This window comes from Coregonus clupeaformis, chromosome 5 (genome assembly GCF_020615455.1).
Source record: "Coregonus clupeaformis isolate EN_2021a chromosome 5, ASM2061545v1, whole genome shotgun sequence".
In the NCBI taxonomy this organism is placed as follows: domain Eukaryota; kingdom Metazoa; phylum Chordata; class Actinopteri; order Salmoniformes; family Salmonidae; genus Coregonus; species Coregonus clupeaformis.
In genome coordinates, this window is record NC_059196.1 from 15,271,958 (window position 1) to 15,497,977 (window position 226,020).

Here is a 226,020-nt window from a genome sequence, read left to right on the forward strand (position 1 = left end):
CCTAACCCGGTAAAACTCTGGGCCCTAGTTGAAGGGTATGAGATAGTAATACATCAGCTGTAAAACGGTTTTATACATAATAGGCTACTTATAATATAATATTTGTTTTGTTTAATTGGATCCCCATTAGCTTTTGCAGCAGCTACTCTTCCTGGGGTCCACAAAAAAAAAACACATAAAAAGTAATAAAACACCGATAGACAGTGGTTTTCTAAATCAGGTCATTTTTCGAATCAGGTCCTGGAAAAACTCCTGGCTATGGAAGCCCATTCCGCCCACCCCAAAAAAATCAGATAGATGCTCTCTCAAAATTTCGAGATACGATCTAAACATTTTGCGATACTAATTTTACTTTTTTGATACTAACTCAAAATGTGAAGATACTAACTTGAAATTGAAATACTAACTCAACATTTCAAGATACTAACTCGAAATGTTGAGATAATAGAACATACATATAGGATATGTTTCTTCATTTGTAGCATTATGTGGTGATTTCCAGCTATCCATGTTGCAGAGATCAGCACAGCAGGGCCACCAGCAAACGTGTGGCGAGATGGCATTTGCCCCAACACATTTGATTAGGTTTAATATAAAATATTGATGCAAAAGCGTTGAAAATAGGGTCAAAGTACTGTTGTTTAGACTGATTTGCCTCATGATTTGTCAACTCGTGCACAATTAATCTGTGCTTCAGTCTGATCAACTGTTGGGGAAAATGCCAGCTCGGCACACGTTTGCCTGCTGTGCTGATCTCTGCAACGTGGATAGATGGAAATCAACACATAATGCTACAAATGAAGAAACATATATGTATGTTCTACTGTCTCGAAATGTCAAGTTAGTATCTCAAAATGTCAAGTTAGTATCTCAACATTTTGACTTAGCAAATTCAGAGATGGTGTCCGAAATGTTGAGATAGAATTGACATAAAAAAATTATTGGGGTGGCGAGAATGGGCTTCCATAAGTTCCAGTAGTTTATTACCACTAATACATGACAAAAAAAAGTAATTAACTACTGAAAACACTACCAAGATTTGAATTGAGTTCAACTACCACCAAGGTACTGCAAAATGTTGTTGAATTACTAGTTACTAGTACTAGTAACCTCCAGAGTGGCGCAGTGGTCTAAGGCACTGCATTGCAGTGCTAGCTGTACCACTAGAGATCCTGGTTCGAATCCAGGCTCTGTCGTAGCCGGCCGTGACCGGGAGACCCATGGGGCGGCGCACAATTGGCCCAGCGTCATCCAGGGTAGGGGAGGGAATGGCCGGCAGGGATGTAGCTCAGTTGGTAGAGCATGGCGTTTGCAACGCCAGGGTTGTGGGTTCGATTCCCACGGGGGGACAGTATAAAAAAATATATATAAAAAAAAAATAATGTATGCACTCACTAACTAAGTCGCTCTGGATAAGAGCGTCTGCTAAATGACGTAAATGTAAATGTAGTTGAACTACATGTCGTTCACTACTCCCCAACACTGGCGATTTCTATCTATCCACGATGTAGAGATCAGCACAGCAGGGCCGCCGGCAAACGTGTGGCAAGCTTGCATTTGCACCAACACTTCTGATTCGGTTTAATACATTTTTTTGACATAAAAGCGTTGAAAGAGGGAAAGTACTGTTGTTTAGGCTGGCTAGACTAACTACCAATCAAAAAAATTGCTCATTGAGTGACTGTTAGCAACTGACAAGAGAAAAACTGCTGATGCACAACCACATTTTGAAATTGCACATGGTCTATTGTACTATTTTTACTCTCAATAGTAAGATGAGACCCCGACTGTAAATAAACTGTATATATACACATTATACACTGAATAAAAATATAAACGCAACATGTAACAATTTCAAAGATTTTACTGAGTTACAGTTCATATGAGGAAATCAGTCAATTGAAATAAATTAATTAGGCCCTAATCTATAGATTTCACATGACTGGGAATACAGATATGCATATGTTGGTCACAGATACACAAAAATATAAATGCAACATGTAAAGTGTTGGTCCCATGTTTCATGAGCTGAAATAAAAGATCCCAGAAGTGTTCCATACGCATTAAACATTTGTTTACATCCCTGTTAGTGAGCATTTCTCCTTTGCCAAGATAATTCATCCACCTGGCCGGTGTGGCATATCAAGAAGCTGATTAAACAACATGATCATTACATTTTTACACAGGTGCAGTTTGTGCTGGGGACAATAAAAGGCCATTCTAAAATGTGCAATGCCACAGATGTCACAAGTTTTGAGGGAGCGCGCAATTGGCATGCTGACTGCAGGAATGTCCACCAGAGCTGTTACCAGAAAATTGAATGTTCATTTATCTACCATAAGCCGCCTCCAACGTTGTTTTAGAGAATCTACCCCTGAAACACAAAAAAAGCCTATAGTAGCGAAATCGTCCTAATATGGTGTGAGTCAGTCACGGTTCAGACATAGCAACATAATCTAGGTGAAACGATGTGATTCCTCATTCATAGCCTGGGGTTCCCATAGTCAACTGATGTACTCCGACATCTGGATAGGTATTTAATTACCAACAACACAGAAGGTTGTCTTGGACACGTCAGGAAACCATTTGTGGCTTCACCTAGTAAAGATGATATGGATACAAGACAAAAATATAGTGTGGCCTTAGCCTAAAGAAAGAGTATAGTTCATTCCTTTGAATTCATTTGACTACGGTCGTTATAGGAGAATTTAACATTAAGTTGCTCTGATATCCTAACTGTACTTACACAGTAGTAACAGCAGTCACTTTTTTGTATTGACTTACTTTGTAATTTTACTGTATGTGTCTTTACTCCTATAGAATAGAGGAGTGACCAATTAACAGCTATGTAACAATGTTTCAGTTGAAAATAAATGGTTTTTCATAAATTATGCGCTTTTCACTCTACATGACAATTTTAACACATCTGAAATTCCCCCATAGCTTAAATTGCCTCATATCCCTAAATTGCCATGATTTTCTCCAATCAATAGCATGCAGTTTTGCAGCACAACCCAGATTTTTGTTTTAATTACAAATATTCATTCCCACACCTGAGGTCTGCTCTATTAGTGCTGGTTAAGGATCTTACTCAAGGGTACAGAAACCATGCATTCTGAGACATAAGTTGGTTTCGTATCCAGAGCCAAGCCACTGTTCTTGTGTATGCACATGCACAGAACTACACACTCATTTGAATGCTTTAAGGATCTCCAGTGTAACATTGTGATACAAAATACCCATATTTTTAGAGGTCCATATTTGCACTTTAATAGGCTGTTGTCAAAGAAAAGCGCACACTCTGTCGTACTGTATGTGCTTAGACACTCAAACCCAACATGCACATTCAGTCATGCACAACTGAACACAAACACGTGCAATGGCCAGAGATCCATTATGCGCATAATGAGAGTGTGGAGAAAAAGTGAGACATTCCAAAGGCACATCTGACTCCAACACAAACAAACACCATCCCTGCTTTCAAAAGGAGCAGACTGACCAGGAGTTTACCAGTCTGCATGGGCACAAGGTTTATTTTGGGAAGATAAACAGAAATGTCATGTTTGCGCCATTCATGTGAGTCTTCTGTGCCACAGTGAGAAATTCTTGAGTCCCATTTTCTCTGCTAACAATCCGTTCAAATGAGGAGCCAGCAACACAGTGGAGTGGATACCCATGCTAGGGGTCACGGAATGTCAAATGATTACAGTGCTTTGTCAATAAAATAAGCACACCTCAAACTACTGTAGTTCCACATGATGACCATATTCTATGCTCCTTGATCTGTTATGTCATCAAATATCGTCTTTGATTTACTATTGCAATATCAATAAACATATACTTTTTCATTGATAATAATCACACACTTCAGCCATTTGAAACCGTTTCCCATATCATTACTTTTGAAGACCCAGCAGGTCACATTGACGCATCCAACCCAGTCTGACTGACAACCAGACGGAATTTGCAGCAGACAGCTAAAAACTCTAAGTGATTCCACAGAACATTCTGGAGTTCAGATACAGCTGAACATAATGCCATCCCATGATGCTCCACTCCAGTGCATCTTGGACAGAAACAGGAAGCTAGCAGAAAGCTGGGCCAGAGGGGGTCCGCAGATGTCTGATGGGTGACTGGCGCTTTAGCCATGTAGAGGTTTTTAAACCCAATAATCAAACTATCCAGAGAATCCTGCATCCCATTCTAGGCCAGGGGAGGGAAGCCAAACAGAAGTCGTAAGATGGTTTTTCATTGTTTCAACGACTGGCCTGCTCGCGCTGAAGCTGCTGAATAGTTTAACAAGGAGGAAAGAGGGTAGGAGAATTGTACAGTACAGGCATTGAAGGAGAGGAAAGGCTACATATTTCACCATGCAACACTACTACTACAGGTCCATATGGTCTTAGATATAGCTTTTTAATATGCACCTCAAAGTACAGAGCGAGATCTAAACGAACAGCAGGAATGGTGATTAAAGAAAGGAATCTCTGGCCCCCGGAGTTAGAATATCATTCATTCCACTAGGTTGAAATATCACAGGACTATAGCCAGCCTCTCTGCAGCCAGCCTTTCTAAACCTAAACCACCAGCTGCAGAGTGCAGGGGAAAAACACACACGCTCCATCTCCACCACAGCTAAAAGTGCTTGACTGAAGCAAGCACGTAGATTAGGCCGGGTCCCAGCCAAAGCCACACGCATCCCGATGACCTACATATGCGCTGCGGTGGTTTGTGGCCCCTGCCTGGCCCTGTGAGCCTTGTTACCGCAAGCAGCTAACGCTGTCCAGGTCCGGAGGAGAGGAAACCGCAAACGGACGAGGAGCGCAGGCTCATATTACTCTTAATTACCCTTGCATGGTCATTGGCATTGACCCGTAGCTGTTTAACTGCCCAGAGCTCCATCCCCACTATGATGAGTGACTGAGTGGCAGCCCTTAGGTGACTACTGTACCCAGTGATTTACACAGACACACCCGCTTCCCAGCACAGGTCACCTCTCACCCTGGGAAGCCAGGGATTGGCCCTTTGACTAATCACCCTGTCAGACACCTGCCGTGGGAAACCAGTTGTCACACCAGACTTGTAGAAACAGCCGAGGTGGAGTAATAAGGTGAGTGAGTGAGCTGCTGGAAGGGTTTTTGGATTTTAAAATGGCAGCTGAACATCCCTGAAGAGGGAGCAGGATTGCGTAGGTCACCTGGATGAGTCAGAGCACGTGCTAGGGAACACTCTGCTGCCAGTCACTAGCTCTAGGCCTGTTTCAGCTGAGGAAATTACAGGCCTCCGACAAAGGCTGTAGTTAGGCAGATATTTTGAGAAGTATGGGGGAACAGTGTCCGTGGAATTTGGTCCTCTGCTGTTTGTCATTTCAAGAACAAGTGACGCAACTATTCAGCTGTGGCTGTTCTTGTTACTTAACATCACTGATGTCCAAATTCCTTTCCCTATGAACAACTTTTTCCTCAAGATGGAAGTTGAAAAGCTGATTATCTTCTGATGTAATGAATGCTATCTAGGCGAACATGTTCCTTCAACAACTAGTTTCCAAGCACGTAAAATAATTAGTGTCATGTTTTACATTAGAATCTCCAGAGCAAATAAGAACAAGCAGTAATTATTTTATTCAGAGAGAACTCTGGGTCTTGGAAAAAACTTTACCATGTGGGTTTTTTAAAGTAACCCCTCCCCTTTCCCTACACTGAAAGAAATAAAGGTTCTTAAATGGTTCTTCCTCAGCTCTTATGGTTCCTTGGAGAACTCTTACCTGATAAGGAAAACTCCAGTCAAAAACTATATTTTGGTTGTTTTTTTCATTAGTTCACTGTTGATAGAGTCCCAAAATGTTTTGCATGTCAGCAGTCAAGTTTTCAAGATATTGGACTATCAAGAAGTAAAGTGTCAACGGCCACATCATCATGATGATTTAAAATGCAGTGGTGTAAAATAACCAACACTGGAACCAAAAGCTAGCCCATCATTATCATATTTCCCAGCATGCGCTATTGCAGGTAGATTTTTAGAATTGTTTGTTTCAATATATATGTTTTTGCGTGTACATTGATGGACTAATTCATCTTATACATTTTTCTAAACTATTCCAATCTGTTACTTGAACTTATTGCACCCGTTCCTGAAATGGTTGTTCCAGTTTAGATGTTTAAGGCAGTCTCATATCTTAGTCTTCCCAACCCTGGCAGTCATTCCGAATGCAGGTTGTGGGTGAATAGAAATTCAAAATGTTGGATATCCCCACTTTGGCTGAATCGGAATTACACATCACTTTGCGAGCCAGCATAATGTGAGTTGCAAGCCTGATGTAGCCTGTAAACTGAGTTTCAGGCCACTGTGCTAGGCTAAAACCAGGCCCTCAAAAGAAGGCCTTATGAAATATGTATTGTATTAAATAATACAATTTTAATGACACCCTTATTCACTTAGGATCTCACTTGGTGAAAGCCACAGAACTGAAAATGAATGAATGCAACAACCATGTCTCTGTCACAAGCAAAACAGTCATAGGTGGTACTGTTAACTCTAAAATTCACTCGAAATGCACCCTGGGATATATGCAAATAAGGCTTAAAACCCTTCAGCAGGGCTATTAAATCCTGGTCCTGGAGAGCCAAAGCATTTCTCGTTTCGGATTTTTGTATGGTTCTTCAAAGAACCATCACTTTTATGGTTCTTCAGAGACCCTAAAATGGTTCCCTATGGCATCACTCTCAATAATCTTATTCGGTTCCAACTTGCACCTTTATTTCTAAGAGTGTAATGCACACATGGGCTTTCCCCAGACAGTTTCAGCTTTTGCGCGGCTCATACTGTAGCGATGACACTATATTTTGACAGTGAGCACGGTAACCGACACAGGGCCCATCGACCCCAGGCCTGAGCATGCCGTGACTAGACCAACAACAGGAAATGGTCGTAGCCTTTGGCCTAGAAAACAGTTCCCCAACTTCCTGCCCCGTGCATCTTGAGACTAGAAGATGATGCTCGCCGTCCAGCAGTGTGTTGCCAAGGACCCCGAAGGTCAGCAAAATCCCCCCTTTGCCCTCCCTTTCACCTGTTGCTATGACAACAGGGGTATAAGAATTGTGTTCTATTGCCACAGCTGGTGGCAGTTACAATGTTTGCACCCCTGTCCTTAACCCCCTCCCCCCTCTACCAAAAGACCCTCACACTCTTAAATAGTGTCTGAAAATGTTGAAGTGCGCCATGGGGGATCATCCCACATGGGATCCAAACCTTAATGAGGATAAATCTACACATTAGCAACGGGGCCTAGACACACTACACTGACACAGTGTAAAGATAACTCCCCAAACAGTTGTGGTCATTAGTCTACGAAGGGAAAACTTGAATAAGTGGACCTGGTGGAGTACTAATTGTCTGCAATCTAGTCCCTGAGGTCTTCTCGGTGGGGGCAGCTGTGCAGAGCCATTTGATTACTGACCACCCATACAGTGTGGATCAGGAAGAGCCTCTAAGGAAAGCCTCTCTGACATGAACACTCACAGCTACATAAACCCAGTGCATTCGGAAAGTATTCAGACCCCTTGACATTTCCCATATTTTGTTACGTTACAGCCATATTCTAAAATGTATTAAATAAATAGAAAATCTCATCAATCTACACTCAATACATTATAATAACAAAGCAAAAACAGGTTCTTCGATTTTTTTGCAAATGTATTAAAAATAAAAAACAGAAATACCTTATTTAAATAAGGATTCAGACCCTTTGCTATGAGACTAGAAATTGAGCTCAGGTGCATCCAGTTTCCATTTATCATCCTTGAGATGTTTCTACAACTTGATTGGAGTCCACCTGTGGTAAATTCAATTGATTGGACATGATTTGGAAAGGCACACACCTGTCTATATAAGGTCCCACAGTTGACAGTGCATATCAGAGCAAAAACCAAGCCATGAAGTCGAAGGACGGGATTGAGACAGGATTGTGTTGAGGCACAGATGTGGGGAAGGGTACCAAAACATTTCTGCAGCATTGAAGGTCCCCAAAAACACAGTGGCCTCCATCATTCTTAAATGGAAGAAGTTTGAAACCACCAAGACTCTTCCTAGAGCTGGCTGCCCGGCCAAACTGAGCAATTGGGGGAGGAGGGCATTGGTCAGGTAGGTGACCAAGAACCCGATGGTCACTCTGACAGAGCTCCAGAGTTCCTCTGTGGAGATGGTAGAATCTTCCAGAAGGACAACCATCTCTGCAGCACTCCACCAAACAGACCTTTATGGTAGAGTGGCCAGACACCCCTCAGTAAAAGGCACATGACAGCACGCTTGGAGTTTGCCAAAAGGCACCTAAAGGACTCTCACACCACGAGAAACAAGATTCTCTGGTCTGATGTAACCAAGATTAAACTCTTTGGCCTGAAAGCCAAGCGTCAAGTCTGGAGGAAACCTGGCGCCATCCCTACGGTGAAGCATGGTGGTGGCAGCATCATGCTGTGGGGATGTTTTTCAGAAGGAGGGACTGGGAGACTAGTCAGGATCGAGGGAAAGATGAACGGAGCAAAGTACAGTGAGATCCTTGATGAAAACCTGCTCCAGAGCGCTCTGGACCTCAGACTGGGGGCGAAGGTTCACCTTCCAACAGGACAACGACCCTAAGCACACATCCAAGACAACGCAGGAGTGGCTTCGGGACAAGTCTCTGAATGTCCTTGAGTGGCCCAGCCAGACCCCGGACTTGAACCTGATCGAACATCTCTGGAGAGACCTGAAAATAGCTGTGCAGCGAGTCTCCCCATCCAACCGGACAGCGCTTGAGAGGATCTGCAGGAAGAAGTCTACCCAAGAAGACTCGAGACTGTAATTTCTGCCAAAGGTGCTTCAACAAAGTACTGAGTAAAGGATCTGAATCCTTATGTAAATGTGATATTTCCGTTTATTTTTTTGAATTTCTTTTACCAGTTTTTGCTTTGTCATTATGGGGTATTGTGTGTAAATTGATGAGGGAAAAAAACAATTTAATCAATGTTGGAATAAGGCTGTAACGTAACAAAATGTGGAAAAAGTCAAGGTGTCTGAATACTTTCTGAATGCACTGTATATCTCCCCCCCAAACCAAAACTCTGCTCTACACAAGCCAAGACTCCAACCACCAATCATCCCCAAATCCACAACATCTGAGCTCATCCATCCGCAGCACCTCCGCCAGTAAAACATCCTCCGGGGGGGGATGCTATTTTTGGTTGTGACAGTGGACTGCTGCAGAAGGAATGGAGGAATCCGGGAGAGGTTAGGGGGAAGAGATGAACAGCCTCCACCCCACACACACTGTCACATCCTCTAGCGTGACTGGAGAGAGCAGGGGAGAGAGGAAAGAGGGGAGAGAGGAAGGGAAGGAATTGGGGGAGAGCGATTGAGAAGGAGTGAACATATTTGAGAGAGGGGGAGAAAGATTGAGAGACTAAGCGAAAGACGGAGAGATGGAAAGATAGCGACAGACAGATTAGCTTATCAAGATGGCTTAACTGTCTCCAAACTATTTTGCACATAATCACTTTCCTTTGTCTCTCAGTTCCAAATGTACAGGAACTCAACGGAAAAGTACGTCAGAAATACTGAATCATTAGTGATACAGTACATGCAACTTCAGACTCACACACAATCACACCTTCCTGCCAATGGCACACATACCATATGTTTAGAACGAACATTAAGATGTGTACTTTATAGGGTCTCTTTGGGGAAAAGAGAGGGCTGTGGTAGAAAATTATAACTGTTTGTCTAATTCGGTAGATGACATCACCCTCTGATGTCATACGAGGATGAATAAGAACCCAGTGCTCTGATTACTGCCCTCACTATGCAGAGATCCTGGCTCCATCTCACCAGTTATGGGAATGTTGTGATGAAGAAACAGAGAGAAAGGGAGATCGATAGAGAGACTCCTGACAGATGTTGGAGTCTGGGAGATCAAAACGGTCTGCAGTCGTGGTTGCTAATCGCTGAGACCGCAATAACCCATCAGACAATAGGAGAGCCCCTAAAGGAGAAGTCATGTATAATTATATAATATACCATGTAGCAGACACTTATATCCAAAGCGACTAACAGTTATGCGTGCAAACATTATTCGTTTGCGTGGCCCACAGCGGGAATCAAATCCACGATCGTGGCATTGCATGCGCCATACTCTAACACAGACGACAACATGTGTGACTACCTACATCATGATAGAGAAAGGGCTGAAAGACCAAGAGGAGGTCAGGAAAAGGGACATTTATTTTCATGATGTGGTGAATACACACTAATTGAATACAGCCGGCTCCACTAATGGAAGGGGGCCCTTGATTTAAGCCCCACTAAGTGGCAGACATTCCCTAACTGTTTGTAACCCTCTTTCCTGGCACTGGCATATCCTGTGTGTGTGTTTCTTTCTGGGGGGGTGGGAAAAATGTTTTACCAGCGCTGCAGACGGCTATATCGGTCCGCTAAAACAGGACCATTAAAGGCCCAGTGTACTACTTTTGTGAAAAAATTAATGTACTTTTTAAAATATATTTTTTGTTATAATTTTGTTTCATTTTATTCCGATTTTTCAGGGGTTGCAGCACCCCTACTTCCCGCAACTATGTCTCTCTCTGTGTGTGTGTGAGAGAGACTGAGTTGGTTATGAGTTGGTTAGGATGTGTGAGTGTCTGAGTGACTGTTTACAATACTGTATATGGTGATGTGTCTGGGAAGCTATTTATGTAATTATCTCTGTAGCCTACTAGGATGTGTTGGTTAGTCTGGAATGTGTGTACTTCATGAGTGTCTGAGAGAAAGCGAGAGAGAGAGAGCGAGCGAGTAGAAAGACAGACAGGCCGAGAGAGAGAGAGAAGAGTTTGTTACAATACACTGCCTAATTGTCTCCCTGTTCATAATACCTTTGTTTGCACACCTTTAAAAGCCTAATCTTTTTCCCTGTGGTGGGTCCTCTCTCTACCTCTAAAGCTGTGCTGAATGACCCACTCCGAGCCTCTGGCCTGGGGAGACTCGTCTGGTTTCAGTGAGCCCTTACAGCTCAAACCACAAAATTATTCAGCCAAATAAAAGTGTCAGACGAAGCTCCATCCCTCCAGGTGAAGGGAAATAAAAGCCAGCCCTTAGATGACTTCAGTTACCTAACATGGTCATATTCATACAGAGACCTGCGGCACTACCTTCAAACAGTAAACATTGATTTTTCATATAAGGCTGACTAAAAATCATCTTCGAGTTGCGCAATGTAGCCGCATTTGACCTCATGACTGTGCCACAGTATCAACTTTGTCGTCTTGCCTGCAATGAATCATCCATTATGTCTGCTCCATTATCTATTACGCATCTGTTCCCTGAGGCAGGATCACCATTGAAATGTTTCTGATGATAATGAGAGAGTACATTTGCTTCTCACGCCCCACAGGTAAACACCCAGGTATCTCGGTGTTCATTGGCTCAAATGAAATAGCTCAATAGCTCGACGTGCTCTGTAATCATCACCGGCAAATTACAAAGTGTCTACGGCACTCATGTCTCACTCCAGAGTATTTCCCTGTTTGTGTCTGAGTGGTGTGACTGACATGTGTCTGGGAGAAGACGTCAAAAGAGGAGGAGGAGGAGGAGCATTATGGGTAGAGGGTGCCAGCGTTTCATAGGCCTAATTTCACCTCATGTCATTACACGCAAAGTATTACCACAGTTTCCACATTACCGGTATAACCATAAGAATGAAATACTGACTGTAGTAAAAATGTGCATGTCTTCAACTTTTTTCTCGGTCTCTACGCACAACATTGTTTGCCTAACGGTTAATTACATATTTGAATCTCCACCAAAACACTGATGATTGTATCTCGCAATAACACAATAGGGTCTTTCTGCCAAAAGTCCAAGTTGTTTAGTTTCACCACAACTGAAATGACCTGAAACAAGTTAACTTCCCTCAGGTTTGACATCAAACTGAAGAGGCCTACCCCGGCGGTGAATAGCTGCTCGCTTGAGAACACCTCTCTCCCATTCCTCTAATGTCATAAATACAGTTAATTGCCTGTAAAGTTTACCACACACAGATTTCACCTGGCTTTAACTCGCAGTAGATACAAGGCCCTGATTGGTTTGTTGTCCTGGCAAGGGAGGTTTAGAGATGTACAGCCATCAAGGACCATTACAATAGGTTATAAACTTATCCCTGATGTAACACGGAGTCTGGAGGCATTTAGCATACAGTGTACATTAAAAGAAAGACCAATATTTGTTATGGCACTCCATCATAGAATGGGCATGCCAAATGAAGAGGTTGGGAGAGCATACACAGTACGTACCTCTTCATACAGGCGTAGCCACATGTTTAACTTGGATACTGTTACATAGACTGAATACCAATACACAACACTTTACCATCATTGACTCAGTTGGTAGAGCATGGCACTTGCAACACAAGGATTGTGGGTTCGATTCCCGGTGTCCATATGTTAAATCAAACTTTATTTGTCACACGCGCCGAAAACAACAGGTGTAGACCTTACCGTAAAATGCTTACTTACAAGCCCTTAACCAACAATGCAGTTCAAGAAAGAGTTAAGAAAATATTTACCAAATAAACTAAAGTAAAAAATAATAAAAAGTGACACAATAAAATAACAATAACGAGGCTATATAAAGGGTGTACCGGTACCGTTGCACATGTGACATGCTGGTAGAAATGAGGTAAAACGGATTTAAGTTTGCCTGCATTAAAGTCCCCGGCCACTAGGAGCGCTGCTTCTGGATGAGCATTTCCTTGTTTGCTTATGGCCTTATACTGCTAGTTGAGTGCAGTCTTAGTGCCAGCATCGGTTTGTGGTTGTAAATAGACGGCTACGAATAATATAGATGAGAACTCTCTTGGGAGATAGAGTACCTTATGATAAGATGTAGACCACACTACCTCAGGCAAGCAATACCAGCTGTTATTGACAAATAGACACTTGTTTTACCAGACGTAGCTTCTCTGTCCTGCCGATGGATGGAAAATCCCGCCAGCTCTATATTATCCGTGTCGTCGTTCAGCCATGACTCGGAGAAACATAAGATATTACAATTTTTCATGTCCCATTGGTAGGATATTCTTGATCGTAGATCATCCATTTTGTTTTCCAATGATTGCACGTTGGCCAATAGAACGGATGGTAGTGGAGGTTTACTCACTCGCCTACGAATTCTCTGAAGGCAGCCCTACTTTCTCCGTCTTTACTTCACACAAATTACGGGGATTTTGGCCCGTTCCCGAGAAAGCAGTATATCCTTCGCGTCGGACTCGTTAAAGAAAAAATCTTTGTCCAGTTCGAGGTGAGTAATCGCTGTTCTGATGTCCAGAAGTTATTTTCGGTCATAAGAGACAGTAGCAGCGACATTATGTACACAATAAGTTACAAAATAAGTTACAAACAACGCAAAAAACTAACAAAATAGCACAGTTGGTTAGGAGCCCGTAAAACGGCAGCCATCCCCTCCGGCGCCATTACAACACATACGTAAAATGTATGTCGCTTTGGATAAAAGCTTCTGCTAAATTGCATATATTGTTAACATTACATAACATATCTTGTATCTTGTCAATCTTGCTTTATGCTGGAGAGGTTCTCATGGCCTCAGAGGGATGAACGACTGATAAACGACTTATAAACATGTATAAACCCACTTTGCCCAACATATTTTCTTTGACAACACTTTCCCTCCTCCACACATTCCCTCTATCATCATACTGCACTCGGTTTTTCTCTCACACTTTCACAAATAAAAATCCTCAGTGAAATAGAGCCACATACCAGGAAGTGTTTGGAGGAAAAGAGGAGTCAAAGGACATGGTGTAGTCTAGCCACCTCACCATCTCCTAAATCATCTGCCAAAACATTTTTCCATTTCATAGCCATTTTATAATTCTCAAGACCACATTTTATAAGCATCTTCCACTCCAACCCAGTGAACCCATCCCCCCACCCCCCATTCTGCCTTTTTAAGTGCGACTGGTCATGGCCGACGGTCCAAAATGCCACCAGACTTCCCATTTATAGGCACGGGGACCAACGAAAGAATGAGAGAAAGAAAGAGAAAATAAAGGGGAAGTGGAGAAAAAAAGAGAAGGGGAGGTCGGTTGGTGTCGTGGGAACTGGGAGCGGAGTCTGGATCGCAAAAACTTCAGCCCTCCAGAGGATTCGCAACTGCTTTCAATATTAGTTGGGGTCACTCGGATTTCAGTCCCCTTTCTGCCAAGATATCAACCCCCCTTTAGGACCTCCACGCTCTAGAGAGCCTAAGTCATGACATCATACTTAGTGGAGAAGGATTATTTCCTAGCTTTCACCTCTCGCTTTTCCTCTCATTCCCTTTCCTCCCTTTTTGTCTCTCACTCTTTTTTATATCACACCAGAACTTCTAACTCTTACTCACTCTAATTTGTTCCTTTGATAACTTCCTTCCTTCCCTCTCTCTCTCTTTCTCTCCTCTGTTCCTCATCTCTAGCATGGCTGATTTGGGGTCAGTTCCTGTGGTTGGCTTAGTGGAGTTTTAGGGCTCTGTCATCAGCCTGCTAAAGACGAGGTGATGGGTGGGAGAGGGCTGGAGGGGAGGGGGAGTACCCGATGTGAGGGACAGCTCCTTAGGGAGATGAACTGGCCCACGGTTACAGGTCCTACCCTGCTGTAGGGGGGAGAGGGTATGCCACTCCCCCCTCCCCGAAAAGGGTCTCTACCAGGAGGAGTGTGAGGACAGACTGAGGTGTCTTTCAGCATGAAGAGCTTACACACACATACACAAACACACTTTTACTTGCCATAATACCAAAACAGACAAACACCCTCCTTCACGCATCCAAACACCATCTATAACTTCCTGACACACAAACCCCAACACACAAGTCTGAATGTGTGTTGGAGAAGGGGTAAAGGGGGGACCATACTCCCACTCATGCCCCAGGAATGCAGAGCATCCCTCAAATCTGTCAGGCAGCTGGTGAGTGGTGGAGGTGTAAAGGGGGTGGGGGGTTAGGGGTTGGGGTGTGAGGAGGAGAGGTGGTGTCATGCTAAATAAGTACAATTACACCAACACTGGATGGAAAACAGATGACCACAGGCAATGACAACTACACAGAGAGAAGTTACCAAGGCCAGTGTACACACCGGGCCAAACAAAGCCCCTCATAGTGCACACCACTGGTACTGCAGGAGGAGAGTTATGGGTTATTGGCCTGGGAGCACGCTGTGTAGAGAAGAGAAGGATTAGACTGTAGAAGCAGGGCTGACAGTGTGCTATGAATTTACCTTGGACAGTCAGTGAGAGTTATAGGGGTGGACAGTGTCCAGTGTATCTGCTTTCAGACAGTGAGTGAGGGTTATAGGCGCTCTATAAACATTATCCCCCATGCTGTGCTGTTGGAGTTCTGCTCTTGAAGTCTCTCTGGTCTACCCAACATCCTTATCACTATCACTCCCCTGTACTTTCTCTGTGGTTTCTCTATCTACGTATCCCCATCTCCTCCCACTCCCACCATCCTCTTTGATCATCAGTTATCTCAACATGTTGTGTCAGAGCCAGGGCACAACTGGAATGATCATTCTGTTTGACTGTTTATGGAAATTAGTTTGAATCTCATTGACTAATAATGAGTGTGTGTGCGCATTTGTGGGAGGAGAGGATGGACTTACATGGTTGGCAAATGAGCTTATCATTTTATCTTTAGCGCCTCATTTTAGAGCTCAGCGAAAGCAGAGCACTTTAGTACCCAATGACATAACGTCAAGGAGGCCAGCTGCTTAGTATTGAGCCGCTTCAGCAGAAAGGAACAGGAGAGGAAGGTGAACTTCACACTGGGGTGCTATCTCAATTTGTCTTTCCGTGGTTCCTCGCATCCCATCTCCGCGCCTCCTTTTCAACAGTATTCGAGGAGAAGTTCCAAAATCCCTCCCCTTGGACCTTCTTCTCCAATGGATTTTGAGAAGGAGGCGAGGAGAGAGGGCGCAAGGAACCACAAAAAAGATGAATTGAGAAAGAGCAAGGAACACAACACAGAACCACACCCACTCAACAGCCTCTGTAGTAGACTCCCTACTTTATCACTAACCATTCCCCAGGCCTGGAATCAAATTCATACGGAATTAAAGTTTGCTCAATTAGCTAGGTCATTTTAGAATCGGAATGAAAATGTTTAGCTAATTCCTGCGTTTTATTACAAAACAACTCACCCCATCGCAAGCCTTTTTGCATGGCAATGAAATGTGCAAAGTGATCAATTGATAGTGAAATACAAATGGCATTTGAGAACCTACATTGCTATGATAATTTTGAAAAGGATGTTTTGATGTAGAAAAAACTTCTCACTCACTGAAATTCCATAACTAGTGTTGAAGAAAACATTTGAGTCCTGTGCATAAAATGTACTAATAGGATCAGTTTAAGGAGTGCCCACAAATATCAGTCTAGTTTCTTCACCAGGAAGATCCTGAGTATGTATTATGGTCACTTCTGCCCTCTAGAGGTAAAAAGAAGAAAAAAAACACTCCAATCTCTAGCCTTGTCCTCTCCAATCTCTAGCAATACACATGCAGATGGGAGTGAGTTGACAATCTGTTGACATTTTTAAGAAAAAGCTCATACCTTTTACCTAGGGCGCTTTTAATTGTCCACTGTTGTTAAACCATCTTAAATGTATCTATTTACTCCTCATTTATGGGCTCCCGAGTGGCGCATCGGTCTAAGGCACTCCATCTCAGTGCTTAAGGCGTCACTACAGACCCCCTGGTTCGATTCCAGGCTTTATCACAACCGGTTGTGATTGGGAGTCCCATAGGGCAGCGCACAATTGGCCCAGCGTCGTCCGGTGTAGGCCGTCATTGTAAATAAGAATTTGTTCTTAACTGACTTGCCTAGTTAAATAAAGGTTAAATAAATACATGTATTATGTTTTATTCTCTCTTTGTGTATGTGAAGCACTTTGCACTGCATTGTATGGAATTTGATATATACAGAGATATTCAGCAAATCAAAAAAGTACCACTACATTTTATTTATTAAACGCATTCAGTAGTTAATACAGAGGACGCAGTGTTGACATCATCTATAGCTCTGGAAAAAATTAAGAGACCACTGCAAAAATATAGGTTTCTCTGGTTTTACTATTTATAGGTATGTGTTTGGGTGAAATTAACATTTTTGTTTTATTCTATAAACTACTGACAACATTTCTCCCAAATTCCAAATAAAAATATTGTCATTTAGAGCATTTATTTGCAGAAAATGACAACTGGTCAAAATAACAAAAAAGATGCAGTGTTGTCAGACCTCGAATAATGCAAAGAAAATAAGTTCATGTTCATTTTTAAACAACACAATACTAATGTTTTAACTAAGGAGAATATTTGGTGGAATAACCCTGATTTTCAATCACAGCTTTCATGGGTCTTGGCATGCTCTCCACCAGTCTTTCACATTGATGTTGGGTGACTTTATGCCAGTCCTGGCGCACAAATTCAAGCAGCTCGGCTTTGTTTGATGGCTTGTGACCATCCATCTTCCTCTTGATAACATTCCAGAAGTTTTCAATGGGGTTCAGGTCTGGAGATTGGGCTGGCCATAACAGGGTCTTGATCTGGTGGTCCTCCATCCACACCTTGATTGACCTGGCTGTGTGGCATGGAGCATTTTCCTGCTGGAAAAAAACAATCCTCAGAGTTAGGGAACAATGTCAGAGCAAAAGGAAGCAAGTTTTCTTCCAGGACAACCTTGTACGTGGCTTGATTCATGCGTCCTTCAAAAGACAAATCTGCCCGATTCCAGCATTGCTGAAGCATCCCCAGATCATCACCGATCCTCCACCAAATTTCACAGTGGGTGCGAGACACTGTGGCTTGTAGGCCTCTCCAGGTCTCCATCTAACCATTAGATGACCAGGTGTTGGGCAAAGCTGAAAATTGGATTCATCAGAGAAGATGACCTTACTCCAGTCCTCTACGGTCCAATCATTATGGTCTTTTGCAAACCTCAGCCTGGCTCTTCTTTGCTTCTCATTGATGAAGGGCTTTTTTCTAGCTTTGCACGACTTCAGCCCTGCCCCTAGGAGCATGTTTCGAACTCGCCGTGCACTTCACCCCAGCTGCCGTTTGCCATTCTTTTTGTAGGTCACTTGATGTCATCCTACGGTTGTTGAGTGACGTTCGAATGAGTTGGCGGTCATCCCGGTCAGTAGAGAGTCGTTTTCGCCCTCTGCTGGTCCTTAGCTTTGTTGTCCCCAATGTCTGCTGCTTGACCTTGTTCTTATGAACCGCCGTCTTTTAAATTTTAAGGATGGAAGCAACCTGACGCTCACTGTATCCCTCTGCCAGTAAAGCCAGAAATGAACCCTTCTTTTCCTCACTCAAAACTTTCCTTTTCAACTCTTTTGGCATGGTCAATAGTTATTTTTTTATTAATTTTTGCCATCCAGCTGGTCCTTTTGCAAGAGGATAGTGATGACCACAGCAGTGGTTTTTATACTTTTCCTCATTAAATAAGATTTGGTTCATGTGATCACCTAATCAGTACCCAATTCAGTAGAATGAGGTGTGCCTGTGTTGGAATTCAACAGACACTGGAATGGAATGGCTGTCATACATGTAGAGATGCTGATTTAAGAAAAATTTGCAGTGGTCTCTTAATGTTTTCCAGAGCTGTATCTCTCTGCTGAGTTACAGGTAGCAGAACAGGAAAGCCCACAATAAGCGACTGAACATTTACATTCTATATGAGAGGAGATAAGTGTTTGGTATTAGTCTAAGTCATGAAAATAATGGTAATGTCATCCATGTCACGTTTAAGATTGAAATTATGTGCTCGCCTCTTAAATTGTAAGTAAAATATGTTACATTAAATATTGTATTAATTCGTTAAATTGCCTTGATTATATTTTGATTTAAAAGGCAAAATTGCCACTGAATATAGGTGTACAAAATAACATCTCAGTTAAACAGTGTGCACATAGTATAGCAGTTTGTTCATTAACTAAAGCGAAGTTTACAAAAGGGTTTTAAAACCACATTCAGGGGAGGTTTTCCAGACACATATTGACGTGCCTAATCCTGGACTAAAAAGCATTTAAATGGAGAATCTCCACTGAGTTTGTGTTTTACTCCAGGATTAGGCTTAATCTGTGTCTGGGAGACTGCCCGTCAAAATTTCAGCCTTTTAAATAAACAAAAGTAATGACAGCAGCAGAAATTCACTATGATCTGAAAAAGTCAAGCACTCACTAAAACCCCAAACCCTGGCCTAAACACCTCTCAGGTGTGCATGTATTAGTAATTTACCTATCAATTTATCTACGTAATTAGTACAGTGGCTATTTGGACAAAAAGCCACAATTAACAAATGAACAACTTCCCATCGTATATGAATACATCCCTTGACAACCAGCAGATGCAGGCATTCTGGGTCAGTGATATTTGGAATGGGAAGTGACAGTGGAGTAAGGCGACTGTGGCTCCATGGAGCTACACAGGAGCAGGGGGGGCTCCCTCCTTATGGTACGGTGCCTACTTTGGGGAGCTCTTCCTCGGGCAGCTGCTCCTCCGACAGCTGCTTGTAGGGCAGCAGGTCCTCCTTGTTGCTGAGGAGGCGGTGGCCACACTGCAGTCTGGAGCGCCGGATGGTTATGAGGATCAGACCCACCAGGATGAGGGCTGAAATAACAGCCAGCGTAGCCACCAGGAAGAACGCTGGAGGGGAGGGAGGGATGCATTTACTTTATTAAAGTACACTCCCCTACGTATTTATTTGGACAGCGTAGCTAAAACTTTTAATTTGGCTCTATACTCCAGCATTTTGGATTTGAGATCAAATGTTTTATATGAGGCAATAGTACAGAACTTTTATTCTGGGGTATTTTCATAAATATCAGTTTTACCGTTTAGAAATGAAATCACTTTATGTATCTAGTCCTCCTATTTGAAGGTGCTATAAGTATTTGGACAAATTGAATTACACTACCGTTTAAAAGTTTGGGGTCACTTAGAAATGTCCTTGTTTTCGAAAAAAAAAGCAATGTTTTTTGTCCATTAAAATAACATCAAATTGATCAGAAATACAGAGTAGACATTGCTAATGTTGTAAATGGCTATTGTAGCTGGAAACGGCTGGGTTTTTAATGGAATATCTACATAGGCGTACAGAGGTCCATTATCAGCAACCATCAGTCCTGTGTTCCAATGGCACATTGTGTTTGCTAATCCAAGTTTATCATTTTAAAAGGCTAATTGATCATTAGAAAACCCTTTTGCAATTATGTTAGCACAGCTGAAAACTGTTGTGCTGATTAAAGAATCAAAAAAACTGGCCTTCTTGAGACTAGTTGAGTATCTGGAGCATCAGCAATTGTTGGTTCGATTACAGGCTCAAAATTGCCATAAACAAATAACTTTCATCTGAAACTCGTCAGTCTATTCTTGTTCTCGTCAGTCTATTCCATGCGAGAAATTGCCAAGAAACGGAAGATCTCGTACAACGCTGTGTACTACTGCCTTCACAGAACAGCGCAAACTGTCTCTAACCAGAATAGAAAGAGGAATGGGAGGCCCCGGTGCACAACTGTTAAGAGCTGCCATATCACACCCGCTGGAACACAACCCTTTAAACCTCTCAGCCAGTCTAGAACTTAAGGAAGGCTAGCTTACCTGGTGTCATGCGGTTACGGCCATTGCGTTGCCCATGCTCGCCTGTGAAAATGATGGAATCAGAAAAGAGAAAAATGTCACTACATCCACATCATCCTTGCCTCACGTGAACATCCTTCCAAATCTCATCTTTTTTTTTTTTTTTTTTTTTTTTGTCATTTAGCAGACGCTCTTATCCAGAGCGACTTACAGGAGCAATTAGGGTTAAGTGCCTTGCTCAAGGGCACATCGACAGACTTTTCACCTAGTTGGCTCGGGGATTAGAACCAGCGACCTTTCGGTTACTGGCACAACGCTCTTACCCACTAAGCTACCTGCCGTTAACTTGACTATTGAAAGTCTGAAGAACATCAGTATTAGATTGTGCAGGCATTGAACGCTCACATTTCATTGTCTCCAAGTAGGAAAGGTGAATTCCTCTCCCAGTGTCTGGCGTAAAGCATACTGAACTCTAGGATTTTGCATTTGCTTAGCTCAATCCCATTTATTTTATTCTGAAAAGCTCCCCAGTCTTTGCCGATGTCAAGTATACCCATACCATGATGCAGCCACCACCATGCTTCAAAATAAGGCGGCAGTTACTCAGTGACGTGTTCTGTTGGATTTGCCCCAAACATATGGCTTTGTATTTAGGCAAAAAAGTTTATTCCTTTAATGCATTTTTTGGAATAGTCTTATTCTTCTTTTCAGTCGGTCATTTAGGTCATTATCGTGGTTTAGTGCTGAGCGATTAACTGAAATGTCGGTTATTTTTCATTTTTAAAACAACAAATTGACCGATGTTGATATTATTTTAATTCCATTTAGTTAAAAAAAATTATGTGAGCTCAATGCACACAGAGAGAAATAGTATTGGCGTCTTTTTGTAGGCACTAAAGAAATCAGCATGCTTCAGTTCGGCTGGCACCTAGCCAAACGGGTGTGCTTGCATACTTCCTTAAAAAGACCTTCGCTTGAAAAGCGCCAATAGTACTGTTTGTCCATTTTGAGCCAGTATACACTTCCTCAAAATAGTCAGAATTAATCTAAGATTACTCCAAATCTGTCATTCATTTTTACTTTTTTTGCAGAGGAGATCTTAGTCGCGCAATTTTACATCTAACCAAGATGTGTGGTGCAGTATTTCTGAATGAAAAGATTTGCATGAAAACGAGTCAATGAATGAAACCCTACTGTTGACCAAATCACTGACGAAGGGGCGTAGACTTCGTCTCCAAACTTCGGCTTGCCTCTAGAAAAAAAGATGATGTGCCCGAACACCCTCACCGAAGTCCAAAACGTTGGAAAATGTTGTCATAATATATGCACAAACTCTTCTGAACTGTTTCGGCTGGGAAGCATGCGGACGCCTCAACTCCGCCATGGTTCGTTGGACAAAGCCTATGTGGAAATAAATGTAGTCTTTGGATAAATGCCAAAAATAAGGTTTGTGGTAAACACAGGCTTAGGAGATGTTATATGTTTTGTTCTATGAGATAATCTTCATCAGCTAATATCGCTGTGAACTTTTCATAATTCATAAAGGTCACATTAACCTACTGATATTATCTCATAGAACAAAACGTATAAAGATCTCCTAAGCCGGTGTTAACCTCAGACCTTATTTTGGCAGTTTATCCCAAAACCCTATTATTATTTCCCTATAGGAATGGCTGAACAAACCAGAGGTAACTCATTTACGGGTTTTAGGACTACAAGCTGGCGAGCTCTATTGCGCTGCAGTTTCTCTAAAGATAAATATGATCATGCCCGAACTGTGCGATGTAGTATGGAGTTGTAGTTTCCAACAGGCCAATGTTCTACATAGCTTAGCACAGAAAAAGTGATAATTAACTACAATGACCATAATCCATTGCTACTTGTCCGGTCTGTTTCTTTTACGCCTGCTACAGTGAGGGAAAAAAGTTGAGAAGGTGACAACAGTTGGTGCGATTATTCGCAAACTCTCCACCATGGCCAAGACCAAAGAGTGAAGTTGTCCTGGTTTAATACATAATCCACAGCATAATTATTAACTTTACAATGCTTAAAGAGATATTACATTTGTTATTGTTCCCCATCTACCAATGACTGCACTTCTTTATGAAGCTATCGAAAAGCTCCCTGGTCTTTGTGTATGGGGGACAGAGGAAGGAGTAAAAAATCATGTCAACCCCTATTATTTCACACAGAGTGAGTCCATGTAACTTATGTGATTTGTTAAGCCAAATTTGACTCCTTAACTAATTTAGGCTTTCTTTACACTTTGACATTATAAAGTATTTTGTGTAGATCAATGACAAAAAAATCATAACTAAATCCATTTCAATCCCACTTTGTCACGCAACAAAATGTGAAAAATTCCAAGGGGGCTTTCAAACTCTGTGAGACGCCTGAAGCTAACTTAATCACTCCCATAACCACACAATTTATAATCTCATCCTATTTGTCACTGAAATGCAGTCTATCCTTACCGTCCTCTCCAGTGCAACGGGCCATGCATTCGTCCAGTGTGCTGTAGCGGTTGTGGTTTCCTTTGCAGCCACCGTACACGAATAACTGGCAGGAGCTAGTTCTGGGGACAAAGTAGTACATACTGAAGGCAGCGCGGCAAGGGCCTGAGTCCGAGGGCACCATGCAAGCATCTGTGGAGGAAAAGAGGACCAGGGGACAATCAGAACTGATATCAAACCTGCAGACCACAACTTGTGAAAAAGGCTATCACATCAGGAAGGACATGTTTGAGACTGATCCCAGAACAGCTAACTACACTGTGCAGGGGGAATGGTTTACACTGAACCTCAACCTAAAGGAGCTAGCCAAAAGCCATACTGCAGAAATATGTCCTCTATCCAGTTACCTTTATATTCAATCCTCTTGTCATCTGTAGGTTTGTCTGCATCAGACCCTTTCCTTCCCTTAGAGCCAGGGATGACGGTCACTGGAAAGATGCAAAAGAAGTCAATGTAAGAGAGAGAGGGGTTGCTGGGTGGGGAGGCCTGTTGGGGTTGGTGGGAGGTGAGAAGTGTCAGGTAATAATGGGAGGAGGTTGAAGAGCACCTGTGCAGGTGGCGAGGCACCTCTCGGCGGTATCATAGTTGTTCTTGTTGCCAAGGCAGCCTCCGTAGGTGAAGGGCTGGCAGGTGCCGGTGGAGCTGTCGTAGTAGTAGTGGCGATGAGAGGCGCGGCACGGCCCTGTGTCTGGATTGGCCTGACACAGCTCTAATTGGACAGGAGAAAAGGGTCAGAGGTCAGCACCACTAAAACAGGAAGTGACAGAGATTAAGAGAGAATTAGGAAGGAGAGAGAGAGCATATTATTCACTAAACACATGACAGGAAGTTGAGTGTTTTCAATTGAATTTACAGGAAAGGGAAGTCAACAGGAATAAAAAGAAACAGAAAGAGGAGTGAGAGAAATAGACAACTTGCCGATAAAGTCATCTGATGTCATCTTGGGAAGGAGATCCTTAGAACTGGCAGGATCCTCAGGACTGGCAGCTAGGGACCCATTTTAACGTCAGTCAAAAATGTTTGAATTACAGTGATCCCACACTTCACTGTCACCATGGGTACAGTATGTTGACCTTTGTGCCGTAAAAATTGCATGCTTCCCAGCCAGTGTACTTGAACAGGCCCACATCACTACTTTTGGCATTGGAAAATAATCTTCCCTGTTATTAACCAATGATCCAATGTGTCCATAGAAACAAATTGGTCTTATTTTGGACAGATTTTGGCGAGATTGAAACCTCTCGCTTCGCCTCTTCCTCTCTGTTCACACACACACACACACACACACACACACACACACACACACACACACAGACACAGACACAGCCCCTCCCACTGTCACTCACACAACAAAGATGAGATCACTTCCTCTCTGACAAGCGGTTTCAACTCGCTATTTTAATTTGGTCCAACAGAAAGTCAGTCATATGAACACCGAAACACATCGAGACATTATACTGTAATTTTTGTAATTACATTTCAATTTAATAGAATACTAAAATTCTATATTTATATATTCTGTTTCAATATGGTAGATATTGCATTCATTGTCTGTGTATCAAGTTTACATATATTAAACTTCTCAGATGCATTCAGATTCAGATAGAATTAAACGCTCACTGTGGTTAACAAAAGCTTCTGGCGGTTTCTGAAGTCAATGTGGCATGTAGAACTTATTTTCTTCCTCTGAATTTGGATATAAAGTTCAAACCATTTCAGCTATAAACTATTATGACCCTGTTCCCGAAAGGCTCTCTGGAATATTGTTGTGCCCTCTATGAGGATCACAGGCCGCGATAGAAGTTAGTGTCACAAAAACAATTAGGCCCCCATAAGAATACAGTTGAATAGCCCTGTCGTAGCCCTTCTAAGGATAGCTTTTCCACTATTTTCCTATTAATCTTGCTCTTGGGACTGACTGGGTTCGAACCAGGTCTCCTGCATGTCACAAGACTGTGTTATCCAACTTAGCTAAAGCCCATAGGGATGAGATCATGAAGCTAACAAGTCTTCAGCAAAGTTACTCATCAAAAGAGAGTGGTTCATCGAACCACCTCAGTTACATTTCACCCCCCTTTGACCTCATACTCAGAGATCACGGCACCAATAGAACTGACTGGGTTCGGAATCAGGCCTACAACAACACTTACTGTGGCAAACAGAAGCAGAAGGATCTGTGCACCCAATTTAATGCATGTGATGAGCAACCTTGCCTGAGACCTGAAGACGTGTGAGTTTGACTGATGGGGTTCTAACCCAGGTCTCCTGTGTGCCAGACAATGCAACTTTTCAGGTCTCAAGTTACTCATCACACGAGTATGGTCGCCGAACCACCTGTGTTACACTTCACCCCCCCTTTGACCTCTTCCTTGACCCATTCAAGTCACAGGACCAATGCCTAGGCTTTAGCGCATCAGGCTAACAGTCTTAACCCAGTCAGTCACACGCTAACCTTAAAAATTACTATCCTTGCCAGAGCCTTGAAACTAACACGTCAAACTAAACATTTTAGATTTTTGTCATTTAGCAGACGCTCTTATCCAGAGCGATTTACAATTTGAGAACAGAAAATCACATTATATGATTTTTAAGTAATTAATTTGCATTTTATTGCATGACATAAGTATTTGATCACCTACCAACCAGTAAGAATTCCGGCTCTCACAGACCTGTTAGTTTTTCTTTAAGAAGCCCTCCTGTTCTCCACTCATTACCTGTATTAACTGCACCTGTTTGAACTCGTTACCTGTATAAAAGACACCTGTCCACACACTCAATCAAACAGACTCCAACCTCTCCACAATGGCCAAGACCAGAGCGCTGTGTAAGGACATCAGGGTTAAAATTGTAGACCTGCACAAGGCTGGGATGGGCTACAGGACAATAGGCAAGCAGCTTGGTGAGAAGGCAACAACTGTTGGCGCAATTATTAGAAAATGGAAGAAGTTCAAGAGGACGGTCAATCACCCTCGGTCTGGGGCTCCATGCAAGATCTCACCTCGTGGGGCATCAATGATCATGAGGAAGTTGAGGGATCAGCCCAGAACTACACGGCAGGACCTGGTCAATGACCTGAAGAGAGCTGGGACCACAGTCTCAAAGAAAACCATTAGTAACACACTACGCCGTCATGGATTAAAATCCTGCAGCGCACGCAAGGTCCCCCCTGCTCAAGCCAGCGCATGTCCAGGCCCGTCTGAAGTTTGCCAATGACCATCTGGATGATCCAGAGGAGGAATGGGAGAAGGTAATGTGGTCTGATGAGACAAAAATAGAGCTTTTTGGTCTAAACTCCACTCGCCGTGTTTGGAGGAAGAAGAAGGATGAGTACAACCCCAAGAACACCATCCCAACCGTGAAGCATGGAGGTGGAAACATCATTCTTTGGGGATGCTTTTCTGCAAAGGGGACAGGACGACTGCACCGTATTAAGGGGAGGATGGATGGGGCCATGTATTGCGAGATCTTGGCCAACAACCTCCTTTCCTCAGTAAGAGCATTGAAGATGGGTCGTGGCTGGGTCTTCCAGCATGACAACGACCCGAAACACACAGCCAGGGCAACTAAGGAGTGGCTCCGTAAGAAGCATCTCAAGGTCCTGGAGTGGCCTAGCCAGTCTCCAGACCTGAACCCAATAGAAAATCTTTGGAGGGAGCTGAAAGTCCGTATTGCCCAGCGACAGCCCCGAAACCTGAAGGATCTGGAGAAGGTCTGTATGGAGGAGTGGGCCAAAATCCCTGCTGCGGTGTGTGCAAACCTGGTCAAGACCTACAGGAAACGTATGATCTCTGTAATTGCAAACAAAGGTTTCTGTACCAAATATTAAGTTCTGCTTTTCTGATGTATCAAATACTTATGTCATGCAATAAAATGCAAATGAATTACTTAAAAATCATACAATGTGATTTTCTGGATTTTTGTTTTAGATTCCGTCTCTCACAGTTGAAGTGTACCTATGATAAAAATTACAGACCTCTACATGCTTTGTAAGTAGGAAAACCTGCAAAATCGGCAGTGTATCAAATACTTGTTCCCCCCACTGTATAAACTAGGCGGTGTCAGAGGAAGAAAAATTGTCAAAGACTCCAGTCACCCAAGTCATAGACTGTTCTCTCTGCTACCGCATGGCAAGCGGTACCGGAGTGCCAAGTCTAGAACCAAAAGTCTCCTTAACAGCTTCTACCCCCAGGCCATAAGACTCCTGAACAATTAATCAAATGGCCACCCGGACTATTTACATTGACACCTCCCCCTCCCTTTGTTTTTAAACTGCTGCTACTCGCTGTTTATCTATGCATAGTCACTTTACCCCTACCGACATGTAGAAATTGCCTCGACTAAACTGTATCTCGGCACATTGACTCGGTACCGGTACCCCCTGTATATAGCCTCGTTATTGTTATTTTATTGTGTTACTTTTTATTATAGTATTTTTTTACTTTCATTTATTTAGTAAATATTTTCTTAACTCTTTCTTGAACTGCATTGTTGGTTAAGGGCTTGTAAGTAAGCATTTCACGGAAAGGTCTACACCTGTTGTATTCGGCGCATGTGACAAATACAATTTGATTAGAACATTGGCTTCAGAAACCGCCAGAAGCGTCTGTTTACCACAGTGAATCTATCGGTTCTCCTCTACCTTTCCTAGCTGTCAAAGTACCTGAATTTAGAGAACTGAATGGAGTTGAAGATATGAAACTTTGATGAACTTGAAATGATAGTTTGTAAACTTGATACACAGACAATAAATGCAATGTCTGTATGTCTGTACGTATGCATGTATGTGCATGCATGTATGTGCATTCGGAAAGTATTCAGACCCCTTGACTTTTTCCACATTTTGTTACGTCACAGCCTTATTCTAAAACGGATTAAATTATTTCCCCCCCCCTCATTAATCTACACACAATACCCCATAATGCCAAAGTGAAAACAGGTTTTCAGATTGTTTTTGTCCAAATGTATTAAAAATCAAAGACAGAAATACCGTATTTACATAAGTATTCAGACCCTTTGCTATGAGACTTAAAATTGAGCTCAGGTGCATCCTGTTTCCATTGATCATCCTTGAGATGTTTCTACAACTTGATTGGAGTCCACATGTGGTAAATTCAATTGATTGGACAAGATTTGGAAAGGCACACACCTGTCTATATAAGGTCCCACAGTTGACAGTGCATGTCAGAGCAAAAACCAAGCCATAAGGTGGAAGGAATTGTCCATAGAGCTCCGAGACAGGATTGTGTCGAGGAACAGATCTGGGGAAGGGTACCAAAAAGTGCCCGCAAGGCTCCCCTGCTCAAGAAAGCACATATAAATACCAGTCTGAAGTTTGCCAATGAACATCTGAATGATTCAGAGGAGAACTGGGTGAAAGTGTTGTGGTCAGATGAGACCAAAATGGAGCTCTTTGGCATCAACTCAACTCGCCGTGTTTGGAGGAGGAGGAATGCTGCCTATGACCCCAAGAACACCATCCCCACCGTCAAACATGGAGGTGGAAACATTATGCTTTGGGGGTGTTTTTCTGCTAAGGGGACAGGACAACTTCACCGCATCAAAGGGACGATGGACGGGGCCATGTACCGTCAAATCTTGGGTGAGAACCTCCTTCCCTCAGCCAGGGCATTGAAAATGGGTCGTGGATGGGTATTCCAGCATGACAATGACCCAAAACACACGGCCAAGGCAACAAAGGAGTGGCTCAAGAAGAAGCACATTTAGGTCCTGGAGTGGCCTAGCCAGTCTCCAGACCTTAATCCCATAGAAAATCTGTGGAGAGAGTTGAAGGTTTGAGTTACCAAACGTCAGCCTCGAAACCTTAATGACTTGGAGAAGATCTGTGAAGAGGAGTTTGACAAAATCCCTCGAGATGTGTGCAAACCTGGTGGCCAACTACAAGAAACATCTGACCTCTGTGATTGCCAACAAGAGTTTTGCCACCAAGTACTAAGTCAAATAAAGCTACCATTCAAATTATAGATTGATCATTTCTTTGTCAGTGGGAAAACGTACAAAATCAGCAGGGGATCAAATACTTTTTTCTCTCACTGTATATATACTACTGATGGGAGAATATTGTATTTTATATGAATTGTTGGGGGTTAAGTAATCTTACTTACCACAAAAGAAGAAATTGTAATGATGTCATGGCATAGTATCGTGTGGACCAGGTTAGAGTTGGTAGATAAGTGGCTTGGTGCCGCAGAGTCTACATTCCGTCACGTTAAAGGAGATTACTGGTGTTGATCTTAGAAATGATTGATGGACAGGATATACTGACTTGGGGTAAAGGGTAATAACATGAAAGAAAGGGAGTGTCCATGGAGGTTTACCAGATGTTCGTGGAGAGACTGGTTACAGAGTGTATATATAGAGAGAGTGGATCTTTGTTCTGGAGTTAGGAAGATGGCAGAGGCATGGCTATGTCTGTTATAACTAACCATTCAATATCTTATATGAACTTTTCATATTTCAGTCTCCTGGCTGAGGCAACCATATTTTTGGCTAAAATGTCCTGGTACAAGGTCAAGTTCATGATGCCATTGACCTTAACAAGGGCCCCAGGAAAAATAGACCCATAACATCAAAGATCCACCACTATATTTTACATTAGGTATGGGTTTATTTTCTTCTCATGCATCCTTATTGACACTAAAGCCACCACAGGTCTGCGTGGCCAAAGAGCTCTATTTTCATGTCATCTGACAAGATCACCGGTTTCAATCCAAGTGCCAATGCCGTTTAACAAACTCCAGGCATTTACATTTGTTGGATGGCATGTAAATATAGCTCTTTGACCATGCACACGGTACTGTACCTGTACTTTGATGTCCAAACTTATGAAACATAGACCTCTACAATTGGTTCAGATTTGGTCCGGTCCAACCAAATTGTCTTGTTTGGGGGCGGAGCTCATTAAAATAATAGCCAGTGTTTAGAATAATACCCAAATATGCAAAAGGAGGATATTGCATATTTCTACCTTTGTGTACCTATTTAGGATACATCACCATGAAGAGAATTACATTCATATCCATAATTATGCATTTCTGTGTAGTACAGATCAGGGACCCATGATGAAATTCCGTTACTGTAATTCTGTTACCGGGTGTAAATCCAATTTACTTACTGTAGTTTAATAACCAAAAGAGACACCCCATTCTTTCTGCAGACATCTTTGAATCTTGTTTTCAGATCATTGTTTTGTTTTGCATACTTGAATATGCCAGATCCTTTGGCAAGACATTTTCACTAGTCACCCATCTCCTTTCTCACTCCCGTCTACTAGAGGCCAATAAGAATTTGGAAAACACAATGCCAGAAGGTTCACATGAACCAAAGGAACCAGAGAAGAGGTTCACTGGTTGTTCGTGGAAGTAAACCTGAGCTACTATAGGCACAGTACAGATATGACCAGATATATACACATTAGCTCCAACTGCAAGAGCCTGACAATGAACAGTTTATTATTATGGAATGATGCGAGACTCTGTAGTGCACGGCTCAGGCTCAGGCCAAGGCCTTGTGAAAAATGCAGTTCATCTCATCGTACAGAGGTCGCTTAAGCGGTTTGGTATAGGGTAAGCTGAAACAATCATAACACTAGCTATGCACACGACACACACCCATGATACAAGCACTCTACATCTCAAAAGGATGATGTAAAACTAACTAGCTTAGTAGTAGAATAGTCTAGAATGACATTGTATGCTGTAGCGTTAAGACCACCCTTCACTGGAACTAAGGGGCCTAGCCCGAACCATGAAAAACAGCTCCAGACCATTATTCCTCCTCCACCAAACTTTATAGTTGGCACTATGCATTGGGGCAGGTAGCGTTCTCCTGGCATTCGCCAAAAACCCAGATTCGTCCGTCGGACTGCCAGATGGTGAAGTGTGATTCAACACTCCACTGCTCCAGAGTCCAATGGCGGCGAGCTTTACACCACTCCAGCCGACGCTTGGCATTGCGCATGGTGATCTTAGGCTTGTGTGCGGCTGCTCGGCCATGGAAACCCATTCCATGAAGCTCCCGACGAACAGTTATTGTGCTGACGTTGCTTCCAGAGGCAGTTCTGAACTCGGTAGTGAGTGTTGCAACCGAGGACAGACCATTTTTACACGCCACGTGCTTCAGCACTCAGTGGTCCCGTTCTGTGAGCTTGTGTGGCCTACCACTTCGCGGCTAACCGTTGCTACTCCTAGACGTTTCCACTTCACAATTACAGCACTTACAGTTGACCGGGGCAGCTCTAGCAAGGCAAAAATTTTACAAACTAACTTGTTGTGAAGGTGGCATGTTGAAAGTCACTGAGCTCTTCAGTAAGGCCATTCTACTGCCAATGTGTGTCTATGGAGATTGCATGGCCGTGTGCTCAATTCTATACACCTGTCAGCAATAGGTGTGGCTGAAATAGCCAAATCCACTCATTTGAAGGGGTGGCCACATACACACCCACACACAAAAGTGTGTGTGTGGGTGTTTGTGTGTGTGTGAGATACATACAGTACCAGTCAAAGGTTCGGACACAGCTACTCATTCCAGGGTTTTTCTATATTTTTACTATTTTCTACATTGTAGAATAATAGTGAAGACATCAAAACTATGAAATAACACATATGGAATCATGTAGTAACCAAAAAAAGTGTTTAAAAAATCTAAATATATTTTAGATTCTTCAAAATTGCCACTCTTTGCCTTGATGACAGCTTTGCACACTTGGCATTCTCTCAACCAGCTTCATGAAGTAATCACCTGGAATGCATTTCAATTAACATGTGTGCCTTGTTAATTTGTGGAATGTTTTTCCTTCTTAATGGGTTTGAGCCAATCAGTTGTGTTGTGAGAAAGTAGGGGTGGTATACAGAAGATAGCCCTATTTGGTAAAAGAGTCCATACTACGGCAAGAACAGCTCAAATAAGCAAAGAGAAACGACAGTCCATCATTACTTTAAGACATGAAGGTCAGTCAATCCGGAAAATGTCAAGAACTTTGAAAATGTCTCCAAAGCAGTCGCAAAAACCATCAAGCGCTATGATGAAACCGGCTCTCATGAGGACCGCCACAGGAAAGGAAGACCCACTGTTAACTCTGCTCACTATTATTCTACAATGTAGAAAACAGTAAAAATAAAGACAAATCCTTGAATGAGTAGGTGTCCAAACTTTTGACTGGTACTGTAAATGTATGTATGTATGTACAGTACCAGTCAAAAGTTTGGACACACCTACTCATTCAAGGGTTTTTCTTTATTTTTACTATTTTCTACATTGTAGAATAATAGTGAAGACATCAAAACTATGAAATAACACATACGGAATCATGTAGTAACCAATAAAGTGTTAAACAAATCAAAATATATTTTAGATTTTAGATTCTTCAAAGTAGCCACCCTTTGCCTTGATGACAGCTTTGCACACTCTTGACATTCTCTCAACCAGCTTCACCTGGAATGCTTTTCCAACAGTCTTGAAGGAGTTCCTGCATATGCTGAGCACTTGTTGGCTGCTTTTCCTTCACTCTGCGGTCCAACTTATCCCAAACCATCTCAATTGGGTTGAGGTCATCTGATGTAGCACTCCATCACACTCCTTCTTGGTCAAATAGCCCTTACACAGCCTGGAGGTGTGTTTTGGTCATTGTCCTGTTGAAAAACAAATGATAGTCCAACAAGCGCATACCAGATGGGATGGCGTATCGCTGCAGAATGCTGTGGTAGTCATGCTGGTTAAGTGTGCCTTGAATTCGAAATAAATCACTGACAGTGTCACCAGCAAAGCACCCCCACAACATCACACCTCCTCCTCCTTGCTTCACGGTGGGAACCACACATGCAGAGATTATCCGTTCACCTACTCTGCGTCTCACAAAGACACAGTGGTTGGAACCAAAAATCTCAAATTTGGACTGATCAGACCAAAGGACATATTTCCACTGGTCTAATGTCCATTGCTTGGGTTTCTTGGCCCAAGCAAGTCTGTTCTTATTATTGGTGTCCTTTAGTAGTGGTTTCGTTGCAGCAATTCAACCATGAAGGCCTGATTCACGCAGTCTCCTCTGAACAGTTGATGTTGAGATGAGTCTGTTACTTGAACTCTGTAAAGCATTTATTTGGGCTGCATTTTCTGAGGCTGGTAACTAATGAACTTATCCTCTGTAACTCTGGGTCTTCCTTTCCTGTGGCGGTCCTCATGAGAGCCAGTTTCATCATAGCGCTTGGTGGTTTTTGCGACTGCACTTATGTTACAGCGAAAACACGTTTAGAAATATCAAACAAATACCTTATTTACATAAGTATTCAGACCCTTTGCTATGAGACTCGAAATTGAGCTCAGGTGCATCCTGTTTCCATTTATCATCCTTGAGATGTTTGTACAACTTGGAGTCCACCTGTGGTCAATTCAATTGATTGGACATGATTTGGAAAGGCGCACACCTGTCTATATAAGGTCCCACAGTCGACAGTGCATTTCAGAGCAAAACCCAAGCCATGAGGTCGAAGGTATTGTCCGTAGAGCTCCGAGACAGGATTGTGTCGAGGCACAGATTTGGGGAAGGGTACCAAAAGATGTCTGTAGCATTAAAGGTTCCCAAGAACACACTGGCCTCCATCACTCTTAAATGGAAGAAGTTTGGAACCACCAAGACTCTTCCTAGAGCTGGCTGCCCGGCCAAACTGAGCAATCGGGGGAGAAGGGCCTTGGTCAGGGAGGTGACCAAGAACCCGATGGTCACGATGACAGAGCTCCAGAGTTCTTCTGTGGAAATGGGAGAACCTTCCAGAAGCACAACCATCTCTGCAGCACTCCACCAATCAGGCCTTTATTGTAGAGTGGCCAGACGAAAGCCACTCCTCAGTAAAAGGCACATGACAGCCTACTTGGAGTTTGCCAAAAGGCACCTAAAGGACTCTCACACCATGAGAAACAAGATTCTCTGGTCTGATGAAACCAAGATTGAACTCTTTGGCCTGAATGCCAAGCGTCAAGTCTGGAGGAAACCAGACACCATCCCTACGGTGAAGCATGGTGGTGGCAGCATCATGCTGTGGGGATATTCTTCAGAGGCAGGGACTGGGAGACTAGTCAGGATCGAGAGAAAGATGAACGGCGCAAAGTACAGCAAGATCCTTGATGAAAACCTGCTCCTGAGTGCTCAGGACCTCAGACTGGGGTGAAGGTTCACCTTCCTACCTGTTTTTGCTTTGTCATTATGGGATATTGTGTGTAGATTGATGAGGGGGAAAAAACTATTAAATCAATTTTAGAATAAGGCTGTAACGTAACAAATTGTGGAAACAGTGAAGGGGTCTGAACACTTTCCAAATGCACAGTATATAGTGTAAGACAGATCCAGTTTCTGTTCCCTGTTTGAGTGTTTGGTTGATAGCCTATCATAATAATCCTTATTTTTCCTTGATCTCCTTGTTATTATTATTAATATTATGATCATGTCATTAGTAGGTTTAGTATAGCAGCCTTGTATAACCACCATCGAGCTGTAGGCCTAAGAGCGCATCCTGTTTTAGTCTTAATACCGTAACTTACTCAGGCCTATATTTCAATACTTATATACTGTATCAATCAATCATTTATTCGTTCATGTCATCACACAGCATACGAGTCATTCATGATGTGAAATGCAATCAAGCATTAGTTAAAATAACAAAGCAGCCATTTAATAATTAGTGTAAACAATAAATAGGCCTAAACCCTTCCATTTCGGAAATTGCATTCACGAATGAATGAGACTGTTTTTAGTCTTTGCTGTAATGAAGGCTTTACAACAGACTCTCTGGCACGCTTATCATTTATTTTAGTGTTGTTTACATTGTTCCAACCGGTCAGAAAAATTATTTTGTAATCTAGCAGCACCTGTTTGGCACACATTGATCTCCAGTATTTGCCACAACTAGTCAAATGTATTCACACATCTGACTTCCCCTTTACCTTCTGCACAACCGGTAAACATTCCCCCATTTCAAGTTTCTTTGTCACGTCCTCTGCATCCATTTTGCTGTCACGTGTTACGGTGTTCAGAGTTTATTATAACCAATTTATTGATGCGATTATGATATAGGTCAGGCCCTATTGGTCACGTAAATGTGAAGCATACATGTGTCATGTAAAGAGAGCAAGGGTTGAGGGAATGTTTTTCCCAAACAAATTAGGGATTTTGGTCACAATCTTTCAGACAGAAATGGCTGTAATTATGTTGCAGCTTCAGCAACATGGACAGCGCTATACACTGATGTTCTGTGGTGGTCGCTGCAACAGGGAGGAGAGAGACAATGGGTGCTAGTCACACAGTCACTCGCTGTCTTTTTTTTCCTCTGAGCCAGACGGCACAATCAAATCAATTGCAGTCGGATTCCCTCTAGTCATTTGTGTCTTAATTATTTAATCAAACAGTTCACTTAAAGCATCAGAAAAGCTCAGTGCATATAGTTGATTTGAATAAAATACATAGGATGTGTCTATATATGGAAAAATACACTTTAAAAATGTCGGCCAATCGTTTGGTTGAAAGAACAGACGACAAATAATAATATTTATTATTAGGCCTATTAATAATAAAAAATAAAAAAATTCGGACAGCCCTAAATTATATTTTCAGTAGCCTACTCATAAAGTAGGAAACAGAGACAGGAGTTGGACTAGTAACATGTTGGACTGATGTGAAGCACTTAAGGATGTTGCCAGGATCCTAGTGGAGTGAGGGTGTGTCTGAACACAAGCCACAGATGAATTTTGGCCTGTCTCCCTGTCCCTCCATGGGGTGCATTGTGGTGGAGGTTTCTGTGGTTTGGAGTGGGCCACTTTGTTTAACAGTAGGTTACCATTTCAAGAGGCTTAATGCTCTGTGTATGACCACTGACAAGGCTTGTGACCTTAAGGAGGAGATGCTATTTTGACTATTTTTTTTAAAGGACAACAGTATATGCAGTAAACTACCAGTGATGCACGTTAGAACTTCCCCTCTTTCTAACAATGGGGGATTGTTTACAGATGAACACAGAGGCCTACAGGGCAATTCCAAGGTAACGGAATTACACTGAGACTCAGATTCTTCCACTTTCAAATGTATACCAAACAAATACCATCGATTTCAACGTTTTACAAACCATACAACGCTATGCACAAGGACCACTTAATTTCCACAGAATGTTTTTTAAAGCACATTTACAGGAAGAACTGTGCAGAGACAAAGTTTGTAACAGAATAAAACTGAGGGAGATTTTATCGTAATTATGTTACCAAACTTTGCATTTGCACAGTTTTTCCAGTAAATGTAGTCATTGTGCATAGAGTTGTACAGTTTGTTACACTTTGAAATCAATGATTTTTGTTTGGCAAACATTTTAGAGTCTCAGCGTAATTCTGTTAACGTGGAATTACCCTACAGCAGGGATGGGCAACTGGCGGCACACCTGTGGATCAATTTAAAAAATACTTATTTTGGGGGGGGAACTCAGTCGGGGTCTCAATTTACTGTTGAGAGTTAGAATAATATACTGAACAAAAATATTTAAATAACCAAACATGCAACAATCAAAGACTTTACTGAGTTACAGTTCAAATAAGGAAATTAGTCAAATAAATCCATTAGGCCCTTATCTATGGATTTCACATCACTGGGAAGACAGATATGCATCTGTTGGTCACAGATACCTTTAAAAAAAAAGGTACGGGCGTGGATCAGAAAACTAGTCAGTATCTGGTGTGACCACCATTTGCCTCATGCAGCGCGACACTTCGCATAAAGTTGATCAGGCTGTTGATTGTGGCCTGTGGAATGTTGTCCCACTCCTTTTCAATGGCTGTGCGAAGTTGCTGGATATTGGCGGGAACTAGAACACACGGTCTTACACGTTGATCCAGATCATCCCAAACATGCTCAATGGGTGACATGTCTGGTGAGTATGCAGGCAATGGAAGAACTGGGATTATTATTTTTTTTGGTCCTCTGTAGCTCAGCTGGTAGAGCACGGCGCTTGTAACGCCAAGGTAGTGGGTTCGATCCCCGGGACCACCCATACACAAAAAATTTATGCACGCATGACTGTAAGTCGCTTTGGATAAAAGCGTCTGCTAAATGGCATATTATTATATTATAACTATGTACAGATCCTTGCGACATGGGGCCGTGCATTATCATGCTGAAACATGAGGTGATGGCGGCGGATGAATGGCACGACAATGGGCCTCAGGATCTCGTCACTGTATCTCTGTGCATTCAAATTGCCATAGTTAAAATGCAATTGTGTTCATTGTCCGTAGCTTATGCCTGCCCATACCATAACCCCACCACCACAGGGCACTCTGTTCACAACGTTGACATCAGCAAACTGCTCGCCCACAAGATGCCATACACACTTGTCTGTCTGCCATCTGCCCGGTACAGTTGAAACAGGGATTAATCCATGAAGAGCACACTTCTCCAGCGTGCCAGTGGCCATCGAAGGTCAAGACCCTGGTGAGGACCACGAGCACACAGATAAGCTTCCCTGAGACGTTTTCTGACAGTTTGTGCAGAAATTATTCTGTTGTGCAAACCCACAGTTTTATCAGCTGTCCGGGTGGCTGGTCTAAACGATCCCGCAGGTGAAGAAGCCAGATGTGGAGGGCTGGCATGGTTAGCAGTCCTCCACATCCAAAATCTCTAAAACGACGTTGGAGGCGGCTTATGGTAGAGAAATGAACATTCAATTCTTTGGCAACAGGACTGGTGGACATTCCTGCAGTCAGCATGCCAATTGCATTCTCCCTCAAAACTTGAGACATCTGTGGCATTGTGTTGTGTGACAAAACTGCACATTTTAGAGTGGCTTTTTATTGTTCACAGCACAAGGTGCACCTGTTTAATGATCATGCTGTTTAATCAGCTTCTTGATATGCCACATCTGTCAGGTGGATGGATTATCTTGGCAAAGCAGAAATGCTCACTAACAGGGACGTAAACAAATTTGTGTACAAAATGAGAGAAATACGCTTTTTGTGTGTATGGAAACTTTCTGGGATCTTTTATTTCAGCTCATGAAACATGGGACCAATAAAAAAAATATTTAAAAAACAGAGTTGTTTGGGAGGAACCCACTACCATGGGCATGCGGCACTTATCTGTAGGAGGAAAGAGCCGACGAGAGTTTAACACTGAAGCGGGTCATGATGATAAACTCAATTCACAAGGAAACCTTTCCGTTGTCGCCTAAATTACATGCTTAAAAGGGGGGCATTTTTATAGTCAAAGAGTAGTAAATCAGGAACTTCATCAGTCAAGATGAAAATATGATTAACACCAATACAAAATAATAGAAGTATAAATAAATGTACGATGAGGGCTTAGTTGCCAAAGAAAATCACCTTTCTATGAGGAGAGTTAGTAAGCCTACTGTAGCTCTCTCAAGCCTTTATTTCCCTATGATTTACATACTGAGTGAAACCGTGAGAGCTGGAATGGACAAACAAAACATGACAAAAGAGCTGAGACCCGAGTCTCTCCACACCTATGGAGCAGGGTGGACACATAGGACAGTCAAAACACGCTTGTCAGCACCCACATTGTGGTTCATAGCATTTCAAATGAGAGAAAATGTGTATTATAGGCATGTTTGCATGTCCTATCACACATTATTATAGACATGTATATTCTGGGACATTATTTGCATTCAGCACGACTTTATTACACCTCAGAAGAACTTTCCATCCTATTACACAAATCAATCGTATAGTGCACATGTAAACCTGGTTGGCCCAATCTGTTGCCGCGTTCAAAACAACTGGGAAGTGGGAACATGGAAATCTCCAACTTCCGACTTCAGTGCATTCAAGACAACTGGGTCCTCGGAAAAAAACGAGCTCCGACGGGGAATAATCTTTAACGGTCATCCAACTCAGGAACTCGGGCCTCTTTCTAGAGCTCCGACTTTCCAACCTGGAGAACACGGACGTCATAATTTGACCTCGTTGTTTTCCATGTTCCCAGTTGTCTTGAAAGCACCATCTGTCCCCATGAAAGCTCACCTATCAGGAAGTAAGTGTGCGTGCCAGAGAAATGGGGTGGAGTTTCTACACTCAAACAAAATAACTTCCTGTGAACTCCAATAGGAGTCAATACCCCAGGCACAGATAAACCACTATTTCCTAATTTTTCCACTTTGTAAAACAAACCTGACCTGGCTACGAATGTATGACCAACATGTATGACTGTATGCAAAGCAGTGGATGGCGTATGTGAGATGCAAACACAGCACCATTGATCGATCTATAAATAATGAGAATGAAATCCAGAACAATGCGCACTGGTCGCCACTGGGTTAATGTGTCTTGGAAGAAGCAAATAAAGAGACAATACTGTGGTGTCATTTTCTCACTTTAAACTGACTGAGAGGCTAAAGTCCAGGTCATATTGAATTTCTAAAGTGCTTAACTTACACTATGACTCCTTAGATCAAAAATGATTGCAAAACCAGGACAGAGCTGGGGAATGGTCCTCTGCCTCATGACCCTAATTTCACCCCCCCAAAAAAAAAAGGCTATTGGCAAAGGGCTGATATAGCCTAGACTCCTTGGCTACGGCAGTCCCTATAAGTGCCAGTGACGCACCTGAATTGTCATTATATTAAAGGCCAATATGCCTACCTGTTGAGTTGACTTCCCTGGGGACAACAGCTTCACTAAGAGCGTCAACTTCGACTTTTGTAGTCTTGGGCTGCGTCTTTTTGCGGTAGACCTTGAACTGTGTATCGGACTGTAAAACGCAGACGTCCTTTCCATCTTTCATGCAGCTGACGAGAAAACACTCCGGAGTTCCATCCGCTGGGGTTCCAACCAAAGCGAGCTGACAGTCCTGGTTGCCGCAGCAAGCATCCTGACACCCCTTGCTGTCTGATATCTCCGGCAGGTGAGCCAAATGTCTGGCTCCAGCTTCAAGGGATTTTGGGTCAAGACCTTGTTCGGGGTCGGTGTCCACATCCCAAGGGCATCCTTGTTTCTCTTCCTCCAACTGACCGCTGACCAGTACCGCGAGCAGTAGGAACAATACACCACCGCTCCACACCGTTTTCATCGTTTTTTCCGTGGAAGCCTTCGTCCAGGTAAATAATCGTCTTCCAAATAAGCTTTTCTTGATCGAAGTAGCAATTCGTCTTAGGCTATTAGAAGCTGTAAGTGAAACTACTTCCCTGTTGAAGCGACTTCCCTTTGTCATGAATACACCATAGGGTGTGTTCGTAAATTCAATCTAGAGTGTGCTATGGGCGTTCTTAAATTCAGAGCGTTTGGCTCTCGGAGCGTTCAGCGCGCACACGCTCTGGCCGAGGAGTAGGGTTGATCCGAGCGTTCTGACCACACACACAACGGCAGTCAAGCACCCACGCTAACGTTGGCTAGCTACTTCCAGACACAAATGAGAGAACACACTCTGACCATTTCACTCGCCCTAGCAGAGCTGGTTAGACTGTTTTCATGTTATCCAGAGCGTTGGTGACTGTAACTGTGCTGCTGGCAACAATTTAATTACTATTTTTTGCCGACGTTTACTGACACCGGCCATATTCAACTGGTGTTGAGCGTTCGTAAATTAATCAGTTATTCTGCGCTCTGGCACACTCAGACGAGAGTGCTCTGAAATCGGAGTAGATAGCCAGAGCGAATTTACGAACGCACCCGTAGCTAAGGACAGGTGCTCTTTTCCCCGCCCACGGAATAATGAACAAGGCCACGTTCAGTTGCCAAACGTTTTCGAACGTTGCAGATAGAAATGTGAATAGTCAACGTGATTCTTCAACCTGGTTTCAGAGCATTCCGTACGTAAATCCTATACACATATGTTACGTTTAGTATGGTATGTATTAATTTGTGGATGTCCACCAATCATTTCGTATGATATGTTACGTATTACAATTCATATGATATGTTATGAATTTGCAAAAAGTACAATATGTTACGAATTCGCAAAACGTATGATTTGTTACAAATTCTAATTAGTTGTGGCTAACGTTAGCTAACTGGCTAATGTTGATTTGGGTTAAAATGTTAAGGTTAGGGGAAGGGTTAGATAACATGCTAAGTAGTTGCAAAGTAGCTGAAAAGTAGTCATACTAATTTGAGTGTCCGCGATTGACATTTACTATGTTACGTCTAGAGACCAGGCTGGATTCCTTATGACCTAGAGAAGATTATTTGTTCATATTTCTATCTGAACGTTCCATCCTGCTGATGGGCGTGACTTCAGGTTTAACTTTTTCAAAAGGTTCCTCGTCTGTGTTCTTTTGCGTGACATTCAGACGTATCAGATATTTACTTAGCCATTGTTAGGCCTACGGATTCGTTCAATCTAATCACTCATTGAGTTATTTTGTTGTTGTAGTAGACTAACACAGATACTGTACCTGAATACAGGTAGTCTACATGACATTCTCCCATTAGTGAATCAATTTTATTTAGATACCACAAGATGGCACCATTACCCTTCTGCCATAAGCTTGATATCCAGTGGTGCATGGTAAGTCACCCCACTAGAGCGCAGGCAAGAGCAAGAATAAGTACGAGATATACCTTATTTGGGATAAAAACATGTCACAAGTCAACTATAAAAAGGTGTGTGCTTGCTTCAGGCGTCATAAGTATGTGAAATAACATTGTTCATGCTTTCCAGTGTTTGGTGATTGGAAAGGTGAGCGGACAATGCCAGCTGCAAGCATCCTCTAGTAGGTACAGTGTCATATTACAGTTATGTTAAAAAATATGCTGTTTAGGAGTGTGTGAATGGGGGTGTGCAGTTATGAGTCAAAGTCCGGTGCTTACAGCGAGGACAAACTAACCGACATGAGTCAAGAAGTCAGTAGGCTGCAAACAGGGCTTATTTCATGCTGCAACCCTGGGTATAACCTATAACCAAATGGCTTAGTGCATCAGTAATAATAATAATTATCATATCTACTACAGGCAGCAGTTTAGAATGAAGGCAGGGCTTTTGAGCCCAGGGGGATGGAGAAGGAAAAAGAAGAAGAAGAAGAAGAAGACAACAACGACGACTTTATTGATCTATTTTCCTTACAGTCTACGGAAATGAAAGACAGACACACTCAAAGGTTGGAGCAGAGGACAGCCACAGTGGTGCGCCTGCACAGTTTTAGGTGCCTTGCTCAAGGGCACAACGGCAGGAGATGGCATTTAGGACACTGATGCCAGTAACCCTCCTGTTGCTGGCCCACTCTCGACCATATTTCTTCCCGTCGGACATTGGATTTGAATCTGCAACCCTCTAGTTCAGGGCTCTCCAACCCTGTTCCTGGAGAGCCTCTGTCCTGTAGGTTTTTGCTCCAACCCTAATCTAGCGCACCTGATTCAAATAATTAGCTGGTTGATAAGATAAATCAGGTTAGTAACACCTGGGGTTGGAGCGAAAACCTACAGGAGGGTAGCTCTCCAGGAACAGGGTTGGAAACCCCTGCTCTAGTTGCTGGCCCACCTCTCTATTAACCACTAGGCGTGTGTTACATTAAACTAAATCATTGTCATTACAGTATGACAGTTGTGTATGTTTATGAATAACCTTAACATGACCAAATATTCTCCTCTGCTGTGTTAATGATTTAGGCTTGCTGGATATAAATAACCAATGAAAATAGAAAGGAAATCCAGGGTGAAGCACTAGGCCCCTCAAATTCAAATCTGGACCATAATTCCAGTTCCACTGCTTTTTTTCATTATTCTCCTCTAATCAGGGACTGATTTAGACCTGGGACACCAGGTGGATGCAATTAATTATCAGGTAGCGCAGAAAACCATCAGGCTCCAGACCTCATAGGGTAAGATTTGAATACCCCATGCACTAGGCCAGGGGTGAGCAAACTTTTTGGCTCGAGGGCCACAACGAAATTCCGAAATTAAACCTATTTGTTTGTCAAGATCAATTTGCATGCAAGAAAAAGTCTACCACTACCCCGGCCACCAGCTCGGCACCCTCTGCTGCAACTTGCCCATGCCCCCCCCTTCACACAAATTCAGACAGCTGATGTTCTGAAAGAGCTGCAAAATCTGGACCCCTACAAATCATCTGGGCTAGACAATCTGGACCCTTTCTTTCTAAAAATAGCCGCCAGAATTGTCGCAACCCCTATTACTAGCCTGTTCAACCTCTCTTTCATAACGTCTGAGATCCCCAGAGATTGGAAAGCTGCCGCGGTCATCCCCCTCTTCAAAGGGGGTGACACTCTAGATCCAAACTGTTACAGACCTATATCCATCCTGCCCTGCCTTTCGAAAGTTTTTGAAAGCCAAGTTAACAAACAGATCACCGACCATTTCGAATCCCACCGTACCTTCTCCGCTATGCAATCCGGTTTCTGAGCTGGTCATGGGTGCACCTCAGCCACGCTCAAGGTCCTAAACGATATTATAACCGCGATCGATAATAGACAGTACTGTGCAGCCGTCTTCATCGACCTGGCCAAGGCTTTCGACTCTGTCAACCACTGCATTGTTATTAAATTGTTAAATAGCCTTTGTTTCTCAAATGACTGCCTCGCCTGGTTCACCAACTACTTCTCAGATAGAGTTCAATGTGTCAAATCGGAGGGCCTGTTGTCTGGACCTATGGCAGTCTCTATGGGGGTGCCACAGGGTTCAATTCTTGGGCTGACTCTTTTCTCTGTGTATATCAATGATGTCGCTCTTGCTCCTGGTGACTCTCAGATCCACCTCTACACAGACGACACCATTTTGTATACATCTGGCCCTTCATTGGACACTGTGTTAACAAACCTCCAAACGAGCTTCAATGCCATACAACACTCCTTCCGTAGCCTCCAACTGCTGTTAAACACTAGTAAAACTAAATCCATGCTCTTCAATCGTACGCTGCTGGCACCCGCCCACCCGACTAGAATCACTACTCTCGACGGGTCTGACCTAGAGTATGTGGACAACTACAAATACCTAGGTGTCTGGTTAGACTGTAAACTCTCCTTCCAGACTCACATTAAGCATCTCCAATCCAAAGTCAAATCTAGAATCGGCTTCCTATTTCGCAACAAAGCCTCCTTCACTCATGCTGCCAAACGTGCCCTCGTAAAACTGACTATCCTACCGATCCTTGACTTTGGCGATGTCATTTACAAAATAGCCTCCAACACCCTACTCAGCAAATTGGATGTAGTCTATCACAGTGCCATCCGTTTTGTCACCAAAGCCCCATATACTACCCACCACTGTGACCTGTACGCTCTTGTTGGCTGGTCCTCACTACATATTCGTCGCCAAACCCACTGGCTCCAGGCCATCTATAAATCACTGCTAGGCAAATCTCTGCCTTATCTTAGCTCATTGGTCAGCATAGCAACACCCACCCCTAGTATGCGCTCCAGCGGGTATATCTCACTGGTCATCCCCAAAGCCAACACCTCCTTTGGCCAACATTCCTTCCAGTTCTCTGCTGCCAATGACTGGAACGAACTGCAAAAATCTCTGAAGCTGGAGACTCTTATCTCCCTCACTAACTTTAAGCATCAGTTGTCAGAGCACCTTACCGATCACTACACCTGTACACAGCCCTTCTGAAATTAGCCCACTCAACTACCTCATCCCCATATTGTTATTTATTTTGCTCATTTGCACCCCAGTATCTCTATTTGCACATCATCTCTTGCACATCTATCATTCCAGTGTTAATACCAATTGTAATTATTTTGCACTATGGCCTATTTATTGTCTTACCTTCATAACTTTGCTACATTTGCACACACTGTATATATATTTTCTGTGGTATTTTTGACTTTATGTTTTGTTATATGTTACTCTGTGTTGTTGTTTTTATCGCACTGCTTTGCTTTATCTTGGCCAGGTCGCAGTTGTAAATGAGAACTTGTTCTCAACTGGCTTACCTGGTTAAATAAAGGTGAAGAAAAAACAAACAAAAACGCAAGCCATCATGTAGGTTCATAGAGATAGATATAGGACTCATCTTTGTATCTATGCCATTATAGCGTCTGTGACAGAATGGGTGGCGCCATAGAGGCAATCTCCATTTAGAAGTAGTCAATTTTCTTCATTCTTTGATTGGCTGATCACCAGAAGAGATCAGCAAATGAAGTTGAAAGTCCGACCCAGTCGACAACATTAGAATGATGGCTCTTCCCATGCTAATACGGCCTTGACCTTTTGGCCGCTAGAGGACTTTATCATTCCCTATGTGTAGGCTAAATAATTTATAAATAGTGGTGACCATGATGGTGAGTCATTGTACTTTCCCCAGAATACTGAATCACTAACATTTATGGCTAATTCTTGTCACACAATTCAGAAAGTGTAGAACTTCCTCATGGACAGAATTTTACAGAGCTAAACTCAATTAAATATGTATCACATTGCTCGGCGCACAACTGTTTCCCGGGCCTGTATAGGGTGTGGCACTAGGACCCATAGCCGAGTTCTCCACCAGTGCACTACTATTGCCAATGATAGCGCACTTCTTTCACTCACTAGGTCCACCGTCTGCACGTGTCTGTCATCGGAAGTGGATATGGCAGCGAACCGGGTCGGGAGAAGATGTAACAACAAAGTCCATTCCCCGAGTAGGGGTCCAGGTAGGGACCCGGGGCTTAGCTTGCAGAAGAGGCAAGCACGGGTCACGGTAAAGTACAACAGAAAGGAGCTCCAAAGGCGCTTGGATGTGGAGAAGTGGATTGACTGTAGTCTGGACGAGCTCTATTTGGGCAGGGTGAGTCCCATCAATTTGAAATGAAACGGATCTCTAATGATAGGCTACGCAATACGTATACAGTCACATACCAATGCGAAACGTTTATTTGATTTATTGTAAGAATACAAAAAGTGTTTTACGCAATAACAATTATTCATTGTAGCATAAGTGTTCACTGAATGACATTAAGCGACTTTGGCAGCAGCTCCGGTGTACGCAATCCACTGTAGCGTGGTACATCACTCTTCAGTGGGAGTTGATCGCTATAATGAATATATCGGTTTGGCGCATTTGGGAACATAATAGTCATTTTATGTGAGCGGTTACGCAGCAATTTCGAATATTCAGTCTCCTCAAGATATGTAAATACAACTATTCACAAAATGTGACTAAGTCTGTTTTTCAGAGATCGTACTGCCTAGTGTCGCTAACCATCTGGGATGTGGCTACGACGTTAATCAATTTTACATGGGTGGGGGGGTTGCCTGCCTTGTCTCTCCTTGCGCTCTGTCTGCTTAACATTCGATGAATCAATGATGTGTAGATAGATGCCTTCTAGTCGTAGGGTCAAATGACTGTCTAGTCAAAACACTGCCTGGTCAAAACACTGCCTGGTCAAAACACTGCCTGTAATATTGGTACATTCATGGTCTCATCAAATCCAGATTGATAGTATTGTGAATATTTTTTCTTATCAGACACTATTGACTGGACACTTGTCCTTTAGCTAATAATAATAATAATAAAAGCAAACATTTCTCTGTAGCCAGAAGAAGAGAGGATTATAATAAACTACAAAGCCATTAGCAAGTTGAACAGGTTTATTCTGCTCTAAGAAGAACACCAGCCGAGGTGTTTTACACCTGCCTGGCATGCTTCCTCATATTAGCAAAGCATGGAAAGACATAGACTTGGCGTCCAAGGGAAAATACAAAAGTAGATATGGTATATTCCCTTCATGTTGTTCCCTTCCTGTTGTATGTAAGGGGATGGACGGTCAGTATACTCCCTGTGAGTGGGGAAATACTGTCTCACTGCCAGGGGTGACATGGAAAAGATCAGAGGTCCAATTGAAAGTGCTCCCAGAAACATAACTGGTCTGTGGCTGGCTGGCCAGGTCGCTTGGCGCTTGTTGCTTTACGTGGACAGCCTTGAGGGTTTATGGGCTTCTGGCTGACAAAACAGGAGGACCTGGTGTAGTGTGTGGCATCACCAGCGAGGGCAGGGGCACCAGTGGATGTTGGTAGGCATTGGGTCAAGGCACTGCATGGTGGAGGCTGTGTGAGAAGGCAGGGTTGGGGAGGATGGTTGATGTAGGGATGGGGTTGGTGCTATGGTACAGTTTTTCGGATTATTCCATACCAATAATCTCTCCATCAGACACAACCATCTCCTGCTCAGAATGTATTTAACTATAGTACTATAGAAATTGGATGCCCAGTGTTGAATTCTGTTTGTATGATACGTTGAGACCTATTTGAGTCTACAGCCTTCTGGGTGGGTCTCTTTTTCTGCAGAGCAATTAGCAATCTGTTCTTCAGCATCTGCTTTCGACATCCAATTTCTAACATAGTAATAAAACATGGTAGTAAAAACTCAATGTGTTTACTGCAAAGACCACCACCTGACAGATGCTACCCAATGACAGAGGACTAAAAGCAGTGCTGTCACAGGGGGATACCTCTGTAGTGACCATTATACAACCACAGGGGAGACAATGACAGCAAAAACAGCATCAGTGAGCTGTCATATTTTTTTTTATAGGGTCTCTCCACATCCACTTAAAGAATAGAGAATAGAGAAATATTGCTTTAGATCCTATTTAGTGTTCATGACAATTTGACCTACTGTACCATTCTGTTTCTTGTGGATGGATACAGTAAACACACTCCCTGTCTTGCTTTCTCATAAACACACACACATGGCCACAGCTTTATATCTATGTTAATGAGTTAATTGCTGTGCTGATAGTGGAACAGGCATGTGTAATGACTGTGTAATCAGATCTCCCCAATACTCATTTCCTGCTAGACCAAAGCCCACCCTGGCTGCCCCTGCAACGTGAAAACCCCCTGACCAGGCCTGAATGGACGCTAACTATCCCAGTTATTGATTGATGACATCTTTGTCTCCTGGGATGATTCTTATGAATGGGAGGATGGGGGTTTGGGGGAAGTGAAGGTCCCATATGTCACCAAAGAGCACAAAGAGAATACTCCCCCCATCATGAGCCTGTTGTTGAAGCTCGAAATATTGACTGTAGTGCATCGCTTGGCCCATTTATCAAAGGTCATTAGTCTTGTATTAGCGCTCTATCAACGCTCAATCGGAGGCCCAGCTTAAGACCCCGCAGTGTTCTGCTATCTGCGTGATTGTCTGCCAGGCTCGGGGTCTTTTCACTTTTAATCCCATGTCCCACCACTACACCCAGCCATTATAACCATTCTATTGCGTCGTCACTGCCCACTAAGCGACACAGATGTGACAGCCAGTTGTTATGCAATTTACCACTGCAAACTGGGAGAGAAAAACTTTGGAGAACTAAGGTTTTTAGAGTGCAATTGTTTATTTTTGTAGCAACAATCAATATCTAATGGGTGTGAAATATGTATTGCAACTGATCTATAACAGCTGTTTCCCCAACCTAATGCAATTTGTCGAAGACGTGGAAATTAATCTCATAAGACTCATAAAATATATAAATCGCACAAATAACATGACATAATTGCGTTTATCTTGAACCAGAACACCTGCCCCACAATTTAGTGATGAATGAATACCTAATGGAAATGCATTTTAATGTGCACGCTTATGTAGATGAGAGAAACAGCCATCAATCTCCTGATGAACAGGCCCATTTCCTGGTGTACAGTCGTGGTCAAAAGTTTTGAGAATGACACAAGGATTGGTCTTCACAAAGTTTGCTGCTTCAGTGTTTTTAGATATTTTTGTCAGATGTTACTATGGTATACTGAAGTATAATTTCAAGCATTCCATAAGTGTCAAAGGCTTTTAGTGACAATTACATTAAGTTTATGCAAAGAGTCAATATTTGCAGTGTTGACCCTTCTTTTCAAGACCTCTGCAATCCGCCCTGGCATGCTGTCAATTAACTTCTGGGCCACATCCTGACTGATGGCAACCCATTCTTGCATAATCAATGCTTGGAGTTTGTCAGAATTTGTGGGGTTTTGAGGATTCAACTTCTCAATGGGATTAAGGTCTGGGGAGTTTCCTGGCCATGGACCCAACATTTCAATGTTTTGTTCCCTAAGCCACTTAGTTATCACTTTTGCCTTATGGCAAGGTGCTCCATCATGCTGGAAAAGGCATTGTTCATCACCAAACTGTTCTTGGATGGTTGGGAGAAGTTGTTCTCGGAGGATGTGTTGGTACCATTCTTTATTCATGGCTGTGTTCTTAGGCAAAATTGTGAGTGAGCCCACTCCCTTGGCTGAGAAGCAACCCCACATATGAATGGTCTCAGGATGCTTTACTGTTGGCATAACACAGGACTGATGGTAGCGCTCACCTTGTCTTCTCCGGACAAGCTTTTTTCCGGATGCCCCAAACAATCGGAAAGGGGATTCATCAGAGAAAATGACTTTACCCCAGTCCTCAGCAGTCCAATCCCTGTACCTTTTGCAGAATATCAGTCTGTCCCTGATGTTTTTCCTGGAGAGAAGTGGCTTCCTCGCTGCCCTTCTTGACACCAGGCAATCCTCCAAAAGTCTTTGCCTCACTGTGCGTGCAGATGCACTCACACCTGCCTGCTGCCATTCCTGAGCAAGCTCTGCACTGGTGGTGCCCCGATCCCGCAGCTGAATCAACTTTAGGAGACGGTCCTGACGCTTGCTGGACTTTCTTGGGCGCCCTGATGCCTTCTTCACAACAATTGAACCTCTCTCCTTGAAGTTCTTGATGATCCGATAAATGGTTGATTTAGGTGCAATCTTACTAGCAGCAATATCCTTGCCTGTGAAGCCCTATTTGTGCAAAGCAATGATGACGGCACGTGTTTCCTTGCAGGTAACCATGGTTAACAGAGGAAGAACAATGATTTCAAGCACCACCCTCCTTTTTAAAGCTTCCAGTCTGTTATTCTAACTCATTCAGCATGACAGAGTGATCTCCAGCCTTGTCCTCGTCAACACTCTCACCTGTGTTAACGAGAGAATCACTGACATGATGTCAGCTGGTCCTTTTGTGGCAGGGCTAAAATGCAGTGGAAATGTTTTTTGGGGATTAAGTTCATTTTCATGGCAAAGCGGGACTTTGCAATTAATCTGATCACTCTTCATAACATTCTGGAGTATATGCAAATTGCCATCATAAAAACTGAGGCAGCAGACTTTGAACATTTCTATTTGTGTCATTCTCAAAACTTTTGACCACGACTGTAGAGAGAACCTCTATTGGAAATGTCGCTGTGCCGATCATATGTCTCAATCATTATGGTTTATACTTTGATATAAAGTCAATAACCACAATTTCACTGACAGCACTAAACCCTTATTACATTCTTGACAATGAGACATTTTGGTAGTGTTCTGACCAGATGTGCTAATAATATTGTAATTAATACTAGATCAGGTGTCAAACTCATTCCATGGGCTGAGTGTCTGCGGGTTTTCACTCCTCCCTTTATACTTGATTGATGAATTAAGGTCACTGATTAGTAAGGAACTCCCCTCACCTGGCTGTCTAGGTCTTCATTGAAATGAAAAACCAAAAACCAGCTGACACTCGGCCCTCCATGGAATGAGTTTGACACCCCTGTACTAGATTAATATTATGTGTATGTGCTGTAGCAGTAAGTAACTGTGGGAATGATCTGGTGAAAACTAGTGATGATGATGTTTAGAGTAGTAATGACTTGTTAGGATGTGACAGCAGGGAATGGCCCCCTCTGCCCTGATGGAAAAAGAGAGCGAGATAGAGGTTGACATATTCTGGGCTAGAGAGACAAGGTGTGAGATGGGGTAGGAGAGAAAGGAAATGTCTAATAGCATGTCGTACAGGCGGTAAAGAGGATGTGAATATTACAGAGAGTGGGAGAGGAGTGGGACAGACCAAGAGAGACAGATCATGAATCTGGAAATGACATGTTAATGTAGTATATTAGGGGTAGATAGATACTGTAGTTGTTCTGCATTTAGCAGTTTGCCTGTTGCAGGATATGAAATGGAAGGGGGAAGGAATGGTGATGTGGAAAGAACTTGAGTAAAGCTAGATAAGCATCTGTCAATACTGCAGGCTCTAAAGTAAATACAACAGCTGAGGGTTATAACATGGGTCTACACAAACCGACCCACAAAAATGACTTTAATGATAAGAAATTATAATATTTTGTGTAGTGGCTCATTATCAGTGAAATGTATTGAGGCTGAATGTTTCATGTGTATATTGATTGATATTTTATTAATGATTACCTTCCACCTCAATGGGTTATGGCAATAATGGACATTCATGTACATTTAAAGAGTGTTCGCTTCCCTTGTAAATGATTTTACTTTCCGTTAGTCTTCAGTTTAACCTGGCATGGTATTTTGACCCAAATTTATTTTGTCACCAGTGTGAGACAGGCCACTTACTGTATCAGGGTGTTGGCTATGGAAAACATGACACAGGTGCACAGCTGGACACAGTGACACAGGGACCAGTGGACAACCACCCAGAGTATCCAAGCAAACAAAAACCACATTACCCTCAACCCACTGGCCTGGAAGTGATGTGGACTAAATTGCTGCCTTGGAGCCATCTACTGATGCTAAACTAGGTGGAATGACTCGTTCCCTTTCTCTTTCTGTCTCTCTCTCTCTCTCTCTCTCTCTCTCTCTCTCTCTCTCTCTCTCTCTCTCTCTCTCTCTCTCTCTCTCTCTCTCTCTCTCTCTCTCTCTCTCTCTCTCTCTCTCTCTCTCTCTCTCTCTCGGTCTCGGTCTCTGGGTTGCCCTCTCGCTCTCTGCTACAGAGGAGTGAGGGCCCAGCCGTACTCATTACAAACTGCCACCTAGATCTGGTATTGTTGCTGGTGCTACATTCTCTAAAACAACAATCACTCACCTTCATTTTCTGCTAAAACACACAGTCAACACACAGTGCAGGCTAAACTAGAACCACAGATGAAAGGGGATTCGTTAAAAGTATTGTTGCTAGAAATCAAGGACTGCTAGAAATACTGGGGTGGGCTATATCATCTGATCATCGCTAATGTAGGCTACATGAATCAGCTAGCTAGTTAGCTAGGCTATGCTGTCAAAACAAGCTAACTAGTCTTTGCTTGTAACCTACTACTGGCGGTATTCATTTAAAACTCGTACATGCAGGACGAGTGGCAGAAGGGCAGGGAGGGGACTTTTTTTCAAGATTCATACGTTTATGAGAAATGATCTACTTTGATGGGTAATTCGTTGCATTTAAAGTTACAAGAAAGAAAAGAGACAAAAAATGTAATAAGGTATTTTTATTTTTACGCCACCAATCAAAAGGGCATTTTTTTCATAGTAGGGTTCTATCTGTGCACCTTTCTGCTCACCTTTACTATTAGCCTCCTGCACAAGTAAGATAGGACTCAAGACCATAAAGAAGTATAGGACACATTAGCCCACCCGACATCACACATCCCCTCACTGAACATTCTAATGTGATCTAAGCATAATGTGCAATCCAGACTTGGACAATGAAAGCAGTTGAATCCCGATAAAAGCATTGCATCAGCCTAAAGTGACTAACTCACCCTGACAGGCCTGTGTCATCATGTTTGTCCCACGATGGAGGCTGTGTTTACTCAACACTGCAAGGAATGCTCACTGAGCCTCACTGAGCCTCATTAACCTGATATACACAATAATGTGTAGTTTCATTACACATGTATATTACAATACCGTGTATTACACACATTGTTGTGTCTGTGTGGTACGTGTATGAGAGTGTTTGTGCTTGCTCGCGTGGCTGTGTTTTTATATGCCTGTGTGTGGGCAGTATGAGACTGTATTTCATTGGCATTTGGAGTTGAAAGAAAGGTCTGGGTAGGAAGAGACTGCTTGGATCTGCCTGGACGGACCTTTACACTACCGGCACCCAAAGACAGACCCAACGGGGCTGGTTAACCTTACTGCTGAACTCTGTATGGCCTGTTGCATGAGTGTCACTAGTCAACATGTCACACACACATGCACTCACTCACGCCCATGCTGTCTTTGTTGTGTACTGTGGTTGATGTTTGGGTTAGGTTCTGACGACAGCCTCCCATCTAGTCTACAGTGTTATTTGCAGTAGTCTTCATACATTTCCATATTTTGTTATTCAAAGAATCTCTGCCTTACCAAAAAGGGCAATAAGAAAATGACCAGGGTTCATTTTTGGCTCACTATGTTGATAGCATCACATCATGAATAATTCCCTTTGAATGTGCTGTTTGTGCCAATGAGCAGACTTGCCTCAAGGGACAAATAAATAAGGTGGAATCTCATGAGACTCTTGGTAAGTGTTTGGCCAGAAGCCATTGTGGAATACTTTCCTGTTCAGAATGAACGAAGTAGTTTGGGAATGGGGGTGTGACGACATTTTATACTGAACAAAAATATAAATGCAAAGTGTTTCATGAACTGAAATAAAAGATCCCAGAAATGTTCCATACGCACAAAAAGCGTATTTCTCTACAAATGTGTTTACATCCCTGTTAGTGAGCATTTCTCCTTTGCCAAGATAATTCATCCACCTGACAGGTGTGGCATATCAAGATGCTGATTAAACAGCATGATCATTACACAGGTGCACCATGTGCTGGCGACAAAAGGCCACTCTAAAATGTGCAGTTTTGTAACACAACACAATGCCACAGATGTCTCATGTCTTGAGGGAGCGTGCAATTGGCATGCTGACTGCAGGAATGTCCTCCAGAGCTGTTGCCAGAGCATTGAATGTTCACTTCTCTACCATAAGCCCCCTCCAACGTCGTTTTAGAGAATTTGGCAGTATGTTCAACCGGGCTCACAACCGCAGACCATGTGTAACCACGCCAGCCCAGGACCTCCACATCTGGCTTCACCTGCGGGATCGTCTGAGACCAGCCACCCGGACAGCTGATGAAACTGTGGGTTTGCACAACCGAATAATTTCTGCACAAAGTTTCAGAAACCGTCTCAGAAGTTCATCTGCGTGCTCATCGTCCTTACCAGGGTCTTGACCTGACTGCAGTTTGGCGTCGTAAACCGACTTCAATGGCCACTGGCACGCTGGAGAAGTGTGCTCTTTACAGATGAATCACGGTTTCAACTGTACCGGGCAGATGACGTGTATGGCGTCATGTGGGTGAGCGGTTTGCTGACGTCAACGTTGTAAACAGAGTGCCCCGTGGTGGTGGGGTTATGGTATGGGCAGGCATTGCATTTTATCGATGGCAATTTGAATGCACAGAGATTCCGTGACGAGATCCTGAGGCCCATTGTTGTGCCATTCATCTGCTTCCATCACCTCATGTTTCAACATGTTAATGCATGGCCCCATGTCGTAAGGATCTGTACACAATTCCTGGAAACTGAAAATGTTCCAGTTCTTCCATGGCCTGCATACTCACTAGACGTCACCCATTGAGCATGTTTGGGATGCTCTGGATTGATGTGTATGACTGCGTGTTTCAGTTCATGCCAATATCAAGCAACTTCGCACAGCCATTGAAGAGAAGTGGGACAACATTCCTCAGGCCACAATCAACAACCTGATCAACTCTATGTGTAGGAGATGTTGCGCTGCATGAGACAAATGGTGGTCACACCAGATAGTGACTGGTTTTCTGATCCACACCCCTACCTTTTTGTTAAAGGTACTGTATCTGTGACCAACATATGCATATCTGTATTCCCAGTCGTGAAATCCATAGATTAGGGCTTAATGAATTTATTTCAATTGACTGATTTCTTTATATTTACATTTACATTTACGTCATTTAGCAGACGCTCTTATCCAGAGCGACTTACAGTTAGTGAATACATATATATTTTTTTATATATACTGGCCCCCCGTGGGAATCGAATCCACAACCCTGGCGTTGCAAACGCCATGCTCTATCAACTGAGCTACATCCCTGCCGGCCATTCCCTCCCCTACCCTGGACGACGCTGGGCCAATTGTGCGCCGCCCATGAGTCTCCCGGTCGCGGCCGGCTGCGACAGAGCAGTGCCTTAGACCACTGCGCCACTCAGGAGAATGAACTGTAACTCAGTAAAATCTTTGAAAGTGTTGCATGTTGTGTTTTTATATTTTTGTTCAGTGTAGTTAATGATCTGTGAAAATGTCCCAAATGAAGTAAGTGCATAGACTGTTATACAAATAATCTCTGCTTTCCTCTGAGACTTTGGGGGGAGCTGAAGGCACTGTTTGAGTATGACCGAATTTAGGAGGCCGTGAGAAAGCATAATGGATGCGGTCTGTGATGGAGAATGTCTGGCCTTGATGGTGGTGGCTTCCGTCCTTACAGCATACCTAGACTAGTAGCCAGGGTTGTGGTTCGTTCTCTCTCACGCACTCACTCTCACACACACATCCCCACATGCAGTGTTCCTACTGAAACTAAATCCTGAGATTATGGAGGCACTTTGATGACCGATTCCAACAGCGGCGCAGCCATCTAAACGTTTTTTTTCTTCTCAAATCATCCCTAGGCCTGAACTGCAAGCCCACGCGTCAATCATCATGCATATGATGACTCAACAGCCACCATGGACACTCACACTTACACACACACACACACTGCAATGCTTCAGGGTCTGTGAATATCTCATGGTGTGTTGCACTCTAAAAACACACACAGCTCTTCCTCTGTGTCTGTAAGACCCATGCAACTCAGAACTCATGGCAAGATCTGATTTGTCCCTTTTCATATAATGGGGTATATGATAGTTGTATGTTAGGATACTGCCCTGGCCAGAGTGTAGTGGAGGATGCCTACAGATTGGTGGACTGTTTGACTGACTGACGCTCTGTCACCTTGTGTCCCCAGGAGGAGGAGATGCCGGAGGAGGTGAACATTGACGAGCTGTTAGACCTGAAGAGTGATGAGGAGAGAACTCACAGGCTGCAGGTATACTGTACTACTCACTAGCAAAATCATCTGAAGACGTTATAATTTGATCAATTAAAAGCTGTGTGAACAAGTTGTACTGTCTAGATTGTGAGGGTAACAGTAATAGCTGTAGATTTGGTTGCTATTTAAATATATTGTTTCAGCAGCAGCCTGGCCAGTTGAACTAAAATCTTATTTGGTCTGGGGATTTTTTCCAGGAAATGTTTCACACCTGCAATAACACAGAGGTAAGTGAGGTAATCTATATAAAAGAGTAATATCTAACAATGTGTTTAAGATTATGTATTGGGTTTTGGGTAGTATTTTATGCCAGAGACTGACTTTACAGAATGATGTCACAGTGAAGGGACCCAATCAGAGAACAGGGTTATGACAATATCATTATTAAGGTTGCAAAACTGTCCTGGATTCCAGATTTTTTCTTATTCCCTCCTGATTTGGGGAATCCTCCAACCTGGGATTTCTGGGAAACCAGGGAATTTATTGAAAGTTCCTGGAATTTTGTAACCCTAGTTATTATGAAGGGACCAATCAGAGAACAGGGTTATGATGATGTCATTATAAAAGGACCAATCACCACTGGTCAAGTCTGAGTTGAGGCACAAGTCATGAAAATTGTGACTTGAGTCCAAGTCAAATCCAAGTCTTAAACTCAAGTACTACGACACTGCCTTCCTCCCTCTCTTTATCACCTCCTCACTCTTTCTTTCAGCAACAGAAGTAACCACTGATGACTCCACATATAGTAGCTGACAATGCTAGTCTTGTCACTGACATACCAGGTCCTTCTTTTACACTGTCCCTGTATCCTTCGTGGTCAGCATTACTCAACCTGTCCATTATGTGTTGACAGACCATGTTGACCCCCCCCACATATTGATATCATACACACAAAATGAATGAAGTGATATCTCTGAAACATGTGTCCTTGTTGTTTCACTGTGAATTACTCAACATTACCAACACTGTGTATCACTGTATCCATTCTGAGCATGTTTCGTATGATGACCGACTGCCCTTCTTCCCTGCACACACAGGTTTTCATCAAGGAACTGGTGTTGAAACTCCATGGGCTGCAGAAACAGGAGGACCTCCACAACGATGGCATCGAACAACCCCAGCTACACATCTTCCCCAACCGGCAAAACTCTGCAGACCGAGAGGTGATCTGAAGGCCCTGTTATGTTACCCTTCAACCCCAGAACCCAGCACCCTACTCCCCATTCCCCAGCCCCAGCCCGATGACATGGACCTCATCTGAAAAACATGGAGTCGTGCGGGTCTTTACACTGTGCTCTACACACTGTCAAATACACATTAAACAGCTAGCCAAATCTGACAACTTATCACAAACATTGCAAACACCTTATCTTCTGTCCGCACGCACACACACACAACCACAATGCACAGGCCGTCCCTGCAACATTTGTACCTCTACAATGTCAAATGAATTATGTTTTATTTTTGTTAACTCATAAAGTGTCAGAAATGTGTGAAACATGCTGCTCTCTGTTGGGTCGCTACCGCTACTTGTGTTCTGTTTCCTCTAATAGTTCAACTGTTCTCTCTTATTTTTTCAAGTACATTGTATAATGCTTTTATTGGAAAACCCATTAAGGTATCGACTGTTGGTCTGTGTCTTATGTTGTGAGATGCACCTCTGATTCTGTTTAGCTCACAAACCAGAACCAAAGAGTCCAGCAACATACTGTAGATACCAATGTCAGTCTGAAGGTAATAAAGACTCCTACAGAGCTTTCATATACACAAATGGGTTAGTCAACGGTACCTAGCTACAAGCAGGCCTGCCATATTTTCAAACTGTGCATCCAGTAACATAAGAGACAATAGTTAATGGGGTCAACTGAATATATATTAAAAAGGGGAGTAGTATTGTGTTGTGATATTCCTGATGATTTTAATGACCGTATACATAACGCTACAAAGGATATTTTTTATGAAGACCAAGCAGTGTTGCTTGGTAGGTTGTCAACTGCCACTCACAAAGCCTGTTCAGGCTAGCTATTAAGGCTATTTTAAGATAACATTTATGCTGTCAGGAATACCAGGTAATTTATTTCTTACCAAAGTGTTTATATCTATAGATGGAGTGCTGAGGATCTTCAGTCAGCTAAAGGATAGGAACCAAACTGCTTTACTGTGCTCCTATGTGCCACCTCAGGTACACAATGTTTCCTAATGTCGTTTTTCTTACATGATTTTCAACACGTTTGTAAATGTGTAGTTCTCTGTTGGTTGGTTGTATTGATTGTATATTGGTTTAAATACATTTTGAATTCAACGTTTCCAAGAGCAACTTTGAATCATTACCAGTACAGTGTTTTATAGATTAGAGGCTGTATTGACATATTGCTGTAACATAGTGATGGCCCATGTTTTTTTGTTGAGATATGAGTTGTATGGATAAACGCCGCCCTCTCCTGGCTAAATGTACAGCGCAGTAATTTACAACAACATTACATTTTGGCATGACAGTCTACTCTACACACCTTTGGAAACAGGGTGTTTATTAAATCCCATAGGGGTCAACCCATTTACATCATTGTAAATAGATTACTAGGGTGTGACTGAAGGTAGATAGATAGTAGCCTATATGATGCTAACTGAAGTGGCAGCCCAACGATGCATGTAATATCAGAGACGGGTCAGATTTTTCAAGCACCCATAACTTTATCATAGCAATCCTACAGTATGAACTCTTGCTCAGTCCAATCCAATACTATCTAATCTGACAGACTGTCATGGTTCATTGGAATAACCTGTAGATGGCAGGAGAACACAAGTCAACATTTCCTTTCTCATTGTATTAACACCAATGAGTCAGCTTCAGGAACGTCTTTAGTAAGATAAAACCAGATATGCTTACAGAGCATTATGTGTACTGTAGTAACATCATGCTACACCTCCTTTTAGCTCAGCATCATGCTACCATCATTAGCCTCAATTTAACAATTTGCTGTGGAATTTTGCATTGCTCAAAAACACTGTGTATGTATACAGTATGCCTGTTTGTTGCTGAAGCTCGTCTGATCCACCAGTGACAGACCAACCAGGCTCCTCGTCACCTTCACAGTTGTGTGTGTGTGTGCTGTCCCTTTGATATTTTAAGTAGAAATTGTGCAGCAATATTTCATTTTAAAAGCCTATTATATTAATAAATGTGCCCCTTTAATAAAGACTACATAGATAATTCAATAAATCTGATTTTAAATACGAATAAAGATTTTAACCCACTTAATCCCCAAATTTCTCCAAGTTTTCACCATCATTGTAAAACCTTAGTTATTTTGTTGCTTTGACAAAGTCATTTCTGAAAATTATTATTTATATAATGTGATTAGTGAATAATTTATGTCTCTCCCTCATTTTAAAGTCAACCCTGTTACGTGAACTGAACTATTCCTTTAAAAAAAATTCTAAATAAAATTGAACATCTAATAGTCAAACCATAGAGTAAAAGCAGGTGAGCTGATTTGACTCTTTTGGGCTATGTTCTGGTTTTTTTGTGGTGGGAAAATGAGCGGGTCGAACATAACATATCAACCCTGTTACCCATAGTTAGACAGGCTATAAATGTAAAAACTTTCATTCCCCCCATCACAAAGGGATTTACGTCTGTTTTAAGATGAAATCATCAACCCTGTTACTTAATTTAACCTCTTGAGATGGGAAAACAATTTTTTTATGAAGTTGAACATGTGCTCTTTATGACAGAATGTTAAAATTAGGTGAAATCAAATGTTACACTACCCAAAACGCACCCAATTGGTGGAACGACCCGTAAATCATTGTATTATGAACCAAGGATCATTGAGTCATTTGGTTGACGGTTCATGCTCCTAAATACTGAGGGTATTATGTAGGCTGGACAAACAGTATACAGTAAAGGGTTAGAATTCCAAGTGCATTGTTCCACAGCATCAATACATCCTAAAGTCTCACAGATGCTCAAAGCACATAAACAAACATGGGCCTCAAACAAAGAGCGTACACATGAACTCTATGACCACATCCGTGTGTAGGTTTGTTCATTGCAGAATACGTTCATATACAAAGTGCAAAACAACTAGGTAACGGGAGAATACTCCAAAACAAATCCTAGATCCGTTTCAGCTCCATGTGGGCTCACATCCATCCTGATGGCCGGTGGATAGGGCATAGGGAGTAGCCTAAGGTATGTGACTTAAAATAGATAATCTCTATGAGAGGGGTGATTCAACACATATGGGTCTAAAACAAACAAACAAATTAATAAACTAAATGAAAGTCTAGCCACAAGTCTCCAAAGGCAATTAGTATAATCAGCCTCTCTCCCTGAGGGGCCTGTAGCTCGCTATGGAGGAGGAGGCGGGCAAAAATAGGATGGCCTGCTTCCTCAGGAAAAAGCATCTTGCGCTACAGCCAGGAAATGGCCAACGCCAGCCCTGGAGTCCAGACGAGCCTCTGGAACAGAGAAGCAGGCATTACCTCTGAGCTCTCAGACCTACAAGGACACAGCCACTCACACACACACTTCGACCAGTTACATTGCCCGTGTGGCCCAGGGATGCCACTGCTGTGAGAACCACAGGGATCCTCTTCTTAACAGCGTAACAAGGTAAGAGCTGGACTCGGCCTGGGTGAAGCCATATTAGACTTTTCATCTCAGTTTGATGTTGTCCGGGTGCCCCTGGTTTGGTTGGGCTCTAGTCAGAGCTCCCTTCAGAGGCATGTATCCTCACCCACTCATAGAGAGCAGGGCTTGGGTTCCGTATTGGTCAGAGCGGAGACCAATGAGAGACAAGTGAGCCGCAGTATTCAGTGGATAACATTCTGTTTGCTTTCTTCAGAGTCATACAGTATATCACTGTTGTTTCATGTATAGTCTTATTTATACTATGTATGTGTCTGTCGTTGTGTCTCTACTAGGGACTATAGAATAACATCATTTAAATACAACTTCTGCCAAGATCAGTATTTTGTTAGCATGTATTGCAGCACTTATAATACATACAGGGCTCCAAAGCCTTGTGCATCAGGAAAAGCCATGCATAGATAACTACATGAATATACAGTGCATTCTGAAAATATTCAGACCCCTTCCCTTTTTCCACATTTTGTTATGTTACAGCCTTATTCTAAAATGCATTATATTTTTTAAAATCCTCATCAATCTACACACAATACCCCATAATGAAAAAGTGAAAACAGGTTTTTAGAAATGTTTGCTAATTAAAACATAAATAAAAAACATAAATACCTTTACATAAGTATTCAGACACTTTGCTATGAGACTCGAAATTGAGCTCAGGTGCATCCTGTTTTCATTGATCATCCTTGAGATGTTTCTACAACTTGATTGGAGTCCACCTGTGGTAAATTAAATTGATTGGACATGATTTGGAAAGGCACACACCAGTCTATATAAGGTCCCACAGTTGACAGTGCATTTCAGAGCAAAAACCAAGCCATGAGGTTGAAGGAATTGTTTGTAGAGCTCCAAGACAGTATTGTGTCGAGGCGCAGATCTGGGGAACGGTACCAAAAAATTTCTGTAGCATTAAAGGTCCCCAAGAACACAGTGGCCACCATCCCTCTTAAATGGAAGAAGTTTGGAACCACCAAGACTCTTCCTAGAGCTGGCCACCCGGCCAAACTGAGCAATTGGGGGAGAAGGGCCTTGGTCAGGGAGGTGACCAAGAACCCGATGGTCACTCTGAAAAGATGAATAGAGCAAAGTACAACGAGATCCTTGATGAAAACCTGCTCCAGAGCGCTCAGGACCTCAGACTGGGGCTAAAGTTCACCTTCCAATACGACAACAACCCTAAGCACACAGCCAAGACAACGCAGGAGTGGCTTCGGGACAAGTCTCTGAATGTCCTTGAGTGGCCCAGCCAGAGCCCGGACTTGAACCCGATCGAACATCTCTGGAGAGACCTGAAAATAGCTGTGCAGCGATGCTCTCCATCCAACCTGACAGAGCTTGAGAAGTTCTGCAGAGAAGAATGGGAGAATTAGCTTAACTTTTAGTCCTTCTAGAAACATCCCACATAGTGGACTACCCACAGCTGTTAATCTGTTGGATGTTTTTATCATGATTTCTATGGATGAAAAGTGGAGTACAATTTTTTAACATCATTTAGTGTGTGAAGCTGTAAATTCTGTGCCGTTTTAATCAATGTTTCAATGGTATGAAAGCCTTGTTTGATGCGGTGTAGTAAATCTGAATTACAATGACCGCTGACCACATGTCCAGTGTTGAGGGAGTAGCAATCTGATGATTCATTGATGGTTATCTGAGTGTCCGTCAGGGAATCTCTGTTGTCGTCTGTATTGTTTATCCCTGTGTGTTTGTGGCGCACGCACGCACAGTCACAGGAAAATCAAAATAACTTTTTCTATAAACATTAGAGCAACAATGACAAAGTCTAAAGATGAATCATATGAACAGTAGCTTAATATAGGCCTACAGTGCTATGTACAGTGGCCAGTATAAGCCTTCTTGTGAGATGTCTTATAGTGAGGCACCATGCAACCAGGGTCCCCATTATTCACTCCTTAATACAACTGTGGGCACAGGTACACCTAGACAATTAAAGTTAGGACAGTTCAAGGGAACAAGACCTGTTCCCACTAGGGATTTCAACGTTGAACAATCTGACCAGTACTTAAAAATGTATAATGTAAGAGTTTCTATCTAGCCTAAATGATGCTACATGGTGTGATATAACATAATGCATTAGTCAGTACAGTAATACAGCAGTTACAGCAGTCACAGCACCTTAAGAGAGATAATACCATGTTTTCAGGCTATAAAGTGTGTTAAGTGGATAACTACACCGTTAAAATGAAGTGCTTTGTAACACCAAAAACTAGTGGCAACTGAGCTGCCACCCACTTGAAGGAGACGAAACCTTAACTTTGCTGGAGTATTGAAACACATCATCCTGTGATGTTTTGAAACAGGTGTGTTGTAACACCACTTAATCAAGTATTGTGCAACACCTTTCCAGGGACTGGGAGCACTACTGTAAATGGTTGGAAACACTGTACTGGTGTTTCGTGTTTAGTGCAGAATTAGATACCTTCTCTTTTGGTGTCGTTTCCTTTCTCTGAAGCTTCTAAACACTATTATGATGTTTCAAATCATGTCTATTGCATAATTAGATCACTTCATTTGCCCCAGAAGAATTTAAATTAGTGTGGCTGTGTAGTTGAGTGTGCAAAATCCAAATAAAATTCCAATGTGTTTTGATGCTGCCTTTTACATGCACTGAAACCCCCAAAAGTGTTTTCACAACAATAAAATCACCAATATTCAGATTGAACAACCACTTTGGGTGTTTCAGAGTACTTCCATTCTTTTTTAAAACACCCTCCCAACACCAGATCTCAGCTTAGGTCTACTACTTTTCATGGTTTCATTACACAATCATGGTGTTTTGAGACTTTCTGTTTCTACAGTGTACTATGACCAGTAAACAACAGCAAGCAATACAAACTTGACAAAAAAATCGCAACTTAATTGTCAACATAAAGGACAGAACTGCCTGCCAAACTGAGGACATCATGGTCATGTTGCCAAGGTCAGCGGAACCAATGTCATGATTGCAAAAGAGTTTAACTCAGGAAGGAAAAGCTGAGGCAGATAGAGAAACATGGGATGTGTGGGAGTATACTGTACATAATTATGTTAGTCACCAAGCCATTACAGCACATCCTTTGATGACGAAAATGATTCTGTGAGATCCCCTTTTTATCCTCTACACTACAATTGACTTGCCTGCTGAATGATAGGCTCGCTACCTTTCTCTGCCGTCCACCTGAATTTGCATTGAATTAGAAGGCTTTGAACCTCTTCAGGTCAGGGAACGAGTTGGACGTCTATCCACTCCCCAGATGGGTGAATTGTGAAGGCACCAGGATGCTACCTACTGCAGTCAGCGCAAATAAAGGATAACCTTAATTCCTCCTGTACTGTTGGCTGCCTGTGTTTGAGTGGGACAGGGGACAGATTGATGCACTGAGAATGATGAACCGAGGGCATTCAATAGGGGCCCTTCACTCAGTGAGGGGTGGTAGAGGTGCTCCGAGGGGGCTTCCCGTGGCCCGTGTGGGGCGATCAGTACAGGATGCAGGCAGGCTATGATTGGAGCCCATTGACCCCACACACACAGGTGCTGCCTTGGGGAAGGTTACATAACCATGGCGACAAACAACAAAAATGTCCAGATTGGCCAGAGAGGGTGACATGGTGACTTTCTTTGTTGAATTCACATTGAATTGACGTTAGTTGACAACTCAACCAAATGCAAATCAAATCTAGACGTTGAACTGATGCCTGTGCCTTCCAGCCTTGAGTGGTTTGGCAGTGGTTCCATACCAGAGGTCTGTGGTTTTGGAGAAACACCCACAGCCTGGGGTTGTGTGGACAGGGTGGTTTATGAGGATTTGTTTTTAGTATCTTTTAGCTTATCTGAAGCAAAATGTTACCTGCCCATTTGTCAAACGTGAATGCAGATGCCACTGCATAATATGTATGAGTTTGAGAATGTGAAAGTTAACACAGAAGATAGAACCCTTTTCTAATAACATACAATCTCGTTCGTAAGAGGAATTCCTGAACCTCAGTGGTAGAGCTTCTACAACAAAAAGTATTGAGCAACTAGAACTACCCTCATTCTGTTGCCTGTCTTCCACAGTCATGAAGATGACCTAAAGATAACTCACTATCTAAAACTAAAATAATACTACATCTGGCCCTTTAGGATCCAACATGAACCAACAGGTCTGCTGGGGGTCATTACAAAACCATTGAAATGCTGCCAAAGTGAACTGTAGTGACAGCTTGGGGAAAAGGATGGAGCGACAGAGACAGAATGTTGCACTTAACAATGAAGAAGGCAATCTTATGCGTTGCTATTTCCTGTTCCCTAAAGCCTGAAATACACTCCAATTGCAGGCTCCTCTATATAGAAGCCAAGGCACACAGTGAAATAGCCACTCTGTATTCACGGCAGGCCTTAGATGTGCTGCCAGGGGCCATGTTTCCTGTCCCTCTCACCACCCCCATGCCAATCAACAGGAACAGACCTGATTAGTGGTATGCTCACAGTGTTTCCACTCAGATAGATCCAATCGCTGCTCTGTAATTGATTAGTTGGGCTGTTTGGGACAGTACATGGGAGGACTCACTCAATGGAATGCTGAAAGGTGGCAAAGATTATATCTTTCATTCCAACTCTCATCCATGCAGTACATCGTCTCTACTTACAGCCACTGGAGCATGCAGAGCACCCTGAGTCTGGCCAGAGAGACTATACAAAACTGTTTTAGATTTAACAGATGCTCTTATCCAGAGCGACTTACATAAGCAATTAGAATTCAGTGCCTTGCTCAAGGGCACATCAACAGACTTTTCACGTAGTCGACTCTGGGATTCGAACCAGCGATCTTTCGGTTACTAGCCCAACACTCTTAACAGCTAGGCTACCTGCTGTATATGGTGTGCAATGCACTTAGTGACTTTCTCTAATGATCTCAGCGAGGGTAAATCCATGCTTTAGTGCACAGGTGTCAAACTCATTCCATGGAAGGCTGAGTGGCAGCGGGTTTTCGCTCCTCCCTTGTACTTGATTGATTAATTAAGGTCACTAATTAGTAAGGAACTCCCCTCACCTGGTTGTCTATGGCTTAATTGAAAGGAAAACGAAAAACCTGCAGACACTAGGACCTCCATGGAATGACTTTGACACACCTGCGGTAGTGTAACCTTCATGCAACTCATTGGTCCTGACAAATAAGTTAACATGCATAATGGCATTCCACCATGACTTACGTGAGGTAGCGTAACTGAGTACACAACTGGCCTTAAAGAACTGCAGGCCAACTGCCTTAGCCAAGGTGACTGGTGGTGACCACTCGTTATTCCGGTTCAGAGTATGTGTTCGGTGGCAGCCCAGGTTAATCAGTATCATCCATTTTCAAAGTCAAAATCACTAAAAGCTTGATGCTTGTTTGGTGAGTGTTGTGCAAAAAACACTTATGAGAAACTATTGCTATTTTAAAGTGTCCACCAACTATGGAGAGTCAATATTACTTAGCATTAGACTCTCTGACTTGCCCCCATGACTTAACCTTGTAGAATGTTAAGATGGTTTACAGGTCAGCCAGGCCGAAAGGGCACTCTCGGGACCATCCTTTGTTTATACATCAATACATCAACGGCTAAGCTATTCCCCAATTGTTTACCGTACTCTCAGCCTCCCAGGCTCAAACTGATTTCTCAATGTTTATACCGAGTGCCAGAATTGAGAGGAAAACGGGAGTTTGTGTTGTTTGTGGTGTTTCGTCCAACACAGCTCCAAACAATGGCGTCTTTATTGGCTGCCACAAATGAAATGTATCCCTCGTGCACAACTCCTATTGTCTTTTTGAGAGTGAACTGATATGTATTTGGGTGACTTCCTTTCAGCACGTGTTGAGGCCGTTTGTTCTGTACAATTTACAGGCCAGTGAGGCCAGAGAGAAGGGCAGAGACAAGCCATTGACCTGTTGAGGGGTGTGCTCCATTCGTTCACAAGGCACAAGGGGAACTTTTGCGTTTAATCTTAATGGACATTTTCTTTTGGCAAAATATGTGTAGGGAGCCTATTAGGATTAAATTATAACTCTATGGCACTACCTACCCTACAATATCCATCATGGAATATTCCCAATTATGTTCATTATGAAAGCATCCTATTTATGTAGACTGCAGAGGGTGTCACTCTCACAGAACAGACAAAGGTAGGCTTGCATAACACAATAATGCAATGCATAACACATTATAACATTTCATCATGCATCTCTTTTGTGAATAAACTGTCTACATTCCTAATAAATCATCAGTTGGGATGACTGCCAAAAGCTCATGACATTGGCTGATCCTGGGTCATAATGTGACAGGTGAGGTAGCCTACTGTAGCACCTGATTGGAAATTCAAGGGAAATCCCGTCTATGTTTTTTTCTTCCATTACGCGGAAGTATACTATTTTACTGGAAACGCGCAGAAAAGACAGCGTGGCATTACAAGTTTGTAAGAGAAAACGTATGAACTTGATTCTAACAGCAACTCTAGACCTCAGTCGCACTGCTGTCAAGGCATTTGCGCGATGCAAGCGCGGCTGCTGCGAGTGACAGTGATAGGCGAGAAGTCCAGAAGCCAGCCCACTGAAAATAAAGGGTGGAAGCTTTATGGAACTTTCCGCAGCGCACTGAGCGCAGCAGTCTCTCACCTGACGAGACAACCTTATCTTGGTTTATGACTAGTTCTAGGATTTCACTTTTATTTGTATTTTTGGTGCATGTTTTTAATAAGCGAGCAATCATGAATCAAGTAAGTAGATTAATATATTGTGTGTTTCTCTGACTGTTATTGGATACTCATGATGATGTTGTTACTAATGGACTTACACTGATGACATTGACAAATGGCATTAACCTACAAACAGTAGTGTCTAGGGAAATGTGATACATTTCCAGGTTGTTATTGTATGAATTCGTTTTCAGTGTTGTTATGTTGTGTATGATGAATTATAAAGTGCTATATTTTGGGGGGTCTTTAATTGAAAGGTATTTGCAGAGATCATCTCTGATTTTCAGCTTTAGTGTTATATTTCTGTGGCAGTAGGCTATGACAAACTCTGGTCTGGGATTAGCTACAGATTGTAATACTAGACAATTTAACAAAAAAAAGTTAAATCACATTATCTGGTGTTACAATCTGTAGCTAGTTTGGGATGTGTCTCATTCAGTAAATTGTTAACTGTTCTCTGGTAGACCCATGTCTAAAGCCAAAGGGCTGGCTGTGAGCAGATCTAAAGGAGGGGGAGGGGACCCCCCCAAAAAAGAAGTGAACTTTGGGGATTTTTTCTGCGGAAGAAAATATGTCACAGTCAGCTCATTTAGAGTTAGTTAAATTCTCCTAAGAGTGCAGCGGAATAAATCATACATCTCTTGAAAATGCTTGAGTTTATAAAGAGAGTCAAGCTCAAGGTTCAGCATTATAGACTTTTCTGATTAGTTAATACATAATCTTTCTTCTACAAAGGTTTGGCCTGAGATGTCAAAGGTTTGGCCTGAGTTGTCTCAGGCAAAACCTTAGTAAGAAAAAATATTATGTATTAACTGATCAGATTAGTCTCTAATGCAGAACCTTGAGCTTGACTCTCTTTATAAACTCAAGCATTTTCAAGAGATTCATGATTTATTCCGCTGCACTCTCAGGAGAATTGAACTCTAAATGAGCTGACTGTGGCATATTTTCTTCCACAGAAGAAAATCCCAAACGTTCACTTCTTTTTTTTTTTGGGTCCCCTCCCCCTCCTTTAGATCTGCTCACAGCCAGCCCTTTGGCTTTAGACATGGGTCTACCAGAGAACAGTTAACAATTTATTGCCCTAAATATGTTGAAATAAGGGACGTGTCATGGAAAAGACACAATCTTTGCGGACGTCTTAAAGGGCACACATAGCCATTGTGTTAACTGTTGCAGCTACTGAGCAATGCTGATATGATAGTGAACTGCTTTGCTTCATCCTTTAATATGATCCTGATGATTGATAAGGTACTAAAGCTCATTGTTCAAAGCCAACGCTGAGATTGGAAGCCTTGATTGAGATGATATCTGGCCAATCAAGGACATTGAAGGGCGAAATCACCTGTTGATTCATTTTTCCTCGTAGACTGATAAATAATTGAGAAAAAAAAACAGCCTTTCCAAAGTAATCGTACTTACAGGTATTCCCTATGCTGCTAACATGTTTTATTGCATTCACATACCCATGTCGCCAATTTCCATAACACTGTCACTCTCAGGACAGTTTCTGTCCTCAAGGAAAGGAACACAATACCTTTTTTTGGGGGGGGGGGCCCTTCCAACAATATTGGGTCTGTCCTTTAACCACTGTCTTCAGGCCAGGATGGAGCCGGAGCGGAGCCCCTCATATCTGCCACATCTTGACGGCAGGTCTCTCTGCAGTAGCCTGATGCCCGCTCTCTCCCTTCTGACCTTCATAGAAGAGACAAGATGTCTGCAGGGAGGGGACTTTGGACCAAGTGAAGTCTTTAATTACACACTATTGTGTTCAGTTCAATAGTTCAAACTTATTCTAAGCCTTTTTCTTAGTCTCTAATACGTAAAATAGCTGGAGGTCAAGCCTGAGTGTAGGCCTATTCAAAACATGAGATTAAAGAGTGTTGTTTGTTGATATAGCTAAATAAACAACACATTGGTGTCATACATATCCAGCCAATCCAGAAGGACATGATGTACAAGCTTTTGAAGTTTATCTGTGTCAAGAGAGATGAGACTCTCGATAGTGTGTGTGCAAACAAAACAGAGATGGCTGGCCTGGCTGGTGAGTTGTGCTGTTGGCCTGTTGCAGAGGTGGAGGGGAGGACAAGACAGGAAGTGGAGTTAGTCTGGGAAAGTGGTCCTCGTATCTCCCCCAGTGATCTAAACTCTGCTTTCATAATGGCTGCTCTGATTAGGTTATAATTAGAGCAGGAATTGCAGTATGGTTTAGTCGCTGAGTAAATGAGGAGGTGTGGGAGAGCAGGGATACACAACAGGGAGGGATGTCCACGGGACCACTTGTTACAGCCGCGCTCATAAGCTTATCAGACATCCGTGTCACTGGTGTCACCAACTGTCCGCAATGCCACATGCTTACATAACTCTGTTTATCCACATCATGCTTCTGTGAATATCTGTGAATTTACAAAGCCATTGTTCATGAGGCTCTATGTTTTCTACAAAAGCTCAAGGATAGGCCTATCATTTGCTTTGCAGAACTATTCATTATCTTTTTTATTTCCTTGTTGTCATGCCGCTAGTTGCGCTTGCTTCCTGTTTTCTCATATGCGTTTTCTGCAAGTCATGACATGGAACCAAATGGGTAAAATATAACTTAATCAATAAGGGTGTGTAATAACACATTTATAACCATTCATGTACAGGCCTATTCGGTCACATCTACTGGACTCATATAGCCATTGTATAGGTTAAGTCCATGTTGTGTAAACAAAAATGAAAGGGTTCACTGTTATATAATATCCCTTTCCACAAACCAGTCATCAGTTGTATGTCTCATTTGTAGCAGTTTGCTTTGCCCCATGGTTACATCCCCTCCTTAGACAGGTGGGTCTTTTCCCAAGCTGGCTACCTGGTCTAAATACGTTCAGCAGTGTATAAAGGTCTTATACAATATTACAATATTCTCAGTGTGGTTCCCCTGTAGGTTGGGTCTCTGATTGCGCAGGGAAACCTTGAATGCTCAGCTACCCACATGGAAAAAAGCATCCAGACGCATTTTCATTTTAAAACACTTAGGGAAGCCATAAAACACTACGTCCTCTTTAGGAATTTAAAACGCACTGACCATAATAATTTGTTTAAGGCTATGCACAAATCTTTACAACGTATTGTGAAACATCATAAATCGAGTCATTTAAAAAAATCTAATATGGAATGTGTTTTAGAATATGTTATATCCAAGTTTATCATTCATGATGTTTGAGTTAGTTTATAGTTTACCCACAATTCATCAAGGAATTTTCATTCATTAGTATCAGTAGGAGTAGGAAGGAGAACATTGTAAACTGGTGAGCAGAGATCTCTGAGTTTTGAATTGATAAATTCAACCACCGTCAACCAAATGTTCTCAGATGCCACTTTCAATTTCCCCAAAGTAAGGGCACGGAAATAGCGGTCTCCATCATTTTCCCAAAGCTTGTTGAGCACATACATACACACATGGAGGAAGTGATTCAGTGTTGTCCCTTCCCCTTGTCACCAACCGTAAATATCCCAGGGCGCTCGGTGTGGCAGGAAGTCCATGGAGAGGGACAAACATGTTTTCTTGAAAAGGGTCAAAGGGCATCAAAGACTGTAGTGCATAAAGAAGTAGAACAAGGATCTGAAACCTAATAAAATAGGCCCAGTTCCTGAACCTGAGCCACATGACCATGATAACATTGCACATCTATTCACAACCGCCTTCCCACCCAAACGGAAGCAGGGTTAGGGTTTCCATGGTGATTCCTGTTTGGGTGATAAGGCGGAAGGTTACCTGTTAATGTTTTCTCAAACAGACTCTTTATAGAGAATGATTGCTGTTAACCATTCGATATCTGAACTCTCCCATTACCCAACACAAGGGTGGGGCGGTAACATTGGGTGAACAGATGACTGTTATCTTAAACTGTATATCTGAGTTACTTTAGTAACTGTCCTCGTTAGCTGTGTCAGAAGAAATCTTATCAGGTAGCCTACTAAAATGAACATTTATGTGTGACATACTGTACTATCCGTTTCATTCAGGTCCAATTTTATGGAAGCATCTCTTGGAAAAGGTCCTCTGTAATCATTCCACATTTCTCCCTCTCTCTCGCTCTGTTCCTTAGTTTAACCCCCAAGTGGAAGCATGCCCATCCTCAAGAACCTTCCAGCGCGGCTGAAGGGAGGCAGCAGGGTGAACGGGGAGTTGGAGAACAGGTGTGGCGAGCTGATCCTTGGCAAGATGAGCCTGAACCTGAAAGCCAACCCCTTTGAGGAGCCCAGTGACAATGAGGAATGGGTTCAGGCGAACTCACTCCTGGACGGGGGCGCGCAACGAGACCGTAACCCCTTAGAGGACGAGGAGGATGAGAATGAGGCGAACGAGGAGAGACGTGGCGGCTCAGGGAAGAGTTCGTTCAAGGGCACCCTGGACCGCATCCGAGGCGTCTCCCCGCTGAAGACTCTGGGCAAGCTGGGCAAGGGGCTCCGTATGTCAGGCCGCAGTAAGGGCACTGCCACCCCTTCCCCTCAGGGGTCCGTAGCAAGCACCCCCACCTCAGAGAAGAAGAAGAAGAAGGGCCGACGGAGCTCAGAGGGAAGCTTACTCAGGTACGAGAGGTGTAGAGAAAAGCTGTTGAGGAGTGGTTTAGTAGAGGATGTTGAGCTCAGCCCACATCTCTAACCTAACCCCTTAACCCTTAACTCCCCCTCTTCTCCGCACAGATTTGCAGGGAAGTGCAGGGAGAGCCTTCGCAAGGAAAGCCTGCCCAACGGGGAACTGTGCTCTGAGAGCGAGGGGGGCGACTCTTCCAGCCGCCGGCTCTCCTTCATGAAGATGGTGGGCCTGGGCAAGCTGAAGAGGGAGTCCATGGCCGACCACTCGTCTCATGAAGAGGAGGTGGTGGAGGAGGAGGTGGTGGAGGAGGTGAAGCCAAGGGAGCCCCTCTCAGGTAAGGACAGCCCTCAGTGGAGCGCTGGGTTATAAAGGGTCAGCCAGTATGCACGGGGGTCTCATGATTTTACATTTACATTTTAGTCATTTAGCAGACGCTCTTATCCAGAGCGACTTACAGGAGCAATTAGGGTTAAGTGCCTTGCTCAAGGGCACATTTACGTCATTTAGCAGACGCTCTTATCCAGAGCGACTACAAATGATGACTTTCAATGACTGTTGATTGGTAACTGAACCAGTAAGGTTATGCTATCTCCCCATTACATTTGAGGAGTTAAGATACTGGTAAAATGAATGGAGGTCATGGCTGATAATAACCCAAACATTTCAACTGACATTTTGCCGTGGAATATATCACTAAATCACATGTTAACCAATGAGTAAAACCACAACAGACAGAGAAGCACTCTATGCTGGAAGTTGGTTGACAGTTATGGCCAAGGTTTACTTCAGTTCAGCTGGACATTCCTTGTGTCACAGGTCTATTATAAAACAGTGTCAGCCCCCCTTCCAGTAAACAGTCATTCCCGCTATAATCTCTGCAGTATGTTATTATTTTCACTACAGAGATGATGTTATCAATGTCTCAATGTCTGGGCTATTTTTGGACACTTTGGAAACAATGGGAGAAAGATGTTGCTGGAATATAGGAGATCAGGTCCAACTAGGCCACTGCTGAGAGATGCGGTCATCCCCATGTAGGAGGACCAACCAAAGAGTTTCCCACAGAAATGTTTGTTGTAGGGTGGGGCTGTGGGGCTTTATTCACTATTCCATGGCCTTCCATCCATTAAATATGTGCTGTTCCGTTCCCCATCTTTGTTCATTAAATGTTCTATCCGGTATGAAAGAGTACAATTAACACATTAACCACACCATGGGGTTGCTGGAAAATGTACTCCATTCTGCTTAGAATAACCACTGCAGGAAAATGACTTTTTTATTGAATGCTTATTATTCACTAATCATTTTCTAATGATAGCCCTGTTAAAGCTTTGTAAAGCACAGAACCTGATTCCGTGAGTCTGAACTTAATAATCCAGAGCTTAATGGTCGGGATAGCGTGTGGGTACTCAGTAATGGTATTCATCCATGTCAGCATAGCTAGAGATCAGCTTTCATGTTTAATACCAACAGGATGTGCCTGTCTCTCTGTGTGAGGAGTAAAGATAAGGTTTATGGTGTTAGCAACAGCCCTTTTTTTTTATTTTATAAAGAATGCACAAGTCCATTAAACCAGCTTCACAAACAGCACATATAAACTGCTGAGAGCTCAGGATCAGACATGTTCACTCTTTGTCCTGGCCTTTCACTAAGCAAGCAGTCCAAATACCATCGTATCACACTCAAAATCACTGAGATTACAGGCTGTTGACTTCATGCCTCAATTGTGTTGACCCAGAGGACATCTCACGCATTCTGAGTCTTTATATAGATGCTGCTTCTCCATGTTCATGCCATTTAACCTGCACCCCTGGGCCCCTTGACATATCTGAGACTGGTGAAGCAGGAGAGAATGGCCTTATCGCCTTAGAAATTCAGCCATACAGGCTGTCATATCAAAGCTTTACACCATTACACCTCGCCCCGGGGATCCATGCATGAGTGCTGTATGGAGAGTGATGAAAGAGGTATCCACGGAGGAGGAATGGGATGCGTGCTCCACTCTGTGTGTTTCAACCATGTGTGTTATTTCTTGGGTGAACTCCACCAGCTGACCCTCAGCGAAGAGGCGTTTTATTTGTTTATTTGACCGTGTTTGTTAGGGGAAAACACGGCTTTTTCTGGCATTGTTCTCTCAGCTGTCAGAACAAACTGTTATGCAGCAGAACAGTGACGGTGGTTGTTAGCCCCCCTCCCCCCCTCCCCCTCCCCCCTCCCCCCTCCCCCAAATCACAAAGACATGACCAGTAGGGAACTCTGGTTTCTTTCAGTCATAGCTTGTTAGATTCATTTCCTCATGCCACAAAACTGAAACTTCTCCTGTTTTAAAGGTCTTTTCAAGGTTATGTTGAGGCTGGTAAATATAACACCATCATTTTCTTATTAAGACAAGATGGTTTAATAGCAGTAGCACTAACATTCTTACCAGGCCATCCCCCTGTAAAGAGTGGGCCCTCTTTCAACATGGAAAAAGCCTTTATTCCTTGAGGCTGTTTGTTTCTGGACTGGTCCTAAAAAAAGAGCCATGAGCTAAGGAAACAGAACGGACAGTGTATGTTTGCGGACATCTGTATTGTGGCATTCATTACAGAAAGAAAACAGTATGTGCAGTAGACTGTGGGGCTGTGCTCAAGTGTCAGGAAATGCCTCAGTAATGGAGAGTGAGTGACTATTCCGACTATTTGCCAACTGTTTCAGACATATTAAAAGCTACATTTTCATGATCCCCCCCAACCAAAGATGCAGCGTGTTGATACTAAATAATTCAAGACAGAATATAGATATTGAAACTAAGGAAACACATACTCATATGTGAAACCACAGCACATCTTGCAACCCATCCGTACCTTGAAAGTAAAGCAGTTAAATCTGTATAGTGTGAAAGGGCACAAAGCTATAGCAACCTCAACACTGCTCCCTGTACCTCCACATGGAATTTTCCCTTGAGTGTTCTTCCAATCAGATGAGTGTGGCAACTAACCTGGCCTCAGGTATTCAGAAGCTAGGGTCGGATTACAACATATTCTGACCAAGCCCTCAACCCACAGCCTCCTGTTCCAACCCAGCTTCCCCACCATCATCAGCCCTATCTGGTGACCCAGCTAACATTGTAGTCATAATCTCTATGTGTCATACCCCTCTGATTGGCTGGGTGGGTCCACATTGGGTTGAGTTCATAGCAGTCCAGACGGCATCCGAAAGCGCCTTGATTACAGGGCCATATAGGAGGTGCAGGCCACAGCCTAGTGAATGGTTTCCAGGCCTTGCCAAATGACAACCCCAAGGCCCCTGGACCATAAAACCATAACTAGCGTTGGCTCATGTCCTGCAGTAGCTGCTGTGAAAACTGTGTCCACCTCGGGATCCTAGCAACAAATGGCTATATTAGCCATGATGAAATGCATGCTGCTTCCTCTCATATTCAATATATGACCTGGAAACACGCCAGCTGTAACACAGTCAGTTTCAAGTTTCCGTGTGCCAAAAGTAACAAGTGTTTTCATACCTCACTATGGCAGCAAATAGAAAAACAGTAAAAAATAAATACAAATAAAATTAAGCTTGGCAGAGCTGCCTTTTCTGCCAGAGTGACAACCCAGGGAGTGCACTTTTCCTATGATCCGATTAGTGTTTGTTTTGTTAGTGTCAGTCGAATGTCCAGAGCATTGAGGAGAAAGGGGAATCTGAGTGCAGTGCACTACTGACTCCCAGGATGAGTTAATGTGATCGGTCCCAGCCCTGCCGGGACATGTGCTGACGGGAGGGAGTGGCTGGGGAGGAGGCCTTTCTGTCTCTGGGCCGCCGCTCACTTCACATGGACGCCATGTCACTCTCCATCCAGAGGGACAAACGAGGCCTGGAGGGCTGGCCCGTGACCAAAAGCTTTCTCAGGACAGACCAGGACAGGACCAGGCTCGCTTTGTTGTGGCTGAGCTTGGGATTGTGGAGAAAGGGATGGAATGAGAGGGTAGGAAGGGAAGGGGGGAACAGATTTGACCCAGCTGTGTCTGCAGGAATATGGGGGAGTTTGGTGGAGCTGTGGGGAGGTTGTTGGATGCTCCTCTGCTTATTAGATTTTTTGCTTTTGGAGGAAAATATTTATCTGCCTCGCACACGCTGAGATGTGAAGGCAGGCAGGCTGCCTCTAGCCTGGTCCCAGATCTGCTTGGCATTGACAACGACCATAGCAGTTGGCTTTACTACAGCACAAACAGATCTGGGACCAGGCTAGGCTGCTTCTGTCTAGATAAAGGCTGAATGGGTACCAGAGAATGGGAGATGTTGAGGTTCTAGAGCTCAGGTGTCCACATACAGTACCCATAGAAAGCTTGCAGAGGACTGATGAGGTGGTGGGTGTAGATGGGGTCTTAGATCTTAGAAATACATATGATGCTGCTTTGAATTCACTGGAGAGAGAACTGTGGTTTTGCAGTCCAGGAAGGAGGCTCATATTTTACTTCATGCTTGGCACCCCCGGACAATATAACCCTCTGTGCTGCTAGGCTCTGAGCATGACTGGAGAGCGTCTCGATGGTAGTTCTGCAGGTGCGTTCTTACCCTGCATAATTTGAAAAGAGAGTACACTACGTATCTTGCTTAGTCAGTGCTTTTGTTTGAGTGAAGAATTTATTTTACTCCTTTTGGGAATAAAAAAGCCCAACATTTCCCCCTAAATTCCTCAAGGTAAAGTTACATAATATGTGCCATAGCCGCAGCCTTCATAGATCCCATAGGCAGCCCTCGAAACATTATAACTTTTGTGGTTTGCACTGAGGAAGGGTGGTGCCACTGCTATACATTAGCTGGGTATGTTCCTTATGACAAGCTTAGGGGGTAAGTGCCTTGGAACAAAAGACCAGTGTTCCCCTGTTCTGTATAGTTTAGCTAAGCGTCTGTGGAACTGCCCATTCCAGGCCAATCTGTGCTTTTAAGGACTCCTGGATAGGCCGTCAAATCTGTGCAGAGCCCTCAAACTATACAGTTCTGGTATTGTTTCAAGGGGATACACTGACCTCTCACCTTAAAGTGGTGATTGGTAGCAGGCCGAGCCACGGCGAACTAATCGTCCCAGTGGGTGACAGGGTTACACCCTCTCTGTGACGCTGTTACCACCAGCCACATCATGTGACAGGTAACGCCCAGGCTGAGGGCTCTGTCTGGGGGGAGACACCCATCATGTGGAAGACGTGGTGTCCTCCGATCACAAGGGAAGAAGAATAGTCATTTTCCAGCTCCCACTCTCTTTAAGGGAGATGTGCCTGGCTGCATTGTGTTTTATATTTAGATGTCCTTCCGCTGTGTTGGCAGGCAACTTTGGCCATGATGGAGTGTTGTTTGGGGGGAGGGGTATGGGCGGTGCCATGGCATCGCTGGGCGCTACTTCTCTTCCTCAAGCGGGACAGGGAAGGATGAGTAAGGCGGCAGGCCAGAAGCGGAGCGCCCCCGCATCCTCTAGTTCCTTTATGGGAGAAAAAACGGGCAACTCAGCACTGCAAAGGCTCCTGGAAGCCGTGCGGTGCCCCGAACAGAGAGAGAGGGACGGTTATTTACACAGCTGATCTGTGACGCACCATAGCAGTGGTGCGATGTGCTTCGTAGGCCTATAAGAGAGAGTCCCCAAAGTGGTGTCATGTCACCGCCCCAGCCCCACACCTCCCTGCCCCTTTTCCTGGGGTCGTTGTGTTCAGTCACCACGCCACTGGACTGGAGGAGGAGGAAATGACATCATTTCCTGCCATGCTGTTGGACTGTGCAGGACAACAGCATGTGAATTGCTATCCGGCTGTCCAGAGCCACAAATGACCTATGCAAGCAGATCGGGAGCCTTATTGAGTTTGACACCTGATGCTGAGACACACAGCAGCCCATTCACTAGCCGACAGTAAACAGACATGGCTGACTCCTCCTGGTTCTCATCCGACAGCTTCCTTCTCCTCCCAGTGCTATGCTCATACCCCAGTCACCTCACTTGGGCTGGGCGGTATGCAGAGACAAGCATCTCCAAACACTCTAGGACACAGTGATTCACTACACTGACCCCTCTAATCACATTGTGTAATGACTGTAAAAACCAGACCTACCCCATCACACAGAATGTGTAAACAATTATTTGAGTTTTCTTTTGAGTAAACTATTGTAATACAATAGCATTCCATGCATGTTACACAAGCAAGCATTCAATAGTTTTTTTTGTCAAACTGTAGTTAGTTGCTTTGAGTGGAGTGGTTGGCTTTATAAAGGTGTAATTGTACCATACTCTGATAGCTTGAACCCACAACTAGTTCACTGTAAGTCATAAAACGGTTTGGTTGATTGGTGCGGTAAAACCTGGTAATACATACTGCCCTACCAAGCAAAAAGGCAGTAACTGCTCATAGCGTGGAACTGAGAAAAATTGCTTTTATTTACCTTGTTTTCACAGTAACTTTATGCAGTTACTGCTAACATGACCCCAATTTTCTCCAAAACACAATACAATAGAGGCAGGATACTTGTCCACATGATTAAGCATGTATTTAATGTAGCAAAAATGACATTAACTCATTTTTGACCAAATTAGCAGTTACTGCCTTTTTGCTTGGATGGGCAGTATACCTTGACGTGTTCCTTGCCGTATAGAGCTTAGAAGCTTTAAAAATGTCTGTATTGAAATATGCATAGTGCTAGCTTTATTGCTTTGTAGGTATGATTGGAAAGCTTCCTCAATCCACCTTCCAGTTTCAGGTACTGGGAACACTGTTGATGGCTGATCTTTGGATTGGTCAGTTAATAAGCAACTTAGAATGTGAGACCGTTCCCCATTTGCCCTAATGTCCTCTTGAACTTCTGCTATGCTTTTGTTACCCGCCGGGTCCTGCCATGCGGAGAATGGCACTTTGCCAGCCAACTCCCATAACCACCAATAAGTTAATCAACATGGGTACTTTGCCATCAGATACAGTGGGGAAAAAAGTATTTAGTCAGCCACCAATTGTGCAAGTTCTCCCACTTAAAAAGATGAGAGAGGCCTGTAATTTTCATCATAGGTACACGTCAACTATGACAGACAAATTGAGGGAAAAAAATCCAGAAAATCACATTGTAGGATTTTTTATGAATTTATTTGCAAATTATGGTGGAAAATAAGTATTTGGTCACCTACAAACAAGCAAGATTTCTGGCTCTCACAGACCTGTAACTTCTTCTTTAAGAGGCTCCTCTGTCCTCCACTTGTTACCTGTATTAATGGCACCTGTTTGAACTTGTTATCAGTACAAAAGACACCTGTCCACAACCTCAAACAGTCACACTCCAAACTCCACTATGGCCAAGACCAAAGAGCTGTCAAAGGACACCAGAAACAAAATTGTAGACCTGCACCAGGCTGGGAAGACTGAATCTGCAATAGGTAAGCAGCTTGGTTTGAAGAAATCAACTGTGGGAGCAATTATTAGGAAATGGAAGACATACAAGACTACTGATAATCTCCTTTGATCTGGGGCTCCACGCAAGATCTCACCCCGTGGGGTCAAAATGATCACAAGAATGGTGAGCAAAAATCCCAGAACCACACGGGGGGACCTAGTGAATGACCTGCAGAGAGCTGGGACCAAAGTAACAAAGCCTACCATCAGTAACACACTACGCCGCCAGGGACTCAAATCCTGCAGTGCAAGACGTGTCCCCCTGCTTAAGCCAGTACATGTCCAGGCCCGTCTGAAGTTTGCTAGAGTGCATTTGGATGATCCAGAAGAGGATTGGGAGAATGTCATATGGTCAGATGAAACCAAAATAGAACTTTTTGGTAAAAACTCAACTCGTCGTGTTTGGAGGACAAAGAATGCTGAGTTGCATCCAAAGAACACCATACCTACTGTGAAGCATGAGGGTGGAAACATCATGCTTTGGGGCTGTTTTTCTGCAAAGGGACCAGGACGACTGATCCTTGTAAAGGAAAGAATGAATGGGGCCATGTATCGTGAGATTTTGAGTGAAAACCTCCTTCCATCAGCAAGGGCATTGAAGATGAAACGTGGCTGGGTCTTTCAGCATGACAATGATCCCAAACACACCGCCCGGGCAACAAAGGAGTGGCTTCGTAAGAAGCATTTCAAGGTCCTGGAGTGGCCTAGCCAGTCTCCAGATCTCAACCCCATAGAAAATCTTTGGACGGAGTTGAAAGTCCGTGTTGCCCAGCGACAGCCCCAAAACATCACTGCTCTAGAGGAGATCTGCATGGAGGAATGGGCCAAAATACCAGCAACAGTGTGTGAAAACCTTGTGAAGACTTACAGAAAACGTTTGACCTGTGTCATTGCCAACAAAGGGTATATAACAAAGTATTGAGAAACTTTTGTTATTGACCAAATACTTATTTTCCACCATAATTTGCAAATAAATTCATAAAAAATCCTACAATGTGATTTTCTGGATTTTTTTACCTATGATGAAAATTACAGGCCTCTCTCATCTTTTTAAGTGGGAGAACTTGCACAATTGGTGGCTGACTAAATACTTTTTTTCCCCACTGTAAAAGCTGACTAAACTTTGGTCTGAAATGCCATCGCAGTATACAGGGGTGTATTCCTGTAACAGGATGGTTTTGTTTAGCACTTAAGACTGTTTATTGGAATGAACTATGTAAATGATCCACAGTGTTTTGCACAATATCCCTAAAAAAAGGGTCTGTTCCATTTCACAATTGCATTCCGTGAGTGAGGTCAAGTGAAAAGGACTCAGGGACGTCATCCACCCATTATTTTAGAGGTTGCAGGGAGTACATGAGGATGGAGTGGGGGGAATTTAGCATTTTTCAAACACCTGAAACAGCTTTTTCCTGCACTCTACAGCCATAATCAGTATGTAAAAATAGTATATTTTTCTGCATTAGTTATCTAAGCATACATCTTCACCTGTTCAATTGTCATTTTAATGAGGGTTTCATTCTGACTGCTGTAAATCACACATCTCAATATACTGCATGAACATGCCTAGGATATTACATCCAAGTTACAACACAGTACATGGGATTATAACACACATCATCAATACAGGCACATATCATGTCATCATTATTAATACACAAATATCATGATATTATCATAAGGTGCCAGATTACATTTAAACCAATCATTTTTATATCTAAGCATACCTCTTGCTGTCTGTACCCTTCCTCACTTCCCTCATCAACTCATCCCTGACTATATATATTTATATATGTACAGTCGGGAGAACAAGTATTTGATACACTGCCGATTTTGCAGGTTTTCCTACTTACAAAGCATGTAGAGGTCTGTAATTTTTATCATAGGTACACTTCAACTGTGAGAGACCTGTCTTTTATGTGGATTTCCTGTCCCTGTACGTTGCTCCCAGTGCTCACATTGTATGATTTTTAAGTAATTAATTTGCATTTTATTGCATGACATAAGTATTTGAAACATCAGAAAAGCAGAACTTAATATTTGGTACAGAAACCTTTGTCTGCAATTACAGAGATCATACGTTTCCTCTAGGTCTTGACCAGGTTTGCACACACTGCAGCAGGGATTTTGGCCCACTCCTCCATACAGAACTTCTCCAGATCCTTCAGGTTTCGGGGTTGTCGCTGGGCAATACGGACTTTCAGCTCCCTCCAAAGATTTTCTATTGGGTTCAGGTCTGGAGACTGGCAAGGCCACTCCAGGACCTTGAGATGCTTCTTACAGAGCCACTCCTTAGTTGCCCTGGCTGTGTGTTTCGGGTCGTTGTCATGCTGGAAGACCCAGCCACGACCCATCTTCAATGCTCTTACTGAGGGAAGAAGGTTGTTGGCCAAGATCTCGCGATACAATGCCCCATCCATCCTCCCCTCAATACGGTGCAGTCGTCCTGTCCCCTTTGCAGAAAAGCCACGATCCACCTCCTTGCTTCACGGTTGGGATGGTGTTCTTGGGGTTGTACTCATCCTTCTTCTTCCTCCAAACACGGCGAGTGGAGTTTAGACCAAAAAGCTCTATTTTTGTCTCATCAGACCACATGACCTTCTCCCATTCCTCCTCTGGATCATCCAGATGGTCATTGGCAAACTTCAGACGGGCCTGGACATGCGCTGGCTTGAGCAGGGGGACCTTGCGTGCGCTGCAGGATTTTAATCCATGACGGCGTAGTGTGTTACTAATGGTTTTCTTTGAGACTGTGGTCCCAGCTCTCTTCAGGTCATTGACCAGGTCCTGCCGTGTAGTTCTGGGCTGATCCCTCACCTTCCTCATGATCATTGATGCCCCACGTGGTGAGATCTTGCTTGGAGCCCCAGACCGAGGGTGATTGACCGTCATCTTGAACTTCTTCCATTTTCGAATAATTGCGCCAACAGTTGTTGCCTTCTCACCAAGCTGCTTGCCTATTGTCCTGTAGCCCATCCCAGCCTGCATGCAGGTCTACAATTTTATCCCTGATGTCCTTACACAGCTCTCTAGTCTTGGCTATTGTGGAGAGGTTGGAGTCTGTTTGATTGAGTTTGTGGACAGCTGTCTTTTATACAGGTAACAAGTTCAAACAGGTGCAGTTAATACAGGTAATGAGTGGAGAACAGGAGGGCTTCTTAAAGAAAAACTAACAGGTCTGTGAGAGACGGAATTCTTACTGGTTGGTAGGTGATCAAATACTTATGTCATGCAATAAAATGCAAATTAATTATTTAAAAATCATACAATGTGATTTTCTGGATTTTTGAAGTGTACCTATGATAAAAAATTACAGACCTCTACATGCTTTGTAAGTAGGAAAAGCTGCAAAATCAGCAGTGTATCAAATACTTGTTCTCCCCACTGTGTATATATATATATATATATATATCATAAGGCCTTTCTTTGATAGCCTAGTTATACCCTAGCACAGTGGTGTTAGGACACTCCTGGTTTATCAATCAATCAATCAATTTTATTTTATATAGCCCTTCTTACATCAGCTAATATCTCGAAGTGCTGTACAGAAACCCAGCCTAAAACCCCAAACAGCTAGTAATGCAGGTGTAGAAGCACGGTGGCTAGGAAAAACTCCCTAGAAAGGCGAAAGCCTAGGAAGAAACCTAGAGAGGAACCAGGCTATGAGGGGTGGCCAGTCCTCTTCTGGCTGTGCCGGGTGGAGATTATAACAGAACCATGCCAAGATGTTCAAAAATGTTCATAAGTGACAAGCATGGTCAAATAATAATCAGGAATAAATCTCAGTTGGCTTTTCATAGCCGATCATTAAGAGTTGAAAACAGCAGGTCTGGGACAGGTAGGGGTTCCATAACCGCAGGCAGAACAGTTGAAACTGGAATAGCAGCAAGGCCAGGCGGACTGGGGACAGCAAGGAGTCACCACGGCCGGTAGTCCCGACGTATGGTCCTAGGGCTCAGGTCTCTCAGTTGGCTTTTCATAGCCGATCATTAAAGAGTTGAAAACAGCAGGTCTGGGACAGGTAGGGGTTTCGTAGCCGCAGGCAGAACAGTTGAAACTGGAATAGCAGCAAGGCCAGGCGGACTGGGGACAGCAAGGTGTCATCATGCCCGGTAGTCCTGACGTATGGTCCTAGGGCTCAGGTTCTCAGAGAGAAAGAGAGAACGAGAGAATTAGAGAGAGCATACTTAAATTCACACAGGACACTGGATAAGACAGGAGAAGTACTCCAGGTATAACCAACTAACCCCAGCCCCCCGACACATAAACTACTGCAGCATAAATACTGGAGGCTGAGACAGGAGCGGTCCGGAGACACTGTGGCCCCATCCGAAGAAACCCCCGGACAGGGCCAAACAGGAAGGATATAACCCCACCCACTCCGCCAAAGCACAGCCCCCGCACCACTAGAGGGATATCCCCAACCACCAACTTACAATCCTGAGACAAGGCCGAGTATAGCCCACAGAGGTCTCCACCACAGCACAAACCAAGGGGGGCGCCAACCCAGACAGGAAGATCACGTCAGTAACTCAACCCACTCAAGTGACGCACCCCTCCCAGGGACGGCATGAAAGAGCACCAGCAAGCCAGTGACTCAGCCCCTGCAACAGGGTTAGAGGCAGAGAACCCCAGTGGAGAGGGGAACCGGCCCGGCAGAGACAGCAAGGGCTGTTCGTTGCTCCAGCCTTTCCGTTCACCTTCACACTCCTGGGCCAGACTACACTCAATCATATGACCTACTGAAGAGATAAGTCTTCAGTAAAGACTTAAAGGTTGAGACCGAGTCTGCGTCTCTCACATGGGTAGGCAGACTGTTCCATAAAAATGGAGATCTATAGGAGAAAGCCCTGCCTCCCGCTGTTTGCTTAGAAATTCTAGGGACAATTAGGAGGCCTGCGTCTTGTGACCGTAGCGTACGTATTGGTATGTACGGCAGGACCAACTCGGAAAGATAGGTAGGAGCAAGCCCATGTAACGCTTTATAGGTTAACAGTAAAACCTTGAAATCAGCCCTTGCCTTAACAGGAAGCCAGTGTAGGGAAGCTAGCACTGGAGTAATATGATCAAATTTCTTGGTTCTAGTCAGGATTCTAGCAGCCGTATTTAGCACTAACTGAAGTTTATTTAGTGCTTTATCCGGTAGCCGGAAAATAGAGCATTGCAGTAGTCTAACCTAGAAGTAACAAATGCATGGATTAATTTTTCTGCATCATTTTTGGACAGAAAATTTCTGATTTTTGCAATGTTACGTAGATGGAAAAAAGCTGTCCTTGAAACAGTCTTGATATGTTCGTCAAAAGAGAGATCAGGGTCAAGAGTAACACCGAGGTCCTTCACAGTTTTATTTGAGACGACTTTACAACCATCTAGATGAATTGTCAGATTTAACAGAAGATCTCTTTGTTTCTTGGGACCTAGAACAAGCATCTCTGTTTTGTCCGAGTTTAAAAGTAAAAAGTTTTCAGCCATCCACTTCCTTATGTCTGAAACACAGGCTTCTAGCGAGGGCAATTTTGGGGCTTCACCATGTTTCATTGAAATGTACAGCTGTGTGTCATCCGCATAGCAGTGAAAGTTAACATTATGTTTTCGAATAACATCCCCAAGAGGTAAAATATATAGTGAAAACAATAGTGGTCCTAAAACGGAACCTTGAGGAACACCGAAATGTACAGTTGATTTGTCGGAGGACAGACCATTCACAGAGACAAACTGATATCTTTCCGACAGGTAGGATCTAAACCAGGCCAGAACTTGTCCGTGTAGACCAATTTGGGTTTCCAGTCTCTCCAAAAGAATGTGGTGATCGATGGTGTCAAAGGCAGCACTAAGGTCTAGTAGCACGAGGACAGATGCAGAGCCTCGGTCTGACGCCATTAAAAGGTCATTTACCACCTTCACAAGTGCAGTCTCAGTGCTATGATGGGGTCTAAAACCAGACTGAAGCATTTCGTATACATTGTTTGTCTTCAGAAAGGCAGTGAGTTGCTGCGCAACAGCTTTTTCTAAAATTTTTGAGAGGAATGGAAGATTCGATATAGGCCGATAGTTTTTTATATTTTCCGGGTCAAGGTTTGGCTTTTTCAAGAGAGGCTTTATCACTGCCACTTTTAGTGAGTTTGGTACACATCCGGTGGATAGAGAGCTGTTTATTATGTTCAACATAGGAGGGCCAAGCACAGGAAGCAGCTCCTTCAGCAGTTTAGTAGGAATAGGATCCAGTATGCAGCTTGAAGGTTTAGAGGCCATGATTATTTTCATCATTGTGTCAAGAGATATAGTACTAAAACACTTAAGTGTCTCTCCCGATCCCAGGCCCTCGCAGAGCTGTGCAGATCCAGGACAGCTAAGCCCTGGAGGAATACGCAGATTCAAAGAGGAGTCCGTAATTTGCTTTCTAATGGTCATGATCTTTTCCTCAAAGAAGTTCATGAATTTATCACTGCTGAAGTGAAAGCCATCCTCTCTTGGGGAATGCTGCTTTTTAGTTAGCTTTGCAACAGTATCAAAAAGAAATTTTGGATTGTTCTTATTTTCCTCAATTAAGTTGGAAAAGTAGGATGATCGAGCAGCAGTGAGGGCTCTTCGGTACTGCACGGTACTGTCTTTCCAAGCTAGTCGGAAGACTTCCAGTTTGGTGTGGCGCCATTTCCGTTCCAATTTCCTGGAAGCTTGCTTCAAAGCTCGGGTATTTTCTGTATACCAGGGAGCTAGTTTCTTATGACAAATGTTTTTCGTTTTTAGGGGTGCAACTGCATCTAGGGTATTGCGCAAGGTTAAATTGAGTTCCTCAGTTAAGTGGTTAACTGATTTTTGTCCTCTGACGTCCTTGGGTAGGCAGAAGGAGTCTGGAAGGGCATCAATGAATTTTTGTGTTGTTTGAGAATTTATAGCACGACTTTTGATGCTCCTTGGTTGGGGTCTGAGCAGATTATTTGTTGCGATTGCAAATGTAATAAAATGGTGGTCCGATAGTCCAGGATTTTGTGGAAAAACATTAAGATCTACAACATTTATTCCATGGGACAAAACTAGGTCCAGAGTATGACTGTGGCAGTGAGTAGGTCCAGAGACATGTTGGACAAAACCCACTGAGTCGATAATGGCTCCGAAAGACTTTTGGAGTGGGTCTGTGGACTTCTCCATGTGAATATTAAAATCACCAAAAATTAGAATATGATCTGCTATGACTACAAGGTCTGATAGGAATTCAGGAAACTCAGAGAGGAACGCTGTATATGGCCCAGGAGGCCTGTAAACAGTAGCTATAAAAAGTGATTGAGTAGGCTGCATAGATTTCATGACTAGAAGCTCAAAAGATGAAAACGCCTTTTTTTTTTTGTAAATTGAAATTTGCTATCGTAAATGTTAGCAACACCTCCGCCTTTGCGGGATGCACGGGGAATATGGTCACTAGTGTAACCAGGAGGTGAGGCCTCATTTAACACAGCAAATTCATCAGGCTTAAGCCATGTTTCAGTCAGGCCAATCACATCGAGATTATGATCAGTGATTAGTTCATTGACTATGACTGCCTTTGAAGTGAGGGATCTAACATTAAGTAACCCTATTTTGAGATGTGAGGTATCACGATCTCTTTCAATAATGGCAGGAATGGAGGAGGTCTTTATCCTAATAAGATTGCTAGGTGAACACCGCCATGTTTAGTTTTGCCCAACCTAGGTCGAGGCACAGACACAGTCTCAATGGGTATGGCTGAGCTGACTACACTGACTGTGCTATTGGCAGACTCCACTAAGCTGGCAGGTTGGCTAACAGCCTGCTGCCTGGCCTGCACCCTATTTCACTGTGGGGCTAGAGGATTTAGAGCCCTAACTATGTTGGTAGATAAGAGGAGAGCACCCCTCCAGCTAGGATGGAGTCCGTCACTCCTCAGCAGGTCAGGCTTGGTCCTGTTTGTGGGTGAGTCCCAGAAAGAGGGCCAATTATCCACAAATGTTATCTTTTGGGAGGGGCAGAAAACAGTTTTCAACCAGCGATTAAGTGCTGAGACTCTGCTGTAGAGCTCGTCACTTCCCCTAACTGGGAGGGGCCAGAGACAATTACTCGATGCCGACACATCTTTCTAGCTGATTTACAAGCTGAAGCTATGTTGCACTTGGTGACCTCTGACTGTTTCATCCTAACATCGTTGGTGCCGACGTGGATAACAATATCTCTATACTCTCTACACTCGCCAGTTTTAGCTTTAGCCAGCACCATCTTTAGATTAGCCTTAACGTCGGTAGCCCTGCCCCCTGGTAAACAGTGTATGATCGCTGGGTGATTCGTTTTAAGTCTAATACTGCGGGTAATGGAGTCACCAATGACTAGGGTTTTCAATTTGTCAGAGCTAATGGTGGGAGCCTTCGGCGTCTCAGACCCCGTAACGGGAGGAGTAGAGACTAGAGAAGACTCAGACTCAGACTCCGACTCGCTACATAATGGGGAAAACCGGTTGAAGGTTTCTGTCGGCTGAATGAGCGACACCGGTTGAGTATTCCAACAGTATTTCCCTCCAGAAGCCATGAGAAAGTTGTCCGGCTGCGGGGACTGTGCGGGGGGGATTTATACTAACGTTACTGTCTGTACTTACTGGTGGCACAGACGCTGTTTCTTCCTTTCCTACACTGAGATTACCCTTGCCTAACGATTGCGTCTGAAGCTGGGCTTGTAGCACAGCTATTTTCGCCGTAAGGCGATCGTTCTCCTGTATATTATGAGTACAGCGACTGCAATTAGAAGACATCATGTTAATGTTACTACTTAGCTTCGGCTGTTGAAGATGTTGATGAACCATGTCCAGATAAAGCGTCCGGAGTGAAAAAAGTTGAATAAGGGAAAAAAGTTGCGATGGAAAAAAGGAAAATAACGTAAAGTTGGCAGCTAAAACGCACAGGAAAATGACTCTTCTGTCTCGGGATAAACGTCCGGGGTGAAAAAGTTTAACGAAAAAGATGAGTGAGGACAAAACTAAAAAAGTTGGTAAATTTGTTGAACACAAAGATTGATTAAACGTTTATTAAAAGTAAAACGTGAATAGTTTGGCAGGTAGCCAAGTAGCAACAAACAGCACAGCAGTACGGAGACAATGCGGAAGCGAGGCCACATCATGCATGCAAGTCACATTAAGATGGATTGCAAAGTAATGTGTAATTCCTATTGGAATCCAGCCAGAGTTAGAATATCCAACAATTGTAACTTTTAATCACCCGCAACCTGCATTCAGAATGACTGCCAGGGTTGGAAGATTGTATACTGAGACTATCTTAATCATCTAACTGGAACAACCGTCTCAGTAATGGGTGCAATAAGCCCAACTACTAACAGATTGGATTAGTTTAGAAAAATGTATGTTATTTATCTTTGTGTAGCATAAAATTATTCAACCAATCAATGTATATGCAAAAACACAGATTTTAAAACAAACAATTCTTAAAATCACCCTGCAATAGAGCATGCTGGGAAAATATGATATACAGGTATGGTTCTATGTACAATACTTCTTGCCTTCCAAAGAATAATCAAAGAATCCTTTCTTCCAAAAATGGTTCTTAGGATGTTAAAGGTTCTAGGTAGAACCCTTTGATTACAAAGAACCCTTGTCTTCCAAAAAGCGTTCTTCAGATCAGAACGGTTTTTGGTAGAACCCTATCCCTCCGCAAATAACCCTTTTTTCTAAGAGTGTACTCTTTACTCTCTACACTAAGTCTCTCGGCTCTGTCATATCCTCACGTGGTCTCTCCTATCACTGCTATGCGACTGACACTCTCTGCGTGCCTGGCAGACATCTCAGTTTGGGTGTCGGTCCACAACCTCAAGTTCAACCTCGACAAGACGGAGCTGCTCTTCCTACCGGGGAAGGCCTGCCTGCTCCAAGACCTCTCCATCACGGTGGACAACTCCACGGTGTCTCCCTTCCAGAGTGCAAAGAATCTTGCCGTGACCCTGGACAATACCCTGTCATTCTCTGCAAACATCAAAGCAGTGACTTGCCCCTGCAGGTTCAGGCTTTACAACATCCATAGAATATGACCTTTCCCCACACAGGAAGTGCCGTAGGTCCTCGTCCAGGCACTTGTCATCTCCCGTCTGAATTACTGCAACTCTCTCCCCGCATGTGCTATCAAACCCCCTGCAACCTATCCAGAACGCAACAGCCCACCTGGTGTTCAACCTTCCCACGTTCTACCATGTCACCCCGCTCTTCCGCACACTCCACTACAAGACCATGGTGCTTGCCTAACCTTCAGGCTATGCTCAAGCCCTACACCCCAACCCGAGCACTCCGTTCAGCTGCCTCTGGTCTCTTGGCCATCCCAGTCAAAGCTTTTCTATGTCCCGGCACCCCAATGGTGGAACCAGCTTCCCTCTGATGCTAGGACAGCAGAGTCCCTGCCCATCTTACGAAAACGTCTGAAACCCTACCTCTTCAGATAAGACCCTACCTATCTTTAAATAAGACATCTCAGTCAGTCTTATTCCACAACCCCACCCAATAACTTCTTTATTGAGGAAAAATGTACTTACTACCACTGTTATATGTGGTTGTCTCACCTAGCTATATTAAGATGAATGCACTGACTGTAAGTTGCTCTGGATAAGAGTGTCTGCTAAATTACGTAAATGTAAATGTACTCAAATGTAAATGTAAACTTCATAAAATTGCTAGGTGGCTAGTATTACAGAAAAACACAAAACATTTTGCATTTTATTTATTCATCAAGAAGGAACCAATCATTGCTCTGTGGTGCACCTTTGAAGGAACCACTTACTAGGGAGAATGGAGGGGGGTACTCTTTGCCTGATTCAGTCAGTGTGCCCCTCCGCAAAATACTGCTGACAGATCTTTGTATAAATAATTATGATAAAGCGTGGGCTTCAAAATGAAATTTAGTAATTCATTCATCGTTTGAAAAAAAAAAAAAACAGGACAAATCTGAGGGCGCACGTGCCCTTGTGCCCCCTATGGGTATGACGCCTCTACTTGATCTTATCCTCTAGTTGACAAACAGACTTCTCTGTGAACTGAATCAAAAATGGCTATTAGAAATAAAGTACGGGTTTGGTCTTATCCTCTGGTTGACAATCAGACTTCATTGATTTCGACGGGCTGTGTTGCTCCTCCCAGAGGGTGAGGGGTGATGTCAGAGAGGAGTGTCTGGTGACTTCAATGGGAAATGGTCGACTTCATCACTGGTTTTAGTACTAATTAAAAAACTTTTTCTCAGACCACAAAGGAGTAAGAGATGATGAGATCACCTCAATGGGTGAGGCTGGGCTCTAAAAGTCTATATGCACTTAAGGGAACTCTCTGAAGCCAAGATGGAGTTCCACAGGAAATACAATTTCTCCACTTTAATACAAAGCACTGTGTACCTTTATTATATACGATTCAATAGCTATGCTAGCCGAATAAGAGGCCTCAAACTAATAGAGAAGTGTCTAAGGAGAGGGCAGTGAGTGGACACACGATTAGCCATTCTGTGGGAATCTAGGATGATTTATGTTTGGCACCTACATGTCCCTGATGGGATCTTTTGAAGTGTGCAACTGAAGTAGAGATGAAAGTAACCGACCTCCAGAGAGATCGGTCTAACCGTGTCCAATCTGCCCAAAAACAACAAGCCAAAGGGGACAAACAACATCTGTCTTTCAGGCCTGGAGCCTCTGATATGGATAGGACCTGATGTGGGAACCTGTGTCGGAAGTGACACTGTGGCTTAGCCTTTAGTTTGACGTGAAAACAAACATAGCTCTTTGACACGTTCAAAGCAAAGAATAGTAATGTTTATTTGAGTAGGTCTCGGATTTACATAGGACTTGATCCATTTGACCAGGTCGTGTGTTGTGTAGCATAACAGATAGACAGGTGAGAGCACAGATCTTTCCATTAGGATAGTGCCTCCATTCTACCTTTTGACTTAATACAGCTGTAATGCCTATGCATGGTTTATCATGTGTTATATGGAGTTGTATCATGCATTTTCCTCCTCTCTCCTTTAGTTTTAGAAATTCTGCAGCTGGTGACTAAGAGAGACCTGTTCCTAGCTGACACACACATCCTGGAGCTGGAGCAGGAGTGTAACGAGGCGACCGCAGCGGCCCTGCCCTCATCGCCAGCAGGTGGTGCTATCCCAGAGGACCTCACCAGCCCCGGGAGCAAAGACGGCGGCAGGCGCAAAGCCAAAGACGTGGAGCTGCTGTACGAAGCCCTGCAGAACGAGCTGTGGGCGGTGGTGCGTGAGTCGCTGCGCTCCCCCACGGCGGGGCCCAACCTGGGGCTGGTGGTGCAGGTGCTGCAGCAGGAGGAGCAGGCGGACCGGGACTGGGCGCAGGGTGAGGGGGCGCTCCCCGGAGGACCCAGACCCAGGCAGCTGAAGCAGCGGTGGAAGGAGGCGGTGGCGGAGGCAGCAAACGGGAGCCTGCCCCAGAGGAACGAGGCCCAGGGCGGGGAGCTGGCGGACTACCTGGACAGGGTGCGGACCCGGGTGGTGGAGGACCTGGGGGCGGCCAAGAGGAACGTGGTGCCAGTGTACCCAGAGGAGTACGAACCCTTCCAGGTGTACCTACAGAGCTACCACCAGGCGGTGGCCCGCAGACTGCAGAGCATCACTGACGACCAGCTGCTGATCACAGATATCTACTCTCTGCTGGACTGGCTCTACAACATCTATAACAAGTGGGTGTCCATCCTAAAGGCCACTGAGTGTAGACTATTGAATAGTTCATTCAATAATTGTGTATTGCAACTTGTGATTTTACACATATCAGGTTCTGGAAGTAGCAGAATTGCAGGTTGTAACAAACCAAAAACTTGTCAGAAATGTTTCATTTCATTTTCACTTTATGCTTTCATGGTGACACATGTTACAAGGTGGTGTGATGTTATTGTACATAATACTGTACATAAATACTGTACATAAACAACAGTTTATTAGTTAAGTGTTACTGTATGAGGATGTCACTGACTCTGTCCTCCTACTGTAATCGCTCCAGGGACGTCCTTGGAACAGTCAGCATGACGATGCCCTTCAACAGGTCCCAGCTGGGGCCGCTGTTGCCCTCGGAGACCGTGGACAAACTGGAGCTGGACTGCCTCAACTCTGTCAGGGTAAGGGCCGACCATCCACCCCTCACCCCCCGCCCTCTCATTTGGTGCGCCCCGCATCTCCCTACCGGCCTGAGGAAAGGGTGCACCTATGGTCCTTCCTGTCCACCTAAAGGGAGGGCTATCACTCCGACCAGTGCAGCCAATCAGTGCGCGGCGTCTCAGGGTCAGCCCTTGGGTTTTCCTGTCTGCAACGGCAACCACACAATGGAAGCCAGACAACAGGCCATTTAGCTTAGGTCATTGCGCAACTCACTTGCGAGGCAGGTCCTGGTAGGCTACAGCACTGTAATGTGGGTTACTCTGTTCAGTGTTGGAGATCCAGGGTCCATGTATGTAGACATAATAGTCCACAAGTAAATCCTGCAGAGGAAAAAGAGAACAGGGGTTATTGGCAGCGTGGCCTGTGGGCTGGCAATCAATCATGCTCCTGCGGGGTCACTCACCAATGGGAGGAAACCTTCCCTTAAAATATAGGGTGCTGTTTACAAGGGGATAGCTGTTACTGGGGATATAGATCATTACAAATTAAGTCAGATCTACAGTATCATCTGTGATTCTACACCTTTTTCCATCTTGATGTCTTGATGGCATCAATTGGGAATATTTTTGATGCTTTGTGGCTGCAGAGCTCATAGTGGTTCAGTGCATGGTTAAGTTGTGTCTGACCGCAGTCTGGTTGCGTTTCAGGAGAAGGTGACCACAGAGCTGTCTCAGGTGCTGGACGAGGAGGAGAAGCGTTGGATGGAGACGCTGCACATCGAGGAGTATCAGATCACACTGGCTCGCACCGTCATCCAGGTATGCACGCACACACACACGCACGCACACACACAGGGATAGATATCAGGAGCTTATGTAAATAACTGATTTTGATGAGGCCGGTCATGATTGTTTTGTATTGCACACTAAATGTGGTCACTTTGTATTTTGAGGATAAGCTCATCCATCTGGTGGAGCATAGAAAACATTCCTCAAGCAGCAGCCAAAGTCAATCCAGACACTTCCCGTAGAATTCCATCACAGCTCACTGCTTTAGAGACACTTCACTGGCCTCTAGTGGCCATGATTGGTACTAGCACTTTATATACATCATCATCATCATGTTGATGTTTCACAGATGCCGTAGAAGAAAAAAAGAAAGCTTCACACATTATACACATTTGCCAACATAACATCTGGTGTGTGTGTGTGTGTGTGTGTGTGTGTGTGTGTGTGTGTGTGTGTGTGTGTGTGTGTGTGTGTGTGTGTGTGTGTGTGTGTGTGCAGAGGTTGAAGGTAGATCTTGAGCAGTCAGCTGCCATCAGCAGAAACCTGGGTTCCCGTGTGGCTCAGTGCAGTCTGAACGGTCTGGCCGACTTCCTGCACAGGTGAGAGGACCACACACTGTAGAATGACATGTTACATACTGTAGGAGTCCTAGAACACACAGTAATATTACATATTACATACTAAGGCCTAGAACAAAGTCTCTGTCATCATTCATAGAATGAAACAGAGTTACACAGGGCCAAACCTATAGTTTTCTCACTGCCAGCAACATTTTATTTTGCAATAATGCTACAATACATCAACTGGAATCAAACCAGTTCAACTGGAATATCAAAAGGAACATCTCTATGAGACATTCTAATACTGTTAATATTGCTTAACTTTCAGCTTCCAAAGGAAAGTGGAGATGTTCCATGAGGGCCTGGTCAACATGGTTGGGGATAACGAGGATGGATATGTCTCCAAGACCATTGCCCTGGTCAACTGCTGTTCCCCTTTCAGGTGGGACTGTTGTAGCATTAGTAGGCTAGCCTGCATTGTGTTACAGATGGTCTATTTCCCCAATAATGCCTTAAATGAAAATTCCACCCCCAAAATATATTTTGGTATTTGTTTTACACCCGGTATGATGCATTTTGCATCATATGATGCATAACGCGGCATCAAATGATGCAAAATGCATCACACTGGCTGTATTTCTGTATTTTGAAAGTTATAAATCTTGAAGACTTGATTGCTGACATACAAAACATTTTGGGACTATATCAACAACGGACTAATGAAAAAAATTATATAGTTTTCCTTTAAATACTATACTCAAAAACAATCCCCTAAAATGGTACATGTCAGCAGTCAAGTTTTCAAGTACAAAGCAAAAACTGCCTTGATGATGTGTTTTGCGTCATAGTATTCCTCAAAACATGCATAAATCATGTAAGTGCACAATGTATTCATTAGTCTGCTGTGACTGTGTGTGTCCAGGGGTTTTGTCCAGCGCTGTGTGCAGTGCGACCCTGCCATCAGTGAGGACTCAGCCAGGCGAGCAAACACTTCCCTGGACAGAATAGTCAACCAGGGAGTGAAGGTGCTGAGCGACAGACTGTATGAGCGCATAAGGGTGAGTGTTCTTAACACACACACACATGCACGCATGCAAACACACACACACACACACCACATACACACACACAGGATTCATAAACACACCCATGGTCACAGCTTTCCAACACAACATGTAAACAACCTCACCCTCACTCTCACCCTCACACACACACACACACACACACACACACACACACACACACACACACACACACACACACACACACACACACACACACAGCTATGTCTTACTATACTTGTATTTTCCCTAACCCCTAACCCTAAATCCAACCCGTACCCTAACTCTTACCCTAACCCTAACCCTAACCTTAACCCCTAACCCATACCCTAAACCTAACCCTAATATAGCCTTTTTACAAGTGAGGACCGGCAAAATGTCCTCACATCTCAGAATTTTAGTGGGTTTACTATTATTATGATGACTTCTGGTACTCACTAGTATAGTAAAACGTTTACACACACACACACACACAGACGCACATACACACACACGCCCTCAAGCGTCCCTCTGTCTGCCATGTGTCCCAGAATATAAAGCACATCTTATCAGTGTTTCCCTCATGGCTTGCCCTCAAAGTTCTCAGGGATGTGCTGAGGAACTGAGGCACTAAAATAGCCGCTCCAATGTGACAAACATGGTTAAATAAGATTAGATTGGCAGCGTGCCACATAGTTACTGGCAGGCTATGCAGTTTCGCTCTTCTTCAGTAGCCACCATAGAGACGGGCAGTGCCAGTCCTCCAGGGACACAGAGCCGCATGTCGCATCCTCTTGACCGAGCTGGGGCTTTTTCTCCAGTTATCATTGGTTAGGGAAGTCACAATATGTGGAATTATTGGTCCAAACGGCCCACACATCCTGATAGGAAGACACAACCCCAGTCGGATAGTTTAGTTAGCGTTAAAACGAGGATCTGACTCAGGTAACGTGGATGGCACCATACCCACATCTCTCTGCCTCCCTCCCCTCCTTGACTTCTTCATTCTCTCACCATTTTCCTGTCTCTGTCGCTCACTCACATTTTCCCTTTCCTGGCCATATTTAGCCCTTCTTTGACAAGCTGGTGAAGAGGAAGTGGCTGAACAACACAGAGACCTATGAGCAAATCGAGTCCCATATTAAGGAACACTTCAAGAAGTTCCGCAGGATGGACAGCCCACCCTATCAGGTACATGGCAGAGACACAGGAAGTATAAGCCATGTAAACATGGGGAGGTGCTAAGGTCCTCTGGCACAATATCCACAAATAATTCAAAGTTCTGTTACTGTTTTTAATTCTAAGCAACAAAACAAGCAGTGAATGTTCAGGAGAAAATGTTTTTTTAATCCATTGACTGAATGGATGATTGATTGATTGATTGATTGATTCTATCCTTCCCTTGTTTTCCCAGGTCCTGGTGGGAGAGGTGCATAGACTGGTTCTGATGGAATACCTGCGTTCCATCATGAGAGGGAGGATCATCTGCACGTCACTCAGAATGAGGAAGAGGATGGTGGGACGACTGCGCGACGAGGGCAAGCAGATCAAAGTGCTCTTCAAAGATCTGGTGAGCCATTCTAGAACAACTATATTAGAGAACCGTAGTCAGAGCAACAGTGCTACCTGTGACATGACGCAATGAACAGTGTGTGTGAGAGTGTGTGTGTGTGTGTATGTGTGTGTGTGTGTGTGTGTGTGTGTTTGCAGTCATGAGTCTGTGCTCATTAATCACGTTTGACTGGTATGTGGCCTGTCTGTGAGAGCTACTGAAACAACTCCGGATGAGTTCAAACAAAGGAGACAAGTGAAGAATGGGTACTGTAGCCGAGATAGAGATGGATGACCAGGCAGGCCGTATGCACAAGGGGGCAGTCACCTCACCCCTCACCCCAGCCCACTCCCTATCCTTCCCCCTGTGGCGTCCGCCCCTTGCTCTAGATAAAACATCCGTTTGTCACCTCTCTGGACAACAGGATAGCGTTGTTTACAGACGAGTGGACTGGTATCCTGCCCTGGGCCTTAGAAGCCCTGACCGGCCTTTGGGGTCGAGTGGAGGACCAGGATGAACCTCTGGTTGACCACACGGTTTAGTCCTCTCAGAATAACAGGGTCACTTTGATGCTCAGGTAATTGAGTTTGCATGCTCAATACTGTCGCTGTACTTCTAACCTTGGTGTTTTGGGTCCCCTCACCCCCCGCCCTCTCATTTGGTGCGCCCCGCATCTCCCTACCGGCCTAAGGAAAGGGTGCACCTATGGTCCTTCCTGTCCACCTAAAGGGAGGGCTATCACTCCTAGTTCAACATGAATAGCCCTGTTTAGACTGTTGTATCCTCATTTGTGCTGTGTAGAGGATATGTTCTGATCCTCTCTCTCTCTCTCTCTCTCTCTCTCTCTCTCTCTCTCTCTCTCTCTCTCTCTCTCTCTCTCTCTCTCTCTCTCTCTCTCTCTCTCTCTCTCTCTCTCTCTCTCTCTCTCTCTCAGGAATCTGCCTCCTCCTGGCTGGACAGTGCTATCCCACACCTCTCTGAGATCATCCTCCTGGAAGACATCCCCTCCATCCAAATGGAGGTGGGGGTCCTGGTGAGGGAGTTCCCAGACATTCGGTAAGGAGCATGGGAGGCAGCGATGATCTATGCGGAATGATAGTCATATTTTCAGGACTTCCGTTGAGCCACATGAGCACCAACATTTTCAAAAGCTTAGGTTGACTGAAACACCCCTAAAACAAAAATGTCAACTGTTCTGTCTTGATTGTGGATGTCAAATGGGGAACTTGTTAAAAGCAAACAAGAGCTGAGTCGTTTCCTTATTTTAATGGGGAGCTGTTTGGCCGTCGCTGGCACACATGAAAGGGGGGGTCCTGGGTAAAGACGAAGCAAAAACACGGACTTCCTGCCCAGGCGTGACATGGTAGCTGTGTAGCATAACCTGGCATGGGCAGCCGGCTACTAAAGAGTCCCGTAGGAACACACAGGCGGGAGGAGGCAGTCCTCAATGGAATCTTTTCTAAATTAAGATTAGTCTCCATCCTTAACTCATAACAGACCCACATGTATTGTTTGGAATCTTGACTTGGATCTGGAGAATGCTAACCGTTGACCTCTGGGTTCTCCCAGTTCCTTTTGAAAACAGGAACTGTACCGTACAATCCTTAACATATTGCATCAAGTATGTCAAATCCCTCTGTAAAGTACGCTGTGCCAGGCATTGACCCTTCAGAGCCTCATACTATCCTATACACTATGTAGAATAGTACCCTAATTGGTTTTACAACATAATTCCCTCCAACGACCAATTGCAATCAACTGGTTGCATGTAACTGTTAGTTAAGCCTCTGTAGTGGCTAACAGGAAAATAAAGTTTAAATTCAAAACAAAGTCAGGTTTCCTGGAAGCCAAGCTACCCACCACTTTATCTATGGATTATTTTGGGTGATAATCGATGGTCATGGTGGTAAGTGAGTTTGGGCTCCATCATCAAAATCTAATCAAATGTTATTGGTCGCATACACATATTTTGCATGGGGGTGTAGCGAAATGCTTATGTTCCTAGCTTTAACAGTGCAGTAATACCTAACAATACAAAACAACACACGCAAATCCGAACAAATTAAAAGAAAGGAATTGAGAAATATTAGAACGAGCAATGTCAGAGTCTGGAATATAAATATATACAGTGGGGGAAAAAAGTATTTAGTCAGCCACCAATTGTGCAAGTTCTCGCACTTAAAAATATGAGAGAGGCCTGTAATTTTCATCATAGGTACACATCAACTATGACAGACAAATTGAGAAAAAAAAATCCAGAAAATCACATTGTAGGATTTTTTATGAATTTATTTGCAAATTATGGTGGAAAATAAGTATTTGGTCACCTACAAACAAGCAAGATTTCTGGCTCTCACAGACCTGTAACTTCTTATTTAAGAGGCTCCTCTGTCCTCCACTCGTTACCTGTATTAATGGCACCTGTTTGAACTTGTTATCAGTATAAAAGACACCTGTCCACAACCTCAAACAGTCACACTCCAAACTCCACTATGGCCAAGACCAAAGAGCTGTCAAAGGACACCAGAAACAAAATTGTAGACCTGCACCAGGCTGGGAAGACTGAATCTGCAATAGGTAAGCAGCTTGGTTTGAAGAAATCAACTGTGGGAGCAATTATTAGGAAATGGAAGACATACAAGACCACTGATAATCTCCCTCGATCTGGGGCTCCACGCAAGATCTCACCCGTGGGGTCAAAATGATCACAAGAACGGTGAGCAAAATCCCAGAACCACACGGGGGGGACCTAGTGAATGACCTGCAGAGAGCTGGGACCAAAGTAACAAAGCCTACCATCAGTAACACACTACGCCGCCAGGGACTCAAATCCTGCAGTGCAGACGTGTCCCCCTGCTTAAGCCAGTACATGTCCAGGCCCGTCTGAAGTTTGCTAGAGTGCATTTGGATGATCCAGAAGAGGATTGGGAGAATGTCATATGGTCAGATGAAACCAAAATATAACTTTTTGGTAAAAACTCAACTCGCGCGTTTTGGAGGACAAAGAATGCTGAGTTGCATCCAAAGAACACCATACCTACTGTGAAGCATGGGGGTGGAAACATCATGCTTTGAGGCTGTTTTTCTGCAAAGGGACCAGGACGACTGATCCGTGTAAAGGAAAGAATGAATGGGGCCATGTATCGTGAGATTTTGAGTGAAAACCTCCTTCCATCAGCAAGGGCATTGAAGATGAAACATGGCTGGGTCTTTCAGCATGACAATGATCCCAAACACACCGCCCGGGCAACGAAGGAGTGGCTTCGTAAGAAGCATTTCAAGGTCCTGGAGTGGCTTAGCCAGTCTCCAGATCTCAACCCCATAGAAAATCTTTGGAGGGAGTTGAAAGTCTGTGTTGCCCAGCGACAGCCCCAAAACATCACTGCTCTAGAGGAGATCTGCATGGAGGAATGGGCCAAAATACCAGCAACAGTGTGTGAACACCTTGTGAAGACTTACAGAAAACGTTTGACCTGTGTCATTGCCAACAAAGGGTATATAACAAATTATTGAGAAACTTTTGTTATTGACCAAATACTTATTTTCCACCATCATTTGCAAATAAATTCATAAAAAATCCTACAATGTGATTTTCTGGATTTTTTTTTCTCATTTTGTCTGTCATACAGTGGGGAAAAAAAGTATTTAGTCAGCCACCAATTGTGCAAGTTCTCCCACTTAAAAAGATGAGAGAGGCCTGTAATTTTCATCATAGGTACACGTCAACTATGACAGACAAAATGAGAAAAAAATTCCAGAAAATCACATTGTAGTATTTTTTTATGAATTTATTTGCAAATTATGGTGGAAAATAAGTATTTGGTCAATAACAAAAGTTTCTCAATACTTTGTTATATACCCTTTGTTGGCAATGACACAGGTCAAACGTTTTCTGTAAGTCTTCACAAGGCTTTCACACACTGTTGCTGGTATTTTGGCCCATTCCTCCATGCAGATCTCCTCTAGAGCAGTGAGGTTTTGGGGCTGTCGCTGGGCAACACAGACTTTCAACTCCCTCCAAAGATTTTCTATGGGGTTGAGATCAGGAGACTGGCTAGGCCACTCCAGGACCTTGAAATGCTTCTTACGAAGCCACTCCTTCATTGCCCGGGCGGTGTGTTTGGGATCATTGTCATGCTGAAAGACCCAGCCACGTTTCATCTTCAATGCCCTTGCTGATGGAAGGAGGTTTTCACTCAAAATCTCACGATACATGGCCCCATTCATTCGTTCCTTTACACGGATCAGTCGTCCTGGTCCCTTTGCAGAAAAAACAGCCCCAAAGCATGATGTTTCCACCCCCATACTTCACAGTAGGTATGGTGTTCTTTGGATGCAACTCAGCATTCTTTGTCCTCCAAACACGACGAGTTGAGTTTTTACCAAAAAGTTCTATTTTGGTTTCATCTGACCATATGACATTCTCCCAATCCTCTTCTGGATCATCCAAATGCACTCTAGCAAACTTCAGACAGGCCTGGACATGTACTGGCTTAAGCAGGCGGACACGTCTTGCACTGCAGGATTTGAGTCCCTGGCGGCGTAGTGTGTTACTGATGGTAGGCTTTGTTACTTTGGTCCCAGCTCTCTGCAGGTCATTCACTAGGTCCCCCGTGTGGTTCTGGGATTTTTGCTCACCGTTCTTGTGATCATTTTGACCCTACGGGTGAGATCTTGCGTGGAGCCCCAGATCGAGGGAGATTATCAGTGGTCTTGTATGTCTTCCATTTCCAATAATTGCTCCCACAGTTGATTTCTTCAAACCAAGCTGCTTACCTATTGCAGATTCAGTCTTCCCAGCCTGGTGCAGGTCTACAATTTTGTTTCTGGTGTCCTTTTGTCAGCTCTTTGGTCTTGGCCATAGTGGAGTTTGGAGTGTGACTGTTTGAGTTTGTGGACAGGTGTCTTTTATACTGATAACACGTTCAAACAGATGCCATTAATAGAGGTAACGAGTGGAGGACAGAGGAGCCTCTTAAAGAAGAAGTTACAGGTCTGTGAGAGCCAGAAATCTTGCTTGTTTGTAGGTGACCAAATACTTATTTTCCACCATAATTTGCTAATAAATTCATAAAAAATCCTACAATGTGATTTTCTGGATTTTTTTTTCTCAATTTGTCTTTCATAGTTGACGTGTACCTATGATGAAAATTACAGGCCTCTCTCATCTTTTTAAGTGGGAGAACTTGCACAAATAGTGGCTGACTAAATACTTTTTTTCCCCACTGTAGTTGACGTGTACCTATGATGAAAATTACAGGCCTCTCTCATCTTTTTAAGTGGGAGAACATGCACAATTGGTGGCTGACTAAATACTTTTTTTCCCCACTGTATGTATATGATAGTGTTTGTAGACATTATGGACAGTATATGAATAGAAAAGGTGTGTACAGCAGTAGTTATATAGGATGAGCCTTGACTAGAATACAGTATATACAGTGCATTCGGAAAGTATTCAGACCCCTTGACTTTTTCCACATTTCGTTACGTTACAGCCTTATTCTAAAATGGATTAAATAGTTTCCCCCCCCTCATCAATCTGCACACAATACCCCATAATGACAAAGCAAAAACAGGCTTTTAGAAATTTTTTATATCACATGTACATAAGTATTCAGACCCTTTACTCAGTACTTTGTTGAAGCACCTTTGGCAGCAATTACAGCCTCGAGTCTTCTTGGGTATGACGCTACAAGCTTAGCACACCTGTATTTGGGGAGTTTCTACCATTCTTCTCTGCAGATCCTCTCAAGCTCTGTCAGGTTGGATGGGGAGCGCTGCATAGCTATTTTCAGGTCACTCCAGAGATGTTCGATCGGGTTCAAGTCCGGGCTCTGGCTGGGCCACTCAAGGACATTCAGAGACTTGTCCCGAAGCCACTCCTGCGTTGTCTTGGCTGTGTGCTTAGGGTCGTTGTCCTGTTGGAAAGTGAACCTTCGCCCCAGTCTGAGGTCCTGAGCGCTCTGGAGCAGGTTTTCATCAAGGATCTTTTTATACTTTGCTCCGTTCATCTTTCCCTCGATCCTGATTAGTCTCCCAGTCCCTGCCACTGAAAAACATTCCCACAGCATGATGCTGCTACCACCATGCTTCACCGTAGGGATGGTGCCAGGTTTCCTCCAGACGTGACGCTTGGCATTCAGGCCAAAGAGTTCAATCTTGGTTTCATCAGACCAGAGAATCTTGTTTCTCATGGCCTGAGATTTATTTGGCAAACTCCAAGCGGGCTGTCATGTGCCTTTTACTGAGGAGTGTCTTCTGTCTGGCCACTCTACCATAAAGGCCTGATTGGTGGAGTGCTGCAGAGATGGTTGTCCTTCTGGAAGGTTCTCCCATCTCCACAGAGGAACTCTGGAGCTCTGTCATCGTGACCATCGGGTTCTTGGTCACCTCCCTGACCAAGGCCCTTCTCCCCCGATTGCTCAGTTTGGCCGGGCGGCCAGCTCTAGGAAGAGTCTTGGTGGTTCCAAACATCTTCCATTTAAGAATGATGGAGGCCACTGTGTTCTTGGGGACCTTCAATACTGCAGATTTTTTTTGATACCCTTCCCCAGATCTGTGCCTCGACACAATCCTGTCTCTGAGCTTTACGGACAATTCCTTCGACCTCATGGCTTGGTTTTTGCTCTGACATGCACTGTCAACTGTGGGACCTTATATAGACAGGTGTGTGCCTTTCCAAATCATCTCCAATCAATTGAATTTACCACAGGTGGACCCCAATCAAGTTGTAGAAACATCTCAAGGATGATCAATGGAAACAGGATTCACCTGAGCTCAATTTCGAGTCTCATAGCAAAGGGTCTGAATACTTATGTAAAGAAGGTATTTCTGTTTTTTTACTGGGGTATTGTGTGTAGATTGATGATAATTTGTATTTATTTAATCAATCAATTTTAGAATAAGGCTGTAACGTAACAAAATGTGGAAAAAGTCAAGGGGTCTGAATACTTTCCCAATGCACTGTGCATATGAAGTGGGTAAAACAGTATGTAAATATTATTAAGGTGACCAGTGTTCAATGACTATGGACATAGGGCAGCAGTCTCTAAGGTGCAGGGTTGAGTACCGGATGGTAGCCGGCTAGTAACAGTGACTAAAGTTCAGGGCAGGGTACTGGGTGGAGACCGGCTAGTGATGGCTATTTAACAGTCTGATGGCCTTGAGATAGAATCTGTTTTTCAGTCTCTCGGTCCCAGTGTTAATGCACCTGTACTGACCTCACCTTTTGGATGATAGCAGGGTGAACAGGCAATGGCTCGGGTGGCTGAGATCCTTGATGATCTTCTTGACATCCTGCTGTAAATGTCCTTAAGGGCAGGCAGTGTGCGCCCGGTAATGCGTTGGGCTGACCGCACCACCCTCTGGAGAGCCCTGTGGTTGCGGAAGGTGCAGTTGCCGTACCAGATCATGGAGCGGGCAGTCCTTCCCTGGGAGGAAGAGCAGCTCCGTCTTGCCGAGGTTCAGCTTGAGGTGGTGATCCGACATCCACACTGATATGTCTGCCAGACATGCAGAGATGCGATTCGCCACCTGGTTATAAGAAGGGGGAAAGGAGAAAATTAATTGTGTGTCGTCTGCGTAGCAATGATAGGAGAGACCATGTGAGGATATGACAGAGCCAAGTGACTTGGTGTATAGAGAGAATAGGGGAGGGCCTAGAACTGAGCCCTGGGGGACACCAGTGGTGAGAGCACGTGGTGTGGAGACAGATTCTAGCCGCGCCACCTGGTAGGAGCGACCTGTCAGGTAGGACGCAATGAGAGTGAGCAGCGCCGGAGATGCCCAACTTGGAGAGGGTGGAGAGGAGGATTTGATGGTTCACAGTATCAAAGGCAGCGGATAGGTCTAGAAGGATAAGAGCAGAGGAGAGAGAGTTAGCTTTAGCAGTGCGGAGAGCCTCCGTGACACAGAGAAGAGCAGTCTCAGTTGAATGACCAGTCTTGAAACCTGACTGCTTTGGATCAAGAAGGTAATTCTGAGAGAGATAGCAGGAGAGTTGGCACGATCAGCTCCTTAGTTTTGTTGACGTTGAGGAAACGGTTATTTTCCTGGTACCACTCTGCCAGGGCCCTTGCCTCCTCCCTGTAGGCTGTCTTGTCGTTGTTGGTAATCAGGCTCACCACTTTTGTGTCGTCTGCAAACATGATGGTTGAGTTGGAGACGGGGTGGCCACGCAGTCATGGGTGAACAGGGAGTACAGGAGGGGCTGAGCACGCACCCTTGTGGGGGCCCTGCGTAGCGGAGGTGTTGTTGCCTACCTTCAACACCTGGGGTTCGGCCCGTCAGGAAGTCCAGGACCCAGTTGCACAGGGCGGGGATCAGACCCAGGGCCCCAAGCTTAGTGATGAGCTTGGAGGGCACTATGGTGTTGAAGGCTGAGCTGTAGTCGATGAACAGCATTCTTACATAGGTAACTGTTTTGTCCAACTTTCCCTGTTCCTTAGTGACTTGCCTCAGAGCTGACTGCCCTCTCTATATTTTCATGATTATCTTTATTCCTACCCATATCATGTCCTTGTGATGGTTAACTCTGCCATTGCAGTGATGCAAGATACACTCTTTTCAAATCAACTCAATCAATGCTTTATTGGCTAGATGTGGCCTATATGACAAAACATGGACTAGACTGAGCCCTCTTTCTCCTCCTCTGTTTGCAGGAAGAAACATGTGTCGGCCATCTTGAACATCCGCGGGATGACTCGGCAGACGGAGCGCCAGGAGATCCTGAACATCGTGAAGGACATTGAGAACAGTGACACCCTGACACGGCTGTCCCGTGACCACGCCCTCTTCTCCGAGGTGCCCGTCACATCCGAGGTGCACTGCCTGAACTTGGGCCTGAGCCGCATCGCCCTCACTGCCTCCTCCTGCTTCTCCAGCCTGAGACCGCGCCGTACCAAGAGAGCCCCGGTCAGAGAGGCGTACGACGACATGCTCTAATGGCTCTAACCGCTCTGGAAACGTTCTGATGACTCAAGCAGACAGACAGCAGTTCAACAGCAAGTCACAATGGAGCTCGTTGTCAAGTTCTGCACATGGTGGCGATACCAGGGGCGGACAGCACAACACATTGAGGAAGTGGAACAACACATGGAAAGAATAGCCATGTTGTGACCTTTCACCTTTCACAGCCACCTTGATAAAGAAAGTGTGATGACTGTTTCCATTGTGAGCGATATGCCTAGTCCTTGCTCATCTAGAGAAAGACTGGTAAAGAGCTTTCATGAGTGCAACCATACGTAGAAAATATAAAAATACCCATTTAAGAGGACTTTGTGGACTTGAATCCCTGTGGGTTGTTGGCATTGACTTATTTTGACAAAGGGCAGTGGAAAGAGACAAAAGCAACCTATTGGGGAAGATTCGTAATACTGCACATACTGTTGGTAACTATGAGGGTTACATAGGAACTATGGTTTAAATCAGTACTACTGATCAAGAGCACTGTTTGGAATAAATAAATACAAATGTAAAATACAATCACATAACATGCTGACATTGATATGGGTAAGATTGGAGTCTGTTTTGTAGTTGCACATGATAAACGCTCGATCTAAGGTACTACACAATTTTTATTATCTATCATCTCTGTGCTGATTTTCATTGTATTTAAAATAATGATTCATAGTTTATTTTCATTTTGTGATATACAGTATATGGGCTAATGTATGTTGAGCAACTCAAGAGAAGTCTGAGTGAGTGGATGAAATCATAACTCCCTATTTATGTACCACCCAATGAACTTATTTATTGTAGTGTGGTTTGATTGTCTTGTAATCAATGTCAAACTCTAAATCCCAGTCAAATTAGTGTATAGTCATTTCAAGCTTGTGTTTTCTCCAGGTTTTGTCAAATGCTGAGACCCTGACAAAAATAATCTGACAGCCATCATCGAAGATTAAGATAAAGATTATTTTCAGCTGTGTACTTTTACCTACCTGTATTCAACAGTTAATAATTGCTGTTATTCATGATTGTTGATCATTTAAATATTCTAATCCTCAGATAATTAGATTGATACTGCACCTTTTTTAATTTTTTTAATCAGCCTTATTTTATTTTTTTCAATTAACAAACAGACATTGTGGACTGAGACTACTCCACCTGTTCTTTGGTCACACGCTGATTTAAAATGTTTCATCTGTTCACCCTGCCTCTGATGTTCCATAATTGTACAGCTGGATGTAATAATCTATCTGCCTTGAAAATGTACATAAATCATCTAATTAAATGAGAATAAACGACAACAGAGATCAAATATTGACGGCTTTGTTTTAAATGACCGTTAAGGATGGGATATTGATGGGACCTCGCTCCCAAACAATCTCAGCGATTTGAAGGGCCTGTTGTTTACTTTCCTTTATTTCATTGATGAGAGAGGGTTAAACCAATCATGTCAAGTTTTCTTTGACAGAGCTGAGCTGACAACTCCTGGGTAACCAGCCTGAATGGAAAACAAGGTCCACAAACAGATCTTACCCTGTGCTGCCTGGATGGAGTCATCTGCCATGGCTGTTTTCTGGCCCCTAACTACAGGGTCACAAAGCTACAGCGCAACTGTTGTGGGTAGGTCTACATCTATTTCTGTTTTACAATGCTATTTCTTTCTGTTTTGTTTTCCACTCATCCACCCAATGCGTCTTGGCAAAGAGTCCCTCTCTCATTACTCAGGGGTGTTAGAAAGACGAGACTCAAGCTTGGTTTCCGAAGGAAAACAGCAGGGTGGGTGCATGGCGTAGGTGGTGTATTTGGGCAATGTGGAAAAAGTGTTTGGTCAGTTCAGGTGTATAGGACTTCTAATAATGCTTACAGAGAAGCTTACTTTTCAGTAAACATAGTTTTCCTGTTGTCCAACTAGGTGGCAAACTAATATGTTTAGTTGAGCCAAATTTACACCACTCAGTGGGAGGAAACTTCCTGTAGTCGTTTTTTCCCAAGAAGCTTTTCTGTTACTCTTTCATATAAGGTAACAACAGTAATTTACCTTAACAACAAAAACAACAACAACCATTTGAGCCTGCAGTGTGTTTAGTACACATTGGTTGCCCTCCAGGCCCTGGCTCTCTTCTACTCCACCAGGGTGTTCAACCTGGTCTCAGATGATTTTGTATTATTCTTTACATAAATCCGAGACACTCCATTTAGTATGGTATGTTAAGTTTCGTATGGATGTATTAATTTGTGGATTTCCATCAATCATTTCGTATGATATGTTACAAATTACAATTCGTATGATATGTTACGAATTTGCAAAAGTAAAATATGTTACGAATTTGCAAAACCTACAATATGTTCAGAATAGTTAGGGTTAGGGTTAGGGGAAGGGTTAGCTAAAAGGGTTAAGGTTAGGGCAAATATTTGTATAACTAACCCAAGATAGACCAAAGCCTGTCGTTTCCAATGGGAGCAAATTAATCATAATGGGCAGAACAAGCAAGGAGGTGGGAAGAGCCAAGCACGAGCTAGCGAGAGTCTATTGACGCGTTCTGGCCTGCATTTGCATATTTCCGTTAGGGAACGCCTACTCTGTGAAGTGCGCGTGTGCAATAACTCAAGTCATCCTTCTACTCCTTCTAAACAACTCAATTCTTTAAAACCTTGGCAAAGGGTAAAGTCTACAAAACTTAGTCCACTCTGTTCATAACAGATTCTAGTTTTGGAAACAGAAAACCGTATTGAGATCAAATGTTTCATTGATGAGAAAATTTGCAGAATGTCAGCCAAAATCCACCTCGCTCCATCTTCTCCCACTGCCAGCCACTGGGCTTCCTCTCACCATCATATCTGGTAGTGAGTGGAAACGCCAACCGGATCCTTGACATTTATACATCCGGTTAAATATCTGTCTCATTGTTCTATCTGTGGTTAGGGTTAGGGGAAAGGTTAGCTAACATGCTAAGTAGTTGCAAAGTAGCTAAAAAGTATTAAGTAATTGAAAAGTTGGTAATTAGCTAAAATGCTAAAGTTGTCCATGATGAGATTTGAACATGCAACCTTTGAGTTGCTAGACGTTCACGTTATACATCCACCCCGACCAACCATTCTCCTTTCATTTTTGCCTTAAGTAACATTCTGCCTTATGTAACCATACCAAAAATAACATACTGTATCAAAAGTAACTTACTAATTTAGAGTCTCGGATTTACATATACTATGTTACGTCTAGTATGAGACCAGGCTGGGGTGTTCAGTAGAGATGTCGCCAGTACAGTGACAGCACCTCTTTGGATTGAACCAAAACAACAAGTTTCTCTACCAGGAGAGGGCGCTGCAGGACAGGGTAAGAAAGATGTACATTCATGGGAATTTCAGTGACACTAGTCATGTACAAGTGGATGTGCTAGGTTTTGCCCACCACTCCTTCAGTCAAAGTCATCAAACTTAATTCATAATTTGTATTTTATGCAACAGCAAGAGGGGAAGGAAGTATATCCCTGAAAACGTTTTAGCAGAGATACCGACATGCAACATATTTAGTCAGCAAACTGATTGTCAAACCTTTCGCATCATTACCAGTGTAAGTCTAGCCAGCTATAGTAGCATTACCTATGACTGTAAATGGGTTATTATAACGAATGATGTATTCAAAGACATTTAGTATACTGTCCAATGCTGCGCATGCAAGATCTAGGGAAAATATCCAGACGGTTCATAAATCTACGTCATTTCCGGGATGAGAGGGGGGCAATGACAGTTGAATCAATAACAAGACATTTACACAGAGCAGGTCAATAAAGGTGAGTTTGGAAATGCGAAAATATTAAATGTATATATATATTACTTTGGATTATATCTAGCTAATGCAATCGTATTATGACAATAGCAGTTGTGTCATGTTGATGCATTGTCATTACATGGGTCATTCAATGATGCTGACTGTGGAGTCTGGACCAGTCTCTGACCATTCGTAGAAGAGAAGATGCAATGTAACGTTTTAGTTAGCTAATCTAGTTAGCAAATCGTACTAGTGTAACGTTAATCCTAATAAATTGTAAACTAGCAAACCACTGATACTGCAGATAACTAGCAGGTGAAAGCTACAGTCAAATTGTACGGAATGTTTTTGTGTAACGTTTATGAAATCTCGTTGTAATCAGTCTCGACGTTTATCCTAGCTATAAAATACGTTTCACGCATGACATATTTATTTTCTAACGTAGCGTTGTCCGTTAATGGTTCTTGTTTTGTGTTCTTTTTCGTGCTAGAGTCGATCTGCACGTAATTGTCCCTGATATGATTGGCATATTATTAGCTAGCTCTCTGCAGCACTCATTATGTACATTTGCTGTACTGTAGTACTAGCTAGTATATCAAATACTTAATTTGAGCAATATCTGAGCTGTAATTTAGCTAGATAGCTATTCTCACAGAATGAGTGACAAGTATTTGGCATGGATTGCACAAACATCATGTTTGGCTTGAAAATTACAGAAATGTAATTGGCAATAGCACAAACAGATCTGAGACCAGGTTAACTATTCTCACAAACTACCTCATGACCATATCTGAACCTCTGTTAAAAGCTATGTAATTTGGTCCTTGTATTCCTTCTATTCTGAAGCTAACAGCACCATATTATGGACAGTTTATGTGCCACTTGATATTCATCAGAGCCAAGTTATTCACAAAACATGATACAATGTCAGTGACAAAGCCAAGGCCAGGGTCCCCAACTGGCGGAGCGCGGCTGATTTTATTTGGCCCCCCAAGTTTTCAAGTTTCCAACAATTTTTTCAATGTTGGACATAAAAGATTAAAAACACCAGCAAATCAGCTCCGAGTGATTTTAATTTGGGAAATCTGTTCCAAAGTATTCCCACGCATAATAGAGAGATATATGTGATCGAATACAAATGTAAGCAAGGTTTGAAAAGATTCAGTTTTAGTCAAATATTATTTGTAATGATGTTCTGGTCCCCTGACCATCCGCTCAAGAACAAATTGGCCTGCAGCAGAATCTAGTTGATGATCCCTGGACTAGGCTATAGCCTAGTCAAACTAATAACATGACTAGGCCTAGGCCTATTTACAATATGAATTCCTTTCCATGCAGATATTTTTTATACCTGCCCCTCAAAGTTATACTTTAACAAGTCAACAATACATATTTATGTAGATTTTTTAAATGTCATTTGAATGTCATGCATAACTGCGTATGGTTTGTTTTGATTCCAGTGTCTACTCTCACGTGGCATCTGCCTGTCCCTCCTGTTCACCTTGCTGCCCCTCACTGGAGAGAAGTCTGAAGGAGGAGGGCTCAGCCTCTCTGCCCCTGCCCGGCCAGCCACTATGGAGTAAGCATTGAGAATGATTGAGATATCTTTATAAATGTCCCATTATGACGTCTGTGAGCGCACAGGTAGCGCCATCACAGATAGAACAAGGAGACAGATGTTTCATCAGATGTATAAATCAAATATGGTGTGGAGAGGAAGCCCAGTGGCTGGCAATGGGAGAGTATGGAGCGAGATGGAACTGGGCCGACATTCTGCTGATTTTCTCATAGAAGAAAAGCCCGATCTCAATACATTTTTCTGTTCCCAAAACTAGAATCTGTTGCGAATAGAGTGCACTAAGTTTTGTAGAAGTGACCCTTTGCCAAAGTAAAAAAAAAAAAAGGCATTGTTTACAAGGAGTGCAAGGGCAAATTGAGTTTTGTTCAAAGAAGGTGTTCCCTAATGGAAATATACAAATACGTGATTTAATGTGTCAATAGTTATGAATATCTTTGGCGTCATTGAGGTGTCTCCATTTTGAAGTAGTCAATTTTGGCAAACAAACTGAAAGGGTGCATATTGCCACCTAGAGTATGTTGTGTGAACAGGTATAAAGCCAAGGTTTGGCGATTTACTGCCACCTAGAGTTATGGAATGTTTGCTCACGAGTATAATCCTGATGACCTGGATAGAATCATGTGATCCTTCCTTAACACATATGAGGTCCCACCCAGTTGACTACTTTAAAATGGTGTAAGCACTCAACGGCAATGTCCATGCCAAAACAGGTTTATCCATCTAGAGTCCTCTATCAAACTCTATGGGAGGAAGAGAGATGTGTACTTCCTTTTATACTAGTGTTACTTGCAAGTCCATCCCACCAGCACATGAATGGCCCTCAATTCCAAAAACGGTGTTCCTCTGACAGGCCTTCTCTGCAGAAACCCACAATGAGCTGTGATAGTGGACTGGTGGAGAGGAACGTTGCTGGAGGTAAGACACTTAGCCTACAGAGCACACTTGTTACTGTAGTATCAATGTACTTTATACTACCTATTTTTTTCCTCACACTCATGTATGTTAATGAAATAATTTTGCTCATATTGGTCAATAGCCTAATAGTAACTTGTCAGTTTTGTACAATGATAAGTATAAGTATATTATGGATACTGTAATCTATCATTTCCTTTTATGGTTGTTGTAATATAACAAATATAAGCCAATTCCTTCCTGGTTTACTGTGACCTACACGTGCTGGTGAAGTACTGTAATATGATACTATTACTTTAATTTCAGTAAAACCTCTACATTAGCAGCAGATGGTGGTGTATCTAGGGCAACCTGCGAGGCGTTCAAAAATGTGTTTTGTTTTTTCCAATTGAATATCGTTATTTTTGTCTTTTTTTGTTGTTGAAATATCACCACTTGACAACTTCATTAATCATCTCCAGCACCACCCCAATATCAAAATATTTGAAAATGACGGTTTCCATTTTTTGTAGTCAAACACTACTAACGTTTGCCTGCTCATAGTTGTTTAAAATCACATGATGCACACCAGATGATGTCATCAGTGTTTCCGGAATATGTCAAATTTTGCCTGCTCAGTTGGTTAAACATTAAATATTATGGCCAAAGAGCAGAAGTCTATCCACTTTTTCAATTAATTAGTTTTTGGTCTCGAGTACATAATAAAAAAAGAGAATCACCGGGATAGGCCTACCCTTTCCTCAGGCGTTCAGAGGGCTTTAAAGTTTAAATGGGAAAGTCTCACTGCGTTTTACTGATAAGGACTTTAGGACAGACGACTCCCTCCGTCACTCCCTTCCATAGCATTATCACTGAGCCTCCTCTTCCCTCTTAAAGGGAAATGCATATTATTATGCTCTGACTGTTTTGTGTCCAAGGCATTTATATCAAGCAGCATCAACTGAATGACCATGTAAAAGAGTAACTGTTAACATGCCTGATTGAAATACTGTAGATGAAAATTGAATGTGTCGTATGTGAATAGCATACTTTTCAGTGAAGACTGGTATGTATTGTACAGTGCATTCGGAAAGTATTCAGGGAAAATTGACCTTTTCCACATTTTGTTACTTTACAGCCTTATTCTAAAATTGATTAAATTATTTTTTCCCCTCATCAATCTACACCCAATAACCCACAATGACAAAGCGAAAACAGATTGTTAGAATTTTTTGCAAAATGTTATTACAAATAAAAAACAGAAATACCTTATTTACATAAGTAAAGGTGCATCCTGTTTCCATTGATCATCCTTGAGATGTTTCTACAACTTGGAGTCCAGGTGGAGTCCACCTGTGGTAAATTAAATTGATTGAACATGATTTGGAAAGTCACACACCGGTCTATATTAGGTCCCACAGTTGATAGTGCATGTCAGAGCAAAAACCAAGCCATGAGGTCGAAGGAATTGTCCGTAGAGCTCCGAGACAGGATTGTGTCGAGGCACAGATCTGGGGAAGGGTACCAATACATTTCTTCAACATTGAAGGTCCCCAAGAACACAGTGGCCTCCACCATTCTTAAATGGACGAAGTTTGGAACCAACAAGACTCTTCCTATAGCTGGCCGCCCGGCCAAACCGAGCAATCGGGGGAGAAGGGCCTTGGTCAGGGATGTGACCAAGAACCCGATGGTCACTCTGACAGAGCTCCAGAGTTCCTCTGTGGAGATGGGAAAACCTTCCAGAAGGATAACCATCTCTGCAGCACTCCACCAATCAGGTCTTTATGGTAGAGTGGCCAGACGAAGCCACTCCTCAGTAAAAGGCACATGACAGCCCGCTTGGAGTTTGCCAAAAGGCACCTAAAGACTCTCAGACCATGAGAAACAAGATTCTCTGGTCTGATGAAACCAAGATTGAACTCTTTGGCCTGAATGCCAAGCGTCACCTCTGGAGGAAACCTGGCACCATCCCTATGGTGAAGCATGGTGGTAGCAGCATCATGCTGTGGGAATGTTTTTCAGCAGCAGGGACTGGGAGACTAGTCAGGATCGAGGGAAAGTACGTAGAGGTCCATGATGAAAACCTGCTCCAGAGCGCTCAGGACCTCAGACTGGGGCGAAAGTTCACTTTCCAACAGGACAACGACCCTAAGCACAAAGCCAAGACAACGCAGGAGTGGCTTCGGGACAAGTCTCTGAATGTCCTTGAGTGGCCCAGCCAGAGCCCAGACTAGAACCTGATCGAACATCTCTGGAGAGACCTGAAAATAGCTGTGCAGCAACGCTCCCCATCCAATCTGACAGAGCTTGAGAGGATCTGCAGAGAAGAATGGGAGAAACTCCCCAAAGGTGTGCCAAGCTTGTAGCGTCATACCCAAGAAGACTCAAGGCTGTAATCGCTGCCAAAGGTGCTTCAACAAAGTACTGAGTAAAGGGTCTGAATACTTATATATAAGCCAATTCCACTGTTTACTGTAAATGTGAGATTTCAGTTTTGTATTTTAAATACATTAGCAAAAATTTCTAAAGACCTGTTTATGCTTTGTCGTTATGGGGTATTGTGTGTAGATTTACTAAAAACAACAACAATTTAATCAATTTTAGAATAAGGCTGTAACGTAACAAAATGTGGAAAAAGTCAAGGATTCTGAATACTTTCCGAATGCACTTTATGACCATAACTGTTTAGAAGGTGAAACAGGTCAGGCTAGTGTCAGTGATGACCGAGCCCCTCCGAGGGATTGGATGTGGGCGTGAAGGTGAATGACTCCCACTATTGTCTCAGCCAGCTGACCTTGCCAGGCTAACCTCAATGAGTGTTTGGCTCTTTTACCACTTCGGCGACCCAGCCGACCCAGAGGGGATGTGGGACAGTGGGGCCATGGATCCACCTGAAGAGGAGGGCCGCACCTTCATGCAGGTTCTCAGCGAGAAGTACAGCCCGGAGAACTTCCCGTACCGCCGAGGGCCTGGCATGGGTGTGGTGGTAGTGCCAACTCTCCCACAGGGCTCGCCCATGAAAGGTGAGGACTTCAATATGATCCATCCACAGTTTTACCCATTAAACTCTGTTTTAAAAACACCATTGGCATCCCTGAGTAGTTTCCTTCCTCTTCAGCAGCTCAATTAAGATGATGATGACGATTATGATGATTGAGCGGTGGTAGAGATAGGCCTGGTTTACTCAAGTTATTCTGCTCTGTCTCTCCAGATCGTTTGAACCTTCCCAGTGTGCTCGTCCTGGCTGGCTGTGGAATCAGCCATGCGGGAGAGCAGAGAGAGATCGCAGCCTTCTGTGCCCACGTGATGGAGCTCGACCTGTCCCACAACAAGCTCCAGGACTGGCATGAGGTGGGTAGGTTCAACTAGGGTACTCTGCCAAGATGGGAAACATTGAGTACACTGAGTACAAGAATTGGGTACATTTTATAGTAACTTTGTACAAGAATTCCTCTACCTGTATGCAATCTCACCCATATCCTTGTAGCTATTTACATGTATGTATGAATAATTATATTGAGGATGTCACACTAAGTTTGAAGCCACTCCTTTCAGATCAGTAAGATTGTATCAAACATCCCCAACCTGGACTTCCTCAACCTGAGCTCCAACCCGCTAAGTGAGGTTGTCTTGGAGCCTAGCGGTGCTAAGGCCTTTGCCCGAGTCCGACGCCTGGTACTCAACAACACTCAAGTGTCCTGGAACACGGTGCTCGTACTAACACGGGAGATGCCTGAGTAAGATAAACCTTTAATGCTACACTGCTTTTAAACACATTTTTATCAAAGGCAACTCTGATTGTTCACTTCTCAAGACAGAAAAATGTGTTTTCCTAAGTCAGTGAGAGGGATTTTGTGTCTTTCTCGAGTATTGTGGACTGGAGAGAGTAGTGAGGTCTGTCATGAGGTCCAGGTTGCAGGCAGCTAACAGTACATTACAGTAGAAGCATTAAGAAAAGTGAATGGTCTATATACTGAGCCCTGTGTTGCTCCATGCCCTGCCCTGCTGTCCGCCAGGCTGGAGGAGCTGTTCCTGTGCCTTAATGAGTACACCACCGTGTCAGCCTCTACTGTGCCCTGCCCCACACTGCGCCTGCTGCACATCACCGACAACAACCTGCAGGACTGGGCCGAGGTGCGCAAGATTGGCCCCATGTTCCCCGGCCTGGAAACTCTGGTCATGTCCAACTGCAACCTGAGCTCCATTCAGGACTCGGAAGACATGCTGCGGCACCTCTTCCCCAACCTACGCAGCATCAATCTGTCCAACTCAGGTATCAACCAGAGTCTATTGGGGTTGTGTCCTTGACTGGAAACTGACCTTGGACTCCTTTCAGTTCAGATTGATATTTGTGTGTGTGTGTGTGTGTGTGTGTGTGTGTGTGTGTGTCAGGTGTTAACCAATGGGAGGACATAGAGAAGCTGAACCAGTTTCCTAAACTGGAAGATGTGAGGCTGCAGGGGATTCCTTTACTGCAGACCTATACCAACACAGAGCGCCGGAGCCTCATGGTCTCACAGTAAGTTTCTCTGGGAGCTACTGGGTGTCTGAGGCAACCACACAGACCTCAACACACAAATTAGTTGAGAGAGCTCATTTTTCACTGAGTACAGTTACATGCACACAATAATGCGATTATTGTGGATTGTCAGATTAATATAATAGTTTGATTAAAAACGCTTACATGCTTTGCAAGAAGAAAAATTTCCCTAATAAACCTGTTTACATGGACACATCTGAAATCAGGTTACCTAATGGCACACTGATAAATGCAAAAAATTGCCAATCAAAATAAACGTTCTACCACAGCGACCATGTTCTTTTTTGATTCTGATTTCGGACATATAAAGTTTGTATGTGAAAACTACTTCTAAGACGGATGCATTCAGTTGTTCCGAACTCACTTCACTTGCGCTAAAGAGGGAGGCTCGCTTGGCTGGTGCTAGCACATGCTCAGATCAAATACACCGCTGGAACGCCGATTAAGGTGTTAATATGACCTAATAATTTGAAAGATTATTCAGAAAACCAGGTGTTTTAATCGGCGTATGCTTACTTCGATTTTGACCTTACGCCGATTATGATAAACAGAGTAAGGTGTTTACATGACTATTGCATAATCTGCCTACTGCCATAATCAGTTTAATATATAATTATTACCAGTGGTGGAAAAAGTACCCAATTGTCATAGTTGAGTAAAAGTAAAGATGCCTTAATAGAAAATGACTCAAGTAAAAATGAAAGTCACCCAGTAAAATACTACTTGAGTAAAAGTCTAAAAGTATTTGGTTTTAAATATAGTTAAGTATCAAAAGTAAATGTAATTGTTAAAATATACTTAAGTATCAAAAGTAGAAGTAAAAATATAAATACGTTTTAATTCCTTCTATAAAGCAAACCAGACAGCATCATTTTCTTGTTTTTTTTAATTTACAGATAGCCAGGGGCATGCTCCAACACTCAGACATAATTTACAAACGAAGCATGTGTGTTTAGTGAGTCCGCCAGATCAGAGGCAGTAGGGATGACCAGGGATGTTCTCTTGATAAGTGTGTGAATTAGACAATTTTCCTGTCCTGCTAAGCATTCAAAATGTAACGAGTACTTTTGGTTGTCAGGGAAAATGTATGGAGTAAAAAGTACATAATTTTCTTTAGGAATGTAGTGAATTAAAAGTAAAAGTTGTCAAAAATATAAATAGTAAAGTAAAGTACAGATACCCCAAAAAACGGGTATTTCTACTTAAGTACTTTACACCACTGATTATTACTGTCGATGTAAACGTACTCACTGTGACATTGTGTTAACACACACACACAATACTGCAACAGTGCCATATATCTCTAGATACTGAAAAGCTCACCCTTCATCCTCGCAGCCTGCCCTCTGTATCATCACTCAATGGCAGTGTGGTGACGGACGGGGAGAGAGAGGACTCCGAGAGGTTCTTCATCCGTTACCATGTAGACTACCCAGAGGAGGAGCTTCCTTACAGGTATACAACACTCCATGCTTCTCCTTTCACTCATCCAGTTAGACTGCATATATCCATTCAAAAGGATTTGGCACATACTTTACTGGCTTAATTGTAGTATCAGGTGCCTATTAAAATGTGCACACTAAAAATAAAATCTTCACATTCATTAAAAATAATTACTATAACCTCACCTAACCATAATGTAAAATAGCTTAGCCTAGATGACTGTGGTATATTTAGTGTGTTTGTGTGTTGCTAAACCCATCTATACCTGCCGTCCTAGGTACCACTGCCTGGTGACCAAATACGGGAAGCTGGAACCCTTGGCTGAGATCGACCTTCGACCCCGCTGCCACGCCAAGGTGGAGGTGCACTGCGAGGACAAGGTGGAGGAGGTGAGTATCCGCCTGGACCAGACTGTGGCCGAGCTGAAGAAACAGCTGAGGACAGTGGTGCAGCTGTCGGCCAATCAGATGCGTCTTTACTACATCGACAAGGAGAGTGTATTTGGGCCGGAGGAGATGAAGTACCACACCAGAGCCCTCCACTCCTACAGTATCCAGGACGGGGACGAACTCCTGGTGGTGCCTAAGGCTGGCCGAGGGACTACTACCACTGTCAAACCACTATCAAACCTTAACTCCAAAACCTTAACTCCCCCACCATAGAAATATAATTACTAGATCGTCCACCTATCATGGCACATTGACTTGAATGGGGATGCAGTTCTAGTAATTACATTTCTATGCTCATACCCTTCCCCATCCTAATCTTGTCTGAAGAATTCCCTGCACCCCTCCTTATGCCCATCCTATGTTCTACATTCAGTGTGGGACACACTATCAGGAATAACAGCGACTCTGACTCTGATTCTGACTGGCTTTGTTGTGTTTCACCTCACTGCACCACACATGCACACACACCAACTAATCACAACAAATGTGTCTTGTATGCTGCCCTCTAAAGCTGTGCATATTATGTGTGGCTGAGTCCCCTCTTCGTATTGGTGTAACACCTCTGCCCTTGACTCCTAAAAAGTCTATATTCGGGGGAGGAGAACAGGAGATATTGCAGAGTACAACCAGTGTATCTTTAAGACAATCAATCTCCCATTGCATACCCTGTGGTATACAGAGGATGTTGATGAAAGGATATGTATACTGCTGTGCCACAGACAGTGTTTTGAGTGTACTAGGTTGATTGTACTGTAGCTAACTGAAGTCTTCATTGCTCTGTGTTATTCCACTTCCTTATAAGACCAAGCCATAGTTTTAGTTATTCTAAGTTTAGTTCAGTAAGATTAGTATTTTTGGAGTTTTCAAATTGGCTTTCTTTGGCCAGTTGTACCCTAGTGTTTTTAGGATATTGATGCCTCTGACTGAAATAACTGATGTACCATATAGTGCTGCATGAGAATGTCCTTTGCTAAGTATGTTTTTATGTAGTTTGTGTTCAGGTTTTTGCATTTGGGTGGATCCTTCCACTGTCTGGGACTGTCCGTACATGTTAGGCCTAGATTACGTTTTAACACCTACTGACACGTTTGCTTCTGTGCCAGAGCCACAGTATCTTAGGGATATTGCAGACAGAGACTTTGTGTGTTCACCAAAGATTTGTATGAACTGTGTACTATTCATTGCATTGTTGATGCATTTTCCTTGTGTGTAAAGAGGCTCATGCTTGGTGTTATTTTTGTCATCGTGAGGGCAAAGGTCGCTAGGTCAATAGCTGTTGTCTGGGACAGTAGAACTAAGGCATTGCTTGGTACTTCACAGCTGAGGTGCACCGCCACTTTAAATCCCAATTTACAGGCTGCTCATTTCCCTATTGTATCTTCATTTACATAATATGTTGTATTATGTCATTGTCAGATTTGGAAGACAGTAAAGTATTGGAAGATGCACTTAACAGAGCTAGATCTCTCAAAATATTGGAAATTAGACCATAGCAACATATTTCATACCACTTGTTGTATTTATTTTGTCATTACTTCACAACATAGTAATAAGCATTAAGGGTCCATTATTTTCGGTAGGCCTTATCTTTCTCTGTGGCTTAGATGGCTACTTGGTCTACTCTAGACAGCGTCCCTTGGTTAGTGAACCCATGTTTTAAATGTAGTCAGTATGCACTGGCAGGCACACTAATGCATTAATGTTAATATTGAGAGTGGCACTGTATAAAGGGGTAAAGATTTAATCAAATATAAAGGAATAAAACATTCATCTGAATCTGTAGCCGTGGCTCCATGTACATTCAGATAATAGCATAGCCTAGATGTAATGGCTTCCCTTGGTTTCTGAAATAATGTTTTAGTGTAGGCACCACTGCTAACAAAGTGTGAAAATTGAGAGTGGTACAGTAATTAAAGGAAAATTGAATCAGCTATGCGACAGTCATCTGAGCCTGTAACCATTGCTCCCTGAACTACCAGTTCTTACTGCAATGTTTCCTTTTATTTCAGTTTCATCAGCATAAACATAGCACATTTAAGGATTCTGAATCAAGTTATCAACCTATATCTGCTAGAGCTTGACATGTTTGAAGTGCAGAAATGTGTAATTAATTTGTATTTATAATGTTTATTTATAATATCTATTTATTTATTTTTGTGTGATATGCTTTCCCTAGTTGTCAGCACACACTGAATTGATGCACTAGTTATGTTCAAGATCAGTATATTTTAGTGTGAAGGATCTGTTTGGCATCTATTCCAGGTCAACACCTCACTCTAGTCTGGGTTTAATAGCCAATGCTTTATAATTCATTCATGTGTTATTTGTTCTGGAGTAGTACAAATATGTATAGTTGTTGTGGGTTAGTGCCTATCCTGAACCTCAAATGATTTATAAAGCCATTATGCAGCTCCACAATAATCAGGTACAGTATATACTGTATATATCTCCTGCTGTTCTGTTGTAGGTATGAATCCTTCTGCTTATTCAACCTAACCTAGTGTATTCTCATCATTGTGTAAAATGTGGGAAGAAGAAAGGGATACTAAAGTAATGTACCACTTACTGTTTTATTGAAGGGAATGGGTTTACATGTGGCAAAATAATCTGAGCATTTCAGCCATTGCAGGCTAGGTAAACCGGGCAGCTAGCTACATCGAAATTAGCATGATTCTAAACACCTGATATATGTGTGTTCCATGGGTTCAACCAGTATAGAGACTGTTTTCTGATTGGCTGCCTCCTGGATGTAACAATGCTGTCTAAATGTGCTTACTACAGTATATGCAAATGTTTAGAAAAGGTATATATCTGTGTGGCATAAATATAATGATGGCTGTATGAGTTTATATGATCGAATGCCATTTAAATTGCAGATAAGCAGACTGATGTATTTCCTCTGAACTCCATATTACTCACCTGTGTAGAGAAAGATGCATACAATGTAATAATAAATAGTAGTCTTCTTTCTACAGTGTAGCATTCAATTATTCTACTATTACTTTGATTGTGAGACGTTGAAGACATTGGAGCTGTCTATGCAGTCATTGCTACTAGCCTCTTTTATGTAAGGCTGGCTTATTATGAAGTTGTCTGTGGCCAGTTCCAGTTGTTTTACCTTCCATTGCGTTGGTGGAAGTTACAACAAATGGCCCCTGTATCAGCTCAACTACATTACAACAATGTAAATCCAAATAAATGTGCCATATTTTTTGAGGGCATGGGAGTTCTAGAGGTGCTGCTATGATAATGTTAAATATTATGTTGGCTTCTAAACCTTTCTTTTCATAAGAGGCAGGGCAGGTGATAAAACATTCAATGACACAGAATTGTAGATTTATGATTTGTATTATGTGAATTATCTGTGTCACCCTAATGAATTACCAAAAAAAAAGACAATCGGTCGCTGCAGTGTGAGTAACTAGACTGCAAATAACTAAATTATTCTTAACAGCTTTGGTAGCTGTGAAACAAACTAAAGGATTTGTAACCAAGGGACACACATGCACCTTTTCATTTATCTCATTGAACCTTGCATTAAACATGTATTAAATATTTAATGGTGTTGTGTTTAATGGTGTTGTGTGTGTATTATGTGGTATTACTGAATTCCAAATCTAACATTTTGAAATGTCATAACCACTATCCTTATCCTTCGCCATGACATCTATATTTATGTGGTTATGTGACCAGAGGGATACTAGAAAATCTTTGTTGTGACGTTAAAATGCACTCATTATGACACAACACTGCCCTCTTCTGGATTGTCGACTTTTAACTTGATTATTTTTTCCAGCCGTGGATGGTCTTGGCGAGAAACAGCAATAAAGGAAAGGCAAGCAAAGGGAGTCAGAGCCTACAACCCCACGGGACGCAACGGGAGTTGTGATAAATTGAAAATAGTTTGCAAGCAGTTGTGTGAGCAATGTCAGATCAGATGTGAACGTGAGTGTGCAGACCTGAATAAGTGTGGGGGTCTTTTTCTTTGTGTGCTGTTTACGTCCGTCACCAAGGTGATCGTGTGGGAGGCGGTCCTCTGGTTTTACGTTCGTGGACAGGAATAAACGAATCCACGACAGCTATTTGCTGAACTAACGTCACAGTTAAAGAGAAACGTCCATTACTTGGTCAGCTAAAAACTATTGAAATGCAAAGGCAGTGATTGCGAAAAGTAGCTAGCTAGATCAAATGCTATCGGTTCAGCATACCGATATTCAAAACTGTGGTCTAACGACGCCGATAGGCCAGCTAGAAGCCACTTTGGGGACGCTCTGCCAGCGGGACTGACAACAGACGGGATGATCTCGGACTGGGGTGAGTGAAGAATGCAGTGGCTAGTGGCTGCAGGCACATCTTGAACAGTTGCTTTGATGCCACTCTGATAGTTTATCTAAAATGTGTATGCTTCATGTGTGTATGCTTCATCTCTTAATATGAATGCAGCTAAGCTAAAACTGGTGGTCTTGAGTCACATTCAGATGCTTAGCTAAAACCACCTCTGCCCCCTTATAAAAAAATACACGCCCGCGCTCTGACTCGTTCGCGCGCACGCTCTGCTAACACGTTAGCTAGCCAACTTGCCTGCCCTGGGACTGGGAGTGATACGTGTTTCTAGCCAACTGCTGCAGTATATAATTTTGGGAAGCTGCTAGCTCCTAGTGTATTGACCGTTAGTCCTTAATACACTGCAAATTCATCACCCGTGAATCGAGATAATTCATGAATTGCGATAGAGGCCTAAACATCTTCTGGCTGACTTTTTAGGTCGGTGTTATAGAGGCTAGCTATCATCCTAACTTTAAGCATCAGTTGTCAGAGCAGTTTACCGATCACTGCACCTGTACACAGCCAATCTGTAATTAGCCCACCCAACTACCTCATCCCCATATTGTTATTTACATTGTTATTAATTTGCTCATTTGCACCCCAGTATCTCTATTTGCACATTATCTTCTGCACATCTATCACTCCAGTGTTAATACTAAATTGTAATTATTTTGCACTATGGCCTATTTATTGCCTTACCTCCATAACTTAATACATTTGCACACACTGTATATAGATTTTCTATTGTGTTTTTGACTGTACGTTTTGTTTATTCCATATGTAACTCTGTGATGTTGTTTTTATCGCACTGCTTTGCTTTATCTTGGCCAGGTCGCAGTTGTAAATGAGAACTTGTTCTCAACTGGTTTATCTGGTTAAATAAAGGTGGATTAAAAAAATTAAAAAAATTGAATTTGGCGCTGACAGTGGCTAGCTGTATCGTTACTGCTTCCTTGCCCCCGTACACCCACGCCCTTCCCTGCATTCAAAGTAGCTATCAGCTCAGGCTTTCAGTTTTCATCACTTTCAACTATCCATTATGTGATATGCATTTCAAACCAGACTATGTAATATTGCAGGTGAACTACCCCCATTCTTAAAATAGGCCTAACACAAGTTATGACTATAGCTGCCTGTTTGTATCCAAATGGTGTCATACACCTATTATAATATAAATATAATGTATATTTTTAATATAAAACTAGCCATGGTTACTTGTTGATAAACAATATTTCAATTAGTCTTTTTCCACTTTTGGATGAAACTTATGGGGACATTTCACTGACTTCCATTCCTTGTAGGGTTACAATGAAAACACCTTTAGATAACAGAGAGAGCACATCCCAGTGGTTGCTGCTGGCCTACACTGCATGGCCTATTCGTGGCCTATGAAAAACCTTAATGCTAGTCCTTTAAGAGCAAATTGGAATGCCACTGAGTGTTGAGTGACCTGTGGAGGTCATAGGCAACTGCTATATTTACCGTCTCTGTAACTTGATCTCTGGCATTCTGGATCGCTGTGCTCATACAATCCCTCCCTGGATCCTCTCACTCTGGGGCCACAGCCTCCAATGCAGCACCCTACCCTGCATGTCCGCTTGATACGCCACCGGTGAGCCTCTCCACCAATTTACATTTTGTTTCCCTTTTACAAGGGTACCTTTCTGTTATTTTACCTGTCAATCATTGTGTGTGTGATGTTGGCTGTTTGTAGGCCTACTGTTTGTTCATTTTGCTTATCCATCTTTTGTTTTGTTAAAGAGACAGTGATAACATTTCTCAGAAAATGCTATTTATTAATTGGCAATTGTCTGTTGGCTGTGCTAGGCCTATTCATTGAACTCTGGCTGTGCCAGGGTTATGGGGACGCAGGTCTGTTGGTGTGGTGTGTTTGGACCATATTGGGATGCAAGTGCTGGATTATTAAACTACTCAACAAGTACAGAATTTCTGAAACAGGACTTTAAATAGGCAGGCTAAAACTTTTTTCCTGAAACCATATTTTCAAGGAAGACATTTTTTGTGGATTTGACAACAAGCACTGAAGAATAGTCTACAGTCATTATGCATTTTTTATAGCTGAACCTAAAATACTGAGAACTTGTTGACTGGAGGCCTGTAGTGAATGATCACTTGGACCTATTTCTGTGCCTGTCAAGTGATGCAGTTGATGAGGAGGCATGAGGTGTAGCCTAGGCTACTTTAGGCTACCGGTAGATTGTTTTGTTATGGGATGTTTTGCTCCTCCCATAAAGCAGTCATAGAGCAGTGTTGTTTTAATGCAATTCATTTAATTCTGTGTAAATTTAAGATGATAATTGGACATTATCAAATCAATAATGTTATAAAATGAATGTTCTAATGGCTCAATATCGATCTGCTAGCCTCATTGCAGTGGTATCCAACAAAGTCTACATTAGCTAGACTGCAAGTCCATTAACTTAGTCATATTTGCCCAGGTAATGTCCTCATGGCTGTGTTATGTGTGTCTCTCATATGATGTGTCTCTGTCTCCCTACAGGTCTGATCAGTGAGAAGTCCCTGTGATTGTGAATGGGTCTGTGAGGTACATTAGGATGAGCAGGCCCCACTCTATCGCTGCCTGCGGGGACTGAGAGACACCGCTCTATACACAGCAGGTAATCATAACTGAACAAACACACGCACGCACGCACACACACACACACACACACACACACACACACACACACACACACACAGCAATCAGCATGCATCTCACAAGCAAGATGAGAGGCAATACTTTCTCAAGGACTTGTTTGTAAACAAACAGTATATAGCCTCAAAACATGGTTAAAACTATAATTTTGATATTTTTGATGGTCAGTCCTTGCATCCATAGCTCTGTCTATGAATTTGAAAGTTACATTTACATTTCTCCAACCCCACGGGCGGGGAAGACGCTTTGTTATTGTTTCTACTGCTGATTGCCGCTTTAAAAGGAGACACAACGTTTGAGTTGGCCCTTTTCTTATAAGTATTCAGTACAGAACAACATTTCACACAGTGGCACAAAGCATGGATTGATGGTGTTTAAAATAGTAATAATGTCTAATTGAGCTAAACTTTAGGCCAATGAATAAGGAATTAAGTTACTTACAGCAGAGATTGGAGCTTCAATCATGCACACATACTGCCTTTTTTTAGGTCACTTTTAGCTGATGCTCTCATCTGAGTTACGAACAGAAGAAAGGGGTTGTTTTTAATTGTGCTATACCTAAGTAAGCCTATCTCTCAGCTGATCGGATGATATCAGAGTATAATCTTTACAAGTGTATGGTACACTGTAAAAAAGCCAATTTAACCAATTGCTTAATCAGCGTTATTCTGTGATTTGGGTGGATTTCAGAAGGACAAGAAATTGAGCTAATGTGTGCAAGTTTGTTACATTTTACATTTACATTTTAGTCATTTAGCAGAAGCTCTTATCCAGAGCGACTTACAGTTAGTGAGTGCATACATTATTATATATATTTTTTTTCATACTGGCACCCCGTGGGAATCGAACCCACAACCCTGGTGTTGCAAACGCCATGCTCTACCAACTGAGCTACATCCCTGCCGGCCATTCCCTCCCCTACCCTGGACGACGCTGGGCCAATTGTGCGCCGCCCCATGGGTCTCCCGGTCGCGGCCGGCTACGACAGAGCCTGGATTCACTCAACAAACTTTGCTCACAGTGAGCTGAATGTATAGACATTTGTTGAGTCGAATTACAAATTCATGTTTGCCTTTGGAAGGTATGTTGGTTCAGCTAGGCTATATGCCCAAATGTTTAGCAAACTCACAACCCTATTGCAGCTGGTTGCCTTACAATTGTACGTTGAATCAACAAACTCAGCTTGAAGTGAGCTGAATTTGAACAAACTTGTTGAGTAAAATTACAAATGTACACTACCAGTCAAAAGTTTGGACACACCTACTCATTCAAGGATTTTTCTTTATTTTCACTATTTTTTACATTGTAGAATAATAGTGAAGACATCAAAACTATGAAATAACACATATGGAATCATGTAGTAACCAAAAAAGTGTTAAACAAATCTAAATGTATTTTATATTTGAGATTCTTCAAATAGCCACCCTTTGCCTTGATGACAGCTTTGCACACTCTTGGCATTCTCTCAACCAGCTTCATGAGGTAGTCACTTGGAATGCGTTTCAATTAACAGGTGTGCCTTCTTAAAAGTTAATTTGTGGAATTTCTTTCCTTCTTAATGCATTTAATAATAATAATAATAATAATAATAATATAATAATATTATTATTATTTGAGCCAATCAGTTGTGTTGTGACAATGTAGCTGGGGTATACAGAAGATAGCCCTATTTGGTAAAAGACCAAGTCCATACTATGGCAAGAACAGCTCAAATAGCAAAGAGAAACGACAGTCCATCATTACTTTAAGACATGAAGGTCAGTCATAACGGAACATTTCAAGAACTTTGAAAGTTTTTTCAAGTACAGTCGCAAAAACCATCAAGCGCTATGATGAAACTAGCTCTCATGAGGACCGCGATGAAACTGGCCCTCATGAGGACCACGACAGGAATGGAAGACCCAGAGTTAACTGCTGCAGAGGATCATTTCATTGGAGTTACCAGACTCAGAAATTGCAGCCCAAATAAATGCTTCACAGAGTTCAAGTCACAGACACATCTCAACATCAACTGTTCATAGGGGACTGTGTGAATCAGGCCTTCATGGTCGAATTGCTGCAAAGAAACCACTATTAAAAGGACACCAATAAGAAGAAGAGACCTACTTGGGCCAAGAAACACGAGCAATGGACATTAGACCGGTGGAAATTTGTCCTTTGGTCTGGAGTCCAAATTGGAGATTTTTGGTTCCAATCGCCGTGTTTTTGTGAAACGCTGTGTGGGTGAACGGATGATCTCTGCATGTGTATTTGCCACCGTAAAGCATGGAGGAGGAGGTATTATGGTGTGGGGTGCTTTGCTGGTGACAATGTCTGTGATTTATTTAGATTTCAAGGCACACTTAACCAGCATGGCTACCACAACTTTCTACAGCGATACACCATCCCATCTGGTTTGGGCTTAGTGGGACTATCATTTGTTTTTCAACAGGACAATGACCCAACACACCTCCAGGCTGTGTAAGGGCTATTTTACCAAGAAGGAGAGTGATGGAGTGCTGCATCAGATGACCTGGCCTCCACAATCCCCCGACCTCAACCCAATTGAGATGGTTTGGGATGAGTTGGACCGCAGAGTGAAGGAATATCAGCCAACAAGTGCTGAGCATATGTGGGAACTCCTTCAAGACTGTTGGAAAAGCATTCCAGGTGAAGCTGGTTGAGAGAATGCCAAGAGTGTGCAAAGCTGTCATCAAGGCAAAGGGTGGCTATTTGAAGATTCTCAAATATATAATATACTTTGATTTGTTTAACACTTTTTTTGTTTACTACATGATTCCATATATGTATTATTTCATAGTTTTGATGTCTTCATTATTATACTACAATGTAAAAAATAGTAAAAATAAAGAAAAACCCTTGAATGAGTAGGTGTGTGTGATGAGTGTGATAGAAGGAGTCAGGAGCAGGAGGGTAATCACCGAATGCAGAGTTTATTCCGTCGTACACAAATACAACAGGCACAGGGGAAAATCTACCCTGGTAATACAAGGTAACGTTAGCTCCAACAATAACAGGCACAGGGGGAATATCTACCGCGGCAATAACAAGGTACGAGTAGCTCCACCGAGCTACACTACTCTCACGAATAAACAATCACCCACAAGGACAAGGGGGGCAGAGGGAACACTTATACACAGACTAATGAGGGGATAAGAACCAGGTGTGTGTAATTGACAAGACAAGACACATGGAATGATGATATATGGAGCGGCAGTGGCTAGTAAGCCGGTGACGACGAACGCCGAAGCCTGCCCGAACAAGGAGGGGAGGCAGCCTCGGCGGAAGTCGTGACAGTGTGTCCAAACTTTTGACTGGTAGTGTGTGTATATATATATATATATATATACAGTTGAAGTTGGAAGTTTACATACACTTAGGTTGGAGCCATTAAAACTCGTTTTTCAACCACTCCACAAATGTCTTGTTAACAAACTATAGTTTTGGCAAGTCAGTTAGGACATCTACTTTGTGCATGACACAAGTAATTTTACCAACAATTGTTTACAGACAGATTATTTCACTTATAATTCACTGTATCACAATTCCAGTGGGTCAGATGTTTACATACACTAAGTTGACTGTGCCTTTAAACAGCTTGGAAAATTCCAGAAAATGATGTCATGGCTTTAGAAGCTTCTGATAGGCTAATTGACATAATTTGAGTCAATTGGAGGTGTACCTGTGGATGTATTTCAAGGCCTACCTTCAAACTCAGTGCCTCTTTGCTTGACATCATGGGAAAATCAAAAGAAATCAGCCAAGACCTCAGAAAAAAAATGGTAGACCTCCACAAGTCTGGTTCATCCTTGGGAGCAATTTCCAAACGCCTGAAGGTACCACGTTCATCTGTACAAACAATAGTACGCATGTATAAACACCATGGGACCACGCAGCCGTCATACCCCTCAGGAAGGAGATACGTTCTGTCTCCTAGAGATTAACGTACTTTGGTGTGAAAAGTGCAAATCAATCCCAGAACAACATCAAAGGACCTTGTGAAGATGCTGGAGGAAACAGGTATAAAAGTCTATATCCTCTGTGACGTCACGAGAGGCTACACAGCTTTCAGCGGGGTTGCTCAAGTAGTGCCAGGAGACAAGGTTCAAACAAAACAAGGATTTTATTATAGGTCTTGGGAAATTAACGAAAATATAACAAAATTCTGTTCTCTTGTGGCTCTTTAAGGGTTAACAGTTCAGGGATGTCTCTTCCACATCCAAAATCATAATTCTCACTCGCTCAGATAACTTTTCCCCAGCCTTACTGTAGTCCACGTTGCAGCTAGTGGCCAACCCAGCAAAAAGTCCTTCCAAATGTCTCTCACGTATTTCCACAGGTGCATATATCCAAAGGTGAGTATTTCCCAAAGGTAAGTATCTCCAAATCCTTATATTCCTCCTGGAAGTGGACGTGCAGCACTCTTGTCCTCCAGAGAGCCCATGTTGGAGACTGTGTTTCTTCACCCCCCACACACTCCATCAGTCCCTCATTTGTTTCAGCTGCGTGGGAAGATTGGCCATAGAGGGGTGGAGTTCCCGACCATACCAGCAGATGGAGCCATAGCTGTCTGGGTTTGCAGCCACCTCAGGGGGATGTAACGTCCCTCCAGGACACAGCCTCTCGTGACATCACACATCCCCCTCCTCGGGACCGACGTCCTCGTCGGGGTAAAGGCAGCGAAGAAGGCATCACGCCGGGAGAGGGCGTCCGCATTGCCGTGGTGCTTGCCAGACTGCTCTCTCTTCAACTCCTCCAACTCTAGGACCAGGGACTCAGCCTCCTGTTGTCTCTCCTTGAGTTTCTTACTGAACGCATCAGCCTTGGTTTTAGCAGAGTTTAGCTTCTGTTGAGCAGCTTTCAGTTCCTTCTCTCTCTCTGCCTCCGCATTCTTCATCTTGTTCTCCAACACCTTGTACTTCTCCTCTGCCTTCTTCTGGACCTCCTTACTACTGCGCAGGGTCTCCTCACACTCCTCGATGGTCCTGCGCAGCCTCTCCAGCTCCTCCTGTTGCTTAGGGAAGGAGCTCTGTTGGAGTTTAGCCTGGAGGATATCTAACTCTTCTGTCTTCATGTCTAACTGTTGCTTTAACAAACGATACCTCTCAGCGGTCCCCTTCAGACCAGACAGTTCTTTGTCCAGATTCTGTAGCTCCGTCTCTGTGTCGGTCTGGACACCTGCCATCCCTATCAGAGCCCGGGCGGGAGTGAGTAACTCGGAGGATTGCACCGGAGCCTTCCCAGGATGAGTCTTGCCTCTCCGTTTCCGAGGTACTCAGGTTATCCTCTCCTGAGACTCTCTCCAGAGTGGGTAAAAGGCTGGGCAGTCTCGTCCAATTAGGACAGGGACGGGAGGGAATCAACCACCCCCGCCGTCGTGTGTATGGTTCCCCGTGTGCTGGTCATTGTAAGTTCAGTAATGGGGTATTCTCTGGTGTCCCCATGGACACAGGAAACTGGGAGGACTTTCCCCGGGGTCAGACACGTTGGGCCCACCAAATCCTTACGCACCAGGGTGGCCCGGCTACCAGAATCCAGTAAGGCCTCCACATCATGGTGATTCACAGTTACCGGGCAGGTGGGGGGTCGATCTGGGCCGCCATCTACGACTCCCAAGAGCGAGGCAAAACGGTGTGTGGGTGCTGAGCTGGAGGACTCCGCAGTGGGCATAGGTTCATCGGCTGGTTTCCCACACTGCCAGGAGATATGTCCCATCTCCCCACACCGGTAACACTGTCGAGTTTCCCCCTCCTGGTGTACTCTTCTTGGACCCGCCTGGTTTCTGGCTCCCCCTGGAGCCGGGATAAGTCCTGACGTGGCTGGGTTCGAGACCTTGGGGTCCTTTGGACGGGTTCTTCCCATTTGTGGTGGGGCCGCACTCCTGGGGTCTTTTCGGGAAGCATTCAGCATCTCCGCTGTGGCCTGGTACTTTTCCACAGCTTCCACGGTCAGATCAGCCGTGGTCAAGGCCTGTTGACTGATGAACCGTTTTGCCTCATAAGGCAGGGGCGCGTAGGTAACGATCCACCACAACGGCCTCCACCACCGCCGCTGCTGTACTCCTCTGCGGATCCAGCCATTTCCTTGCGATTCGGACAAGTTCATGCATCTGCGCCCGAGGAGGTTGGTCTGGTTGGAAGGTCCAGCTGTGAAAGCGCTGGGCCATACCAAACTTTGTGAGTCCATATCTGCTGAGGATCTCAGCCTTCAGGGCATCATAGTCAGTAACCTGGTCAGGGCCCAGGTCCCGGACAGCATTCAGCGATTCCCCGGTTAGAAAGGGGGGCTAACAGACCAACCCACTGTTGCTTGGGCCAGGCTTCCCTAGTGGCCGTGGCCTCAAATGCATGCAGGTATGCCTCAATGTCATCGGTAGCTCCCATCTTAGATATAAAGTCACTTGCCTTTATTGGGCGGGTATTTTGGACCACCCTCTGTCTCTGCAACTGCAATTCCTCTGCCTTCAGAAGGTTGGCTTTCTTTTGCTCCTCCAAGAGAGCCACGTTTGCTTGCATCTGGGCTTGCTGGCCAGCAACAAGGGCTTTCAATATGTCCTCCATTTCAGTCGGCGGGGAGCCTACGGCCAACTTGGAAAACTGGGTGATCAAACCTTCGGTATCCTCCTCTGACATGCACTATTAACGCTTGAGTATGCCCGTATTCTCCACCATCTGTGACGTCACGAGAGGCTACACAGCTTTCAGCGGGGTTGCTCAAGTAGTGCCAGGAGACAAGGTTCAAACAAAACAAGGATTTTATTATAGGTCTTGGGAAATTAACGAAAATATAACAAAATTCTGTTCTCTTGTGGCTCTTTAAGGGTTAACAGTTCAGGGATGTCTCTTCCACATCCAAAATCATAATTCTCACTCGCTCAGATAACTTTTCCCCAGCCTTACTGTAGTCCACGTTGCAGCTAGTGGCCAACCCAGCAAAAAGTCCTTCCAAATGTCTCTCACGTATTTCCACAGGTGCATATATCCAAAGGTGAGTATTTCCCAAAGGTAAGTATCTCCAAATCCTTATATTCCTCCTGGAAGTGGACGTGCAGCACTCTTGTCCTCCAGAGAGCCCATGTTGGAGACTGTGTTTCTTCACCCCCCACACACTCCATCAGTCCCTCATTTGTTTCAGCTGCGTGGGAAGATTGGCCATAGAGGGGTGGAGTTCCCGACCATACCAGCAGATGGAGCCATAGCTGTCTGGGTTTGCAGCCACCTCAGGGGGATGTAACGTCCCTCCAGGACACAGCCTCTCGTGACATCACACCACAGTAAAACGAGTCCGATATCGACATAACCTGAAAGGCCGCTCAGCAAGGAAGAAGTCACTGCTCCAAAACCGCCATAAAAAAGCCAGACTACGGTTTGCAACTGCACATGGGGACAAACATTGTACTTTTTGGAGAAATGTCCTCTGGTCTGATGAAACAAAAATAGAACTGTTTGGCCATAATTACCATCGTTATGTTTGGAGGAAAAAGGGGGTAGCTTGCAAGCCGAAGAACACCATCCCAACCGTGAAGCACGGGGGTGGCAGCATCATGCTGTGGGGGTGCTTTGCTGCAGGAGGGACTGGTGCACTTCACAAAATAGATGGAATCATGAGGAAGGAAAATTATGTGGATATATTGAAGCAACATCTCAAGACATCAGTCAGGAAGTTAAAGCTTGGTCGCAAATGGGTCTTCCAAATGGACACCAAGCATACTTCCAAAGTTGTGGCAAAATGGCTTAAGGACAACAAAGTCAAGGTATTGGAGTGGCCATCACAAAGCCCTGACCTCAATCCTATAGAACATTTGTGGGCAGAACTGAAAAAGCGTGTGCGAGCAAGGAGGCCTACAAACCTGACTCAGTTACACCAGCTCTGTCATGAGGAATGGGCCAAAATCCACCCAACTTATTGTGGGAAGCTTGTGGAAGGCTACCCGAAACATTTGACCCAAGTTAAACAATTTAAAGGCAATGCTACCAAATACTAATTGAGTGTATGTAAACTTCTGACCCACTGGGAATGTGATGAAAGAAATTAAAGTTGAAATAAATCATTCTCTCTACTATTATTCTGACATTTCACATTCTTAAAATAAAGTGGTGATCCTAACTGACCTAAGACAGGGAATTTTTACTAGGATTAAATGTCAGGAATTGTGAAAAACTGTGTTTAAATGTATTTGGCAAAGGTGTATGTAAACTTCCGACTTCAACTGTATATATACACTACTGTTCAAAAGTCTGGGGTCACTTAGAAATTTCCTTGTTTTGAAAGAAAAGCAAATTTTTTGTCCATTAAAATAACATCAAATTGATCAGAAATACAGTGTAGACATTGTTAATGTTGTAAATGGCTATTGTAGCTGGAAACTGCTTATTTTTAATGGAATATCTACGTAGGCGTACAGAGGCCCATTATCAGCAACCATCAGTCCTGTGTTCCAATGGCACATTGTGTTTGCTAATCCAAGTTTATCATTTTAAAAGGCTAATTGATCATTAGAAAACCCTTTTGCAATTATGTTAGCACAGCTAAAAACTGTTGTGCTGATTAAAGAAGCAATAAAACTGGCCTTCTTGTTCGGAGAAATGAAGGCTATTCCATGTGAGGAATTGCCAAGAAATTGAAGATCTCTTACAACACTGTGTAATACTCCCTTCACAGAACAGCGCAAACTGGCACTAACCAGAATAGAAAGAGGAGTGGGAGGCCCCGGTGCACAACTGAGCAAGAGGACAAATACATTAGAGTATCTAGTTTGAGAAAAAGGCGCCTCACAGGTCCTCAACTGGCAGCTTCATTAAATAGTACCCATAAAACACCAGTCTCAACGTCAACAGTGAAGTGGCGACTCCGGGATGTTATTTTAAATGGACAGAAAAATTGCTTTTCTTTCTAAAACAAGGACATTTCTAAGTGACCCCAAACTTTTCAACGGTAGTGTATATTTATGACGATTTGTTGTTTACGGCACAGACACACAGGGATTGTGAATTTTAGGAGGTAAAAAAAAACATTTTAGACAGTATCTAAATCGGTGAAGTGCCATAGCTAAGGTATATAATAATATAGGCTAGTAGGTGAGGAACATTATATTGCAGTAAAGTTAGCTAGCTAGCTTGTTTGAGTTACTGTGCCACGCTGTCCTGTTATGGTGGCCTGTCTTGATCCTTCTCTGTCAGACTCAGCGACTGGACTTTTTCAGTTGTTTCAGTTGAGGTGCAAGCCTTGTGACTGTTTAGAAAGTGTTAGGCGATCTACATAGCTATGAGAGCATGAGCATTTTGAAATCCTCTGAAGGCCTACAGTAGGCAGTGCTAGGTAACGCCCTGACTCAGCCCACACTACCCACAGTTTACGTTAGCACAACACTTCTCACCTGCCTCCCCTCCTAGCACTCCACAGAGAGTCCATGCTGATCCAACATTCTAACATGCAATGCCACCCTGGGTGTAGCATAGAGCGTTCCAGCGTCATCACACATTCTATCATCCCTGTTAGGCTGAGAGATCAGAAGAACACAGTTACACTGTGATAAGCGGGAGAAGTAGGAATGGACAGACTGTGGGAAAGAGTGGCTCAGTGTGAGGTTTCAGGGTTTAGGCCCTATTCAATTATATTGCCTACACCTGCTTGGGAATCACTGGATTTTGCAGGTAAAGATGGTAACAGGAATATATCCTCTTCGGCAATAAACTTGGATTAGGCCTATAGATTGAAAAGTTTAATCTACCATTTCTGTATGCTTAAGTAGATTCCCATCTACTAGGCCCTATGCTATAGCTAGATGGACCTTATATTTCTGCAGGGCAAGGGAATCAGCAAGTCAATGGGATCAGTGCAACACCTGCTTTCCTAATTTGACACTGAGATTGCGTGGCAGTCAAATGGTGCTTGTTGCCGTGTAGTCATGGAAACCACCGTTTAATAGAGCCTTTGGGGAGGCTGAAATGCAGGGCAACTAGCAGATTTGTGTATTTTGGTTTCAGAAGTGAATAACGTAATATTGCTGTGCTACCGTCATCTAAACAAATTCCATGTCCATTTAGGCTGTATTCCCCATGGATGTTGTTTGCATTTTCTTTTTTAAGTGACGCCGCAAGGCTAGCCTGAACTTGTCTCAGTCAGGGCCCTCATTTATTGGACGAGACGTCTGCAGAAGCCTAAATTATGTTGTGTATGTTTATAGTGAGGGCAATTAGGAATAGGTGGAAGTAGTACTCAGGGATTACAAGTACAAGCACTCTCTCTGTTTGTACATTCAAATAGACATAGCCAGGTTTGTCTTGTAGTGCCAATTGGCACTGTCACTGTTATTTGGTAGTGTGGTGGAGGTAGTGTTCTATGTTTGTTACCACCTGTTCTCTGCCTATTTAAACAACACACTGAGAGAGGTTGACTTTAAAACATTCATCCCAGGGAAAACAGGGAATCACTAACAAGCTACATTATGTCCGCCTACTCTAGGACCTAGGCCTGTTATAGTACTGCTGTTTTATTTAGAGGGGTGGGGGAGGGGGAGAAACAGATTAACAAAACAATAGTGATGCAGACCACAGTATATTGCCTCGAGATACTGGCCCGTGTTTATCAGCTGTGTACCTTTACAGTCCAACCATCTTTGTGCAGGGTACAGGCGAAATGGCCACTTATACCCACATACCCACTGTGGGGTTTTGGTGAGAGCTTAAGCAAGGCTAGGTTGGGCATGGCCTAGCTAAGCTAACCTAGAAGTACTGCTCCGACTGAGTCTCGCTAGCTGCACAGAGAGAGAGAGAGAGAGAGAGAAACAGGAGCCTCTCCCACTGAACCCAACACGGATCAACAACACCAGATACTTTTATTTATTCAGATGCTGCTCTGCCCGTCTCTCCTCAGGAACAGACTGTGCCACCAGAAACATTCGGTGCGTCGCTGAGGGAGACTCTCCCGTTACAGGATTCCCAGGGGTGCGTTCAGCCGGCCACAACGTTGTGCTGTGCAACCCATTGCTACGACAGTACATCACATTACCAAGCATGACTTTCCAGTTGGTTGCATGAGCAGTGTTTCAGCGTTCTACTTCAGCTCCATACTGATGACACAGCTGATATTGTGTAATGTGTTCCAAGGAGGGTCACATGAAGTTGCTTGTCGAATATCTGTATCCTGTACACGAGTAAAACCTCAGGCTCGAGCAATGAGCCATGATATATTCAGCCCGTTGATAAATAGTGCACCCATATGTTAAGAATTGGATGATGGCCTAGTGACCTTTGGCATCCTACCTCTCTCGTGATCAGATAAGAGTAACCCATAAGACTAAGATGGAGCCGATATTATAAATAAAATATACAATTGAATTTGGTGGTTATAAAGATTAGAAAAAAGAAGAAACCCGCACATTGCTCTTGATAGTATCACTGCTCTTTAATAAGCTTTACGTATCGGCCTCAAGGCCTTCGTCAGAGCTTTTGTGGTTATAAAGATTAAAATGTTGCTAAATAAGTTTTCATTTTTGGAAATCAAGTTGTTACCACTCACAGTCTGACAATAGAAATGCACTGGTTTCTGTTCTCTCTCTTGTCTTGCAGTCGATGCGGTCTTCCACCGCATCACCTGTGGCTGAGAATCCAGCATGTCTCGCGTCTCCACCACCGCCAAGCGCTACACCGGCTCCTCCTATACCAGTGCCTATAGCTCCTATGGCTCCTCCCTGACGCCCTCCTCCCTCAGCTCCTACACCTCCAACCGGGACAAGCTGCCCTCAAACAGGAGCAACGCTGCCTCCTCGGGCTACTCCTCCTCCAGCTACCTGAGCAGCACCGCCAGCCGCGCCCGCAACTACAGCACCTCCTCGGAGCTCGACCGGGGCCGGCCCATCCCCCGCACTGACCTCCTGAGCAGCAGCAGCCGGCGCAGCGAGAGCCTGAGCCGCACCCCAGTGAAGACCTATGGCTCGTCGGGCCTGAGCGGGGGCTCCGGTTACTCTAGCTATAGCAGCTACACCTCGTCCACCACGCCCAGCCGCTCTAGCTACCTCTCCTCTTCGCCCGGCACCTCCAGCATCTCCCTCAGCCGCCGGAGGTCATCGAGCCAGAGTGACCTGACGCGGGACCTGTCGTCCCTGGGCCTCACCGAGCCCACATCCCCCTCCTCCAGTGCCCTGAGGGGTTACCGGAGCAGGGCCAGCGATTTGGCCGAATCCTACAACAGCAGTATGCAGAGCTCCAGCTATGGCCTGTCACGCAGCTCCACGCAGGAGGCCTTGAGCAGCAGCAGCCTGAAGAGCGGTGGTGGTAGCCGCTTCACCTCCTCCTATGAGAGGAGCAACAGCAGCAGCAATGGACGATCCAGCTCCCCCACCAGCAACTCCCCGGTAAGACCAGTGTTCTTCTGTTTGCTCAACTTTTTGCTGGGATCTCAGATTTAGCCTCTCAGGCCACTGACATGGCAGACTGCCACCATGTGGGGGCGCTCATGGTCAGTACAGATGCTCTGCACTGTTACTGTACAGTACTAAGATCCTGTGTTGGGGAACACATTCACTCACTGGCTTAGGGCAACAATAGGCGCATCATTTATTGGAAAAACACTGTTTCCACCATCATTGGTCGCAATAAAGAAAGTTAGACAAAATAAATCCACCCCTGTCGAACGTATAAAAATGTTGTCGATCTTTAGAAAATGTCTCCTATATCTGCTGTTTCCATTACACATGTCGCAAATATATTTTTTTGCAACATTGCTTTTGTCTAATAAACCTTGGTCAATGGAAACCTGCCTATTGAGGCAGGTGTCCCATTGACTAGACTCCTTGTGTTCCCTCTGTGACGCATGGAGAGTAATGACATCTGAGGGAGTGGCTGGCCTGGCTATCCTCCTCTCCTCCTCTCCTCCTCCTTAGAGAGCAGAGTGTGAATTAACCCATTTACAGGATTAGCCCTGATTGCTGACCACTGTGGGAAGGAGAAGGAGGAGGACATTTGTTTCACAACCAGCCAAGCCGATCTCTTTGACAAGGCTGTTTTGTTGTTGTAATGGGGCTGCTTTCGCAACATCTTTCACAATTAGCGTCAGGCTCAGGCAGGCAAAGAGGCTGTTGCTGCACTGTAATGAAACTCTTCAGTGAAGGATGCATCGAGGCTAACAGTTGTTTGCCACCATATCTGCATTACTGCAGCCACTCACAGGTGGTATGGAATCTTCTCAGTAATTAACAGTTATTAATCAAAGAGGGAATGAATCTCCTGGAGTCATTTTAATTATCCTTCTTTATTCTCATAATTTTCCACCCGGACCGGTTTACAGCAGGGAGTTTATACAATAAATCCCCATACCATGACCGGAGAGTAGGCAGGTGCCATGAGCAGGTGAAGTAAGGGCTAGGGGGGCATGTATGCAAACAAAGTGATTGCGCTGTAGGGGGGTTTGATTTAGGAGATAGGGGCTTATCGTTCACCCCACTCTAGAAGATCAACTCAATCTCCCTCGTGCAAAGAGGTTTCTAACCGCAAGGGTCTTTCCTGGTTAAATAAAGGTTAGCATAAATCAATATCAGCACTGAATCTTCGTCCTGACTGTCAGGCATCCCTGTGGGCTGAGTCACAATGTTCTGTCAGCTCATCCAGTCCAAGGGATGCAAAGAAAGCCTTTGTTCTTGGTATGGGTCAGGAGGAGTTTTTATGGAGTGCTGTGTTGAGTCATGCCTCAGAGCAACCAGTAGGACCAGCAGCTCCTCATCAGAGTAGCTCTCTCCCAGGCTGAGTGATGGAAGGTCAGGATGGAAGAAGAGAGGATGTGTAGGTCAAGTACACTGAGGTATTGATCATTCTAGGAAGACTGATTTTCTGCCCCTCCCTGCCCACTCTCAAATACATCTGATTATTCACCTCTCTCTCATTGATAAACAAGATATCGTGTTTTACACAAGCACTGGCCTAGCTGCTTACTTTAACCAGGTTTCCCACCATGAATTACCTGACGCATGAAGAAAGGGCTGTTGGAAACAGGACATTTCGGTACAATTTCATAATTGTCGATAAACAATTTGTCTGCTCGACATGGTGGGATATTTTTGTCTGTAAAAGTAATTATGCACCATATCGAAGAAAACTTGGAGATACGCGATGACATGTTGTGTGGTCCTCCCACTATGACTCGGGAAAGCATGCAGTTTGTTAGGCTACAGATGAACTTTTTTGATGAACTTCCCATAGGGTGGTGAAAGTGCGTGGTGATGAGCTTGATACTACATTCCAATAAATATTTACATTTTACATTTTAGTCATTTAGCAGACGCTCTTATCCAGAGCGACTTACAGTTAAGTGAGTGCATACATTATTTACTTTTTTTTCATACTTGAGGGTCTTATTCTGGTGACATGATGATCGATGCTTGGCTGCCATTTGACAAATACAAATTATCTCGCTCTTAAAATGTTGAATATTCAGATGAAAATCTGTCGCCAATTAGAGGGAATCCTAGCTAATGATACCAATCAGTCAATCAAATGTATTTTATAAAGCCCTTTTCCCTTAAGATTAAGGTCAACAGCATCATGAATTCTACCCAGTACCAGGACATTTTAGCCAAAAACCTGGTTGCCTCTGCCCCGTTGAAAGTTACCACTGGCCAACCATGCAGGATATAACCCCACCCACTTTGCCAAAGCACAGCCCCCACATCACTTAAAGAGCAACTGCCCCTAAAAACCAACTTCTCATTTAGAAAACAGCCTATGTGGCATCGATGTGAGTCAAACATTTATTCTACTGTCAAAATTGACTACACAGTAGAAAATAGGATAATTTTGAGAGTTTTGTGAGAATTGTGGTCGTGACTGCATCACAACGTAAATGAAGGTTGGGTTTGTTTCAATCCTGCCCACATGCCCACAGCTGGCAGCACACAAGTAATCATCAATTTGAACTGCAGCTGCCTATGGGGCTAATTAGGACCATTGGTAAATTACACAATGTACATGGGACAATATGTTAAAATTCCAATAGCTCCAAATTTCAATGACTTAAAAACCTCAAACCAATGATGAATTGTTAAAATTCATATACAGTGAGGGAAAAAAGTATTTGATCCACTGACAAAGAAATTATCAGTCTATAATTTTAATGGTAGGTTTATTTGAACAGTGAGAGACAGAATAACAACAAAAAAATCCAGAAAAACGCATGTCAAAAATGTTATAAACTGATTTGCATTTTAATGAGGGAAATAACTATTTGACCCCCTCTCAATCAGAAAGATTTCTGGCTCCCATGTGTCTTTTATACAGGTAACGAGCTGAGATTAGGAGCACACTCTTAAAGGGAGTGCTCCTAATCTCAGCTTGTTACCTGTATAAAAGACACCTGTCCACAGAAGCAATCAATCAATCAGATTCCAAACTCTCCACCATGGCCAAGACCAAAGAGCTCTCCAAGGATGTCAGGGACAAGATTGTAAACCTACACAAGGCTGGAATAGGCTACAAGACCATCGCCAAGCAGCTTGGTGAGAAGGTGACAACAGTTGGTGTGCGATTATTCGCAAATGGAAGAAACACAAAAGAACTGTCAATCTCCCTCGGTCTGGGGCTCCATGCAAGATCGCACCTCGTGGAGTTGCAATGATCATGAGAACGGTGAGGAATCAGCCCAGAACTACACGGGAGGATCTTGTCAATGATCTCAAGGCAGCTGGGACCATAGTCAACAAGAAAACAATTGGTAACACACTACGCCGTGAAGGACTGAAATCCTGCAGCGTCCGCAAGGTCCCCCTGCACAAGAAAGCACATATACATGCCCGTCTGAAGTTTGCCAATGAACATCTGAATGATTCAGAGGAGAACTGGGTGAAAGTGTTGTGGTCAGATGAGACCAAAATGGAGCTCTTTGGCATCAACTCAACTCGCCGTGTTTGGAGGAGGAGGAGGAATGCTGCCTATGACCCCAAGAACACCATCCCCACCGTCAAATATGGAGGTGGAAACATTATGCTTTGGGGGTGTTTTTCTGCTAAGGGGACAGGACAACTTCACCGCATCAAAGGGACGATGGACGGGGCCATGTACCGTCAAATCTTGGGTGAGAAACCTCCTTCCCTCAGCCAGGGCATTGAAAATGGGTCGTGGATGGGTATTCCAGCATGACAATGACCCAAAACACACGGCCAAGGCAACAAAGGAGTGGCTCAAGAAGAAGCACATTAAGGTCCTGGAGTGGCCTAGCCAGTCTCCAGACCTTAATCCCATAGAAAATCTGTGGAGGGAGCTGAAGGTTCGAGTTGCCAAACGTCAGCCTCGAAACCTTAATGACTTGGAGAAGATCTGCAAAGAGGAGTGGGACAAAATCCCTCCTGCGATGTGTGCAAACCTGGTGGCCAACTACAAGAAACGTCTGACCCCTGTGATTGCCAACAAGGGTTTTGCCACCAAGTACTAAGTCATGTTTTGCAGAGGGGTCAAATCCTTATTTCCCTCATTAAAATGCAAATCAATTTATAACATTTTTGACATGCGTTTTTCTGGATTTTTTTGTTGTTATTCTGTCTCTCACTGTTCAAATAAACCTACCATTAAAATTATAGACTGATCATTTCTTTGTCAGTGGGTAAACGTACAAAATCAGCAGGGGATCAAATACTTTTTTCCCTCACTGTACAAATATTGAAAGCATTTAATGCAACAAAAAAAAAAGGTGTGCAACATGAAAATATTGTCTCATTTACATTGTGTAATTTATTAACGGTCCCTAACAAGCCCCGGAGATAGGCTATCCAAAGTCAAACCAACTTTGCCACGGTCGCACACCAGCCAGCTGAAGCTAATTGGCAAAATAATTTGGCTAACTCTTCCCACCTGCGAACACACACAAAAGACACCCACATCAAACCACACCCTGAAACAAACTCACGTTTGAATTCAGTCATGGCCACTAGCATTTCTTAATTAACCAAATCTAAAACGAGGCCAAATCACGAAGTGCAGTCGCCCTTTAAGGGATATCAACAGACAATTTACTTACTACCCTGAGACAAGGCTGAGTATAGCCCACAAAGCTCTCCCTCACCGCACGAGCCTGAGGGGGCGCAAAACCGGACAGGAAGATTACGTCAGTAATTCAACCCACCCAAGGGAGTACAGTATAGCGAAAAAAGCCTGGCATGACGAGATGCACTCTGGTAGGGACGGAATGGGAGAGCGTGAGCAAGCTAGTGACTCAGCCCCCGTAATAAGGTCAGAGGCAGAGAATCCTAGTGGAGCGTAGGGTGGTTCGTCACTCCAGTGCCTTGCCGTTCACCTTCGCACCCCTGGGCCAGACTACACTCAATCATAGGACCTACTGAAGAGATGAGTCTTCAGTAAAGACTTAAAGGTTGAGATTGAGTCTGTGTCTCTCACATGGATCGGCAGACCATTCCATAAAAGAGGAGCTCTAAAGGTGAAAGCCTTGCCTCCAGCTGTTTGCTTAGAAATACTAGGAACAATAAGGAATCTTATTGACCGTAGCATACGTGTAGGTATGTACGGCAGGACCAAATCAGAGAGATAAGTACAAGCATGTCCATACAATGCTTTGTAGGTTAACAGTCAAACCTTGAAATCAGCCATAGCCTTAACAGGAAGACAGTAGAGAGACTAGCACTGGAAAAAAACTATGATAAAATTTTTGGGTTCTAGTCACGATTCTAGCAGCCGTATTTTGCACTAGCTGAAGTTTATTTTGTGCCTTTATCCAGGTAGCCGGAGAGTATAGCATTACATTAGTCTAATCTTGAAGTGACAAAAGCATGGATTGGCTTTTCTGCATCATTTTTGGACAACGTTTCAGATTTTTTGCAATGTTACGAAGATGGAAAAAAGCTGGTTTTGAAATATTTTTTATACGTTCGTCAAAAGAGAGATCTGTGTCCAGACTCAGAGTAACAACAAGATCCTTCACAGATACTGATTCAAAGGTAAACTCGACGTATTAGACTGATAACGCCTAGTCAACTGAAACCTTCCCTAATTAAGCGCAGAAGTGGGTAGGATAACATGTGATTGGGTGTCACTGACTGTGACTGTAGCAAGCTGCATTGTAAAATAGGCCTCAGTGCCTATTATACTGCACGTCCTTGGGATTCGATCAACATAGACCTACTGCATAGGATTTGTATTCAGCATGACTGACGAACCATGGGAAAACATTGTGAAGGAAATGTCCAGTTAGTCAAAACGAAGGCTTTTGTGACGGCATCCTGATCTCACATCATGCCATTTTAGGTCATCCAGCCAGGCACCGCCAGGCAAACGGTTTAATCCTAAAGCTCCAGATGTTGCACACTGCCCAGTGTATTCACTAAGGCACACTGTAGCAAAATGTTCTGCAACGGAAAACAAAAATGAGCGTTTCTTATCGGTCAAGTTCAGGTACTCCCTCCCTAATTCAGTTAGTTTTCTTCCATTTGGAGCATAATGAATACGACCCCAATACCCAGCTCCTAGTTACAACGAACAATGGCATCGACATTAGAAGTGGCACTGAGCAAAATAGCTCAGTTATTTTCACTAAACCCAATGAACTCATGTTCCATGTCAACTCACTGGTGTGGTGGCGTCTAACTCTAAACTCCCTTGTGGCAGTGGCCCTAGAAATAGCCCTGGCAGTAAAGTAAACTCCATCATCCTATCTCTTTACCTGGGATGAGCTGGCTGGGACAGTCCTGGACACAGTAATAATAATGCAGTGCAGTGCTGCACCTTCATGCACTGCCTACAGTTCTGCCTTTATACTGTACTATAGTCTAGGGTGGAAAAGCCTGGGCTTTTTAGAATGGAAGCAGCAATGGAAGCAGTTAAATGAAAAAAAGTTATTTAAAAAGTAGGCCTACCACATGCAAATGTTTTGATCAGGTAGCCTAGCTTTTAGGCTACTTTTCTATCACTCTTAGTGCTAGGTTTTAGTTATATAGGCCTACTGTGTTCTATAATCCGCACAACAACCTTTTTCCCTTTACCTCAGAGGGCTAGGAGGGGTTTTGGGTGGCTGAATTAGTGGCCAGGTAATTACAACAGGTATTAACACACTTTCAGAACCATTGTACAACTCCTGTCTGATGGGACCCCCAGCATCCCATTATGTGTCCGCAACTCCACAGAAGTGATGCCAGCCTATCACACGTGGGTGAAATGTGTCTGCTGTTTGTTTCTTGGTTGCTTTAGTCTATGTCTAGATTCCCGCGGAACCAACAATATTTTTTTGCATGTCTGCCAGCTTGTTCAGTCAGCTTCAGTAGCATAATGCTTTGATAAAAAAATGTAACGCCAGTCTGGTCTGTGTAAGAGCTTTAATACTAAGCCCTCTGGAAAACAATTACCCATAACTCATTAGGCATTGTATTATTTCTGAGGAGTTTAGAGGTCTGGATCGTGAGAAATAGGTATACCACTCAGCAAGCTGCCCATGATGATGTCAAACAGTAGCCTAACATTCACACTGCTCAACGTCAAAATCTTGTTGGCTGTTGAATTTGAAGCCTTGGGGAGTGGATTCAAACAGTTCAGTATGTAGCCAAACTGTATCTGTAATCTACTTGGCACTGAGAACAGCAGGCCTTTGATGTTGGTATTTTAAGTGCAATGATGACCATTCAGAACGTTTTCCTCTGTTCCGTTACAGTCAGTGCCCGCAGAATGATGAGTAGCCTAAATATCAACAGAAACAGAAAGTCCTTTTCATGAATGTTGTGTTCTGTACTTCAGTGACTGTTGCATTTAGCCTAGTTTCAAAACATTGAAATGTAGCCTAGCCTAGCTTTATGCTGAACTACGGTATTCCTTTCCTTTTAGTTGTGCTAACCAATTTTGGCGTTTACTTAAAACAAATGAATCTCCTTGATGTGCTCTTATCTAGGAAATGTGGTTGGCAGATGTTCATTGACCAAATTGGTAATGATTTGCCTAGCTAACCAGGTCTTTATCGCAGAAGTCAAAATACAAAAATTGATTTCTTTGTCGGATTTTGTAGTTTGCTATCCTGTAGGCTCTGTGTTTTCCTCCATCTCCCCTGAAGGTGGGATTGTTTTACACACACACACACACACACACGCTCAGCCTGGTGAGTAATGGAATGTGTTCCTTGGCTGTTTGTTGTGTACACATGCTAGGTCACAAGACTGAGCTGGGGACATACTGCTCTCTCGTTCCCATTTAGCCTACATATCACTTCAATGAAACCCAGTAAGTACAGCAATATACCTCCCCTCTTGACTCACGTGTCTTGCTGCCCAATTGATGTTTTGTTATAAATTTTTTATTTTATTGAATCTTTATTTATCCAGGTTAGTCTCATTGAGATGAAATCTATTTTTCAAGAGAGACCTGGTCCAAACAAGACAGCAGTAGTAGGGGGGAACAATGTTTCAGACAAATATCAGACATAACAACTTACAGACCTAGACACCATAAACAGAATTTAGACGTAGACAACACATACAATTACAGAAACATACAAGCGTCATAGACGCAATGCTCATGGCGTTTAATAAAGTTAGGATAGTACATTTTAGCTCAGTTGAGGATGAGTCACGTCACAGCATGTGAATTTAATGTTTTTATTTTTATTGATTTTTTTATTTCACCTTTATTTAACCAGGTAAGCCAGTTGAGAACAAGTTCTCATTTACAACTGCGACCTGGCCAAGATAAAGCATAGCAGTGCGATAAAAACAACAACACAGAGTTACATATGGGGTAAAAAAAACATAAAGTCAAAAATACAACAGAAAATATATATACAGTGTGTGCAAATGTAGCAAGTTATGGAGGTAAGGCAATAAATAGGCTATAGTGCAAAATAATTACAATTAGTATTAACACTGGAATGCTAGATGTGCAAGAGATTATGTGCAAATAGAGATACTGGGGTGCAAAAGAGCAAAATAAATAACAATATAGGGATGAGGTAGTTGGGTGGGCTAATTTCAGATGGGCTGTGTACAGGTGCAGTGATCGGTAAGGTGCTCTGACAACTGATGCTTAAAGTTAGTGAGGGAGATAAGAGTCTCCAGCTTCAGAGATTTATGCAATTCGTTCCAGTCATTGGCAGCAGAGAACTGGAAGGAATGGCGGCCAAAGGAGGTGTTGGCTTTGGGAATGACCAAAGTCGCTCTGGATAAGAGCGTCTGCTAAATGACCAATTTATTTATTTTATTTTATTTAGATATACCTGCTGGAGCGCAGACTACGGGTGGGTGCTGCTATGGTGACCAATGAGCTAAGATAAGGCGGGGATTTGCCTAGCAGTGATTTATAGATGGCCTGGAGCCAGTGGGTTTGACGACGAACATGTAGTGAGGACCAGCCAACAAGAGCGTACAGGTCACAGTGGTGGGTAGTGTATGGGGCTTTGGAGACAAAACGGATGGCACTGTGATAGACTACATCCAATTTGCTAAGTAGAGTGTTGGAGGCTATTTTGTAAATGACATCGCCGAAGTCAAGGATTGGTAGGATAGTCAGTTTTACGAGGGCATGTTTGGCAGCATGAGTGAAGGAGGCTTTGTTGCGAAATAGGAAGCCGATTCTAGATTTAACTTTGTATTGGAGATTCTTAATGTGAGTCTGGAAGGAGAGTTTACAGTCTAACCAGACACCTAGGTATTTGTAGTTGTCCACATACTCTAGGTCAGACCCGTCGAGAGTGGTGATTCTAGTCGGGTGGGCGGGTGCCAGCAGCGTTCGATTGAAGAGCATGCATTTAGTTTTACTAGTGTTTAAGAGCAGTTGGAGGCTACTGAAGGAGTGTTGTATGGCATTGAAGCTCGTTTGGAGGTTTGTTAACACAGTGTCCAATGAAGGGCCAGATGTATACAAAATGGTGTCGTCTGCGTAGAGGTGGATCTGAGAGTCACCAGCAGCAAGAGCGACATCATTGATATACACGGAGAAAAGAGTCGGCCCAAGAATTGAACCCTGTGGCACCCCCATAGAGACTGCCATAGGTCCAGACAACAGGCCCTCCGATTTGACACACTGAACTCTATCTGAGAAGTAGTTGGTGAACCAGGCGAGGCAGTCATTTGAGTAACCAAGGCTATTTAGTCTGCCAATAAGAATGCGGTGGTTGACAGAGTTGAAAGCCTTGGCCAGGTCGATGAAGACGGCTGCACAGTACTGTCTATTATCGATCGCGGTTATAATATCGTTTAGGACCTTGAGCGTGGCTGAAGTGCACCCATGACCAGCTCGAAACCGGATTGCATAGCGGAGAAGGTACGGTGGGATTCGAAATGGTCGGTGATCTGTTTGTTAACTTGACTTTCAAATACTTTCGAAAGGCAGGGCAGGATGGATATAGGTCTGTAACAGTTTGGATCTAGAGTGTCACCCCCTTTGAAGAGGGGGGATGACCGCGGCAGCTTTCCAATCTCTGGGGATCTCAGACGTTACGAAAGAGAGGTTGAACAGACTAGTAATAGGGGTTGCGACAATTTCGCGGCTAGTTTTAGAAAGAAAGGGTCCAGATTGTCTAGCCCAGCTGATTTGTAGGGGTCCAGATTTTGCAGCTCTTTCAGAACATCAGCTGTCTGAATTTGTGTGAAGGAGAAGCAGGGGGGCATGGGCAAGTTGCAGCGGAGGGTGCAGAGTTGGTGGCCGGGGTAGTGGTAGCCAGGTGGAAAGCATGGCCGGCCGTAGCAAAATGCTTGTTGAAATTCTCGATTATTGTAGATTTATCGGTGGTGATAGTGTTTCCTAGCCTCAGTGCAGTGGGCAGCTGGGAGGAAGTGCTCTTATTCTCCATGGACTTTACAGTGTCCCAAAACTTTTTGGAGTTAGTGCTACAGGATGCAAATTTCTGTTTGAAAAAGTTAGCCTTTGCTTTCCTGACTGCTTGTGTATATTGGTTCCTAACTTCCCTGAAAAGTTGCATATCGCGGGGCTATTTGATGCTAATGCAGTACGCCACAGGATGTTTTTGTGCTGGTCAAGGGCAGTCAAGTCTGAGGAGAACCAGGGGCTATATCTGTTCTTAGTTCTGTATTTTTTGAATGGGGCATGTTTATTTAAGATTGAGAGGAAATTACATTTAAAGAACAACCAGGCATCCTCTACTGACGGAATGAGATCTATATCCATCCAGGATACCTGGGCCAGGTCAATTAGGAAGGCCTGCTCGCTAAAGTGTTTTAGGGAGCGTTTGACAGTGATGAGGGGTGGTCGTTTGACCGCGGACCCGTTACGGACGCAGGCAATAAGGCAGTGATCGCTGAGATCCTGGTTGAAGACAGCGGAGGTGTATTTAGAGGGTAAGTTAGTCAGGATGATATCTATGAGGGTACCCATGTTTACGGATTTAGGGTTGTACCTGGTAGGTTCGTTGATCATTTGCATGAGATTGAGGGCATCTAGTTTGGATTGTAGGATGGCCGGGGTATTAAGCATATCCCAATTTAGGTCACCAAGCAGTACAAACTCTGAGGATAAATGGGGGGCAATCAATTCACATATGGTGTCCAGGGCACAGCTGGGGGCTGAGGGGGTTCTGTAGCAAGCAGCAACAGTGAGAGACTTATTTCTGGAAAGGTGGATTTTTAGAAGTAGAAGCTCAAATTGTTTGGGCACAGACCTGGATAGTATGATAGAGCTCTGCAGGCTATCTCTACAGTAGATTGCAACTCCACCCCCTTTGGCAGTTCTATCTAGACGGAAAATGTTATAGTTGGGGATGGAAATTTCAGAATTTTTGGTGGCCTTCCTAAGCCAGGATTCAGACACTGCTAGAACATCAGGGTTGGCGGAGTGTGCTAACGCAGTGAATAACTCAAACTTAGGAAGTAGACTTCTGATATTTACATGCAGGAAACCAAGGCTTTTGCGATTACAGAAGTCAGCAAATGATAGCGCCTGGGGAGTAGGAGTGATACTGAGGGCTGCAGGGCCTGGGTTAGCCTCTACATCACCGGAGGAACAGAGGAGGACTAGAATAAGGATACGGCTAAAGGCTTTAAGAACTGGTCTTCTAGTGCGTTGGGTACATAGAATAAAGGGGGCCGATTTCCGGGCGTTGTAGAAAAGATTCAGGGCATTATGTACAGACAACGATATGGAAGGATATGAGTAAAGTGGAGGTAAACCTAAGCGTTGGGTAACAATGAAAGAGATAGCATCACTGGAGGCACCAATTGAGTCGGTCTCCGCGTGTATGGGGGTGGGACAAAGGAGCTATCTAAGGCAGGTTTAGCTGGGCTGGGGGATCTACAGTGAAATAGTACAATTAGAAATAACCGAAACAACAATAAGCTAACCATATTGAGATGGGAGAGAGGCATAAAGCAATCACAGGTGTAATTTGAGAGAGCTAAGACAACAGCTGGTAATGACGACACAGTTTGGGCTGAGGCTAAACATAAACAGGATGCGGTACCGTAAAAAGGAACAGTCCAGCAGACATCAGCTGTATAGCTGAGTTATCATAAGGTCCAGTGAACAGCAATAGGATAGTTCGGAGGTAGTTCGGGGGCTGCTAAAGCACTAGCGAGCAAGAGGCCACGGCTAGCGTGTGCTAGCGGGCCGGGGCTAGCAGATGGAATCTTCGTGGTCGACGTTGTAACGGGAAGCCTGTTGTAACCACATCAGACGATTTCGTCGGCAGACCAGTCGTGTAGGATCGGCGGGGCTCCGTGTCAACACTAGGTGGTCCCGTCCGGTTGACAGAGAGGTAGATAGCCGGGAGATGGGCCTAGCTCAGGATGATTAGCCAGACCACAACGTCCATTTTGTTGCAGCTAGCTGGTAGCGATGAATCCGGAGTTAAAGGTCCAGTGATTCCGGCAGAAAAACTGATATGTTCTGGGTCGATAACGCGCTGTGCAGACAGTGCAGACTGGCCGAATAATAGTCCAGACTAGAGCTGGCTGGTGGGTGGTGCAGGCCACGAACAATGGTGAAAAACCGCTAACGGTAGCTGATAGCAAGTAGCTAGTTAGCTGGCTACTCCCGTCCGGTAGACCTAGAGGTAGATATGAGCCTGGCTCTAGGCTAGCTCGAGGCTAACTGGTGCTTGCATCGGGGGCAGTGGTGATTAGCCAGACAGCAACATCCATTCGGTTGCGGCTAGCTAGTTGCGATCCGGTGATTAATGTCCAGTGATTAAATTATTCCCGCAGAAAAATCCAATGTTCTGGGTGAAATACCGCTAACTGTGGCTAATAGCAAGTAGCTAGTTAGCTGGCTAGCTAGTTTCAACTGGAGATTCTAGATAAAAGGTAAGTCAATAATAGAATCCGTTCCACATTGAGTGAGGCGGGTTGCAGGAAAGTATATTTTGTAGAAGGATGAAAAGTCTGATAGGGAAATATGTACGAAAAATACAAAAAAACAGGGTATTTACAGGCTATTTACAGACACACGACAAAAACAGGACTGCAGTACTACGCCATCTTGGATTCAGGTTGCTTCTAGATCAGGAGCACATCACAATTACAGAGGAAGACATTTCTAAAGACCAAAGGCTAAAGAAGTAGCTGTGGCAGCATGAAAGCAGTTTTGGTTCATGAACCTATAATCTACACCTGTGTTATTACATTTTAGTAGACCTATTTAGTAGATAATTTCATATGGAATCAAAATCACTTTCTGTAGCTGTTATCAGTCTCTGACTGAGGCTGACTTGAGTTGATGGCTGATGATGTTTAGACCTTCATTTGTGTTTAGTCATTTTCACACACACTTCATAATGTCTCCTGTTTACCGATCCCCTTTCTTGGCAGACTGCTGCTCTATGTGTGACTGGTTTGGGGAAATGTAATTCTGATGTCCTCAAATGTAATAGGCAACATCATTGCAAATACAATTAGCTGTGTCGGGGACTCTGTACTTTTCCAATGCTTATGTCATTTGTTAGGTTTAAAGAGAGGTGGTGAAATTGAAATGGACTGATGGAATTTTAGCTGCATAAAGCCATCTGTATTTTCTCACTCACTTTTTGAGTCCTAATAAATCAGGGTATTTTTAGACTTTGAGCAAGAGGGGTGAGCAACAAGATTGAGTGTTGACACATGTAAACAAGCAAACATGTTTGTCTCTCATAGGTGAGAGTTCAGAGCTAACGGTGCTAAATGTTTATTACAGAGGGTAAACTGCAGTCAGCACTTAGTTTTATTGATGAACAGCAAATTGACAATGGTTTGGCAATTAATCCTATTTGTTGATGTTGCATGAGGAAAACATGTTCTAGCCTACAATCTGTTTTACCATGTTGTAAAACCTCACCTTTTGTACTTGTCACCTTTGGTACTGAATGTAGCTAAGTTAGGCCTACCCTATTTTCTTTAGGAGCTCTTCTTTACTAGGAATTTACAAAAGGCTTAATGGCTGATCCTGATGTTCCTCCCCATTTGCCACAACGCACAGAAGAGACATACTGTAAGCCTACTTTAACTGCTGAAGCATCACAGTTTGACCTTCAAATGGCCTGAAAACATTTTGCTGTGGCTGAGTAGCAGGAGTCAGACTGACAGTCTTCCTCTGTGAAGCTAACTATGAAGAGATGTATTATTACAACAAGATTATTACAGCCATGGTCAATAGCCTAACAGATAATGAGCATGTAGTAGTAGCCTAATCTCCCCAACCAGTGCTTAATTTGTAAATCGGGAGGTGCCGGAACATTTGCATAGAGCAGTAGAGTAGAGGCACTTACAGAAGTTGCACACATGGGGACATTTTTTAGTAGCCTAGGGTCCGGGAAAATGTTTGCCTTTTATAAACGCATTTCATGCAATTCTGTGCATGACTGGAGATTGGCAGAATATTCTTTTATACCGCACAAATGATCGAAATGGCAGGCTACTTTGACACTGACAAACTGAGAATCTGAGATCAATTAAAATGACATTTTCTTGAATCCATCAATAGCCTAGGCCTAGGTTTGGAGACACATATTGTAGGCTTCAATATGAGGAGAAAATTATAGTCCTAAAAATGTTTTCCATTTTCACTGACTCACCCAATAGGCTCTATGCACGCATCACTTCCGCATTGGCGTAAGGATGCTTGGGCATTTCCGGTTACCGGAAAAAAACAGACAGTGACAGTAGACCGTTATGATGGCAGAGATGAAGTTTACAAGGTGTTTGCTGGAGTTGCCTAAAGTATCTGTTAATGATATACGGGAGGGTCGTCCGGACATCCAGTACAACACCACGTAGCAAACTGGATAAAGGCTTCAAATTTTACGTTTCTTATTTTCTTTGCAACTTTGAAGGTAATATGCCAACGCTAGCTAGCCTGAGCTAGAAGCCTGGCTTTGGTGTTTTAAGTCATGACTCCGTCCATCTTCAGGTTAATCATGCTTTAAATCAAGTTTAATCATGTGTATATACCTCTCACTTCATGTGTTTGTACTTTTATGAAAGTATCAGGTAAAAACAGGGCTACAAATGAGATCTCTGTGAGAGCCCACTGCTACCGCTCAATGAAGAAACTAAAGCCACCAGCTGAGAGTAGGACTAGATTAAGTAGATAGGCTAGATCTAGATAGTTTTAGATACATACTTTACTCATCCCGAGGGAAATTCAAGGTTTCCAGTAGCTTACAACAACACACATCACACATGCAACATTTAAACAGATAATAATACTAGTCATTGTTGACAGCTCAAATACATACAGTGGGGGAAAAAAGTATTTAGGTAGCCACCAATTGTGCAAGTTCTCCCACTTAAAAAGATGAGAGAGGCCTGTAATTTTCATCATAGGTACATGTCAACTATGACAGACAAATTGAGGAAACAAATCCAGAAAATCACATTGTAGGATTTTTTATGAATTTATTTGCAAATTATGGTGGAAAATAAGTATTTGGTCACCTACAAACAAGCAAGATTTCTGGCTCTCACAGACCTGTAACTTCTTCTTTAAGAGGCTCCTCTGTCATCCACTCGTTACCTGTATTAATGGCACCTGTTTGAACTTGTTATCAGTATAAAAGACACCTGTCCACAACCTCAAACAGTCACACTCCAAACTCCACTATGGCCAAGACCAAAGAGCTGTCAAAGGACACCAGAAACAAAATTGTAGACCTGCACCAGGCTGGGAAGACTGAATCTGCAATAGGTAAGCAGCTTGGTTTGAAGAAATCAACTGTGGGAGCAATTATTAGGAAATGGAAGACATACAAGACCACTGATAATCTCCCTCGATCTGGGGCTCCACGCAAGATCTCACCCCGTGGGGTCAAAATTATCACAAGAACGGTGAGCAAAAATCCCAGAACCACACGGGGGGACGTAGTGAATGACCTGCAGAGAGCTGGGACCAAAGTAACAAAGCCTACCATCAGTAACACACTACGCTGCCAGGAACTCAAATCCTGCAGTGTCAGACGTGTCCCCCTGCTTAAGCCAGTACATGTCCAGGCCCGTCTGAAGTTTGCTAGAGTGCATTTGGATGATCCAGAAGAGGATTGGGAGAATGTCATATGGTCAGATGAAACCAAAATATAACTTTTTGGTAAAAACTCAACTCGTCGTGTTTGGAGGACAAAGAATGCTGAGTTGCATCCAAAGAACACCATACCTACTGTGAAGCATGGGGGTGGAAACATCATGCTTTGGGGCTGTTTTTCTGCAAAGGGACCAGGACGACTGATCCGTGTAAAGGAAAGAATGAATGGGGCCATGTATCGTGAGATTTTGAGTGAAAACCTCCTTCCATCAGCAAGGGCATTGAAGATGAAACGTGGCTGGGTCTTTCAGCATGACAATGATCCCAAACACACCGCCCGGCCAACAAAGGAGTGGCTTCATAAGAAGCATTTCAAGGTCCTGGAGTGGCCTAGCCAGTCTCCAGATCTCAACCCCATAGAAAATCTTTGGAGGGAGTTGAAAGTCCATGTTGCCCAGCGACAGCCCCAAAACATCACTGCTCTAGAGGAGATCTGCATGGAGGAATGGGCCAAAATACCAGCAACAGTGTGTGAAAACCTTGTGAAGACTTACAGAAAACGTTTGACCTGTGTCATTGCCAACAAAGGGTATATAACAAAGTATTGAGAAACTTTTGTTATTGACCAAATACTTATTTTCCACCATAATTTGCAAATAAATTCATTAAAAATCCTACAATGTGATTTTCTGGATTTTTTTTTCTCATTTTGTCTGTCATAGTTGACGTGTACCTATGATGAAAATGACAGGCCTCTCTCATCTTTTTAAGTGGGAGAACTTGCACAATTGGTGGCTGACTAAATACTTTTTTTCCCCACTGTAGGCCTATATATTAAACACATTGGACATTTTAATTTACCTTGTGAAAAACCTTATGTCATCATCAGATCCAGCAAACCGCTCCAAGCAGAACTTGCTGCTGATAGTTATCTCCTCAATTTGATTTCGGAGCCTTGCTATCTCTACACTAAGTTCTTCATTGTGGTCAAGGGACATATCCAACGGAGCAGGTTCAGTACTGTTGCAGTAGTCATGGTCAGGAGGACAGTCCAATTCCACAGACGGATCATTCATGGTTTCTGTGTTGGGACGCTCGGTCCTTTCCCAAACTCCGGGCCGTGGGGCTGGAAGACTGAAATTGTTCCATTGAAACAGCACTGGAACAGCTCCCTTCTTCAGACATCTGCGCCCAGCTGGAGTCGGAGGCTCTATCACATCTTCACTTAGAAAGTGTCGGCTGCAGACTCGTGTGTTTGTTGTAAGAAAGTTGACTAGTCGAATGTTAATCACCCACCGTTTATGTAAAACACTGTCTTTGGGAAAAGTAAAAAAAACTAACAGAAGAATTGCATCTGGCAGACACATTGCGACACACAGCAGTGATGGCTGGAAGAGCTGTCATCCCGTTTTTGAAAGGACACTTTCGTACGTTTACACTTCATCGTGTTATAAGTCAAGACGAAGTATAACATTAACATAAACATTAAGATAAACAACAACAACGACGAAAATTAACCGTTTCGGATGTTTTTGACGACAAGCATTCAATGCTAGCATACGGTAGCACAGCGTTCTACGATAACCGGAAGTTTACATCCATCCTGAGATTTAACCGGAAATACGTCAAGCTCGCCTGTGCATATCGCCTATGACACGCAGCTAGCTCGTTGGTGATGGCTGATGCGCTTGTGTCTAAAGCCTACCTCTCTCTCTCTTTTGTAAAACAATATTTGGAAGTTGATCAAATATTTTGGTAGCCTACAGCATAGATTCTTCTATTTTCAGCAGGAGCCATTTGCTTTCCAACCTGTGTTTTCCCTCGATTGTACTTGAAATATTGCGAGTACTTGAAATATTGCGAAAGGCCTGTTTTGTCTACGTGCTGTTTTTTCACTGACAGATTTGCCGCGCGTTCCGGATGTAGGCTATTCCTTCTTATTGGGCTACAATCCACAGCTAGGCTATTTTTTTAAAGAAGTTATTGATCCTCTGTAACTAAATTATAGGCCTTATCATGGTGTAGTATTATTTCTGAACAGACAGCAGTAATTATATAACTTTGGCAAATGTATTTCAATTTATCAGGGGTGCTGCAGTTCCTTCAGAACCCTTCGCGCGGCTATGATTCTATAAGGAAATACATGATGAAGTGCAACACTGGAGAGATGAGAGTTGCAGTCTCATGTCTATCAGAGCAGAGAGAGAGAGAGATCATAGAAAGTGAATCTCATTCTAGTTATGTGAGAGATCCTGGAGGCTTCTCACATAGACACTGCCACGAGTCTCAAACATAGGTTACAATGTTGCGCAAACCATAAACTCGGCCGGGCCCAACCAGAATCAACTCTTAGAATATTAGGCCCGGGCTGAAAATCTACTTTTTCACATTACGTTTTTTTGTGGGGGCAGGATAATTAACAAAGAAGCAACTCGAGTGAACTTTGATAGCTTTTATTTTAATTTTTACAATAAAATCATTTGTCATGCCACAAGGGGTACCGGATCCAGCCAAATAGTTTCCGGAACAAGACAGTCCAAAACGGAGAGGTGGCTCAAATTAAGCACTGTCCCCAACACGATATACTGTACTCCTCTGAAACGTAGTCCTGCATTGAAATGAATGGGTCTCACACAGAGAAGCCCTTTAGAAAGGACACATATTCGACAGTAAATGTGTTGTATCTCATTGCTTGGTGTATGGACAACGGGAATGAATGTTCCACGGGTGTCCTTGGAAGCACCATTCGAGTAATAAGCATAAGAAAAATGTGAATGGACCGCTCTGACTGTGTTTGATGTCGGAGAGGTTTGTGGCAGCGGCTGACGTCTGTAGGACTAAGCCGAAAAGAGGCGGGTTTCGGTGTTGTAAAACGATGGAGAGGCAGTGTACATTTATTTACTTCTCAATCAGCCCTATGATTGATTACTGCACGAGTGATATTGTTGTTATTTGCGTATACTGAAGGTCTTCGATTTATGGAATATATAGGGGAGAAAACAAGACATTGCTCAGTCTGTTTTCATTACGAAACTATTGAATTAATGTATTGTTTATGTGTTTTTTCATGATATCAGGAGTACCAGTCTGGTATGTATCGCTTGTAAGTCGAGTGTAGATGAATGGCTCGGTTTTTCATGACAACCGCAAAAAGGAAACGAACAAGCTCGAGCAAAAATACTAATATATTCGTAACGTAGGCTACCCTTTCATACAAAGATCCTGCGACATAGAATATCAGGAGAACGAGCGCAACTCCCGGTGAATCAAGAGCGCACCGGCTCTATCTGCCTGATACCGGCAGAGCTTCAGAACACACCGGTAGCCGACTATCTCACAGTCATCATGCCCAGCATGAGACAGTCATACACGGTGACCGTACCCGAAGAACCCCCGGCCTCTGCTTTCCCGTTCATGAAGCAAGAGATGCGGCGGAAAAACTCGAGCATGTCTGGCTCCGTGCTGGTGTCAACCTTCGTAGGACTTCTCATCAATCAAGCCAAGGTAAAACAAGAGAGGATATATTGGCACCAAGATGATCTATCGAATGCTTGTCTGCGTATTAGTTACAGTAATAGATGTGTTGTTAATCAATAAGGATCTAGGAGGCTTGATGTTGCGTTTAATGGAGGAAAATAAGTAGGGGGTCTTCTACACATCAGCATTGACAGCGATATAGCATTGCAGTCACTCTAGCAGTAACCTAAACCTCCGTTAAGCCTCTGTGGAGGTTCAGTATTCTGGCAGGTCATTAGACTAGTTATATAATCTCAAATTAATCTCACTCCATAGCTGGCATTTGATAAATTATATTACATAGCCTAGGCCTGTATCAAAATATATTTAGAATGGATTTGTGTATAATTTTTATTATGCAACATTGTAATATCGTATGGAACATTATGGCCCACCCTCTCCCTATTTTTGTCCATAATTCCATGTCCATAGAGAGAAACAAATCGAGGTAAAATTGTTGGTCAAGGGGTCTATTTTCAGACTGATGCTGAAGTCATCTGACATACATTAGTGAGCTAATGGTGTTTATGGATCTAGCAGTGACTGGATAACTTGTTGGCCAACAGTTCTCCACTATAGTCTAATGATTGATGATTTTATTAGAACCTTGAACGTTGATGCTTCATTGATCATCTTCAATAATCGGAGTTCCTCCTAGAGAATGTGTATTGTATTGAATGCGTCAATGAATAAACTCAATTGAAGGAGCGGAGTGGCATGACTGAAAGTGTACTTGTCTACGCTATCCTTGGCTCCCAGGCTTCGCTCACATGAGGTGAAAACCTGTGGCAGACGCTAGTACCTGGCTATCACAATGAAGAGTGTGTTTTTTCAGTTGTCCCTCAAATGTTATATCTATGGATCATATTAGGTCTTGTGAGGCTTTTCCATAACCTGTTTTGAAAGGAGGGAAAGTGTTGCTATTGTTTCAGTGCATCGTCTTGGTCTTGAATAGTCAGAGAGACAGTGGATATAAATATCAATTGATTGAGCTGGTCCATGACTGGTCCATGACTGGTCCATGACTGCTCAGTCACTCCATGTGAAGACAGTTGGTGGGTTGCTGTTGTTGTTTTCCCAGCAGGGGCCAGGCACAGGAAGGTCAGAACACATTGTTCTCCATCTCCAGCAGCTCTCACTCAACACAACACAACTCTGCTGCCAGCTAATGATTATACCGCATTCCATGGAGCAAGGTGGAACAGTGTCAGGCAGGCCTACTCAACCCATTCAGGGCACAAGTTGTACCTGGCTGTTTCATCATGAGATAGTTCAGCTCAGTATCAATGTCAGTGTCTGCCAAGGGCCACGGAATCCAAAACACCTAAATCCCAACAACAACAGATAACATTTCAATCAAATGTCTCGGATTGATAGCGTGGAGGCAGCGATCATGTTATGTGTAAATACATTGAGAATGCAAGGCAATTCATTAATAAGGCTCTGTGTTATGTGAAAACTAGGCCACATTTGTATCTGTAAATGGAATGACTGTAGACTAGAGATTGGACTAGCTACAGTTTGAACCAAACACTGCCTATTACCTAATGCCCTCCATCATGCCTTTCAACTCATCACCTTTTTGTGGCAGCTGCCAGCGGATGTAGGGCTATTATTAACGCATAATATCCTGGATCAATGTATGGATTGGCGTAATGGATGTGTTCTAACACTCCACATAGGTCCCAGAGCTGTTGAAGTGTTCTGGCAAGACAGCTCGCATTCAGACAGAGAGAGAGATTACAATACTTGCTTTATTGGTCCATTTCCACAGATATTCTTAATTTCTTGTTGTCACAGTACCCAACCTAACACACAACCTGAGAGCAGCACAGGGGCAGAATACAGGGGCAGTATACAGGGATATTGAAGCCTGTAACCCTGCCGGTTCTGCAGATTTCCCCGCAGGCAGCTCGGGGGTTTGAACCGGCAACCTTCCGGTCACGGGCCCGCCTCTCTAACCTCAAGGCTACCACCACGTGTAGTATCCATCCACACTCACACATTGGTCACAAGCTTCCTGTAACAGACCTTCAACCATGCTGCTGAATAGAACTGCTCAGCACTCACTGCTTAGAATAGCTGTCAATACAGTTGCACTGTGGTGTAGGCCTAAATGTAGGGTTAGGCGGCCATAGACAGATAATTCATTTGACCAACATCATTTGCACCTCAAACCCATTTGCCAAGCTTTCACAGTATTTATTTTCAATTTGTGTACAATGTGTATTCTGTGGAATCTAGAGGAAGTATGCTCTCTTGTGACAGTTGGTTACTGTCTGACTGAGATCAGGACAGAATAGCATTCTCTGCACTGCTATATACACCTATTCTTCCTCTGTTGCCTCAGGCTAGAGCTTTGTCACCAAAAAGGATCACCCAAAAGCCTACAAATCGAGATCATTTCCAAATTAATTAGTATGTTAGGCAAGATTGTCGCTAATGATGTTGCATTCGGCATAGAGGGAGCGATTGATTCCACGTGGGGGAGAGAGTGTTGTAAACTTCCTGACTGGGACACACACACAAGGTGATTAGTGCACTGCTATAATGATTAACAGTAGTGGGCCTCTTGCATGTGCCGGGGCTTGTCACTCCACTGTGAAGACTAGAGTTCTATAAGTAAGCTTATCATCAAAGGTTAATGAAAATACATTTTCATAATTGGTGACACTGATTCATCTGTTACTAGTCCAAAGAAGAACACTGGTCAGTCTGTCAGTTAATCAGTAAGTCACACTAAAGCCCTTGCCAGATGTTGTGAGTGTGACCAAGTGCGTTTGTGATGTCATATTGTCCTCTAGCTTGTTCATGTAAAAATAGCGTTCCCTGGGAGAGAGGCTTTCAGGATGACTTCTGCAGTGACAGTCGCACCGCTCTGACAGCAACCAGCCAATGAGAACGCGGCAGCAAGTTCTGAAGGAAAGGTGCTATTTTGGGCTCTGATGATATTACTCAGCAAAGTACGGCAAATTGTGACGTCATGGGGCTCGTTCTGGAAAACTGTTCTGGAGGTGACAAGCGGTGTGAGTTTGTTATGAGCATTATCAGAGGTCATCCAGTGTGATAGGTCATCCAGTATGATAGGTCATCCAGTATGATAGGTCATCCAGTATGATAGGTCATCCAGTATGATAGGTCATCCAGTATGATAGGTCATCCAGTATGATACTTGCCTTGCAGCGACCTAATAATCTGCCCTTCCTCCTGAAGTGTAGCCTACACTCGCATACTACTTCCCACTAATGTAAAAGCATTGGATTGGTGTAGGCTACAAAGGGAATTATACCAGTCAATTCCTTTCAATTGAAGGGAAGTGAACAAGTGAAAATTAGGGGGGAAATGAGATTATTGGGACGCACGGTAAGAATGTCTCGGACAGTAGGAACCAAACCACAAGGAACTGACAGTTAACCAATAACTGACAACAGTGGTTGCGGACTAATAAATCGCTTTATTTTACATTGGAATTGAGAGAGGAGGATTTAGATAATCCTGAGTTAATTTAACTGTTGGATGGGTTTTTCTGTTCTGTTGGGAAAGGGGGACAGATGGCGTTGGGTTATTTATATAATAGTAATACGCTACAGCCCGTCCAAGTTTGTGTTCTCATAACTACATAAGCTGGAAACACTACACACTGTCCTGATTGAACTCCCAGATACCAGAAGCACATGGGTGTGTCTGTTTTTCACTGTGTGTCCTGTGGTGATTGGTCACTCCTGCGGTCATGGGGAGGGACTAGTGAGGGAGGCTATATGAGCCTGGCCAGAACAGAACATGCAGGTGAGGGTTACTGGAGAGCTTCAGTCAGGGTCACTTCAGTGTTATATTGAGTTCCACTGGAAGCTGGATCAGGTTTCCTCTCCTGTGCCCCAGCAGCGCTGTGCTCTACATCAACCCATAAAAACATAATTGTGTCGGATTTCTGGCCTGTCTGACTCTGCGGGAACTGTTCTCTACCTATCCCAGTCTCCCTTCACCTGGTCTAAATGTGGGGACTGTATCATTGTGATGGGGCCTTATGTTCACTTATGTTCAACGTACTAGGCCTAAATAATTGATTGCACCGGCCTTAAGGCACAACACATTGCATTCCATATTAAAGAGATAGGCTAGGCCCTACTGTACTTAATGTCAAGTTTTGTCCGCAGTCAGATTGGTGCTTTGGTAATTATTTCCGTTACTACTCAATTATAAAACGACTGAATTTATATAATTGAACAGCAGTGACGTCGGCCATTTGATTTTCTACAAAGCCCTTATTCTACAATTGTAGACCGTTATCCACCTTAAAAGCCTTTAGGCTATTGCTAAGCCAAGACTTTTCAGTTGTGTAGAAAACACTGCACATCTGAGGTGGCACATACGACATGATTCCCTCTGTATTGAACCAGGACCAGGCTAATGTTTGGACAATGAATATGTCAATCTTTACATCTCATAGCATTTATAGTAGCCTAACCTATAATAGAAAGGCCCAGTTTTCTGAGGATGGCCCATATTTATCGCACACGTCCTTCGACCGTAGGCCCATGTAAAGATCACATTCTCTCACACGCTTTTTCTGGTAAATGTTGTTGTTTGTCCATCTTCTTCTTCCCCCTAGAACTCCAAGAGTGCCCAGGGCCTGGTGGGCCTACGGAACCTGGGAAATACCGTAAGTAATGGCCTGGGTGCACACACACACTCATACATACAGTGGGGAGAACAAGTATTTGATACACTGCCGATTTTGCAGGTTTTCCTACTTACAAAGCATGTAGAGGTCTGTAATTTTTATCATAGGTACACTTCAATTGTGAGGGACGGAATCTAAAACAAAAATCCAGAAAATCACATTGTATGATTTTTAAGTAATTAATTTCCATTTTATTGCATGACATAAGTATTTGATACATCAGAAAAGCAGAACTTAATATTTGGTACAGAAACCTTTGTTTGCAATTACAGAGATCATACGTTTCCTGTAGGTCTTGACCAGGTTTGCACACACTGCAGCAGGGATTTTGGCCCACTCCTCCATACAGACCTTCTCCAGATCCTTCAGGTTTCGGGGCTGTCGCTGGGCAATACGGACTTTCAGCTCCCTCCAAAGATTTTCTACTGGGTTCAGGTCTGTAGACTGGCTAGGCCACTCCAGGACCTTGAGATGCTTCTTACGGAGCCACTCCTTAGTTGCCCTGGCTGTGTGTTTCGGGTCGTTGTCATGCTGGAAGACCCAGCCACGACCCATCTTCAATGCTCTTACTGAGGGAAGGAGGTTGTTGGCCAAGATCTCGCGATACATGGCCCCATCCATCCTTCCCTCAATATGGTGCAATCGTCCTGTCCCCTTTGCAGAAAAGCATCCCCAAAGAATGATGTTTCCACCTCCATGCTTCTTGGTTGGGATGGTGTTCTTGGGGTTGTACTCATCCTTCTTCTTCCTCCAAACACGGCGAGTGGAGTTTAGACCAAAAAGCTCTATTTTTGTCTCATCAGACCACATGACCTTCTCCCATTCCTCCTCTGGATCATCCAGATGGTCATTGGCAAACTTCAGACGGGCCTGGACATGCGCTTGCTTGAGCAGGGGGACCTTGCGTGCGCTGCAGGATTTAAATCCATGACGGCATAGTGTGTTACTAATGGTTTTCTTTGAGACTGTGGTCCCAGCTCTCTTCAGGTCATTGACCAGGTCCTGCCGTGTAGTTCTGGGCTGATCCCTCACCTTCCTCATGATCATTGATGCCCCACGAGGTGAGATCTTGCATGGAGCCCCAGACCGAGGGTGATTGACCGTCATCTTGAACTTCTTCCATTTTCTAATAATTGCGCCAACAGTTGTTGCCTTCTCACCAAGCTGCTTGCCTATTGTCCTGTAGCCCATCCCAGCCTTGTGCAGGTCTACAATTTTATCCCTGATGTCCTTACACAGCTCTCTGGTCTTGGCCATTGTGGAGAGGTTGGAGTCTGTTTGATTGAGTGTGTGGACAGGTGTCTTTTATACAGGTAACGAGTTCAAACAGGTGCAGTTAATACAGGTAATGAGTGGAGAACAGGAGGGCTTCTTAAAGAAAAACTAACAGGTCTGTGAGAGCTGGAATTCTTACTGGTTGGTAGGTGATCAAATACTTATGTCATGCAATAAAATGCAAATGAATTACTTAAAAATCATACAATGTGATTTTCTGGATTTTTGTTTTAGATTCCGTTTCTCACAGTTGAAGTGTACCTATGATAAAAATTACAGACCTCTACATGCTTTGTAAGTAGGAAAACCTGCAAAATCGGCAGTGTATCAAATACTTGTTCTCCCCACTGTATGTACACAGACACATCATATATTCATACTATATTTAGGCCTCTATTCATGTGTATTGTGTAAGACACGTTGAATATTGTCAGTGTACCGAAAATAGTGTCATCCACATCTCCTATCCTCTGCCATCAGCTTAAGGGCTGTGTTTTGATATCACTAACACATTCCCTTAGCTAGTCTATTTCCATTAGCTGAGATTATTTGCCATGCCATCTCATGGCTCTACGAACAGGAGGGGAGGGGACAGGGGAGGGGGGCATTTGCTAGGCAACAGGGAGAAGGATGGGTCCCAAAATAAACTGTCTACTTGTACTGTCTTATCAGGGTGCTTTTTCTGCTGTTGAACTCTGTACCGGCTGGGGGACTTGACTGTCTCTTTCTCTATCCCTGCTACCTTTCATTCACTCAGCCTACTGTTCCTTGTTTTCCCCATTCTAGCACATATCACGTGGCCACATGTGATGTTGGCTGTTCCTCTGTGTGTGTGTGCGTGCATGCATGTATGTATGTAACAAAAAAATTCAAAAAATAACTCCAGCAGATTTCACCTCTGCACATTTGTCTTCGACGTTGAAAACGTTATTGTCAAATTGTGTATGCAGGAATTCTTTTTCAAATATTTTTCAACAATCTCGATTTTGGAGCTGTAACTTCCTGCATCACAAACAGCATGGTAGTGTGCGTGTTAACCATCTTCTAAAGACTGTGTGTGTGTGTGTGTGTGTCCCTACAGTGCTTCATGAACTCCATCCTGCAGTGTCTCAGCAACACGCACAACCTCCGGGACTACTGTCTGCACAACTCCTACCGACGCGACCTTAACAAAAACAGCCGCACCAACACTGGAACACTCATGGAGGGTGAGATAGCTAGCCTAGGTCCCCTGCAGTCAATGAATGCTGAAAATAGTATTTACCAGCCAGTCTCCCATTTTACAGTGTTTGCCCCTATTCCAAGGGAATCTGATCTATCTTCTTGGTTTCCTGGTTGTGCTTGTAGAATTCGCCAAGCTCCTCCAGACCATGTGGACGTCCTCGAGCAGCGAGGCGGTCGGCCCCTCAGAGTTCAAAACTCAGATCCAGAGATACGCCCCCCGATTCGTGGGATACAAGTACGTGTTGTTCCTCAACTAACTATTCACTGAGGCTAACTCTGAAATGGCACCCTGTTCTCTATATAGTGCACAACTTTTGACAACAGCAGAGCCCTATGGGCCTTAATGAAAATGTATGCACTTTATACAGATGTAGGATCTTAATTTGAGCCCGTTTGCTACAGCAGGAAAATAATCCTGCAGCAACAGGAAATGTGAACTATTATATGGATTATAATTAACAGACATTGTTGTAGGGGTTGATACATTTTTCGTAAGGGAAAATCAAATCCGAAATTTCAAAGTGGTAATGACAAACTTCAGAAGCGTTTTTAAACCTCAAATACACTAGAAGTTTGAAATTTCCTGCAATGCAGGAAAGTTCTCCTTCAACAGGGTGATCGCATTAAGATCCTACATCTGTAGGGAATAGGTTGCCATTTCAGAGGCACTCCAAATCTAATACCTTTGTATCAGTAATGGTATTATAGATGATTTCCCAATGCGTTAAAAAATAACCAGTGTGTCTGTCTGTCTGTGTCCCTCCCTCCAGCCAACAGGACGCCCAGGAGTTCCTGCGCTTCCTGCTGGACGGGCTGCACAACGAGGTAAACCGGGTCACGGTGCGGCCGCGGGGCAGCTCGGAGGACTTTGACCACTTGCCGTGAGTGTTGCTCTCCTCTCCTGCTCTTTCTCTCTCCATTAACTACCATGGGACTATGGTCAAGAGAATGTTAACTGGGAGGGTAGGGCTGCAGCACGTCCCATGGTATTAGTATGCAGTCAGTGGGTGTGGAGGCGTGACGCCTCGTGGGTTTAAAAGAGGCGAGGCGTGGGAGCAATGAGCATGAGGCTTTAACTCACTGAATACTGACCCACCCTCTCCTGTCCGGTCGTCCCTCCCACAGTGACAGAGAGAAAGGGGAGAGAATGTGGAGCAAGTACCTGGAGAGAGAGGACAGTAAAGTAGTGGGTAAGGGCACGCATCAACACCCACAGGGGTTAAGTAACACTCTGTGTTGTTAATAAATAGAGTTTTCTGGTAATGTGTAGTCTGTTGATTGATGAAGTGCGTGTGTGCGCAGGTCGGCATTTATTGTCATGCATCTTTCCCTGGAGGCAGCTCTGCAGAGTGGTCACTAGCTGGCACTGCCACAAAGTCATAACATCTGATTTTAAACCTAACCTTAATCCTAACCTTAACCACACCGCTAACCCTAATGCCTAACCTCAAATTAAGGTAACATTTTTACGATATAGCTAGGCAATTTTGACTTTGCAGCTGTGTGTCTCCGTCTGTGTGTGTGTGTGTGTGTGTGTGTGTGTGTGTGTGTGTGTGTGTGTGTGTGTGTGTGTGTGTGTGTGTGTGTGTGTGTGTGTGTGTGTGTGTGTGAGAGAGAGAGAGGGGGTAGTAATGTTCTCTCTCTGCCCTGCCCTCCACAGACCTGTTTGTGGGTCAGCTGAAGAGCTCGTTGACATGCAGCACATGTGGCTACTGCTCCACTGTCTTTGACCCCTTCTGGGATCTCTCTCTACCCATCGCCAAGGTCAGTATCAACAATGCACACCAGCTTCCTCCCCACAGTATTGTACATTCACCGTTCATACAGTCCCAGCGTTTTATGTAACCTAATGTGCTGTGTGTCTATGTGTCAAGAAGGGCTACGGAGAAGTGAGTCTGATGGACTGCATGAGTCTCTTCACCAAAGAGGATGTGCTCGACGGCGATGAGAAACCAACGTGCTACAGGTGTAAAGCCAGAAGAAGATGCACAAAGAAGTTCACTGTACAGAAATTCCCCAAGATCTTAGTGCTTCGTATCCTTTCTCAAGCTGTTCATATTTTTGGGCTGCTTTTGTCTGATGGTACTCTATCCCATTAGATGTGGTAAAGGAGAGAGGAGTTGGCTGACGCCTGGTCCCAGATCTGTTTATATGTGCTTAAGCCAACAAATCATGTATGAGACAATTGTAGTCAGAGGAGTTGGTTAGGATTAAACTAAAGCACACAGATCTGGGACCAGCCTAGAAGTGCTCTCCGTTGCTATAGAGGTTTGCCTATGTGTTAATGTATGTATGTGAACCTTCATATTTAACCCACTCAAGGTTCCATATGAAACTCCTGTCTCTCTGTATTTACAGACGCTTCCTCCCTACACTGCTTTTTCCTTTACCCACCCACTTGTCCAGATCTGAAGCGCTTCTCTGAAGCGCGGAGAACCAGCAAACTGTCCACATTTGTCAACTTCCCCATGGAGAAACTGGACCTCAGGGAGTTTGCCTCAGAAAACAGCAGTGAGTACCATCGTCTGTCGAGTAGAATCGTCTGACAATAGCATTGTACTGATTCCTCTCTCTTTTTCCTGTCCCTTTCCCCCACAGTAAATGCAGTTTATAACCTGTACGCAGTGTCCAATCACTCAGGCACGACCATGGGCGGCCATTACACAGCGTACTGTCGCAACCCCACCTCGGGAGAATGGTACACGTTCAATGACTCCAGGTATGTCTTTCCCTCTCCCTTTATCACACTACACTACCCACAAGGCTCTGCTAGCAAACCATACTGCTCAGAACTGAGCTCTTTTAAATTGAATCGACTGGAAATCTTCGACCACTGGAAATACTCCTGCTTAGAACATTCAAGCACTCTTCCACCTCACTCCATACACAGTGTACATCCCAAATGGCACCATATTCCCTTTATAGCGCACTACTTTTATCACTAGTCTGGTCAACAGTAGTGCACCACTATATTCAGTAGGGAATAGGATGACGTTTAGAATGGACTACCACAGTGTAGGACCTCTGTGTAACAAATAATTTGCCAGTTCTCATGTTGAGAGTGCTAGAGCAGAGATTGTCGGGGAGAGGACATGAAGAGCCTGTGTCTGTCTGTCTGTCTGTCGGTCCTGCTGGCTGGCTACACACCATTCACCCAGAGCTACTTACTTTCTTAATAACAGTACCTCCCTGTAATTCTGTCAAGTGTGCAGTAGCCTACCTCCTCCCTCTCTCCCATTGCAACATTGCAGCACATTCACATGCATCCCCTCTTCCTCTCTCCCCTCACAGAGTAACGCCAATGTCCTCCAGCCAAGTGCGCAGCAGTGACGCCTATGTGCTGTTCTACGAGCTGGCCTCCTCCTCGCGGATGTGATGGCCTCCCGGAGGTGGAGGGAGGGAGGGAGGAGGAGGGCAAAGCCAGGCCCATTAGGACTAATCACATACACAAGAGGCTACTACTTCCCCTCCCCAACTCCATCCACAACAGAGAGAGGCTACTTCAACTGCTGGACGTCCACCCTCAGACTATGGAAACACTACAGGAATCTGTCATCTTTGCTGTTCCCGTTCAACCCAGCCCTTCTCACTCCACCCTCTCTTCTCTCTCCTGCCTCTCTCTCTCTCTGCTCTTGGGGAGCAGGATGGTCGGAGGAGTCAGCCTGTGCCTGTGCTTGTGTGGTGCGTGAGTATGTGTGTGTTAGGCGAACACAGGGGAGCATCTCCAGGCAATAAAAACCAAGCGTCTCCGTCTCCGAAGTCCCTCTCTCTATGCACTGCAACAAACCAAACTCTCGTCCCGACTGCACCTTCTTCTCTTCTTATTGTTCGAGATCGCCTCAATATTAAAAGACATTGTTTCAATTTTCATTTTTGTTTTGGATTTTCTTGTTGATTTTTGTATTGGTATTACCCTCATCATCACGGTGGAAGATTAACTGAACTGTGTTGCGGCAGCGCCCCCTGCTGACATGTTGGAGTAGGACAATATGGCGCCGTCAGAAATTCTTCTTACCACACTGCTCACACAAACCTGAGTGTCCCCTCCTGCCGACACACTGCAATGTCTCATCCCAGTTTCTCTGTTCAGCTGTGTATAGTACTATTCTGTCCTCTCACTGCTACTGCTCTCGCTCTCACTGCTGCTCTCTCTCTCTCTCTCTCTCTTGCTCTCACTGCTGCTCTCTCACTCTCACTTTGTCCTGCATCTTCCTCTCTGAAGGGTTGTCCTCTGAGAGTGCTGTGTTCAGAGGATGCCCTGTACCTTGTGTTATTTTTTTTTAGTGTGGCTGCTACTGATGTTTTAAAGTGCTGTGAATGAAAGGACAATCCAGTACGAACTAATACTATTGATCACAATCTTGTCAGTATGGATTTGTTCATCCTCAATTGTCATGCCATTGAACAACATGGAAAGAATGTTTTCAAAAAAACATATCTGTATATTTTTATATTCTGATGCAATATAGAGAATGTACTATACAGTGGTGCTGAAAAGACCTGTTACTGTCTTCAGTTAATTTAACAGGTGAAGGAGAAAGGCTCTTAATTATGCTTACAGGTGACTTCCATGTGATACGAGTCATACTTCTTCACAGTGGCAGTCAAAACACATGAATTTATTATATATATAAATTAATTTTAAAAACAGTGGCTTTTAGTTTCGTATTTCGTGTTGTGTTGATGTTATGTCAGTTATTATGGGTTATATATTTTACATTACAGACACAATAATTACATTGTGCTGCCAAGGCACATAGCCCTTACAGACACTGGATGCCTGTGCACGTAATTAAAAAAATTCAGGTTATAAAATAACTCGCTTTTTATTTGGGTGGCTAAAAGAGCAAACAGATCTTCACCTATATTTGATTATTATCATCTAAATCTATCATATAGGCACCCTATGTTGTGGCTTTAAATGGTCGCAGACCGTGGTTGAAATGGTTTATGGGTTAGAGCATGGTGCCAACAACACCAGGTTTATGGGTTAAATTCCCGCTTGGTTAACATACTGATTATGTGTCACTGTCAATGTTGACAGTTCTGTAATCTCATTCACCAAGCACTTCCTACCAATGCTCGTAACAAAGATACTGATAACTTCCCCTTTCAGCTGCTATACACAATTAGCCTGGGGACGAGGTTAACAGTTCTGTTGCTATGGATAAAAGCGTCTGCTAAATTACCATATTAATAACAAACCACCAAGCTCATCCAACGTTGTATATCCACTTGATTGACATGTATTCTAAAATGATTTCCCTGTATTGAGAACCCCCCCCATCCATTCAACACTTTGTTTATGGGAATCCCAGACTTGCCTCCTGGACTGACGTGGTGTTCCCTTAGCTCAGGCCTATTTCTGTAGCCTTTCTGGATTTCACTGTCCTGCCGAGGGCTGATTCCATGTAAGTACAACACCCAGGAATAGTTCTGCTCACTCTGCTCCCTGGTTACAATAGATGACATCACTCAACAGAGAATACTGGGAGGAGTCATTCTTAAATACAAAATGGGAAGTAAACTTTTATCTCGTTTGCTTTGAGTCTATCTATATCGGTATATACACTGAGTATACCAAACATTAGGAACACCTTCCTAATATTGAGCACCCCCCCCTCCCCCCTTTTTGCCCTCAGAACAGCCTCAATTCGTCAGGACATGGACTCTACAAGGTGTCGAACGTGTTCCATGTTGACTTCAATGCTTCCCACAGTTGTGTAAAGTTGGCTGGATGTCCTTTGGGTGGTGGACCATTCCTGATACACACGGGAAACTGTAGAGCGTGAAAAAACCCAGCAGCGTTGCGGTTCTTCACACAAACGGGTGCGCATGGCACCTACTACCAAACTCCGTTCAAAGGCACTTAAATCTTTTGTCTTGCCTATTCACCCTCTGAATGGTACACATACACAATCTGTCTCAATTGTCTCAAGGCTTAAAAATCTCCCCTTTATCTACAATGAAGTGGATTTAACAAGTGACATCAATAAGGGATCATGGCTTTCACCTGGATTCACCTGTTCAGTCTATGTCATGGAAAGAACAGGTGCTCATAATGTTTTGACTTGAATCAACCCACTTATGACACGCCTGGTTGGTTGCATATTAACTAGAACAACTTCTGAAGAACTGTAAAGTGTAACTGTTATGAATGCCTTGGGCATGACTAGGCTACGATACCACTTATCATAGGGTGGGTTTGTTATACTAATCAATGGGTACTATTGAAGCAAATGGGAGGTACCTTCTTCACAATGTACCAGGTTAGGGAGGAGAAGAGATTTTGTGTTATCGCCAGAACGTAAATCACAGGAGCATGGACTTGGCTGTTGCAATCTACTGCACTTCTCAATGGTAACATAAAGAGTGGCACATTCAAATGGCAGCTCACAGTTCAACCACTCTTGGTAAGTCTTTTGACTGTTATTCTATTCTTGTATCATTAATAGTGCCACATATGCATTAGCTATAATAAGATCATTTGTTGTTACTCAATAAAATGAATGCATGAATAGATATAAAATACCCCTATTAGGTAAAGACCCATGTATTTCAAAGCTGAGCCTGCTTTTACTTGGAGAGAGACTGAGTGGAAAGAGCTCAGTGGGGAACACCATCTTGGGCAAGAGGGAATTTCACACAGGGGTAATGACAACTCACAGCTCCATGAGGAAGGGCACTGTTACTGGAAGACAGGTGACTGTGGTTGACACGCCTGGATGGTACGTGGGACACAGCACCCCTGGCAGCGTGGCACAGGAGCTGAGGCGAGCCCTGTCCCTCTGTTCCCTGGGGCCCCATGCCATCCTCCTGGTGGTCTCTGCCACAGCCGACTTCAGTCAGGGAGAATGGAGGACCATGGAGGAGCATCTGAGGCAGATGCAGGCCCCTATCTGGCAGCGAGCTATAGTGCTCCTCACCCACGGAGCTGAGATACCAGGAGGAACCACCGTCGAGGAACACATCCGAGGGAAGGGCAAGAGTCTCCTGTGGCTTGTGGAGAGGTGTGGGAACAAGTTCCATGTTCTGGACAGCCAAGCCAGGGACAAAGAGGTTCAGGTCCAATTGCTGTTGGAGAAAATTGATAGGATGGTGGAGATAAATAGCCGCCCAAGGGAAATACAGGAGAGGTTGTACACCCAGGTGAGAGAGCGCTTGAGGATGGGAGGAGGGAAACAGCAGGGAGAGGACATGGTAATGCTTGGCATGCAGGACATGAGGACAAGGCAGAACCAGCAGGTCACAGCAGTGGTCCCGATAGGTAAGTGCTCTGCTCTCACGAGGCTCAATGATGAGCTGGGGTGTAAAATTGCATGTTTGTGGCAAACGTTAAAGAATACAATTGCAAATAGAGAACATTAGGCTACTTAGTAGCATTGTTTATTTGCACAGGCTATATTGAGATGTTTTTGTTTCTTTTTGACAGAGACATCCAAACGTAGGCCAGCTGCGTTTTGCCTTGTGCTGCTGGGAAGAAGACTTTCTGGGAAGAGTTCAGCAGGAAATACCATTCTTGGCAGAAGAGAGTTTGACAGTGGCAAAAGAACAGTCCAGTGTGTGGTGGGACAGGGAGAGGTGGAAGGGAGGACAATCACAGTGGTGGACACTCCCGGTTGGAGTCTCTACGGTCTGTCCAACCCGAAGCAGGTCAGACTGGAGATGAGAGGCAGTGCATCCCTGTGCCCCTATGGGGTAGTTCGTATGTTCCTCTTGGCCATACCTGTTGACTCCTTCACAGAGAAAGATAGGCGTGCTGTGGAGAAATAGCTGAGTGTTTTGGGTGAGGGAGTTTGGAGAAGCACCATGGTGCTTTTCACCTATGGCAATGAGTTAAGAGGCAGAACCATTGAGAAGCAAATTGAGGAGACTGGAGAGCCACTCCGTGGGCTGCTGGGGAAGTGTGGTCACAGGTACCACGTATTAGATAACAATATTAAGGGTGACCTAACCCAGGTTCTTGAGCTGTTGGAGATGGTGGAGCAGTTGTAGACACTGGATCATTCACCTCTGCTGAAAACACCCTGTTATATTAAATGTTTTAAATTATACATTGATGTTATTTGCGATAAATTATTTAAAGTATGTTCTTGTATGGCCTAATACTTAGTTTTCCCCTTTTGATAAGAAATGACCAAACTGTATTAAGACTGTATTAAGTCTTTATTCATGTATTAAATACATTGGAAATGAAAAGTAAGTATACTAACACAAGCTTCACATTACTAAAATGTGTTGAGTAAATTGCCACAGTAGATTCTCTCTGGTAAACGAGGAAATACCTACTATCAATTTCAATGGAATTGATAGTTTTCAAATAGTTAAATCTGTGCTTAGTCTGCTCAAATATTAGGTTTAATTTACACCGAACATAATACCCACCTGAGGGCTAAATAGTCTTGAAAAATGTTGGCAGCAAACAGTGCAGTCAACATTCTGTTTTTCCTGTGTTCTGTATCACATTGTACAACAGCTGATTAAAATAACACTGTAAAAGTGTGATAAAAATGTGATCAGTGTTATTGCCTGATAGTTGCTGGTTGAAAATACAATCTACACAAGACCTTCTGATCAGCAGGTTTGCATGGGTGGGAGTTTCGGCTTTCCATGGGGACATCACCATGTGGTAAATTGGTTAATAAATCACCACAGTATGAGTCATAATACCCATAAAACCTAGCGGTCAAACAAGGAAATGGTTCCAATCGTTTTTCCACCATTCATTTTTTAATTTTTTTATTTAACCTTTATTTAACCAGGTAAGCCAATTGAGAACAAGTTCTCATTTACAACTGCGACCTGGCCAAGATAAAGCAAAGCAGTGCGATAAAAATAACAACACAGAGTTCAAATGTAGCAAGTTATGGAGGTAAGGCAATAAATAGACCATAGTGCAAAATAATTACAATTAGTATTAACACTGGAATGATAGATGTGCAAGAGATGATGTGCAAATAGAGATACTGGGGTGCAAATGAGCAAAATAAATAACAATATGGGGATGAGGTAGTTGGGTGGGCTAATTTCAGATGGGCTGTGTACAGGTGCAGTGATCAGTAAGGTGCTCTGACAACTGATGCTTAAAGTTAGTGAGGGAGATAAGAGTCTCCAGCTTCAGAGATTTTTGCAATTTGTTTCAGTCATTGGCAGCAGAGAACTGGAAGGAATGGCGGCCAAAGCAGGTGTTGGCTTTGGGGATGACCAGTGAGATATACCTGCTGGAGCGCATACTACGGGTGGGTGTTGCTATGGTGACCAATGAGCTAAGATAAGGCGGGGATTTGCCTAGCAGTGATTTATAGATGGCCTGAAGCCAGTGGGTTTGGCGACGAATATGTAGTGAGGACCAGCCAACAACAGCGTACAGGTCACAGTGGTGGGTAGTATATGGGGCTTTGGTGACAAAACGGATGGCACTGTGATAGACTACATCCAATTTGCTGAGTAGAGTGTTGGAGGCTATTTTGTAAATGACATCGCCGAAGTCAAGGATCGGTAGGATAGTCAGTTTTACGAAGACATGTTTGGAAGCATGAGTGAAGGAGGCTTTGTTGCGAAATAGGAAGCCGATTCTAGATTTAACTTTGGATTGGAGATGCTTAATGTGAGTCTGGAAGGAGAGTTTACAGTCTAACCAGACACCTAAGTATTTGTAGTTGTCCACATACTCTAGGTCAGACCCGTCGAGAGTAGTGATTCTAGTCGGGTGGGCGGGTGCCAGCAGCGTTCGATTGAAGAGCATGCATTTAGTTTTACTAGTGTTAAACAGCAGTTGGAGGCTACTGAAGGAGTGCTGTATGGCATTGAAGCTCGTTTGGAGGTTTGTTAACACAGTGTCCAATGAAGGGCCAGATGTATACAATATGGTGTCGTCTGCGTAGAGGTGGATCTGAGAGTCACCAGCAGCAAGAGCGGCATCATTGATATACACGGAGAAAAGAGTCGGCCCAAGAATTGAACCCTGTGGCACCCCCATAGAGACTGCCATAGGTCCAGAAAACAGGCCCTCCGATTTGACACATTTGACACATTGAACTCTTCCCATAGGGTATTTTAGAAACACATAAAATAAGGGCTTTTTCGTGTATGCTTACCTTTGCGTGACGTTTTGATAACCGTGTAAATCTCTCTAGGACAAGGTGACTTTTATCAATATATTCGCCAGTATATACTCCCCAAAAATGAAATGCTAATTAGCTGCTAATGTGGCTATCATAAAGAACTACAAATGCCATGATGATCTGGATGAGACTGCTGAATTGAGGCAAAGGTAAGAATCTCTGGATTAACTATCTAATGTTTGCTCAATATAGTAATGAATAAATTGGCAACATTTATTTAAATGGACAATTCAGTGAACTGTCTTGTGCAATTTTTAAATGTACACAATACCTGCTAGCAAAGGTGTCAGCTAGAGATGACATGTAGGAGCTTGCAGGGATTTGTAGTCTTGCATGATGTCTACTTTGATGCAAATTTTTTATTTTTCGAATCTGAGAGTAAATCTGAGAGTAAATAGAGCCGAATATATTGATATAAGTCACGTTGTCCGAGAGAGATTTACATGGTTATCAAAACGTCACGCCAGGGTAAGCCTACACGCCCTTATTTTAAGTGTTTCTAAAATTCCATATGGGAAAAATGAATGGTGGAAAATCAATTGGAACCATTTCCCTGTTTGACCGCTAGGTTTTATGGATATTATGACACCAGTGTGGGGCTCTATTGACCAATAACAAAAAATATTTTATTAGGATCTCTTTTAGTCCTCATTTGCACTAATCTTCCAAGAGTCCTTAAACATTAAAATACAATTTATAATATGATCACATTTTCACATATAACACACTGTTACAAACAGACATAATACACTGACATATTGACCAGATAAATACTCTAACAGTCTGAAATGATAGATTGATTCCTTCATCTACCATAGTACTGCACAACCTTCCAATGTATTACATTTAAATGGTTCTAAAGTATTGTTTGAATGTATATATTGAAAGGTTTCTGGTTTACTCAGATAAATTATTCTTTATTGCTCTGAATCTAAATGTTATTTTGCCTATTTCTCTTTTCTGTCAGGATAACACATAGATGGTGGACAATCTATTCCTAGTATTGACTGAATGTCTGTCTCTTACCAACTGAATACTGTTGTGAATGGAGTTTGGCCGTTTTAAGTGGTGTACATGTTGAAATAAAATAAGCATGTTTTTTTTTATTATCTTGTTGATTGATGACCAACCAAGAGCATTGGGCATGACTACAACAGAAGAACCACCTCTCCACCTTAAAACAATCCTTGCTGCTTTGTTCTGTGCAATCTGCAGCCTGCTAATTTCATTTGCTGATGCATTTCCCCAGACCACAGAACAGTAGTTAATAATATAATAATATGCCATTTATCAGACGCTTTTATCCAAAGCGACTTACAGTCATGTGTGCATACCTTTTTGCGTATGGGTGGTCCCGGGGATCGAACCCACTACCCTGGCGTTACAAGCGCCATGCTCTACCAATTGAGCTAGTTGCGGTCAGCGAAAGGTAGGCTTTATTGCATGAATAGTTACGTATGCATAACCTAGCTATTTCTTGTCCTTGAATGACATTTAACTAATAATGATGTATTTCAGTGAGTGTTTGAACTCCTGATCAATCTATCAGAACCAATAAAACAACTATTTGTGCAATTTCATGGCTTTATCATATCCCACCTGTTCACAAGGTTGATGTCCTCCATCCATGCCACTTGGCTACTATTGTTGGGTTCATAATTGCTACTGCCTCCAGTGATGTAATATCTGACAGGTAAGAATTCATATTTGGATTATTGCCACTAAACCAATGTGTAGTGATTGAGTCACCTCCTCCCCTCCTCTGAGTGGGACTTGAACAGTGATACTTTGTTTGCCGGCTGAGTGCACTACCCCCAGAGCCATAAAAACAAGAGCTTTTGGGGCAGAGGCAGTAGTACACTCAGATACAGAACTGACATGTACAAGAGCCCATCACCAGAGTTATCTCTAGAGATCAAACGGAGTACAATTTCCCCCCTACTGCATGCAGCACAACACCTTAACACTGTGGTCAATTTACACAACCATTCTCATTATCAGCAGGGTTTTGCTGTGTACCTCAATTATTCATAATACATGATCATCTCATAAACACTGTATTCACATCTCAGACACAGGTTATAGATTAGAATGGGAAGGCTTTTACATGCACTGTGCAGTAGTATTAGTATTATACAGCCTACACATGATATCTGACTAGTCAGCTGGCATTGATGATCAGTTTATGATTCATTTTGTCATCACTCAAGAATGACACTTTATGATACCTGACTCAAAGCTCCAAAGTTGCATTGGGTGGAGGAATATGATTTAGTGATTTGATAGGGATGAGGCCACAGTTGGATATATTTTTAGTGGTAACAAACACTACAAATATTAAGTGGATATGTGCTCACCTTCATCTTGATCCTTATGTGGGTCACCTTCAACTTTAGGCACAGACTGACCAGTGACTGTGTGGTTTGGCACTCCTTGCATGTCTTATATCTACACCATGTACCTGAGTAACTACCACAGTCAGAAAGCACTCCCTCCTTCCCTTCAAGCTGTTCCTCCTCTGGCATCCCCTGCTGGTGGTCCATCACATGGTCCTCCTCACTGTCCTCAAGCCCATCATTCTGGTGAGGAAGGAGCACAACAATTACTGTACAGCAACGTTAGTTCTGTGTAGTCCTCATGCATTACGTCAGCAGTTGATCTTTTTTTAATGCGTGATTGAATTGATTTCACGTCGATTACAACACTGTCTATTAATGCCTAATGGACCAGTTTCTGTCATTGAGAATCTGCTATGTCTTCCTTATAAGCTGTCAGGGCTCAGTGAGTTAGTGTTTCATATTCATATAGTGCTGTTCCCCCCCCAGTTCTTCAGGACATGGTGGAGACTTCTTCATGGCAGAATTCAGCACTCACTTTGTCTCGTTAGGAAAGGTTCTAATCCAGGTAAGGATTCATAAACCCCTTTATTTTTGAGTTGTGCTTTAGAGAGTCTGTTGAGCATAGTATGAAATTGTATTATAACTAAACTTTCCATATGTTTTCCTCTCTAGTTGGGACTAGAGGACTCATGGCTTCACAGAGTCAATGGTTCTGCTGAGTTTCTTCACCTGCCATATCCTGCTCTTCCCCTACCTGTACTGGGTGTATGGTCAGCAGTACACCATTCCCTTTCCATCTACAGCTCCACTGCAACTTAGCCAACCTATCCATACTGGCACCTCAGATCTACTGGTTTGTGCTGCTGTGTCCAAGGCCTATCGCCTCTACCTGCGTCAGACTAGGTCAAAGGGTCAACCTGCTCACAAAGATGGCTCAAAAACAGATTAGAGGTGCCATCTAATTCTGTGGTTAGCAACATGTAATGTCAATTATGCTTCCTTTGCTGCTTGTCTTCCATGCCTTGAGTTGACAGTTCTCAATCCTTCCCTCTGAAGGAACAGTCTGTGTGGAATTTAGGACCTGCAACTGCCTATCAATACAAAATTACCGGTATTTATCTAAATTCTCAGGGGTATACTGTGTGTTATATTGTCGGTACTATTACTATGAAGCATGTGCAGTAAATATTTAGTGATTTTGAATACTTTTTTCTGACTGAAAGAGTTTGACACAATACATCATGACTGAGCAGGGTAACTTTCTATCCCCCAATCATTTTTCATAGTTAACTTAAATATTTGTTAATTGTTGCACTAGGAAATACAGATTTGACAGAGAAATGTAGTAGAGGTGAAGCACTGAAAGACCAAGCTTGTTGGTGAAGTTGTAACCCTGGCTTGTGTCCTAGTGTGGATGATCAAAGTTTGTTTCAATATGTGATTTTTGATTAATAGGCCATTGAAAGACATGCAATTTGTCCGTTTTATTCAAATTCAAAATGAAATTTATTTTATTTTCAACACAAGGTCAGAACACATTTTAGTTTTGAGGCTGGGAACAATAAACCCTAATTCAAGTACTTTTTTCAGACAGCACATCAACCTGAAGACGACAGCTGAGCAATTTTCTGATGCAACACAGCCTTCATCTCGGCGCTCTCCAGGTTGTCTGTGATGGTGGTGAAGAAGTGGCGAGTGTTCTCTGTCTCCAGGTGGGAGCTGCTGCTGGGGTGTGCGGCCAGCACTGCCTCATAGTGGGTCAGGATCTCCAGGGCACACAGGAACAGGGACTCGCACTGCCCGCCGGGCATCATCACCTGAACGTGCTGCACATGGCAGAAGAGCTGGCTCAGTACAAACAGCACCTCCTGGCTGGCGGTGTTGGTAGCTGCCCTCTCTTCCTTTGGGTCTTTGGGTGAGGTGGAGGTGGTGTTGGAGGAAGACTGTGACAGCTTTCCCCTCAGGGAGTCTATGACCTCCCTCATGGCGCTGGCGTACAGCCGCCCCACGTGGGCCCAGCCCTGGCCGGGCAGCCAGTCTTTGCAGCTGGAGCCACAGAGCAGCTGGAGGACACGCAGCAGCAGCACAGACAGACGCAGCTCGCAGGAGAACGCCCGCAGGTCCAGCAGGGGGAGAAAGTCCACATACTCCAGAGAGTAAGGCACGTGGAGCCGGCCTGAGCGGAGCAGCTCTCGCATGGCTCTCAGCAGCCTGCCCCACTCAGTGACGGTGCACCAGGGTAGGGTCTGTGTCACGGCCACCAGCAGGCCTTTGCTGAACATGTTGACGTCGTCGGGCCGGTGCTGGTCCAGAGCCAGAGAGGCCAGCATGGTGTCCTGAACCTCGTCGGAGAGAGCGCAGCACTCCATCCACGCCAGCAGCCCTGTGCCCTGCCCATACTGGGACAACTTTAGGCCAGACCACTCCTGCTCCGGCAGCTCGCACACAGCCAACAGTGAGGATGGCACCTCATTTTTGAAGTGATCTCCCCACACCACCTTCAGGTGGAACCGAACAGTCCAGTCCAGGGCCTCCACTTTATTGTAGAGCCAGAAGAGGGCTCTGGACCAGGTGTTGGGGGCTGAGGCCACTTCCCTTCCCACCACCTTGCCCAGTGCAGTCAGCACAGTGACGAGCAGCTCCTTGGACTCCATGGATAAGTGATGTGGTCCGCCCTCTGCAGGAAGCTCCCAGCACCTGCAGCCGTCGTTCAGAAGCTGGCAGAGGACGTAGAGGAGGGGGAACGGGGAGCAGTTCATAACCCAGTGTGGAGATACATCCTGGGAATCCAAAGAAAAGGCAGAGTGGAGCAAACGCAGGCCCAGCTCCAGGCTGCAGGTGCTAGAGCCAGAGGAGGGGGAGAGGTGAGGCAGGACGAAAGCACACACAACCTCTTCAGGGTGCAGGAAACTCTGGCCTCTCTCGGAGCTCTCGGAAACGCTTGGCTGCATCAGTGCAACCAGGAAGTGCAGGAACTGGTCCTCCTCCTTAGCCGACAACAGTTTAGTCATGGCAGTATCTTGAAGACAGCTGCACAGTAAGCTCCCCACAGTGCTGCCCGTCCCCTCTGTGCAACCAGGGGCACCGCCCCTCAGCCCTGAGAGCTGTTGGAGTATCTTGGAGAGGAGGCTGTGGGCCCCAAGGTTCACCACCGCCAGATGGCAGCAACGACGCAGGGTGGCCTCTGGGTTCTGAAAGGCCACGCGGGCTATGGCGGCCACGGCCAAGCTAAGGTTGTTCTGCGCCGCTCCTCCCTGGATGATGCAGTTGAACGCCATGTTGAGCTCCTCACTAAAGCCCTCCGTCACAGCCTGGGGCAGAGAGCCCTGGAGACCCCTCTTGGAGCAGGTTAACATTTCCGCTAATGTTGTGTTTTTCTCTTTTAAGGGAAGCTCTGCGAAAATGTTCACAATAATGTCCTTCAGCTTTTTGCAGTGCTCTACTTCAGTATCCATTTGGCACTTTGCAATGAGAGTGGAGACTAATTTCATGACAATGTCCTTTCGCTGGAATGCGTTTTTGTTTCTCTCCAGACAGCTGATCCACTCCTCCACGCTCAGGGACCAGCTCAGTTCAGTAGCAAATAGCATAGTGAAATCTTGGAAGCCCTCCAAGCGGTGGTTAATGATAGCTACGGCAATGTGGGCCATTTCCCCAGCGTTGCTCTCTGTGTCGGGGAAGGACAGTGAGCCTAACAAGCCTCTCAAAGTGCTTTGCACATTGTTCAGTGTCTGCTGCTCACCCTCATCGATGGTCCCAGACATGGACCTTTCCTCTAGGGACTCAAGCACTCTGACCAGACAGCTTTTCAGACGGAGTGTCAAGTCACTGGGGTCACCGCTGTCTGTCATCTCCAGCAGCCCTCTCTTCTCCCAGGCCTGAGTGAGCTGGGAGACAGTCTGCAGGGCTTGCATTAGTGTCATTCCACAGGGTTTAAACTGGGAGGGTGTGTGGGCTGCCTTCAGGTCACTGTGGGCCTCGCTTATCACCTGGACCAGGTTAAACTTCTCTATCCCATCACGCCTCTTTCTCACAGTCACTGCACTAGTCAGGCTCTGAAGTTGCACCTCAGCTGGGAGGATGATAGCTTGGTCTATCAGATGCGAGGTGTACAGGGAGTCGAGGCAGTTGGACAGGGCACGGTAGCAAAGGTCAGAGGTGCTCAGATGCTCTTTCATCTCCTCCAGAGCATGAAAAAGAATGGACAGCACATCAGTTGTGGATGGTGGTGATGTTGGGGTGTCTGGGTCTGACTTGAATCTCTTGGCAGCCTGAGGTGAGAGGCCAGTGGTGTTGGTGAGGCGGGTCCACTGGTTAGTAAAGACCTTATCCAGGTCATCCTCCTCTTGCCCGCCCTTCCACAGCTCCCACCACACCTCCAGCAGGACGCGGACGTCCTCCTCAGTGCTGTTACGGGTGACGTGTTGAACTAGTTTCTCTAGCTCTGAACTCAGGTGGGCCGATGGGACGCACAGAAGCAGCTGGGCGTAGATCTGAGAGAAGCCTGTCAACTTGACCAGCTCGAACAGCACTGTGCGGTTAATGTCAGGTAGGCTGTTCTGCAGAGAGAAGAATGGATTCTCCCTCCAGCCGATTTCCATGTCCTCTTCGCTCTCCCTCCCCAGTAATTTGCTCCATAAGATGCAGATGATTTTCTTCTTCCAGTGGACACTACTCAGACAGCTACCACCCTCCTGCCCACAGATCTCTCTGACAGCCTGTAGAATTGGGTGGCCAACCTTACTCCAGTCCTCCTTTTGTAGGGCACTGAGTGACGCTGGCTGGCACAGCCTGTTGGCCAACAGAAAACCTCCCTGGAGAACAGCAGTCTTCTCACAGCTCAGCCAGGAATCTGAAAGCACAAGCAGAACAGTGAGAATGAATGAACACATAGGAGTAGACTAGAGAGTAGTTAGTTCAGTACAGAAACCAGGTTGCCAGGACCAAGGGTAAATACATTTGAATTCAGTCACTTTTTGACAGCTTTTGCTCAATTTTACAACTTTGCATACAGTACATGTTTGCCCATGGAAGAAGTTGTCAGAAAGTTACTTTTTGTAACCGAATGACAAAACATTCCAGAGATAAAGGTGTTCAAAGTTGACCCAATTTGCATACCCCACCATATCATCAGACATCCATGTCTTCATCACTGGAAAAGATAAATGGTTGAGTTTGATATAATTGAAAAGCTTACAAATAGGGTTGCAAGCTTCGGTTGAGACACAACATGCTTTTGAATACAGGGTAGGTGTCATTTCAGTCCTAGAAATATAATTCATAGAATGGACCTATCCTTCAGACCACTGCAATTTAGCTGGTACGCCATTGAATTTGAACTTCTAATTACTACCACAAAGATGACCTCCGATCTACCCACATTTGAATGTCCACTGATAGGGGAGAAATTATAGGCGTAGCGCCTATGTGGAAGCTAGGTGATTTGCAACAGCACTAGGCTGCATTCAAAACAAATCTCACCCTCCACCGCATCCCATTTCCCATGGCGGAGATTTGCGCTTGAGCCTTTTACTACAAACAGCTGTAAAAACTATATGTTTTGCTATTAAAAATATATTTCAGAGCGATTTAGATGGTACACTGATTCACTATTCAGTGCTTGTTTTCTGAAATTGAGTGAACAGCTTAGATTTTTAGCAAACAGGAAATGACAGAGCGATTTCTACATTGGCCACTTAACCCAATTTCCACTAGATAGCACAGCTTTCCCATTTTGAAATCAGATGCCACTCAGGCACGAGAAATCAATAGGCGAATATCACAGCCTATCACAACACTGTAGGGTAAGTAATACTGTGAAACACATCATTCCACTATTACTGCAGAAATATTTGACATTTTCTGAAATTACAACGCAAAAATTCTTAATAATGATCCTGTGTAGATTTTTTTTTAAACCTTTATTTAACTAGGCAAGTCAGTTAAGAACAAATTCTTATTTACAATGACGGCCTACCCCGGCCAAAACCTCTTTAAATGGTCATGTATATTCTATATTCTATTATCTATATTTCTATGATTTCAATATGTTTCCTATGGAAGATTAACAGTAAAACTTAAAACAGATATTCCCATTCAAGTCAACATTCTCTTATGTGTGGACCTCCAACCATCTTTGTGGTACCATTTGAAAACGTATTAGTACATTTATCAGCCCAAACATGACACCCACCCTGTCTTCAAGAGCATGTTGTGTCTTAACTAATGGCAGTCACAAGACGACAACCTCAGATGATGTAAAATAGGGTCTAAACTACCACATATGTGAATAGCAAAAATCAGTTAACGCGTTTTTAGATAGTTGGTTTTTAAGGTTAAATGACAGTTAAGGAATTATAAAATAGTTTGACAACCCTGTTTGTAAACTTTTAAGTGGATATCAATGTCAACCGTTTTTTTTCTCCACCCCCAGCGATGAAGACATGTCTCATGGTATGGTGGGTATGCAAAATAGGTAATATTTTTCCATTCAGGTCCAAAAAGTCACTTTCTGAGTACTTCTACAATGGGCAAATATGTATATAAGGTTTAGTTCAAATGAAAAGGGGTGCTGTCAAAAACGGATTGAATTCAAATGCATTTACCCCAACACATAGCTACACATTTCACTACTGGTACTACTGTGTATTCAGTCTCAGCTAGCTAGTTCTGTAAATAATGCAAATACATACAGCTAACATGTTATAGCTATAAACAAAGCAAATGCATTCAGCTCAAATCACATAGCTACCTTGATTCATCATTGTGTTTGGGTGAGGCGCAGTTCAGTCTTCAAATGTGCATCCTTTCATCCACGCTGGACCCAATTGCACGCCAAGCCAACTACAACGAAGAGCACGTGTACAATTTAGTTCAATGAATTATTCTACTAATTATAATAAAAGGAGACAAGTTAATACTTTAACTAGATACTTACTTTTGAAGGCGAGATTACAAGAAACCACTGAAAGACACGTGTTGATTTGTTTTTTTCTTCGATCATTGAAAACAACTCGTCGTATGTCCGCATGAACGTCACGTGGGCGGGATTTATTTTATTGAAGAGGGTACTGTACTTTCGTGCCTTTACAGCGCCACTCATGGTATGGATGTATTGGGGGGTGGGGTTGTTTAGTTTTGGTTATAATATTGTTTTGTGTCATAGTTTTTAACACTTTCTTCCTCATTCAAATATCTGATTATATTAATTTGCTATTACAAGCCATTGTAAACATCTAACGCTAACTTATCTTACAGACAGCTGCACGAGCAGGTGCAATCTTTTTCACTTGCGTCAAGTTGCGGAAATGAAAGTGAAAGTCTGAATGGCACAGGGAAAGATAGCCCCAGAAGACAGTTTTGTAACATTATGAGTCTAAACGTCAATATTCTTCTCTGTTTATTTCTCTGTGCAGGTAGGCTACTTTATGACCTATTTTTGCGAGTATATCTCTTTCCTCCGATGGTTTCACGCATGCTGTGCTCATTCAGAGTTCTTATGAATGGACTATTTGTTAGCCTATAATTATGATTGATTTTTAAAGGTGAAGTTAAATTTAAGCTCTCATTGTGATTATTCTACATTCATCGATTTGACAGAGGTGACAGGAATCCAGTCTTTAGAACAGGTGCCTTGGCTGCCCTGTATGCTGGTGGATGAACGTGTAAAGTTCAATGATGAGGGACATGCTGAAACCGAGTACCAACACAGAGACGCTGGGCTGCAGTTTGGCCATCCAGGGGACAGTGCTTTGAACCCTAATACCATCACCTTCCTTGTGACAGGTGAATGAGAGAAACAGCTAAACAAATGTTAGATTTGGTTATGTTTTCTACACTGATGGTTAATGTTTGGTGTTTCAACACTGAGAGGTGCTCTTCAAACCGTGTGTGTGTATGTGTGTGTTCAGGCTCTAAGGTGGACATGAGGAAGTACATTGAAGGGGCAGTAGTGGAGCACCAGCTGCAGTGTGAGATCCGCAGGTACAGCACGGAGGGCATCCAGATGCGTTGGCCAGGTTTAGGAGCCCAGGAGCACGACATCTGGTTCACCTGCACCTTACGGCACACCGACGGCCTCTTCGTCATCACCAGCTTCCTCAGACATACCCCTGCCACGCCGACACCTGGCCAGGCAAACTACCACCACTGGGCCGCCATCGCAGACAGAGAGACGCTAACCACCTCAAGTAATGCAGACTTTTCATTCTGTCTATTTGTTATGCAGTAGATCACATTCTCTCCCGAGTGGCGCAGTGGTCTAAGGCACTGCATCGCAGTGCTAGCTGTGCCACTAGAGATCCTGGTTCGAATCCAGGCTTTGTCGTAGCCGGCCGCGACCGGGAGACCCATGGGGCGGCGCACAATTCGTCCAGGGTAGGGGAGGGAATGGCCGGCAGGGGATGTAGCTCAGTTGGTAGAGCATGGCGTTTGCAACGCCAGGGTTGTGGGTTCGATAAAATAATGTATGTGCTAACTGTAAGTCGCTCTGGATAAGAGCGTCTGCTAAATGACTAAAATGTAATGTAATGTCGAACTCATTCCACGGAGGGCTGAGTGTCTGCGGGTTTTCTCTCAACCCTTGAACTTGATTGATGAATTAAGGTCACTCATTAATAAGGAACTCCCCTCACCTAATTGTCTAGGCCTTACTTGAAAGGATAAATCAAAAACCCGCAGACGCTCAGCCCTCCGTGGAATGAGTTTGACATCCCTGCAGTAGATGTAGGCTGTACTCTAGTCCAGTGCTTCCCAATCATGGTCATGGAGACCCTAATGGGTGCACATTTGAATTTTTTGCCTAGCCCTAACACCTGATTCTAATCAAATGCTTGATGATGAATTGATTATTTTAATCAACTGTTTTAGTGCTAGGGCAAAAACTAAAATGTAAACCCCTTGGTGTCCCCTGAACCAGGATTGGGAAGCACTGCTCTAGTCGGTAGCATATGTCAGTGTCAGTTGAGGCTGCTGAGGGGAGGACGGCTTATAACAATGGCTGGAACGGAGCTAATGGAATGGCATCGAACACATGGAAACCATGTGTTTTATGTATTTGATACCATTCCACCTGTTCCGCTCCAACCATTACCACGAGCCCGTCCTTCCCAATTAAGGTGCCACCAACCTCCTGTGGTCAGTGTTTCCTTTTATACCCTTTAGGCAGTTGTCTTGACTTATGATCTGCAGTACCAGTCAAAAGTTTGGACACCTACTCATTCCAGGGTTTTTCTTTATTTTTACTATTTTCTACATTGTAGAATAATAGTGAAGACATCAAAACTATGAAATAACACATATGGAATCATGTAGTAACCAAACATTTTTTAAACAAATCTAAATATATTTTATATTTTAGATTCTTCAAAGTAGCCACCCTTTGCCTTAATGACAGCTTTGCACACTCTTGGCATTCTCTCAACCAGCTTCATGAGGTAGTCACCTGGAATGCGTTTCAATTAACAGGTGTGCCTTGTTAATTTGTGGAATTTCTTTCCTTCTTAATGCGTTCGAGCCAATCCGTTGTGTTGTGACAAGGTAGGGGTGGTATACAGAAGACAGCCCTATTTGGTAAAAGACCAAGTCCATATTATGTCAAGAAAAGCTCAAATAAGCAAAGAGAAATTACAGTCCATCATTACTTTAAGAGATGAAGGTCAGTCAAACCGAGTTTCTTCAAGTGCAGTCGCAAAAACCATCAAGCACTATGATGAAACTGTCTCTGATGAGGACCGCCACAGGAAAGGAAGACCCAGAGCTACCTCTGCTGCAGAGGATAAGGTCATTAGAGTTACCAGCCTCAGAAATTGCAGCCCAAATAAATGCTTCACAGAGTTCAAGTCACAGACACATCTCAACATCAACTGTTCAGAGGAGACTGTGTGAATCAGGCCTTCATGGTCGAATTGCTGCAAAGAAACCACTAAGAAGAAGAGACTTGCTTGGGCCAAGAAACACGAGCAATGGACATTAGACTGGTGGAAATCTGTCCTTTGGTCTGAGTCCAAATTTGAGATTTTTGGTTCCAACCGCCGTGTCTTTGTGAGACGCAGAGTAGGTGAACGGATGATCTCTGCATGTGTGGTTCCCACCGTGAAGCATGGAGGAGGAGGTGTGATGGTGCTTTGCTGGTGACACTGTCAGTGATTTATTTAGAATTCAAGGCACACTTAACCAGCATGGCTACCACAGCATTCTGCAGCGATACGCCATCCCATCTGGTTTGCGTTTAGTGGGACTATCATTTGTTTTTCAACAGGACAATGACCCAACACACCTCCAGGCTGTGTAAGGGCTATTTGACCAAGAAGGAGAATGATGGAGTGCTGCGTCAGATGACCTGGCATCCACAATCACCCGACCTCAACCCAATTGAGATGGTTTGGGATGAGTTGGATGGCAGTGTGAAGGAAAAGCAGTCAACAAGTGCTCAGCATATGTAGGAACTCCTTCAAGACTGTTGGAAAAGCATTCCAGGTGAAGCTGGTTGAGAGAAAAACCCTTGAATGAGTAGGTGTGTCCAAACATGTGTGAGTTCAATTTTCATTTAAATTGTAAAATACTTCTCTCTCCTGAAAGTCTGAGTCACATATACTGTACAGTATGTTTATGTAACACACATCAGAATAAGACCCTAGCTATAACCTCCCTTTTTTTTTCTCAATTCCTCCCTCTCCGCCCTCTGCACCCCTTGCCCCCCTTCCTCCCCTGCCTTGGCTGTGACCTGTGAACTGTGACCTGTGTATAGCTGTGATGCTAGTCCTCACCCGCTCTCCCTCTGTGCGAGTGGGCCTAGTGAAGCAACAGAGCCTGCACTGTCAGTTTGACGTGGACCACAAGGCGGCCGACCTGACAGTGGAATGGCGTTTGCAGCGACGCGGCGAACGCACCACGCTCTTCAGCCACTCCAGCCGCTCGGGCCAGACGGAGGGGGACGGGGTGACGCTTAAGGGCATTGGTAGGGGCGACGCATCCCTGACGCTCCCCCTCACCAAGCAGAGCAGCGAGGGGACGTATATCTGCTCCGTCTCAGTGCCTCCGCTGTTTGGCAGCCATGATATCGCTCTGCACATCATGGGTAAGGTGGAGGGGTTAGGGGTCACAGGACTTGAGGCACATACATTTAATTGTTGAAGCTTTGCTCCGTCATTTGCTCTATCATAAAAAATGTAAAGGATAAACAAATTACTTTTATTATCATTACCTGATATGGTATACACATTTATGAATATGTACATCTCTATGACATGATAACCATAATAACCAATTAAAGGTGTCATAGACTGCCATTTTGATCACCTAGTATATACCACCAACATCCTCATTGTAATGCCAGTCATTTCTGACATCGTCCCTCAGAGCCACCTCGCGTGTCCTTGAACGTAGACTCTACCATCTCCCTGGTGGACAGGGGGGAGCAGAAGGTGGTGTGTGAGGCGGAGGGCTACTACCCCCTGGACGTGGAGATGGAGTGGTTCAGGGAGCCCAGTGGTGGAGGTGGAGGCCTCCTACCAGAGAAGCTGGACACTGTCCTGTACTCCAGCCACCGCCACCACCGGGACGGGACCTACTCTCTGTCGGCCTTCTTCCTGCTCCACGCTTCCCTGCATGACTCAGGCTCCAAGTACTTCTGCAGGGTGTCTCACAGCTCCCTGCACATGCCCATCCGCAAGAGCTTCACCCTCATCGTCACAGGTTAGGTAGTTTAGGAGCTTATCATAAAGTTTTAAAGAAAATGTCGTTTTCTCAGGCACAGTTGAGTACCTTATAACCCTTTATTGAAAACAATTTGATTACGTACAATGATACAGTATGCGTTCATAAACATTTCTGCAGATTTACAGAAGCATATTTTATAAATTCTATATACACTGAGTATACCAAACATTAGGAACACCTTCCTAATGGTCGACCCCCCTTTCCCGCAGTTGTGTCAAGTTGCCTGGATGTCCTTTGGGTGGTTGACCATTCTTGATACATACGGTAAACTGCTGAGCGTGAAAAACCCAGCAGCGTTGCAGTTCTTCACACAAACTGGTGTGCCTGGCACCTACTACCATACCACGTTCAAAGGCAATTAAATACTTTGTCTTGCCTATTCACCCTCTGAATGGCACACATACACAATCCATGTCTCAATTGTCTCAAGGCGTAACAATTATTCTTTTTAACATGTTTCCTACCCAGGTGTTCTTAATGTTTCGTATACTCAGTGGATATAGTCTTCAGAGGATATTGTGATCCAAACACAGACTCTACTATAATGTATGCAGTACCAATTCATGGCCACTTGATGGCAGCCCCAGTACATACATTATGTACTGTAATATGCTATGAGAGGAGAGCATACTACAAAAACTGCATTGACTGATAAACTTTGGATGTTGTGTTTTAACAGAGTTTGGCAGTTGGAACTTTGTGCTGTGGTTGATCTTTGGCTTTGGATTCATCCTAGTCATGGTGGCCATTTTGTGTGTGATGCTACCCCGCCTGAGCTCAGGTGAGCCTCTCTAGTTCACCACAGACTCAGTCCTTTACCTTTTGTCATTGTCATGTTAAGTTTGTTCATGAGCTAACCCAATTGAAATATTGCTAATTGTTGTTTGCTTGCTAGGACAACCTTTGAACTTTGAATGTTTTTCTTTCACAGCAAGAAAAGCAAACCAGGTGGGTACATCTTCATACATAACGCATGTGTGTGTTTCAAGTTGTATTAGTCGTACAGTTCCTTTGGAAAGTATTCAGACCCCTTGACTTTTTCCACATTTTGTTACGTTACAGCCTTATTCTAAAATGGAGGAAATAAAAACAATTCCTCAGCAATCTACACACAATACCCCATAATGACAAAGCGAAAAGAGGTTCTTAGAAATGTTTGCAAATTTATAAAAAAACAAAAAACAGAAATACCTTATTTACATAAGTATTCAGACCCTTTGCTATGAGACTCGAAATTGAGCTCAGGTGCATCCTTTTTCCATTGATCATCCTTGAGATGTTTCTACAACTTGATTGGAGTCCACCTGTGGTAAATTCAATTGATTGGACATGATTTGGAAAGGCACACACCTGTCTATATAAGGTCCCACAGTTGTCAGAGCAAAAACCAAGCCATGAGATCGAAGGAATTGTCCGTAGAGCTTCGAGACAGGATTGTGTCGAGGCACAGATCTGGGGAGGGTACCAAAAAACATTCTACAGCATTGAAGGTCCCCAAGAACATAGTGGCCTCCATCATTCTTAAATGGAAGAAGTTTGGAACCACCAAGACTCTTCCTAGAGCTGGCCGCCAAGCCAAACTGAGCAATCGGGGGGAGAAGTGCCTTGGTCAGGGAGGTGACCAAGAACCTGATGGTCACTCTGACAGAGATCTAGAGTTCCTCTGTGGAGATGGGAGAACCTTGCAGAAGGACAACCATCTCTGCAGCATTCCACCAATCAGGCCTTTATGGTAGAGTGGCCAGACGGAAGCCACTCCTCAGTAAAAGGAACATGACAGCCCGCTTGGAGTTTGCCAAAAGGCACCTAATAACTCTCAGACCATGAGAAACAAGATTCTCTGGTCTGATGAAACCAAGATTGAACTCTTTGGCCTAAATACCAAGCGTCATGTCTGGAGGAAACCTGGCACCATCCCTATGGTGAAGCATGGTGGTAGCAGCATCATGCTGTGGGGATGTTTTTCAACGGCAGGGACTGGGAGACTAGTCAGGATCGAGGGAAAGATGAACGGAGCAAAGTACAGAGAGATCCTTGATGAAAACCTGCTCCAGAGAGCTCAGGACCTCAGACTGGGGCGAAGGTTCACCTTCCAACAGGACAACGACCCTAAGCACACAGCCAAGACAACGCAGGGGTGGCCCAGCCAGAGCCCAGACTTGAACCCGATCTAACATCTCTGGAGGAACCTGAAAATAACTGTGAAGCAGATCTGCAGAGAAGAATGGGAGAAACTCTCCAAATACAGGTGCCAAGCTTCTAGCGTCATACCCAAAAAGACTCAATGCTGTAATCGCTGCCAAAGGTGCTTCAACAAAGTACTGGTTAAAGCGTCTGAATACTTATGTAAATGTGATATTTCCGTTGTTTATTTTTAATAAATTAGCAAAAGAAATTACAAATCTGTTTTTGCTTTGAATATTATGGGGTATTGTGTGTAGATTGATGAGGGGAAAAAAAACAATTTAATCAATTTTAGAATAAGGCTGTAAAGTAACAAAATGTGGAAAATGTCAAGGGGTCTGAATACTTTCCGAAGGCACTGTACATACGGGATACGCATGGCATACATCATCCAACGAAATGCTTACTTGCAGGTTCCTTCTGGACAATGCAACAACAATAAGAAATAATAAAAGATAAGAATACGAACATAAACTAAATGGCTCAGTAGAATAGAAGAAACATTTTAGCATAAGTATAATACAGGAAGGCAAAATATATAGTCCAATATTTACACGTGTACTGGGGAAGGTAGTAGTAAATTAAGAGTTTGGTAGCAGCAGTTGTTATGTGTGTAGCATGAATGTAGGATTGCGATACTTAGAGGTATCGTGGCAAGGAAACAAAACATGAAGCAGACTACATTTCCTGAGGAAAGCAGTCCTAATGTTGGAAACAAGCAGCAGTCACCCAGAATCACATGTTTCTTTTCCAAGCTATAGCACACAATATTTTACATATAGTAGGTTTATTTAAAGGACCAAAGAGTTTAGTCTGCTTTGTGTTTTCCTTTTTGCCATGGAAAATCAGGTATCGTAGTATCACGATACTGATATCCTGACAACCCTACATGACTGTATACGTGTGGGTGTGCATGAGTGAGTGTGTATTTGTGTGTGTGTGAGAGAGAGAGACTTCCCTGCTCATTGTGTGTGTGTTTACTGTGTCTCTCCTGTTCAGAGAAAGCCCTACTGAGAGAACATGCCAGAGTGGTTGGAGCTGATCTCCATGGATACAGACAGTCCATTCCTACCCTCTTTCTTCTCCCCCTTCTCTTCATCTCAGTACTTCTCTATCAGGTGGTTTATTTCGGGGATGTGGGTATATTGTGTGTCAATCAAGGAATTTGATATAGGGTTATGTTTCCCCTGATTCTCCCATTTATAAAAGTACAGTAAATATAAATATAGAAAGATTGATCATGTATTTTTAATTCATTGGGGATAGAGAGACTATCCCACAAGGTCATGGGTTAGGGTTAGGGTTAGGTTATGGTACTGCTCTATGATAATACCACTTTAAGATTGTGTAAGGTAGCTTAAAATATTAAAATACTTGACATGGAATAATTGTATTTGATAAAAATGCATGATAATATTTGATATAATAATAATAATAATAATAATAATAATAATAATAATAATATGCCATTTAGCAGACGCTTTTATCCAAAGCGACTTACAGATATGAAAAATATGCACTAGGAAATGTATTTGTTTGAAGTTGTTTAAAATTGCAAACCAAGGGTACGGATGAGAATATGTGTGAATTCTTTTTTTTTTCATTTATATTGAATAATTGCTGTTGTTTTTACTGTTTTCGCTCTAGAGGGTCAGAGAGAGTGTGATATGTGTGATGTCCAATCCAATCAAGCTTTATTTATACAGCACAAAATAGCCCTTTTTCCCTTTTCTAATAGAGTATGAAAAGCTGTAGTCCGACGCGTTTGACACACTATTGTCTGTCTTCTGCTGAAAGCCAATATGTTTCCTAGCTGGAAGCCTCAGAGGCTTTGGAGTAATCTTGGTTATAAAGTCTTTAGTACCCTACATATGGAGAAATGCTGTGCCAAAACCCTATCTCTCAGTTTCTACATAGTCAACTATACCATAAACCAGGGGTACTCAAGTACTATTTGAGAAGGTCCTGTCAATTTCCGAGGTGGCAAAAGTCCGGATGGATAATGTAATTTATCGGCTTAGTAACAAACCCCCACCTCGCAACCCATGCAACCCCAGACTGTTTACACCCCTCTTGTTGGTGGAGAGAAAATTTTGCAGTTTTAAAGCTAATTTCCTGCAATTCTATGCATTCTTCCATGTCTTATGTGTGTTTATATGATACCAGGGGTCAAAGCCCGAAACTTGTAAAAACAACAACAAAAAAACGATGGTCCGTATTGACCCCGTTCCGGATCCAGTCTGCGGTCCGCCAGTTGAGTATGGAGGCCATATACACTTCACTCTGGAATGGCAGCTGTTCCCAAAGGGCACTTGGTACATCCCCCCTCCTTTACCCCGTCCACCCACTCACCCTCACCATCATCCTCTCTCACACTTATTCGACCCCTCATTCTCTAGCCCGCTTTTCCACTTTCAAGTGAACCCCCATACTCCATATTCTACCATTCACCTAGGCATTGAAGAGATGTCCCATATCCCATCCAGAAAATGACTTGATTCTTCAGTGTTTCGTGCCACAGCACAGACGGTGGGTCTTGAGAAGCAGAGCACTGCAGAGCTGTCCAGTGGAGTACATGCCAATGCCCTGCTAGTGCAAATGCCAAGCCATACCTCTGCACTCTAGTGTTGGCACGTGGGGAGAAGTGTGGCTCTGGAGAGGCTATCATCACAGAGCAGAGCCAGTGTAAAGCTGCATGCCTGGTGGGTCAGGAGTCAGCTGAGGGCCAGGGCTCCGCTCTGCCACACAGCCCAGCTCAGAGCTCCACTAGTGGAAAGGGCTGTAATGGGATATGGGGGCTCAAGGATGCACAGAGTAGACCCACGGGTAGTTCTAACTGAGCATCTGCTTCCTGTAAACGATGATGATGCACAATCTGGGGTCTTACTGGGGTCAGGATTGGTTGGTGTGGTCTAGGTCTATTATAGTCAACTATTATTGTGGGTTACATATTTAGTCCCTCAGAGGGGCTCCATCGAATATAAACTGGGGAAGTAAAGAGACAGATCTGGATAGTAACTTCCATTCAGTAAATGTTTCCGGGCGAGTTTCGGAGATATACTCCTTCATCAAAGGGATTGTAAAAATATAAAAATGGTGTAGCTAGTGTGTTTGTAAAAATGATTCATGCAAATTGTTGATAAGCGTGCACCTGTTAAGAAACTAACTGTGAGAACTGTTTGAGCCCCCTGGATTGATGATGAATTGAAAAATGGTATGGTTCAATGAAATGATGCATACTGTAAATTGAAAAATGTTTTCACTAAACTTAACAAAAATAATAATACATTATATTACCACACAAAGATAAATGACATAAAACACAATGGAAAAATACTTTGGATTACCTTCAATTATATAATGGGCAGAAAACCCAATTCATCTCCATCGTTCATTGAAGTCAATGGGTATAACAAAATATTTCGATATTGCCAATCATTTCAATTACTATTTCACTAGTAAAGAGGAAAAACTCAGAAGTGAAATGACAACAATGAACAGTGAACCATAATATTCTTGTATAAAATATTTAATAATGTAATAGATGGGTTGTTAATTTGAATCTGGTCAAGTTAGTGTGAGAGAGGTGGAAAAACTATGGTTATCCATCAATAATGGTAGGGACTGTATTGTCAACCCTATTTGCTATATCTTTAACCAAAGCCTAAAGGAGTGTGTGTCCACATGCGTGGAAGGAAGCTAAAGTAATTCCACTGCCTAAAAATAGTAAAGCAACCTTTGGTGGCTCTAACAGCCGCCCAATCAGATTGCTGCCTGTTCTTAGTAAACTGTTGTAGAGGATTGTTTGACCAAATACAATGCTATCTTTCAGAGAACATGACTTTCAACATGCATATAGAGAAGGGCACTCAACTTGTACTGCACTAACTCAGATGACTGATGATTGGTTAAAATAAATGGATAGTAAGATGATAGTTGGAGCTGTTTTGTTATATTTCAGTGCAGCCTTTTATGTTATTGATCATAAATTGTTATTGAAAAAACTAACTTGCTATGGCTTTACATCACCTGTCATCACATGGTTGGAGAGTTATTTATCCAATAGAACCCAGAGAGTGTTCTTCAATGGAAGCTTCTCTAACATCTGATATGTACAGTGCGGTGTCCCTCAGGGCAGTTGCCTTGGGCCGCTACTCCTCTCTGTTTTTACAAGTGATTTGCCACTGGTCTTACACAAAGCTACCATGACTATGTATGTGGATGATTCCACACTCTACCCAAAGCCAGTGAGCTCACTGAAATTCTAAATAAGGAGTTACAGTCAGTATCAGAATGGGTTATTAATAATAAACTGGTTTTAAATACATCTAAAACTAAAAGCATGGTTCAAAACATTCTCCAAGACCTAAACCTCAACTGGAGTTGTATATAAACGGTGTGACCATTAAGCAAGTTGAGGAAGCTAAACTCCTACGTATAACATTGGATGGTCAATTATCATGGGCAAGTCATACTGACAAAGTTGTTGTGAAGATGGGAAGGGGTATGTCTGTTATAAAAATATGTTCTGCGTTTTTGACACAAAAATCAACTGTACTAGTTGTTCAAGCTCTGGTCTTGTCCCATCTTGATTATATCTAGTAATATGGTCAAGTGCAGCAAAGAAAGACCTAGCAAAGCTGCATCTGGCTCAAAACAGAGCAGCACGCCTTGCCCTTAACTGCATTTAAACAGATTTAAAAACAACTCATGGAAAGGCGGGGACTGTGAGGGGGGACATGCAAACACACGCACACACAGACACACTATCACAAATTGTTTTTTTTGTTTTATTGTTTGTATTATTTTTTGGATGCATTGTTTGTATATCATTGTATTTTACATTTGTGTGACTGTCTATCAGTGTATCAGTGGTTTGTTACTTGTTATGTTTTTTGTGGACCCCAAGAAGAGTAGCTGCTGCTTCTGCAAAAGCTAATGGGGATCCAAATAAACAAATAAGTATATTGAAGACAACTCAACTGGAGGAGTCAGTCTGTCAGGGATAAACATTTGCCAGAAGGATAAACAGAGTTTAGGTGGGACCAGATAGAAGGGCTGTTCAGTTGCCCTCAGCCCTGGTCCCCTGTCTACTAACAGTCAGCCCTGGTCCCCAGTCTACTAACAGTCAGCCTTGGTCCCCTGTCTACTAACAGTCTGCCCTGGTCCCCTGTCTACTAACAGTCAGCCCTGGTCCCCTGTCTACTAACAGTCAGCCCTGGTCCCCTGTCTACTAACAGTCAGCCCTGGTCCCCTGTCTACTAACAGTCAGCCCTGGTCCCCTGTCTACTAACAGTCAGCCCTGGTCCCCTGTATACTAACAGTCTGCCCTGGTCCCCTGTCTACTAACAGTCAGCCCTGGTCCCCTGTCTACTAACAGTCAGCCCTGGTCCCCTGTCTACTAACAGTCTGCCCTGGTCCCCTGTCTACTAACAGTCTGCCCTGGTCCCCTGTCTACTAACAGTCAGCCCTGGTCCCCTGTCTACTAACAGTCAGCCCTGGTCCCCTGTCTACTAACAGTCTGCCCTGGTCCCCTGTCTACTAACAGTCAGCCCTGGTCCCCTGTCTACTAACAGTCAGCCCTGGTCCCCTGTCTACTAACAGTCAGCCCTGGTCCCCTGTCTACTAACAGTCAGCCCTGGTCCCCTGTCTACTAACAGTCAGCCCTGGTCCCCTGTCTACTAACAGTCAGCCCTGGTCCCCTGTCTACTAACAGTCAGCCCTGGTCCCCTGTCTACTAACAGTCAGCCCTGGTCCCCTGTCTACTAACAGTCTGCCCTGGTCCCCTGTCTACTAACAGTCAGCCCTGGTCCCCTGTCTACTAACAGTCTGCCCTGGTCCCCTGTCTACTAACAGTCAGCCCTGGTCCCCTGTCTACTAACAGTCTGCCCTGGTCCCCTGTCTACTAACAGTCTGCCCTGGTCCCCTGTCTACTAACAGTCAGCCCTGGGACCCGTGGCGCCTTTCTGCTGCTGCTGAACAGGCGTGTGGTGTGGCCCCTGGCTTAATCACATATGCCAATGGAAAACAAACAGCACTAGATCTCACTGGGAGGTGGAAGAAGGGAGATGGAGGCTTGTAAAATAAAATGAAAGCTAAGGCAGAAGAAACAGTGCTTTTGTTTTCCAGTGCAGTGCCAGACTTGGCTTTCCTCCAAAGCAGCCACCTGTGAACCTGCTGGTGGAGTGTAAAGCTTGTTCTAGGAGAAAAACACTAATTCTAAGGTAAATGATGGTAAATGTGCTGGTAGAGTAGCTCTACCGGAGGGTGAAATCAAGGTTCAACTAGAGCGAACAGATAGGACAATAGGAAGGGAACAGAAACAGTAGGAGTTGCGCCAGTTGGCTAGGATTAAACTGACTTCATTGAATATCACTTGCCCAGTTTTTGAGACAATTGTAAGTTAGGTCTAGTTTAAGTCCACAGGCACAGTAGCGGTTTCGCTTGAGCTCAGTTATGCTGCTTGTGTAATCCCTACGAATGCCACAGATGTTGTTACACGAAATAAACTATTTGCTCAGGATAAGACCTTAGTGTCTATAAGAGGCTGCAGATGTCATGTGTACAAAAAGCCACAGCATTTTACCTCCCCTCATAAAATGAACTTGCTTCTAGTATCCTTAGCCGTTTTGAAATGTCTGGCTTGGCCATAGCCTTTGTCTCATTTTTGGCCCCTTGTGCCTCAGTCTCTTTGTCTGACCCTCCTCTTCTATTGCCGTCTCTTTTTTCATTTTTTGGGTACTTTTATCCCCTTTTTTGGTAGTTATAGTCTTGTCCCATCGCCTCAACTCCCCTACGGACTCGGGAGAGGCGAAGGTCGAGAGCCATGTGTCCTCCGAAACACAACCCTGCCAAGCCGCACTGCTTGCTTAACCCAGAAGCCAGCCACACCAATGTGTCGGAGGAAACATCGTCCAGCTGGCGACCGAAGTCAGCTTGCAGGCTCCCGAAGTCAGCTTGCAGGCTCCCGAAGTCAGCTTGCAGGCACCCGGCCCGCCACAAGGAGTCGCTAGAGCGCGATGGATCAAGGAAATCCCAACACAGCCTGGGTTCAAACCCGGGTCTGTAGTGACGTCTCAAGCACTGCGATGCAGTACCTTAGACCGCTGCGCCACTCGGGAGGCCCCTGCCGTCTCTCTTTTCATCAACTTGTGTTTGTGTATGTTTGAACATTATGTCACACACAAGGTGCGAGTCTGCCCTCTATGTGGCAGGTAGTGACCCTGTCGCCAGGTTGTCTCCCTGCAGACCTATGGAAAGCCTAGCTAGCAGGGTGTAATGTCGAGGTCAAGATCAGGGAACGTCCACCCGTGTCAGGACTCAGAGACTCCAGGAGAAGCTTACCAGGCCTTGTGACGAAACCACAGTCCACACACTTTTAACTGGCACTAACTTAATCACCATCCATGCAGAGCAAGTGGAAAGATTTGTGTGTGCGTCCGTCTTTCCGTCTGTCTGTCTGCCTGCATTCATCTGTCTGTGGCAGTTCTCTTATAACCCAACACTCACTGCCCTCTCTCCTCACCAGTAATCCCACCGTTTCTTATTCAACTTCCAGCCTGTGTCTGCTGGGACCATTTTCTACTCATTACTGTATGTACTATATACAAAATACCATGTGCTCTTATTATGCAGTCTAGAGATGATAGAGTGAACCTGACTGCCCTCAATGCCCCATCCTAATTCAGTTTTCTGACCTGTTGTGAAGTTTCAGAATAGCGTTGTTGACTAGATCGTGAGAGAAAAATTATGGAGATTGAACACTGTCCCAGCCAAAGGATCCTCATCTCCCAGTGCTGCTTATCCACCCATCTCTGGGCTGGGTCATGTTGCCTGAACTGGCCTCACCCAGACATGGGTTCAAATACTATTTGAAGTCTTTCCAATACTTTGAGCGTTTGCTTTAGCCTGCCTGGAGTACCAGATTGGCTGGATTTCACCGTTTTGGGACTGTTCTATTGGTTCAATTGCCTCAGGCAAGCTCAACCAAAGGCAGCTAAATGAATTGAAAATATATCAAATAATATTTGAACCCAGGTCTGGCCTCACCAAGTGTGTAATAAAAGGTATAAATACAAGCAGCAGCTTGGAAGAGATGATGTCATGTGAAAGACACATGCATCTTGGTACCTCAGCAAACAAGACACAACTCATCACCGTTGCCCAAAGTACCAGCAGCTTCCCCTTCTCTTCCCTCTCTGTTTGTCTTTCCCTCCGTTGTCTTCTCTCTTCTTTCATTAAGAGCTAAATAAACCAGTGAAGAAGCCTAGCCCCACTAGGACTGTGTTCCAGAGCTAGGCATGTCCAGTTGCTCTCTATCCCTCAGTGTTCTGTTGACACATCCTATCATTACTCACTGCTAGTTGTTCAGCAGGATCCATTCTGAATTTTCAGTCTATGTATAGTCTTCTGTGGGAGTCCTCTACTGCCTGGAGTATCAGATGGGGTGGGTTTCACAGTTTTGCGACTATTCTATTGGTTCCATTGCGCCATGCAAGCTCAATCAAAGGCAGCTAAATTAATTGAAAATATATCAAATAATATTTGAACCCAGGTCTGGCCTCACCAAGTATACAATAAAAGGTATCAATACAAGCAGCAGCTTGGAAGAGATGATGTCATGTGAAAGACACATGCATGGACTTTTTCCCTTCATGTTGAAATGTTGTGTAAGTGGCTATAGTATGATTCATATGGCTTTCAACAACTAAACATTACATTTACATTTACCTTTTAGTCATTTAGCAGACGCTCTTATCCAGAGCGACTTACACTGAGTGCATACATTATACATTTTTGTTTTTTTGTTTGTTTTTATTGTTTTATTTTCATACTAGCCCCCCGTGGGAATCGAACCCACAACCCTGGCGTTGCAAACGCCATGCTCTACCAACTGAGCTACATCCCTGCCGGCCATTCCCTCCCCTACCCTGGACGACGCTGGGCCAATTGTGCGCCGCCCCATGGATCGTTCGATCATAAAAACATAAGTGTCATAACATAGTTATGTTATGTGGGCCAATGTGAGTAAGGGTATTAGTAGGAACTCTCAGCAGCTAGTTAGACCATAAGAGGCTTCAGTTTCTAAAGAGTCGGCCCTGTGAGATTTTACATAGAAGTGGCTGTGTTTCAGGCTGAGAAGTAAAACTGTAAAGTACACCATGATGATTAGGAAGTGGTGATGGCAAGCATTTGAAAGCTCGAGTTGTTTTGACTCCTGAGACTTGAGATACACATTTCATGTTGAGTAACAATATATTTTTAGCATTTAATGCTCAGACTGTTTACATGTTTGTTTACATGGAAACTGAAAGGGATATACAGTATGTGTCTGTTATGGGACTTAGTTCCCTGAAATTGAGTGGTAATATAACTCCTGTGGGGGGTAGATGTCTGAGTGCTCGTTAGTGGGCTATATTCATCCAGGATCCAGTGATAAATGAGATGCATCCAGACAGACACAGGGGAGGAAGAGGGGCAAGCAGATGGGTCACATTATAAACATTATCCTCGTAACCATTTCTTTGGTGCATGTTGCTGGCTTGGTTTATGTCTGAAATGGCCCCTTATTCCCTATACACTGAGTGTACCAAATATTAGGAACACCTGCTATTTCCATGACATAGACTGACCAGGTGAATCCAGGTGAAAGTTATGAGCCCTTATTGATGTCACCTGTTAAATCCACTTCACTCAGTGTAGATGAAGGGGAGGAGACAGGTTAAAGAAGGATTTTTTAACCCTAGAGACAATTGAGACATGGACTGTGTATGTGTGCCATTCAGAGGGTGAATGGGAAAGACAAAATATTGAAATTCCTTTGAATGGGGTATAGTAGTTGGTGCCGGTTTGAGTGTGTCAAGAACTGCAACGCTGCTGGGTTTTTCCACGCTCAACAGTTTCCCATGTGTATCAAGAATGGTCCACCACCCAAAGGACATCCAGCCAACTTCACACAACTGTGGGAAGCATTAGAGCCAATATGGGCCAGCATCCCTGTGGAATGCTTTCAACGCCTTGTAGAGTCCATGCCTCAAACGCATTGAGGCTGTTCTGAGGGCGAAAGGGGGTGCAACTCAATATTAGGAAGGTGTTCCTAATGTTTTGTGCACTCAGTGTATAATGCACTGGTCAAAAGTAGTACACTGTGAATAGAGTACCATTTGGGACCCACCCTACAGTACGTGCTCCGTCATCTCGCTGAGTCTGGCCTTGACCTGGGCCTCCCGGTACCTCTCTGTCATCTCACCAGTTTGTAGTGGCAAATACAAAAAGTTATTGATGCCACTTACTAGTGACCTGGGGATAATTCCATTGCACACAATCCAATAAAAGAGAGAAATCCAATAATTTTAGTCCATTTATTTTCGTTATTTTCTTAAATCATTGTCACTAACAGAAAGAGTACGATATGAAACGGTTGAAAATTGTCTGTGCTCTCAGGCACACTAGTTCCCACCCACACAATTTTTATTAATTTTTTATTTTACCCTTATTTTACCAGGTAAGTTGACTGAGAACACATTCTAATTTACAGCAACGACTTGGGGAATAGTTACAGGGGAGAGGAGGCGGGATGAATGAGCCAATTGGAAGCAGGGGATGTGGTCCTCTGTAGCTCAGCTGGTAGAGCACGGCGCTTGTAACGCCAAGGTAGTGGGTTCGATCCCCGGGACCACCCATACACAAAAAAATGTATGCACGCATGACTGTAAGTCGCTTTGGATAAAAGCGTCTGCTAAATGGCATATTATTAATATTAATTAGGTGTCCATGATTGTATGAGGGTCCAGATTGGGAATTTAGCCAGGACACCGGGGTTAACACCCCTACTCTTACAATAAGTGCCATGGGATCTTTAGTGACCACAGAGAGTCAGGACACCCATTTAACATCCCATCCGAAAGACGCCACCCTACACAGGGCAATGTCCCCAATCACTGCCCTGGGGCATTGCGATATTTTATTTTAGACCAGAGGAAAAAATGCCGGCACTTGCAGTCTAGGTAGGGCTTCATGTGCGAGATCTCTAATAGCGTCATTCTAGTGGAATCCAGAAAGAACAAAACCCTGTCCTCAAACATTTACATTTTATGTATTTAGTCTTCATAATCATCGTCCTTCATCAATTGTGTCTTTTTATTTTTATTTTTGCAAATTTAAAAGACCTAGCTAGCTAAAAGACAAAGTCAACCTGTCACGGTTTACTAAGCCAGAACCCAGAAGCAGACCAGGACAAGGTACTTTGAGACAAAGGTGAGTGTTTATTGAATAGACTCCCGAGTGAGGCTGAATAATCCAGGGAACAGAGCGGGTGGCGTGGATGGGTTGTTGAGGGTGCAGTGGTAGGTCCAGAAATGGCTCGGCAGCCGCCGACCATCAGGCAGAGGTTGGGTGAAGGTTCCGGTGAGAGACTGCAGACAGAACAAAACGGAGGTCAGTACACAGCAATTCAACAAGGTGCAAAACAACAAAACTAACGCTAGATGTTTCCAGGCTGATACACGGACAAACATACTGTTCATGGCTAACGATCCGGCAGGAACTGGATGTTAGGCCAGAGCCTAAGAAGGGTGATGATCAGGACCAGGTGTGCAGATTGCTGATGGGATGCAGGTGCGGAAAACAAGAGAGCTCCCCCGAGCGTTCCCGAACCCTCGGGAAACTGGAGATCACGAACAGGAAAACTAATCACCAGACAGGACCCGACTCAGACTGCCGGGATCGTTACAGTACCCCCCTCCGACGAACGCCACCGGGCGGACTCCCGGAGCGCCAGGATGGAGGCGGTAGAAGTCACTGATGAGGTCAGCATCTAGGACCTGTCGCCGCGAATCCAACTCCTCTCTTCAGGGCCATACCCCTCCCAGTCCACGAGATACTGGAAACCCCGGCCCCGCCGTCTGGAATCCATGATGCGACGCACCGTGTAGGCAGGACCACCTCCGATCATCCGAGGAGGAGGAGGAGGAGGCGGAGGAGGCAACAGAGGACTGAGGAAGACAGGCTTGAGGCAGGAGACATGAAAGGTGGGATGGACTCTGAGCGTCCTCGGTAGTTTGAGTCGAACTGCCACTGGATTGATCACCTTCCCTCCACCACAAACGGACCAATGAACTTCGGTAACAACTTCCTAGACTCAGTCCGTAACGGAAGATCCCGTGTGGCCAACCAAACCCTATCTCCGATGGTATAGGTGGGAGCGGGATCCGACGACGATTCGCCTGGAGCTGATACCGGTCCGAAACTCTAAGGAGTGCCTTTCTGGCCCGATGCCAGGTCCGGTGGCAACGACGAATATGGGCCTGAACCGAAGGCACTGAGAGCTCCTTCTCCTGAGAAGGGAACAGGGGAGGTTGGTAGCCATACAGGCACTGGAAGGGCGACATCCCAGTGGCAGATGTAGGGAGAGTATTGTGGGCATACTCAACCCAAGGCAACTGAGAGACCCAGGAGGTGGGGTTGGAAGAGACCAGACAGCGTAGCGTGGATTCCATCTTCTGGTTGGCTCTCTCCGCCTGACCATTGGATTGGGGGTGAAAACCAGATGTGAGACTGACTGTAGCTCCAATGGCCAAACAGAAGGACTTCCAGACAGCAGAGGTAAACTGAGGGCCACGGTCGGAAACGATATCACTGGGCAAACCGTGGACCCTGAAACCTCCCTAACCAGGATCTCGGACGCCTCCGAGGCAGAGGGAAGCTTGGCAATTGGCACAAAGTGGGCGAACTTGCTGAATCTGTCCACGATAGTCAGAGACGACCGTGTTCCCCTCAGAAGCAGGCAACCCAGTGACGAAGTCCAGGGCCAGATGCGACCATGGTCGCCGGGGAATAGGAAGGGGGTGAAGTAGTCCAGAGCTGGGCCGATTGGTACTCTTATTCTGCGCACACACTGGACAGGCAGCAACAAAACCCCCGAGTATCCTCGGCCATGGCAGGCCACCAAAACGTCTGCGAAGAAACGCCATTGTCCGAGCCACGCCAGGATGACAAGCCATCTTGCTGGCGTGGGACCATTTGAGGACAGCAGGACGAACCGACTCAGGCACAAACAACCGACCGGGTGGACCGTTACCGGGACCGGGCTGAGTCCGAAGGGCCGCCAGCACCTCCTCTCGATCTTCCACCTAACTGCTCCCACGACGCAGTTCCGGGGAGAATAGTCTCGGTCTTGGACCCACTCTCCTCCGTCTTGGAGAACATCCGGGACAAGGCGTCCGCCTTGCCGTTCTTAGATCCAGGTCGGAACGTCAGGGCAAACTTGAATCGTCCGAAAAAACAACGCCCACCTGGCCTGGACGGGAGTTGAGACGTTTAGCCGATTGCACGTAAGCAAGATTCTTGTGGTCAGTCCAGACAATAAACGGTTGCTCCGCCCCCTCCAACCAGTGGCGCCACTCCTCCAAGGCAAGTTTCACCGCGAGAAGCTCCCGGTTACCCACATCGTAATTCCTCTCCGCAGGCGAAAGGCGACGAGAGTAGTAGGCGCAGGGATGGAGTTTACTGTCCGTGGAGCATCGCTGCGAGCAGGATGGCGCCAACTCCCACATCAGACGCGTCCCACTTCAACGACAAACTGACGGGCCGTGTCCGGTTGAGAGAGAATCGGTGCGTTGGTGAATCGCCTCTTCAAATCCAGAAACGCTCGATCCGCCTCCGATTCCACTTGAAGGTCCTGATACTGGAAGTCAAGGCAGTTAACGGAGCGGCCACACGGCTGTAATCCCGGATGAATCTGCGGTAGAAATTGCAAACCCCAAAAATCTCTGGAGCTGCAATCTCGTACCGGGCTGGGCCCATTCCAGAACCGCTCTAACCTTCTCCTGGTCCATCCTAATCTCTCCCCTGGAGATGATGTACCCGAGAAAGGATGTCGTGTGGGCGTGAAACTCGCACTTCTCGGCCTTCACGAACAGGCGATTCTCCAACAATCGCTGCAGAACCTGCCGGACATGCTGGACGTGGTCGGAAGGTTCCTTCGAGAAGATCAGAATGTCATCCAGGTAAACAAACACAAAGAGACCGATCATATCTCTCAGGACGTCGTTCACCATACTCTGGAATACCGCTGGAGCATTGGTCAGTCCAAACGGCATCACCTGATACTCGGTGACCCATCGGTGTATTGAAACCCGTCAACCACTCGTCCCCCTCTCTGATCCGGACCATGTGATACGCATTGCGTAGGTCTAGCTTGGTGAATACCGTAGCACCCTGTAAGGAGTCGAAGGCAGAACTCATCAAGGGCAGGGGATACTTGTTCTTGACCGTGATGTCATTCAACCCCCGATAATCAATACACGGTCGAAGAGAGCCATCCTTCTTACCCACAAAGAAGAATCCTGCCCCCAGGGGTGATGACGAGGGACCAAACGAGACCAGCAGCTAGGGACTCCTTGATGTAGGTCTCCAACGCCTCACGTTCAGGTCGGGAGATACTGTATAACCTTCCCTTGGGGTAGACAGCTCCAGGGAACAGGTTGATGGCACAATCATATGGTCGGTGGGGAGGGTGACAGAGCCTTCTGCTTTACTGAAAACTTCCCCCAAATCGTGATATGTCTCGGGAACCAGGGACAAATCTGGGGGTTTAACCTCAATCACCTGACTGGGGAACCGAATGGGGGCAGGCAGTCTTGAGACAGTTAGCATGACAATCAAGGCTCCAACTTCGTTACCTTGCCCGTCACCCAATCGAACGTGGGATTGTGTTCCTTCAGCCAGGGGTATCCAAGGACCAGAGGAACATGGGAAGACGGCAGAATGAAGAATGAAATCATCTCAGAATGATTCCCGACAACCGCATCTTAACCGGTTCAGTCCTCATCGTGGATACGTGCCAGACTACTGCCGTTCAGAGTGGTCGCTTCAATGGCTTCCGCAATTGCTCCTTGGAAAGCCCCAGCTGTTCCACCAACTCGGCATCAAGAAAGCTTCCATCGGCACCTGAATCGATAAAGCGTTAATCGCTAAGCTCTGATTCCTGTTCACATGGGTAGCCGGGAAACGGGGTCTGACAGAGGTACTGAGAGGTTGAAACTGGCTCGCTAAAAGTCCTCCCAACTTTAGCGAGCCGGGCAGTTTGACGACCGCCGGGAAACAAGTGGAGATGTAATGTCCCGAGCTACCACAGTAGAGGCAGCAGTTGGTCTTACGTCTATGTTGACGCTCCTCCTTAGTTAACCCGTGCACGCCCCACTTGCATGGGTTCAGAATCGGAAGAGAGGACCTCTCCACTAATCCTTTGTGGTGGAGAATGATCGACGTGTTCTGGTCCACCACCCGACCCGACTGGGAACTGAGAAGCTGATCGATTGGACGGACCCCATTGCTTCTCCCTCCTTCGCTCTCGGACTCGATTATCCACCCGAATAGACAAGGCTACCAAGCTGTCCAGGTCACTAGGCTCCGGATAGGAGATCAACTCATCCTTGAGCTGCTCCGACAGACCCTGGTAAAAGGCCGCTTGCAGAGACTCCTCGTTCCACCCACTCTCCACAGCCAACGTCTTGAACTCGATCACGAAGTCGGCCACGCTGCGCAGTTCCTTGGTGAAGTGAAAACAGGCGCCTAGCTGCGTCCCTCCCTCGGACGGAATGGTCGAAGAGCTTCCTCATCTCGGCCGTGAACCCCTGGTATGAAGCCATGCAGGGGTCTTGTCGTTCCCAAACGGCTGAAGCCCACTCCAGCGCTCGACCACGCAGCAACGCAATCACAAAGGCTATCCTAGCCTTGTCTGTGGCATAAGAGTAGGGCTGTAGATCGAACACTAATCCACACTGCATAAGGAAGGAACGGCATCTTCCCAGCTCCCCCTCATATTTATCCGGCGGGAACCTTGGGCTCACGGAAGGACACCGCTCCAGACGCGGCAGACGAGATGGGTGAAACCGTAGTGGATCCTCCACCGGAAACTCGCGCTGGTTCTGGACCTCCGTCAGACCGGTAGAAAGGTTCCGAACTGCCAACGCGATCTCCTGTAGCTCCGTGCTATGATGGCCCAACATCTTCTCCTGATGGGTAATGGCATGGCGAACAGAGTCCAGGTCCGCTGGGTTCATTACTGGCCGGATCGTTCTGTCACGGTTTACTAAGCCAGAACCCAGAAGCAGACCAGGACAAGGTACTTTGAGACAAAGGTGAGTGTTTATTGAATAGACTCCCGAGTGAGGCTGAATAATCCAGGGAACAGAGCGGGTGGCGTGGATGGGTTGTTGAGGGTGCAGTGGTAGGTCCAGAAATGGCTCGGCAGCCGCCGACCATCAGGCAGAGGTTGGGTGAAGGTTCCGGGTGAGAGACTGCAGACAGAACAAAACGGAGGTCAGTACACAGCAATTCAACAAGGTGCAAAACAACAAAACTAACGCTAGATGTTTCCAGGCTGATACACGGACAAACATACTGTTCATGGCTAACGATCCGGCAGGAACTGGATGTTAGGCCAGAGCCTAAGAAGGGTGATGATCAGGACCAGGTGTGCAGATTGCTGATGGGATGCAGGTGCGGAAAACAAGAGAGCTCCCGGAGCGTTCCCGAACCCTCGGGAAACTGGAGATCACGAACAGGAAAACTAATCACCAGACAGGACCCGACTCAGACTGCCGGGATCGTTACACAACCGGTTCCTTTAAAAATTGCAGCTAATTTTCTCATTCAACTGGCAGCCTTTTATATATTCAATGGGGGAAATCTAAATCAGCGGGGCAGTCAGGTGCTAAACAGGTAAATATAAGGATTAAATCAATTGAACACAAACATGATGAATAGCTCCTACAACCCCCTATTCTCTATATAATGCACTGGTCAAAAGTAGTTCAATGTGAATAGGGTGCCACGTGCTCCGTCATCTCGCTGAGTCTGGCCTTGGACTCCCGGTACCTCTGTCATCTTACCTGTTTGAAGAAGCCATTCGTAGTAATTACCGTCTGACCATTTTCAACAGTGCAGCTTTGCTAAGGACTGATCTGAAGTCATAATAATATAATAATAATAATAATAATATGCCATTTAGCAGACGCTTTTATCCAAAGTGACTTACAGTCATGCGTGCATACATTTTTGTGTATGGGTGGTCCCGGGGATCGAACCCACTACCTTGGCATTACAAACGCCGTGCTCTACCAGCTGAGCTACAGAGGACCACGGACCATGGTCCATATGGAAGTAGATTCTCCCAGGGCTTGCCAGGAATTGTGGCCAGGTATTTCCTCACTCCTCGGCACATTGCACCGATTAAAGAAGAAAGTTGTCCACTGAAAATGTATCTTCTAAAACTCGCTTTACGCCACAAGCTTGAGTGATGGGGTTCACTTCCAAAAAGGCATTTCCTATATAGCCATACTATAATTTAAAGGCAGACATCAGCGGGCAAACCATTATTTAAGATGAATTCAAATTGAAGGATGATTTAAGCGATGAGGGATAGAAGTTGGAAAACCTCATGATGTCATCACGTCAGACATCACTCTTAAACTTGCTGGAACTGTAATTGAGACTGAGAGTTGAGGTTCAGTTTTATAACTTGTATATAGATAGATAGGATGGAAAACATTATTAACCCCCAAAGGACAAATTGATTTAATTTGTTCGAGGGCCAATGTGGGGGGTCACAGGTCAGGATCAGACCACCTCCCTAAAGCATGACACGGGAAAGGTCAGGGGGCAGATTCCCAGCCAGTAAAACACCCTGAGTGGAAATGTGCAACAGGAAGTGAGGTCATGCAGACAGTGTTTTATCAGGCCTTCAGGGAGCCAGTAAATCAGTTCTGTCTGTGTGTGTGCGTGTGTGTGTGCGTGCGTGCATATGTACATGTGCAGTCAGGGTATACGGTGCATGACTCCAAAGGGTAAATCACGCTCTATGTGTGTACTCTCTGTATGAGAGTGTGGGCCTCTCTCTGCAGCAGAGATCTGTCAGTTATGCGGGAGTATGTGGGAGTCCTCTACTGTTCTACAGTGAATTATCTTGGCACCTCAGCAAACTCATCATCGTCTCCCAAAGTACCAGCAGCTTCCCCTTCTCTTTCCTCTCTGTTTGTCTTTCCCTCCGTTGTCTTCTCTCTTCTTTCATTAAGAGCTAAATAAACCAGTGAAGAAGCCTAGCCCCACTAGGACTGTGTTCCAGAGCTAGGCATGTCCAGTTGCTCTCTATCCCTCAGTGTTCTGTTGACACATCCTATCATTACTCACTGCTAGTTGTTCAGCAGGATCCATTCTGAGTTTTCAGTCTATGTATAGTCTTCCAGAGGCTAAACATGAACAAATCTGATGTTTTCCACTTAAAGGAAAATATAAAAGCATACTTGGAGGCTGCTCTGAGGCTTTCTTCCCCATCCCAAGGCCGGTATAGCTCTACCAGTGTTGCCAGATTCTATTGCCACTTTCTAGCACAATCAGAACCAAAATCCTGCCCAATCCACTAAAAAGTAGCCACATTTTAACAGATTTCTCTGTGAGCTGGGTGGGCGGGATTTGTATGTTTCTTGCATCGCATTTCTTTTAGGTGTGAAACTACCCAATCTGGCAACACTGAGCTCCACCTCCAGGACCACCAGTGGTAATGAGGGGATAGTAGAGAGGGGCCAGGGGAGGAAGCAGAGGGGGTTGTGGTTGTAGTTACTGGTGCTTCTTCATTTTAACAGAGGTATGGTCTCCTTGATGGCTTTCTCACACTCCTCTCTCTGGACTGTTAAGCACTTTAGGCCCTGATCTCTCCCCCTACCTTCCTTTTCACTCCTCCTCTCAGACCAACAGCCCTCTTCCTCTGTGTTAGTCTTCAGCTGTGACAGACGCACAGAAGGGTGTCTCCCCTCCTCTAAAAGCTCAGACACACCGGTTGGATTGTCAAACGTTTGCCTGCCGACAGTTTTTTATTTTATTTTTTATTTCACCTTTATTTAGTACTTAGCACCTCTGAATAGTGTCGGCAGTCAATCTCTTATGTGTTCATTTACATTTACATTTTAGTCATTTAGCAGACGCTCTTATCCAGAGCGACTTACAGTTAGTGAACACATATTTTATGTATTCACTAATGTATTCACACTGTATTTGTTCACACAGCAAAGACCTTGGAAGTCGTCAGCCACTCAGCCATGTTAAAATACTCCAAACCAGAAGGTGGTAGTAGCGTTGTTTGGCAATGCATATATGTGCGTATTGCTTATGGTCTAGATTCCAAGTTATCTGCGCTAATGTTGTTATTTTGTAGAAAGCCCTTGTTGATACTAGCCAGATGGCCACTACTAGATAACTACCTAGCAAGATGATGAAGAAACAATTTAAGGCACTCTCCATAATCCCATATTGCCAGTGCCAGCCCATAGCCAAATGTTTAGCTAGCTAGTTAATGTTAGCATATTCGCTAGCTAGCACAACATAGCTAGCTAGCTAAGGACATTGCACTAACTAGGCAGCTAACACAGGCAGCTGTTTAATGGAAACTATCTAATCCATTGTGATTTAATTATAATGGCAATACTAACTACAGTGGTTAGCTGTCTTGGAGGAAGTATTTAGTGTTGTGTGCATTGCGTCTGTGCACTTATCTAGCTACCATCCCATAGCCTACATTGCATATGAAGTGTGACTGGCTCATCTGTGGATGTACGCAGAAAATGCCCTCTTTAAAAATAAATAATTGTTGGCTCCCCCACATGGGGTTTTGTGCTCTCTGACTGGCTCAAAGTCAAGTTATTGGCCACTGACAAGCATTGCTATTCTACAAGTAGAATCGGTAGGTTCGTTGCTACTGGGTCGGCACGCAGCAGGTACCATTTTTGTTCTAGCAAGAGAAGGAACGGCCTCCCTCTGTCATGGCCCAGTACTAAATGACTTTGTAGGATGGTGTGATGAATCACACTTGGTCCTCAATACCAACAAGATCAAAGAGATGTGCATAGATAGACTTCAGGAAGCGAATCAACACCCACCTCTGCAACATCTATCAGAGGTCAGAACATAGAGATTGTAGAGGAATACAAATATCTGACTGTCCACTTAGACAATAAGCTTCAGTAGAGTAAATCTACAGACCTGATTTACAAAAAGAGTCAACAGAGACTGTACTTTCTCAAAAAGCTGGGATCTTTTAATGTTAACTGTACTATACTGACTGTGTTTTACAAATCTTAGTATTTAAACTTTTTGCATTGTTTGTTGGTTTGGCAATGCCACTGTCAGACAGAAAAATATGCTGAGAAGGATTATCACCACAGCAAGCAAGGTGATGAGATCTTTAAGTTCAGAGCCCTCAGCAAGGCTCACAAAAACATTTTAGACCCAAGCCACCCCCGTACCTGAACTTTGAACTACTCCCCTCTGGGTGCAGGTATAGGGCACCCCCGGCAGGAAAAACAGAACTAGACAAACATTTGTGCCAGGTGTGATATCCCTCCTAAACAGCTTGGGCTAATGTTCCTATCCACCAGAAGGCCAGCAGGCTAGTCTCTTTCTAAACTGTATGTAACTGTTATGAATTTTGTATTGTCAATTTGTTGTCTACTGTATAAACGCCACTTTAAAAATGTGCATGATAGTGCAACAAAATGTCCCCATGGGGACAATAAAGTCAGTAATGTAAAGTAAGTACTCATCGGCAGTATATCGGCAGTGAGATTCTCAGTGTGTTTCATGCTTAACAGCCCCACCATAGTCACAGTGTCAACACTGCTGTCTGACCACTGTGCTTCATCTCTGTAGAAACCTCATTCAGACCTAAGACCTCTATACATGTAGAAAGCTCAGTGATGTGGCAGTAACCGGTAAAGACACATTCCTGTATTTCATTACAAACTGTAGTTTATTGTCCAATTTCAGATGAGTGTTTTCTAGTCTGGCTGGGCTAGAGGCTGGAGCTCTCACCTGTGTCACAGACAGATGTCATGTGTTCATCATACCCCCCTCCCATCCCTCCTCCACACTAAACCCACACACACACACACACACACACACACACACACACACACACACACACACACACACACACACACACACACACACACACACACACATACAAACACACAGGTGAGCTGAGGCACATCTGTCTTAGAGTTATCACTCTCCTCCTCAGCAACACTTTCATTAGGAGTTAGCAGAGGCAGCCTGCCTCGTGTGCACACACACACACACACACACACACACTCACACACACACAAACCACTGGATCCACAGCAACTCAAAGCTTTTTCTGGGAGTGTGAGTGAGGAAGGATCTTTGGGTTCTCTGCCTCTCCTAGCAGCCTGTCATTCATCACTCAAGCTGTTTGCTAACTCTGCTTCATGCGTTGGCAAAATAAGTAGCTCTGTTTGTGCTCAGACAATGCTACATTTCACACATACACACACACGCACACCATTCACCTGCACTGCACAGGCCCCAGAAGCACTGAGAATACTGGGCCTCAATTGGCTCTCAGTCACTGCAGCAAATAGCTATCGCCATAATGAAAGGTTTTTAATACGAGTAGCTGTTTTCCCCTGATGTGTCTTTGTCAAACTGTGGAAGTTTATTTAGTGGTGAAAGTCATTCTCAATCATTTTAACGTTCAACTGTCTCGGTAATTAGCAGGTTCAATGCAGCGAAGGGGTATTTTGGAATGACACCCTCCATTATATGGTGTGCAAGGACTGAACACTCGTTGGTGCAACACAGAATGTACCGAGATAGAAGGAGAGATTGTGGGTGTCTTTATGCCAACAAAGTGTGATTCCAGAGTTTCTACAGTGTTAAGTAGCCTTAGTTATTTTATTTTAATGACCTATCTTGTGCCTCCTCGCCACAGCGCTACCGTGTCCTCAAGCAACTCAGCGAGAAGAAGCTGAAGGGTTTTTAAAGTGGACAACTTAAACGAAAACCATTCTCTTTTTTCATGAGTGTTCCAGAAGACAGACCTTCATTGCCAGGACAAATAGTGATGTTGTTTCCAAACCAAACTTCAAGGTCTTTAAGTGAGTGTGTGTGTGTGTGTGTGTGTGGGGGGTCGGTCACATATTAACAGAGCTCTCTGCCTAGGCTTCCTCACGGCACCATGACAACCAATACTTACAAAGTAATCCTTATTTTGAATATTTTTGAAATAGACCAAATTTCTTTTCGGCTGAGAATATAAGACTTATAACTCTGAGAGAGCATCCAAGGGCTAGAATGATGTATATAGAATGTATGACAAACAATAATTTTTAAATATAATTCTAAAATCTTCAGAATTCTGAGATTTTTGTCCATAATACAGAATTCAAGCCAACATTCCAATCTCATTATGACTCAACAATTAAGCTAGGCAACAACCATAGAATTTGGAATTAGAACTTGGCTACAACAAGTTCCAAATCAAAGAAAACAACCAGCATATCCATTCACCACACCATAACTACTCAAGTGTATATCTTTTTAAATCTTCATAAGTGGACAGACATCGCGGAGGAGAGGTGAGTTAGAACATAATAATGTGTAAAAGTGTTTGACTTCTAAGGAAATCAGTGAAGGTAGGCCTACTTATTACCATTTAATAAATTATACAAGTTAGCCTGAAGGTAACTGAAGTTGGAAAACTGGCATGGCCAGACAGTTTTAAGAAAATGACATGGAAAAGATTCACACAAAATAAAAAAAATAAGGAATACATGTTTCTCCATACATATTGATGCAGAGAGAAGTCATTGAGATGGAGAAAGAGATGACTGAAAGTGAGGAGATGGAGAAAGGCAACAAGATGAGAGGGGGAACGAGAGATAGAAAGACAAAGAGAAATGGAGGGGCTGCTGAGAATGAGAAAGGAGATTGAGACTTGTAACAAGGTAGACCACTACCGGTGGAAGCTGCAGAGAGAGGTGTTGGAGGAAGTCAACAAGGTGAGGGTGGAACCAGAGCAAGAAAGAGAAAGGCTAATTGAAGAGTTGCTGAGACAGATAAGGGAGACTGAGGCTTCTATTGAGGTAAACTGCTACCAATGGAAGCTGGAGAGAGAGTTGTTTGAGAAACAGAGAGAAAGTGCAGTGTCAGACAGAAAAAATATGGAGCTCAAGATGGCAAAGCTGAAGGTGCAGAACATACTGCACTTGGCCAAGATAGGGAAGTTGACCGTGGAGAACACGAGGCTGTCAGCTGAGAATGAAAGGGTGAGAGAGGTGTCGGACAAACAGAGAGAAAGCGCAGTGTCAGACAGAAAAAAGATGGAGCTCAAGATGGCAAAGCTGAAGGTGCAGAACATACTGCACTTGGCCAAGATAGGGAAGTTGACCGTGGAGAACACGAGGCTGTTAGCTGAGAATGAAAGGGTGGGGAAGGAGAGGGTGAGAGAGAGGAATGGATGGAACCTCATAAGAAATGGTTTGGAGACAGCTTTGGCCAAAGCAGACCAGGAGAGGAATCAGACCCTAGTAGCCTGGAAGGAGGACAGGGGGAGATGGGCCAAGGCCAAGGCTGGCCTACGAAGCCTCTTGGATCAACGGGGGAAAGATGGATGAAGGAGAAGGAGGAGATTAAGAGGAGGAGCACGCAGGCAGCAGAGGAGTGGATAATTGAGCTGAGAGAGAAGGAGAGAGCGATAGAGGCTCTGGAAAGAGAAAAGATGAGGATTCTGTGCCTGAATGGACAAGAGAAGAAGGGATGGGAGATGGAAAAGAGAGAGATGGAGAAGGAGAACTGGAAGATTACAGAGGAGCGGGAGAGAAAGAGTAGTGAAATTGAGAAAATGCAAAGGGACAAAGAGAGATGGGCAATAGAGAAGAGGGATGTGGTGGAGAGGATGAAGGAGGCGTACATAAAGCTGTACCAGATGCAGACTGTCCTGAGGTTCAGAGAGCAAGAGCAGGCACAGGTACAGTACTCCATTTAACCAGTCACAGTTCAGGGAGGTCATAAGTCACCTCCTAATGGTTATACTATCAGATTCAACAGATTAAGTTGACTGCATGCTAGAGAAGGAGTAATAATAATATTTCAGATCACTGACCAACATGTATGGACTTTCTCTTTCAGATGGAAACTAAACGCGCCCAGAGAGTCAGGGCAAAGCAGGAGAAAAAGGAGAGGAAAGAAAGAGACTTGTTGAGAAGAACAAAGTAAAAGAACTGCTCAGAGCTAGAAAAGCAGAGAGTAAGGAAGAAGTGAGGAAGAATAAGGAGAGGGTGAAAGCCCACCTGGACGAGGTGGCAAGGAACTATAACGAAAAGAAACAGAGGGAGAAAGAAAGAGAAAAGCTGTTGAAAAAGGCATATGGCAAAGAAAATCACATGTTGTACATCCCAGACCTCATACTGAAGAAGATGTAAGAACACAACGCATATGGAAGAGTAAATATTATCAGCTAGCATTGGTCAAAAGTTCATTTCTATCTTCTTTCATTTAGTGGAATACTTCATCAATAAAATAATATGAGCATTTATTTGTCAGCATTCATTCCCATATGGAAGAAAGAACACACAAAATATGAGAAAAGTATAAGATGTGGATTAAAGGTTGATGTGGTTACTGGATAATGCAATGTGAAGGGCTAGATTCTATCAAATCGGAGGTGGAACTGCGTTAGAGATGGCAAATCCACAAGCAGCTCCTTGCATTAGCTTATCGCGTACACTGCCATAGGATGCAACGAGAGAGAGAGAGAGGCATCAACAGAATACCCTTAGGTGCATGAATGCCTAGTGTGTTTATGTATACGTGTGTGTCAGAGGAGGCTGGTGGGAGGAGGTATAGGAGGACAGGCTCATTGTAATGGCTGGAATTGAATAAATGGAAGAGTTTCCATATGTTTGATGTGTTTGATACCGTTCCATTTATTCCATTCCAGCCATTCCAATATGCCCATCCTCCTATAGCTCCTCCTACCAGCCTCCTCTGGTGTGTGTGTGTATGTGTCAGTGGTACTTTTATTTTTTATTTTATTTCACCTTTATTTAACCAGGTAAACCAGTTGAGAACAAGTTCTCATTTACAACTGCGACCTGGCCAAGATAAAGCAAAGCAGTGCGATAAAAACAACAACACAGAGTTACATATGGGGTAAAACAAAACAAAGTCAAAAATACAACAGAAATACATATAATATACAGTGTGTGCAAATTTAGCAAGTTATGGAGGTAAGGCAATAAAATAGGCTATAGTGCAAAATAATTACAATTAGTATTAACACTGGAATGATAGATGTGCAAGAGATGATGTGCAAATAGAGATACTGGGGTACAAATGAGCAAAATAAATAACAATATAGGGATGAGGTAGTTGGGCGGGCTACACGCCTCCGATGAGCAACACTGCTCTTACCCCCTCATCCCCCATCAGTGGCTGTCTCCTGCCCCCTCTCCTCCATCCGTCTCTGGCCACCTCTCCTGCTCCCACTCCTCCATCCCTCTCTGGCACACTCTCCTGCCCCCTCTCCTCCATCCCTCTCTGGCCCACTCTCCTGGCCCCTCTCCTCCATCCCTCTCTGGCCACCTCTCCTGCTCCCACTCCTCCATCCCTCTCCTCCATCCCTCTCTGGCCTATTCTCCTGCCCCCTCTCCTCCATCCCTCTCTGGCCCACTCTCCTGCCCCCTCTCATCCATCCCTCTCTGGACACCTCTCTGGCCACCTCTCCTGCTCCCACTCCTCCATCAATTATTACACTGAGTCTGGCCTTGACCTGGGCCTCCCGGTACCTCTCTGTCATCTCACCAGTTTGTAGTGGCAAATACAAAAAGTTATTGATGCCACTTACTAGTGACCTGGGGATAATTCCATTGCACACAATCCAATAAAAGAGAGAAATCCAATAATTTTAGTCCATTTATTTTCGTTATTTTCTTAAATCATTGTCACTAACAGAAAGAGTACGATATGAAACGGTTGAAAATTGTCTGTGCTCTCAGGCACACTAGTTCCCACCCACACAATTTTAATTTATTTTTTATTTTACCCTTATTTTACCAGGTAAGTTGACTGAGAACACATTCTAATTTACAGCAACGAACACATTCTAATTTACAGCAACGAATTTACAGCAACGATTCTAATTTACAGCAACGATGAATGAGCCAATTGGAAGCAGGGGATGTGGTCCTCTGTAGCTCAGCTGGTAGAGCACGGCGCTTGTAACGCCAAGGTAGTGGGTTCGATCCCCGGGACCACCCATACACAAAAAAATGTATACACGCATGACTGTAAGTCGCTTTGGATAAAAGCGTCTGCTAAATGGCATATTATTATTATTAATATTAATTAGGTGTCCATGATTGTATGAGGGTCCAGATTGGGAATTTAGCCAGGACACCGGGGTTAACACCCCTACTCTTACAATAAGTGCCATGGGATCTTTAGTGACCACAGAGAGTCAGGACACCCATTTAACATCCCATCCGAAAGACGCCACCCTACACAGGGCAATGTCCCCAATCACTGCCCTGGGGCATTGCAATATTTTATTTTAGACCAGAGGAAAAATGCCGGCACTTGCAGTCTAGGTAGGGCTTCATGTGCAAGATCTCTAATAGCGTCATTCTAGTGGAATCCAGAAAGAACAAAACCCTGTCCTCAAACATTTACATTTTATGTATTTAGTCTTCATAATCATCGTCCTTCATCAATTGTGTCTTTTTATTTTTATTTTTGCAAATTTAAAAGACCTAGCTAGCTAAAAGACAAAGTCAACCGGTTCCTTTAAAAATTGCAGCTAATTTTCTCATTCACCTGGCAGCCTTTTATATATTCAATGGGGGGGAAATGTAAATCAGCGGGGAAGTCAGGTGCTAAACAGGTATAGGGATTAAATCAATAGAACAAAAACATGATGAATAGCTCCTACAACCCCCTATTCTCTATGTAATGCACTGGTCAAAAGTAGTTCAATGTGAATAGGGTGCCACGTGCTCCGTCATCTCGCTGAGTCTGGCCTTGGACTCCCGGTACCTCTGTCATCTTACCTGTTTGAAGAAGCCATTCGTAGTAATTACCGTCTGACCATTTTCAACAGTGCAGCTTTGCTAAGGACTGATCTGAAGTCATGGTCCATATGGAAGTAGATTCTCCCAGGGCTTGCCAGGAATTGTGGCCAGGTATTTCCTCACTCCTCGGCACATTGCACCGATTAAAGAAGAAAGTTGTCCACTGAAAATGTATCTTCTAAAACTCGCTTTACGCCACAAGCTTGAGTGATGGGGTTCACTTCCAAAAAGGCATTTCCTATATAGCCATACTATAATTTAAAGGCAGACATCAGCGGGCAAACAATTATTTAAGAGGAATTCAAATTGAAGGATGATTTAAGCGACGAGGGATAGAAGTTGGAAAACCTCATGATGTCATCACGTCAGACATCACTCTTAAACTTGCTGGAACTGTAATTGAGACTGAGAGTTGAGGTTCAGTTTTATAACTTGTATATAGATAGATAGGATGGAAAACATTATTAACCCCCAAAGGACAAATTGATTTAATTTGTTCGAGGGCCAATGTGGGGGTCACAGGTCAGGATCAGACCACCTCCCCTAAAGCATGACACGGGAAAGGTCAGGGGGGCAGATTCCCAGCCAGTAAAACACCCTGAGTGGAAATGTGCAACAGGAAGTGAGGTCATGCAGACAGTGTTTTATCAGGCCTTCAGGGAGCCAGTAAATCAGTTCTGTCTGTGTGTGTGCGTGTGTGTGTGCGTGCGTGCATATGTACATGTGCAGTCAGGGTATACGGTGCATGACTCCAAAGGGTAAATCACGCTCTATGTGTGTACTCTCTGTATGAGAGTGTGGGCCTCTCTTAGCAGCAGAGATCTGTCAGTTATGCGGGAGTATGTGGGAGTCCTCTACTGTTCTACAGTGAATTATCTTGGCACCTCAGCAAACTCATCATCGTCTCCCAAAGTACCAGCAGCTTCCCCTTCTCTTCCCTCTCTGTTTGTCTTTCCCTCCGTTGTCTTCTCTCTTCTTTCATTAAGAGCTAAATAAACCAGTGAAGAAGCCTAGCCCCACTAGGACTGTGTTCCAGAGCTAGGCATGTCCAGTTGCTCTCTATCCCTCAGTGTTCTGTTGACACATCCTATCATTACTCACTGCTAGTTGTTCAGCAGGATCCATTCTGAGTTTTCAGTCTATGTATAGTCTTCCAGAGGCTAAACATGAACAAATCTGATGTTTTCCACTTAAAGGAAAATATAAAAGCATACTTGGAGGCTGCTCGGAGGCTTTCTTCCCCATCCCAAGGCCGGTATAGCTCTACCAGTGTTGCCAGATTCTATTGCCACTTTCTAGCACAATCAGAACCAAAATCCTGCCCAATCCACTAAAAAGTAGCCACATTTTAACAGATTTCTCTGTGAGCTGGGTGGGCGGGATTTGTATGTTTCTTGCATCGCATTTCTTTTAGGTGTGAAACTACCCAATCTGGCAACACTGAGCTCCACCTCCAGGACCACCAGTGGTAATGAGGGGATAGTAGAGAGGGGCCAGGGGAGGAAGCAGAGGGGGTTGTGGTTGTAGTTACTGGTGCTTCTTCATTTTAACAGAGGTGTGGTCTCCTTGATGGCTTTCTCACACTCCTCTCTCTGGACTGTTAAGCACTTTAGGCCCTGATCTCTCCCCCCTACCTTCCTTTTCACTCCTCCTCTCAGACCAACAGCCCTCTTCCTCTGTGTTAGTCTTCAGCTGTGACAGACGCACAGAAGGGTGTCTCCCCTCCTCTAAAAGCTCAGACACACCGGTTGGATTGTCAAACGTTTGCCTGCCGACAGTTTTTTATTTATTTTTATTTCACCTTTATTTAGTACTTAGCACCTCTGAACAGTGTCGGCAGTCAATCTCTTATGTGTTCATTTACATTTACATTTTAGTCATTTAGCAGACGCTCTTATCCAGAGCGACTTACAGTTAGTGAATACATATTTTATATATTCACTAATGTATTCACACTGTATTTGTTCACACAGCAAAGACCTTGGAAGTCGTCAGCCACTCAGCCTTGTTAAAATACTCCAAACCAGAAGGTGGTAGTAGCGTTGTTTGGCAATGCATATATGTGCGTATTGCTTATGGTCTAGATTCCAAGTTATCTGCGCTAATGTCGTTATTTTGTACAAAGCCCTTGTTGATACTAGCCAGATGGCCACTACTAGATAACTACCTAGCAAGATGATGAAGAAACAATTTAAGGCACTCTCCATAATCCCATATTGCCAGTGCCAGCCCATAGCCAAATGTTTAGCTAACTAGTTAATGTTAGCATATTCGCTAGCTAGCACAACATAGCTAGCTAGCTAAGGACATTGCACTAACTAGGCAGCTAACACAGGCAGCTGTTTAATGGAAACTATCTAATCCATTGTGATTTAATTATAATGGCAATACTAACTACAGTGGTTAGCTGTCTTGGAGGAAGTATTTAGTGTTGTGTGCATTGCGTCTGTGCACTTATCTAGCTACCATCCCATAGCCTACATTGCATATGAAGTGTGACTGGCTCATCTGTGGATGTACGCAGAAAATGCCATCTTTAAAAATAAATAATTGCTGGCTCCCCCACATGGGGTTTCGTGCTCTCTGACTGGCTCAAAGTCAAGTTATTGGCCACTGACAAGCATTGCTATTCTACAAGTAGAATCGGTAGGTTCGTTGCTACTGGGTCGGCACGCAGCAGGTACCATTTTTGTTCTAGCAAGAGAAGGAACGGCCTCCCTCTGTCATGGCCCAGTACTAAATGACTTTGTAGGATGGTGTGATGAATCACACTTGGTCCTCAATACCAACAAGATCAAAGAGATGTGCATAGATAGACTTCAGGAAGCGAACAACACCCACCTCTGCAACATCTATCAGAGGTCAGAACATAGAGATTGTAGAGGAATACAAATATCTGACTGTCCACTTAGACAATAAGCTTCAGTAGAGTAAATCTACAGACCTGATTTACAAAAAGAGTCAACAGAGACTGTACTTTCTCAAAAAGCTGGGATCTTTTAATGTTAACTGTACTATACTGACTGTGTTTTACAAATCTTAGTATTTAAACTTTTTGCATTGTTTGTTGGTTTGGCAATGCCACTGTCAGACAGAAAAATATGCTGAGAAGGATTATCACCACAGCAAGCAAGGTGATGAGATCTTTAAGTTCAGAGCCCTCAGCAAGGCTCACAAAAACATTTTAGACCCAAGCCACCCCCGTACCTGAACTTTGAACTACTCCCCTCTGGGTGCAGGTATAGGGCACCCCCCGGCAGGAAAAACAGAACTAGACAAACATTTGTACTGTATGTAACTGTTATGAATTTTGTATTGTCAATTTGTTGTCTACTGTATAAACGCCACTTTAAAAATTTGCATGATAGTGCAACAAAATGTCCCCATGGGGACAATAAAGTCAGTAATGTAAAGTAAGTACTCATCGGCAGTATATCGGCAGTGAGATTCTCAGTGTGTTTCATGCTTAACAGCCCCACCATAGTCACAGTGTCAACACTGCTGTTTGACCACTGTGCTTCATCTCTGTAGAAAACTCATTCAGATGTAGAAAGCTCAGTGATGTGGCAGTAACCGGTAAAGACACATTCCTGTATTTCATTACAAACTGTAGTTTATTGTCCAATTTCAGATGAGTGTTTTCTAGTCTGTCTGGGCTAGAGGCTGGAGCTCTCACCTGTGTCACAGACAGATGTCATGTGTTCATCATACCCCCCTCCCATCCCTCCTCCACACACACACACACACACACACACACACACACACACACACACACACACACACACACACACACACACACACACACACACACACACACACACACACACACACACACACACACACACATACAAACACACAGGTGAGCTGAGGCACATCTGTCTTAGAGTTATCACTCTCCTCCTCAGCAACACTTTCATTAGGAGTTGGCAGAGGCAGCCTGCCTCGTGCGCGCACACACACACACACACACACACACACACACACACACACACACACACACACACACACACACAAACCACTGGATCCACAGCAACTCAAAAGCTTTTTCTGGGAGTGTGAGTGAGGAAGGATCTTTGGGTTCTCTGCCTCTCCTAGCAGCCTGTCATTCATCACTCAAGCTGTTTGCTAACTCTGCTTCATGCGTTGCCAAAATAAGTAGCTCTGTTTGTGCTCAGACAATCCTACATTTCACACATACACACACGCACACCATTCACCTGCACTGCACAGGCCCCAGAAGCACTGAGAATACTGGGCCTCAATTGGCTCTCAGTCACTGCAGCAAATAGCTATCGCCATAATGAAAGGTTTTTAATACGAGTAGCTGTTTTCCCCTGATGTGTCTTTGTCAAACTGTGGAAGTTTATTTAGTGGTGAAAGTAATTCTCAATCATTTTAACGTTCAACTGTCTCGGTAATTAGCAGGTTCAATGCAGCGAAGGGGTATTTTGGAATGACACCCTCCATTATATGGTGTGCAAGGACTGAACACTCGTTGGTGCAACACAGAATGTACCGAGATAGAAGGAGAGATTGTGGGTGTCTTTATGCCAACAAAGTGTGATTCCAGAGTTTCTACAGTGTTAAGTAGCCTTAGTTATGTTATTTTAAGGACCTATCTTGTGCCTCCTCGCCACAGCGCTACCGTGTCCTCAAGCAACTCAGCGAGAAGAAGCTGAAGGGTTTTTAAAGTGGACAACTTAAACGAAAACCATTCTCTTTTTTCATGAGTGTTCCAGAAGACAGACCTTCATTGCCAGGACAAATAGTGATGTTGTTTCCAAACCAAACTTCAAGGTCTTTAAGTGAGTGTGTGTGTGTGGGGGGTGGGGGGTCACAGAGAGGAGAGGATGATGTCATGCTGAATCAGGGCCTGTCTGGCTGCCAGAGGAGGGAGGCCTGGGATAAGGTTGTGAGGTTTCGATATAGGAGAGCAGATTGTGGGGAACAATTGATGGATATGACAGAGATGTGTTTTGGCTCAGCCTGGGAGTATGACATCAGCACTGCTCACTTCCTTGAGAATCCATCATCACTGAAGTATCAGTTTTTGTTGAAGCTGCACACAGACTGATAGCTCTTGGCACACGGGAAAGTTTCAGCGTGTGTGTTTCAGTGTGTGTGTGTGCGCATGAGCGTGTGTGTTCCTGTGTGTGTGTCACAATCTTTCACATGCACTCCAGCTCTCACAGTTACATCCAGCCTCTTGGAGACAGTGGACTGAGAGTACACAGTGTGTTGATATTAGGGGCTAGTCTGTTTCACCTTTTCAACTAGTGCAGGCCCAAGGAGGTGACTCATCTCATTCATCATTTACCACTTTCCACTGAGCCTGTGTGTGTCTGGTCATTGTCTTTTCAATGTAATTTCCTGTCTTTGAGGATATCTTAAACGTGGTGTGTGAGGATGCCAGATGGTCAAATGTGCCGAATACAGCAGGTGTAGACCGTTTTGTGTGTGTTTGCATGAACGTGTGTGCATGTTGTGTGTGTGTGTGCGTGTGTGTTTGCATGCATGTGTGTGCGCGCGTGTGTGTGCCTATATATGTGTGTGTGTGTGAGGATACGGGAGGTATGGCCCAGCCCATCCGGACTCTGGGAGCGGGGGGGGAGCAGGGCTGTAATTATCCGGAGCCAGTGATCTCAGTAGGTTGGCTGGGGTTTGGGGAATGTACCCCCCCTCTCTCTCTTCTTTCTCTCCTCCCCTCCTCCTCTCCTCCACTCCTCCATCATTCCTTCTCATAGAGAGACAGCATTTCTCTCTGCTCAAGGTCTCCCAGACAACCGGTATCTCTCTGCTAGCTATAATACAGTACTAGCCCACTTGTCTTTAGGCTATGTATGGCAGATATGTGACAGTATTTTCCATTTTAGATTAAGTTATTTTATTTGTCACCTTCTCATGCACTGCCTGTGTATTTCTAGGGGGACGTTCAGTGTAGAAAGTGTTTTGCAGGGTTGGAGTTATGCAACCCCTGCCGTATAATGGTAATCATCAGCCTTCTCACCTTGAGCCAACCTCTCAAACCACCTCATCACGGGATGTCTCTGCACGCCCCTCAGAAACCGTGCCAAAAACGTTAAACGCTAGTAACATTAAATACATTTTATTAGCATACTTCCCCCTCTGTCTCTCTTTCTCACTCTTTCTCTCTCTTTCTCTCTTCGCTACCCTCTTAGAAAATGGGGTTCCAAATGGGTTCTTCAGCTGTCCCAATAGGAGAACCCTTTTTGGTTCCAGGTGAAACAATTTTGGGTTCCATGTAGAACCCTCTGTAGAAAGGGTTCTACATGGAACCAAAAGGGTTCTACCTGCAACCAAAAAGGGTTATTTAAAGGGTTAACCTAAGGGAACAGCCGAATAACATTTTAAGGTTGCATCTCCCTCTCTCTCTCTCTCTCTCTCTCTCTCTCTCTCTCTCTCTCTCTCTCTCTCTCTCTCTCTCGCTCTCGCTCTCACTCTCTCTGTCTTGGCTCCATGTGCACTTAATTAAATTTACTTTGAAGTGACAATGACATCATCAGTTGCCTGTTATTCTTTTTGGGCTGCAGGGTTCCCATGGAAACTCTGATGTCATCACATCCATGCAGGCTTGTTTTGGGGGAAACCACAGCACAGCCAACATGTGGTAAAGAGAGAGAAATGGGCTTTTGTTTTGGAAAGATCAGCAGGTTTGTCAACGGGCTGTCTCGGTGGACGAAAGCCAGCAGGTATTCTATCTTTTCCCAGGAGACAGGAGGCAGCCTGGGCATTCCTTCACTCTCTTCCTCCCTCCTAGTGAGAGTGCTCTGCCCATCCCTCTGTCAGACGTCTGTGGCATGTTCAGTAGGCAAACGTTACGGAACATTGCCGATAGAAATATATGAATAGAGCTGACATGATCCCTTACACATCAGAGAGGCATGTTTGTTCATATATAGTATTTCGGTCTGAACGTTCCACAATGTTGTGCCCTGCTGAGCGCATGCAGCTCTGGGCCTGTATTCACACAGCATCTCAGAATAGGAATGCTGATCTAGGATCTGTTTTGCCTTGTAAATCATTATGAATAAGAGGGGGGACCTGATCCTAGATCAGCACTCCTACGCTGAGACGCTTCGTAAATACATGAAGACAAAGAGGTGCTTGTATGCCACTTGCTCTGGCTGAGGTGGGCTTGTCTAGTTCAGAGACTAGTGCTGGTCTCTATGTGAACACTGGGAGTTTTAATGGGAGTTTGAGTGCAGAGAGAAAGAGAGAGAGAGTGGACAGACATGTTTGTGTACAGTTTTAATAGTGTAGTGACGCAGCCCTGCTCTGTGGGCAAGCTTCAGTGCTCCTTGTTAATGTTCATAGCTCAAAACCATTAGTTAGAGGGTGGGGGAGGAGAAATGACAGGGGACATAGGAATGTGGATTAGCCTGGCACCCTCTGAAGAGATGAATAATGTTGACACTACATGCAGATTACTATACTTAATAACTTAATCTCTCGTGGGCAGACTACGTAAACATAAATGGTACCATAGATCTGTCTTTATACTATGGGCACCAATAGTTCCGGTGCTTTATTCATCACTGTTTTTTTGGACAAATCACGATTTCGCAGGTGTTAGCATCTTTCGAATTTCAGAAGGGGAGGGGACATTCAGCCCATAGACTTGCCCGCAAAGAGAGATGGGGTGGAGCTCCTCGTTCTAGCATCTCTTCAACTCTTCTCTTAACAAGTATGGACCCAGAACTTAATTGAGCAGCTGCCGAATTACGCAAGACTTTAGTTCTGGGTTAGCCAAGGTTATTACTAACTTAATGAATCAACCGTTTTGATAATATGTTGACTGATATATTGACGTGTTGAAGTCAAGAATAGAATAGCAAAGGTACTGTAGCAACTGACCTGCTTCCAGTACTCTGAGGTCAGAGGTCAGAGGTCACAACACACAACCTCTTTCCTCTGTCCTCTCTCACTGATCCCCATGCTGACATGGAATCTAAATCTTTACTATTTCCGCTCATGCTACTGAGTCCATGCTACGTTTCACTATTGTTTCACTAATAGCATGGACTCGGTTTGGATTCCAAGGCTAACTGAAACTCTGTATAAAGACTGGGTGTAATACAGACAGTATCTCTGGATCCCACTGTCTGTATAGCATCACCAAGAGTTGATAATGTATGACACATATTATACAGCAAGCGTCATCATGTCATATGGGGCCCAACGCGATTTCCTGAAATGAAGCCAGTGCAGAGTGTAGGAACAGGCGTGTGACTATGCATGCGTCAAGCTTTTTATGTCTCTCTGACTTCCTGCTTTTGTCTCACTACTACTGGATTGTGCAGTAGCTAACCTAAGCTGGTTATCGCTATCGAGGATCTCAGTTTTACATCAAAGAGCCCTTTCTTCAGCAGCCCGGTGAGGTCTAGAGCTGAACCCACGAACCACAAACATCCGTGAGTTAATTTCGTCACACGCCATGCACCACTCGCACTGACTTCATTGGGCCCCTCTCTCTCCATATTTCCCTGATAAGGCTGAGAACAAGCAGAAACACAGCAGACTAGAGTGTTAGAGGGTTAGGGATTCAAGTACAATAACAAACACTTGTTGTGGATAAGCAAAGCACAACAAAGTCTGTGAACTCCCCTGGTTCCTCCCACTAATCACGTCCAACATTTATGACCTG

General features: G+C 44.0%; 7 protein-coding genes and 1 pseudogene across 21 annotated transcripts; 6 read left to right on the forward strand and 2 right to left on the reverse strand.

Annotated features, from left to right (window-relative positions):
• Positions 1 to 18,586: 18,586 nt before the first annotated feature.
• On the reverse strand, positions 18,587 to 40,442 carry LOC121562898 (papilin). Its single transcript, XM_041875042.2, has 7 exons — positions 39,809 to 40,442; positions 24,083 to 24,151; positions 23,712 to 23,873; positions 23,512 to 23,592; positions 23,126 to 23,296; positions 20,673 to 20,714; positions 18,587 to 19,718 (listed from the first exon to the last, which is right to left on the reverse strand). Exons 1-7 carry the CDS (start codon positions 40,374 to 40,376, stop codon positions 19,522 to 19,524), a joined length of 1,290 nt encoding a protein of 429 aa, XP_041730976.1. The 5' UTR covers positions 40,377 to 40,442; the 3' UTR covers positions 18,587 to 19,521.
• A 5,134-nt stretch (positions 40,443 to 45,576) lies between these two features.
• LOC121562912 (protein phosphatase 1 regulatory subunit 14A-like) lies at positions 45,577 to 58,262 on the forward strand. 2 transcript variants are annotated; one of them, XM_041875050.2, is made up of 4 exons: positions 45,594 to 45,890; positions 55,873 to 55,953; positions 56,154 to 56,183; positions 56,994 to 58,262. In XM_041875050.2, exons 1-4 carry the CDS (start codon positions 45,693 to 45,695, stop codon positions 57,126 to 57,128), a joined length of 444 nt encoding a protein of 147 aa, XP_041730984.1. In that variant the 5' UTR covers positions 45,594 to 45,692; the 3' UTR covers positions 57,129 to 58,262. The 2 variants fall into 2 exon arrangements, with proteins under 2 accessions (XP_041730990.1, XP_041730984.1); XM_041875056.2 differs by lacking the exon at positions 56,154 to 56,183 and having other exon boundaries at positions 45,577 to 45,890.
• Positions 58,263 to 60,459: 2,197 nt separating this feature from the next.
• LOC121562927 (tumor necrosis factor alpha-induced protein 2) lies at positions 60,460 to 106,599 on the forward strand. Of its 2 annotated transcripts, none has more exons than XM_041875072.2 (13): positions 60,460 to 60,574; positions 71,408 to 71,891; positions 72,006 to 72,232; positions 91,311 to 91,986; positions 92,304 to 92,418; positions 93,106 to 93,216; positions 93,685 to 93,785; positions 94,075 to 94,188; positions 94,669 to 94,804; positions 95,855 to 95,977; positions 96,201 to 96,356; positions 97,273 to 97,394; positions 104,999 to 106,599. In XM_041875072.2, the coding sequence occupies exons 2-13, from the start codon at positions 71,428 to 71,430 to the stop codon at positions 105,279 to 105,281; spliced, it is 2,628 nt and encodes an 875-aa protein (XP_041731006.2). In that variant the 5' UTR covers positions 60,460 to 60,574; positions 71,408 to 71,427; the 3' UTR covers positions 105,282 to 106,599. The 2 variants fall into 2 exon arrangements, with proteins under 2 accessions (XP_041731006.2, XP_041731000.2); XM_041875066.2 differs by lacking the exon at positions 60,460 to 60,574 and adding an exon at positions 67,173 to 67,337.
• A 2,397-nt stretch (positions 106,600 to 108,996) lies between these two features.
• Positions 108,997 to 120,930, forward strand: LOC121562948 (tubulin-specific chaperone cofactor E-like protein). Of its 5 annotated transcripts, XM_041875074.2 has the most exons (10): positions 108,997 to 109,078; positions 110,517 to 110,635; positions 111,486 to 111,550; positions 114,379 to 114,552; positions 114,741 to 114,880; positions 115,085 to 115,266; positions 115,546 to 115,802; positions 115,922 to 116,048; positions 117,408 to 117,524; positions 117,790 to 120,930. In XM_041875074.2, exons 2-10 carry the CDS (start codon positions 110,631 to 110,633, stop codon positions 118,172 to 118,174), a joined length of 1,452 nt encoding a protein of 483 aa, XP_041731008.1. In that variant the 5' UTR covers positions 108,997 to 109,078; positions 110,517 to 110,630; the 3' UTR covers positions 118,175 to 120,930. The 5 variants fall into 5 exon arrangements, with proteins under 5 accessions (XP_041731008.1, XP_041731011.1, XP_041731009.1 ...); XM_041875077.2 differs by lacking the exon at positions 108,997 to 109,078 and having other exon boundaries at positions 110,616 to 110,635; positions 114,315 to 114,552; XM_041875075.2 differs by lacking the exons at positions 108,997 to 109,078; positions 110,517 to 110,635 and having other exon boundaries at positions 111,390 to 111,550; positions 114,219 to 114,552.
• An 844-nt stretch (positions 120,931 to 121,774) lies between these two features.
• Positions 121,775 to 168,722, forward strand: LOC121562996 (ubiquitin carboxyl-terminal hydrolase 2-like). 7 transcript variants are annotated; one of them, XM_041875098.2, is made up of 14 exons: positions 123,828 to 123,899; positions 124,809 to 124,926; positions 135,814 to 135,910; positions 136,535 to 137,319; positions 161,499 to 161,549; positions 163,927 to 164,053; positions 164,193 to 164,304; positions 164,840 to 164,950; positions 165,195 to 165,259; positions 165,730 to 165,833; positions 165,944 to 166,103; positions 166,476 to 166,580; positions 166,668 to 166,788; positions 167,361 to 168,722. In XM_041875098.2, the coding sequence occupies exons 4-14, from the start codon at positions 136,579 to 136,581 to the stop codon at positions 167,443 to 167,445; spliced, it is 1,782 nt and encodes a 593-aa protein (XP_041731032.1). In that variant the 5' UTR covers positions 123,828 to 123,899; positions 124,809 to 124,926; positions 135,814 to 135,910; positions 136,535 to 136,578; the 3' UTR covers positions 167,446 to 168,722. The 7 variants fall into 7 exon arrangements, with proteins under 7 accessions (XP_041731031.1, XP_041731032.1, XP_041731030.1 ...); XM_041875096.2 differs by having other exon boundaries at positions 135,840 to 135,910; XM_041875097.2 differs by lacking the exons at positions 123,828 to 123,899; positions 135,814 to 135,910 and adding an exon at positions 121,775 to 122,275.
• Positions 168,723 to 175,807: 7,085 nt separating this feature from the next.
• Positions 175,808 to 177,481, forward strand: LOC121563072 (annotated as a pseudogene).
• Positions 176,684 to 183,560, reverse strand: gemin4 (gem (nuclear organelle) associated protein 4). Of its 2 annotated transcripts, XM_041875120.1 has the most exons (4): positions 183,470 to 183,560; positions 183,284 to 183,375; positions 178,114 to 181,384; positions 176,684 to 176,772 (listed from the first exon to the last, which is right to left on the reverse strand). In XM_041875120.1, the coding sequence occupies exons 2-3, from the start codon at positions 183,294 to 183,296 to the stop codon at positions 178,131 to 178,133; spliced, it is 3,267 nt and encodes a 1,088-aa protein (XP_041731054.1). In that variant the 5' UTR covers positions 183,297 to 183,375; positions 183,470 to 183,560; the 3' UTR covers positions 176,684 to 176,772; positions 178,114 to 178,130. The 2 variants fall into 2 exon arrangements, with proteins under 2 accessions (XP_041731054.1, XP_041731051.1); XM_041875117.1 differs by lacking the exon at positions 176,684 to 176,772 and having other exon boundaries at positions 178,002 to 181,384.
• Positions 183,561 to 183,607: 47 nt separating this feature from the next.
• Positions 183,608 to 192,002, forward strand: dhrs13b.2 (dehydrogenase/reductase (SDR family) member 13b.2). Of its 2 annotated transcripts, XM_041875137.2 has the most exons (9): positions 183,608 to 183,635; positions 183,790 to 183,947; positions 184,132 to 184,317; positions 184,443 to 184,721; positions 187,280 to 187,609; positions 187,891 to 188,226; positions 188,930 to 189,031; positions 189,182 to 189,198; positions 191,434 to 192,002. In XM_041875137.2, the coding sequence occupies exons 2-9, from the start codon at positions 183,902 to 183,904 to the stop codon at positions 191,446 to 191,448; spliced, it is 1,311 nt and encodes a 436-aa protein (XP_041731071.2). In that variant the 5' UTR covers positions 183,608 to 183,635; positions 183,790 to 183,901; the 3' UTR covers positions 191,449 to 192,002. The 2 variants fall into 2 exon arrangements, with proteins under 2 accessions (XP_041731071.2, XP_041731067.2); XM_041875133.2 differs by lacking the exon at positions 183,608 to 183,635 and having other exon boundaries at positions 183,652 to 183,947.
• Positions 192,003 to 226,020: the final 34,018 nt, after the last annotated feature.

Bases quoted from the DNA above. Each gene is read 5' to 3' on its own strand.
- LOC121562948 (XM_041875073.2), top strand. From the start codon at position 111,445: ATGAATGGCCCTCAATTCCAAAAACGGTGTTCCTCTGACAGGCCTTCT. The intron at 114,881-115,084 runs GTGGGTAGGTTC...CACTCCTTTCAG, and splicing joins AGCTCCAGGACTGGCATGAG to ATCAGTAAGATTGTATCAAA. The intron at 117,525-117,789 runs GTATACAACACT...CTGCCGTCCTAG, and splicing joins GAGGAGGAGCTTCCTTACAG to GTACCACTGCCTGGTGACCA.
- LOC121562996 (XM_041875097.2), top strand. From the start codon at position 136,579: ATGTCTCGCGTCTCCACCACCGCCAAGCGCTACACCGGCTCCTCCTAT. The intron at 137,320-161,498 runs GTAAGACCAGTG...TCTTCCCCCTAG, and splicing joins CCCCCACCAGCAACTCCCCG to AACTCCAAGAGTGCCCAGGG. The intron at 165,260-165,729 runs GTAAGGGCACGC...TGCCCTCCACAG, and splicing joins AGAGGACAGTAAAGTAGTGG to ACCTGTTTGTGGGTCAGCTG.
- LOC121562898 (XM_041875042.2), bottom strand. From the start codon at position 40,376: ATGACAAAGGGAAGTCGCTTCAACAGGGAAGTAGTTTCACTTACAGCT. The intron at 23,297-23,511 runs GTAACTGGATAG...TTTCCTCCACAG, and splicing joins CAAGAGGATTGAATATAAAG to ATGCTTGCATGGTGCCCTCG. The intron at 19,719-20,672 runs GTAAGCTAGCCT...CCTCCCCTCCAG, and splicing joins CCGTAACCGCATGACACCAG to CGTTCTTCCTGGTGGCTACG.
- dhrs13b.2 (XM_041875137.2), top strand. From the start codon at position 183,902: ATGAGTCTAAACGTCAATATTCTTCTCTGTTTATTTCTCTGTGCAG. The intron at 183,948-184,131 runs GTAGGCTACTTT...TCGATTTGACAG, and splicing joins CTGTTTATTTCTCTGTGCAG to AGGTGACAGGAATCCAGTCT. The intron at 188,227-188,929 runs GTTAGGTAGTTT...GTGTTTTAACAG, and splicing joins CTTCACCCTCATCGTCACAG to AGTTTGGCAGTTGGAACTTT.
- LOC121562927 (XM_041875072.2), top strand. From the start codon at position 71,428: ATGCCCATCCTCAAGAACCTTCCAGCGCGGCTGAAGGGAGGCAGCAGG. The intron at 71,892-72,005 runs GTACGAGAGGTG...TTCTCCGCACAG, and splicing joins TCAGAGGGAAGCTTACTCAG to ATTTGCAGGGAAGTGCAGGG. The intron at 93,786-94,074 runs GTGAGAGGACCA...CTTAACTTTCAG, and splicing joins CTGGCCGACTTCCTGCACAG to CTTCCAAAGGAAAGTGGAGA.
- LOC121562912 (XM_041875050.2), top strand. From the start codon at position 45,693: ATGGCAGCGAACCGGGTCGGGAGAAGATGTAACAACAAAGTCCATTCC. The intron at 45,891-55,872 runs GTGAGTCCCATC...TTGTGTCCCCAG, and splicing joins ACGAGCTCTATTTGGGCAGG to GAGGAGGAGATGCCGGAGGA. The intron at 56,184-56,993 runs GTAAGTGAGGTA...CTGCACACACAG, and splicing joins ACACCTGCAATAACACAGAG to GTTTTCATCAAGGAACTGGT.